The 288,358-nt window shown below is 38.6% G+C and overlaps 16 protein-coding genes across 29 annotated transcripts; 7 read left to right on the forward strand and 9 right to left on the reverse strand.

Annotated features, from left to right (window-relative positions):
* Positions 1-3,609: 3,609 nt before the first annotated feature.
* wu:fc21g02 (DNA-directed RNA polymerase II subunit RPB1) lies at positions 3,610-28,187 on the reverse strand. 3 transcript variants are annotated; one of them, XM_036574350.1, is made up of 11 exons: positions 28,115-28,187; positions 27,767-27,838; positions 24,217-24,263; positions 23,064-23,351; positions 22,619-22,900; positions 20,738-20,949; positions 19,782-19,898; positions 15,992-16,075; positions 13,862-13,978; positions 13,641-13,760; positions 3,610-10,069 (listed from the first exon to the last, which is right to left on the reverse strand). In XM_036574350.1, the coding sequence occupies exons 3-11, from the start codon at positions 24,257-24,259 to the stop codon at positions 9,962-9,964; spliced, it is 1,371 nt and encodes a 456-aa protein (XP_036430243.1). In that variant the 5' UTR covers positions 24,260-24,263; positions 27,767-27,838; positions 28,115-28,187; the 3' UTR covers positions 3,610-9,961. The 3 variants fall into 3 exon arrangements, with proteins under 3 accessions (XP_036430243.1, XP_036430242.1, XP_036430241.1); XM_036574349.1 differs by having other exon boundaries at positions 27,955-28,180; XM_036574348.1 differs by lacking the exons at positions 27,767-27,838; positions 28,115-28,187 and adding an exon at positions 26,092-26,223.
* A 4,173-nt stretch (positions 28,188-32,360) lies between these two features.
* tcirg1a (T cell immune regulator 1, ATPase H+ transporting V0 subunit a3a) lies at positions 32,361-44,604 on the forward strand. Of its 4 annotated transcripts, none has more exons than XM_036574367.1 (21): positions 32,361-32,509; positions 33,865-33,987; positions 34,171-34,249; positions 34,408-34,556; positions 34,737-34,832; positions 34,922-34,983; positions 35,117-35,243; positions 35,327-35,409; positions 35,999-36,092; positions 36,242-36,454; positions 37,859-38,009; positions 38,535-38,674; positions 40,180-40,337; positions 40,628-40,718; positions 40,816-40,934; positions 41,109-41,322; positions 41,668-41,775; positions 42,152-42,238; positions 42,320-42,440; positions 43,081-43,252; positions 43,698-44,604. In XM_036574367.1, exons 2-21 carry the CDS (start codon positions 33,871-33,873, stop codon positions 43,780-43,782), a joined length of 2,466 nt encoding a protein of 821 aa, XP_036430260.1. In that variant the 5' UTR covers positions 32,361-32,509; positions 33,865-33,870; the 3' UTR covers positions 43,783-44,604. The 4 variants fall into 4 exon arrangements, with proteins under 4 accessions (XP_036430260.1, XP_036430261.1, XP_036430262.1 ...); XM_036574368.1 differs by having other exon boundaries at positions 42,155-42,238; XM_036574369.1 differs by lacking the exons at positions 42,320-42,440; positions 43,698-44,604 and having other exon boundaries at positions 43,081-43,227.
* On the reverse strand, positions 44,122-64,586 carry kdm2aa (lysine (K)-specific demethylase 2Aa). Of its 5 annotated transcripts, none has more exons than XM_036574353.1 (22): positions 64,344-64,586; positions 60,022-60,160; positions 58,718-58,796; positions 56,258-56,304; positions 55,798-55,976; positions 55,531-55,637; positions 55,170-55,263; positions 54,825-54,978; positions 54,602-54,717; positions 54,302-54,428; positions 53,924-54,153; positions 53,278-53,355; positions 52,917-53,168; positions 51,829-51,945; positions 50,736-50,822; positions 50,292-50,450; positions 49,852-49,878; positions 48,358-49,511; positions 48,109-48,272; positions 46,219-46,365; positions 45,858-46,073; positions 44,122-45,692 (listed from the first exon to the last, which is right to left on the reverse strand). In XM_036574353.1, the coding sequence occupies exons 1-22, from the start codon at positions 64,392-64,394 to the stop codon at positions 45,511-45,513; spliced, it is 3,906 nt and encodes a 1,301-aa protein (XP_036430246.1). In that variant the 5' UTR covers positions 64,395-64,586; the 3' UTR covers positions 44,122-45,510. The 5 variants fall into 5 exon arrangements, with proteins under 5 accessions (XP_036430246.1, XP_036430247.1, XP_036430244.1 ...); XM_036574354.1 differs by lacking the exon at positions 64,344-64,586 and adding an exon at positions 62,955-63,998; XM_036574351.1 differs by lacking the exon at positions 64,344-64,586 and adding an exon at positions 61,715-61,887.
* A 1,541-nt stretch (positions 64,587-66,127) lies between these two features.
* On the reverse strand, positions 66,128-76,263 carry zgc:165520 (uncharacterized protein LOC571872 homolog). Of its 2 annotated transcripts, none has more exons than XM_036574384.1 (10): positions 75,887-76,263; positions 74,110-74,184; positions 73,920-74,019; positions 73,651-73,725; positions 73,079-73,149; positions 72,407-72,515; positions 72,204-72,277; positions 71,932-72,066; positions 68,822-68,932; positions 66,128-66,305 (listed from the first exon to the last, which is right to left on the reverse strand). In XM_036574384.1, the coding sequence occupies exons 1-10, from the start codon at positions 75,914-75,916 to the stop codon at positions 66,267-66,269; spliced, it is 819 nt and encodes a 272-aa protein (XP_036430277.1). In that variant the 5' UTR covers positions 75,917-76,263; the 3' UTR covers positions 66,128-66,266. The 2 variants fall into 2 exon arrangements, with proteins under 2 accessions (XP_036430277.1, XP_036430276.1); XM_036574383.1 differs by lacking the exon at positions 66,128-66,305 and adding an exon at positions 68,173-68,250.
* Positions 76,264-78,777: 2,514 nt separating this feature from the next.
* On the reverse strand, positions 78,778-82,638 carry ndufs8a (NADH:ubiquinone oxidoreductase core subunit S8a). Its single transcript, XM_036574388.1, has 7 exons — positions 82,554-82,638; positions 81,673-81,733; positions 81,353-81,418; positions 81,170-81,259; positions 80,855-81,027; positions 80,066-80,194; positions 78,778-79,875 (listed from the first exon to the last, which is right to left on the reverse strand). The coding sequence occupies exons 1-7, from the start codon at positions 82,635-82,637 to the stop codon at positions 79,744-79,746; spliced, it is 735 nt and encodes a 244-aa protein (XP_036430281.1). The 5' UTR covers position 82,638; the 3' UTR covers positions 78,778-79,743.
* On the forward strand, positions 82,000-89,911 carry si:dkey-9i23.8 (C5a anaphylatoxin chemotactic receptor 1). Its single transcript, XM_036574385.1, has 6 exons — positions 82,000-82,192; positions 85,580-85,769; positions 86,781-86,919; positions 86,995-87,159; positions 88,478-88,556; positions 89,699-89,911. Exons 1-6 carry the CDS (start codon positions 82,154-82,156, stop codon positions 89,909-89,911), a joined length of 825 nt encoding a protein of 274 aa, XP_036430278.1. The 5' UTR covers positions 82,000-82,153.
* A 1,407-nt stretch (positions 89,912-91,318) lies between these two features.
* On the reverse strand, positions 91,319-92,763 carry tmem187 (transmembrane protein 187). Its single transcript, XM_036574386.1, has one exon. The coding sequence runs from the start codon at positions 92,522-92,524 to the stop codon at positions 91,763-91,765; it is 762 nt and encodes a 253-aa protein (XP_036430279.1). The 5' UTR covers positions 92,525-92,763; the 3' UTR covers positions 91,319-91,762.
* A 993-nt stretch (positions 92,764-93,756) lies between these two features.
* si:dkey-9i23.6 (uncharacterized protein DDB_G0284459) lies at positions 93,757-105,944 on the forward strand. Its single transcript, XM_036574375.1, has 7 exons — positions 93,757-95,175; positions 95,831-96,901; positions 97,059-97,162; positions 101,030-101,531; positions 103,397-103,487; positions 103,610-103,824; positions 105,651-105,944. The coding sequence occupies exons 1-7, from the start codon at positions 95,119-95,121 to the stop codon at positions 105,702-105,704; spliced, it is 2,094 nt and encodes a 697-aa protein (XP_036430268.1). The 5' UTR covers positions 93,757-95,118; the 3' UTR covers positions 105,705-105,944.
* Positions 105,945-107,882: 1,938 nt separating this feature from the next.
* On the reverse strand, positions 107,883-117,115 carry p2rx3b (purinergic receptor P2X, ligand-gated ion channel, 3b). Its single transcript, XM_036574380.1, has 12 exons — positions 116,675-117,115; positions 114,703-114,838; positions 114,476-114,547; positions 113,304-113,373; positions 112,254-112,347; positions 112,043-112,120; positions 111,736-111,877; positions 110,701-110,837; positions 109,194-109,287; positions 109,037-109,102; positions 108,713-108,790; positions 107,883-108,602 (listed from the first exon to the last, which is right to left on the reverse strand). Exons 1-12 carry the CDS (start codon positions 116,794-116,796, stop codon positions 108,462-108,464), a joined length of 1,230 nt encoding a protein of 409 aa, XP_036430273.1. The 5' UTR covers positions 116,797-117,115; the 3' UTR covers positions 107,883-108,461.
* A 3,807-nt stretch (positions 117,116-120,922) lies between these two features.
* On the reverse strand, positions 120,923-138,249 carry ssrp1b (structure specific recognition protein 1b). Of its 2 annotated transcripts, XM_036574373.1 has the most exons (19): positions 138,170-138,249; positions 137,270-137,363; positions 135,738-135,923; positions 135,395-135,500; positions 134,243-134,436; positions 133,114-133,214; positions 130,971-131,100; positions 129,976-130,079; positions 129,585-129,713; positions 129,267-129,488; positions 128,490-128,562; positions 128,321-128,326; positions 127,500-127,632; positions 126,577-126,622; positions 126,321-126,444; positions 125,438-125,605; positions 124,768-124,865; positions 124,235-124,406; positions 120,923-123,139 (listed from the first exon to the last, which is right to left on the reverse strand). In XM_036574373.1, exons 2-19 carry the CDS (start codon positions 137,321-137,323, stop codon positions 123,074-123,076), a joined length of 2,112 nt encoding a protein of 703 aa, XP_036430266.1. In that variant the 5' UTR covers positions 137,324-137,363; positions 138,170-138,249; the 3' UTR covers positions 120,923-123,073. The 2 variants fall into 2 exon arrangements, with proteins under 2 accessions (XP_036430266.1, XP_036430267.1); XM_036574374.1 differs by lacking the exon at positions 128,321-128,326.
* Positions 138,250-138,811: 562 nt separating this feature from the next.
* Positions 138,812-142,119, forward strand: pold4 (DNA polymerase delta 4, accessory subunit). Its single transcript, XM_036574393.1, has 5 exons — positions 138,812-138,928; positions 139,187-139,288; positions 139,421-139,510; positions 141,626-141,737; positions 141,943-142,119. Exons 2-5 carry the CDS (start codon positions 139,189-139,191, stop codon positions 141,965-141,967), a joined length of 327 nt encoding a protein of 108 aa, XP_036430286.1. The 5' UTR covers positions 138,812-138,928; positions 139,187-139,188; the 3' UTR covers positions 141,968-142,119.
* A 2,657-nt stretch (positions 142,120-144,776) lies between these two features.
* si:dkey-28b4.8 (sarcoplasmic/endoplasmic reticulum calcium ATPase 2) lies at positions 144,777-185,587 on the forward strand. 2 transcript variants are annotated; one of them, XM_036574358.1, is made up of 23 exons: positions 144,777-145,177; positions 146,596-146,715; positions 147,041-147,058; positions 147,409-147,491; positions 147,725-147,829; positions 148,459-148,597; positions 150,991-151,157; positions 153,473-153,628; positions 153,964-154,105; positions 157,305-157,471; positions 159,030-159,118; positions 159,345-159,447; positions 160,632-160,763; positions 161,670-161,795; positions 162,247-162,468; positions 162,717-162,828; positions 163,465-163,706; positions 166,056-166,276; positions 167,169-167,371; positions 169,208-169,293; positions 169,462-169,595; positions 176,086-176,203; positions 183,149-183,463. In XM_036574358.1, the coding sequence occupies exons 2-23, from the start codon at positions 146,598-146,600 to the stop codon at positions 183,461-183,463; spliced, it is 3,198 nt and encodes a 1,065-aa protein (XP_036430251.1). In that variant the 5' UTR covers positions 144,777-145,177; positions 146,596-146,597. The 2 variants fall into 2 exon arrangements, with proteins under 2 accessions (XP_036430251.1, XP_036430250.1); XM_036574357.1 differs by lacking the exon at positions 144,777-145,177 and adding an exon at positions 145,659-145,740 and having other exon boundaries at positions 183,149-185,587.
* Positions 185,588-200,336: 14,749 nt separating this feature from the next.
* Positions 200,337-221,274, forward strand: slc43a1b (solute carrier family 43 member 1b). Its single transcript, XM_036574378.1, has 15 exons — positions 200,337-200,959; positions 206,295-206,451; positions 207,940-208,126; positions 208,621-208,676; positions 210,560-210,636; positions 212,858-212,950; positions 213,483-213,616; positions 213,868-214,019; positions 214,207-214,353; positions 215,924-215,959; positions 216,304-216,436; positions 216,545-216,665; positions 216,844-216,917; positions 218,769-218,892; positions 219,849-221,274. The coding sequence occupies exons 2-15, from the start codon at positions 206,298-206,300 to the stop codon at positions 220,053-220,055; spliced, it is 1,695 nt and encodes a 564-aa protein (XP_036430271.1). The 5' UTR covers positions 200,337-200,959; positions 206,295-206,297; the 3' UTR covers positions 220,056-221,274.
* Positions 221,275-222,649: 1,375 nt separating this feature from the next.
* med19b (mediator complex subunit 19b) lies at positions 222,650-228,932 on the reverse strand. The gene is made up of 6 exons (XM_036574387.1): positions 228,379-228,932; positions 227,559-227,681; positions 226,738-226,871; positions 225,428-225,524; positions 225,200-225,294; positions 222,650-223,046 (listed from the first exon to the last, which is right to left on the reverse strand). Exons 1-6 carry the CDS (start codon positions 228,599-228,601, stop codon positions 222,981-222,983), a joined length of 738 nt encoding a protein of 245 aa, XP_036430280.1. The 5' UTR covers positions 228,602-228,932; the 3' UTR covers positions 222,650-222,980.
* A 1,046-nt stretch (positions 228,933-229,978) lies between these two features.
* Positions 229,979-238,255, forward strand: tmx2b (thioredoxin-related transmembrane protein 2b). The gene is made up of 8 exons (XM_036574381.1): positions 229,979-230,277; positions 231,457-231,517; positions 233,344-233,457; positions 234,701-234,777; positions 235,621-235,727; positions 235,896-235,961; positions 236,054-236,183; positions 236,992-238,255. Exons 1-8 carry the CDS (start codon positions 230,089-230,091, stop codon positions 237,163-237,165), a joined length of 918 nt encoding a protein of 305 aa, XP_036430274.1. The 5' UTR covers positions 229,979-230,088; the 3' UTR covers positions 237,166-238,255.
* A 1,509-nt stretch (positions 238,256-239,764) lies between these two features.
* zdhhc5a (zinc finger DHHC-type palmitoyltransferase 5a) lies at positions 239,765-259,749 on the reverse strand. 2 transcript variants are annotated; one of them, XM_036574372.1, is made up of 11 exons: positions 258,112-259,749; positions 256,284-256,405; positions 254,633-254,790; positions 254,056-254,228; positions 252,839-252,941; positions 251,154-251,245; positions 249,788-249,914; positions 249,224-249,341; positions 248,223-248,335; positions 244,251-245,173; positions 239,765-241,688 (listed from the first exon to the last, which is right to left on the reverse strand). In XM_036574372.1, the coding sequence occupies exons 1-11, from the start codon at positions 258,264-258,266 to the stop codon at positions 241,457-241,459; spliced, it is 2,316 nt and encodes a 771-aa protein (XP_036430265.1). In that variant the 5' UTR covers positions 258,267-259,749; the 3' UTR covers positions 239,765-241,456. The 2 variants fall into 2 exon arrangements, 1 of the variants encoding a protein (XP_036430265.1); XR_005007428.1 differs by having other exon boundaries at positions 241,438-241,688; positions 244,159-245,173.
* Positions 259,750-288,358: the final 28,609 nt, after the last annotated feature.

Raw genomic sequence — 288,358 nt, forward strand, 5'->3', positions numbered from 1 at the left:
TTCAACTATGCAATGCTTTTCAAACTTTATTATTATCGCCTTGGATGTTCTGTGTCAAAACTGATCTTAAATACCACTTTTTAATGAAACCTGATCACTTCCTTAACAGTGATGATATAAACGTGTGAAAATGAAGATGATGAATTTGAGAGTCCAGACACTATTTGGGTACAAAGATACAGTGAAGGGTCAAAGTTGATCCTGTAGTTCAGAATGACAATCGAGAATGTGGCAGACTGCGCAAACAGTGCAGATGAAGGTTATAACAATTTGTAAGCTTTTACACACACACACACACACACACACAGGCTCTCTTTCTCTCTCTCTCTCTCACACACACACACTCAGACACACTATAGACAGATAGACAGACAAACACACACACTCAGGTTCTCTCTCTTTCTCTCTCTCTCTCTCACACAAACACACACATACACATACTCAGGTTCTCTCTCTTTCTCTCTCTCACACAAGCACGCACACACACACACACACACATATTTACAAGCTTTCTTTCTCTCTATCTCTCTCACACACACACACACTCAGACTCTCTCTCTCTCTCTCTCTCTCTCTCATACACACACAAACACACATTAAGGGAGGGATGAAACCGATAAGGGTCCAGTGCAGGATAGAGCACACTTTTCTCTCTGAATAAAAAAAGGCATTAATGTCAAAACATGCCCAAATAGTGTGGTCTTCACCCCCCCTCTGAAACTTGGAAGAATAGAATGGTAGAACGGAACCTCAAAATATAATCAGACTGACCCCAGTGCCCACGAGATCTTGAATGAATACAACTCTTGGTTTCCTTTGTAACATAATGGTCAATTTTGATCCATGACATAAAAGTTGTGAATTTAGTCATAATGTGATGTCATCAACACAAATAAAATATCTGTGAAGTACATACAGGCTAGAAAGAGATAATCCAGTGGAATATACGGCTCCTAGATACAAAATCGAAATTTAATCCCAGAAAATGCCCTAAAATGTGTTTTGTAATGAAAACAAAAGTCCTATTTTAAGGTAAATAAGGTAATTATGAACAGTAAAATACAATAAAAAAATCTCTGAGTTGTTGAGTTGGCAAGTACAGTCAAATTAAACTGTAGAGTAACACATGTTCTAGCGGATTTAACCACACAGGGTCAAAAATGACCTGCAAACATCAGTGATGTGACCAAATTATGAATATAATAGCAGCGTTCATGGTATTTCAACTGTCTACTCATTGTTTGTAACCTTTAAGGATAGATTTTAAAGTTCTGCTACTAGTTTTTAAGGTTCTAAATGACGTAGCACCGGGCTACATCACAGAATGGCTTGAGCTTTGATCTGCAGATACTGGCCTTCTGCAAATACCTTTAGAATTAGTTTCTTACACAGTTTCCTCACTAACTCTGACACCATCACACAATTCTATGGTTTTGCTGGGGTTTAAACTCACAATCTCCTGTTGGGGTGATAGTTTAGCCTGTTGCACCCCTCAGGAACACCTGAGATTGAAGAGTAGTGAGGTCACATGTGGAGCAACTGTCTAATAATCTAACAGTTCAACCCAACATCAGGAGGTCGTGAGTCTGAAGCCCAGTAAAACTACAACTGTTCATATCTTGAAGCTCAAGAGAAGAAAATATTGGATGGAATTATGTGATGGAGGCGTCAGACTGCAGGTAATGATGGACCTAAATGAGGGAGCCCTCCAAAAGCCTCAGAAAATAAATTGATTTTGATTTCTAGTTTTGAGTAAACAACATGAGACTGCGTTTTCCATGATCATCTTTCAAGTTCTGCTTATCTACCTGTTGTTTCAGTTATCCCTTTATCCCACTCAAACAAACACAAACTGATAAAAAAGCACCGGATTTGATTCAATGCAGCAAGTAAGCGTTTCAAAATAGCTAATGTAACAGACAGTCTACAGTCACAACCTACCGAATTTCAACCTCAGCCCAGCAGCTAACTTGTAAAACACACACTGTTAGTTCCAGAAGCAGCCGCAGTCTCTGAGGGAGAGAGAGACCCTTAAATGGCCTGGAACCATCAGCAGGCCCAAAGTTTTATTACCCACTTCTAAAACCTAAGAATATCTCAGCCAGTTAGCACTGAAGTCCCTGAATAATAAGCCTTATTATGTAATAATCCTGGGATTTTCAGGGGTTAATCGTCTGATATAACCTAAAAAGCAGGGCCAGACTTTTGTATTTTGCCATTGGCCACACAGAATGCAGTGGGCCACTAACATCCAGATGTCCAGATATGTGCGCTCCAGTATCAACCAAGCAATACCGTTCGTCCCGGGCGCTCTTGATTCAGTGCAAATAGCACCCCCTTGTGGACAATCTTGTTAAATATTAGTGAATGAGTGAATAAATAAGTGAGTGAGTCAGTAATGATTTACGAGACAGGTCCATGAAATGCTTTGCTTCTAAAAAAAACAAACAAAACAGCAATACTGCATTAAAACAAAGCCAAATCAGTCACAAATCTGTGATGATGTAACATATTGTAGTCATTCATGAAGAAATTATGCATTTAAATGTGCCCATCGTAAACTCTAAGAAAAACATACCATACAGACAGTCTATATTACTTATTCATTTAGGCTGCTCTCACTACAGGTATACATTAATAAAAAGACAACGATGTATAAGCTAGCTTAACTACACTGAAGGCAGATTTTCACCATACAGTGTAACAGATGCTTTATTGATGATGGCTGACTGATCATGGTTGACTGTCTCATGTTCCATAACTGGAGTGGCCAGAAGGGTGGCCATGCTTCATGCTAGGATGGCATTGGCTTGCCCTTGACTATGCCTCTGATGATCTTACATAATGTTATCATATTTCTTGTATGAGATGGCTAAGATAGTGTAAAGCTATCTAAAGTGTAAAGCTGAATGGAGTCTAAATATGATACTGTGCAAAGGTATATTTATAAAGCTTTTCTGACAGACTAAAAAGTGTTACACTGGTTTGATACTGCACCCCGCAAAAGAACAAATCAGAGAGAATGAAAGAGCGAGCTAGTGAGAGAGAGAGAGAGGGGGGGAGAGAGAGAGAGAGAGAGAGAGAGAGAGGGAGGGAGAGAGAGAGAGAGAGAGGGAGGGAGAGAGAGAGAGAGAGAGAGAGTGAGAATTTGCGAATCTGTCCTGCTAGCGCTAGTAATTGTCATCATAACCGACAAGACCAAGAATTTTTGTTTGCAAGTGTTAAGAGAAATAAGCATGGAGTCAGGCAGTGTCCTGCCAAGGTCAACAGCTGTGCGAAACTTATTTCTTATTTTCCTAAACAAAATTTTTTAAGTATACATTTTTTCATTCATACATAGGGCCTTGGGGTCACTTAGGATCAAGATAAAAAGGAGCATGTATGCTCAATGTTGCAGTTTAAAACTACACTCACCCTTTGTGTCTGATGGACAAACTCATTATGACATCACAGAAATACTTACATGCATTTCACCCTTCACTTACTCCATCAAACTAAGACAGGGTTCATTTCCAATCAAACGAGCTTAATGGTAAACTGAGCATACTGAGCATAGATCTTAAGTGTAATACAGAAAACAGAGGAACACAATGATAATCCACTGACTGATTCATTTCCATAGTCTGTTTATTACTGTAAATCACAGAAATTGCATGGATGTAGGATCCTCAAAGGACTCAACACTAACATTAAGAGGAGCATGATCAAATTCTAAATAGTGAAGGGACTGTTAGTAAAATGGCTGGGTAAATTTCCTCTCGCCCGTGTTAGAAAACACGATGAGGTAAGCAGTATTATATTAATGGGTCTGACATGAACGGGTCAGGCTGAACTGCTGCAGGCTTAATTGTATGTGGAAAAGTATGTGGACACCCGACCCTCACACCTATATAAGTTTGTTGGACTTCCCATTCATATAGAGCTGCCCCCACAAGATTTTGAAGTGTGTCACTGGGTATTTGTGCCCATTCAGCCAAAAGACCATTGTGAAATGAGGCACTGACTTTGGGAAGGCCTGACTCACAATCAACATTCCAAATAATCCAAACGGTGTAAAAATGGGTTGAAGTCAGGGCTCTTTGCAGGCCACTGGAGTTCCTATAAACCAAACTCGTCAAACTATGTCTTTATGAACCCCGTTTTGTGCACAGGGGCAGAGTCATTCTGGAACAGGTAAGGGACTTATTTGGCGGCGCTGCTCTGTGAGTTTGCATGATCTTCTGCTTTGTGGTTGTGCTGTCATTGTTTCTAGAAACTTCCTTTTCACATTAATAAAACTTACAGAAATTTCACCAACTGACTTGTAGCAAAGGTGCAAATCTATGACAGAGCCATATTTAAAATCACTGAGCTCTTCAGTATTAACCATTCTACTGCCAATGTCTGCCTATGGAGACTGCATAACTATGTGCTAGATGTCATCCACCTGTTAGCAATAGGTGTAGCTGAAACAGGAGTTTTATGCTGGGGATGCTGTAATTTTAAGTAGTGCACATGTAGCATAAAACATAATATATTGCACTTCACTTTATTAATTTGGTTAATGTGTATACATAAGTAAAGAGCACATTAAATACAGTGCCATTCCATACCTATTGATATAAAACAGTTATGAGACTGGCTAGTTTAACTACATCATTATAACTTACACTACATCCTAGTGTTAGCATTCCTAAATACTAGCAGAGATAAAAGAATTTTATTCAGTATCAAACACATAGCAACATTAGGTACCAACATACTGATTACATATGAATAATGAACCTGACAGTACAGCAAGAAATAAAAATGTGAAAATACCTGACTAAATATCATAGGGGTTATTAGCATAATAATCTATTATCATCTCAGGCACTAGATAATGAGGTACAATTTTAAAGGGATTTTGTACAATGCAGGAATAATGTTTGCAGCCATAATGAGAATATGAGGTAGTAAACCAGGGTTTTCCTAAGGTCAGTCCTGGGAACCCAATGCTATGCCCATTTTAGGAACTTCCTTCATCTAGCTGATCCAGCTCACTTGATAAACAAACCCCTCGTGTGGTGGATGAAGTGTGTTTGAGTATGGAAAAACATGCAGAAAATGGGGTGCCCAGGACTGACTCTGGGAACCACTGTAGTAACTCTGACATACCCTGAGTTGCCAGTTTATTAGGTAAACCTCCCCACCTTCACACAAACTGCAACAAGTCATATGTCACATGACTGTACAGTGAGATAAAACAAAATAGTAAGATCAGCATTTCTAGCACCAGTTAGTGTTAATTTGTGTGCTGAAATGAGTGACCTTGTAGCATAGCATGAATATAGTGTTGCAATAAAGCAATGGTCAAAGGACAATGGAGAGAAAGGCCAGGTAAACAGATGGGCTACGACCAGCTAAATCACACCTGAATTCAACAAAGGTTTACAGCATGTCATCTAAGCTTGCAAATGTAAATCTAGACAAAGAACTATTGTTCGCAGAATTATTGCGATAAACGTTACCATGGTGATCCAAATTCAGTTATGAAGCACCACATATGAGCTGCACAAGTGGCATGATTAAAATCCAATGATTTTCCATGTTCATTTGGTTGGAAACTAAAATATTACTTAGAAGTCTTCTTCTGGATAAGTTTGTCCATTTTATTCTCTAACGCAGAGTGGATCTCATGTTCTGGTGTTTCTTTGTTCCATTTGCATGTCATGCCAGGCTGAAAATCTACATTATAATCTTCCCAAGTGCCACTGAAAGTATGTATTTGTGTAGTTAATTAGTTGGTCATCTTTTGTTAGTACAGCCTACAAAGTGTGATTTTTTCAACTGGATACATTTTTAACTAACCAAAGATTAGAGTGTCTGTACAAAGGGAATGGTTAAATAAACGCAAAGCAACAAAAAAAGAAAAACAGTAGCACTTATTTAAATTGCTGCAATATCCAATTTTCAACATTACGCAAAAGTCATGTTAAACTGCACCACTCATCAGATTTTGGCTGCATCCCAAACTCCAGACTAACATATTACTCTATGTAGTAGCTGCCTTTGCCTCAAATGGACTCCAACAGTCAAACACCTAGGCCAACCCTTAAAGACCGTAGCATTATCCCTCCTCCACCAAACTTTACAGCTGGCACAATGCAGTCAGGCAGGTAATGTTCTCCTGGCATTTGCCAAACCCAGAGTCATTCAGATAGAGATGCGTGATTTGTTGCTCCACAGAATATGTTTCCACTGCTCTAGAGTTCAGTGGCGGCATGCTTTACATCACTCCATAAGACGCTTGGCAGTGTGCTTGATGATGTAAGGCTTGTATGCAGCTGCTCGGTCATGGAAACTCATGCCATGAAGCTCCCAGTGCTCAGTTTTTGTGCTGCTATTTATGCCAGTGGAGGTATGGAACTCTGCAGTTATTGAGTCAGCAGAGCGTTCGCACCTTTTATGCACTATGCGCCTCAGCACTCGGCAACCCTGCTCTGTAACTTTGCGTGGTCTGACACTTCGTGGCTGAGTTGCTGTGGTTCCTAAACGCTTTCACTTTTCAATACCACTCACAGCTGATTGTGAAGAAATTTTGTAAACTGACTTGTTGCAATGGTGGCAGTCTATCATAGTACTGCACTCAAACTCAGTGAGCTCTTTAGAACAACCCATTCTTTCACAAATGCTTGCAAAGGCAGACTGCATGAATAGTGCTTGATTTTATACACCTGTGGCAATGAGACTGAATGAAATACCTGAATTTAATGATTAAGAGGTGTGTCCCCATACTTTTGTCCATATAGTGTATGTTTATTTGTGTCTCTGAAACAGATTCCTCTCAGTCAAGCAACATGGTGTTTGACTGTTGGAGTCCATTTGAGGCAAAGGCAGCTACTACATAGAGTAATATGTTAGTCTGGAGTTTGGGATGCAGCCAAAATCTGATAAGTGGTGCAGTGAAGAGAAATCTTAATGCTTCAGCACAAGACATTTTGGAGAATTGTATGCTTCCAACTTTGTGGGAACAGTTTAGGGAAGTTTTCTATTCCAGCATAACTCCACCTCAGTTTGGTGTGGAAGAACTTGACTGGCCCACACAGAGCCCTGACCTCAACCCCGTCAAACACCTTTGGGATGAACTAGAATGGAGATTGTGAGCCAGGTCTTCTCTTCCAACATCAGTGTCTGACCTCACAAATGCTCTTCTGGATGAACTGATAAAAATTCCCACACACTCCAAAATCTTGTTGAAAGCTTTCCAAAAGAGCGGAAGCTGTTACAGATGCAAAAGGGGGAGTAACTCCCTATTAATGCCTATGGATTTAGAGAAGATTTTATAAAAGCTTCTGTAGTTGTAATGTGTAGGTGTCCCAATATTTTTGTCCATATAGGGTATATTCTAACTGGCCAACATATAATATTCATTCCAGTTAAATGAACTAGCTCATATTAATTAAACAAAAAATAAATAAGCAAAATGGCACATTTCAGAGTCCAAAAAAATGGAAAAGTTTCCCTTCATCCAACAAACAAAACTAATACACCTTTGTGTTACCATACAAAGCAGATGAAATAGGTCGGCACACATCACTGTTAAAAACCTCTAAAAATGTGTTAAAGGCCGACTGGCCACATCACTCTTATTTAGTTGTCTCACAAAGAAAAGCTTCTGATGAGCTAAACAGAATGAATGTGTTGTCTTCCTACTTAAAGGGCATTTCAGCCTAAAATCACAGTTTAATGTTGTCATTTCATACAGTACTCTGTAGCCCACATGTCCTTCAGCCTCACCAGTCTGACAGAATGTATGATTTTACATCATTTGCATGTTTTCGCTTATTAAATGTTCTCTTACTACAACATCCTGCATGCATTACATAAATACATCATACAACCTTTGGGAATCTTGGTGGTGTCAACCAATTTTGACTGCTAATCTTGCCACTGGGCTACAGGCGGATTAATACAGCCAGGCTAGAATTAGCATAACACTTACTTGTCGTCAATCTAAATCATAAAGAAAACAGCAATTCAGTCTTTATTTAGCACAAAATGGGTGCCAGAGGTAAGTTTTTTACCCTTTAAGCCACAGAAAAGGAGACAAACTAAGGTAGGGTTTCTAAAAGCCAGGTACCTATATAACCTTATCTAACACTGCTAACTTTAGCTTTTAGCGTGTTGGTCTCCTCATCTGTTTATTGAGTTTTCCAGTCTCACCACTGTAATGATTATCTGAAGACAGTTACTACAGTTATACAGCCGCAATAAGATATTCAGTTTTCTCGCAGTAACTTTAGCTCTACACCTTCCTTCCGCATTTATGGGCTAACACACACACAAAAAAATATTATATTAATAGAAAATAAAATAATAATAATAATAATAATAATAGTAATTCATTAATGCCCAGAGGTAGCAGTTTCACTCTTCCTCTACAGCCCTGGGGCTGGATTCACAAAAGCTTTCCTTATAAAAAAAATTATAAAAGATCCTAAGACAAACATTGAGAAGTTCATAAGAATGTTCTTAAATGCAGATCTAAAAACTGAACCAAATTTTCATCAGATTTTAGCAAAACAAGAACTAGAAATCACAGTGGAGGAAATGGCCAACAGGGGGAAAAAAAATCTATAGTCTATATTAATTATTATATTTTGTGACATTCTTTAGAAGTTAACAGTTTTAGAGGCTTATCTTCTCAACATTTACATCTAAGGTAAGTATGAGGCTCTCATAAGGGTAAGTAAATATTTAAGAACTTTTTTCAAGAATATCACTTACTAGAAATGTTCTTAAAAGAATAGCTAACAAAGAAATGAGATTCTTAAGACACTTTTTGAAGAGTAACAATTCATCTTAATTTTTTTTTAAATATGAAATTGGAAAAAAAAAAAACCACACACTTGAAAGACTTTTGTGAACTGGACCCCTGGTTCCTAATCCTGGTAATGAAGCAAGACTGCCCCAAACATTTTAGTGTTTTCCAGCTCGCCAACACACCCAATCAGCTCTTCCTGAGTTAAAGTGTATGTGTTACAGCAGACAAAACACAAATGTGTGCAGGGGAGGGGTATCTAGGACAGGGCTGGGCACTACTGCTCTATAGGGCACAACATTCATGCAAAACACACCCTGCAGTATATATTTGCCTAGATTCACATTTACATGGATTCTGCAAAGTAAAGAAGTACGACAGGTTCCTAGGTAGGTGTACCTAGTAAACTGGCAACTGGCAGGAATCATATGTATTAAGTATCTACAATTGGGGAATATTCAACAACAACAGATTTCTGGTCAAGGGACCTAAATCTTGATCACTGGAAGGTTGTGTGGAGTATATTCTGAATATCTCTGAATATATGAATATTAAGTGCTTGTGTCAGTAAGAACTTTTTAATGCAATGTGTGTGTTGTGTTTTCCCTGCTCTTTCTCTCTACATTCAACTCACAGATGGCTTAGTAATTAGCTGATGTTAGAGCAGGAAAAGCACTGAACTGCTTGGTGCAGAAAGATCTCAGTACTGGTACTACATACAACTTACACTGAGAGGAAGACAATTAGCAGAGTGCAATACTTAATACTTATACACATTACTTAAATGATGGTTCATATTCTTAAAAATTGTTTAATTCTTTTTTTTTTTAAATGAAACAAGAAAAGTAACAAATGTTCTAAAACTGCTAATGAACAGTTTCAGTTCAAGGCAGCATTGAGTTCAACATTTTTAATCACCAGTCAAAACCAGCTCATTAGTATATGAAGTAGCATTCTATCTGCAGACCCTGATATGTTTAATCTTACTAATAAAAAAAATCAGTATTCAAGTGTTTCTAGAGAGCACAATCCCTTCACAAGAAAAGAGTGAACATCCATCTTTCCTTTTATGAACCTGAATATCACTTTGATGAATATTACACTCTATCGTGAAAGGACGGCTGTCCCTGCTCCTGACTCTTTTACTGAACACTCTGTGTGGAGGTAAAGGAGGCTTAACTACAGGAAGTTGTAAGAAGAGCTCTTTCCTGTGTCAATGTTGAACTGGGCAGCGGAGTTAGAGTTAAGGATGTCAATGCCAGTATAAGGGGCTGGAGGTGGTCCCACCTATCAGGGGAAATAAATGATTATAATGTGTTGAGACAGACACAGATAAACAAAGAAAACAAATAATAAAAACAAATCAAATCAATAAAAAACAGGAGGATAGATGTATGACATCTATATTAGTTCTACTTAAAATCGTTCACTCAGCTACCACTAAAAGGTGTAAATTTCCCAAAGCATGCACCCACAACACCAAAAACACAGCTCCTGTCATAGAATGAAAAACAAAAACTGTACAAATGTTTAATGTGTCATGAACCTAAAAGAACAGAAAATTCAGAAAACGTGTTCCAGCTTGTTCAGTTATGTGCTAATTGTATTTTTCTACAGTATGCTGGACTGCTGTAAAGCACTGATAATTAACAGGTCAACTTTAAGACTGCTATATTTATTCGCATTTCTAGTCTTTTTGACTTTTGGCACAACCTTTAACATTCAGGTTAAACAGGGGTTTTGTTATTCATTTCTAGGGGCGGGAATCTTTAGGTACCTCACGATTCGATTATGATTCAGAGGGCTGCGATGCGATTATAAAACGATTATCGATGCATCTCGATGCATCTGTTTTCTCTATACAGGATTTCTATCTTCCTACTGTCTGAGGACTTGGTAGTTTTAAAGCAAAGTATTTGTAATGATCCATAATGTAAATGCATTATGGATCATTACAAATACTTTGCTTCACATATCTAAAATATCTTTTATTAATAAATCAAATGGAAGTGATGTGGCAAGTGAACTAGAAGGCTCTCATTCAGAGACGCTGCTGCCACTCATCTGCGATAAAATGCGCTGTTACCCTGAAATAAGATCCAGTGGTAATGGGTGTCCACGCAGCGCATTACAGCCATCCTTCCCGTTTTCTTTAGTGATTTTATAACTTCGGTTTTCGTCTCGTTGTAGAGAGAGTGTGTGTGTGTGGGGGGGGTATTTTCGAGACTGGACGCTGAATCTCGGCTCCCAAGTGTGCAGCATAGCGTGAAAGCCCTGGTTCTCAACGACTGAGAACAGACAGCAGACAGCAGGTAACAGCACCGAAGTCTGGATTCGCCAGTAGCGAACGACAAAACAGAGATTAAGACGAACATTTGAAGGACTTATTCACATTTATAAGCAGCGCGGTTGGTTAAATCTGCAATGAGAGACTGTCTTTCTCTAAAAAGTTGCGAAAATGAAGTCGCTTCTCTTTCGAATTTCTAAAGGAAAATTAGAACGAGAAGCTGGAGAATGTGAAGCGAATTCAGCCTCGTAAAACAGTTGAACGATGAGAGACATTTTACAAGAAACTCTTCTAGTTTTGAAGAAAAGTTTTCTGGCAGAGATGGGAGGAAAGCGGCTATAGCTGAAGCTTAAAGCAGAGCAAAGTAAATCTGCGCTTTCGTTTATATTTTTAGCCCATACTAGGACATTAACACATACTGAAACATACTGGACATTAAATGACTAAATGACTCCCAAGGTGGTCTGACTTTGTTGAATGGCAAAATGGCTCTTCTGAACATTTGCGTTGTGACTCCTGACCTAACCTGGCTTTAATGCAGAGGGAGCCTGTCGGATTTCTCGCTCATCCAGCAGTGTTTTTGTTATGTGCCGTCACTGTCCGGGCGCTGCACTTACCCACTTCCAGTTCCGCCTTCTGCACTCCGTCAACATTGCGTTATAAATTAAATATTTAGAAAATCGATTTTTGACATTTATGAATCGATTCAGAATCGTTCACGTCCGCGTCGCGATGCATCTAAGAATCGAGTTTTTCCCGCACCCCTATTCAGTTTTTTGTTTTTTTTGCCAGAAAGAGTCAACAAGTATTCAGGCACTGTTGTTTTTGTTCTTTAATATACTTCCACTTATATCCACTTCAAATGTACACACATGTACTGTGACTTCTAATATATATATACAAAAACATCCCTGTCAGTACAGGGTTTGATGTATTGAATATGCAAGTGAAAAGTTCATGGCTGCTTCTCTGTAAATGGTACTGGGGCTTTACATGTCATCGAAAGAAAAAAAATGCGGATGACAATGACCCCAAACATAGACTAGACTAGTTTCTATAAAAGTTGAAGATGTTTGCACAGCCTGGTCAATCGCCTGACTCCACTGAATATTTATGGAGGATTTTGAAATGGTGAGTCGATCGGAGGGACCCTTGTAACCTTGGGGAATTGAAAACAACTAGCAAAAGGAATGGACCATCACTGAACCACCGTGCTCACCACAAATAGCAAATTACTTCTTACTGTAGACGTCTCCAAGCCAACAACTAAATGGCATTAATTTGTGTTCTCTAAAAAAGTTTTTGCCCATTAATTTAATTTTTTAAACATTTCTCTTTTTACGCTTTTTTTTCGTCATAAGATATTATGTGTGTAAATGTGTCCTAAATCGAAAAGTGGATATTTGTGTGCAAATCAAAAAGTTGATATTTGCATTGGAAGTATATGAAATAACAAAAACAAAAGTTTTTGAATACCTGTTTCCCCTCGCTGTATTGCGTACACCATAACAACCAAGTTAATAAAATCAATGGCAGGCTCCAAAGGACAGCTGCTTTCTAGTGCTTCAAGTAAGAAGTCAATTCCTGCTTCTCCCTGTAACGACTGTAGCATAGTACAGTCTGAATATTCTGAATTCAGTAATCATTCTCAGTATGGATGCACAATGATATCGCAATCATATCAGTATTAGCAGATATTTGCTTTGAAAAGACATGGCATTGTACAGATGTTTCAATTTGATTGATAATTCAAAACCAAAATTGGGTGACATTTGTATTGTACTCTGGAAGAGCAGAATGTTTAGGCAACACTGCTAAAATGTCTGCATTTTATTAATTTTTTTGCATTTGTAACACTGTAATAAATAAAATTTCTCTGTAATGCTAATCCAGATGGATTTAGTTCTAATTTCTACATTTTATAAATATTTATGTATCATCACTGGTATCGATATTGGATGATATGTATATAAAATATACATATTGGCCCAATTCTATCCATGCACCCCTAATTCTCATGAAATATACTAACTTTTTACACATAGCAAGCAGATAATTCTGTTTCTACTACTTTGGTGGGAAAATAATAACCCCTTTCTGTTGGCCTCCTAGTGGCCATTCTGCCAAAGGAATTAAAATAAACTTGTTATTTTTATTAATGTAATCAAATAGAAAAGTTTAATTCAAAATATGGTTACAATTTAAATAAAATAGTTTTTATAATTCTAATGTAATTAGAAACATTAAAATTCAAGGCTGAACTGAGGGATCTCCAAAAAGGCTAAAATGGCTTTTTATGGCTACTGTGAAAAGGGGTTAAACTGGCTAGACATGTTACGAGATCTAAAACATATTTCATGTGATGATTAGGGAAGAGAAAGGAGATGTAAATTTAAGAATATATTAATACATTTCTAAAATGAAACAGATGACACATTTATAATTTAATTTTATAACTTAAAACACTGTAAATCCTTTTATGGGAAAATTAAATAAGTGTTACAGGAACAGAAAAAGTGTGTGATAAAAGGAGTGAAGTGTAAGGTGAAGCTCCTTCTCCTCCCAAAGTACCTCAAGATTAGAAGGTCCAAGCAGAGGAGTGGCAGAAGATATTTCATTCGTCTTTATATCCCCTTTATTTCCCTCATTTTGAGAGCCAGGAGGGGCATTATACATCACTGGGGTAAAACCCTGCAAACACAACCACATATTCCACAATTAACAAGACATGTGGCCTCCATCTAGAACGTTTTTAATGCTTACATGCTTCTGTTTGTGTGTGAGACACTCACAGGGTTAGGAGGCATGGCAGGTTGTCCTCCATACTGTGGTTGTGGAGGAAATGATGGGCCAGAGGGAGGAGGATGAACTGTACTGTCACCTGGAGCAGGATAAGTAGGAGGGTACATCTAGAAATCGACAGCACAGACAGTCTCAGACCAAACCAAACATGAAGACTTGTTAAGCTGACTCTTCCTTTAAGTGAAGAGTAGGAGACATTTCATTCATCTTTATTTGTGTGCGACTGGCTCAAAGCCAGTAGGGGCATTACACACCACCAGAGCAAAACATTCCAAACATAGTCATGCAAACACAAACATATTTCACACATAATAAATAAACCTCAAAGTAGAGATGAAACGGTAACCGGTTTCACGGTAAACCGCGGTAAAATTAATGATGGTTAGTAGTACCGTTTGAACTTTAAAGTATCGTTAAAACCGCGGTCGATTACCGCGGTGTGAAAAACTCGCTTTACAGAGTCAAACAAAGGCAGAATCATTCTCTCAGACGCAGCTCTGTGTGTGTGTGTGTGTGTGTGTGTGTGTGTGTGTAGAGTGGGTGAGAGGGAGAGAAGAGAGAACATGGCGGAATGTAGTGACAGAGATTCGGAGATATTTCAGCCTTCTAAGAAGACCAAGTCTGACGTTTGGTCATGTTTTGGGTTTTATAAGGATGCAGAAGGAAAGTTAATTGAAGATGACCACCCTGTCTGCAGATGACCACCCTGTCTGCAGATGACCACCCTGTCTGCAAAACAGGCCGAAAGAAAATTGCGGCGAAAGGGGGCAACACATAAAACCTTACGAGTCACCTTCGCGACCACCACCCGCTACTTTTTAGAGAATGCAAGGTTAACTTTAACGGAGAAGTCTGTGGAGACTTCGAAATAGAAGAAATGTCACGGTTTGTGTGGTTTAACTTATGCTTATGGTTCGTTAATAATATAAAATGAAGCTTCTAGCGTCAAAAAAATAAATAAATAAAAATAATAACAATCGGTGAATCAACTGTGAATCGAAACTAAAGCTTTTAACACATTTCTGTGGAGCAGAGCCTCCAAAATGAGCTCTGAGTTAACTCACACGAGCTCTGGAACGAGACGCTGCAGAGGTTCAATCTGCACAGCTCCCCTTTCTCGCTTGCAGTGTTTGCTGTCTGAGAAGAGAATAACACCGTCTCAAATCACTGTGTCCCCTACATAGTGCGCTACTTTTCAAACAAACACGATCATCATTAACAAGCAGTTGAGTTTTAAATAGGGAATTTGTAACCTGTTGTTAATGTTGATTATAGACGACTTAGTCGAACATTTCATGCACTCTTTGGGTGAAGGATTTGCTATTTCATGATCCACGAAGTGCACTACATAGGGAAGATAGTGTGCTTTGAGACGGGACCTTGCGCGAGTAAACGCTGTGTGCCGCTTTTGGGAAAAGCAGAGTTTCAGAGATTAAACTTTAGGAGTGTTTCTGCCGCAGCTCAGATGCATGTTAATTTTAAGTTGTGTTTTAGTTTTAAATGCTTTTAGAGAAGCAGCTCAACAGGTGGAGACACACTGTGTGAGTTCTACACTGTCTGCAGCTCACAGCGCGGTCACGCAGTTCCTCTGTGATTTTGGCTGTTTTTCCTGGTGCACTGTATTGATTAGGGGTTCAGCGCCACAACGGCACAATAATGCTGCAATTGCAGTTCGGACAGAAATCCCCCGAGTGCAGCACTTCTTAGAAGTAATAATTTTCCATTAAGACCCACCTCAGAGTTGGTGGAGATTTAATTCTCTATGCAGGGAAATCCCTAATTATTGTAATTAATAATAATAATAATAATAATAATAATGATAATTACAGCAGTAATAATAATAATAATTTACAACAGTAATAATAGTAATGGTGAAACGAATTTCAGTTTGTGTATCAGTATTTATTTATTTATTTATTTTACTTTTCAGTGCTTTTGAACAATATCGCGATAATATCGATAATTGTGATAATTCTGGTCATGATAATCGTGATATGAAATTTTAATATCGTTTCATCTCTACCTCAAAGAGGAACAAGAGGAAAGAACTTTCTCATTAAAATGAAGGACAGAAGTAAGAGATGGAGTAAAGCATGCATATGAAAGAAAGAGAACCGTACTGCAGGAGCTGGTGAGTTATATGAAGGACCAGGCCACTGAGGCTGGGCAGGTGGATATCCAAACGCAGGTGGACATTTGGGGTCCTGGTAGTCAACAGGACAGAACCATGAAAACATGTATTTCCATCTGACTCATTTTCTGGGTTTTTATATACTGCATGTAATTCATCAGTATGAAAAAAACTAACAACCTAGAATGTTCAATATCCTTAACTAAAAATTTAAATTAGAGACAACTGTTACATGAATGAGCAAAACACCTACGCTATTTTTATTACACAAAAATTGAAGCACCAATGACATCTGGCAGGTCAAGAGGGAGTGACAATGTCTCAAATCATTGCTCTTGCTCACTATTAAAGAACCAAGCTCTTGTAACCTTTCACATACTGAATTTAGAAAAATGATGTGATTTATTATTATTTCAACCTCAAATGTTCATTTTCTGCGAAGAACATATAAACAAATACATTTTCATTGACTTCACACTGTACACCCCCCCCCCACACACATTCATATTACACATCATAAAAGTGTGAAGGTGCTGCGTCCCTTCACTCTGTCCTCCTCCTATATGGCTTGCTGGTGAGACCTTAAAGTGTGAGATGCTGTTGCATACGTTATGTCTGACTTTCTTACCTTGACCAACTATAATGTGTGTGTGTGTGTGTGTGTGTGTGTGTGTGTGTGTGTGTGTGTGAGAGAGAGAGAGAGAGAGAGAGAGAGACAGACAGACAGACAAAGAGACAGAGAGAGAGAAAGATGTGAGAAAAAATCTAATATTTTCATCATTCTAGGTCACGACCAGTAGCAACAAAAAGAAGTGCTGTGAGGTGTGTGGACCCATCATGGACAGAAGGACACAGCATACATGCATCATGTGCAGGAAACACATATTCAGCACACACACAGTAAGACTCTACCCCTCATGTGTTGTACAGGCTGGCATGAGTAGACTGTGTGTTCAATGGGGCTGATGTGGATACTGTATCTGTTCAATAGTGCTGACGTTGTTCAGACTAATATAAATGTGTTTATTTTCTTAGCATTGCTTCATTTAGATTTGTTCAAAATAAACAAGTTTTTCCAGCCATATGTTGATATTGATTTTTCTCCTTTTTTTTGTTTTTATCACAAAAAATGGATAGCACTATTGTTAATAGATATGATCTATTAGAGGTAAATTGTAAATATTAACCCTATATGCTGTCATTATTGTTTGTAATTGGGATAAAGTAAACATCTGGTATTTTCACATAAATGTTTATGGCTGTTGATTTTTGATTTAAAAACCTAATAATGCAGTGGGTCCACCAGACCTGCAAACACTGGCTGAGTGACAAAAACATGAACACCACACAAAGGTTAAAGTGCACCCAATAAAAAAAAACATCGCCAATCAAATGGGACACTCTGGAGCAGCCAAACATGAACCTAATGTCACTGCCCATAGCCAGAAAAGTAGAGACTCTTGCTGCATCAAAGTGGGGACAAATTCCGCCACTCGTTTCTAGCCAACAACTGACACTTTTCAGACTACTTTCCCATTTTGCAGGTAACTCAAGCTGCTTCCTCCCGCGCATATACTACAACCCACGTGTGAAACACAAGGCCCGCAGGCCAGATCAGGCCTGACACAAAATCCTATCCGGCCCGCAAAAGTATTTTAATGTTCTATTAATATTAGCCTGTTTCACGGTGTGCTGCACTACAGTCCCCAGCATGCACTGCAACGTAATGTGCTCTGACTCCCTTACCCCAACAACAGTCTATGGGACAGCGGTTACACCTCAATTCTACACAATTCAATTCTGTGCAATTCCACACCAGTCATATCACCAAACACACTAGCTGTATTTCAGCTGCAGTTCAACCAATATAAACACTTGACGTTAGCTCAGAAATTGATCCCATGTTTTAATGAACTTGCAGCAAAGACAGGATGCCAGGTGTCTAGTTCAAGCAAATAGATTAAATGGCTTTAAAGGCAGAGCACCTAGGGACATCTAATTTTTGAATATTTCAAGTGTCCATGTAATATTTCAAGGTCTACTACAAATGTCTGTATTTTACTATTGAAGTTTTTGCATATTTTGAATAAACAATGGCCAGTTCAGGTTACAGCACAACATTAATTAAAAATGAAATAAAACATTTTTTCCTCTGGCCCACAGATTTGATGAGATTTTTTAATATGGCCCTTTTACAGGTTGAGTTTGAACCCCTGTACTACAACATACTTGGTAAGTTTGGGTCCATCTCTGGCTACAAGCTAAATCTTCAAAAAAGGATTATGTTTGACCTTAATTTTAACATTCACTCCCTGCTCCCTATAGCAGAAACCTGTGTGATACACGGAGATCAACAAAGGAACAAGATCTAGGACACTGGACAAGTTATTTTATATTTCTAAATATCTAAATTACTTTTTTAACATATAATTAACCTCCACTACAATGGCAAAGGCCTCCAGATACGGAAAGCATCTCTCCAAAAACACAAAGGCTCTACGAGGAAAGCTTATTTTATTACTACTGGGCATTTTGTAAAAAACAGGAGACCTCTCCCTCAAAAAGGGTGAAGGTCCAATCAAGGCCCCCAACTCCCACTTCCCTCGTTCAGATGTAAATCCAGCCCAACAGTCGACCTTCAACATCTGGTCCCAGCATTTTGATATGCATGGTCCTTCTTTCTATTCAACTGTGTACTCAAATCGTGCCTTCAAGCCTTCCTTCTTAGACAATGTTTAAGGAGTGGCACCAGAGCGGGATGTGGATTATAAACAATCTTTGTAGAAAGTAGAAATGCTGACCAACTTAAACAAGACTGTAATATTTCCATGCATGCTTTTTTCGCTACTTACAAACATCACTGATTGTGCGTTTACACGCACACCATAATACAATCACTATCAGATTTCGATAGTTATCTGATTATTAAGTCCATGTAAACATACTCATTTTGTCCAAAAGTGGGAGAAAAGAGAAACTTATTTTTTGTATACTTTCATACTCACAATACCTTATTAATATCTCTTTCTAACTCATGCATATAAGAGTGTTGAGATCATTTTTAATTATGTTTTAAAACCAAATTAAAAAACCTTGAGAAAAGACTGATACAACAAATCACCAATTACTACCTCATTCACTGTGTTATAAGGCCTTCTTCCACACTGCACCTGATTATATATTGTACCAAATCAAGGATACTTTATTACTTACACACTGTATCTCACACTGCAGTATTCTGCACATGGTGTTATGCTGTTTTGCTCTATTATTATGTGATATTATTCTACACTGTACTGGGATGTCTCCTCACATTCATGTACCTAGTCATGTATTTAGCTACTCAATTCTGCCATTTCCACTTCACACTAGCAGACATCCTTACTTTTTGGTGCCCTTGTTGTATGTTACTTGTTGTCTGGGGCATGTATACGTCTCGTATGTGGGATAACCTTTTCATATGTGCAATAACCCTGTCCCTCGGTGCTCCCCCCCGGCACATTACTTTGTATATTGTCTGTAGGAGTATACTGCTGTAGCAGAAGAACTTCATTATATTTTTGAATGCTTTGTATTTTAAAAACATATAACCACAAATCTTACATGAACCTTCCATAAACAATTACTACAACTATGTATCAGCCTATCACAACACTTTGGAGGAATGTTGACCTCCACACAGAACTGTTTTAATCCTTACTTGTTTCTCTGAGTGTCTGTGTGTCTGTGTTTGTGCATTTGTATGAGAGAGAGAGAGAGAGAGACGGAGAGAGACTCACAGGGTTAGGGGGCATAACAGGTTGCCCACTGTACTGTGGCTGAGGAGGAAATGCAGGGTCAGCAGGAGGAGGATGCATCGTACTCGCACCATCAGTGGGATAACCAGGAGTGTACATCTACAAAACAACATCACAAAGAGTCTCAGATCAAACAAGAACACTGTAATATTATTATTATTAACAATAATATTATTATTATTATTATTATTATTGCTATAAATACACACAAATACTCGAACCCTCCCATAACAATCACCCACTATAAAACCATTAGACCACTACTATCATAGAAACTACAGTTTTAAACATTATTATTAAATATGATAAAACAGAAGCCTCAGTGTTCATGTACCAAGACACTTTGGAAGCACTTGGTAGACTCGAAGTTTAAGTCTTTAAACACTTTGGAAGACTCAAAGTTCGAGTCCTGGCTAAGGTAAGCACACCTCTGCTGTGTTATTAGAAATGGCCCCTAACGCTTCATTCACACCAATCTAATTATGTCACTCTTACGGTGTAATGTAATTTAATCCAATCAGTCATTGCAGCCTTTAATGATGCCTTCATTGTAAACACCAATATCACAATAACAATACAAATACGCTTAATCATGCAGCCCTTCTCAAAAGTAAAAAAAAGCAGTGGACAGACTCGTTTCTCAGCTAACAAACACCATCACAGAGCATAATACACCCACCCGGAGCACAGAGGGACATGCACTCTCACACAAATACTGTAATGTAATACTGACTGATGTGGGTCCATTGTTGGAATACTACAGGTAAAACTCAAAAAAGAAAAGCTTTTACACAGTTTAGATAAATAGGCACAAAAAAGCACAACTACAAAAATATACAACTCCACATTTTGTACTTTTTACTTTTTGTACAATGCCATTTTGGGAGTACATATGTCACTCTGCTCTGTTGGGTGCAGGGAACTTGCAGTGAACTTACAGGGCTGTGGCCTGCAGGAGGCACAGGGTTGTTGTAAGCAGGTGGGGGCCCAGGAGGGGGAACCACGTTTTCGGACAAGACTGTAGTCATGGCAGTGGACTGGCTGCTCTTTTTAAAGATTCTCTTCCTACAGCAACAACAAACTCCGACCGGTATGCCCAGCAGCAGCATAAGAGCCATGAGAGGACTTGCATCAATGCCTTCATGATGATCTACAGAGACAGGCAGAACAAGGATGGCATTTATAGAAAAAAAAAGTTAGAAAAAAGATCAATAAATACAGAATGCTGTAGTTTGGAGGATGAATTAATGTTAGTGAGAATTATGACAGTTTTATGATAAAGCTACAGCTGTGAATTAAAGACAATGTATTACAATAATGTAAAATATACAGGCGCTGTCCTGCTGTCGCTGTTAGCTAAAATAGCTCTGTAGTTAGAATTTAGTCTTTGGCATAACTGCTTGCTCTAAAGATAGACCCTCTTAGCAAGGGGTCTGTGCCGAGCCTCACACACACCCACTGTCAATCACTGGCCATTCTAAAACTGCTCCAGAGCATCCCTACAGTCGACTACAATCAGTGCTATCAGATTACAAGACAATGCTGACATGTTGAAGTTCACCAAAGTTTTCACTGTAAAAGCAATTACAATGGTGGAATTATTATCATTCTCCACCCCTCCCCCCAGTTTTTACCCACTATCTAGGTCTCCCTCTGTCATATGATGCTACCAGTCTGGGAAGAAGAAGAAGAAAATTTGCTTCCTCTATGATCAGTCAAGCCCAGTGGCGAATCATGACTATTTGAGCTGGGCCTTCAGTTCAGGCCATAAACGTCAAAACTGTCAAAAACAACAAAAAACACCTCTACGATACGTTAATTTCTGCTGGTGTTCTTATAGGATTCTAGTAGCATGTTAGCGCTAAGCTAGTATGATTTCACATACATTTTGGCCAATATAACACGGCCATTTGACGCATTCCATTTTTACGTGAAGCTTGTAACAGACATATTTATACTTATTTTACCTTGTACATGTTCAGGAAAACGTCCTGGCATAGAGCTGCTGCTGTTTTCTGTTTCTAACATCTGAATGAAATGCACTAGTGGAGGCTACCACTGATGTTCACAGTCAGTAATGACTACAACTTCCAAGAAGCCTACCAGTGGACCATTTTTTTCTCATAAAAACTGGTCTCACCCATCGTAAATCAAAACATGATTAGTTGATTTCACTGTCAGTTGCTGTTAGTGATAAATCTTACAAGTTAGGACTTCAGCTTCTGAAGTCCAAACCAATAGGAGAGCTTGCTTAGCTGTATCTACCTAGATACTGGAAAGAATAAATCTTGACTGAATAAATTTCCGTTGGGCATTTCAAGACTTTACAACCAAAACTTAACAATGAAGCAAGTGTATTACTGCAATACTTGCAGAATTTCAATACAACAACCGTAAAGATTAGATTAAGTATTTTTTTACTTCATAGAAATCAATAGGCCTTCTCTAAACGCCTGGAAGGCCCTGAGAGTGCCTTCAGAACAGAGTATTCTAAATTTAACAGGGCTTTTACCTAATTGGTTTATGAGCTGACATGCTCATCATTATTTTTTATTCTGTAATGTTACAAATTAAAGCAGCGAAGGAGACTTACTTTATTAAAAATTAACTAAAGTGAAAGTGCAATGATTTCATTATACTTCAAAAAGTAGCATTACAGGGAAAAAGTACTCAAGTACTGTAATAAGAGTAAATGTAACTCATTACTTTCACTGAATGACAGAGAGAGAGAAAAACACCCAGAGAGCAGCAGGGCCAATTATTCTCTCTTGGACTCCTGGCCACAGACAGATTTAATGATTTTAATAGCAGAAACTTACCAATCAAGTTTAAACGGACGGTAATGGCCTTACGACCCTCACCATCAAAGAGAGTGTAGTTTCCCAAATCTGACACGTTGACATTCAGAACCTGGATACTGCTTGTGGTCACTTTGATGCGTCCAGAAAAATCAAGGAGATTCTCTGCAGGTGAGCCTCGCTGCACCAGCATGAGGTTCACATCTTGGCTGGAGAATCTCAGACTGGCATCATCCCGCTTAATACCTTCCAGTAAAATGTTGAGAGTCTCACCAGCCACACAATCCTTTGTGTATTTTTTTGCTTTAAAAGCAAATGTAAAGAGTAGAGTTAGACTCTGAACCAAAAAATGTTTGTACTAGTACAGAGGAACCATTGTAAAGACAACGTGATGCAATATAGAAAAATGAAGGGCAAAGGGGTGGAGAAAGAGGCATGCGGTTAGAAAAAGACCAAAGTCACTTACGAAAAACCTTTACTTTGGCGACATAAGTCACTTTGTTCCAGAAGTTCCGCTGAGTGTATGTTCCCTGATCATCAAAATTCACATAGCTAACTACGTAGCGCCTATCATCACCACTTCCTCTCACTGCTCCTCTTCCACTGCGGGAAGATTTCTTGGACCAAATAGTGTAATGCTGGGATTCATCCACAGATGTGAAATCCATAGAGTCTGACCAACTACTCGGCATCTTGATAGTCAACTGATTCCCAAACAGCAGCTCCAAATAATCAGTCCTAGAGGCAAAGGACTCTAAAAGGAGAGAGAAAACGTAAAGAATTCTTGAAATTTGAAGACACCACAATTTATGGAAGAAATAATGAATCTTACCTCATCAGAGGCGGAAATCCAACAACAAAATTATTGATGGATTTGTAAGTGATGAAGTGAACAAAAATACCATTTTCTGTTCAATTCAGTACTAATGACCAGTACTGGTATCAGGATGGTGCCGTGCTCATTTACTCTTACTCATAAAAGTTCACCTATAGCAACATCCGATGCCAGCTGGTACCACGTGACGTCGAGTGTACCCACCAGCATTGTCCAGTGAAGGACAGTCTGCTCTCACAGAGAAGAGTTACTGACTCTGTGGAAGTCGGATACAAAGCTGTCGGTCACTTTAAAAATTGCTTTGGTAGATTTCCTCCAGAAATACACTGTGATTTTAGCCTGTTTTAAACACACAATGATGACCACTTCCCCAGTAGTGCTGGAGACACGGAGAACTCAAACAGCCAAACAAAATACCTCAGACATAAAACTCTGCAAAACTATGAAATGTACTTTACTTACAGCTGTTAGAAGCACTTTTGTGAAAAGAAACAAACCCCCCCATTTGATCAAAGGTAACTAATGTAGCATAGCTAGTTAATGCATGTTATTTAAAATCAGCTAGATTTTAATTATTTAACTGTTAATGTACACTGCACTCATTTGCATGAACAACTACTTATTACTAAGTAGTTTACTCAGTATGGTATCGGACTCGGTATTGGTGAGTACTAAAAAATGTGTACTCATACTGGTATAATGGTATCGACGCATACTAATGGTCTTTGCAGTGGCATGTTCAAGGTTGTGTTTGTGAATGTGTGATAATGAAGCGTGTTCTTACCTGTAAAAAGAGCAGGCCAGAGCAGAATCCAAAAGCCCCACATTTTTCTGTGGGTGGAAATTTAAGTTGATGTCAACTGAACAGTACAGAGAAGTAGGGCTGAATGATTTGCGGAAAACACCTAATTGTAATTTTTCTGACCAATATTGCAATGTAAGGGCAGTAATTTTCTTTAAATTAAGCTCCAGCCCTTTTTCGCCAGGAAGATCAATACATCCCTTTTCTGAGGCTTGGGGCTTTAGAGTTGAATGTAGTGTACCACAGTGCCACTGCATCAGCATTACTAAATTTCTCTGAAACGACATCTGTGAATAATACAGCATGTAATTAAAATTGCTTCTCTTGTAATTTAAAAATTTCACTCTCAACATAAAACTGATCCATCATTCAGCCCTGGGAAAAGGTCATAGATTATCATGCACAGATCAAGTCTGGTCTCAGAATTTAACATCCACTCAATAATAATTCACTACTGACATTTCCTTTAATGACTGTATAAACTATGAGACACATGGTGGGATGTTCCATGTCGTACCACTATGGTAGTCACTAAAAGATCTAGATTTCCAGCACTTTTCAATATAATCAGACAAACAAACATGGATTTGTTTTCCAAATGCTAAAAGCCAAGAAATGAAAGACTTAAATAAACCTCCACAAAAGTTTTGTGTACCTTTTCAGTGTCTGCATTTCAGTGAACTTTATTCACCAAGATGTAAACACAGTTGTTAAGAGTCGTTTGGTGTGAAATTCTCCATTCTAGAGTCAGAATTGTTCACAGTGCTGGTGACAGGAACCAGGCATCCATTTATAACCGAACGAGTGGTTATAAATATGTTGCCTGATGAATGACACTGTTTTCGATAGTTGTAGAAATTTTGAAGTTTGTGGCTTAAAATGTACTAAGATCCGATCACGGCAGAGAGCTGAAAGAAAGGCACTGCAGGGCAAAACAGAACACTTATTTTACAGACTCTCCACTTCCATAGAATCCTCAACATTACATATAAAAACTCAGGTTCGTCATTCTGGATTGTAAATAAAATGGTTATGGTTACCATCACCATCAAGTTTCTCTACAACGTACCATTTAAAATCAAACCACTCTGCGTGACTTTGACCTTTTAATTGTGCAGAAACTTTGAAAAATCTGTGAATTTTTTTCTTAAGCTGATGGAAAACAATTCAGAAATGTCCGAAATGCCTTCACTCTGGTCAAAAATGTACAGCATCTGGCTCGCATGACGTTTTGTGAGATCAGATGAACTGATAGGTCCCGCTGCACAAACACAAGCGCGCGGCTCTCACACACGGAGCTCTCACGCAAACCAAACCACACGGAGAAATAAAGCCTTGATAATCAAGTCATGAGAACAGCAAATCACCAACTTCAGTGAACCTTTCAACTACAATACGGAGAAAACATTTGGCAATGCTCGAAAAGTCATCTTGTCCGAAAATATTAAAATATATAATATAAAAGCTGTTAAATGAACCAACCAAATCGCTTTTCGACCATTCACTAATGGAAAAAAATCATATTGGTGTCTACAGGTTGTAGTTTCGTGACTTCTACGGCAGCTCAGCTCTAGACAACATCAGCAAAACATCCGCGCCCCTAACAGCCCCCACAGCCCTCCAGGCAGCTCCTCCATTAGAGCAGCAGACTTCATTTAGCCTGTGTAGCTAACTGAGCGCTACTCTGAGGAGGAGAGAGAAACACACTGCTCTGCTGTGTTTCACCTCATTTCGACCGGGTACAAAATTAATACACCTTACAGTCCTTGCTAAAATGAAGCTTAGGTAACTTACAGAAATACATGCTGTACACATGTAACTCGACCGAAACCAAAAAAATCAAGCCAGAATACTCACTTAGCGCTGAGCTGAAATCTGAAATCAGCAGTAAAGTGAAGACACCCTCACTCCGTCGGGTGATGAGCTGCTAAGCGACAACCAGCTCCTATAGAAACACCTCCAGAAGGGCGTTGTCGCCCCAACCCCCCACCCATCCCGACAAACCCCGCCTCAGGAGTTGGACTGGCTAATTTAATAAAGAAGAACATAAAGGTTCAAGGTTTTCAAATGTATGAGTGAATTCCATCATAATTAATTGTAAATGCATTAATAACATATAAGGCATAAAATGACAAATCGCTCCCGGAAGATCCTCTCGTGGGTCTGACACCAGAAATGAGGCAAAACATAAGTAATCACATTAAAAAATATCTCTATTCACAACTGTCACCATTAAAACGGTTCCGTTTGCTGCAGAGGACAGAAGCTATGGAATATGGGACAAAAATATTTCTATTCTGTTTTATTTATTATTTTTTTGTTTGCCTGTTTGTTTGTTTGTTTGTTTTGCTACACCAGTGACGTAATTACGTAGGCGGCTGGCGCAGAGTACGGCACTGACACTGGGGCCTGTGGCTCAAAAAAAACAGGATATAGTAGTGATGGGTGGGATACCAAGTACGGACATGTTGTCAGTCACCTTTTGTCATTGTAGTCCTGGAGGTATGATGATAGAAAACAGAAAAGAGTTTTGGAACATTACACATACATTCTCTCTTTCAGCGCTAGGAAAATGCTCTTTTAGCAACTGGAAAAACCTGCCCTGTAACGCTGGCTGCAGTGCTGTGCTTATTTCCAATTGTAACAACAGCATATCTCACAACAAATCTCATGTAATTATCTACTGTAATTACAAACTGTGTATTGTGTTATTCCCCAATGAAACAATAAGTGTCTACCCATAGTGTGATCTGAACAGCCACACCACAGAGTCTCTAAGCTAAGCAGTGGATGCTGTAAGGTCCCTATCATGGAAAAGGGAGCCTAAAGCCTGGAACATGAAGTCACACCAGAGTTCATCATACACTGTCAGAAAAAAGCTTCTGTTTAGGTACATTTTTCGCTCATCAAGGTACAAACAATGTGTACCTTAAAGCAGTTTTTTCTTTTTCTCAGGGGAAAGGCATGTGGCTATACATTTTCATAATCTAATGTTCTAAAACAGAAAATGACAACAAAAAGCCTGAAGACTGTGTGAGAGTTTGTGGAGTCAATACAACTTCAAAAATATAATTGCAGTGGATTATGGTACAGTTATGCTCTAACTAAAGGCACTACAGACACACCCTTAGGGGGACCACCTCAGTGACAAGAGGAGTACCACCCCAGTGACAGTTTAGCACCTTTTTTCTGAGAGTGTAACTGCATTGTTACATAGCAATATAATTTTTTGGAGATGGAGGAAAGCTATCTATACATGCAAGAATTTTTCTGAACTTTTGCGTGTGTTTGGGGGCCCCTACCCACTCCAATCATACTATTTTTGTATGCAAGAATTATAATAAAAAAGAAATGGATAAAAAAGCAATAAAAGTTTCAATACAATTTACCATGTTTACATATAAAATTTAAAAATAATAATTTATGGTCAAAATGAACTCTAAGCAAAAAAAAAACCAAAGTGATGAGATATTCTGACAATATAATGATTACAGTCAACAACAGAACAAACAATCCAAACAAAAATACCTACTTGCAGGGCCCTTTGCAGCTTGTGGGCTCTGAGTGAGAGCTTATACTGTTTTATAGTAAGAAATAGTCCTGTCTGTATGTGCATCAAAAGAGAGATTAACATTATTAGACATGACAAGGTTTCTTACAGACAGTATGATGCAACTGAAAGGTCATCACGATTTAACATGGACCAAACACCTAAGCAACCTGAACTAAGCGTGCTTCCTCTGCATGCAGTCTTTAATGTCCTTTGATGTTCCTCAATCTTATTAAGTTGATATTTATCATCTGTAGCTGATGTATGCAGTTCTGTGTCCTCAGTACAATACTGGAAGCTCAGGTCATGTTTATGGATCTGTAGCAGTACCGTGCCGGTTGGAGGGCATAACAGACAGCTCCTTTCTTCTTATTTCCGCTCTGTCATGCTTCCGGAACCTGTCTGAAATATTTCACATATGTGACTCTATTGTGGAGGCCTGAGGGGTGGAGTTCCTACCACTCCCCATTTTCCACAGACCATTCCTTCTGTTCTGCAGTTAACTCATTCATGTCCAACAACTACACATTTATATTGACAAGGCTCACTGATCTGTAGTGCTGACATTTTCAGTAGTTATACTGAGTTATATAACAGATATTCATTATGTTATATTTAGTAGCTTTATTTGTTTTGATTACATGCAATACTAATTTTTTTATTTCTACTGTTTTATTAAAAATCAGTAGTGACCAAAATACTGTTGTGTCGCGCAGAAGGAGAGTCAGGGAAGGGCATCATTTCTGCTTGAAATGTGCTCTTTTTTTTAAAGAAACTGCAGAAAAATGCACTGCCTACAGACAAACTCATGGGGGAGGTCACCAAAAGCCGTAGGCTCCCACCGCATGCTGCCCCCCTCCCCCTACACAGAACAACCCATCCCCCAGAAACCCCATGTCACACAGAACACACACACACCCAAACCACCAAACAAGCAACAACAACAACAGCCAAACAAAAATAACTGTCTCTTTTAGGGAAAAATATTACCAGAATTAAAACTACAGGTAGGATATTTTAATAGCCTAAATTACCTTTTCAAAACTGCTACTAGTATTGACATGTATAGGTAGGATAGTTGTCCTTATCAGAAAATGTTACTAGCATTGAGAAAATAATTATGATATAACTAGGATATTGTGATATTGTGATCAGCTAATCCGGGTAGTATCAAGCTGTGGCTGTACTGAATTAGTATTAAAAACGCAATAAAACGTTAAACACTAAGTTACTATATTATACTTATATAATAAACATGGTCGGTAGGACTGCTCGGCTAGGTAGGATAAATTGTAAGAACACCTGAGCAAGTGGCAGCCGCCACAATACTAAATCTAGTCTGATAGTTGACATGATAAAACCTCACTTTCCAGCCACCTGGTCAGGTCAGTTTGAACATTTTCAGGCTTGTGCTCAGGTTAGCTCAGAGAACATGTGGACCAGAGGGATCTCATACAGTGAGCAGTTGCCTACTTGGGGAGAGACAAAGGCTCTTACAAGCTGCCCTACAGCTTACGAGGGGGAAGAGAAGCATGGAAATGCTTCCTGTTTGTGTGAGTCGTTTGTTTTCAGTTTGTGGTTTGGCTTTAATTATGTTTGAATAAACTCTCCCGATTTGGTCTCCATGTGTTTCTGAGTTTCTGCGTGTTTCCTGTTCAGCACTACACCAGTATGTCTTTAGCTGCTGATGTACGCTTTAGATCATTTGAGATTTGTCCTGTGCTTGGTCAGCTCACAGAGACTGAGCAGCTAATTGCAGAGTTTTAGGTATAGACTCAAGTCAGGGTTGAAAGAAAACCAACTCAGTGGATCATCAGAAATGGTGTATCCACATGCCACATATTTTAAAGCTCCCTTACTTATTCCTATAAAATTGCAGTGTTTCAACCTCTGGGGTTTTCATTTCATTTCATTTATATTCATGTGCCAATTTTTTTTCATTTGATGTCACTCTTTTAGTTGTGAGTCTTTTTCTTGAGAGGCTTTTTAGGAATAATTTTCTAAAAAAAATCTTTTATTCATAGTTAAATTAGGAATGAATGCTATCAAAGCATATGTTTGGTTGCAAGTTAACTTACATTGGACATTACTTAGTTTTGTTGCTTTCTATAATGGAAAGTAATCTGCATATGTTGAAATAACGTTGATTGGGCTGCAATATAAGCCCTTCTATATTTGTTAATGTTAAATTTAGTCTTGGGGAGAGTACTTACATTGATGCCAAAGGTCAGTATTAAATCAGTATGTATGACTGCAGTAGTGAACCTCATTACATTTTGTGTGATGCCTACAAGACCTTTCAATAAAAACAAGAAGACAGAGAAAGTCTGCAAATTCTTGTAGAAACTCAGACTCAGTCCATATTGATACCCAAATAGTTATGAGTAAAAATAGACTAAAACAGTTTCTTTTTTGTGGCTGGAACAGTCATGCTAAAAAAATAATCTGTGGAGTTAAATTTGTACCTCACTTACTGGTTATGCCTAGTGAACACCTATTAACAGTTACTGTGCCTCCCCCTCAGCCATTTAGACAAGAGCTATCTACTTGATTGTAGCCTAGGGGACAGCCGCATTTAAAGTCATGTAAACTTTGATTACAATCCATGTTTCTGCGAGACAAAAAGCATTGGACACTGTTTGTCAATTTCATTCTCTTTCTTTGTTCTAAGGGATTTTTAATTGAGCATTAACAGTTCCAGATCAAATGTGGTGTCATTGTAAGTGGGATAATGAAGGAGGTTGGTACATTTTCTGATGTTACCTATATTTGTTTTTATTTAACTTGTGGAAGAGACTCATAATAGAGTGGAACCAATGACATCTTAATGCAGCTGGCTGATGGCCTGTTTTGGCCTTTCACTGCTACCTACAATGTACTGCACAATGGTTAAGAATAGATAGACAATATTGTAGCATATGATAAGATGTGTGTGTTACCAGTCCACTAAACTAGGCAGCTTTTGATCTGGTGTCTCTGTATTATACAATTTTGCTCTCAGCATTGTCCAAGCATTGAATTGTATCATCATCCCAAGACCAGAAAAAAAAGCACCAAATTACCCAAAAGACTAATGGGTTCACTAATTTTTTTAAGTGCAGTTATAGGGAAATTGGTTATTTTGCTCATGTCCAACCTGGGAGTAGCATCTGAGATATGACTGTGTAGACTCGGTAAACAGTGCTAATCATGATCCCACATTGAAGCCCCAGGATGGACTGATGAATTGGTTGTCTCACAGGTGGTGCCATGCCAGCCATCAGTCCCAGTCAATCTGCTAAACTCTGTTAACTTCTCTCACATGCGTCACCTTTACTGGTTCTGTAATTTTTATCTTTTTCCTCATGATTGCAGGTTGCAGGAGAACCTATGGAGGTCACTGACGGCATGGGATTCATAGCGATCATGCAGTAGGTAATATTCTGTATGACACGCTGCCACCTATGGTTTATTTCAGTTAACTACACTGTGCAGCAATCATAGTCACACACGTCTTATAACACACCCTTCCTCATCAACAGCCAATTCATACTGTAAGTACATATTTATGCATGTATGTTTGTATTTGCATGAGAGGTATTTAGTGATGTATTGCTTTGATTTGCCATCTCTTACTTTTAACACCTCTGTTGATTTTTATATATGTACATCAAGCTGAGTAATTTTCTCTACATATAGGTGCATCCAGGTGACACCCACAACTTCTCAAGTCACTGTGGCTTTTAAGTTAGTCAAACTATTTAGTAAAAGGGTCATTTTCAGTCATTTACAGTTTTTCAGTTTTATCCATCTCTCCCTACATTCCTGCCTCTCACCAGCACTATGTGAGAGAGACTGATTGAGATTGATTGAGTGAGATTTAGCAGCAGTGTTCAGCTGATTTGGGCCCATCTTGCCCTGCCACTGGGGTCTCAATGCTCAAAATTATACCAAACATACTTTAAAAAGATTCAAAAATAACAATGTAATTTATGACGCTGATGCTCTCAAATCATGCCACACCACCCACTTGTTTCAAATGTTGACCTAAATGTTAGAAAATTATACATAATGAATATATCATTTTGCAGGTTGTGAAGAGTCCTACTGAAAACCGTTACCACGGGTGAGATGCATTATGAATAAATGAATTATGAGATAAATACATCTCGGTTCTGTCTGTGTAGTGTTGATGAAAGTGATGAGGTACGTTGTTAAGAAACAGGATCAGTGAGTCATGGATGTAAAGTTGTGTCAGTATCTGTATGAGTAGCCCAATGAAGATTTCAGTGGGCCCAGACGACGCGGGCCCACCTGCACCCTGGGTCCTAGTGCGACTGCGTTTATCTGAGGGTTTCGTGGCACGTCACATGGTCCTGAGTGAAGTAACGTGATCGATGATGATGGTGGCTCGCGGCAACGTTTTTTTTTCACACCCGTTATTGTACAAACCCCGCCCCCTCCTCTGCTGAGATTGGCCTATTTTACCTCGTCTCTCGCGCTAGAATTGGCTAATAGTTCGCCCAATCGGCGGGCTGTTTGAACTATCAGCCAATCCAAGCGCGGAACGGTGGGCTGCTCTGAAAACAGGTGGGGATAAACAATAACAAGGCGCTGCTGCAGCGGCGTTGTAATGGGGCTGGTTTACTTGCTGGGCGCATATGGCCTCGAGTTTAGACAGGATAAGTAACCTGCTGATTTCGAGAATATCTGTCATCTGTTGACCTCTAAGAAGAAAATCTTCCGGTAATGTATTTGTGCCGTTTTTTCACACTAACACACGGTTAATTCAGTGGGTCACTTAGCTCGTAATTTAGCTTCATTTCTGCATAGCTGTGAACAAGAACAACAAAACACAGATAGCGTTAAATAATGTCGGAAACCCTGTGATAGCGACGTTACTGAGATGTTGGGCTGCGGTTTGGGTTGTGTTTCTGTGCTAACTTAGCTGCTCATATGCACCAAATAAACAGGCCACATGGCTAACAAGGCATCAACGTTATGAAACGATAGCCGTGCTTATTAACCTGTTTTATGGGTGGTTAGTTACTGTAACTCAGAAATGTATGTTGCTGCTGTATAATAAAACCCTTTAAGGCATTTATATAGCTTCACGCTACCATACCGATATTTTGCTTTATTTTATTCTTATATTTATAAGAGCGATACTGATCTGACAAATTTGAATTCAGAATCCAATTGAGTTTAATTTCTAAAATTGCTACGAATTTGGGTCAAAGATACAGTTTAGCATTTGGTTAATTTAGCAGTGAATTCTCTCATTATAATTGGAACATTTCGGGAGAAAAACCCATTTAATCAGTGTGGCTTTTATGTAGTGTTTTATAATTTCAAGGTCTTAATGGTTATAGTATTTTGTTTTATCACCTGGCAGATATTATTGTCAATGAGTTTGCTTATAAACATCATCGATCTGACACTTTATGGTGTTATTACTATTACACTAGCTAGTAATTACATGCAGTTGTTGCATACTATGTGTAATAGATTTTTTGACAAGGTGGAGCCCATTTTTGAAATCAATTCATAGGTTGTAATTAGCAAGTATCCTTTCTGAGCTGAATTCCCCAATGAATAATGATTTTGTAACCATAAACAAACAAAAAACACACTATTACAGGATGCCCTCACTGTGAATATGAGACTAATACTGCTGAAAGACAGACTGTATGAGTCTTGGATGATTTTCATTTAGGTTTTGTTCCTCTTACATTGCTGTCTTTGTACCAGGGGTTGGGTGTTTTCCCCGCTCTTTCAGACATTCTCAATTCAATTAGGAGCTAAATACTGTCACATGAAAGATAGCCTTTTTAATCCGATTCCTGCTTCTGCCTGCATTCATATGACGCCTGTGCAAAAATATATCTCCATGGAAGCTGGTTATGCACTTTTACATAAATACTTTAATAACTCACATTATTGGTAAACAGAAAGTTTATGCATATGTTATTTGTTAATAAGGCACAAACAGCATGTGTTGTACCAAAATAAGCCCAGAAGCAGTTTTACATGCTTTTACTTATTGTTTATTTAGACATGTTTGTAAATGAATTTGCTCATAATTGGACTTACATTTTCAGACTGCCATGGGGTCATTGTTCCGCAGTGAGGAGGTGTGTCTGGTCCAGCTTTTCCTCCAATCAGGATCTGCCTACAATTGCGTCAGTGAGCTGGGAGAGCTAGGATTGGTCGAATTCAGAGACGTGAGTTCAGTTAAGCTAACCATGAGCCAACATGCAGTCTCAAGTTTATTAGCAAACTAAAAGCAATCAGATTACCTTTAAATCTTAATCAGTTGTCTGCACTCAGCTTTCACTCTTCATTTTCTGCCTTTCTGCATTAGCTATATTCAATCTTCACTCATCGTGTTTCTCCCACCTCCACAGCTGAACCCCAGCATAAATGCCTTCCAGAGAAAGTTTGTCTCGGAGGTGAGGAGATGTGAAGAAATGGAGAAAACCTTTAGTGAGTTTTGAGTTTTTTTCCCATGACAGTAACAGCACTGATTTCAAGAATAGAACAACTGAGAATGCATTAACTTGTTAGAGTATAGACACATCCACCTTCATTTTATCTTTCTTTATCCTTCCTGCTCTGCATCCCCTCATTCATGCTCTGGTCAGCATTTCTGGAGCAGGAGATTGTGCGGTCCCTCTCTCCACCACTGAGTGGTCCTCTGCCACTTCCCAGCCCACTGCCTTCAGCTCCTCAACCCAGGGAGCTCCTCGTGATTGAGGAGGAAAGCGAGAGACTGGCCAGAGAACTCAGAGAGGTGAGAAAAAGAGAGAGAGAGAGAGAGAATGTATTACTAGACATAGTAACGTTAACATGTAGCTATAGCAGTAACGGCAGTTGGATCTTTGAATGTGCAAACTGATTAAGCTCGAAGGTGTTATATAGACTAAATGACTTGTAAAGAGTGAGTGACTCCAGTGTTTTTGTTGAGCTGTAGGTGTCAAGGAATAGAGACAGTCTACGGAACCAGTTGACCCAGCTTAGCCAGTACAAAGGAGTTCTTGTCCAAACCCACTTGTTCACAGCCACACAGGTGAGGTCTCCATTTCACACAACACATAAATTCTACAATTAAAATGTATATATCCTAGTTATTCATGTAGGGTTTTGTTTGTTTTTTAGGGCCCTGCCCTTAATCTGGAGACCACAGCTTTGTTGGATAACAGACAAGACATTAGACTGAGGTACATCAACTATACAGAGCTGCTGCCTAAAATACGGCTAGTCTCTGTCTACCGGGAAATTGACTGGTCATTGGGCTTTCAGTTTAAATCCACAGTTTGTATTAACAATGTCGTGGAAAACGTTCTATTCCAGTTTTGTCGCTGGCGTGGTCCATCCATGGAAAGTCCCAGCCTTCGAGCGTCTGCTGTGGAGGGCCTGCCGTGGTTACATCATTGTAGATTTCTGGGAGATGGAGGAGAAGCTGGAGGTGGCAGACACTGTAAGAAAGAAAGAATCAACATAAAACAGCTGCATATCCTCACAATGACATATCCGTCATGGAATCTCATTTTCCAAACACAGGGGGAGATGGTGCAGTGGACAGTGTTTCTGATCTCTTTCTGGGGTGAGCAGATTGGCCAGAAAGTAAAGAAGATCTGTGACTGGTAATGTGATATTCCTTTCTTCTTAAGAGAATCACATATCATATCAGACTTACTTACTTTTAACTCAAGTTGCTGTCTGCATATCACTCAGAGACCCTCTGTTGCAAAATTGCAGCAGTTGTTTAAAAACTTTTTTTTTATGCCTATGGCTTAAGTCCAATATCATGTCATCAAAATGACAAATTCCCAATGCAAACACTCTAAACTGTATTATAGCTTCAGTTGTGGTGAAAACAATAAAATATTCTACATTTCACAGCATGCCAAAGTACTGCACAGTTTCCCAGACCTGAGTCAGTTCATCAGCTAAATTTCAAACCCTTTACGTGAAGGAAAAGATGTTTTGGGGCAGGGAATACATAAAACTTTGTAAAAAATCACAATGAGAAAAAAGTTTTAATCAATAAAATCTATGGTTTAAAATAAAATATTTTAAAACGATCATACTTTTTATGATCAATGGCTTCCTACTACATTTTAAGAGGGGAAAAAATGAAAATACATCAACAAAATCAGAACTTGGGTCTCTGTTGATTAGTGTTTATTGTATTCTGTAACTTAACTGCTTCTTCATCACTACACTGAACAGTTTCCACACAAACACCTTTGCTTACCCGGAGAGTTCAGAGGAGAGAGATGAGATGCTTCAGGGGCTGCAGGGGAGAATCTTTGACATTAGAACGGTAAGTCAGGATAAGACCATGTGTGTTTTCCAGTACATCTTCTGTTTTCCCAAAAAATGTGTAAAATACACATAATATTGTAAAGATTAGCTTCACTTATTCTTCTCATGCTTTCTTGTTCACTCAATCATGCATGTCTCTCTACGCAGGTGCTGTCTCAGACAGAGTGCTACATGCAGCAGTTGCTGGCCCGCTGTGTGTATGCACTGCCACAGTGGAGGGTGCAGGTGCAGAAGTGTAAGGCAGTGCAGACAGTCCTGAACCTCTGCAGCCCTTCAGTCACTGACAAGTGCTTGATTGCTGAGGCCTGGTGCCCCGTCAGCAAGCTGCTGCTGCTGCAGAGTGCCCTGATAGAAGGCACGGTGAGGCTCCAGCTAAGCTGCTTGTATATGACTTGTTCACCCAGAGTTTGGAGGGCCACAACAGTGCAGTTTGTCCCAGCTCTAAAATACATTCAGCTCATCAGCTATTGGACAAAGTTAGCAAAATAGAAGTGGTGATAAAACTGACTGGACTGGCTAAGGTTCATTGGGAAAAGTGGTTATATATTATAAGTTATGCTTTATAATAAGGATACAATATGCAAACATTATAAAATATATTTCTACAGATACATAGCTGTACCTGCAGTCAGGCTAGTTACTCAAAGAAGGTAATCCATTACAATTTGAAAACCAAGAAACTACTCAGTAGAAACTGTTTAACCTGCTCAGAAATACAGCCTTTATGAATAAAACGTAAAGCTCTCTTCTTCAGTAAGGAGATCTTTATCCACCTGTTTCATATTAGACCGGTTGCCAATTTTGTAGCATTTCCATGATCACACTGCACTGGTCACATTCACAATAAGAGTCATGCAGTCAGCTGACACAGGTAGCACATGACCACAAATTATGTACAAGGACAGGCACAGATTATATGCAAGGAGGACATTTATGATTTAAATGCATTATATGTTATTTATTTTGTTATCTTAGACATGCAAGACATTATTAAGCCAGAAACTAATGTGATTAAAAGAAGAAACTGTAATGCATCGCACTACTTCATTTCAGAAAACAGTAACCACATTACTATAACGCATTACTTTTTCCCGTGCTTGCCCCAAAACTGCAAAAGTAGAATATAAGTATAATACAGACACTCCAACATATGTATAGAGCCCATGTCCTACATCATTCTGGTATTTTATTTATTTTCCCTGAGGTCAACTTGTTTGGTGTTATGAACCAAAAATGGCCACAGTTCAACTTTAAACAGGCTATTCTTATTACTGTGCCTTTAAGGCTGGTGTATGTAAATCTGTTCTAATCTATATCCTGTATTGTGCCTGATTTAAAACTATTTTGGCTTGAAACACTCCTTATAACTTCAATATGAATGGGCAGAGCTATAAACTGCTGTAGGCTGAATAGGTGTAAATATGTAACAGTGAATTAAAAACAAGCTGTTTTGCTGCTTAGTTTCCAAATGTGGACTGTATGGACTGTGGAGTAAACAGCACATTTGGAACAGGGGTAGCGAATCCTGGTCCTGAAGATCTGCCACCCTGCAGAGTTTAGCTCCAACCCAAATCAAAATCTCCTGATCCAGGTTATGAAGGCCTTTAGAGGCATCTGAATATCAGAGCCAAATATGTTGGATCTAAAGTCTCCAGGGTGGCAGATCTCCAGGACCAGCACTGGTTTGGAAACTCTGTTTTCATTAGACATCAAATATTTCACGTTTCTTTTCTCATGGTTCTTTTTGTTCCCAATGACTTTCAGAGGAAGAGTGGGAGCAGCGTGGACTCATTCTATAACCGCCTGCCTGCCCCCACCTCTCCCCCGACTCTCTTCAACACCAATGCTTTCACTGCTGGCTTTCAGAGCATTGTGGATGCTTATGGCGTGGCAAGCTACAGAGAAGTCAACCCAGGTAACAGACACAGGGAAACCATAGTGTACATAAATTATTCTTTAAAACAAGCCTTTGTGTTACATACAGACACAGAAGGACACTATTTCAGATGAGCATGGGAGCGCTATTCTACACAGTATGTGCCTGTGTGTTAGTTGTGCTTTGTATAACTCACGTAATGGACATGCATTAGAATATTAGACCTCCTGTCTTTGTGCCAGTCCTTAAGAACTCCCAGTCAAACAATTCCTCAAGTGTAATTAGGCAAATTCAGAGTAAGTGGCGTGGAGGTCATTAGACACCAATCATTAGACACTTATGCATACCCCATTATAATCTCTTTGTAAAAAGTAAATTTGAAAGATTTTTGAGATACAGCTGATCAGCCCATTTAAACTTTAAGAAGAAGAATATTTGATCCAGACTGTATTCTCCAGATTAGAAATATTACATCCAGATTAAAATGCATTCAGATAATGTTAACATTCATTCTGAAGAAATTGTAGTGGAAACTAATTGTATCCATGTGTGTTCTCCCCTCAGCGGTATATACTATAGTCACATTTCCATTCCTCTTTGCGGTGATGTTCGGAGATGTTGGTCATGGTTTCCTCATGACGCTGGCAGCTCTCTGGATGTTGCTGGAGGAGAGAGATCCCAAAATAAAGAACAGCACCAACGAGGTATGTTCATCTGAAAAAAATAAAACTGCAGTTCATTACTAACACAAAAAAAACACACAGAGAACAAAGGGTGTGTTTATTACTGTTTCAGAAAGATTGTCCACAATTCACCACTTATTCAGAAAGTATTTGGATACGTTTGCTTTTCCTTCATTTTCCCATGTTACTGCCTTGCTCTAAAATAACATTGATAAACTTCATAATGAAAAAGCATAAACCAGTTTTCACAACGTTTTCCACTAAGCATCCTTGAGATGTTTGCACAACTTGATTAAAGGTCACTGGTGCTGCATTCAGTTTGGACATGATTTGGAAAGGCACATTTTAGTCTTTATGAAGTTCCACAACTGACAGTGCATTTCAAAACAAAAAACAAGCCATCACGTCTGCAGGCCTCCAAGACAGGATTTGTCAAAGCACATATCTGGAGAAGGACCTTATTTCTGCTACTTTAAAAGGTCCTGAAGAACACAGTGGTTTACATCGTTCTAAAATGGGACTTCAGAGCCCCCAAGACTCTTTCTAGAGATCGCTGCTCAGCCAAACTAATCAAATAGCAAGAAAGGGCTTTAGTCAAGAAAGTGGCCAAGAAGTTGGAGATATCTTGGAGCTTCAGTAAAAGGCTCATGACTGTTCGCTTGAAGCCAAAAAGTAACAAGATTCTATGATCTAATGAAACCAAGATTGAACTCTATGGCCTGAATATCAAGCATTACTTCTGGAGGAAGTTAGGCACCATGCATAGTCTGTCCCAATTCCATCTCCGATGACGCATAATGGTGACAGCATCATGCCATGGGCACATGTTTTTGGCTTGTCAGGACTGAGGGAGAGATGGATGAGTCAGAGTACAGAGAAATCGGTGTCTTCACCGATTGGACTTGAAACCAATTAAACATCTCTGGAGAGACCTGAAAAAAATAGTGCAGTGATGATCTCAATCCAACCTTACAGTGCTTGACATGTAAATACTCTCTGAATGCAGTGCATTTACAATTCCAGCTTTTTTGGAGAATTTATTATTAGGGCTGGTATTGAAATTCCAAACTGAATACTGCATAAATGTCTTTAATATCACAGAGAATCAAAACATTTTGTGCCATTCGGTACCAAATTTCAATACCCAGGTAGTTGGTCTTATCATTGTCCATGAGGCAATAAAGATGCTTGTTCCAAAATGTAAATTGCTGATTGGCTGTATAAATTACATTCCGCATGCATGTTATTAATGTCAGCACTTGTTGATTCATCTGCAGTCTGTTGCAGTCAGTAAAATGCCAGCAAACTTCCAGCATCTCACACTCCTTTCTGGTTTGAGTCACACCCACATTCCATTTTGTAATTCGAATAAAGGTACTGGAAAAAGTAACGTTTATGGTTCCATATCAAAGTCAAAGTATGATTATCTGTAGCTATACCAAGCCCTATCAATCATATCAGTCATAATGGTCCATCTGTATACTTAATCAGTTCTTTTCATCCTACTTCACATGTTCTTGTCTCAGATGTGGCGAATGATTTTCGGAGGGCGCTACCTGATTCTGCTGATGGGGCTGTTCTCCATCTATACCGGCGCAGTCTATAATGAGTGCTTCAGCAAAGGCCTCAGTCCGTTCCCCTCTGGCTGGCACCTCAGACCTATGATACAACACTACAACTGGAGGTGGGCATCAATATAAATACATATAACATGTCAGTGTGTTAGAGCCACATCACTATAGTTTTATACATTCATCTTATTTAGCACCCCTGATAGAACTTAACAGCTAATGATCAGACCCTTTGAGTTTTATTGGGTTAGCTGGAACAGGGAATGCAATAAACTGTACAGTGCTGCGCCCTACCAAGAGTACATGGGTACAATACAGTCAAGTCTGAAATTGCTGTGATTCTCCAAAATACAAACTCTGTTTATTTGTACTGTCTTTTCCTTTAAATTACTTTTTCTCTTAGTGATGACACCCTTAGGGAAAACCAGTACCTTGCTTTGGACCCAAACATCACTGGAGTGTTCCAGGGCCCTTACCCTTTTGGCATTGACCCGGTAAACAGAATTAAATCCTTATTGGAACCCTTTCACAGCAATATGCTGACAGTTTTGATATATTAAATATTACCTGCTGTTAACCTTTCTACTGCAGATCTGGAGACTGGCAAATAACCACCTGACCTTCCTCAATTCATACAAGATGAAGATGTCAGTCATCATTGGGGTCATTCACATGACTTTTGGAGTTTGCCTGTCTTTTTTCAACTACATGTGAGTCATTTATGCATCTCGTACACAATAGCATCTCTCCAATGCCTCCTAGCACATTTTCTTTTATTGTAACTCTCCTTTATTTACTTTACTGTTTACCTGCGTCTTCTCTCATTTTGCACGTTTTACCCTTCAGTCTGCCTTCATTTGCATTTTTCCCCTCTCCCTGCACAGGCACTTTGGTGACATGGCCAGTGTGTTCCTGGTGCTGATTCCTGAGCTGGTGTTCATGCTCTCTCTGTTTGGCTACCTGGTCTTCATGGTGGTGTTTAAGTGGATTGCTTTTGGACCGCAGGACTCCAGCTGTGCTCCTAGCCTCCTCATCCACTTCATAGACATGTTCCTGTTCACTCAGAACCCAGACAACCCACCCCTCTACCCAGGACAGGTGAGGGACGACATAACAGAAAAATGCGTTATGTTCTCTATACATCTGCTTCATGTCTGGGCTAATATATCTTTTTTATTTCTCATTTGTAAACAAGACACAATCCTGGCCAAATTCAAATGAAAAAAAATGAAGACACATTAATATGGCAACCTGCACACTGGCTTAATTTCCTTATCATGAAGAGTTTGGAAACAGTTATGACACTTGGATTGGTCTGCAGTCCACAACTTTGTTGGTCTTTCTTTGATAAGCATTTGACTACTCATAAAAAAAGCCTTTACTTTGACTAGTTTTGTGGAGAAAGCACTTGACCCCTTTCATACATCCTCTTTCCCTGTGTAGAGGATAGTGCAGCAGGTGCTGGTGGTTTTAGCCTTGTGTGCTGTTCCTGTCCTGCTACTGGGGAAACCAATTCATCTCTACCTCAAACACAGAAGAAACAGGACCATGGTAAGAGTGTATGAATTAATAAGGAATTTGAATATGTGTAGTTCAGAGACAGAGACATTTCTGACCATAACCACAAATACACATAGGCTCTTATTCATCCGAAAGTAAATTGAGCGCATGCATATTTCACAGGGTTTCATCTTTGGCGTATCTAGACAGTCAAACTCAGATCTGGTAGAAGTGTGTGTAAGTTTGAGCGTAACAGTTAAAAACCTGACTAACTAACCAAAACCAATCAATATCATCTATAATACCAATTATAAAAGTAGCAATACTAATTACTTATGCACAACTTATGCAACTTTAATGAATAAGGGCCAGCATGTTCATGCATATAACTGCATTAACCTCACTCAATTACAACTTTTTGTGACAGGAGGAGCGGCACCCCCTACTGACTGACCCTAGCTCAATCAATGCCCAGCAAGGAGACCTAGAGAGAGGAAATGGGGTAGATAACAAGGTGAGACAGCAAAGGACCAAAGGTGTAAGAAAAGCCTGTAGTTGTTCCCTATATATTTACTTCTGTTTCTCTTTACACCAGGAGTTTGACCTTACTGAGGTCTTTATGCATCAGGCTATTCACACCATAGAGTACTGCCTGGGCTGCATCTCTAACACTGCTTCTTACCTTCGGCTGTGGGCTCTTAGCCTTGCGCATGCACGTGAGTAATGGATGCATGCATACAGCTGTGGAATCCTTAGCAAGTCCATGCACTTGTAAGCAACACAGGCATACGCACAGTGGCCCTCATTCATCGAAGCAGAAACAAGCACAGATTTGAGTGAATAACTTACTCTCATACATATAATTTACACACCCTAACTTATGGAGGTGATTCAGCAGAGCATTGCTGTCTTTTGTGGAAAAATCCATGTACAAGCACCGCATTACAGTCTTGTAGGACTGCTAAATCTGCCATGATGCCTGATACTTAGTTGAAGAACTAATGAGCTAATGAAGACAAGTCCATTTCACAGTTGCACAAGCATAATGTTCTAGTTGTATTGGTATTATTGATATTTTCTATAATGATTTTCGTTATTAAACAAATCAATATTTTCCAGGTTAAAATACTGTGAATACTGAGTGAATAATGACACAGGCATTTGCATATTCTTGTTTTAAAATCTGATTTGACCATACACAACTTTGATGAATAAAGGCCTTTGGGAGTACATGAAGATCTACCTCTCAGTTCAGAGGAATAATGCCTCGCGCCGATTCTGTATACTATATTACAAGGAGGTTTTTTGCAGTTACATAGCAGTTTATGTGGCTTAAAACTTGTGCATACCTTTCAGAGCTTTCGGAGGTGCTGTGGGTGATGGTGATGCGGATCTCACTCTCATGGCAAGGTTACGTAGGATCGGTCATCCTGGCGGTCATCTTCTCTTTCTTTGCTACGCTTACGGTGTCTATCCTGCTCGTCATGGAAGGGCTGTCTGCTTTCCTACATGCCCTGCGTCTGCACTGGTAGGTAAAACAAGCCTCCCCTCATACAAAAGGCATGAAGGTATGGTAGGAAGAAATGCAACAAAATGCTGTAATTGTTAGCCTGGTTTAGCGACTGTTTGGTTTAAATGTGGAAGCGTGTGAGCACCTATGTGCCGATTATATCAGCTGCCAAAGCTCATTTTTATGGAGTACTGGGTACATATTGGACCAGTTTCCCAGATCCTGATTAAGCCTAAGCCTAAGCCTAGACTAAATAGGATTTTCAATGGTAAACCTGGCATTGCAGGTTAGTCCAAGATTTAATACAAGTTTATGAAACCAGCCCACTGTGTTTAGCCCTGGATTACCTTCCACAATCTTGTGTCCATACAGGACTCAAAATGCATGTGAAAAGCTTACCATTTAATGGACTTTGTCCTTGTTAATTAAATTGCCTGATTTTGCCCATTTCCTCTCTATCCAGGGTGGAATTCCAGAACAAGTTCTACAGCGGAACAGGATATAAACTGAATCCTTTTTCATTTGCATCAAATATGCATCTCCTTTAAACAGAAACAAGTTAACTAAGCATAGTGTCAAACTAACTGCACTGTAACAAAGTTTTATACTTAATTTTTTAGAGCTGACATTTTATCTTATATATCACTTGTATGTATATAACCCAGTGTATATAGCTTTGTTTTGCTTTTAAGAATGTTCTCAGGAAATGAAGCTTGCAGTGGCCTTGATGCTGAGCATAAGAATGAGAGAACTACATTAACCAAGTGACAACATTCAGCACGTTCTCCATCCTCTGCGTCAGTCCAGTGATGCACGTCATATACAAACTGCATCTCCACAGGGGTTAGGAGGAAAAACGAAAAGCACCGAACGTCTATTTCTACATGTTAAAAAGAACCCTTTTATTGACTTCATATTTGTCTCTTAGATTTTCAGAATGAGCAGAAAAGCAATGCAGAACACATTTTGTTTCCTCTCTTTCACTCACACAGTTTATTGCCTATTGCGCTGTCCAAAAATTCAACATTTAACTTGCACCTTTCAGAAGTGTCAGTGATCTGCTTGTTACCCAATTCATTGATTAATAAAAAATTACTTCAGAGAAAGTAATCCTTGGGGCAGTTTTGGCCTTTGTAAGGGGTAGAGTAGATAGAAAAACCAAGTGTAACCTTGTAAGAGCATTCATTTAAAGCTGTTCGAATATTTACCTCCCTGAAATATCTACTGAATATGTTTCAGTACTTGCACTGCATTTTTCTGTCCAAATACATCTAAAATAAACCTTGCATCAATAAGCGTAACAGTAAAAGTACTTATACTTAAACAACAATCTTGGATGAAGTGTGTATTTATTTTTCTTAAAAAAAAAAGTTACTACAGACTGCACTGTTTCTGAAGGAAAATAAAGATGCACACTATGAAAAAACAGCAAATGTACAGAGAGGAAGATGGTGATACAAGAGGAAAGCAACAAACAGGAAAATAAAGCCATATGAAAAAGGGAAAAAGAATTTTACAGAAAGTGAAACCAAGAGGGAAAGAGACATGGCCCAGATAGAACCAGATGAAATTCAGTAAAGCAGGTTGGTGAAAGCTGAGAAAGAAAGCCAAGACCTCAAAGCTTGACTGGCGTGAAACTGGTGCACATCAGAGGACAGAAAAGAACAGATAAGGAAATAATGTGCATGTGTGTCTGTATGAGAGACCATTTGGGGCTGTAGGCTCAAGACATTTGCGTTGAGTTGAATTTCTGCTGGCACTCAAGTAAGTGCATGCTTTGGCCTCCTTTGTCCTACAGAATTTTGTAGGCTAAATGTCATGTTACACCAAGCTTGGTTCCTTTGCAATGGTAATGCTGGTTGACGATATAAGAACCATATCTGAAATAGCCTCATCTGTGGTAACATTTTAAAACCTCTTCTGACTACACTCAGAGGTCAGACTCCTCTAGGTCATCCACAGAATCCTAGCTAATTTGGATCTAATACGTCTTGATTTCAGATTCAAGTCCATGAGCCTTGTCATCTTCTTTAGAAGTCATTTTGGATGATCCTGAATGCCTGGACTCCCGATAGTCAAACTGCACAAAAGAACATCACTCTCATCAGACTCTGTGCTGTCATCCTCTTTCCAGGGGCGCGGCCTCTGTCCATCCATCAACCCTCCCAACCAGACTGCGTGAGGGAGCTCGAATCTTGTCGGAGCACTATGATGGAGCCCGTAGAGCACAGCTGTGTGAGAGCACATGTGTGTATCTGTGTGTGTGTGTCTCTGTGTTAAGATATTCTCTGGATAAGTTTGTCCTCAGTCAAGCAGAAGAAGGTGCAGTAAGAGAGGTCCGAAATGAAGTTCTCACAGCCACGCCGCGTCACACCTTTACAGCTTCTCAAGTCCAATAAAGTGAGAGCAGACAGTCGCTTCATATAGGACAGACAGGCATCTGTAAGCTTATTACACCCTGGAAATGTAGAGGAGAAGAAAAAAAACAACAGAAAAGAGTTGAGAGCATGACAATATAACCATGAACTCCATTACAGCCTTCTTTCCATGATACAACCATCATCAACCTCACAATGCGGGATTAAGTTCACTGTTCATATATGTTCCTCTCAAGCTAAATTACCTGCAAGGTTGACCTCTTTGAGAGTGGTGCGCATGTTGGATCCGCTGGCTGTGAGCATGCTGACGGACTGATCCGTGAGGTCGTGGCAGTGGGACAAGTCTAACCTCTTCAGCAGCGGCATGTGTCTGATTATCAGCTTCAAAATGGAGTCACTCACATCCAGACCAGACAACCTCAATGAGAGCAAACTTCTCAGCCTGCTGCGATTTTCACTGCCTGCAAAGCCAGTGAATGGGTTAGATTTATTTCTTTCTGGGTTCTTATTGTTAAACAGTTTGTTCAGATTAAGACATGAGTAATATTTTAACACATGCTATCTTGGCATGCCTACACAAAACTAAAGTATGTATATCCAGCTGACCTGATGGTGCGATAAGGTCTTTAAGCTGAGACTCTTTAACACCTTCAGCCCAGCACAGGTCCAGTGTGCGCAGACATGGACCACTCTGAGAACTCAAGCCCGAAACGCATGAAGATGAACAGCCAGACATAATCAGATCCTTTAAACCTAAAAACAAAGACAAAAAAATGAAACAGACAGGTAGTGGTCAAATGTATCTAAAATTTCTTGGCAGCTCAAAAAGCATATGGGCCTTAACCTACTCCTCACTTCTGAAGCCAGTCTTAAACAAGAGTGACAACTTGTAATAGAAGCAGGAAGCCTTTATCAGTCCACATGTCTGTGTTTTCTCAGAATGGATAGCAAATGCATTCACTGGCTTGTAGTATAAACATGCACAACTACTTGTAAATGGTCAAAATTTATGCAGACAATATCTGAACACATTAACTGAACAAGGGCATTCAACATAAATCACTAGGAGTCATGGAAATGTGTAAAAAAAAAAAAAAGTGCAGCTAGTTTTCTGTAAATAAAATATTTCACGTCATACACAATGTTTAAAAATAAAAGATTAAAAGGGGATGGGGGTGCATAGCAAAAGATATTCAAAATATTTTTGAGGGCAGTGCAGAATATGTTCCTCAAATTTCTTTTACTCAGTGTGAAACGCTTAAAACAGATCTTACATGGCAGTCAAAGTACTATTATGGAGGTAATTTGATTCTACAAGAACTTTTGATATTTAAATTACTTCTCCTCCAATAATAAAAATAAGTTAAATTAATTAGTTTGTGTAGTTGGTAACATCAGGTAATCAAACTTGATATTACTGAGCACACAGACACAGCCCAGTCATTAGCCAGGTAAACAGCCAGACATGCATTGCCCTAAAGCATGCTCATCCACACATTGTACAATAACCATGCATGTGATGTCAGCATTTTCAGTCCACATGAAAACAAAAAACAGAGTTTAGGAAAACTCCAATCTGGAGAACAACCTGGGGGGTAGTAAAACGTGCTTAGCTGTGTGGACGAGTAATTCTAGCAATTAAGTATAATTTAGCTGTGCAATTTAGATGAAAATGCAGGTCATTTCTTTAGCCAGCTGTGTTTATTTTGCCAAACCTAAATAGAGCTAGCTGTAAGACAGGCGACATGCCATTTCTAACTTCTGACTATGGTTTTAGCAGTTGGAGTACCTACACACTAGAGGTGTTCTTTTGGTCCAAATGTTTTGATTCCCATTGAATTTTGAACCGTACAAACTCCGCCGCTGCATAGATGCCTTCTAGATGGACAAGATCTGCATGTGCATGCGTCTACTGCTCCATCCTTGCGTTGTATAGTGTGTAGGCACCTTTACTCATTAAGCCAAATTTTTTACGCCCTGGATGTTTCTCCTCTAGGTCTTTATGCGCGAGTTGTGCTGCTGTGGCAGGTCAGCTGGGTTTAACATATCTTCTCAGATAATAAAGTATATGAATATTTTTCCACTTTTGAGTCATACAAATTTACTGTCTTTTACAGACATGAGTTTTTTTTTTTTTAATCAGGCCAATACCGCTATTTACCAGCAAATTAGGGGCATAACAATGCATTGTAACATGTTAAATGTTGTGCATCGTGGACAATGGGCAACCTGTTAATCACAGCATATACATACATGCACACACACACATTCCATTAGTGTGTGCGCATGCATGTATATGCTGTGATTCACAATACTGAATTTGTGATCTGGTTTTCAAATTTGAATGAAATAAATGACTAAATTGACTCATACATTGTGACACAATACATTGTGACAGTTTTGCTTTGCACTGGTATAATGCACTGTTACAACCCTACTGTGTGTAGATGTGCGTGTGCACATGTATATACACAACAAAAAAGGTGTTGTAGATACCTGGGAGGTGGTGGATGAGCCAGGTGATCTGTTTCTTGGAAACAGGGGTCCAAGAAAGGTCAAGTGTGACAGGCTGGCGTTTGATGATGGCTGACACAGCCTGCGCACTCAGTGAGCGACACCGACTCAGATCTATGCGATTCCACAAACGTTTATCAAAGCTCCTACAGAAACAGACAGTCAAAGGGCACATGAGTGTTTAAACTTCAGTTGTCTAAAATATACTTTCTTTTTCCTTGTATTACTCACCATTTGTACCAGGCCTTGCAGACCCGCATGCACACAGCCAGTTCCGTTCTGCTCAGGTAGCGAAACACAGACACCCACACTTCCTTCTCACACCCTGGCTCGTTACCCACATCCCGGAATGAGGGATGAGAGAGAAGAGCTGGAGGAGAGGAGCTTGTGGTAGACATAGGAGGAGGAGGAGGAGAAATGGAAGAGCGAGAGGAGGTGGATGAAGGAGAAGCTGTGTCTCTTTCTCTGCCGTCGTTGTTTGCGCGCTTGGGGCGGCCAGATGACAGGGCTGCTTTGGGTTGGGAGAGTCCGTTGTCAGTGGTGAGGGGGCTGCCATTTTTGTGCCGATACTTGTGGAGGGTTTTGCGCTGGATGAAGTCGGCAGAACCAGGAGTGCGAGGAGACATGGCAGCCTCCAGTTTGGGTACAATGGCACCAGGATCACGTTTGGCCTTTGGGGGGCGCTGTAGTGTGACCGTCAGATAAGAACCATTCAACAGTTCGTCATTTAAGTCTGAGACAAGCAACACAGGAGGGTCAGTTTCTGAGTCTGAATGGTTCTCACCCTCTTCATCATCCTCTTCTTCCTCACCTCCATCATCCAGATCCTCCATCTCTTCATCCTCACCGTCAAAGTCTCGTTCTTCGCTATCATCTTCCTCGTCCTCGTCATCTTCCTCATCATCCTCTTCACCTCTACGCTGCCGACGCCGGGAGCGATGCTCTTTTTCTGACCGGCTCACTTGCCAGTCTTCATCGCTCTCATCTTCTTCCTCATCATCATCATCATCATCTTCCTCCTCCTCATCATCATCGTCATCATCCTCTGTTTCGTAACGCCTTCGCTGCATTTTAGACCCACCTCGTAAACGAACACGCCTCCCGCGATCACCTCTCCCAGCAAGTCCACGCTTGATTTTCAGCGAGGTGGAATTTGTGGCCATGCCACCAACCCCTCTTCCTCCTCGATGGGAGGAGCTTCTCCACACACCACGTTTACTTGTCCCAAAACCACGGCGAGCTGACACCCCACTCCTTGACTGGAGTGATGTTTTCCGCCTTCCATCTCCATCCTCATCATCACTACCTGAATCGTCATCTCTCTCCATTCCATGCCTCCGGTATATCTTAGCCACCCGAGGATCCAGTGACGAAGACTTGCGTTTCTAAGGGCAGAATTTAGAGGATTAAATACTTCTGGGGTTCTTGCTTTTACTAAATTAACTAAATTTGTGTTGAATGTGGAATTCAAATCCACTCGTACCTCATGCAGAAGAACTTCAAGACATTGCTGAATATGGACCCACCATGTTTAGCTTTATAGTTTGAAGGTGTGTAGATTTTAAACACCATTCTATCTGGTGCTATTGTAAAGATTTCCTAATTTAAATTATGAGCAAGGAGATTTTGCATTAATGTATTTACCATGTTTTGCAATTATTTTTCCAACAAGTTAATGCAAGTCCATTAAATACCTTTATCATTTTTCTTAGTTACCATACTTACATGTATTTTGCTTCCTTCCAATTTCATCTGTAATAAAATCACAGAACTCTGTTCAATACATGGAGTTTCAGTCGCCAGCAAAAAGTTTGTCACAATCACAGTGAGTGAGAAATCAAACATGCTGCAGACAGAGAGCTGATTCTGAGGCCCTCTCCCCCCAATCAGTCAGTCCGAGCAGCGATGGGGCACGGGATGATGATGAAACAGGGCAGGGAGGGCGAGAGACAGATAGAGAGACACAAGGGGGGGGAGGGGGAGCAGGAGACCAAAAAGAGAATATAAATAAAAATAAATAAATAAATAAATAATAATAATAATAAAATAAAATAAATAAAGGAGAAGAAGGATAATAAATAAAGAAAAAGAAGGATAAACAGAAAGAAGGATAAGGAGCGTGGGCGTGCGTGCGGCAGTGGCGTGAGGAAGGCGGAGCCTCTCACCCTCTTCCTGAGCTGCTGCTCTGGGGCCGCCACCTGTTTCCGTAGCGACCCATGGGAGAGAGAGGAAGGGGGCCGCCCGACCCCGTGCCACGCCCCACCCTCGCCCCTCAGCCCCCCTGACCCCTCCTGAGCCGTGATGTCATCACCGCTGCCCGACAACTGACAAACAGGGGAAGAAGCATTACTGTTATCCACTGAGAGCAGTGTGTGGACGTGTTTGTCAAAGAGACGTACACAAGTACTGCCTCGAGAGTGTCTGAAAGAGAATACAGTAAAAATTCTCCATACAGACCAGGATAACACATTCTGAGCACTTCAGCTTGTACCTGACTGGGTATGTGTATCACTCACAAACTCAAGGTTCTTTTGTTTACATCGAACAGTAAACACCATGTGTCGGGGTGTGTGTGTCTGTGTGCGTGTTTGCGCGTGTGGCCACGTTACCTCGGATTCTGTGTCTTTTCCCATAACACATTTGGGACATTCCCAGCAGCTTGGCAGATCTTTGTTTACTATACCCTCTCCCGGCACCTGGAAGAAATTGTGGGTTTAAAAAGTGCATGGGGTTACGGGGGTGGGGAAAACACTAACAAAAAAAACCCCCCCACACACACACACACACACACACACACACACACACACACACAAAATACATAATACAAACTATGGTAAAGAGGTGCAAGTACCCTACACAGACAAGCTATACTTGAATTTAATACCTCCACTGCGGTAATGGTTAGATACTGAAAAAACATCAAACGACTATTGGCCTGACAAGTAAATTTTGACAAGAGCCGCCTTGAGGTGAATTTGGTAATGCAGACTTCTCACAGATGTTTACTGTACTGCAATCACATACATTTGCTTTCTTCAAATCAGCATAACAATGAAGAGCATGGACTACCTGAGCAACAAACCATTCATCAGAAGAGTAGAACAAACAAGCATAAAAGATAGTTACCTAACTTGGCTAGCTTTAAGTTTGACATCTTTTCTATAGATGAGAATTTGTCGCTGTCTGTTTTGTGATGAATAAAAATGGAATCACCAAGCTACTCTGGTGAATTTCACAATTTGGCTTTCAAATCTCTCTAGTACTCTTCTGGTTTAAAAGCGCTGGGTGCACACTTTAAATAATTTTTCAGTGGCATACGGCACCGTTTTATAACCGCAAATCACTTTTTTGCTGAAAAATGTCACCTTTACATTTACACAGTTAGCAGATACTCTTATCAAAAAGCTTGAAAAGGGACAGGCTAAGTCTTGTTCCACGACCTATTGGAGTCAGTGCTACACCACAAACACCAGCCTGCAGTAGCAACATATTCCCAATGGTTATATAAATGTATTGCATAATCAATGCAAGGTATCATAGTGAAAGACCACTGATGGGAAACACTACATCTAGAATACACACATCTAGAAACTATGGCAAAGTAATGATGGTGAGAAAATGTGTGTGCTATAGAATACTATGTTAAGTAGACAGCAGTGAGTATGCAGAAAATAACACAAAGACATTAACAGGTGCACACACTTTTAGGCAGCCAGGATGGGCAATCTGGGCACAGTTGGAGCACTCCATGAGTTCTTCTCCAGTCTCCTGGTTCCCCTCCTCACAGATTTCACACACTGCTGAGAGTGGTAGGCCAGGCTACAGGACAGAAGAGAAGATTTATCAACAATGCGCATGCATAGTTCTATGCACAGAACATGATTTACCATTTTTTTCCTTGTCTTCTAGCTACTGCGCTCAATATACTGTAAGTCAAAATTACTTAATGAGCTTACAAGCAAACACTTTAAAGCAATGCTAAGTAAAATAATACTTCAGATGAAAAACATTTTTAATCAGTCTAAATCACAAAAACATTCAAATGTATATTTTGTGTAAAAATGTACGTTAAAAAAGGTTTTTGTTTTTTTTCTACGTAAGAACTAAATTTTTACATATCAATTTAATATGCTTTTCATATGCTGGATAGGCTGCTAAAGAGACTTTTAAATGAAACTGTTTATCATATATAGCTATTCGAGGGCATTCCTTCATGAAAAAGAGCCTGTCGATGCACAAGCAGAGGAATGCGGAATTTACCTTCATTCCTTGTGCATATGCATGTTGGATAAATAATATCTAGTGTGCACTGGCGGTCCTCAAAGATTTAGAACATGTTCTACATACACTTAATTAAATGAAACCCCTGACATTTTATTCCTTAAAATTGACTGGCTGTAATAAACTGTATGTCTCTCTTTCTCTCTACTTATTGTGTAGGAATTTATCTTTTAAAATCAACGAATTTCATAGGAATTTAATCTTTCAAACTCAAGTCTCTGTTACACTGGTGGCATACCACTCTTTGTCCTGAACAACCTCCTGGGGACTGGGAAGAAAAACCTTTCTTGAGGCTACAGTACATTTTCACAAGAGATCAGTGCACATGTATAGTAAGCCTCAAAAGGCACCAAAACACATTAATTGCAAAATAGCAAAATCACTGTGTTCAGCATTACACTGCAATATGACCACCTTACAGAGACATGCTTGTTTTCTCTTCACACACAAATACAAAATTAAAACTAAAACATACAGACAACATACAGACCAAATTTTTCCACACTCACCGCAAGACACTGGCGAAGGACGCAGGTCTGCTTCAGCTTGCCGGGGCCACCAAATTTCTTCATGTCTCTGCAGAAGTTGCAGTCACCACATTCAGTGCGCAGACATGCTTCACAGCGCTTACAGCGCACTCGTCGCCGCCGCAGCACAGACATGGAAGAGGCCGGCTTCGTTGGCCGCGGGATGATGGGAGTGGTGGCCAATTTGGGACGACCTACTGGTGCAGGGGGAGGAGGAGGCTGATACCATGACGGCTGGACCAAAAAGAGCCAATGTGACAAAATTAATACTGGGGGGATTAAACTGTTTGACTATTTTATAGATAAAAGTGCTTTAGGTCACAAGGTTTCACAATTATCTCACCCTCTTTGGCCATTTAACAATGGGTCTTCCAGTGTAGGAGAGTTTGGGGGTATCATTAGCATGTTCTTTAAGTAATGCCTGAGAGAAAAGAGGAGAGCAATAATATGAACATTTGCATTTCAATTTACACTCACAGCTGGGCATTTTTAATACATACATGTTTTAATAAATACACATTTAGAGGTGGGCAATATGGCAAAAATGTACTATCACAATACTTGAAGACATTCACAATACACAATGTCACAATGCTTATTTTATATGACGTCTGATAAGGTGGAACAAAGTATTGTCACTGTGCTGCACTAAACCCAATTAAATAGGACTAATAATACATAATAGAACAAGCAGCTGGGAAGTGTTTTGAGTACTGATAACATCCACGAAACCCTCAGAACAGCATTTTATGACAAATTACACCATAATTTATCATGATGACAATAATGGTCATATTGCCCAGCCCTGTGTACATTTATTTATTGAATGTGATATTGCCACTACTTTGCTACTTTATACTGCATTATCAGTGGGTACTGAAGTACAACAAATTGACTGTAGTTTCTAATGGTCATATAATTGTAAACGTACACATTAAAAGGGTTAAACTCACTTATGTCTCATGTCAACATTATCTTTCTGAACTCACCCTTATATCATGTAGCAGAGCAGGTGCATTGTGTATTCCTGCAGGGACACACTTCTTGTGTGAGGGTAGAGATTCCAGTTTTCCCAGTAAATTCCACAAACCCTCCAGCTCAAAAGGAGTCAGATGAACTTTCACCCCTGGCCGACTTGGAGGAGAGGGAGCATAAACTTCCTCCTCTTCCTTTGCATGGCCGTTCAAGGTATCACAATTAGAAGCTTCTCGCTTAAGGCCTGAGAAAAAGAACAAGTTGAACATTACACAAGGTAAACTAGTAGGATTAAAGAAATCACAAACCTGCTAAAGCTACCAAAAATGGCAAAGTTAGTGGTGAGGGCAGTTTTCATTATGCATATGAATCATGCAAGCTGAATTACTAACCAATGCACAAAGAGTGTTTCTGAAACTCAGGGATGAGGTAGGAAGTGTTGGTTAAACTGTAGAGATATCGCTCCAGCACATACCAACACATCTCATAGTAAAATGGGTAACGGAACTTAGCTGGCACCTGGAGAGAGAGAAGTGGGGAAAAAGGAAAAGAGTGTTGAAACCAACATTTTAAAAACAAACTAATGACTCTTTAATAACTTAAGCAGCGTGAAAAGTTACAAAATCACATGCATTACTGTTTACTCATTCTGAAACTATTCATCTCTGAGAATTATTCTCTTGGCCACTCACCCGTGTCCTGTCCTCAATGCTGTAGATATTGAGCTGCGTGGGGATGTTAAAGCTGTGTAGGAAATTTCCACCAAACACAAGAGTGTCTACAGGTGTATAAACTGCATGAATCCAACCTGCGCGCACACACACACACACAAAAAAATAATAATAAAAAAAAACACATTTGTAATGAATATAATGAAACTAGTGTTTCTTGCAAGCAGTGTGGCCATTCCCTCACCTGATGGGATAATGAAGGTGTAGCCCTGCTTGAGCTCAATCCTCTGGCAGTCTGTAGCCTTGTCACCGAGAAAAATGTCCCCTTGTTTCCCAGATAACACCCAGTTCTCATAGAGTTCCAAGTTCTGTGGTGTGGGAGGGATTAACCAGAAGACCTGTGGAACAGAACGACATGCTCATCTCAGAGTGTTGCAGTGACTTTCATGGTCATTTGGATTTCTCTAGAGATGCTCTGTTCTTGATATATTAAGTAGGCTAAAAAGGCTAATAAGCAATGAACAACTAATTCCAAGAACCACGAAAAAAAAAAATATTGCAAGGCATTCCAACACATGGTCATGCTTACTTTGCCTCCCCGCAATATGTGGTACCACACAGAGGTGCCACCGAAGTCTATGTGGAAATCTGTGTAACAGCCCTGGACACTCATCAGACAGTACCTGAACACACAGAAATAATATGACAAACAAAAGAGACATGAGAAGGAAGAAGATCAATTAAGAAAGGGGGAAAAAAAAAAAAACAAAACAAAAAAAGTATGTTTGAGGGGTGATTTTTCAGTAAAAAATTCAATACCCAACCCAAAGATTTGGTCCCGTAACCCTTTAATTCATTGTGTACAGGCAAACTCCCAATACCCCATATTTCTAAATAACTTTCAACATTATGACACACAAATTCATTAAACAAATAGAATATAAGATTACTTCTGCACTTTAGGGTACTGCATGTCTATAATGGCGTTTGTGGAGTCTCTCTGTCTTTCTTTCAGGTGCCGCGGCCACATGTTGTCCACCCAATCAATCATATCCACCTGAAACAAGACAAAGTTGAGAGTATTATGAATACGGGAAAGATAAAATAAATGTAATATAAACAAAGACTCAACCTAGTTTGCTCTTGTGCACGAGTATGCACAACATATATTTTCCCTTCTCAAGCATTTATGCAAGTGAGCACGTGTATGCACTAACCGTGGCTGGTCTCTTGACCAAGTTCTCTAGCTTGGTGTGACTAAATTCCAGACTGATGACATTGTACAACTTCACTCTCTGGGAAGTTGGAGTCTCATAGTATCTCGTCCACTGAGCCATAGACATCTCGATGCCCTTCTGAGTGGCAACATCCATCACATCTATCATTCGCCGACTGCCTACCATATAGAAGAAAGAGGTTCACACAACTAGCATTCCTTAGAAAAATATTTAACTTAAAATGCTACCATAGCAGACAATGAATAAAAGCTAGTGGAGCCTAGTCAAAACAATTTCTTTGGTACCATGCTAACGAACTCCCTATAGCTAATCATTCTTCATTAACAGGCTTATTCAAGAACTGATTTAAACTATTGCAATTTAAAACATGACCGATCACTTTAACACAACAAAGGCAGAGACGGGGTTAAGGAAATGCAAAAGAAGGTTAATTACTTACCGACAAATGTCTTCACATCATTCACACTGAAGTCAGGGTCTGGCATTCTATAGAAATAAGGGACAGATAAAACATTATATCATCATGATACTACAGTGTAGAGAATTTTTTTAAAAGATGGAGGGGAATAGATGGATAGACTGGCTACTCTCATGTGACCATTCAGGTTTGTTGATGATGGAGTGGAAGGGCGCTGATGTCTAAAAGTGCCGTTATGCCTGTGCTACCTCTGGCTCTCTTTTCACCAGTGATGCAACCCATCCAATACTCTGGATTGGATCGGCACCGATGCTGACCTTATTAAACAAACTGGATATTTGCCAGACATGTCTGATACACATTCAATACTGTCTCTGATGTTGCGTTCATATGTTTGTGGTAGACAGTCGACTGCAAACTGCATATTCCATTGTTTTCATTAAAGCCACAATGGAAAATTTTGCCACGACCAAGCGGCAACAGTCTGTAGCCCACAGCAGCGGTGAGCGGACCTTTCTGTCAAAAGGTAATTTTTCCCAACTTTTGCTGTTGACTGCAGCAGTGGAATAAACTGGATGGATAAAGTGGATTTTTTTGTTTTGTTTTGTTTTTTTTCTTTAGGAGCCATGGATGCCAAACTTCTCGTTGTTGAATTCCAGATGAATAGTATTATAAAACAACAAAGACCTCAAACAATTTACACTGATAAAGCTCTTCTCCAATAATCATCCATTTTCGCTGGCACCATAGTCACCATCCTAACGTTTGCATGGCTTCACAGCACTTACTGCCACATTCCGCTATAAACAGAGAAGAAAGCTCATACATGTAACGATTATGAATAATCACATTACAGGCAAACATCTTTATTTCAGAAAATTAAATTAGCAAGCATGAAATCTGCCACGGTTGTTTTTCCATGCTGCGGTGCATCTGAATAAAAGGAAGCTTGCAGGTGCAGGAAGGTGCAGGTACTTCTGCCTGAATTGTATCAGCTTTGCGAGTGAAAAACTATTTCCTATGTTTGCATTACTATCAAGTTTGTGTAGTTATAGTTAAATTAAATTCAAATAATGTAGTTAAATAGGAAATGAATAATAAAGGCACCTCATTTTAAAAATCCTCCCAATATTCAGAGTTCAGGTACCACAATCAGTATCGGATAAGAAAAACTAGGATCGATGCATCTCTACTCTTTACTTGTGCAGGTATGGATAGGCCTGCTGAAGTTTCTGCTAACAGTCACCATAAATACTTTTTCCAGTGGGCTTCAAAAAGAACTAAGTCACACTTGACTTGAGGCGCTTTGCACTGGCAATTCAGTAGGTTTCGGTATACATGTTAAGTGCGATTCGTTCGTTCGTAAGTAAGTAAGTACACTGAGCACCTTGCCCACCACATTCTCATATCTAACATCTTGTACATAATCAAAACAACCAGTAGTCAATCAATTTGTTAGTCTCTGAAGGACTTTAAATCTTAGTCACCAGCTCGTCACACAGATTAGTCCTATCTGATCCAAGTGCCCCTGTTCAATATCAGCTGTCCAACATCTGATCTCAAAAATCCGATGCTACATAAAGGAGGGCAGGTTTCCCCCGCTCTTAGGCCCGAAACATACTTCACACATGGACATGAAAGCAAATGACAGCGCTCGTACAACGCACTGCAAACTCTCAGTCCTTCTGTACAAACTCACCATGCGTTACTACGTTGCTGTGGCAGTTAAAACACTCAGTACTGAAGGGGGCGATAGAGGGCAAATCGGAGAGGGATCTACTGTTATTCCAACAGCCTCAGCAGCTAAACATGTGCAGTAGAGGAGAGTGGGCTACTTTACCTCTTCTCTTGAAATGAAAATGCGATAAATGTATGATATTTTTATGATCATGTAAGCCGTCTTCGCATGAGATTCAACTGCTCATCTACTATGGCAGTTGAGAAAGCATGCTGGCGGTGCGAGACCGCTTGGCTAGGCTTGGCTGTCATTATAGCGCCCCTTGCTGTAACACTCAGATTGCAGCTCGCGCTTGCGTTGCATTATGTAATGGGTCGTGACACATTTTTCAACACAACTATGCGCGAAACCCCATCTGCGTAGCTCGAAGCATCTGGGTCCTTGCGTGAAGTATGTTTTGGGCCTCAGTGTTTCTTCTTTATGCTCTTAGGTAATTTTTCCTGTCACTGTCATCCACAGCTTGCTCATTAGAAATATTGGTCCAGACCCCTACTCAACTGCTTTGTGATGATGTCTAATACAAAGTGGTATACAAACATAATTAAAATGAAATGAATAGACAGACGTATAGAACAACAGTATAAATAGCATACATTACTGTACGACACATACAACAAAAAAATTGTGTGGCAGTTGGTTGAACAAATGTGTAAAGGGAGAACAGCTTATAGTAATTTACAACAGTCATGGTGTAGAATATTAATAATAAGAAGAAGAAGAAGAAGAAGAACAAAACGTATTACTTGATTCCAAGTCCATCAGGTCTCTCAAAGATAATTGGGTCCCTCAGCCCTGCTCTCTGGATGTACTCAAATGTGAAGTCTGGGGGGAAAACAGCATTTGTTTAGACAGTATCTAGACCAAGTATCAATAAAAGTGAAGAAAGCAAATATGTAAAGTAACTTGCAAAAAATCATGTGCCAAAAAAAGCACACAAAGTTAATGTCATGACAGAAAACAGACACACAGAGGGAGCATGTTCCAGTCTTCCAGGACCAGACTGACTGTTCTGCAATGCAGTGACATATGAGAGCTGGGATGGGGAAAACATTTTTTTCTATCACAGGTAGTGAGTACCTCCATCAGTTTACAAATCTGTAAAAATAAGTGCGCTGCTTAATAAAATACATTTTTAAGATGGGAATTCACTACACGACCTATTCTAACAATTTGAAAATGGAGAGAATTACATTTAATGTTTGTCTTTTGTCCATGTTATTTTGTTGTGAGGACATGCACACGAGACAATACAGCAAAATGAGGTGACAACATGCTTAACTAGTTTCGGCTAGGAAAAGCACTCAAAATCCTAGATCTCCCCCATTATCATGTAAAACAAACAAAGCTAAACTGGACCAGACCCGTTTGTGCTTTTGTGCACACAGGAAGTACAGTGGAAATGCAAACTGGGGATGAATATAAGGTTGAAATGCAGATATTACAGTCAGAGCTGGAGAAATACTTTTCTACAAACTGCCTGCTGACTTAAAGTTGTAAAGAGAGATTATCTGCCTGAACAAAATCTGCTTCTGCACTGCACAGTGCAAGCATGTCTCTTCACCTTTTTCCTCTCTCTCCTTGGTTGTTGCCTAAATCATTTGTTTAATTACACCACTGACATCTCATAGTACAGAACTCGTGAACGCTTTGAGTCGTAAAAATCAAACATATTTGAAAATATTGGAAGGCCTCTGTTCACTCCTGAGCTTGACTGGAAAGGCAAAATATTGACTTGTTTAATTACACCACTGACATCTCATAGTACAGAACCCGTGACCTCCTTAGGGTAATGCTTTAGGGCAATGAATTTAGAGCTGTAGGGTAATGAATGTACCGTTGGTACAAACTCCAAATCCAACTCACGGTACAACTTCACCAGTGCAACAGTTCCATCCTAGGTCTCAGTAGTCACCTATTTCCATTCTCAATACCACCAATTTACGTTGGCTAGCCAACAGCTTCTAGTCCAGAGCAAAAATAGCCCAGCTATTCTTAATTTGCAAACAAAAAAAAAATCTAAAAAATCAAGAAAACAAAAGCAGCATACCTTTTCCCTCCATGCGCTTCACCCTGTCAGAGCTGAAGCGATCACTATGGAGCTTCTCTTCCAGGTCAAACGTCCTCTTCCCCTCAATCTCATCGTCAGAAATCCCATCATCATGGTAACGTCGCCGCGTGCCTGACCGCTGGGATGAGGAGAATTAAAACAAAAATTAATAACCCACCAACACTACTCTCGACAAACAGGTAATCAAATTTATCTGCTGGTTGTTTTCATACAAAACTGACTAAACTAAATAATATGCCAACATGGTGAATGTATACATGAGCCAAAGGAACCCTTAGAACAAAACCAAGAGAGACTGAAATCTCATCTGGTTGAAAAATAAGCACTGCCTATATTCATGACCACTTGGACATCTGCCCCTCTCTCTCTCTCTCTCTCTCTCTCTCTCTCTCTCTCTCACACTCACTCACACACACACACACACACACACACACACACACACACACACAATAAGACCTTCCTTCCTTGCCCTTGTCTGCGCCTTCAGAGTCTCTATGGTGATGGTGTGGCTACTGGCCAATCACAATCTGATTTCAGCCCTGTCGTCATAGTCTCAATCACAGATGTAAGAGAGAGGAAAATCAATAAAAGAATCTGGGCATGACTCTGCAACATCCCCAGACATCTTCCATAGTTGTTAATACAACACATCAAATGCAGCTAGGTGTTCCATGTCAGCTTGCTACAAGGTCTATTGTCACAAAACTCAGATAGCCAGGTCTAAAAAAGGGCTATGCTAATTCAGTTCTATTGTAAAAGAATAATTTATTCATAAAGAGCTATACTGCCTCCAAATCTGTTCACTTTTGCTAAACTCTCCCTTGTCAATTAGTCAATATATTAATTTATCCACTTCACAATAACCAAACTGTCAAGATGCAAGTAAATCTTGTGGCTAACCAAATCACACTTCAACTGATTGCTGTGAACACCATTTGGCCAATAATAAAGGAGTTTCATACCAAAATCTGTATATGCATTTGTAACATCTACCTAATAAATGTGGTACTGATCAAAAGATAGCACTGATAATTTTTCTGTGTAAAACCAACCCCAATATGATATCATGAAAATAAATATGTAAAAAAAAAAAAGAAATAATAAAAAAAATGCTTTTTATTTATGTACGATTTGTTAAGGACTGCAGTCCTGCTATTTTATGAGCCTGTTCACACAACCTTATTGCCATCTCTCCAAGCAGTTATACCTTCAATTTACAACCACTTCATCTTTTCATTCTAAGCCAAAGCCATTCACATGGCACAGTTGAGCGAGCAGCACCAGTGCAGATGTACTAAATGGATGTCCAGGAACACTGTGTTCTTACTCAGACAACAATCAAAAGGACAACTACGCGTCAAACAGGACATGCTACCAGTCCACAGGTCAATGATGGATTTCTAGGTCAATAATATGAAGGTCAACATACCTACATTAAGCAGATACAGAAAATATAAAGTAATAAGAAAAACAAAACTCAACTACTACAGAACAGTAAGAACTGGAGCACTGCAGGACAAGGATGGTAAAACAGCTCTTTCCTGGCTACACCTAATCCATCTGTCCCTCTTTCTCCTATGGCCTTTGCTATTCTGTTTTCATTAGGCCTGACACTGCAGTGCGCCTGGACGTAGCCCTCATGGAGGGCAATGAAACACTACACACCTCGCACCTTCAGTGTCACATCTTCATCCCCCTTCTTATTCTTCCTCTTCCTCCCTCGTTTCTTGAACATTCGTCCATCTACAAGGACCAGTGGCTCCTCTCTGTTCTCCATCCCTCTGCCTCCTTCCTCTCTTTCACTAGAGAGACCTACGCTCCGTCCTCCTCTTGTTATCCTTTTGCCTCTGCAGTGTCCCCTCCCTCCCACTCCCCACCCCTTCTGCATCTCAGCTCACATGGTCAGTTCAACCAATCAAATTACTCCTACTACACAGCCCCTCTTTCTTCAAAAACAGACAAACTGCTTACAGCTTGTATCACCTTGGATCTTCCAATTACCCAGCCCGCGCTCTCATTTCCCGTCCAGTCCTTTAACTTCAACTCTGGAAGCACTCTACAAGAAGGCTGAAGTGAATCACAGAGACAGCAAAAATCACTATTCTTTTTATCTATAACTGTTAAAAACACACAGGACATCCAGTCTTTGGGGTATAGCTAATTCACAAAGCATTTAGTCCATAAACAAGAACCATCCTCGTCAACAGAGCATGTTAGCCTTGCTTCAAGCTAGCTGAACCACCTGTGTTGTTTCTTTGTGAATTTATGAACCAAAAGTGTGGGAATTAAAAAAAACGTTATTCAGTCCAACAACAATTTCTACAGCATAAAGGTGCAACCTATAAAGACTGAGAACCAACTAAGATTCACAGAACACTGTAGAATCACCACTACTACTTAAATTAGATATAATCATTTATTGCACAGTGACAAACAAAATCTGTTGTGCAGTGCAAGCAGAACGGCTATGAGACCAAGAGCATAAAAGCACAGACTACCAGACGTTAGAAACCTAACCATTTACACAATTCTCTTTAGTCTGTAACAGTACAATACACTAACAGCGCATGACATGAACAAGTTTAATAGACAGATACTGTACACTTCAGATAAGAGGTGAGGGCTGAGAGTAAAGCTAACGCAACGAACTAGAATAAACTAGAAGGCGAAATTCATATGACACCGAAAGTAGACTCATAGCCTACCTGACTTAAGTCAAGACTTGCAAACTAAAAAAAAAAACATAAGATTTAGGGTGATCTACTTTGGCACTTAAATTCTCGTAGTGAATTTAATATGGGGAAACAAACGTCTGGTGATGTTTTATGTAACTATGGCTGTAAAGGGAACGTATTTGGACAAAAACAGAATGGGTGGACAAGTGTGCATTTAGACATATTAAAGCCACCTACCAGTCGTTTGCTGTATCGTGGTTTAGAATCGTCCATGTCCAGATACTGTCAAGAGGGAAAGAATCTAATTCCCAGAGAAGCACCAACCTACGCCTACACTCGCGTCTGTCAACACCGGGGCAAGTTCAGCTACAAACACGCACTCGCCAGCTGACTGTAGCTACGCTAAACGTGTCGTGACGAAACACCGCCAAACCATTGCGTGACCGCATCCAACAGCGAATTAAACCATTAAGCTGACAATATTTAAAACTTATTTGGCTGAGCAAACGGTCGCCTTCTGTCAGCTAGCTAACTTGGCTAGCGGTACAGTTGTACGCTGGTGTGTTTGCTACTGTTGGGTAGCTTTATTTAGCGTTATTAGCTAAGTAACATTTTATTTAATAACGTTAGCTATAACAGCATAGTAACAACACATGACAGAACAAAACATTTTTCCAGTCGCATGAACGTTTCACATGGAAATAGGTTATTTGAATTACACTGGCTAGCTAGCAGAGCTAAATAACTATCCTCCACTAAAGCGTAGCATCGCTCTACTCCAAACAAAAAATCGTTAGCTGGCTAGCACTCACATAGCTTTCGCGATATCGCTTTTACTTCGATTTAAACATATCGCTGCCTCGGCTTCTTATCCATACGAACGTTGTGTATACCACTGCGTTACCTCAGAACCCAATCATGACAATTCACCTAAAATGAGAAACGGGTAGCGTGAAGTTAAAACGGGTTAAACTACACTACACGACTGAGCTAGTTAGCTCGCTAGCGTTAGCTCCAGTTCAGAGCGCTGAAGTTGTCTCAAACTGAGCGGCGGCCGTTATTATTTCCAATGAACTTCGCTAACTAAGCATCCAAACCTTCACCGTAAAACAGTCCAAATGCTCTTCTTTTAATAACATGTACTTTCCCTTAACGTCTTTTTACCAAGTTTTCAACAGTGCGGGGACATGATGTGTTCTTTGCACAGCCTCTCTGTGTGAATTTACGATAAAGTTAGCTGAACTGGTGAATCGTTCGCCGCCATTTTCAAATCGTCATAAAAACTCCGCCAGCCCTCCAAGAAGGACACGCCCACTAGCCACAATGGCCCAATGAGAAGCAAATGCGACACGCCACGCGCGGTTCTGATAGGTCGACACAGATGTCAATCATCGTGCGGGCTTCGGCCACCACAAGAACCAATAGCTGAGCAAGTCGACAAAACAACTGCGTTCTCATTGAGGGACGACGCACGTCATTCAATACAACATGCAGCTATTGGTTTTGTTGAAAAATTCTAAAGGACAGCACTGAAACGCGTGGAGTTGAACTTTACGAACAGCATATATAAACTGAAGTTTAATGACATCAGACCCAGACTGTATAAAACTGTCTTTGGATATTTACCTTCCCTCTCGCAGGGCTTGACACCTCATTGTTCGCAGTCATCGAGTCCATGTTCGCGTCTGAGGGTTAACTGGAGTCCAGTCTATTGTGAAACTCCATTTACACGAGCCGAATCACAAAGAGCCCGCGTGGGCACCATCGTATTCTCTCAGCCGCTGGTGTAGTACAGACCCGTTAAAGAAAATCTACTCCCTTTGTAACTGCTGTAAGTCCGCATGGTCAGACTTCTCCCACACCAATGGGAGTTTATAACGAGGAAGTGACTCGCGATTGGTCCGCCATGGGAAAGTCAGCGTTGATTGGCTTAGAGGTCTCTCCGCAGGTTAACGTTGAAATCACAATATAATTACTTATAGCCAGAGGTGGATAGAGAAGTATAAACCTATTGTCGAATAAAATATATTGTTACTTTATTGAAATGAAGACTCAAGTTAAAGTCAAAGTACCTTTCCAAAAACAACTCGAGTGGAAGCAGAAAAAAACTATATACTGAGCAACTTATAGAACTGCAGTGGGACACCAAAGCACACCTAAAGTACACCCAGTATTTATCATCATAGGAACTTAAGTTTATTAGGCTATATTAATCGCTTTTTGATGCACTCTCTGACTAAATAGAATGATCAACCTCAAAAATCAGAAGTGTAATCAACCACAAAGCAGTGTAGATGCTCTCACCAATCTAACAGTAAAAAAAGGACTAAATATACTTATATAAATATACATATACTAAATATACTTGAGTAAAAATAAAAGTAGGCCTATTATCATTTTAAAATATTCAGGAAAGTAGAAATCCATCAAATCCCTACTGAACAATGAGCTATTTTGTTGTAGAAGTCATTATTTCATGACCTGAGGAGCACTTAATAGGGAGTAAGGACACATTTGTAATTCAGCCGGTAATTTATAGAGTGGCATATGTTAACAATAAGAAATGTATTTTGTTGCTTTCCCATATGAGTGTATTGTCAATTGACCGTAGACCTTATCCTTGTTTGATAAACAAGTTGTCTTACATTCATTTTGCCTACATAGTGTTTACAACAGCTTATCACTACTTTGGCTTACATCAGGTCCAGACTGTAGTTTAGTGAGATTGGACACACATTGACCTAAACAAATTACCTAGTTTCTATCTTTAACCCTACAGAAATGTAGAAAATGTGTCTACATAGATTTGTCCCATCCCAATAACAACCAAAGTTAAAACAGTTACATGTATCCTTTTAATTATACAGTGACTTTGAACTAAGAGCTTACAAATAAGCAGTTTTACAACATCTACAGACATACATGAGTTTTACATAAAAATGTAATGTATGGAAATTGCCTACAGACCCCTTTATCTTGATATAAAAGGACTTGCTATGTAAGACAAACTCCAAACAGCCGTGAGCCATTTCTGTATATAACTATACTAGTCTTCCATTTCAGTCTTCTTCGTTCTTTCAGTTCTGTTTAATAGTTTTTGGTATAAGTTGAAAGGAATGACTGCATTAAAAATAGTGTGGCCCACAGGAGTGGATGTTTTGGAACAGTGCATTCATTTTGGATTACCACTAAAGATGAGACGTAAGCGCCTTAGAGACAAACAAAACTGCTTTAGAGACAAACAAAACTGTGGTTCTACATTTAACTCCCTGAGCTTACAACTTGTGCTAACATGTTAACAAATCAGTCAAAATTATGCATGGAGATTACGCTAGGCTACCATAATGATGACAAACTGATTGTTCACAAAAGAGCAGATGCGCTGCACATGACAAACTAAGTCAGGACAAAGTCAATCAAAATTTTACGACAACAAAAAATGCAAACAAGAAAAAAAAACAGTTTGAAGAAAATTTCAAGATAAAAAAGAGGGAAGGGACAGAGAGCCTGTCAGCCTGCGGTACCGTCTCTTGATTGATGACTCAGACTTCAGAACAGTTGGATTTTTGGGGCAGCTGACTTCTTCACCTGAAGGAATTAAGTGAGAGTAAATGTAACAGTTATATATATTCACCATACATTGTAATCATAATCTATCTCTAATGTCCCTTTGAATGCTCTAATATCAAACTTCTTTCACAACTCTACATTTAGTCTTTTGTACAGTCTAAAAAGGCTCAAAGTGGACTGATTCACAATTTCTAAAAACACATACTATCACACACTACAGAAACATACTACTAATTTCTCTATTTACATGTAAAACTCCAATTCCAGAAAAGTTGTGGCGCTGTGTAAAAAGTAAATAAATGTGAATAAAAACAGAATGCAATGTTTTGCATCTTGATCTTATAGACCCAATTTTGTTCACAATAGAACATAGAACACATATCAGATATTGAAAGTAAGACATTTTACCATTTCATAAAAAAACATTAACTCATTTAGAACTTGATGGCAGCAACACATCTCAAAAAAGTTGGGACGGGGCAACAAAAGGCTGGAAAAGTAAGTGGTACTAATAAAAAACAGCTAAAGGAGCAATTTGCAACTAACTCACTTTACAGGGTATAAAAAGAGCATTTTAGAGAGGCAGAGTCCACCAATCTGTGAAAAACTGCGTCTAAAAATTGTGGAACAATTTCTGGAAAATGTTCCTCAACATAAAATATATCCCACCATCTACAGTACATCATATCATCAAAAGATTCAGAGTATCTGGAGAAATGTCTGTACATAAGGGACAAGGCCGACGGTCAATATAGGATGCTCGTTATCTTTGGGCCCTCAGGCAGCACTGCATTGAAAACAGGCATGATTCTGTACTGGAAATCACTGCATGGGCTCAGGAACACTTCCAGAAATCACTGTCTGTGAAAACAGTTCGCTGTGCAATCCACAAATGCAACTTAAATCTGTATCATGCAAAGAAGAAGCCATATGTCAACATGATCCAGAAACGCCGCCGTCTTCTCTGGGCCAAAGCTCATGTAAAATGGACTGAGGCAAAATGGAAAACTGTTCCGTGGTCAGATGAATCAAAATTTGAAAATTCTTTTTGGAAACCACAGATGCCACGTCCTGCAGACTTAAGAGGAGAGGGACCATCCAGCTTGTTGTCAGCACACAGTTCAAAAGCCTGCATCTCTGATGGTATGGGGTTGCATTAGTGCCTCTGGTGTGGGCAACTGGAAGGCACTATCAATGCTGTTGATGTATGTATAGGTTTTAGAACAACATATGCTCCCATCCAGACAACATCTCTTTCAGAGAAGGCCTGAAATGCTAAACCACGTACTGCATCCATCACAACAGCATGACTCTGCAGAAGAAAAGTCTGGGTGCTGAACTGGCCTGGCCTGCAGTCCAGAGCTTTCACCAATAGAAAACATTTGGCGCATCATGAAATGAAAAATCTGGCAAAGAAGACCCAGGACTGTTGAGCAGCTAGAATCTTACATCAGACAAGAATGGGACAACACTCCTCTCCCAAAACTCCAGCAATTGGTCTCCTCACTTTCCAGACGTTTACAGACTGTTGTTAAAAGAAGAGGGGATGCTACACAATGGTAGACATGGCCCTGTCCCAACTTTTTTTAAGATGCGTTGCTGCCATCAAGTTCTAAATGAGTTAATGTTTTTGATGAAATGGTAAAATGTCTCACTTCCAAAATCTGATATGTATTCTACGTTCTATTGTGAATAAAATATGGGTCAATGAGATTTGCAAATCATTGCATTCTGTTTTTATTTACATTTATTTACTCTTTATACAGCGTCCCAACTTTTTTGGAACTGAGGTTGTAGATGTTTGTTTTAATGTGCTAAAGTAGACAAATATCCTATGCTTTAACACCCGAGAAACAGCAGTGTTAGCATTTTATTAGCAGAATTCCTACTTCAACCAGCTGTACACAAGGGCACCAACGATGACAGCGAGAATGACACAACACAACGTGATCATCATTTGTTTCTATAGTGCATCATGAGAGGAAAGAGAAGGAGAGGGTACAGAGGATTGGAAAATTGTTGGAGAAAAACATAGGAATTTGACAAGAGGGGAAGAGAGGGACCAGCAGAGCATGTTAGAGAAAGAGAGAGAGAGAGAGAGAGAGAGAGAGAGAGAGAGAGAGAGAGAGAGAGATGACAAAGAACGGAGAACAGATACAGGGGGATTTTGATTTTGGACATAAATGCAAGGAGGATATCAAAGGAATGGAAGACAGGAAGGAGGGAGAGAAAAAACAAAATTCAGAACAATGAAAAAGAAAACAAACAAACTGTACAGTCAGAGACTAAAGCCTAATGTAATTTCATTCATTTAAGTATCAAAAGCAAAGTCATTTAGAATATTTGAGTAATTTTGGCTGTGCAAAGGCATCCAAAGAAAGAAAGCATTGATAAAGAAGCCACTTTTCAATGACACAGCCTCAGCATTAATATAATTTTGAACTATATTATTTTGGTTTTAAATCACAAATTAAAGGCTAGTAGAATTAAATGAATGAGGTAAACCTGTCAGAAACTGTTATTTCCTAACTTACCCTGCGTGCTTCCTGCTGGAACTTGGCTGCCTTTTTGGTGTCTGCCACTGCTCGCTCCACAAAGCCCACTGACTGGTCCATGTTGCTCTCAATCCTGTCAATCATGCTGCCCTGGAGGTAAAGAATGGTCAAAAATTTTAAAACAAAAATTATAAAACATTATAAAATTTAATATCACAGACTTGAATTAAAACACTCACAAAGTGAGTCACTGTAAAGTGGCCATACAAAAGTCTAAAGAATGTCACTTAAATGGCTCACACGCTTCAGATGTCTGTGTTTCTGTCAGATCTGCCTTAAGTAGCATCAAACCCAGGCTGAATCTCAATTATATCATACTCTAAAGGAACTACATTTCTTGGGGAATACTTGTTAATGCCAATAACTATTAATAATAATAAATTATTTAAAAATTGTGTATTTTATCATCTTTTATCTTGGCTGGCATTTTATAAAAGCAGTAAGCCACTCGATGCCATGTGTTACAGCAATCGTATCACAGGGAAGGGGTTTCTAGGCACTAGCCTAACAGCTAATATAGAAATATTTCTAAAGTAGGCCTGTCATGAAAGTTTAACAGACAAATAATTGCCATACATGTTCTTTGTAAGCAACTATTAAAGTACAAGCTTAAAGATGCCAAATTGGCTGGTTAGTTGTCTTTCTTCCTATCTGTCGACACGTATAGTGCTGTGAAACAATATTTGCCCCTTCCCAATTTCTTCTTTTTTTGCATTTGTCTCACTTGGATATTTCAGATAATCAAACTACCAATAATATTAGACACATAACACAAGTAAACACAAAATGCTGTTTTTAAATGATGGTTTCATTTCTTGAAGGAAAAATGCTGTTCGGCCTTACCTGACCCTATGTGAAAAAGTAATTGCCTCTTAGCTACTAGATCAAGTTAACCAAATTTAATTGATTATTGGGTTCATTTTCACTAGCCACACCCAGGCAAGATTACAGCTGGAACTGCTGAGTCTAAACATCACTTAAATAGAACTTGTCTAGAAATTCACTAAGAGCGCATCAATGACTCATCCAGGAGGTCACAAATAAACCCAGATGAACATCTAAACAACTGCAGGCCTCGTATGCTTCAGCTAAAGTCAATGTACACGATTTCACAATCAGAAAGACACTGGACAAAAATGGCATCCATGGGAGAGTTGCAGGGTGCAAACTACTGCTGACCAAAAAAGAACCAAGGTTCACCTTGCACTTGCCAAAAAACATCTAGATGACCCCCGAGACTTTTGGGATAACATTCTGTGGACTGAGGAGGTGTAACTTTTTGGAAGACATGGGTCCTGTTACATCTGGCGTAAAACATTCCACCGTAAGAACATCATATCAACAGTCAAACATGGTGGTGGTAGTATGATGGTCTGGGGCTGCTTTGCTTCTGCAGGAACGACATGTCATGATTAATGGAACCATGAATTCTGCTCTCTCTCAGAAAATCCTGAAGAAGAATGTCTGTCCGTCACTGCATGACCTAAAGCTCAAGCGCAGTTGGGTTATGCAGCAGGACAATGATCCTAAGCACACAAGCAAGTCCAACTCAAAAGAAACAAAATTAAGGTTTTGGAGTGGCTGAGTCAAAGTCCTGACTTGAATCTCACTGAGATGGTGTGGCAAGACCTTAAAGATCTTCATGCTTGAAAACCCTCCAATACAGCTGAATTTGAACAATTCCACAAAGAAGAGTGGGCCAAAATTCCTCCAAAGCAATGTAAAAGATTCATCACAAGTTGTCATAAACGTTTGATTGCAGTTGTTCCTGCCAAGGGTGCCACAACCAGTTATTAGGTTCAGTGGGGCAATTACTTTTTCACATGGGTGATATAGATTTTGAATAAATTTTTGTCTTTGATAAATGGAATGATCATTTTGTGTTTCCTCATTTTGTCTTTATCTAATATTAAACGTAATTGGATGGTCTGTCACATTTAAATGTGACAAATCAGTAAAAATAGAAGAAATCAGGTAAGGGGCAAATACTTGTTCACAGCACTGCAGCTCCCAATTGACAACAGACACATTTTGAGTTTAAATACTAAACATTTTTGTTGTTTTCTAAGACTCATGAGATCTGAATGTTTTTTGCTACCTTTATTTACAGGCATTTGCTTCAACCCAATTGATGAAAACACCCTAATTCACATTCTGTTTGTTTTAACATACTGTAAATATATGATTGTCGAAGCTAGCAGTAATTCTATTCTAATTACATTCTAGCAAAAAGATCATTGAAGACAGATCAAGTGTCAGTTTGAAATGTCTCACTAAAAGTGAAGATGATCAGAGCACCTTGTTTGTTATAAAACTGAGAGTTCCAGTTCTAAACTCTGATGGGCTGAACCACATTCTAAGCTGTAAAATAATTCATATACACACATTTGGCAGTACATAACCGTTTTGTATTAAAACACCAGGTTATTAAAACCATTGTGTCGGGAAATTGGGAGTTCAAACCCTGGCGATGCCACAGCCATCCGTGGCCGGGAGGCCATAGAGAGCGTAACTGGCTTCAGTCTCTCAGGGTGGGTAGAATGGCCATCACTCTCCCCATCACTCAGCGGTATGCTAGTCAACGCCAGGATCTGTTAGCCGACATAACAGTTAGTGTTCTCCGCTAAGCACATTCAGCCGTCCAATGACGCTGCATTAGCTTCACATGACTCGGAGGAAGCCTCTGCTTGCCTCCACCCTCCCAGCACTGGTGGTATTGTGTAACAGGGTGGCCCAAGTAACTGGTGGAATTGGACATGACTAAACTGGGGAGAAATTGGGGAGAAATTTGGGAGAAATGGTGAAATCACTGTGCTGTTAATGGAGTAATCTTTGACCGTTAAGTTGCTCACTGTTAACAAACAACATTGCTGGATGGAACAAATGTTTATTGCAATTATAATTACCAATTTATTTTATGATGACTAGTGTATATCATAATATTGTATTTTATCACCATTTTATAAAAGCAGTAAGCCACATGTGCTTAACCCCCCACCTTTTTACCATGGCAAAATCACTATTTTGCACTGACTCTTATGGTACATTGCCTTATTTAAACAGCTAGATCAACTCTAGCTCCAGGCTACCTGATTCTCCACCAGCATGGCGATGTCCACAAACATGTCATGCAGCTCCTTAATGCTGCTCTCCAGCCGCATGATGTCTTTATGTCTCGCTTCAATTTCACTCAAGGCCTGCTTGGAGATGCCTGAGTCCATGATCTGCATACAGTGAAGGAAAGTTATATGATTATCTAACTCAATAAGTCTGCAAGCACAACCATGAAAATCAAAATGCACCCATTAAATAGTAGCGTAGGATAAAGATACTGTGACATTTAGGTTAAAAAAGTACACACCCCTGCTGTGAAAACGGCTGCATTTCCACCATCCAGCATCTCCTCCAGCTCCTCATCAGTAGTGGTTTTACCCGCTGTTGGAGAGCGGAAAGAAATTTCCATCACATTTGTCACTTAGAAAAGCCTTTGGCCCTGTGTTCATGTTTGTACATATCTTTACATACATCACTAGGTGCATATTTGTTTGGAAGAGCGTGACTCACTGATCTCTAGCTGTCTCTGAATGCGTCCCTTGCTCTTCTCTCTGAACTCCACTTGAGCTTCATTGTACTTGGTCATGACTTCCACAAACTTTCTTGCTAGGATAGCATGCTGAAACAAAAAAAAACATGAATTATTTATTTTTAAATGGACAGACAGACTAAACAGTGGTCTGCACAAAGGGGGCATTAACCTCATCCTCAACTGCCAGGCAAAGGGATTTTTATTATCATTAATTGATAAGGATTAATTAATTCAGGGGTGGCCAATCCTGCTCCTGGAAATTTACCACCCTGCAGAGTTTAGCTCCAATCCTATTTTACCACACCTGATACAGGTAATAAAGGTCTTTAGGGGCATCTGGATAGTAGAGCCAGGTGTGAACTAGCCAGGGTGGTAGATCTCCAGGACCAGGATTGGGCACCCCAGGATTAATCATTAATCTTCAATTTATTTGTTTTATCTAACATTAAATTTTGAATGTTTCTTGTGATCTGCTATAAGTACTTTTCAGGCGTCTTCAGGCATCATCACTGAACACTGCTAATGTTAAAAGAACATTATTAACCATTTTATCTTAAGTTATGATGCAAAATAAACCTTCTCCATTGTTGCCTCACTTATTCAGTCAGTAACCATGGTCCTATCAGAAGACGGGCAAGTTTCTAAATTACCTGAGACTTCTTTATTCTCATGTCAGCTGAAACTCTGTCTTCTGCATTGGACTCCAAACTTCTTTCAATGCCTGATCACAAGATCAAATTTGCATTATCGTGCGTGGACTACATATTTCAACATATATCATTAAGGACAAAAAATTACTGAATTTTTAAAAATTGCAGGTAAATTATTGAGTTACATCCCTTTTTACATATTCCTCTAGGTGAACATGACACTAGGAGTGGGCAGTATGGCAAAAATATTATATCAAGATAAAAACATTATTTCACGATACAGAATGCATAACGATGTTTAGTTTTTTCTGAGATGTAATAAGATAGGACAGACAAAATTGAACCTGTGGTGCTACATCTAAAAATACAACAACAACAACAATAATAATAAAATAATAATAATAATAATAATAATAATAATAATAACTTTACAACAATGATTTTTATTCAATGTTTTACAAACTACATGGCACTAAATCCAACTTAATAGGCCTAATTATGCTCACTTTGTAATGAAACTTTACAAAAATGATAAAAAATCATCAGATTGCCCACCCCTACAAGAAACTCACTTTTGAGCTTGTTGCGAGCATTGTTGGCTAGTTTCTTGATCTCATTGGTGATGGCTTCCATGTCATCTTGTGTCTCTGAGAGAGCGGAGAGACAGGTCAGCCAGAAAATGAATGAAAAAAAAGAAAAATACAACGAGTAGCCTATACATGAACTAAAATGAAGTAGTACATGAAGTAGTAAATAAAAAACAGAAGCAATGGACTAAATTCACAAAATGCAAAAGACAGAATGAAAATAAGAGATGGTGAAAATGAAAAAGTAGATTTACTCTGATCTGATGTAGGTGCAGAGAGGATGACAGAATACAGGTGCTTTATCTCAGTCACATTCTCATCAATCTTATCAATACTGGTGCGAATCTCTTCGATCTGATGAAAGCGCACACACATAATGAAAAAGAGAGTGAAAATGAGGGTAATGTTCCACAGAAAAGCCCAATACTGTTCATGCTGACGTACCTGAGAAAAGAACTCATCCATAAATTCTTTATTTTCCACCTGGATCTCCACATCGTCGGGCCCTGTATCCGTCTTCTGTTAGGATACACAAGAATGCATGGTCAAATTAATACACAGGCCCACCAAAATACAAGTCCTCATTTAAAGTAATGAAAGTAAAAAACCCTCAAAAATGTGTGCAGTGCTACTTCCTTTAGAATACCCAAGAAATATCAGAGAAACCTCTCACAGAGTGTCAGTGGTGGATAAGCTGGTGAGGTGACCATATGCTGTTGGGTGGCAAAGGAACTGAAGAGGGGGAAAAGCCATCTCCCCCTTAATCTCTAATGGCTAAAACCCTTCCTCCCCCTTAGAGGCCCTCTACTCCAGCTCTAAGGGGAGGAGTGTTTGTAAATAATGGATGTATAAATTAATAAATTTAATGTTTGTGGTAGTGTTCATTTTTATTAATGTCATTGTGAAATGTAATAATAATAATAACAATTACTAATAATTTAATACATAAATATTGTGGCAGTGTGTGAATGTTCTATTGAATACCATCTTGCAATTCAAAAATGTTAATAACAAATAATCCAATAATAATACTTCATCAGATAAATGTGGTAATGTATGTTTCGTTTTATTGAATGTGATCTATAAATTAATTAAAGTGTTCTGAAGGGGAATTCAATTAAATGTTCTGCATACTTAAATCACTGAGTTGTAAACACAGTCAGTGAGAGGTTTTTGGTGTGAAATGGTGCACTGTGGAGAAGCTCATCACCTATGATTTCTTTACAGTGGTAAAGATAGAAATCAGCGGTCATGATATCTACAACACAGTTATGGCCATTTTATTTACTATACAAAACCACCAGTCGTCTGAGTTTTTATATATAGTTAATGTTGAAAGGTAAAATTGTGGAAATATGAGAAAAGGTTTTCTTGTTTTGCCACACAACACCCAGTATGTATCTCTCCGCCATGTATGTCACTTATAATACATTTAAGCCCAAAAGCTTATCTCAAAACCACCATAAACAATAAATCAGGCATCAGACGACAAACATGCAACCATTTCTTATAACAGCTCTCTGTGAGGGAGCTTTTAGGTGAAACAGTTCAGGCGTCTGGTTCCTATCACCACCACTGTGAACAATTCCAAGCCTTTAAGTTTCTCTAGCACGGAACATTTCACACCAAACCACTGTGAATGACTCTGCTTTCATCTAAACAAGTTAACTGTGCAGAATTTTTTAAAAAATCGACTAAACTGTCTTTTAATTGAACTTTTTCGTGGATCCTCGCGACGCTGATGCGGCGCCATTCATAACCCGTTACGTCAGCGTGTGTGCTGCGCAATGAATGCGCATCCTCTAATGTTTGCGTAAAAATGCGCAGCGCCTATAAGCGTGGCTGGGTCCGGTTCAACCTTGAGATTTCACTGTAAATGTATCTTTAAAATACTTAATTATTCCTGCTATGCTTTATACTGTGATACATTTATACGATGCCGTCCTTAGAATATAGCCTGATATGTAGTCAATAATGTATGTCAATAATGCACAGTCAATGTAATAATGTAATGTAACGACCACAATGGATTTTTATTAGACATCCCATAATTAATAAATGTATGGTTCAGACACAACATACATCATTTACAGGTTATATAATTTTGGGTAAAGGGGGAGGAAACAGCTCGCAGTAACTCTGGCCCTCTTTAGCACAGTAACTCATTTTGAACAGTACATTAGGAAGACTCCAGCTATTCTGAGAGGAATAGCTCTCTTACCTCTTTCAGCTGGGCCAGGCGGTCCTTCATCCTGCCGCACTGTGTTGGTGGGCCTACTACCGTTCAAATAGGTGGGCTTTCAGTTAATACAAAATGTTCAAGATGGCAAGAGCGCTCCGTCGTCAGACGGGGACACCGATGATGAGAATAAAACACATATCCTTAATGAGCCAAACCTCAGCTGGGCATTAGCAGGGCTTCTCTTCTTATCCCTCACTGGTTCGACTATTTCAGACTGCTAAGTAATATTTTAACGTATAAACAGGTATAAAAGCACAATCAATATGGCAGTGTCTTGTCAGACTCGTAGTTTTGCTAAGCCTATCCTCTCAGGACGGATTAGAGCAACAGTTGTGTGCTGGAGAGTTAATCTCCCTCTTTCACCGCCACACTCATCGCGCATGCTCAATACATTCACCGCAGTTCTCACTGCACAGCCCCTGTGAGTGCTCTCACACTATCAAAGACCCAGGGGTGGATTCAGTGAGTGTGAGGCTCTGTAGGCCCAAGACAGGAATGGGGCCCCTGGATGCTCATTTTTTAATTAGCTGTAGCGCTGAGCCATAGCCGCATACACTGCAAAAAATGACAATGGCAAGTGAAATTATCTTAAATGTAGTCAATATATCTAATATTTCTCATTTGTGACTGTATATCTAATATTTCTCATTTGTGACTGCTGTTTAAACAGTCTGTTTTGGTTATGGCGCTTTTAAGACTGATATATGTAAATGAGCGAATCTGACTGGCTACCGTGTTATGTGCTTTGTTAAAAAGCAGTCTGGGCTGAAACACTCCTTATAACTTCAGATTTGAATGGGCGGGGCTAGATTGTTGTAGGCTGAATAGGCAGGTAAATGTAAACGTTTGGTTTTTCATTACATAGCAACAATGAATTAAAGATGTCAGCTGTTTTTTGCAGCTAAGTTTCAGTATATGAACTAAATGGACTAGAGATCAAACAGTGTTTTGAAACATTAAACGTGTTTACATAGTACATTAATTTCTTTTATTTCAAGAAAAGCAAGGAAAATTTAGTTTTCTACGACATGGGCCCTTTAACTTTTTCTAGACACATTTTACTTGTTTAAAGTAACTTTATGAAGTGAAATTTATTCAGAATAGGTTATTTAACATCAACACATACAGTATACCTATATTTGTATCTTTATGGGGCCCTTATTGGCTCATGGGCAGCAGCCTACCTTTGCCTTCTGCCCCTGCAAAGACAAAATTGCAAAAATTGCAAAAAAAGAATCTAGTCAATATGACGTCTTATTTTGAGATTATTATACAATAAATAAATTATTTCCCATTATTTATTACTAGATTTAAGTGATTTTATATAGAGAAATTGTATTATTCTTTTGGCAGATTATTTTGCTTGTTTCAAGAAATAATGCTTGAAACACACGTATTAACAGAACAAGACAATTTATCTATATAAAATCACTTAAAAGACCTATTTCTTACATTTTTCTTTGCACTTTATTTTGCATCCACTTATAACATTTAAACATAGTTTAAATAACAAAAAACAGTTCTAATTCATTTTTATGACCATTTTCCACCCTCTTTTTCTCCCTTAGAATTCAACAGGCTTCCCCAAGGTTACAAGAGTCCTGATGGAATTTCATAAATTTTCAAATTTAAGTCAGGAGACTGGCTTAGCCATACAAACACATTCACCTTCTTTTTAGAAACCAGTGTTGTTCATCTTTCAAATTCATTTTCACTTTTTGAAATCACACAAGATAATTAAGGGGCTGCAGGATGGTTACCAAAAGTAAATAGTACATAAGCATACTTTGTTTACACAGGTTTACATTCAAATTGCTGTATGTGAACTGTAGCCCCCCCGCCCACACACACACACACTCTTAAAAAAAGATGATTCTTCAAGGGTTCTTTAGAAAATGACTCTATATAGAACCAAGAACACTCAAAGAACCCTTTGCATGATAAAAACGTTCTTTGCACTGTAAAAACCGTTCTTCAGATTGATGGGGAATGTGTTTCATATGGTTTTAAACAGAACCTTTTTGAAAAGGGTTCTTTTATTGTTACAGGCCTGGCATCATAACAATATAAGAACCCTTCTTGGTGCTATATAAAACCACCTACAACACATTCTCCATTAGTCTGAAAATCCCTTTAATCATGCAAAGGGTTCTTTAATTGTTCATGGTTCTATACAGAACCATTTATTAAGGAACGCTTGAAGAACCATCATTTTTAAGATTGTACTTATCAGATCAAATTTGCAAGCCTGGGCTGTAGAAATGGAGGTAAATGTGGTGTAGATCAGTGCTTCTTGTTCTGTGTAACTGCTTTCAGGTCGTTCTGCAACTGTTTTATGAGTGACTGTGGGGTTCTCTTACCTTCTTGTGTGTGCACCTGTCCCAGGACGATTATTTGTGGATCCAGGATCTTTCTACAATTTACACATCTCGGTTTAGGCTTGTGAACGCATCCTTTTTGTTCATATTTGTAAATACAAAGTCAAAATACATTTTGTCAAATGTGAAGTGGACATATGCACCGGAAATGTATCAAATGACAAACAACAGTCTGAACACTTGTTTCCACTCAGTGCATATGCAGTCCTGGCTGCCTTGTTCTCAATATTTTAGTACAGGAATGCATGTTCAAATTATCAGGTCTAAACAGCCTAAATGTGGAGACATGTGAGACCAACTGAGTAGCAAATATGAAAATGCCTGGTTAATGTCAAATACTATGAACGTATACAATCTAGAATATAAAGTATAGAACAGTACATTTAATACTACTTAAGCCCATTAAAGTCTGTGTTTAAATTCTTATAACATCACTATCACCACAACACTGACAGTCAACATTAGAAAAAAGACATCACATGAGACTAGAAGCAACGCTTGGACAGAGCATTAATTTATTCATTATTTAGGGTCCACAAGTATTTATACAGTTCTCAATGACACACAAACCCATCTGTCTTTGTATATGGCATAATGCAAGAGTAACTCAACTCGCGTGTCGAATGGTTTCATACTGCAACACATCTTATGTTGGTTTTATCCTCCAGATGGACAGACTGAAGGGGAAGAAAACAAAGGGACAGAGATGGCAGGAAGTGTTGGTTGTATTGAAATGAAAAGCTCACTTTTCGACCAAGCAGTGGTGCATCACCCATTTTTGTACAACTACCTGTCTGGTTTGTAGTCTTTGTACTTCATGTACATTTTTGTATTAAAGGAACAGTTTGGTCATGTTTCTAACAGTGAATAAAAGAAAATGATGTAAATGACAAGGTAACAGGCATCTACCAGATTCCACTCACCATTAGCCATGTTAGCATGTGTGGTCAAACTGTTCCTTTAAAACATGCTGACTCGCTGGAGTAAAAGGAAGTGTTTAAAATTTCAGCCTATAATAAACGTCTCATTTGATGTCTCACTCCGAGACGAGCTTATGGCAGAGTGTGTATGCCGCATGTGTCTGTGTCTGTGAGGTCAGTGAGCACATCTGGACAGTAAGGGCGAGGGTGTATGTGAGTCAGTCAGTCAGTCAGTCAGTCAGTGTGTCTTGGTTTTGTACTGATGTGCAGTACACAAGTGCCATGGTTTTATCAGATTTCACAACGTGGAAGAATTAACTGATAAGACATGTAGTACTTTGAAGGTGGAGTGTCCCAAAAGTACTGCAGCATTAAGTCTTAAACCATTAGTGTATTTAAAATGATGAATCACACCACAATGGAATACGTGTTACAATACTTTTGGGCCACTCAACACTGATCCACAGATTTCTAAAGCTGAAGGTGAGTCAGTCCAGGTTCAGTCAGTCAATGTTTATACAAAAGAAAGACAGTCTGTCTATCTATAGAGGTAGTCAGCCTGAATATTGGCAGCGATCTCAGCCTCCCATTTGTCTCCATTATTGAGCAGCTTCTCCTTGTTATAGAGCAGCTCCTCATGGGTCTCTGTGGAGAACTCAAAATTAGGCCCCTGAGAGAAGGAAAGAGAGATAGACAGGGAAGAAATAAACACCGTTGTCATACTGTTTAACCATATCTGAAAATATGTGTAGCCTCTCTCATGACCACAGCATACACCATAAGCATATAGCCAGTATTAATAATGTTTTAACAAATCTGCCAGTAGCACATAAAGTGACTAATGATTCACTACAGCTCACCTCTACGATGGCGTCCACAGGGCAGGCCTCCTGACAGAACCCACAGTAGATACATTTTGTCATATCGATGTCATAACGTGTTGTCCGCCTGCTGCCGTCAGCACGAGGCTCTGCCTCAATTGTGATGGCCTGATGAAGGAGAGCAGATAAGTCTGTGTGCACATGTGGTTACCCCAGGGTAATATGATATGTTATTGTTACGATTGTTGCTATAATAAAAATGACAACAACAACAATAACACCATTAAATAAGTTTACATAATTTCATTATGTAATCACAATAACTATGTAAATAAAAAAGATTGTCATAACTTATTATAATGCAGTGCAATCAAATATAAAAACTGATTCAATTTGACATTAAAATAGGCTGTTATTTGCTGAAAAATCTGTTTGGTAAAAAATGCAATAACTAGAAATTATCTGACATACTAATTATACATTTTGTAAAACTTGGATGACAAACAGCAGAAAGGGCAGCCTAGACACAGTGGTATGAACAACCACATTATTGCAGTCAGAAACTACTAGAAGTATGTAAGATACACCTTGGATGAATGTTTAACACTTCACTTGGATTTTTCATTGCTTTGTTGCCTTGTGAAAAATCTGTTCTCCCATGTGACCAGAAGTCTGATATTAAATTTATAAATGAAGTGATAAAAACTCACAGCTTAGCCATACCCTTTAAATGATTTGAATCTGTGTTCAGACAAGCTTAGAAAACACATGGGTCAAAGGAAAAGTAAAACTTTAGATATGGACATTAATAGGAGAAAGTGTGCATACCTGAGCCGGGCAGATGGCCTCACACAGCTTGCAGGCGATGCAGCGCTCCTCTCCAGAGGGGTATCTACGCAGGGCATGCTCTCCACGAAAACGTGGGGACAGTGGGCCCTTTTCAAATGGGTAGTTAATCGTGGCCGGCTCACGGAATAAATAACTCATGGTCATTCCCAAACCTACAACATGACATGGCATGGCATGATTTTCAAGCACTTGTACAAGACAGAAGGCTGTAACTTCAAAAGAATGATGCTACTGTAGATCTGTGAAATCTGTGAAAAAAGATGAAAATCGAAAAGGTCAGAGAAGTAAGCTGACCTCGAAACAACTCCGTCCACAGTAGAGTCTGGGCAGCTCGGTCTGTGATGGACTTCATATCTGTGGGGAGTTCCTGAGCATTCACATATTCTACAGAGAAAGAGATAGAAAGATTATTTATTAATACTATATAATACTAGAAAGGGTATACTTTGAGTCTATCTACACATGTGCTACACTTACTGAACCCCTCCCTGTGAGCAGATAAACTGAGAGGACGCACAAGGTTGTGGCCAGCTATGAAAGAGCCTGCAGAGAAAAAAGAAGATGCAATATGAGGCAAAAAAATCTGCAACCAACAAAATTATTTCAGAATGACAGTATTAGCACCAGTAATACTGAGCATAACCAGTTGGAGCAACAACTAAAATTTGATTTAAATCTGATTTCTGTATGGGAAGCTCATATGTATCAAAGGAATGTACTATTTTCAGATGTGGATACTGATGGTTTAAATCTATTTTCCACTAAGGATACGTAATCTATGTATCTGATGAGAGTACCTGGCCGGGACACTGAGTAGAGGACACGTAGCGCCGCAGACATCCCGCCTGAACCTGTGCGCTGTGGAAGAAGAGATATAGTTAACCTACTAAGCGCAGATGCAGTGAACAGTAACAGGCTTTATTTCTTTATATTGCACAGCCGTGAGTTCTGGTGGCCCTAGATGACCAGCTACAAACAATACTTTCCCCAACCAAGCCTAGTCTACGGGTATGGATACGAGAATTAAAACAAAGAGCAAAGCATTTTCTCTCCATGAACTCTCCAACCAGTTTCCATCTCCAACTGCTCGGCGAAGGTTTAACTTGTAGGGAAGGAAACACAAACACAACATTGGTTCCGCTGGACACGATTTACTGCTGTCTGATTCAATCGTGCTCCTGAGTGGTATTTTAAATCAACTGTAAATATTTTAAGTTACTAAAGCCTGTCAGTGAGTCACGGAGTAACGTATTTTGTTTAGCTGAAGTTGGGATCCAAATGTCTGCTGCATCTGCGAGGACGGGTGTTCAATACTGTGTAAGCTAACAGCTAATATAGCTGTGAATATATGACCTATGAAACTTATGAGCAGTGCAGTGGCCTCTCTAGTGGAAATGACGATAATTCGAGTGAAAAACAGCCCTCAAGTCATAAATAAGGACCCAGTTATCTGCCTTTAAGTTTGTAAAGCAGTGAACTGCATTAGCCGCTGAGCAGCTACTGCACTCTCAAGGACTTTCAATGTCTGCCGTGCTGCTGCACTCACACACTAAAATATTCAGTTTACTCAGACCGGACGCTGCATAACTACCTGTTACCAACACATTTGACCGGGCGACCATTTAAAAAGTCCCAAAGTCAAAGCAGGACATGTTGAATTAATCTCGTTGACACTCACCGAGTTGTCGCTATTTGGCCTTCTAAACCAGAACAGCGGACGATTTAAGAAACGCACATTCGCAACGCCGGAAGAACGAGGCATGATCACGTGACCTACAGTTAAAAAAAGCTTCTTGGTGCTTTAGTAACGAAAACGGTTCTTTATAGAACCCTAAATACCCAAAGAGCCCTTCGCGTGATTAAAGAGTTTTGCGTCGTCAAAGGGTCCTTCAGCTTGATGGAGAATGTGATGTATATGTGATGTATCTTTTTTTGAAAATGGCCCTGTATAACACCAAAAAGGGTTCTTCTATTATTACAAACTTGACATCGTGACAATAGCAATAATTATATATATATATATATATATACATATATAATTATCTCCAGATAATTAATTTGAGAAAAAAACAACTCTAGTCATTTTGCAGGCAAAAGTGTGTTTTTACCAATCATAGAAAAACCCATGGGGGCTCTGTATCCATCTGTATTAGCTCTACTTTAAAGTACATGATATACAAATTATAAGCACGTATTTTGATCATATATTTTAGATATTAGTTTATATATATAGTATATATAGTTTGTAGTGAACTATGTTTCTGTTGGTTTGTGGTTTTCAGAGAGAGAGAGAGGAGAGAGAGAGAGAGGAGAGAGAGGAGAGAGAGAGGGAGGGAGGGAGGGAGGTGTGTGTGACGTGTGATGTGTGTGCACACGATGAGGCAGGACAAGCTGAATAAGGAGTTTATAGCTTATGCTTAATGAAGCAGGATAAGTTTAATGAAAGGCAGGGCTGGTGTTTATTCCATCTGCGTAAATGTGTGCGTAGTTTAACTCACTCTTCTAACGTCTGAGTTCTTTACTGTTTTCCTGACTGTCAGACTGGTTCTTTATTAATAAAGTAAGTAATTGATTTTTCTTTTTCTTTTTATTTCTTTTTTTTAATTAATTGCAAAATATATTTACAACATATATGGTAAATTAATCACATTTAGATCATCTTTCTTGGGCAGCACTGTAGATAGTTCTAGGAAGAATAGTGCAGCTGTCATTGATAAAAGTTTAATTGCAGGATGTCATCTGTAAAAGTACAATAAAATGACTGCATGTTTAATAGTTTCAGCTTTTCCTCAGTTTTAATGTCGTTCTTTTTGTTCTCTGTCTGCATTAGTGAATTGGACAGCTAATATAACGGAATCAGAGCCGGGGCCATGGGCCAGGATTGAGAAGCCCTTGCTCGTGGTCATTCTCAGCATTGAGATGGTGTTGGGTGTTCTGGGAAATGGCTTGGTTCTGTGTGTTAAAGCTGTAGTAAGAACAATGGCTACTTTTACCAAGCTTTCAGGGAAATCCTTCTGTGTTGTTCCACTAATTTAGGGCTTGTCTGTTCACATTCTAAATTTTCATGAGAAAATTCAAGCCAAAACTACAATTTACAAATAGCTGTAATTTTCAAAAATATAACTCACTCGACTATACATTTCATTTAAACATTGAGTTTAATTGCAAACAAAATGATTAAACAAATACGAAATATTAACTGGATGTAAATGTAAAACTAAGCAAAGTATTTAACTTTAAATCAACTGGTTTATTTATTGGAAATGTACTTTTTATGCCAGATTTCATATGCAATATTTTATCTATGAAATGTAATATTTTAGTCAGTTTCAAGCAGATTTTTGCAAAATGAAGGGATGATGTAATATTTGTGCATGTCTAGCAAATGTATAAGTTATGAAGTTCTGCGTGTAATATTTGAAGCTTCACCATGAGTTCAAGATGGCTTCACAACTAAATATCTATTTTGTAGGTTTTCATTCTGAAACTTTTTCCTGAGGCAGAGCAGTAATCTGATTTACATTATAAATACAGATGTGCTGTGACTCCTTCATGGTTTAACACTTATTTGACTAAGATAAACAATATAATCAAATACTACAGGCTAAGTTTGTTGTTGGGGCATCTATTATGAATCTCCTGTGGAAGTACCAAGTGTCCTGTCTTGTTGGCCATCAAAATAAATTTTCTGGTCATTTACAATTTCTGGAATAAACTCTTTCCATTAGACCAAGAAGGCAATGTGCTTCCCTGGGATTCGCTGCTTCTGCTAATTTTGCTACAGGTTCTGCTGCTGGTGTCACCATTAATTTTCAAACCCTGCATAATGTAGAAGTTTTCTCTCCTGATATTGTCATAACTTTACTGCCACTACAAAGCCTGAGGATCATTTTAATTGCCAGACATAACAGGTCTTGTTCATGACAAAGGAGATGGATTAGAAGGAAATAGGATTAATCCCTTTGTGAGAGATGTAGGGTCAAAAAGTTTTGCCTACTTCAGACTTCAACTTTTGTGAGGCTGCAGGTAAGGTTTCCTTCAGATTATTCTTCCATGCAGATCATGTTTGGGCAAGCAATGCTGCACAGTAAACTCCTGTGTCAGCTAAACCTTCCTGCTGGTCCTTTGCTGTCATATGGGGGTTTTGCTTTGCCTTTTTGGCAGCATACAAGCAGTTCTAATAGTTTTCCTGGTTTTTCAGATTTTGCCTTGACTTCCACAGTTCCCCTTAACTTCCATTTTTTTTTTCAGACAGTGGGAATTGTGAACTGGTAGCATTTTTGATATCTTTTTTATAGCCTTCCACTGCTTTGTAGACATCAATTGGCTTTTTTCAGATGCTTAGCCAGCTGCTTATAGAAGCCCATGGTTGTTGACTGTTAGCACAAAGTTTGAAAGGTCAGAAAATTTATTATGCTCTTGAATTCTTATCAGCTAACAATTCCTAATACAATCATTGACTTACCTAGCTATTCCTCACTATTCAATTAAAAACTTGCATTATCTTTTATGGAAAATATAAGTATTTGCATGTAACTGTAATACATAATACATACCTAGAAAAGTAACTGAAGCACAGCTTCATTTTCACAGCATCAAATTTTTTCATGGTTGCATAAATTAAATTGAAGATTTGCTTGAAATTTTGAAGGCAGAGTTTTGTGTCACTTTAAATAACATTTTCTCTTTCCCTCTCTCACACAGTGTAGGGACCAGTTTCAGTGTGTTCACTGGGTGCCGTTTGTCAGTCTCACTCTGTCTGACTTCTTCTGTGCCGTGCTGATCATAAATGGTTCCTTACTGGCCATCTTAAATGGGGGTCAGAGGTCTCCATGGTGTGAAGTGGTCAGCCTGTTTAAATTCACCTTTATCACATCGTCCATCGGAAGCATAGGTGTGAACTGAAGCACTTCATTACAGTGTGCATAGTATTACTGTCCATAGATCTTAGCCAGGTCACTCTGGGCATCTCCACAACATGTATTTCTGGATTCTAAATTTATGGTCACAGCAGAATGAACAGAAATGTATATGGACCATTTACTGAATTAGTTTAAACTGCAGACCTGCAGTAAAATTAGAAAAACAATTACTTGTATATTTACAAGGATTATGTTATGATCTATTTAAACTCAAGGCAATTTTCAACTTAATAATACTTGAAAAAAACAATACTTAGATCTGTTGTATTTCTTTTTGATTTCTTTTGAAGTGAAGTTGAAAACTTAAGATTTATCATAAGAGTTTAATTTTAAAATGAAAAAACTGTATTCAAAAAATACTGTCCCATGTTTTCATGTCACTACTGAAATGGAGAGTTTTAGCACATAGGTGGTAGCCACACCCCTGCATTTTAGAGCAGGAAGTGAGACTGCATCCCTGTCTCACATGCAGTTACTTCCCATTATTTTGAAGTAAATGTGTCCTGAAGTCTGAAAATCAGTGTGTAACATTAAGAATTGTCACTACCGAAACACATATTTTCTGCAATTTAGATTTTTTTTTGCATTTTTATGAAAAATATTATTTTATGTGTGTACAACTGTTCAAAACTGTGTTTGCTAGTCATGTACTGATTAGCATTTTTTAGTTCTGCTCAAAATAATCTAAAATTGTCACTCCTAAACATTTGGTAAAGTTTAATATTACTGTATTGGTAGTGAAAAAATGGAATGTTCGCCTTCGCCCTCCTAGCGTTGATAGTATCGTGTGATTGGGGGAGTCCTAACTAGCGGGTGGAATTGGCAATGACTAAATTGGGGAGAAAATTGGGTTAAAAATCCAAAAAAAAAAAAGAGAGAGATCCATATACAGGAAATCAGTGTCTCTTGTCCAGATTCACACAATATTTACTCCATCTGTTAATTAATGAATCTTGTTTTTGTCCTTCTCGTTTGAATGACAGCACTTCTCTGTGTCCAGCCATTTCTGGACATGGACTCCAGAGGTAAACACTTGTCTGTCATCATGGCAATGGTATGCTTGGCTTCATGGTTGATGGGTGTCATGTTTGGGATGGTGCCAGTGATCTACGATTGGGTCAGGTGAGATCAATGAATGATTTGGATCAACTCAGGTCAGAAAAAAGTGTGAGTTATTAAATAACCCCTGAACATTAGGTATGATCCTTCGGAGATGCTGTGTGCTGTGTTCTGGGAGAGCAGTTACTCGGACATGTTGGTCTACATCCTCTGTGCGTTCTCCATCTCCATCTTCCCCCAAGTCCTCATCATCCTCACCTGCTCCTTCTTGACCTCTGCTGGATATAGGAGGAACTCTATCAGGTGTGCTGTGAAAGAATTGCTTTTGTAAGAACTTTACAGAAATGAAAACATTCTTGACTTTAAAGGGCCCAAATATTTTATTTTTCTTAGTTTAGTTTTTCCCCTGAGTTGCATTTTATAACAGTTCTGTGGGTTTATATGCCAAAATAATTCATTTTTACATGTCCTCTCTTCATCCCATAAACAATTATTATTACGGAGGCTTTAAGACTGATATATGTTAATGAGCTCTGGTTTGACTGGCAGCACTGTATTGTGCCTCAATCAAAAAGCAGTTGATTGGGTGGATCTAAACAGCTGTAGGCCAAAAAAGTGAATATATGTAAATGAATTGTTTTTTCTTGACATCATACACTCTTTAAAAAGGTGGTTCTTCAAGGGTTTTTAGTAAAGGCAATGGTTCTATATAGAACTATGAACACTCAAAGAACCCTTTGCATGAAGAAAGGGTTCTTCTATTGTTACAATGCCAAGCTTGTTACAATAGAAGAACACTTTTTGGTGCTATAGAGCCCTTTTCAAAAAGGTTCTCTATAGAACCATCTACAGCACATTCTCCATCAATCTAAAGAACCCTTTCATTATGCAAAGTACCCTTTCTTCATGCAAAGGGTTCTTTGAGTGTTCATGGTTCTATATCGAACAGTTTTCTTTACTAAAAACAGTTGAAGAACCATCTACCTACCAAGTGGGTAGAGTCAGTAAATTCAAAATGCATTTTTTTCCCAACACTTTTGCAGCACAATTTCTGTAAATGGGCTGCATAGACTGTGGCGTGAACGGTACATTTTGAAATTTGTGCAATGTGCACACTACATCACAATCTTCACATCAATATTTTTTTTCCTGATAAGGGCCCTTTAATGTAACTTAATGTAACTAGATTTTTCAAGTAATTTGTTTCTATTGGTCCATCTGTCATTAAATGTTTACATAATGTAAAGGGCAGCAGGCATTTTTTTAACACACACTATCTAATCTGCTTATCCTCCTGGGTTGCGGGGGGTGCCGGAGCTTATCCCAGCGGTAGCACACATTTTCAAATGGCTTATAAAAATAAAAGCTTAAGCTTTGTTTTGACAGTGAACTGTTATGAAATCAATTTTATATTCTGTCTTACTGTGATTTAATGTTATTGATTCACATTGTTCCTACATCAGTTTTAAATGCTCTTTATAAAGAAGAAATTATTCAGAGAAAACTTTAAAGTGAGCTAGTACCTTTCTTTATCTACATGCTCAATGTTAGACTGATTAGAGAGCACTGCATGCTGCTGAGAGTGAAAACCCTCTCCTCATCCTCCTTCTCCTGTCTGTAGCCCGGCAGATCTATCTTCCGTCACTCCTCTGCTGGTGGTGTCCTATCTGCTCTGCTACACTCCCTTCGCTGTGTCAGAGGTAAGAATCTCTCACATTAAACAGGAGAAGATTCCTTGCTGTGACAGAAACACAGATCATCAACATGTTGTAGTTGCATTATAATTTATTATTTGGTCATAATAATAGTGAACATTGCTTTTTTACGTTACATAGTGGTTAAAACTGGTGTTGAGTTCCACTGATTTTTCAACACTTCTACATAATTCAATATTTAAGACATAAACAAAGTAATTCAGAGAGGTTTGATGTAAAATGTTCCATTCTAGAAAACTAGCAGAGAAAGAATTGTTAACAGTGGTGCTGATAGGAACCAGATGTCCAAAGTGTTTAATGCCTCAAAGTTCCCTTGCAGAAAGTTGTGAGAAATAAGCTGCCTCATGCCTGAGACACTGTTTTACAATAGTTCTGATATAGGTGCGGCACGAAATGAATTTTTTAGATCCATTCATGGCGAAGAGGTACAGGCAGGGAATTATGAGGCAAAATAGTCCCCCAAATAAAACTTAGTTTTTTTTTTGATATAACACTATTTTACCACTATCAACATTACTAAAACTGAGAAGACAGGTGTACATTCACTAAACACTGCTGATAGTAAATAAAATGGCTATATTTACCTTGTAGACATTGCCCAATTTTTCCAGTTGTTCCTATCACCTCTACTGTAAAGAAATCACCCTTCCTATATACAGTCTGTTTTCTTGAGGTCATTGTGCAAACATTCAGTTGGTACAGACAGGATGTTTTTACATTACACAGAGTGGAATAAATTAAGATATGTTTGGAAAGATTGTGTAAAAATCTGTGCATTCTGAGCTTCACCAGAATAACCATGATCCTTGCAGGGCCTAAATCTCAGCTATTCCAGCACATCCCTATTTTATATTTGTTCATATAAACAACATAAGTTAAAGATCTTTCATCTTAAATTTAATGTATGAAAAACAGGAATCTGGAATGTGCATTTGAAGTGATTATTTCATTAAGGGGAGCTAAATCTATATCAGTGTCAGAGAGTGCCACCTAGTGGAGCCCAAGCAGGCATAATAACCCTATAGGTTGACTCTGCACACAGAAAAATACTGACTTTGCTCTGTTGCTTCTCATTGTTACCTAACAGTTTTATCACAATGCTAAAGTTAACTGTAAATGTACTTCAGATGATTCTTCTAGGAAGGCTGGAGCTGTCACCATCTCCTGAGTGGCTGAGGACACTTGCATCAATAATGGCGTATCTGGACTGCAGTTTGAACCCTATCATCTACTGCACCAACCAAGGCTTCCGAGAGGCACTACTTGCGCTGCTGTGGAATAACAGAAAGTCAAGCTTCCCTGAGCCTGTACTGACTTGCATAAAAAAGCTAGAGATATAAAACTGACAAGAAATGCTTGTGAAAAATGGCACATTTTCTTTTCCTTTGTGTCCGTGTACATATTGGTGTCAAAATATATTGCCATCAATGCTACATGGTGAGACATCTGCCCCTTCACTTGCACACACATACATATCTGAAGTAAATTAAGTGAGAGGGGAAAAAATTGCAGTTAATTCAAATGCAATCATGCTAACATCATGTTAACCATCTGTTGGCTGCCCACTGGAGGTTAGTATATTAGCTGATGAATCCAACACAGAGAATAAAAAAGCCAGACCCCTCCTGGGCCTTCTTAAAAAATAGAAGAAGGTAACTGACAGCTTTTCAAGACAGCTTAAGGGGGATAACTATATTGCAGGGAAACAAGATTGCTATACAACTAGCTAGCTAGACTAGCAGGTTACACAGTGGAAAACAGAGATTGCTATAGCTCACATGACTTTTTTTGGTCAAAATCAATTATTCCACTGACAAACAGTGTCTTTAGCTGCTGTAATGATGTTGATGGAATATATTTATATAAGTTTTTGTTGTCCCTCAGAATTCCACTACAAAATAGCTCGCAAAAGTGAACTATGTACAAAATTTCCGCATAATTACATGGTTAACGTAAATAAAGGCTTTAAGGTTTGATGGGAAATACTTTGTCCTAAAGTCAGAATTGTTCACAGACCTGGTGATAGGACCCAGACGTCTGAAGTGCATAATGCCTCTAAAAGCTACCTCGCAGAAAGGTATTCCATTAAACGGTTTACAAATATACTGCCTGTTCTCTGAGACCTTGTTTTGCACTGGTTTATCCTGCTGTAAATAACAGCATAGACTATACCAGTCTAAGCTGGTTTATGCTGGTTGGTGCTGGTTTAGCAGTAGTGTGGTCATGCTGGTTGACCACCATACCAGCATCCAAAACACAATATGTACTGGTGTTTGTAGCAGGGTAGAGATACCATTTTGGCCTAAAACATATTTTTAAAATAATTTCCTGTTGGACAAGTACATGCAGGACATTGTAAGGAAAAAAGTGTTTTTTTCAGATTTACTGTTATTTTATTATCATCTACATTACATATAAAAACTCAGACACATGTAGGTTTGCTGGTTGTCATGGGTAGTAAATAAAATACCTATATTTGCACTGTAGACATTACAACCCCTGATTCCTATCACCACCACTGTAAAGAAATCAGAGTCAATAAGTATCAGTAATGTCCCATTTTATATTAAAGCATTTTGACTTTCACATCTTACTGAAAGAATCACTGGAAGTATCCTTAACATAGCAAAGATAGTGGTGCAAAAAAGATTAGTATGTATATAGTACGGCATCACTATATTCAAGTCTGTAACAACACTTTCTTTTTCTTGTTATGCTTGTACTTTATTCTTACTCAAGTTTTTTTTTATAGCTTCTTGAAGTGGAAGTCATGGCACTTTGGTTGGGTTCAGACTGCTCTACCCATGCATTCTTAAAGGGACACTCTGGCCAGATCAGGAAAACCCTTATCTGATGACGTATCTTGAAGGTGGGAAGAACTTGTGCTTTTGGTTGGGCTTTTTCGGGGCCAGACTGTTGCAGCACTTGTGGTAGTTACTATTTATAATCCCCCACAAAATAATCCTGTTTTGCAGTTGTTCAAGAACAATATACACTTGAAATCATTTAATTTTTTGGGACACCCGAGTAATTATTTCATTGAAGCACTACTTTGAATATTATTCACTACATTACTGAATAATCTCTGTGACGTTCAAGCCGTGTGTACACGCTTTTCTTTAATCAAATCTTCTGATTATTCGAGTCTTCGCAATAGCAGCGCTTTGTCCGCTGCTCTGTCCAGCCGGCGGTCATGATGTCCGTTTGTGCGCAGTTCTCTGCGAAATGTCCGTGAGGAAGCAGAAGCTGTAGTGAAACTGCAGAATGTCGCACACTTTGGACCAGAAGTGACCCGTGAGGCGCTGGAAGGGCCACCACTGCGCCAGCTCGTGGTCCAGCAGCTTCAGCAGCACGAAGCCCGCGCACGCCAGCGCCGCGAGCGCGAAGAAGCGCAGCGACGCGGAGTCCCCGTGCGCGCGCTGCAGGGTGGCGGCCGCGTGCACGGCAGCGGCAATGTGGGCGGCGAGCGCGAGCTCGAAGCCTCGCTCGTGCAGCAGCGCCAGCGCGTAGCTGAGGACCGAGCAGGCTTCGATGGCGAGCGCGCGAGGGGTGGACCAGCCACGCGCCACCACGCCACACCAAACGGGCACCCACGCGAAGATAGGTAGCGTAAACCACTGGTCCAGGACGGCGGGCGCGCGGCGCAGCGTGGCCAGGCGCGTCCACTGCACGGGCCCGTAGAGCAGCGCCATGAGCGCGAACACGTCCTTGGCGTAGCAGAGCGCGCGCTCGTGCTCGAGCCCTGGAGCGCGCAGCCAGTAGATGCCCACGAACGCGTAGCCCGCGTTCACGAGGCAGTTGAACGGCATGGCGAGGAAGCCGGGAAGCTGCGGAAGCGCGCGCTCAGCGTAGTGCTCGTAGCTTGTGTCCACCGGCACCTGATCGAAGACCCCCGTGTTGGCGACAGCCACGCAGAGCAGGAACGGGACGAGCACGTGCACGAGCGCAGACATCCCACCTGCTTCATAAACAGCAAGCAGTGAAGTCCAGCAGCGTTTGGAAAGCAGAGGGGAATGCTGCACGTGGAAGCGCGCGACAGGAACGCGCACTTTCTCCCGCAGATGTGGCTTCAATATGTGTACAGTCGAGAAGTCAAGGAGCCACAATAATGCATGTCTTAATTTGTACAGATCAAACCAGCACAACTGGAGTGGACACAGCCTGCTTCTGTGTTTTTCACCACACCTCTGACTTCTTCATTAGCAGGAAGTTTTATTTAGGGCTTATTAGAGCCACAAAGCACGTGACTGCCACCTGCCGGAGGCCAAGTGAAGCGAAAAAAAAATGCAGTCTGATGATAAATAGGCAAGGCAGCTTTATTTACATACATTTATATACAGGCCGTTCACTGTGCTTTACATAAATAAAAGCAAAATGAACATCGAAAGGAAAAATCAAGATGAAGTGCTTAAGAGTAAAAAACAATAAAAGATAAAAATCTTAAAACAACCGTAATTAAAAGAAAGTAGAAAATACATGAAGTAGAATAAAAACATTTAGAGAATTAAAACAAAGGACTTGTGTGTTCTTAAAATGAGCTTCTTAATTGTAAAATGCAGTATGAATAGAGTGAAAGTTTTAGAGCTCAGTAGTAGGCACACAAAAAGAGAAATGTTTTTAACCTAGATCTAAAAAATAGTACATACACCTGTGCAGGTGCATTTTTCTATGATCAAGGTACAAATAGTGTAAATGTAATCTCTATGGCACAGCAATGGCTTCAAGGTCCAACTGTGTACCATGATTAGGTTTTTCTCAGGGCAAAGGTACATATTTGTACCTTTTCATAAACTAATGTTTTAAAACAGAACAATAAAATAAAAAGCCTGGAGACAAGATATGGTGTGTGGAGTCAATGCAACTTTAAAAATATATATTATTTCAATAGATTATGGTACAATTATGTTTCCCAACTAAAGGCATTGAGGATGTACCCTTGAGGGTACACCCCAAGGACAGTTCTGTACCAGACAGTGTAAGAGTGCACCATAGGACCAGGGGTGTCCAAAGGACTGGTGTGGCTGAAAGTTCTCATTTCTCAAACCTGCAGCCGCTCCAGCCGTTTGCAGATAAGGTTGGACCCCTGCAATAGACATTGGGAAACATAAAAAATGGTCTGAAGTATGTACACTATATGGCCAAAAGTATGTTCAGGTCTTTTAGCCACAGCCATTGCTAACAGGTGAATAAAATTTAGCTCATAGACTCGATAGGCAAACATTGGGAACAAAATGGGTCACACTGAAGAGCTCAGTAACTTTAAGCATGGCATTGTCCTAAGATCAGATAAGATCTGTCAGTTTGTGAAATTTGTGTCCAGCAACCGTAAGTGCTATCACTGTGAAGTGGAGACGAAGTAAACTCAGAGAGCGGGGCCGCCGAGGGCTGAAGCACGTAGCACATGTCCTCTGTTGAAACACTCACTATAGAGTTCCAAAGTGCCTCTGGAAGTGACATTAGCAAAAGAACTGTGCCTTGGCAGCTTCATAAAATGGGTTTCAGTAGCTGAGCAACTACAAACAAGCCTAAGATCAAAATGCGCAAGTCCAAGCGTCAGGGGTGAGTGGTCTAAAGCACGGCACTACTGGATTCTGGAAATGTGTTCTCTGGAGTGATGAATTTTGCTTCACCATCTGGCAGTCTGATGGACAAATCTGGGTTTGTCAGATGCCAGGAGAACAGTACCTACCAAAACGCACAGTGCAAACAGTAAGGTTTGGTGGATGAGGGATAATGGTCTGGGGCTGTTTTTGAGGGTATAGACTCGACCCCTTAGGCTTTGTGGCAGCAGTTTGGGAAACACAGAGCCCTGACCTCCAACTTGGAATGGAATATGTAGGTGTTAACAAACCTCTGGCAATGTAGTGTATGTAAAACTGCAATTTCTCTGTATGTGTGTGTGTGTTAAAGAGAAAGAGAGTGAAAGAGAGAGTAGTGGAGAATGCTGGCGGCAAATCCTCAGTGACTTTTGTTCTGATTTACCTACGTGTCAGATTTGTTTGTCTGTGTACTTTGCCCCTGATCGACGGGTCAGTGTCCAGAATTCTCTTACAACTGATTTTTCTCGTTATCTATCTACCTATATCAGTGTAAAATAAAATACATATGCTATTTTGTCTTTGTGTGAGGACAAATATCACTGATTAGTGGCAACACCACAGGAAAGAAAAAACTTTTAATTTTACCCGTTGATTTGCTATGTTTTTGGCTCTACGCTTCCACTTTAAACTGCATAAGATTTCAACACAATACCCAAACTTGCTCCGTACTTTTACACCCCTGCTAATCAGAGCACTTGAGACCAGTAACAGTAGTCACAGCAGTGCTCATAACCTGAAGTAGTTTACAGTCAGGAAATAAAATGCCATTTGTACAGAAAACCAACTGGTATGGGCAGTTTCACAAGGCAGGTGAGGCACTCAGAGGCGGGAGTGAGACAGAGGGAGGGGAAAAAACCCTGGTTACCAGGTAGGAGACAGAAAAGCATTAGAATGAACGAGAAAGAGCAAGCTCAATAAGTGATAAGGAAGGGAACCAAATTCATAACATGAGAAGCCGAAAAGGAGACCGAGGGAAGCAGGACACTGAAAAAACAACAACAGAGGTAAGAAAAGCACAAAAAGGGAAAGGTTTAAGATATCTACAGTTGTGTGCAAAAGTTTGAACACCCTTGCTCAAATTACATTGTTTTGTTGATTGTCTAAGTAAAAAGCACATCTGCTACAAGGCAGAAACTTAAATATATTTTCTGCTCATTTTATTGCACAATATCTATTTATTTGCTGAGTTTAACATCTTGGGAAAAATAAAACAGAAATATAAACTTTTACCAGGTGTTTACTTTTTTCTGACATGTTAAACTCAACATATAAACACTAATTGTGCCTCAGATGTGCACGTGTAGAGGATGTGTACATATGTTCACATTAAATCGACAAAACATGTGCCCAAACTTTTTCATTTGACTGTATGCAGTTGTTAACTGTTTTAAAAAGACTCTTTGTGTTATCACTATGTTAACATTTGTTTGAAAATAATTTGTTAATTGATTTCTTCACATACTGCGCTGCACTTAATCCAATTAAACAGGACTAATTATGCTCTTTGTAATGAAACACACAGTTGGTCAGTGTTCTTTAAGAACTACTGATATCTATGATATGCCCAGAAAAGCATGGTGTGGCATACTGTAACAATTTAACAAGATACGATACAATATTGTCATGTCGCCTACCCTCTCTTTCTGTTTTCACATTCAGATGACTGAAGGAAGACAGGCAATCCACACTAGCTCTGTGCTTCAGTCTATGCTGAACAGACTCAAGTCTAATGAGAAGGTCAAGCCTCCCGGCCTAAACACGTCTAAATGGTATATCCACCCAAAGGACACAGATCAGAGCACGTGTGAAGTTACTGTGGACAAACTGGAATCAGATTTTCCAAGGAGAGATTGTTCAGAGACCACAAACGATCCTCAAAGTTTAGAGAGCACAGTCAGGAATGCTGCTGATGAAGAAATTACAAGAAATGACACACTAGGAACTGACTGTCAAGAGTCTAGATCTTCTCCAAGCGTATTGCCCGAATACGAGAGAAGGAAATACACATCTAATCATTTGCACGATCTGATGAAGGAGGAACAAGATCCAGAGACCAATAAAGGTCAGCTTGAGCGGGAAAATGTGAGGGCGGAGCCTGGGCCGGAGGAGGAAACTTCTGGAGCGGAATCACATTTCAATAGTGTGAAGGACAGTCTGACTCAGGAACTGTCATTAAGCCATGGCCCCAAACAGCTCTCCCTTCCTTTCCTAGGCCCAAGTGTTACCAAAGGAAAAACAGTGTCAATGACAGAACCTGGACCAACCCCCTCAACACCACCCCTATCCAATGAATGCCACCTTAGCTTTGAAAGGGATGGAAAACCTAAGACTCAAGAACCTTCAGTCAAGGACAAACACGTGGCTGAACAAGGTCTGGACTCATGCAAGACCTTTGAGAATCCAATCAGTAGGCCAGCACGATCTGTTTCTGATCCAATAAGGAGTGAAATGAGAAGTGATAGATATCTCTCAGTTCCAAACAGCTGCTCTATGGCAGATATGGACAAAGCTGACATGCATTTTGCCCAAGCAAATCAAATTCCAAAACAGACAGCCATGCTAAAGGCAGATATACTAGAGCCAGTGGACTATGATGGCTCTAAAACGCAAAAGAAGGTGAAGACGGAGAACATCATTCAAAAATTAGCGGCAAGGTTGAAAGAGAAAAACAGTCAGGAGCAAAATAGTAGCAGTAGGACCAACCACGATGATGAAGAGGAGGCACGATCTGTAAGTCAGTCTACTCAAGCAGTATTATGTAATTACTAACTATTCTCTAGCAAAATTGGCGTATGTCATTTATTTTCACAAATTCTGTTTAAACAGCAGAATTGTATATTCTGATATGTTCCTTTATTTTCAATCACACAAATAAATTATGAATCAGGTTACTTCTATGGAACAAGCAGAGCCACCAGTGAAGTTTCAGCCTAGCCCACCACTCTCCCCAAAAGAGGAGAACTCCACTGCAGTGCATGTCAGACTACAAAGGCAAGTTACAAAAAAGGTCAAAATATATTTTCAAAAAAGTAGTTCCTTTTTAAACAATAGCATAGCTTACATTGGCATATTTTTCTCTTTGTCTTTTTTTGTTGTTCTGCTTTAGCCGTACATCATGAATTAATTTTGTCTAGCTCTAATAAGTCAGTTTAATCTGATACAGTCTGATTAATAATAATAAATAAATCTGGCCAATCAACATGGATATGAATGACACATAAAAGATAAAATGTAGAGCTTGTGAGTAAAGCAGTGAAAATAAGTAAATAAATAAATAAATAATCTGGCCCTGTATTTTTCAAGGTCTTGACTAATGCCCAGGCAAGTCAGTGCATTAAATCGCTCCTGTCTGACCCCTTGAATATATTATTATAGAAGCTTACTAATCAGTAATTACTATAATAATTACTATTAGTAATCACTATAATACTAAAATGTATGTTATGTAAAGAATGGAAGTTTTTAAGCACCCATTCTCCTTCAGAGTTTAAGGGGTTAAGGAGGAGCTGTAAGGTTCTCAATCCAAGCTTCAGGGTCCACTCATCCAAACGTAATTTCCAGACCAGCTCTAAAAACACTTGAACACTTGATGTGCAGGGTGCTATGATATGCTGTGATACGATGAAAATGCTCCCTGAATTAGGGCCCTGGGGACTGTGAATAAGTTCAAATAATTTGAGCAAAGCATGATAGTGGTAATATGAAAGGTGGAGTCTTGACCATGTGTTATCTATTACATTATTTTAAAGACTCATCTGCTGTATAGCCAAAAGGATTTTACCCAACGTGACATTTGCATACCAGGCGTAACTGTTTCCAGTTCAGTGACATTCCAGCATTCCTTTGAAAGAATGGCTCCCTTACTATCGCAAGCAAAATGCCCTTTCAGTATGAGACTGAAAAGGCCCCAATGATGAGATATTTATTAATAATGACACAGTGTGATGTATTGTAGACTATATAATGGACATGACTTGTGGTGTGTAGAATAATAGTATGCCATTATTCCTCATGCTTATCTAAACTGTTTCACTGTATAGGCCCTAGGCCCTATTTCTCTAAAGCCAACCACAGCATCTTACTTCCTTGTTACTACATAGTGTAAAGTCTTGGCGTGTCCAAAAGATGCTGTTTTCATGCAGGTGAAAATTACAAAAGCTTTGCACAAAAGGCCTGGGGAGGAATAGAAATCCACAGCTCCGGAATGGTATGGAGCATCAGATTGGAGTATTGCGAGGATGACATCATACATACATCATCAAAGGGTGGAACTGGTTGGGACACACTACATGCAAGCCTCCAGCTGAATAAGTTAATAGGTTTAAATAGGCTGCACGTTTCCATAGTACAAAATTACAAAAGCACACTTAGTGCAGTGAACACTGATATGTTACAGTGCTACGCTTAAAACTCAACATGAAAATAGGGCCATGATGTTACGTGGGACTGGTCTTCAGTGCTATCCAAACTAAGCTGGTGAAATATTTTGTTTATTGTCTGTCGATTAGTTCCTTTAATGACTTTGTAACTACGTGTTGATTGGTCAGAGACAGGGTGGATTCTCCCTTGGAGTCATAATCAGCTTTTTGTTTTATATTAAGGATTCTTCCTAATAATATTTTAAAGTGCTTTTTTGCTTGCTCTAAAAACATGTTTAAGTAAATAAGTTTATATTAGATTAATTGGTCCTTACATAGGCTTTTTAACATTTGTATAAAAAAACTTCACAACACTGTTGTATATATCAAGCAAGCAAGCAAAGTTTATTTATATAGCGCTTTTTACCACAGGTGTTGTCACAAAGCAGCTTTACAGAAAAATCAGCATTAAAGAAAGAAATCCAGGTCCAAATCCCCATGAGCAAGCCAGTGGCGACAGTGTCAAGGAAAAACTCCCTAAGAGCAGGAGGAAGAAACCTTGAGAGGAACCAAGACTCAGAAGGGGAACCCATCCTCATCTGGTCGACACCGGGTAGCAAAACATTGTTAGTATAAGGTATTGTAGTACACAACGGGAAAACAGGTGGAGCAATGGTTAAATTGATTAGTTTAGTTTAAGCAGCAGCATCATCGGGAGGGCAAAAGTGTTTGATAATAACCAGCTTAGACCAGCATGGAATTCGTTTTTTTCAGCAAGGAACAGCCCACTTCTGTTCTTAAAATGCCCGCTTCCTGCTTATTCTATTGTACCAAAATATGACTGTAAAATGCTAGAGAGTGCATGTGAGAGAGTCCTCAATGAATGGGAGTAAATAAAATGGATAAAAACGTATGTATGTATTCCAGTCATTCGCAAAGAAACGTTAATTTTAGGAAAGTATAGGAAATAGCTTTTGAACAATAGGACACTGGCATTACTGCTAGTCAGTGGTGACTGGTTTGCGAGCTTGGAGTTTCCTGCTGTACAAAGCTGTGCAAACCTCACCTGCATGAACTGACCCTCCTGATGCTGCTGCTGCATAAACTCAAACTATCTAATTAACCATTGCTCCACCTGTTTTTCCCAGTTTTGCATTCTAATAATTTATACTAATGCTGTTTGCTATCCGGTGTCGACCAGAGGAGGATGGTTTCCCCTTTTGAGTCTTGGTTCCTCTCAAGGTTTCATCCTCTTGCTCTTAGGGAGTTTTTTTCTTGAGTTTTTTCCTTGTTGTAAAAAGCATTATATAAATAAACTTTGACTTGACTGGTTTGAGAGGTGACTCATCCATTATGTTTCAGAGCATTTTTAACATGCCCTAGCCAATTTTGACTCGCTACTCGGAAGTGTATATTACAAAATGAGGGGACAGTCAGCAGGTGATTTTTCAATCAAACACTTTTGCCCTCAGCTAGGTTAACCTTAATGACGTAAATAGCTAGCCATTCGGACTTTGCAATGACAAACAAGAAGTTTTCAGAAGTTTGAACATAGCATCCATTACTTGTGACGAATTGCTTTATCTGACTAGAAAACTGTTATGTATTGGCTGTCTTTGTTGTTGCTAGTTGCATAGTCTTTAGCTTGCTAACTACCAAGCTAGCAGACTAATGAAGTCATATCAGCAGTCATGAATAACATATGGAGTAGTCTGCTACTGTAAACCTAGTGTGAACATAGAGAACTGTATGTTATAGTTTTTAAATATTAAGTATTCAAACTATTTGTTGTGGCTTATAAACAGTTCCTTGCTGAAAAACACCAAATGAATCCCATGCTGGTCCAAGCTGGTTAATGCTGGTCTGATGCTGGTCACCCAGCATGTTTGGACTGGTTGACCATCACACCAGCACCCAAAACACAACAAATTCTGGTTTTGCTGGTGACCAGTTATTTTGGTCTATGCTGTTTTTTTCTAATAGGGTTTTATCTACCATTTTTTCAGTTTGAAAAGAGAAAGGCATCAGGTCACATGATTTCTGGGCAAGTTCTGCTGTCGAAGTCGACACTCCTTCAAAGGCTAATCTAATACACGTCACTTAATCTAATGAAGTAATGTAACAGCATCTAAAATGGCCTTGGGGATTCTTAGAGAGGAAATGGTGAGGCCAGCTGGATGAGGGCTTTGAAACCGGAAGACTGACTGAAGTGGTTTACATTCCCTGATGTCATCATTACAATTAAAGCATTGTCACAAATTCCTGTAACTAGAGATGAAAAGCATTGAACAGTATAACAGCAGTGTTGAAACATGTTATGCTGATCTGTGCTGTGAAAATGCATTTGTGCATTTAAAAAAATGATTAACCATTTACAAATGACAAGTTGTAAATGTCCATCTGGCTGGAAATGACCACTGAGTGAGTGTTCTACATAACTAGAAATGCTGTATTACACCTGCCAGAAATGAAATTCTAACATTTCACATTGTTGACACAGGACTTTTACGCTTCGAGACTTCACGCTCAACCTGGAGCCCATCAACTTACTGGAGGAGGTCCTTACAGGAGAAGAATGGGCAAGGTTCCTGTCTGCCAAAGAAAGCCCACCACAAGCTGAAACCAATGCCCAATTACAGACAGAGAGCTCTGGTCAATCAGATGATGTCCAGTCTCACGGTTTGGTCATAAAGCAGAAACTATCAACAAAGAAAGATGAAAGTCATTCAGACGTAGATGAGATTAGTGTTAGTGACATCCCTTTAGATAAGGGCAGCCAGTCACGTCAAAGACAAGACAAGCCACACTCAGTCATTTTTGCTGTACCAAAGGCGCTAATAACTAATGCTGCAGTAAAACAAAGAAGATCCGAAGTACCACAATATGAACCCTCCAATGACGATGATGTTTATGACTTTGTGGAGGTGTATATGCTTCCAAAGGAGGAGCCATTAAACAAGTCAAAGGCAAAGGATCTACCACTTGATGTGTCTGCAGTTAAGGTGAGGACCACTTCTAAACTTGTCACAGCAGTTTAGTTAATATTCATACTATTACAGTACAGGGCAAAAGGCAGAGACCATCATTTCATTTATTTGATTTCTAGTTAAAACAGCCATTGAGAACATTTTTTTTTTTTGTCAGCGCCAGTGAAAAAAGACATATTGTCACATGCATAATCATTGTCACATACGCTGATCAGGCATAACATTATGACCACCTCCTTGTTTCTAAGCTCATTGTCCATTTTATCAGCTCCACTTACTATATAGGTGCACTTTGTAGTTCTACAATTACAGACTGTAGTCCATCTGTTTCTCTGCATACTTTGTTAGCCCCCTTTTACCCTGTTCATCAGTGGTCAGGACCCCCATGGACCCTCACAGAGCAGGTACTATTTGGGTGGTGGATCATTCTCAACACTGCAGTAACACCGATGCGGTGGTGGTGTGTTAGTGTGTGTTGTGCTGGTCTGAGTGGATCAAACACAGCAGTGCTGCTGGAGTTTTTAAACACCTCAGTGTCACTGCTGGACTGAGAATAGTCCATTAACCAAAAATATTCAGTCAACAGCGTCCTGTGACCACTGATGAAGGACTAGAGGATGATTAGCTCATACTGTACAGCAAGAGATGAGCTATCGTCTCTGGCTTTACATCTACAGGGTGGACCAACAATGCAGGTGCGTCTAATAGAGTGGACTGTGAGTGGACACAGTGTTTAAAAACTCCAGCAGCACTGCTGTGTCTGATCCACTTGTTCCAGCACAACACACACTAACACACCACCACCACATCAGCGTTACTGCAGTGCTGAGAATGATCCATCAACCAAATAGTATCTCCTCTGTGTGTATATACTATACTATACAACATGGAGCCTATCCCAGCGATCACTGGGCGGAAGGCAGGAAACGCCCTGGACACCCTATATTAATATTAGTATAAGATAATACAAAGATATTTAATTCCAAGCAATTCTGAAGCATTTCTATTGGTCCATTCATCATAAAATATTTGCACAATGTAAAGGGCAGCTGCTCTGCTCAACTGACGTAGGCATCTCAGATGTCCAGTTTTGGTGCTCTAGTGCAAGTCAAGTCAAAGGTTATTTATGTAGCGCTTTTTACAGCAGGCATGTCACAAAGCAGCTTTACAGAAAACCAAAGACTTGCTTTAGGTTTAGCTTGGGTCCAAACCCCAGTGAGCAGACCAAGAGTGACAGTGGCAAGGAAAAACTCCCTAAAGTCAAGAAGATAAAGCCCTCCTTTTGTCTATTTCCATTTTCTTCACAGCTACACATCCTTTCAGACCCATTGTTTTGAGTTGCCATCTTACAGTGGAAGAATGAATAGAAACACCTATGGATTTTTTCAGATCTGAAGCAAGAGTGGAGCTTGATTTTCTGCTGATTTCTCAAGGATGAAAGCTTTAAGGGCTGTTTATCTGATGAGGCTGGTGTTGTTGCTCTAGCAGTTCTTTATTGTTAGGAGTGTTTTTGAACTCCAGTTTTAGAAACTCCTGTTATTTCACTTATTTTCCTTTGACTTTCTTCTTCCTTATGCAAGTGGATTGTCTTATATGTAATCTCCTCAGAAACATCTCTACACACCATTTTAGAGACACGTGAGAAAGAAATTTGTAAGGAAGTTAAGATAAGTTTGGGTAGCTGCTTGTGTGAATGTTATTGTCATTTTGAAGAGGAATACAATGTCCTTGTAGCTGTAGCTTGTTGGTGTTAAGGTTGGAAGGATGGCAGTGAGTGCACAAGACTGGACACATTAAATACAGAAAAATCTGATATTAAACTTGGTGTAAATGAAATATGCCTTAAAAATGCCTCTTTCTCTCTTCTCTGTTTTACAAAGTCATTGGGAGTCTTAGACAATTCTGCACTTAAAAGTCGAATCCACTTGAACAAAAAGAGGATGCATCGACCACCAAAAAAGAGGAAAAAGGGTGAGAAAGTGAAGAGTTGCCTCCAAAGTACAGCACAATATTGCAACGTGTGTGTTTGTGGGGGGTGTTTAGATGACGACAATAAAATAATGTTCTCTCTGTCCCTTGTCTCCATATTCCAGAGAAGCCAGAAGAGTTTTCCAAATTCTATACATCCTGCACACCTGTGGACCTTCCGCACCACTTCCGTGCCTCTACAACCTCATCCTCCATTCAGTCGTTCACCACTTCAACTTCTTCTGCCATTGCCTCTTCTGTATTTTACACTAATTTCACAAATCGGACACCATCCTGTGACTCTGAAGCTCCAATAGCATCTACGCCTGCTGATGAGAAGGTCAGTCAGAGCAAGAGTGTAACAATGTCTGACTACGGAAACTGAAAACTGGAGTCTCACTGAATTTTTAGATATCAAAATTATCACGAATTTTCAAGGGTCCATGTCATAGAAAGCCAATTTTACCCCATTTTTCAAAGTAAATAGTCTGATGTATTGTTTAAAACTTATTATATTTAAAAATGTATTGTTAACTAACCAGTCCATACCATCCATATATGAAAACTAAGCTGCAAATACAGTCCATTTTAAATTCACTGATTTGTTATGTCAAGTAAACTAAAGTATTTACATACCGTACTGTGAAAAAGTATTTGCCCCTTCCCAATTTCTTCTATTTTTTCATATTTGTCACGCATGAATATTTCAGATCATCAAACTACTTTTAATATTAGACACAGATAACTAAGTAAATAGAAATGCTGTTTTTAAATGATGATTTCATTTATTGAAAGAATTTTTTTTTTGCTACTAAATCAACCATTTAACCACATTCACTTGACTATTGGGTTAAATTTCACTAGCAACACCCAGGCATGATTACTGCCAGACCTGTTGAAACAAAACATCACTTAAATAGAAACTGTCTGACAATGTGAAGCAGGCTAGAAAGTCTCAAAATGCAGCACATGATGCGACGTTCTAAAGAGATTCAAATACAGATGCATAATACTGTCATTAAAATCTACCAGTCTGGAAAAGATTACAAATCCATTGCTAAGGCTCTGGGACTCCAGCAAACCCCAGTGAGAACCGGAAAGACTTTGGATATTATTCTGTGGACTGACTCGTCAACAGTGCAACTTTTTGGAAGACATGGGTCCCGTTACATCTGGTGTAAAGATAACACTGCATTCCACCATAAGAACATCATACCAACAGTCAAACATGGTGGTGATGGTGTGATGGTCTGGGGCTGCTTTGCTTCTGCAGGACCTGTCCTAGTTAATGGAACCATAAATTCTGCTCTCTCTAAATCCTGAAGGAGAATGTCTGCCTGTCAACTTGTGACCTAAAGCTTGAGTGCAGTTTGATAATGCAACAGGACAACAATCTAAAGCACACAAGCAAGTCCAACTCTGAATGGCTCAAAAGAAACAAAATTAAGTTTTTTTAGAGTGGCAGAGTCAAAGTCCTGACTTGAATCCCATTGAGATGCTGTGGCAAGACCTTAAACGGGCAGTTTATGCTCAAAAGCCCTCCAATGTAGCCAAATTAAAACAATTCTGCAAAGAAGAGTGGGCCAAAATTTCTCCACAGTGATGTAAAAGACTCACCGCAAGTTATCGCAAACATTTGATTGCAGATGTTACTGACAAGTATGGTACAACCAGTTATTAGGTTTAGGGGGGCAATCACGTTTTGACACGGGTGATATAGATTTTGAATAAATCTTTATCTTTAATAAATGGAATGATCATTGAAAGCCTGCATTTTGCGTTTACTTGTGTATCAGTATCAATGTGTATCATGTATCAGTTTTAAGCCACAGTAACATAAACAGCCTGTTTCATTCTAAAAAAATAAAGAGTGGGTGGACATTGTCATGTGAAAATGAATTATAGATGTTTTTTGAACATAAAATGACACAAATGTCAAAAGTGGACCTCATGAAAAAATAAAAAATAAAAAAATGGATATGGCTCTTAATTATTCCACAAAACGTGAAGAATATGGTCACCCTTCAAACGTTTCAAAGTCTTTTTGGTGCTTTCTGTTAAACATTCTGCTAAAGGGCTCAGTGCTGTAATCATAGCCGCTTTCACAATTGCTATAATTTATAAACGCTGTAATTTGTGTTTCTTTCTGTTTTCTTTTCTCTGCAGCAAAAAGCCAAAGAAAAGGTCTTGAAACCAAAGCTGTGGAGGCTGAAGACTTAATAAATTAATTTAGACAGGAACCTGAGATGCGGAAAGGAAGTTCATCAAAAGTTGCTTTATAAATATGAATATACATAGAATACTGTCCAATGACTCAAACTGTACACAAACTGACTCTGTGACTAAATGCATCATGTCCACCAAAAGATCAGACATGCCTCATAAGACTGCTAAATAAACAACTACAATATACACACCTACAGCTGAAAGCAATAAATGGATTCAGTTCAGTAATTCTAATCATCCTCGATTATGTTGGATATTTTATCTTTCTGTCTATCAGGATGCATCTCTCTATATATACATTTCTCTCCTTTCTTGTCTAATGGACAGGTTTTTATAAAGCACTGATTAACGCTACTTTTTATATATTGATTTTTCTATATTACACTACAAGGGCTGGTATGAACCAATGATACAGTTTACTGTAAACATGTTTATTGTTGGTTGCCTTTATCATAATCATTTACACTCATAGATAAATTATCACAGCTTGCAAACTCTGATAACATTGAACTTCTCAAGTTTATTAGAGTCAACATCCACTAATGAACTCATTCACTACACACCTACATAGCACTGTTTAGTGCTGTAGTGAATTCACTGGAGAAGAACCATGGAAATGCCCAGGAGCTTCTGACTATCAGAGGCCTTGGGGGGCCTCAGACCACACGGAGGCTCAAAGACTCAAGAAAGTCTCCACTATAGTGCTACCTTGTAGTAAAGTCTTTACAAAATAGCAATTCCAAAAATACCAATCAAAACATTAACACACTACTCTAGTCCACATTCCAGTGCACTTAGTGGTGAATTAATAGTGCTTAGTGACTTTATCGTCACTTCAAACAGTAAAAGATTCACTGAAATGTCATTGGCTTTAGCAAGTGTTACCAAATCCCACCGTTTTGAAGTAAATGTGTCCCAAAGTCTGAAAATCAATGTGTAACATTAAGGATTGTCACAATCCCTACACATATTTTCTGTAAGTAACTTTTATGTGTGTTAATGAAAAAATATTGTGATTTTTACATGTGTACAGCTGTTAAAAGCTGTGTTTGCTAGTCATGTACTGGCATTTTTGAGTTCTGCTCAAAGTTAGCTAAAATTTTTACTACTGAAACATTTGGTAAAGATTTGGTAGAGTTATGATTGTTTTGGTTGTTACAAAGTGAAATGTTCCATCATTTGTTTTAACAAAATAAACATAATTAAGGTGTAGGGTCACTTAAAACAAAAAGATTTTAATCTAAAGTCCAAGTCAGTTAAAAGTCAGAAATGTGATTTGACCTCAAATTTTGAACTTGACTCTGGACCTATTTGGTAAAATGACGCTACTATGAAACAAATCTTATTTTTTATTAAGTAGTGGTTTCACATCTCCCTCTAGTGGTGAAAATCTTTACTGTGCACTCTGCAGAAAAGGCTCTGTATTTCTCACATTTGACACAAATCTTATCTCAGCAAGCGCAAACAATCAATAAAAAATCCCAGTCGGCTTGCATTTATACAGTTTTATATAACATTGTGATTTCAGTTCAATGCATACAGTTAAAGGGATCTACCTGAAATATCCACTTCATTTGTTCGTTCTCTCCCTCAGCTCAAACTTTTTACTTGAGGTTCTATTAATACGTAAACATCTGTAATACTTGAATATATACAGTGGGGTCCAAAAGTCTGAAAATCTGGAATTACTCACTTTATTTAAACCCAGAACTAAACTATAGAAAGTTTTAGAATTTTGAAAATTCTAAAACAAAGACAAGTTATGATTAGAACAGTGAAGAAGAAATATTTAGGATATTTAAGATACACTTTACACTTTAAAAAAAGGTAGTACCTCAAAGGTTCTTTAGTATAGACAATGGTTCTATATGGACTCAAACAATCATTTGCATGCTTAAAGTGTTCTTTACATTGTGAAATTGTTCTTCATATTGGTGGAGAATGTGTTTTATATAGTTCTACATAGAAAAATGAATTGAAAATGGTTCTAAATAGCACCAAAAAGGGTTCTATTGTTACAATGTCAAGCATGTAAAAATAGAAGAAGCCTAGAAGAACATACATAGAACCATTTCAGCATGTAAATAGTTCTATATAGTTCTAGAACCATTGTCTTTACTAAAAACTTATGATGAAGCAGCTAAAGTGTAGGTCACTATTCAAATGTAAGCAAATTTGTGGCACCGATCATGTTAAGGAATTTGTCCAAAAAATTTTTTTGGTCTTATTTGTCTGATTGAAGCTCGTGTTCAGACGACTCTCAGGTGGATCTGATGTACGCATCACACAATTCTCCACATAACCACCACAACTGTGGAGTGCAAGCTGTCATTAAAGCAAAGAGGACAGAATACTGAAGAAATACTGAAATTCTTATGCTGGCAATATAATTTGCAATGAAGCATTAAGCATTAAATTACAAAATAATGCAAAATAGAGGCATTTTCACTAGTGGTCTCAGACTTTTGGACTCCACTGTAAAGGAAAAAAAAATGATAAACTATAAAGAATTGTATAAATGTGAACATGCAGATGTGCTTCTAATAACAAAGCTGCTTTCTTTCATCTTCTATTGCTGTAGGCCTGAAAATGACCATGCAAATATTACATCTGGTGCAGAAATATGTCAATATGTCTAACTCAGTGCTAGAATCTGATACCTTACAGCTTATATTACATTTGGTATTGAGAGGTATTGAGACGCATTAAACGCAGTTGAACATTTGTTCAAATATTACAAAACAGTTGCTGTTAACCATACTGGCCAATGGAAAAGGCCCCGGAATCGTTAGAGAACTTGTCCTCAGGTCTGATTGACAACTGACTGTGATCCCGTGTCCGATACATTGCGCTGATATAGGAGCCAGTTCTTTCAATATGTGCATCTGACACCTAGAAAGAGGCAGGAAGCAGAAGAGAATGTGCACACATTTGAATTAAGTCAGCTGAACGCTTTACATTTTTCAGCACAAAACTACGATGAACGTCTGCGAAAATCATACCTCTTCAAATTTCTTTGCCTTGTACTGGTCAGCTCCTTTCAGGAAATTCAGAAGGATTATATCACAAAGAACTGCCCCCTAAAACAAATGCATCTTAGTTTAATCCTATACCATAAAACATGCAAAAACTCTCTAACTGTATTTATGTCATGCATACAACAATTCAACAGCCACCATGATGTAGCAATACAATCTGAGAACACGCAAAGGCTGAATTGCGAATGGTCAAATTCAGTAATTGACTGCTTACATATGAACAAAACATCCAACAGAATGTAGAACTAAAGAGAGAAACTGTAGTAGATGGCAGGACTGCACTCTTACCACACCCACAGAAGTAAAAGCTGCCACCATATTGATCAGAGTTGGGATCATATTAAATTTTCCTGCCTGCAAAGATGCCACAAAGTAGCATGAGTCACTGATAATTTTGTTAATGGAAGTATTGTGGAAGCATTGTGGTAGTTCAGTGGTAACTCACATCTCCGTTGACCATCACATCGAATCTGATAGCATAAGCCTTCAGCAGAGTGCGGTACTCAGTCCCATTCTCCGCTTTAAAATACTTGGCAAACCTTACATCAAATAAAGAATTTCAGTCTTTAAAGCAATATTCCAACATTCTCTGCCACACATGTAGTGTACTGCCCATTACAGTAGCCTATTGGCTTCTATTATAAGTGTATTTTAAGTCAATGAATTTCTGTTCTTTTCTAAGTACATGTGTCAAAACATATGCAGTTGAGTCTGTTGAACCTACTTTAACCCCTTAACAGTAGCCATAAAATCCCATTTCTTTATTATAGAACTTTGTTAACATATCATTGGTGAGCAAGCAAGCGGACATTTATAAAAGTGTTTTTAATTTGTTCAAAAGCTTTTTTTACTGTTGTCCTTTCCACATGATTGTTTGATATACAGGAAGCTGCGATTGTGCAGTCCATTTTATCTCGGTGTCTTTATGGAGAGGTGTGAATTGCTTTCGCAGTAGAGGGTCTCCTCCCTCCCATTTCATCCATCATTGCTCATTAGCAGCTCAACGCAGAATCACATGTCACACACAGAGCCAGCAGTGACCTTGTTAATCTGATGTAATGTCTACAGGGAGAATATTCTATTTGATAATTTTAATTAAAAATATCCGTGTTGACCCTAACACCTTGTACTGACAGCAAGTGAAGCGAGCTAGTGACAATGACAAAACGAAAATGCTCCCATTATAATCAATGTGGTGCGATGTGATGTGATGTTTTTTAGTGGATTCCCCGTCACATCGCATCTCTGCTATTACACCTGAAAAGCGATGAAGAGAAACTCATGGATGTGTATGACTCTTCCAGTAAAAAAAAATATAAAGAAATTGCCACAGTGTTGGATTTAGAGGTGAATACCATTTGTTTTGTGTCACTGATTGACAAGAGTACTTAGCTAGTTAGACTTAGCAGTTACAAGTTAGCAGATAAAACTAAGCTGCCCAACACCAGGGTGGTATAGTGTTTTTTTAACCCTCTAAAATCCCAGGCTCATTACATACTAAGACTTATTATTCAGTAACTACAGGGACTTCAGTGCAAACTGGCTGACCTATTCTCAGGTTATAGAAGTGTGTAATAAAACTTGGGGCCTGCTGCTGGGTCTTAGTTATTGAAGGGGTTAACATTGTTATTTAGCACACTATGTTAAACTTAAACAACATAACCCTTTATACACTCTATTTAATCAGCATCCCAAAGCTGGACAGCTCCACCAGTAAAGCAACTATTTTCTGATTGGTTTGCTTACATTTTGACTTAATGCGCACACAAAGGTTTTGTGACGTGATGTGATACACATTTGGATGCTCATTTGCCATTAGGACACAGTGTAAGGCTCTATATACGGCCCCATACTTTAGTTCCTCTCTCTTAAATCTGCATAACATGCATATAAGTTACTGAACTACACCAAGCTGAAAGCTGAAGGTTTAAGGTAGGTGAACAGGTCAGCACCTGAAGTTGTATCCTGGTGACACGCTGTTTTTCTCAGACATGGCGTCCAGACGAGTGAAAGAATATGCAGGCTTGCATTCTTCCTCTGATTTATCCAAATCACACACCCAGGCTATCTTTATGCCTATCACTCCACCCTGAGAAACAGAGAGACTGAGACTTGTTGCACAGTTGAATGTAAATACGGTAAAAATATCCAAACCATCTGAAAAAAATGAAGTGAAATGAACGCTCGGTTAACTTTACCAGGTGCCAAGACTTGATTACTGTGGGCCTGTTTACACCTCGCATTAACGTGTGATTTTGGTGACTGGATCACGTTTGGACTTCACTTGACAGCATGAAAAGTCAGATGTAAACACACCCAAGACGCACCGTGATTGGATTACGATCAGATCACTCAAACTACTTTTCAGAGGAGGTCAGAAATGGATCTTGACCACATTTAACACAAGTGTAAACGAATGTGTTTTCGTTATCTGTATACAATTAAATGAGCGGAAATGTGTCTGTTGAGTGCTGACTAGCAGCGTGAGAAGATAAACAAGGAAACCAAAGAAGGAGGATGAGTGAGGCTGGTTTTATTCCCAAACTAAGAGCCTTCTTGCACTCTGGACTGATGAAAGTGTCCAAGCTGATCTTGTCAATTTGTATTGTAAAGGGGGGTAAAGTAAACAAAAGTACAACTAAAACAACAACTTGTGTTGATGTGCTTTTTTGGGTCTCATCTGGCCACACTGGGAACACATTTTAGTGAAAAGTGTGAATGGAATCTGGCCAAAGTTGATCCAGATGTGATCCAGACATGAAATGCATGTTAATGCAAGGTGTAAACAGGCTCAAAGAGGACTTGTGACTCGATCTTGACTTGGTCATGTTCTCATTTACTCTCAGGTCTTGGTCTTTTGATTTGATCTTCACTAGTCATAGTCTTGGACTTTTCTTGGACTAGACCAAAGTGGTTTTGACTACAGCTATAACTCGAATATTAGAGTGATTGCCTAAAAGAGAACAGAGAAGAGAAATATAACTGACTTTGTTAGCGAGTGTGGTGAAGTTCTGGTGGGCTAAGCGGACAACATCTCCCACTTTGAATATCGGGCAGTAGGTATTCTTCTCAAAGTCAAAATTGCACTTCTTTATATAGCTACTGTTGATGGTGGGCAAGAAGTTTCCTCTGTGAGACAGAAAGTGAGAGAGAGAGAGAATGAGAGAGCATAAGAGTCAGACAGTGCATAATAATAATAATAATAATAATAATAATGATGATAATAATAAGGCATTTAACATATGACTCTATGGAAGCTATTCTGTTACTCCTGATTCATGTTTGGGGTCTCACTTTGTGAAGTTGAAGCGGGGAAAGCGAATGCTGTTTTTGATGAATATTGTGAAATTCTCCACCTCCATCATGGGTTTACTGAGAAAGAACAGAGAGAAAAAGAAGTCTGTTCATCAGTGTATTCATTCTTCAGTGGGACCATTTATATACTGTACCATTAAAACTTATCCACCACTCCTAATACCACTCATCCACCCACCCATATACTCACATTGGGACATCATCTATCTCTGCTGGGCACCAGCCTTTGATCTGACATGTTTTGAGAGTACTGTTGAATTCCACACACTCTCCAGTCAACAAACCTAACAGGCACAGAGTCATGGATGCCATTTCATTCTTATTATATCATTTGGTTAAACTAGTTGAAAAGTAATACAGTAGCACTCAAAGGCTTGAAATTGCTGCTCAAGAGTTTTTCAATCATTGAGTGTGTTTGAATGCACTCAATAATCCGATCATAATCGGATTTCTGCAGTTATCTGATTATTCAAATTGTCATGTAAACACCATACTCCAATCTAAAAATCCAATTAAGAAACACGATAAAGAGAGCTGGATTTTAGCTCAGTAATCAGATTTCTCAGTGCATGTATACTTACACTCTGATTTCTTTCAGATTTTTAGTCTGCATATGCGCGGAACAGACTGCTGTACGTAAATGAGCAAGCAGTGCTGTCGCGAGATGGCAGCAAAACACTTTTGAAGCGATGCTGAAACCAACTACATGCTTGATGAAATGAAGTATTTAAATATTCTTCATCTTCTAGATGACGTACATTAATTTTTCAGGTACAATGGCGCAACATTTAAAAAAAAAATAGTCGTGGCATGAAGTTTAAGTTTTACATTATGTTTACGTCATGTCTTCTTCTGTGAGTTTATTGGCTGGTTGCAAAGAAGAAATCCAATAACTGTCCCGACTCATGTAGACCTGGAGTTTCCCCATTATCTCATTACTCAAGTGTATATAAACACGTTGATCGGATTACTGACAAAATCCGATTTTCTGCAGTTATCCGATTATTAAGTGCATGTTAATGCTCTTTTTTATATATATATATTTTTTTTTATATATTGTTTGATTCGCTTCTTGTATACATTTTTACTGTATATAAAATAACAAGAAATATTAATATGGCATGTGCTTTCAAACTTTTGAATGCTAGTGTAGCCAATATAAAAGGAGAAATGATAAAATTAGTACTTATAATAGCAGAGAGGAAACAACAGCAGAATTAGGATGATTTAACCATCTTACCATTTGAACCCGGCCTTGTCATTAATTTTGTGCAGTTATCATTATGTTCACATTTAAACTTCGTCTCACTCTGAAACACAAACATGCAAACATGGACACAATTTATTAAAAGTTAAATAAGTATCTCCAAATGAGTAACCAGTACTCAGTATTTTGTTCTGTGAGTATGGCACAAACTAAGATTCAGTGGTTGTTCAGTACTGTGCAAAAGTCAGAGACCATCCTACATTTATTTCATGTCCAATAAAAAGAACCATTACGTTATTCATTTTTTCTGGCCTGGGAGACCAAAACAAATGTCACCATCAGTTAAACAGCGTTTGAAGCTTTCATCTTTGAGAGATAATCAAGCTCCACTATTGCTTCAGATCTCAAAAACCCACAGGTGTTTCTGTCCATCCTACCACTGTGAGAAGAAAACTCAACACTCTCAACAGCCTAATTGATGTGTAGCTGTCGAGAAGCCTTTACTGAAAGAAAAATAGACAAAAAAGAACATATGCAGATCAAACAAAGAAGCTGCTGGTGTTCTCAGAACAATGGACTGACCACCCCAGAGTCCAGACCTCAACATAACTGAATGTGTTTGGGATTGTTTGGATTGTGAGAAGCAGAAAATGCAACCAACTTCTAAGACTGAACTTTGCAGGTGTGGAAAAATATCCCTGCAGATTTCTTTGAAGAACTGAAAACCTCCTGAAAAGAATGAGAACTGTATTGAAGACATGGACAAATGGACACCCTAAAAACAGAAAATAATGATATTATATTAAGGTTTTGAGGTTTCTGTGTAGTTTTATCTTAAATATATTGTCAAGGTATCCCATTTTTTCAAGTTTTTTTTTTCATCATTTGAACACCGCGGTTGTTTTTTACATTAATGAAGGAAGGCCCAATAGAAATGTTCCCAAATTACTTGGAATAAAATGTCTTTACATAAACTTACATTAAAAGTTAAGTTAAATAATTGCATTCTCCTTTAAAGTTAGCATTTTGGAGATACATGTGTTTTTGTGATGATTCTGTTTTTTTCTGAACTTGTACTTAATGACCATTTTGTCTGGAAAGCGCAAAAATGAAGGGAGGTCTCAGACGTTTGCATAATATTTTATATCTATTCAAATCACATTTAATGTTTAGATATTAGAATGATAAAGCTGTGCTTGACTGACCTCAGGACATTTGCCCTGCACCTGGTTCTCGGTGGAGATGAGTTTGGTAATGATACAGAACACTGAAGCCCCCTGATTGACAAGTAAACACACATACACACACACACACACACACACACAGTTAATTTCCATGTTCTACAGCAGGACACAGTTCTTAAACCTTGTGCTTTTACAGCTTCAGGGAGTTAAATTAATTAAACTAGACAAAGTGCTAGCACATGATTTACCTGTGTAGGAGTGACGTAGTCTGCTACATCCATGGTCTTGTTATGGTGCTCGCCAAATCCTTTTACTTTAGTCATGACCGATGATTCTATAGCGGTGTCTCTCTCCTGATAGGCCTTTTCATACAAAAACACCCAACTGTGAGGAAGAGTGAGAGAAGCAAACGTTAAAGAGTAGAATTGAATCATATTAGTCTTATCACTAGATACACTGAGTCACCAGTTTAGGTTTTGCAACCTTGCACCTACTCACACTGGCTGTTTTACCAGGCACATTTTGTAGCTTTACAATTACTGACTGTAGATATGTCAAACTGGGGACCTTCAGGGCCAAAATGCTGCAGAGACTAGAATTTACCCTCATCTAACGCTCTGAATTCAGTCCATGAAGGCCTTGCTAATTAGCTAATGAGCTGAATCAGGTGTGTTTAATGAAGCAGTGTGCTGAAGTCTGCAGTGAAGTTGTACAGCTTGTGAGGATTGGACCCTGACACATGTGCTATAAAAAATAACAACAGTGGGCCGCTTTCAGCAAAGCAGTGACATCAACATTAGTAAAGGTGAGTTAGTGGGAGCTGCATCAAGTGTATTTAAAAATCTCAGTGTATGTGCATAATATGCTCACTCTAAATGGCTGAAATGAATAAATAAATAAATAAATTAATTAATTAATTATCATACAGTGTTAAAAACGTATGTAGTAATTTTTTTTTACAGAAGGTGTTTTTGCTAAGGTAAGTAAAGTAGCACAGAGAAACTGTTTCTGCTTAGAACCACAAAAATAATATCCTGGGGTTAGCATGTGATTCTGAATGAGTACTATAACAGGCTTGCTGAGAAGTTTTTGCATAAAATCCTTGCTTAGTTAACAATCAGCTTGATAACGTATTTAACGGCACTTTTTTATGTTCTTTTTTCCAATATGTTAACCCCTTAAAATCCCAGACTTATTTTATACTAAGGCTTATTATTCAGTAACTACAGGGACTTCAATGCAAACAGGCTGACTATTCCTAGGCTACAGAAGTGTGTAATAAACCCTTGGAACCCCTGGCGCACCCATGGTCATGTAAGAGGTTAAACTCACAAAAAAGAGACAATGTGAACTAAAATTTACAGAAAAATGCCATATTTAAGTTTATTTGCTTTTTTTTTAATCAATAAAACGTCATTTGTCCAGGGTGTTCAAATTTCTGCATGCGACTGTATGTGAAGTTTTAAAAATATGAAGTATGTGCCAATATACATGTATATATGTATATCATATATGTATTTATACATACATACATACACACACACACACATAAACTTGACACATATTTTGAAAAATATGTGTAAATGTATAACTAAATATTTAAGGTTAACCAAATTCACTGGTCAATCATTTATATATAAACCTAAAACTACCACAATGATGAGTAACATTAATTATTATAAACAAGCTGCTGGGCTTTAATGCTTTTACACTCTACTGCTGTGATTCCTCTCTCCCATGAAAATAGTAGTCTCTCTCTCTCTCTCTCTCTCTCTCTCTCTCTCTCTCTCTCTGAACTGAACTGTCAGCCAACATACTATAGTCCATACAACAATCATTACCCTCAACGTTCAAACAAGTGTGAACTGGTAAAACAGTCCCAGAAAAGTTCTCAGATGATGTGTTTTCTGTTCTTTATCAAATCTTACTGTGAGATGAACATAATAGCACTGCTGTGACAGAACACTGATTTGCTGCATTAGCAATATATTAGAGTTTCTAAAAGCAATTTTGATGCCTTGTTCTATGCCCTGCAGAAGACTGCTGGACACATCTCATAAGAAACACTAGAATCATTAAGAAAAAAATAAACTAGAACAAATGGCTTTTGTTTTGTTTATAGGGTTAAAATGTTGGACTATTACAAAGACACAGATATACACAATGACAGGATTTCAGTCACAGACACGCAGTTTGTTTACTCACGCCTGCTTGCCTTACCCAATAAAGTAAGAGATGATGAGCAGCTGAACAACTCGGTTGATGATGCCGATGGTCCAGCTCTTGACCACAACAGACTTTGTTGTCTCGTAGGTGAAGAAGTCTGTTATACAGCTCCACATCTCTCATACACACTGCAACAACTGCACAAAAATATCAGTGTGCGATTGTGAATCAGTGTGTTTTCCTTTGGCGTAAAAGTGAAAATGGCAGAGTTACGTTCTTTGAGTCTTAACTTTGTCTAAATCATGAAAACGCAAAAAGGAACACAAAAATGCAATAGAGGAAGAAAGAGGGTGTAAAATAAAGAAATCTGTATGTGTGCTGCAGATTGTCTGTGCTGGGGAACCTCCCTCACTCACTCCAGCACTTTCCCCTCTCTTTATATTCCCCTCCTCTTCTTTCAGCCTCACACACACTCACTGGATGTGGCTGGTACATCCTGTTGTTCACACAGGACTGATAAACAGATCATCTTCATCGTCACCTTTATTTTTATATAGTGCCTTCCCCCTGCTCAAAGACCCTTCATGGAATAAGGACCATAGAATAGAGAACACATAAATGACAGAGGACTTTAAGCAAGACTAGACAGTCAATATTAAACAAACCTCAATTCCAAAAAGGTTGAGACAGTATATGAATAAAAAAAAATAAAAAAATCAGTGATTTTTACAGCTACTTTAACCTGAATCTGAACAAAGACAATCCAAAGATATGATATGTAATATTGTACCCTTTCAATTTGATTGTTTCTTTCAGAGCAAGGATGGGTCGAGATTTGCCACTTTGCCAAAAATTCATCAGCAAAAAATTTAAGTTTAAGAACGTGACTCAATGAGTGATTGGAAGGGGAATCCAGAGAAATGTCTGTGAATAAAGTGCCAAAAAACACACTTAAATGCCAGTGCCTTTCGACTCCACACATGGCACTAAAATAGCCTTAAAGCAGCATTAAAAAACAGCATGCTTCTGTGATGGACATCACAATGGATTCAGGAAAACAGAAAACTGTTGTCAGTAAACACCGTTCATTGTTGCATCCAAGTTAAATGCAAATTATAACTGTACTGTGCACAGTTGAAGTCATATGTCAACAAACTAACGCTACTCACTTCTCTGGGCTCGAGCTTAACTGAAATGGACTGATGTTCACTGGAAACGTGTATTGTCAACCTTTCAGGTTGTTTACGTAGATAACGGAGGTTGTGTTCTCCAAAGAAGTAAAGAATCATCCAGATTGTTACCAGTGTACAGTTCCACAGCCAGGGTCTGTCCTAGCAGGGGTGGGGGAAATAGTGGATAACTTGCACATCTGTGAAAGCAGCATTAACACTAAAAACATTTTGAAACAGTGTATGCTGCCTTCAAGAAGACTTCTTGTGTCATCTTGGACATTGTCATGTCCCAACTTTTTTGAAATGTATTGCAGACATCAAATTTGCAATGATCATATATTTACAAAAACCATAAAGTTCATAAGGTAAAATATCAAATGTTGTGTTTTTGTTTTAAAGTTATTACAGGTCAAACAGTCACTGCTTAGTCACTAATCACTGCTTTTTATTGTTTTTATTAGTATTTCACAATACTGTCCCAAATGTTCTGGAATTGGGTTTGTACATAACAGCACATTTAGCAACAGCACATTACAATACCTGAAAAGACTTACAATGTTCATAGGAAACTGGAAGAGAGAAAACGTGAGTCTTCAGTAGAGATTTGAATGGTAAAGAAGAGACATGCTGAATGTTGTATGAGAGTTGTACAATTTTCTAAAATGGGGGAATATATGAATCATTTTAATCAATTAAAAATTCATGTTTTGTTTTTTTTATTTTTAGTGATTTTTTTTTTATTTTCACGTAACACATGCTCTACAGAGAACAAATTTAGATAAGACACTTAATAAAACATATGAAATGTGCTATAACTTTTACACAGGCCACAGGTCTTTTTCCCCAAATAGGTAAAAAAGATAAACAGTAATTGTGCTTTAAATTGTGCAGAAGTGTGTTCTCTGAAGAGGATGTGTACAAATTGTTTTTTGTAGAAAATCAACAAAATTGATTAGAGGTGCCCTAACCTCTGCCTACAGCTGTCTATACCTTATATGTCATCAACACTACAGAACAACAGGTTACATCCAAGGAATCCTTTTGTTTTCTTGCAACTAAATCAAGGTATTAATAGAGATTCAAGACTTTTGAAATTTTAGACAATTTCATACTCAGACCAACTAAACCGCTCAGTCTCTCATCTGCCATGGTGGACCAAGTATGAGCTTTAGTGTGGAGAAACTGTTCACATGAAGCAGTGCTGACTGGGTTCGCTGTCTTCATCGCAAAATAAATGGCATTATTTTGGTATTAGTGAATGAATAATGACAGTCATGCTCTGCATGGCATTTTGGCAAAACAGAGAAGCCCAGTCAGTACAGCAAATCGTATCAGTGGCTAATAAGTCATTCACCAGTAAATGGGAAAATGTAATTATTAATACGATATTGGAATTTAATATAACTTAATTAATAATTTAACACACACATGCCACTAAACTATACTGAGATGAGCATAAGATGTAATCATTCTTTTCCCATATGGAAGAAAGAAGTTAGTCATGCCACAATCCCCAAATCACTGTAGGAAAAAGAAGTGGGCAAGAGAACTGGTTTAATCCTGCTTGCTTCGGCAGGTCAAATGAGAGGCAAGAAAAAAGAAGAAAAATACATAGAAATACAACTGCAAGTGGCTTTATAGCATTAATGGAGTGAAAAGCAGCAGCACATCTAACCCTATTACACAATTAATGTATGAGAAAAGACAGAGTGGCTGCTGTTAACTATGTTACGATGATGGAAAATCCATTAATTACAACACTATAGACACTATTGTGAAAGAAATTAAAGGAATGTACTTTTCTCAAGAGACTTCCTTTCCCAAACGACAAGAATGACCATACATGACCATACACACACACACACAGGTCATTTTGGGCTGATTGTTTTGGTCTTGAAACGTACATAAAATGTAAATGACAACAACCTTTTTTTCAAATTATGTCAAAAACTGAAAAAGACAATAATTGAGATTTGAGGTTTTGTTCCGACTACCCATGATGGTAATCTTTTAACATGGACAGTAGATGGGCCATTAAGCTTGTGGTTTCCCCTTCATGTAGAGGCACTCTTCTCTGTCAAAAGCATGCAGAATAACACACACTGCAAGACCAAAACACAACATACGAGCAGAGTCAAGATGTCAGTGCAGTGGGGTGGGGTGAGAGAGTAAGATTACGATCATTAGAGAGTGATGCTGAGTGCCGGATGTCCAATTTGATTCTCTTGAAACAGGAGCTTGAGAAGAGAGAGGGGGAATGGGCGAGCAATATATATGTAATGAAAGAGCGAGGGGGGAGAGACTGACAGCGGGCGAGAAAATGGACTGGACTCAATATAAATGGATAAATAAGACTGCAGCAAATGCGATAAAGAGCTAACTAGATTGAGAGAAAATGGACAGAAAAAAGAGAGGAGGTTCATGATGCACATAGGATGAGAGACACCACTGCATCTCGCAGGACGGTCAGCTTTAAGACCACAAACTTTGGCAAAATGCTGGACGCTGGAACAATTTCATCGAATCATTTATGTGATACATTGCATAGGTAAATACTACAAGACCCAGAATTCAATTAGTCACACAAGCAGCACAGAGAGATTAAATTCACCAATAAACTGTAAATGGGGAGAACATTGTAGAACAGTGTGAAAGAGGATAAATATTCTAGAACAGTGTTAATGGGGTACAGTATTCTAGAATGCTTTTCAATTGTGAGGATGTGGAGAACCCTCTAGAACAGGGTGAATCAGGATAACATTCTAGATCAGTGTGAACAGGGAAGAACATTCTAGAACAGCGTGAATGGGGCAAAAAACAATTTCGAACTGTGTGAACAAACGTTATTCATGCTTGTGCACAACTGGCACATGCAAAGTTAGAGGGTAACGTGGAACAGGTTACAGTAATAAAACTACTTTTTCCTGTGACAAAGTAGTGTAATGCACTACAGCTACTGTCTTAGTAAGACCTTTATTACTTGTTACTGATATATAAGAGAACAATATTAATTCCATGTGATGCGTTTAAGTAATAAATTTTATCCTACAGGGATCATTCCACTGAACTGGTTCAAAGTCAGAGTTAAAAACCCATTTCAGACATAAAACATTTGCTTTGAATGACTCTATACCTTACTTATGTTTATTAAAATAAATGACTGGACATTCCATTTTATCAGTACAAAAACAATATTAACATCTCCAAAACTTGACCAAAAGTTTTGGTAGTGACAATTGTAGCTAATTTTAAGCAACTCAAAAAATGCTACCCAGTACATGACTAGCAAACAAAGCTTTAAACAGTTGTACACAATAAATCATAATATTTTTCACTAAAACACAAAAAAGTTTATTTAACTGCAGGGAATGTGTTTCAGTGGCGAGATTTCTTAAGACATGAAAACATGGAACAGCATTTTTTGAATAATTTTTTTTTTTATTTCAAATTTAAGCTCATGATAAACCTTAATCTTTCAACTTCACTTTAAAAAAATGAAAATGGTCTTAAACAGTGAAAAGAAAATCACAAAAAAATGTAAGCATTATTTTTACAAGTTGAAATTTAGGGGTTAGAGTGTGGGACAGACACCACCCAATAGAAAGTACCGTATAAATGATTGTGCATATATTTATTTTATTACTATCACAATCATCATAACATAATCCTTGTAGACATCTCAGGTCTGAATACTAATTCAATAGAATGGTCCATATAGATTATCTGTGCCCATCCTTATGTGTAATAACTGGCTGTGTGTTCTTCAGAGTAGAGTCCTTTTAAATAATGCTTACTATTATTGGCTATCTTTCTAAATAATCCTTGTAAGTTTCCTTTGTACTTACCAACTGCTACAGATTTGTAAGCATCTTAGAAAGTAACATCAAAATAAAGTAATTAATAGAGAGACAACTTTTTCTCAAGGAGTAATAAGTAACGTAATCCTATTACAATGTGAAAGAAGTAATTAGTCATTTATAATGGATTACTTTTTTTGTGTAAATAGCCCAACACTGGCTCATCAGTAAAAGCAGAGAAGGACAGTTAAAAGCCAAAAAATACAATAATAAAAACAATACAATGCAGCTTCTGCAGAGAGAACGGACTGTCACTGAACTGATGGGGTGATACAAGTCAGAATGGAGCAATCAGACACAGTTAGTGTGCACTAAAATGTCTGTCTGTGTGTTTATGAATCTCGTTTCGAATTACACTCACTTGAACACTAAAAGGGTCTCCTTCGTCAGACTCTTTTAACTCCAGCATGGTTTCTTTCGCTCCACTCTGAAACCACATCATAAACAGGCTAAGCTTAAAATCAATGCACTTTTGTGACCATCACCTCACTTGCATCCTTTCCCTCTTTCTCCCTCTTTCACAAACCACACCTGGGAAGAACAGGCTTTTGTTATAACCACAGGTTCTTTCTCTTTCTCTGTCAGAAACCACACAAGGTTTCCACTTAGTGATGTTATGCTTCAGATGCAATTGTGTATGTACGGTTGTCTGAAACACAGAGCTAAAGAAAAACAGGAGATTTAAGTCATGAAAACAAATACAGAATTAGGAACCAAAACAAAATTAAAAAGGGAGAAATGATCAGTAACTTGCATAAAATAGGACTTTCATGGCAATTTTTATACTCAGAGTCTGCTGCCCAGAGACTGCAGGGAAGTATAGTGTACTAGGACAAGCAACTGTAACACGCAGGCTCGGACTAAACATGACATTAACAACCATCCCTAAAAGGCCTTTACCAGATAATACTAAACAGCCATAATACCTGATTGTGGCTTGATAATAGCTTTGATGAAAACTGGAACAATGAGGTTGTATTAAATACGCATCGTTTTTACAGTGACTGAACACTGAAATGTTCAATGTCAGTCAACAACAATGATGTAAAAGTGCGTTTGGGGTGTTAGTAAAATGCTTTGGTATGAATTAACGTAAAAAGCACTATGACTGTGATTTGACATTAGATTAGATACATTAGATACACATCATATTAAACCTACAAGACATATTTACACAAATCATCTTTACATGTCAGAAACTGTAGAGTCAAAGTTAAAATCCTTTAGCTTGAATTATGTAATGTGGCAAAGAATCATATCCAAATCATATACAAGTAAATTGGATAAAACAGTAAACTGATTGAGAGGCTGAAAAAAGCAGGCAATAGTGTGGATACAGAATGTCACATAAAAAGAACAGTAAAGAATGACTCATTATGCTGTTTCTCTCTCACGCTCTCTGTCTGTTCCATCAGGTCTTTCTCTCAGTCTGAACCTGACTCCTCTGAGCTGGGTGGAGTGCTGACTGCCTCCTCTTCAACATCTGAGCCCTGTGCCAGAGACAGAGAGAAAAAAGAGGGAGAGACAGGTGAGAAATTAAAGCATTTAGGATCATTAGTCATCCAGTATTCTCACCATGATAAAAGTTATAAAAGGGTCTATCTTTCACTGTGATCCATCTGCCTTGAATTTAAAGGATAATACCAAAGATTGTTCTAAATTTCTACAATATTAAATGGTTAAGATGTAAACAAGGTCATTCAGAGTGATTTAATGTGAACGTACTGAGTCAGAATTGCTTACAGCAGTGGTGATAGGAACCAGACATTTGAAGAGTTTAATGCCTCCAAAAGCTCCTTCACAGTTTCATTAAAATAAAATGGTTATATGTGTGTTGCAGATATTGTGACCCCTGGTTCCTATCACCACTGTAAAGAAATCAGTAAAGAACTCTGTTAGTTTCTCTACAATGCACCATTTCACATCAAAGCACTCTGAATGACTTTATTTACATCTCAAAGTCTGATTCCCTTTAAGTAGAGACATTCAAAGCCACAGCACAGTATGTTCTGTTTTTATTCAGAATCTTAACCTAGTAGCAAGTCATATAGCTTTTTGTATGCTTTTGTTTTAGTGCAACATATGTCGTGCCCTAAAAAAAGTACATAAAATGAACATTTTAAAAAGCCAGTGAGGTGGATGCGGAAGCAGATGTAGTCATAGCGTGTGTGTTGAAGCTTAAACTTTGTGAAATAAAGGAATGTAATAAAAGTGCACTCCAGTAAAAGTTGTAGTTATTGTATACTGTTGTCCTTAATCTGGACACAGAACTGTAACTGGTAACTGTAACTATTAATAAAGAACAGAATTGAAGTTCACATGAACTTTACCGTCTGAGGCTTAGACTAAGGCCTTCTCCTGTGAAGCCATTTTATCTGAAGCTGTTTGAAACATTTTCAGTTTTGCCTGATGTATGAGAACTGAGACATGAAATTTTCCCGAGACCCGAAGCTGTTTTGCTTGATGTGTTAATAAACTCAACCGTTATATATGAGTTTTTACCATCACTGGGGCTGTTACCATGGTAACTGAACTGTCACCAGGCACAGGCCTGCATGTAGGTGTGTCTGTGTGTCTGTTTGTACTTTGCGTTTGCGTCCTTTGCCCCGGTCAGACTCAGATGAACTCTCTTCACTGGAGATGAACTCTCGACTCTTAAAGCTGTCGTTCCCAGCTGGCCTTTCCTTCTCTCGCTCCCTCCCTGCCCCAGGCTTCTTCTTCTTTTTCTTCTCACTCTTCCCTCCCTTCTTCCTTTCCCTTTCAGGAAGAGAAAGACAGAGAAAAATGAACACAAAATATCAAAAATGCCTAACAGCTGTTTTCCCATTATAGTCATTACAGTCAGTATAAGACTCCAGAAAGTAGTGACAGCATTTTTCATTCCAGCAGTATATAAAAGTCAAATTATTCTCATCTATTATCAGGTGTTTCCACCTGGACTGGGGGATTATCTGATGCAAATATGCAATATGCAAATAAACATTTTAGGAGCAAAGGTAATTTTGCCTTTTGCCATGGCCTTGACTGATCGCCAATTTACACGTGTGACCATATTTTGAGCTAACCTACAACCATATGAGGAAACAAATATTTTAATAGTACAAGTATTGCATAGTACTTCTTTGAGGATCCTGATGTGCCTCCACCACTCTCTCTGTATTCCTTCATTGCTCGCTCATACTCTTTCTTAGCCTCCTCTGCTTTCCCTTCCCACTCCTGTGAATGAGAGAAAGAGAGAGAAGTGGGCGTGAGAGAAAGAGTAAAATAGAGAGAAACAGAAAAAGACTTCGGCAATCTATTTCAACTAAACACAGGCACACAGTAACCTCATGACATGCTTCATAGCCAATAATTGTGCTGTGAAAGAGGATTGATAGAGAACTAGAGAGGACAAATTTTATTTTAAACAGCCTGTTAAACAACATTAAATGGTCCATGTTATAAATTTTTCTTGCATTTTATATTTCTCTCTGAGGTCCACTGATAATATTATATACACAAAACAGTCATGATTCATTTTTACATGATCTTTTTTCTATTCTCTCTTGATCCTTTAGAATTAAACAGGCTATTTTTGTTATTGTACCTTTAAGACTGATATATGTAAAAGAGCTCTGACTGTAAAAGAGTTTTGACTGGCCTTATCTAAAGTGGAATAACACTTCATTTTTTTGAATAAAAAATATATTATTAATATTATAATAACAAGAAAATATTTTAGACGTTGTCTATGCCTGGGTACAATAGATAAAGAGGAGTATGTGCAAAAGAAAAGAGAAATCGATCACCTCCTTCTTGTCTTTGCTCAGTTGCTTCCACATCTCGCCTGCCTTCTTTGAAATCTCTGTTACAGAGATTCCAGGGTTTTCTGCCTTGATGCGCTCTCTACTAGAGTTCAGCCAAAGCATGTATGCGCTCATTGGCCTCTTGGGGGCGCTGCTGTCCTTCATCTTCTTCTGCACACATCACAGGTACACACAGACGCGTAAAGATAAATTATTCCATAACACACCACTAGTAAGATTACAGTTGTGTTTACTCAGCAGAATTCTGATTTGCTTACTGGGACTGTCATGATCATTAAAGTTTAGCTGACAATTAATTGTCTTATCAATAATGAATGATTTCTTGATCTTTGTTGTTTGCAACTATTAAATACAAGTCTTAAGTGACCAAACTGGCTGATTAGCTACTTTACTTAGTAGCTATGTTTTCTACTGTCAAATCAATACTGTACTCACTCACACAACTGTCTACAGTCACAAAGAATTAGAGTGAAGGGGCTCTGCAGTCGTGCAACTGGCTAACAGAAATGTATTCCATCAATCTGACAATAACACTGCCATATGTGACTTCATGGGGCCCAAGGAGCAAAATCTCTGCAAATTCTGTATGATACCTCATTTCATTAGGTCAACTGGTTGTATGTTTAATCACATACATCTAAAACACAAACATAACTCACTAAATCAACTGAACAATCAGGTGCGGATCACATTACTTCAATAAACAAATGTTACAATTCTGTTTCTGTTTATTATTCATAACAATATAAAAATAATCTTCTTGTTGGTATATTCAAACACAAAACAATTCTGGTACTCAAACAGCACAATAGTAAACATACCCATCAATATGCTCTAACTCTCTGAATACCCCTCCCCCTCTCACCTCTTTCTTGCGTGGTTTTTTCTCTTTCACTATTTTGGCCTTCTTAGATGGTTTCTTCTTCTTTTCTTCTTCACTGTCTGCATCATCACCGCTACTCTCGCTGGCCGAGGCTTTGCTGTCATATCTGACACACACACACACACACACATACACCATGGAAACACGCAACAGATTATCTACACAATAACACAATATGAACATCATCAATGAGAACACTGTTCAAGTAGGGTAAAAGATTTTAATCAAAGCCCCTTACTCTTCTGCAATGTCATCATCTTCCTCTCCAGGGTTAAATGATTCATCTGTGAAGGGAGAATGAGTTGGCATTACAAACTGCTAGAGAGTATGATAGATTTCATCGCTCACTTCAACAAAGGGACATCTACTTTGACAGGAAACAGTTAGCTGACTGACATGCGAAACAACCAACCACAGTTATTTTTGTGAGATGTGAAGGAGCAGGTAATTGCCAAAGTCGTGCTACAACAAAAACAAACATAAGTGAAACACAGTAGTAAATAGTGGCTCCTGGGAAATGCTGTGTTGGCAACAAAAGAAAGCATTAGAAAACTCTTGAATAACTTTTAAAGACGGGGTCACAAACTTTTTTCAATTCAGCAACTACATTGAAGGCTGTTGTCATATTGGTATAAGAGCAGACAATTGCTTGCTATTGGTGACTAAGTAGTTTTTAGCTTGGTAAACAACAGTTCATTCTAGTTAATGATGGTGGATCATTTTTAGCACTGCAGTGACACTGACGTGGTGGTGGCATGTTAGTGTGTGTTGCGCTGGTACAAGTGGATCAGACACAGCAGTGCTGCTGGAGTTAAACACCTCAGTGTCCCCGCTGGAATGAGTTTACTCCACTGAGCTACTGTCTCTGACTTTACATCTACAAGGTGGACCAACAAAGTAGGAGTGTTTACTAGAGTGGAATGACTGAGAATGATCCACCACCCAAATAATACCTGGAAAACCTCCAATAATTGTCTATAGAAATTAAAAAAATAATAAAATAATCTAATATAAAGTAACTGTGCATCAACATTTGCAAGAAATAAATAAAGTTTTGCTGCAAAGTTTATATCTGACACGTAACTCTTGGCAGAGCTTTTGAGACTGATTCTACTATGACTTTTGTCGCTCCTCTGATTGGCTGAGCGAGCTGCCACTTACCGCTGCCAGCCTCCGAGTCGTCACTGTCGTTGGCCTCCTCACGGATCTTGCCCTCCTGTTTCATGCGCTCTAAGTAGGCATCATGCTGGTCATCATCTGAGTCACTGTACATGTCATCGCTGGCCTTCATTCCCTGTGTTATGGGAAATATAACAATTAGATCACAACCACACAAATACTGTGAAATGCACTAAACTGCTATTGAGCAATGATTTTTGAAAAAGTCATGTTTTACAATTTCTAGACAACCAAGACATGTTATATGATGACTGTATGATTATAAGAGATGCACCACATACATACACATGCTCATCTGACTCCAACTTTCACAGGGTTAGTGATTCTAACTCCATAAACCCTCACCTTGGGCAATAACAGTAGTGACTGTAGTAAAATCATTCTTCTTATTAAAACAAACACACACACACAATCAGATCAATAAAAATTTACCTAATCTCTTTAAAAATCATCTTGCAATGGTTGTGGTCATATCATACATAATTGATAATTACTCGCACAGATTCCTTGATATCTAAATGGCTGCCATGGTTTAAAGTGCAAAACAGAGGAAAGTATGAACTGAACACAACCATTGCTTTGCATGGCTGTTAAAACCAGACCCAGCAAGTCGAGAGCCTTTGTGCTTGAGAAAAGCGAGCACATTTAGCCCAAGCAATAACAGACATCGGAACATAGAGTCTGCAGTTTGTGACTTAGTCAAAAGGCATTATATTTACTCTTACAGCAAGTAAGTAATCACACAGCAAGCATGCAATTGAAAGAGCACCCAAACCACTCCAAATCACAAGGTCCATACCAACCTTTTTCTACAGGAACACACACATACACAGAGCACAGAGACACAGAGGAGAATGAGCGTTTGTCTTCTAAGGAAAACAGACATCTATGGGATTCACAGTCTGAAGATAAGACTACTACCATACTGAAATGAAAGCATGTGACAGATAAACTGAACTCCAAATGATGTACCTCTTTGAAGCCTCTGTTCTTGATGCTGAGCTTTTTAGCATTGACAAAGTCAAACAGCTTCCCATACTCTTCTCTACAGAAGGAAGAGAGTGGCAGAGAGAAGTTTCTTGAGTACCAACACAGTGAAAGGCTGTATGTTCGATACCAATTAGCATTGCACAAACCTAATGCCTAATCAAGTTTTTTTTTAATTAGCTTCAACCATCAAGTTTTAAGAAATTTTAAATAGACGTACTTATGTGATTTCTAACATACTGTTATCTATAAAAATGGAAAAAGTAGAAATATAATTAAAGCTTCAAGGTAGCTGTTGCTTCTGTTTTTGGGTCTTGGTTAGCTATTTTGGCTTTAGCTAATTTGTGGAATTCTTCCTAATTGTGAATGAACGCTGTAACCTTGAATACTGAAGCACTTTCGCAGCTTAAGTAACAACTCTCATCAGTGAAAAAAGGCATCTTTCACAAACATTAAAACAATAAGTTACAGAGTGCTTCTAGCTTCTTAAGAACCAGAAAGACCCCATCTTTTTAACCTCTTACACCCTAATGTATGTTGCCCACACTTCAGTTCCTCACTCTCATAACTACAGAACCTACATATTAGTCATTAAATAGTTACTAGAATTTACCTGTCCACTATATTCCAGACGTTACCTGTACCAGTAATTACTACATACTAAGCCTTAATATTAATAGTTAACTAACAAGACTTGGGTCTGAGGAGCTAAACTTCCATTTGTAAAGATACATGTAACTGTAATTGGAATGTAGTTCTTACCTCTCTATACTGCTGAAAGTGTACTGGTTACCCTGTTTGGTCTCAATTTCAAAGTCAAAGGAGCGTGTGGTGGTAGTGCCTCTTGCAAAGTTCACACAAGAGATCTCCTCAAAGCGCAGGTGGACTGGAGGCTTGTGAACATAGATGAAGCCTCTCTCCAGAGGATACAGCAGCCCAGAGCTGGCCTTATAGGAGCATGTAATACATTGAGCCCCAGAGTGACTGCAGAGAGAAAAGCATGAGAAAAGGCAAATTGATAAGAAAATGTGTGAATATTGTGAAAGAACACTGAACAGTTGTGGTATGTGTGTGTGTTACCCCTGGAAGTTTCCAGGTACTGTGATCTTCCTGTTGACCAGAGCCTTCATAACCCTGCTGACCATCTCATAGAGAGAGCCAGACATGTTTTTATTCAGCTTTCCCTCAAAGCGCCTTTCCACCTCCTCCCTGCAGGGGGTGCAACAAACAGGAACGAAACCATGAGAGCACATAAGACTCAGCAATAAATAAGTAAACAGAGACTGAACACTTCTAATTGCACCTCTTTTAGCTAAATGTTTTACAACCATTGCATCTACTGTCTATGTCATGACCGCTTTGTCTCTATTCATTTCCAAGCAAAAATTCCTTTTATGGTTCTCCCCTTTCAGCTTTGGACATTCAGGTTTATCATCTCTCTTACTCTTTCCTCTTTCCCTGGCTCACTCACTCGCTCATGTTGAGGGTGAGGTTGATGTCCTCTTCCTTTGAAAAGAGCAGGATGAGAAAGTGATAGCGGGTTTGACCCTGTTTAATGGGAGGATCCAGACTGATCTAAAGGAGAAGAAATGAGAAAAAGCAGAACTGAAAAAAGATCAGACAGAAAGATTTGCAGGTCAGTTGAAGAAGTTCATATCAAAATTATGGATTTCCATAAAATTTTCAAGGAACCACCAGGGAGCAGTACAATAGTTTAAATAAAAAAAAAAACAATACACATTATAGTTTCCAAGTTACATACTACAGATGTGTGGCACCAGCCTGGGATGGGCCAGCGCACACTGACTGGAAAACCCAATGAGAGCTCAGAGACATGACACACACAAACACCAGCACAAATGAACCAGAGTGCTTTATCTTCACACACGTGACCTATAACTCAAATGTCTACTCAAAAGCTTACTAATTGAGTCCCTTTTACAGTTCCTTTTGCTCTCTCAGTGCGTGTGGCCGGGGGGCCAGCATCCTTTCTCTCACACCTAAATGAGTTGCAGCACGATCAGGGGAGGAGCACTCACCATGTACTAGCAGGAAAGATGGTGACTCCGCCTCTCCACCTCCACAGTTGTAATACAATGCTGTTGAATTACTTTTACTGCTTTGTTCATTAGCTGTTAATGATCATTTTTAAGTGTATGCATCTGTGAACTTGCCTTTTGAAGTGAGACAGAATCTACATAAAGAAATGTAATGCCAATATCTGAGAGCCTGTTTTGCAGTACCTTCAGTCGCCTGTTTTTTGTGGCAATTGAGAGGTCCATATAAGGGAGACTCCTCTAATATTACATAATTCAGTATGTTGCATTCTTTAAAATAACCAGAAAACACAAAAAGAATTTACACAAAATTTATAGAATATTTCTTAAATTCCTTTCTTATCAAAGCAGTGTCCCAAGAAAATAGAAAATAAAAGATTTTTATCAGAAAAGCAAAACTGTCACTCACCACAAAGAACATCTGTCTCTGATCTTTGTGGGGGAGCAGGAAGAGCCGCAGCACCGTGGTGTAAGGGATCTTATAGTCAAACGTCTTACCGTGCAGATGCAGGAAGGTGGGGTAAATACGGATATCATACCTGCCAAAAAGACAATCAAGAAGACGTACATGAAATCAGTTCACCCTTTAAACACTTTATTTAAATTACTTACATTGCTGAGTGTCTTACATCAAAACACGTAACGCACTGAATTTACCTGATTCAAATGTCTACACTATTTGCACATGTATAAAAATATGACACAAATATGTCTTTATCCATGTATAAATATGACATTTTATCCATGTGCAAACGATGGACATACTTCAGTCAAGCATTGCTCAAGGCATTCCTTCTTTCAGGGCAGTCAGCCTGTCAATGTGACCAAGAGCAGTTTGTATGCAACAGCACTATCAAGCTGAATCATGAAATCAAAATGAATCATGAACTCAAAACTGAATCATCACTACTAACATATCTGAAGATTAGGTAACTTTTTCATAAACTGATGGTTAATCAATTCTGTTACTGTAACCCTGGGCTGATAATTGATATGGAATATTGTGCTAATATACTGATATTATCAAATCAAATCAAATCACATTTATTGTAACATCACATTTACACAGGTGCGAAGGTGAGTGAAAATCTTAGGTGCGTAGCCCCCTTGTAGAACTTAAGAACTTAAATACAAAAAAATAAGGATATATATATATATATATATATACATATATATATATATATATACACACACACACACACACACACACACACATATATATATATATATACATATATACATATATATATATATACATATATATGCGTATATATATATGTATATATATATATATATGTGTTTGACTCTAAGTATATACACATATACATATACACAATTATACACATAATTATACCACATGTAGTGCTATGCAAATTATCATCCTTTTTGTTCTCTTTCATATTTTGCATGATTTTTTTAATGTTTTGCCCTTTATTGAACTGTTCCCTTTGTGCATTCACTCTGAGCTATGGTAAGTTTGTAATGTTATGAAACAGAAATGAGTGCACTTTATTATAGGCTATACAAACAGAACATCACCAACTAATTACCTAAACACTACATACTTTGAATGCTACTTGAAACAATTTTGTATATTTTCAGTCTGGTTGAAAAGATTGCTGGGAAAGAAGCAAAATGAACAAAAACTCCAGCTGCACTCTGGTAGAGAGTAAAATGGATGAGCTTGTTTAGATAAAAGGTGGCAGTTTGTTGACTGCCTTTTGGATGGACCCTCTCCTGCCCTTGAGACCAGACCAGATGATGTATTCTAAAATGTGCTTGTACATTGATAGTTCTACCACCATTGCTATTAATTTTCTGCACAGATGGCATGTAACACTGTTAACATGTGGTGGTTCTCTGGATTTGTTTGGTTCGAAACCAAAATATTGTCAAACTGGCATGTAATGTTAGAAGCTAGCCCAGACAGTAATTATACGGTAATTAAATTACTATCAAGGAAAATGCAAGTTGCAGAGTAAGGCTCAACGCCTATGTGTGGTACTTCATCACTGAATTTGGATCACAATAATATTGTTTATCAAGGTAATTACACACACAATAATGCTTTGTCTAAATTTACATTATCTCACATTAAATCACAAAATGTGATGAAAATATGAAATTGTACCATCAGTGGAAAGGGAGATGAATTACATATCCTAAAACAGTGAATAACTTAGTTAAATAATAACTGATTTTAAAGAACAGTTTAGCAGATAGCTATGATGTTATTCATATGAAAGTGAGAACATTTATATTTAACGTTTAATTATGAACAACTACTGATTTCAATTCATCATACTTATTTCTAAGAAAGCATAACTTTTTGTTTTAAATTCACTGGAATCACTTATCACATCTTCCATTGTTTGTGTGATAAAACTTTGTAAACTGTTCATAAGATTTTTATGGGCCAATATGTTTTGCTGCAAATCATATACATCCTTTTTTCAATAGAAAATAAAAAGTGGAAAGGTAACATTGTAAACATGCATTATATTATGTCAAAAAGTCACCCATAAGGAATAATGACCCATTGGTATATGTACCTGCCCCTGGGTGTAAGACACTGCAGCTCTCTGAAGATGCACACAGCATCTCCTGTAGCCTGGATCACGTCTGCCTTAGAAAGAACGTTCTGAGCAAATGCCTGAAACAGCAACACATTAAAACATTCAGTGCCTGGTACTAAGAGTATTATAGTGTTAAGGACATCTTTATTGTTCCTATCTGCTCAGCTCTTGCTAGAAGACGTGCTTAAAGTGATACAAGCTGTGCAATAATGCTTTAGGGAAAATAGACCAAGACTGACTGCTACAATAGTTATCATTACTAACAGTCTCTTACCCTTGCTTTAGATTGTTCCCACCAGATGCTTTTGGTGGAAAATGTACCACCTACTGGTCACACTGAGAAAATGTTTTTTTTTAAATAGTAAAAATTACTGTCTCATAGTGTGGCTTTAATAGGCTGTAAGACAACCTGGTGCACACATCTCACCTCATTAAATAAACACGCATATGACAACAATGAAGAAAAGGCTTTGAATTAAAATGTGTCAAAAGCAGTAAACTAAAAGACAGCAATTTTGTTGATGTAACATATTTTCTTTGTGTGCAACGACTTGAAACAATAAAATTCTGAACCCTTTTTTATTTACATTTATAAGTGATAAGAATTTTCTAAACCTAACCCTAAACCTAACTCTAACCTCTAAAACTCTGACCAGCCTAGACGACCAGCACATCCTCTTTTTCTGGCTTGAGACTTTAACGCCAGACAAAGTGTGCCAGACTGCCAGTCAGTTGTGGTTGTGATGTCATATGCAAAGTACATGGGTGTTCGGTTGCATCTGATTTCTGATTGGTCTAATTCATTTACAAGCAGTTCACAAGCTCCATGTTATTGGGTTAAATTTCCCCACTTAAAACCTAAGACAGCAGTGTTTAAAATAAAGACTGTAATTAAAATAGCAGCTCTTGCATTTTGAAAATTGCACTCTTTTTTTTTTAAATCTTCACTTTTTCAAATCTTTCTGTTCTTACTCCAGGAACCAAAAAGAAACAGTTTTCCCTTTCAGTTTTAAAAAGAAAGATTTACCAAAGTGCTGGATAAAGTGTTTCTTCTCTACTTTTCTTATGAAGTCAAAGCATTTTTTTCAAACACAAACTCTCTCACCTCCACAGGGTCAGCCCCTTCATCTCCTGTAGTGGGTGGGACGTAAAACCGCACTTCCATGAGTGACACCTCTGTGTCGTCATTCTGATGAAACTCAACAGTGACCTCGTTTTTTCCAGTTGCACACTGTGATACGCTGGCGAGCGGAATCTCAAACACAGGGCTGTCACTCACCTCAAACGACAGCAGGGGGCCTAGAGATCACATACACAGCTAAATTAACATTTACAGAGAGTCTTTCTTTTAAGGACACCTGAAGTTTCACTGTAAACCCCAGTGTTGAAATTAATTAAATGATCAGAATGGTAACGATTTTGGACCACATTGTACATTTTTACGTATTAACGTTAGATGCAGATGCTCAAAAAGAAGGTCAGGCTCAATATTTAGGTCTTAAATGCAACAATTATTCTGATGAAGATATGATGACAGATAACACACTTACATGCACGGCTGACACGTCCTCAGTTTTAACTGAGTTCTCTTTCAATTCTCTCTTAACTCATTTGCAAATGTCAAATTCGTCTGGCTGGGGGCAGCTGAGGCACAACCGACCCGACTTTTTCCACACATTGCATGCAATTCCACATTCTCACCAGAGAGGTCTCCAAATACCCAAAACGTACATTGTGCAGCTTTAAGTGTTCGGGTACTGCTGTCATCAGTCAAGGGTTTGTTTATGTAAGTTAATATCACTGAAATGTGTTCACTGTATGTCCATTCATAAAATGTATCTTTTGAGTTAATGGTGCTCATTTCATTTAAACAATCGGTTGCCACAAAATATTTAGGTACTCATGTAATTTTGAGTTTTAATTACTATAAATGCTTAATTACTTTGACTTAATTACACTGAATGATGGGAATAAAGTTGCATCAACTGAAATATTTGTGTCATTTTTCTCAATAATTTCAATGTTCTGCAATCAAAATATATATATGTCTAACTTACACTAAATCTGTGTGTTCTGTAAACTTTTAACTTTTGATTTTATAAACTCTGCTAATTTATCTCGGTGTGCAATTTATTTGATGAGCTAACTTCAACTATAATATGATTTGTGGTCTTAACATCAGACCAAAATAATTTAGTCATAAAACATTAGTTTGCAATATTCTGCAAATCATTTCATGTTATGAACTTCCACTGACCATTGAATTTAGCAGTGCCCCAGTTCCAGCCTTTCACACACATGTCTTTCTCGGTCAGCTCTACTTTGTAATTGGCTTTGAAGTATTCTGAGATTTTCTCAAAGTCCTGGGGGAACCATAAAGAAAAAAAAAGTTAAATTAAGACAACAGACTGGTTCGGCAGGTTTCTACCTGCACAATATAAACAACACGTAGACCAGTGGATATAAAACCACACCTCAAGAACCCTGAGACAGTCCACATTTTGGCTCAATCCCAGCACACATAAAAACAGATAAAGCAAAACTATGGGCTGTCTGGGGGTCCCTGAAGACCAGTTTGAGAACTACTGCCTTAGACTCACTGTGTCCTTGAAGCCATCATATTTATAGACGTGTCCAGTGCTGGTGCAGAGCTTGATGCCATGACCCAAGCAGACTCTCCGCCACAGGGCCTGACTGAGCTCTGGGACAGAGATACTGTCCACCTTCCCTGTTTTACTGCTTTTGTACACCACTGTCTGCTTACTGAATCGCAGACGCCCATCATTCTGCAGTAAGACAGAGTGACACAAGTGAAGAGAGACAAGAGAAAGAGAGAGAGAGTAATCCAGTACTAGCTCACATTGTAGATGAGACAGAGATGAAAATTATAGGGTTACAACAGCAACAAAAAATACTAGAAATTGTGCACCTATATAAGTAAAAAAACTATAAACAATCTGAAGAATGATAAAGTGCAATAAGGCAGACCTCAAAAAGCAGGACTGGTCTCTACTCATATAAAAGAATGCTTATACTGTTACATATAACCATTAGAAGTCCCAGTTACTGCTGGAGATAATAATAGCACATTGTAATGTTAAATTCTACCGTGGTTCACTGGAACAAGCAGAGAAATTTTGTTGAAAGTACAGATTCTAAACTTTTAACTGATCCCATGTTTGTGTTTGTAAGTAAAACAGCGGTTGTTTTATGATGATTTGAATTTGATGAAAATTTACTGTGTTGTTTACAGTCTTGTTTTGCAGAAAGAGAAAACATCCTTTACACTTTGGCCGTGTTTTTGTTGTTTTACATTGTAACAAACATAATTCACTGTAGAGGTGGGTGATATGGCAAAAATATAAAATCGAGAAATTTTCCCAAGAATTTTTCCCAAGACACAATATGTCACAAGAAGTAATGATCTTTATTTTTCAAAAATCTGATCTGTTGGAAAAGAGAAAAAATAACCACTAGTGCTACATTTTACAAATTCTATCAAAAATCTGTGAATACAATGACTTTTATTCAATATTTTGCATACTGTGTTGCACTAAATACAGTTAAATGGGACTAACTTTCTCTTTATAATGAAACATGCGGCTGGTCAGTGTGTTTTACAAGAACTGATAATATCTATGATATGATCAAAAAGCATAATGCACTGTATTGTGACATAATTTATCACAATAACAATATATATTGCCATATTGCCCAGACCTAACTCACTGCATTATTTACTATGTAATTACATAATTAAATTTAAATAATTTAATTAATAACAATAATTAAATAATTAACAATAATTAAATAATAACAATACAGAACTACTCCTCTACACACCCCGAATTACACATTTAGTTACACTTCGCAGAATGCATTATAGACAACTTTTCCTTTTTTTCATGATATACACTGTTTGGAGTGGGCTGTAAACACCGAAGAAATAGCAATGATAATTTATGATTATTACAACCTTTATTACAGAATAAAAATGTTTTCCATTATATGCCAGCTGTTATTCTTTTCAAAAACTCTTAAAATTGATACAAATGGATTTACAGCATTTTAGAAGGAAACTCTTCGCATATAATTTAAAATGTGTCCTCCTTGAACAGAAACGTCCACTCACCCAGGACCCCTTGACCTCTTGATAAATATCATTAAACTCCAGAGTGTCACTCATGCCAGCAGCTTCCCTCTCACGTCCCAGTGATGTTCAAAATCTGTGACAGTGGGAGGAAAATGAGAATCACACAAATCACACTGCACATTAAAAATCACTTCTGTTCGTTTATCACCATCTTAATGTTTGTATGCTGCTGTTATTGGTGTTTTGTAAATTCCTAGGAACTTGGTCTGAGATTTATTTAAGCCCAGAATCATCTAGTGATCAGAAACTTCCCAAATATTAGACTAAAATGTTCGGTCTAAACGGCTGATTTGAAAAGCTGGTGGTGTTGATACAGTGTCTGGTCATGCTCTCAGCAGTCTGGGGGACTCTGAAGACATATGTGAAACAGCTCCAAAGGGGATCACTGCTAGAGGTGCAGCAGTTCAGCTGTTCTTTGTTCTCTCCGTGAGAGTCCAATGTGTGGAGCTCTGCTCCTCTTTGCTCTCTTTAAGCTGAAGTGAAGAGCTCAGTGAGCTCAAGGTGATTGAGAAACACACCTGCCACAATACAGAACAGCACAACCTGCACTAGTTGAATGTAAAGCTACACAGACAGTGTAGCACATATATTTATACAGTCACAGTCTGACAGCTCACAGCTTCGCAGTGACACCGCAAAGCCAGCGAGCTAACGGACACCGTGCGGCTAATTCATGCTAATAGCTGGTTAGCGCTGAGCTAGGTGGCTAGTGAGTTAAACCGCAGCTTAGCTAACTATGTTAACTGTGCACAGTCTACTGAGCGAGGGACACCGTCTGTCACACATCCTCACTGAAACGGTGGAACACTTTGTTGTCAGACATTTCTGCTGGTTACACAGAAATAAAGTTCAGGCTAGTAATAAACAGCATTTACTGACGTTCGGGAACGGGTACGAAAACCCTGGCGATATCCAAATCATGTATGACTGGACCTGCTGAACCGGTTCATTTAAAAAAATGATTCAGTTCAACCGATTCAAGCTTTCTGTAGCGTCTGCACAGTGTTTATCTCTGGGTTCTGGGCTGAATATTTCTAATGAAAATCAAACAGTAATGTTTTACAGTTTAGGTTTAACAAAGATCATTACATTGTACATTGTCAATATATGCAAATAATATTGAGAGGAAAAATCTCAATTAATTATTTCAATTTAACGTTCACTTAGCTTTTCCTTTTTTCATTGATTCCATCCTGCTTTTTCTATTTGCACTTTTTATAAAAAAACCTTGAGTCTTGAATAATAATAACAATAATAATAATAATAACAATAATAGTAATAATAATAATAATATCAATAATTGTAATAATAATAATAATACGATTGTCGTTGTCGTTAATGATAATAACATTATTATTATTATTATTATTATTAATGAAACATTCAATCGGTTGAATCAGACGTTAGAATCATTGAATCTTTTGAATCGATTCACTTGATCTGGTCTAGTTGGACTGGAGAGCAGGACGGGCACGTACGTCATACGTACTGAATGACCTCGCGTCAACGCAATCACGCAGTGTACGTAGCTCTGCCCCTTCCTCTTGTTTTGTAAACGTGCAATTAAATCTCCTTCTGCCGACCGACGATCCGCAGTGTTTAGCCAATTTACGCTCGTCTTCTGACACAGAGCTGCAGGTGGGTGTTATGCAGTATAGTGAAATGTGCACGCGCATGAGAGCTGAGATTGTTTTAAATATGTAAATACAGTCTAGTTTAAGACCCAGGAAACACTACGCGAGACTGGGCGTAATCCACCACAGTGTAGAGCCCACACGTAACAAGGGCCAGTTCTGGTATAATGGGACATAAGTTTATTGCAGTATATTGAGTAAAAAGAGTGTGTTATGTGAGATTTGAGAAGTCCCATTTAATGGCAATTTTGATTCATCCTAGATATGACAGCCAAACGAGGCCTCATTACTGACACGTTTAAGGTAGTGAAGAAAGCCAGGAGAGACGACAGAAGAGACAAGAAACCTCCTTCACCTGCTGCTGGTGAGATTGTGTGTGTGTGTGTAGTTAGAATCATATTATCGTTATACATGTGTGCATCAAAATGCATCAACCAAACCTTGTTGTAATATTAAGTTAGTAGTTATGTTATTACATGTGTCAACACCCCCTCAGATCCAGAACCCCCTCGCCCAACTAAAAGAGAGACAGAACTGCAGGAGCTGAGGAAGTTTGACTTGGACTGGCGTTTTGGGCCATGCACAGGTAACAGAGCTGTTCGTACCGCTGATAGTGTTCTTCTGGTCCAACGTACGTACAGAACAAGCACTCATGCAATGAAGGACTACGAAAATTATATTTACAGGCATGGGGTTGTGCCATTGATCTTTATATCCATCCTTGATTTCTGATAGACCTCAACTCTCTGCATATTTGAATAATTCACATTAGGGAGTAGGTCACAACTGGAGGCAGGGTAGTAGTTGGTGATGAGGGTAGAGGTGAGGGGGGGGTATTTAGTTACACTATAGTACACAAATAAACCCTGAACAAAGGAAAGAAACATCACTCAGATACTTTTTTCATAAAGCAAAGCCCCTTCTGCCACAGTTAAAGGCAGCAGTTGCTTGGAATGTTGCTGCACACTTATACAGTAAAAGATGACTAAATACTTTCCATTACATCACTTGTTGAAATAGGGCTCCAGATGCAGCAAAACAGAATGTTCTTTGGTAAAACCGTGGTTTGAACAGCAAAATGGTGTTTTTCAACATAACGTCAGTTTTGTTGGAGAAATTGCTTGTAACAAAATATTGCAATGAGCATGTATATAATTATGTGCATGCAAAAAAGAAAATTGTTGGTGTGCTCAGGTAAGTTATTCCAGATATACCACCAAGAGTTTGGTAACAAAGCTGGATATACCAGTACTAAAAGCTCACTTCACACTAAAGCACATATTATACAAAATTTACACATTTACAATTTGCCTTTATTTCTACAGCAAATCTATTTAGGAATGTTGGAAGAACACCAGTTTCTGCTTACTCAGGGTGTGGTCGATCAGCCAAGACGAGTTTGGAGTCCAGTTTTTGCTTCTTTAGTTCAGAATGGAAGCTGCAAGGCTAATGTTGCTAATGTACAGTAGAACTCAGTAGTCAGCTATTTAGCCCAAATTCTTCCCATGAAAATACATCAGCAAAACTTCTCTCAACCTGCTCAAACCACATCTAGATCTTAATTAAGGTCCCGCAGACTTGGCTATGTGTTTTAGGACACGGTATGACTTTAACTGTTCGTTAAAATAAAAATGAACAAAACTTCACCACTGCAGGTAACAGCAGGGCTGGGATTCACACGTTGTAACATTAGACGACTGATCTTGGATCAGATTCCTACTTATTTATGGCAGTCAGCGCCATAAAAGCAGACTGTAGGTCAGCACCCCTACACTCTTAAAAAATATGGTTCTTAGTAGTAAAGAAAATGGTTCTATATAGAACCATGAACACTCAAAGAACCCTTAGTAGTAAAGAAAATGGTTCTATAGAGAACCATGAACACTCAAAGAACCCTGTGCATGATGAAACAGTTCTTTGCATCATGAAAGAGTTCTTCAGATTGATGGAAAATATACTGTAGACGGTTCTATATAGAACATTTTTGACAATGGTTCTGTATAGCACCCAAAAGTGTTCTTCTATTGTTACAATGTCAAGCTTGTAACAATTAAAGAACCTTTTGCAAAGGGTTCTTTGAGTGTTCATGGTTCTGTGTAGAACATTTTCTTTACTGAACAACTTTTGAAGAACCAAGAGTGTATTACTGGAGTGGTTTGTGAATTCAGAGCTTTTTGTCTAAAGCGGCTGCCCGTAGCGTTCGTCTACATGTCGTAAGGTTTAGTTAATTTTTATAGTTCACATGTCAAACTGTGTCCTATATCACATCAACAAGTCTGTGCAACTTTAATTCAGTCCTGGACGCAGTATGAGGGAAGTTTTTGTGAGGTTTTATGGAGATAATTTGCGCTAATTGGGTGACTACTGAGTTGTAGTGTTTGTTCATAACGTCAGCCTCACAACTTTTGTTCTAAAATAAAGGAGCAAAATTTGAACTGCAAACATCTTGGCTGAGTGACAAGATCTACACTGCAAAAAAAGGGTTAAAACACCATTTTTACAGTGTAAAATGGTGTAGATTTGATTTTTTAGCCGAATTATACAACAGAAAAGGCTGGGGCAGAGAATGCTACATAGCGTCCATTGCAAGATTATTGTTGATTGCCTCTTTAAAGCTTTCTTACCAGACTTCATGAAGGTGTTTTGGCTTCCATCTGTGCCTCTCAGTAAAATCTCGCTTCTCATACATGCACGTGTGCAGGGATCAGTCGTTTGCAGAGGTGGGAGAGAGCAGCACTTCATGGGCTGGACCCACCACAGGAGATTAAAGACATACTGCTGGAGGAGAGCATGGACCCAGAGTACACTCATTGGTATTTTGAGCAAGTACACACAATCATGCACACACATACTTTTACCACAGGTAAAATTACACATACTCAGAAGTCTACAAATGCATGTCGATACCATGTGTATGCTTGGTATGTCTGTTACTATCCGATATCTCATAAATCCCATTGTCGCTGATATGTGCTCATGAGTATGACATTTCTATTTTTGTTCCGTTCTGTGTTTCAGCCTCTGGCGTGACTACCCCTTGTGAGGAAAGATGAGTGACACTGCTTGAGAAAAGAGGGAATTGTGAGAACAAATGATTTTCATGTTTGTTTGATTGCTCATGTTTGCCTGTTGCTGTTAACTTTTGAGCTTTCTGTTTTTTTACACTACATTTTTAATAAAACTCCTTTAACAAAAGCTGTGGTCATTAAGTCTTTTGTTCTTGACTCATAAGATATAAGCCTTAAAGTGTGGACACACACTATGTTTTTCATTGTCCATTTGTGATATATTACATTATCATCAAGTGATCTTCCCTGACTCAACACAAGCTCAGCCTTTCAGTTAGGCCAGGTACGGAACACAAATATTCAATATAAAAGATGAAAATAGTGTGCAAAACAGACTAACACAGAATACCTTGTATTTATTGGATGATATATTTAATTTCCATAGAAAATCAGTGCCAATAGAATGTGACACTGGAACAGCATCAGCCTAAGGTCACCATGCACAACGTCTGTTAGATGGGTATAAAGTCCCACAGCACTGGGCTGTGGAACAGTGGAACTGTCATCTCTGGAATGATGGAGCTCCATCCAATACCTTTGGGAAGAGTTGGGGAATTTGTGATCCAGAGCTCATCATCTGATATCAGTAGCTGACCTCACTAATGCTCTTGTGGCTGAATGCAATCAAATCCTCAAGCAATGTTCCAACCTCTAGTGTAAAGCCTTCCCAGAAGAGTAAAGGCTGTTATTGCAGCAAAAGGGGGACAGGCTGCCTGTCAATACCCTTCATTTTGTTGAATGAGCAAGTATCTACGTTTGAACATACATACATGTTACGATTTAGGGCCTGTTCACATCCTGCATTGATATCAGATCTGCCACATTTCAGCATTTACCTGCATTCTCCTTCTTATATACTGAAACACTCAGTAATACTGAATGACCTCTGAAACAAAAATGTGTTTATCAACCTACAGGAAACCTAGTAACACCGGAAGGAAGCAGGGCCTGTTATAAATTAGATAAACCACAACCACACAATTCTTCAATATGTATATAGCACTAATAATCCCAAAACCACAAACAATTAACTTTAAAAGTCATCCCATTTAAAAGTATGTGTACATTTTCATATATTTATTGCATTACTGACATACATTAAAAAAGTAATCAATATTGTTATATGCATTATATTTGGACATAATGCATTATTACTATTATATAAACATATTACAATATTCATAACAATTTGCTTTAGGTTACAGATTTGCTTTGTATATTTATAGCTCTGCACACAGATTTGAGGGTCACCTTACCTTAACCAATTCCAGCCAATCGTGGCAGGGTTACCACTTTGTGGTCACTGAATTAAAGTGTTTTGCTCCAGAAATTCAGACCAAAGTTAACCCAATGGTGCACCATTCCTCTAGCCATTTTTAAACAATTCATTAATAGTAATTAATTAGAGAGAGAGACAATGAAAAAGAGATAACCTATTCACAGGAACATGGCATCACATTGAGTCAGTGCCATGGTCAGATAAATATAGTCTCACATCTGTACAAGAATGAATTCTTTAGAGAGCACAATAGTAATTAGCAACAGATATAAGGACAGATAATTATGGCTACTTAATTGGGTCACTTTTGCCTTGGGACATCCCTTACCCACCCCCACTTATAGTTCCCACTGTGAGTGCGGGATTTTGTCAGATTACATGCAGCACCACGTGGTTCATATTTACAAATGCACGACTCCCAAGCAGATTGCAGAGTGCAAAAAGATCTGTCAGCTTGACCCCAGGGCACATATGGCACAGTCTCCTTGTCACAACCAACTTGTCACTTAGCTGTTCGGAGTGTACTTTGACACAGGGGTCTTCAAGTACAGGCCTGAGGAACCACCCCCCCTGCACAGTTTCAAATGCTCCTTAATCCGGTCCACCTGAGCCCTTCATCAGCTGGTTCAGGCATTTTTGGGGCAGGGACTATTTAAGGGAGACGTTCATCGATATTTAAAAATTTCTGTATTCTGTATCTCTATCTGTAGCTGGTAGGAACCAGATTTAAATGTTTAAATGTTTAATGCCTCTAAATAAGTTATCGCACAAAATGGTTACCAATTTGCTGCCTGATGCCTGAGATATTGTTTTACAATGTTTTTTGTGAAAAGCACTTGGCCTAAAACATGTTTATTAAAATCCATTCATGGAGGAGGGGTACATGTAGTCTGTTGTAAGAAAAAATGGTACCTTTTTTCCAGATTTACCACAATGTTACCATTATCCACTTTACATAAAACCCAGAAAACACATGTAGGTTAATTGGTCATTTCAGATAATAAATAAAATGGCTATGTTTGTGTTGTAGACACCACAACAGAGTCAGTTTCTCCACAAGGAACCATTTCATATCAAATCACTCTGAATGACTTTGTTTACATCTCCATAACTGAAATATACAGAAATGTTGAAAAACTCGGTGGAATTGCCCTTTAAAAACTGCCCGGGACAGTGGGTCTTTGGGCCCTGACAGACAGATAGATGGCGCGCCTTCATTAAAGGATTTCTATTGGCGAGCAAACGTGCTAATAAAACGAACGTGGTCTCTAAATGGTCCATACAAAAGTCAATCACTGGGACAACTACAGTCGCACAGCGTGGCTACTGGTTAAGCGCGGCAAGCTGGCGTCCCTCCCTCCTGCAGCAAACAACTGAGAGGCGGGACTATCGTAAGTGCGGTCATACGATTGGCTGGCTCGGCCCTTCAATCTGGTTTCCCGTTTGCTTCATTGGCTACAACGCGGCGTCGTGGACATCTGCGACAGAAGCTGATGCTAGTAATGCCATTCCGTGGCCTAGTATGAAATAAAGCGATGCTTATTTAGACGGGAGATAGCGGGGGAGGATTAAAGCGAACAGCACCGGTTTGTGCAGTTTTAAATAACGTTAGGAAAGTCGCGTTCAGCACGCTTGAAGTGGCCAAGCCCTGGAGGAAATGTGGGCGATTAATTCGCCTGTGGACCCCCTATAATTTGCCGGATCATGCAGAATTATTTTGGAAATACAGTAGCGTTAGCTGTGAATAAAGATTCGCCGCTGCACTGCGAGCTAGGCATCTAGCCACCACAAGTCGTCGTATTTCGAGGAAATTCGGTCGCGGTTTGGCATCTTAGATTCATCGCTGATTTGTCTGTATTGGTGTAACTGTACCCGGTTTACTGGAGACGGGATATTAACTGAACTGGTGAGTACACTTTTGCTAGCGAGATGCTAGCCGCAGCGGTCAGTGTACAGGACCGTTAGAGCCAGCTAACGTTAAACATGGTCATGCAGAGGAGAAAACGAACAAGAGCAGCGTTATGATATTAATGTCCTCCAGAACTGCAGCACTCAAGCAAAACAGAACGGGCATGCTGACCAGACTTGACCGCAAGCTGAAGTTAATTACCTCTACTGTGTTATCAGGCTAATATTTACGTTGTCAGTATCACCTGACCGTCTGATGCAATGCTCATTTAGCTAGCTAGCTGCATTTTACTTTGCTATGAACCGCAGTGCTAATAATGAGGTCACACTCATGCGCACCTCTGTGCTGCTTTCTTGGAAATGAAAAAAGCACCTGCTCAGAACGTGTTTAGCTGGATATATGTGGAAAAAAAGGGAGGCACTTCAGTCTAATCTAGTTTAACTAAAAAGGATGTTGAAGCTGCCTCAGTGAGGTGGGAGGTAACAGGTGCATGAGAGAGGCTGTAGGGAGCAGAGGAGAAGACCACTGCAGTTATCTGTGCTGTTACTGGCAACACTTGTGTAAAGAGAATATAACATATTTGCATAAATCTGTAATCTGTATTATGTGAACATTAGTGAATCTAAGGCAGCTTGACAAAGGCAGAAAAGGCATGTACCCTAAAGTGTTGTTTTAAGTCCAGCTAGAGGTTTTGCTGTAGTATTGTGTACTGTGAGCTAGAGGTGGGCAATATAACAATATTTTATCGTTGTTGTGATAAATTATGCCACAATAAGCATTTTGAGCATATCATGGATATATCGTCAGTACTGACTAACTACGTGTTTCATTACAGTGAGCATGATTAGTCCTGTTAAATTGGATTGAGTGCAGTGCAGTTTGTAAAACATTGAATAAAAATTATTGTAGTTGTAGGTTTATTATTACTATTATGTTTTTTTTTTTGTATTATCACTGCCTGAAGAAAAACGATTTCAAAACTCCAAAAACAACTCCATCTCTAAAATGGTAACTTTACAGGAAAGGGCCAAAACTTTCTTTATTTTCGATGTAAGCTAAAAAGAGATTTTATTTGAAGCCATATTGGAGGATTTTTATTGGTCCAGTCATCATGAGATTTTAACACAATGCAAAAGACAGCGACTGAGGTCAAAGTATGCAGAAATCTAAAAATGGAGATGCTTCTTTTTTTGGACAGTGACGATATGTGGCACTACAGATTCTGTTTTGTCTATTCCAACTTATTAAATCTCAGAAAAATGAAATATCACTATGCATATGTCTTGAAGTATCGTACTATAATATTTGTGGCATATCACCCACCCCTACTGTGAGCCACATCTCAGATTAAGTTGATGCACTAGGAAAAATGCACAGCACATATGCTGTGACTGTGAGGATTTCTTTTCCCTCAGGGATGGACAATGCCCATACCAAGACGGTCGAGGAGGTGTTGGGGTATTTTGGGGTGAACGAGTCCACGGGCTTGAGTAGTGAGCAGTTGAGGAAAAGCAGAGAGCGATGGGGACCCAACGGTACAGCATGTCATATACACATAAATAACATAACTGTAACAACAGACAACAGTATTGCTCTCATTTCTACATATATGCCCAACTATAATCATAGCTATAGCCATGAACATTAACATTGACCATTTCACTTCATTTCTATGCATTTCTTCTGCCTATTACCACAGTTATAATCATTATTTTTACCTAATTATTTGTGTCAAGTTTTGTCAGAAGTTATAGAATGTATAGTATAATAAATGAAGTAATCGATGTGATTAAGAGAACTCTCTTTTAACTTTTTTCTGTTTTCTCTTTTTATTGTTTTTTATCGCCATTTGTCATGCAGAATTACCAGCAGAAGAAGGTAAGAAACACAGCTCTCTGCTCCGGGTCTGTGTAATGATTAGCAGTGCTTTCATCATTCTCCGTCTGCCTCCCTGGTTTTCCTTTGTTGTACGGGAGATGCTACTTGTCTGGCTAATTAAGGTTATTATTAGGTCCCCTTGAGGGGGGGGAGGATTTGTGTGTGGGGGGGGGGTGTTTGCTGTGTGGCCTGGTTGAGTCTGAATGAATGTGCTGTAGAGATGTGTTTAAAGAGGCTGTTTGGATCAGGGCTGGCTCTGTAGATTTGATGACGAGAGAGAGAAGACTTTTGTTGATATTCGTGTAACTGAGCTGGCCTCTGTAGCATTCTCTCTGTGTTTGTATTTGCAGGGAAGTCGCTATGGGAACTGGTGCTGGAGCAGTTTGAGGATTTGCTTGTGCGGATTCTCCTTCTTGCAGCCTGTATTTCCTTTGTAAGCACTAATGAGGGACAGTCCCCCACTTAAAAACATAAAACAGCAGGGCTAAACACTATGGTGATTTCCACTCACAATTCACCCACACTTCTAATGCAGACCTCTCAGACCAGCAGACCTCTCAGACCAACACTGTCGCTATAATTAAGTTCTATTATTGCTGCTTTTCTTACTCATGTGGTGTTCTGATAAAGGCCTATAGGTGATTATATTGTGTGTCTGTGTCTCAGACCCTGGCCTGGTTTGAGGAGGGTGAGGGCACCATCACAGCCTTCGTTGAGCCTTTTGTCATTCTCCTCATCCTTATTGCCAATGCCATTGTGGGGGTGTGGCAGGTAGGTGTACATGTTTTTTTATAATATTATAAAATATTATTATCTGGGCGCTGGAAGGTATTTTGGTGACAATTTACTGAAGGGCAGCATTAACATACCTACATAAGCCTTTCATGACAGCTGACGTGTAATGTAATGTTTATGTAAACCTACATAAACTATAAAGACATATTTTCTAACAAGCGCCAGTCTTCATAAGAGCGCCATTTGTCTATTTTGATGTCAGTTCACCACTGACATTTGTAGGATTAAACCGTTATAAATGTGTATAAAAGCATATGTAAGTTTTGTAGACATATTTTTATGTGTTTTATTTAATATTTGAAGTGTAGGAGAACAAAAGGAAGCCATTAAAGGAAAAACAACATACTGCAATTATCTGTTTATGGTAATTTCCTGTAAGTTATCTGCTTTGAAATGAGATCACTATTTTCCAAATACAAGGCATTTTCGATTTTTGTTTTTTTTAGAGTATTTAAAACCCATAAAGTTGTAAAGTACTAGCATCATATTACAGTCAATATGTACATAAAACAGTGATTTTAAACTTTTGAACACTTGCATAAAGTGTAAATATGTGTCTGTGTCTGTTCACATTTACTGATAATTGTGCGTTTGTGTGCGTCTAGGAGCGAAATGCAGAAAATGCCATTGAGGCACTGAAAGAATATGAACCAGAGATGGGGAAGGTGTACAGACAGGACAGGAAGAGTGTACAGAGAGTCCGAGCAAGAGATATTGTGCCTGGAGATATAGTGGAGGTGGCAGGTAAGCAAAAAAATACACTTCCAATAAGGCCGCTGTGCTTCGCCCATTTAAAGTATACTTTATTTGGTGCCTGCTTATTTTTAGGTTAGAGATAGTTATGTGCTTGCAGGTGAACATTAATTGTAGATGTAAAAATGAGGCCTCTCATAGCAGCTGATATGTCAGACACAACTGGAAGGCATTTCAGCTGTGACGTGATCCGGCCTTTTGTTTGTTTGTAAAGGACTATCAGAGCTCCCTGCTTAGGATTACTATAATCACAACTGTCCATCTCAAAGAAACCACAAATACACTGCTTGAGAAAAAAAAACATTTTCTCAAGGAAGTGGTTAAGCATTCCCACAACTTGGCTGGCTCGTTTGGCTAGCATAAATTTCCATCTGGAGATGTATTTTTTAAAATAATATTTGAAAAAGGACAGAAGTAGACATAAGATCAAAATGAACACTACATTTTTGTGGTAGCTGTGTTGCCAGTGTAGGTCGGAAGGGTTAAGGCCTAGTCTTGTAATTCTCTTGGCACACTACTAGAACTTCTATTCTAAGAATCCCAAAGGTCATGAGTAAAAGTATGGTTGTATGGTACAGTGGCCTAATGCAGACATCTTGCGTTGTGAAATTGTTAAAAATTTCACTGTGGTTTGTGTTTGATTCCAAAAAACTTTGTCCATAAAAACACTTGACTGAGAGCACATCTGACCTGTAGTATCTGCATATTTTGGTTGGTAAATGCTTTAAAAGTAATTACCAGACCCTGCTATAAGGAAAGGCTGATGCTAGAATGGTGCAATACTAATCTTACCTGCTTTTATTGACTAAATACTGCAGCCCAAGAGGTACAAACTGGCGACCTCAAACGTCTGAAATGTTTTCTTTGACGACAAAGAGTTTTGGTTCTTTGAATTGCTGTTACAAACCACCAGTTCCAGGATTTTTAAAGTAGAAAACAGAATACATCATTAATGTGTAGGTGTATGAAGGCCATTTTAAGGACTTAGGACTGAAAAAGAAATGTAATTTACATGAAGTAATCATTCACCTGTTCCCCCTCGGGCTTCAGTTTACTTTATACTTGGCCAAATGATGTTACATAAGTCATATCACTTAATGCTGTTATTCTACAACAGTGTTTATATTTGTTCAAAGCTTTATTAACATAAGATAATAATTACAGATTATTGGTAACCCTGAAGGTCAGACTGTTCCAAGTTGCTGGATATTTAAAAGCATTTGGCTTCTCAGTATATGATAATATGCTGCTGCTCCAGACTTCACAGCAGTTTCCTCAAACAAGAATATGTTAAACCCTTTAGAGCTGAGGCACAAATTGACTTTTTCTGTCTTTTAACCTATTCATCTTGCCTTTAATAGTGTGTTTTTTGTACAGAATATGATCAAACAGCAGTGTGTAGATTTTTATTAGTTTGCACCACAAACTACCATTTGAGCAAGACAACAAATGCGTAGGAATATACACACTTTGGTCACCTTTTAGTGATGCACTGGTGAAATTAGTCAATAAGCCCTAACACTTAGCAGTCTGAATTCTGTTTTGAATGTGTGCACACGCTTGCTCTACCACAGTGTGTACAACAAATTGTGTTTTTTCTGTTGTCTTGTACTTTAGTACAAGGACAAGAGTACAAGACAATAGAAAAAACATCATTTGTTGGGAGACCAAGACCAAGACAAGTCAGAGTACAAGCACTTTGACTTTTCTTAGTCTTGGCCTTTGGCCTTGGCAAACTTAGTCTCCAGTCCCCACCAAGACCAGTTAGAGTAAAAAAAATTATGTATTTCGTTTTTCTTTCCTTCAACTGTCACAAACGCTCACTGACTCATATTCAAGCAACTGAAAACCAAACCAACTACAGTGAAAAAAAAATATATATATATTTTTTTTTCTCAACTGTCACAGTTGGAATTTCAAGTTGATTATATATGATGAATACGTATATATCTCTGTATATTTAGGAAGGGGTTCTTTGCAAAATTCTTTATAGATCACTTTTAAGATTTATCTCTTTCTATGACCTTTATGACCATGTTCTTGGGATGACCTTGGGATGACACACCCAAGGAATTATCAGTGTCATGTTATGATTAATAAAATCTTTATCACAGAAATAAAAATGTGTTTTCCATAATACGTCAGCTATTATTCTTTTCAAAACTCGTTATATCCAAAATTGTTACAAATAGATATACAGTGTTTTAGAATGATTTTAACGGGGACCAGATCAAAGTATATAAATGTTTCGTAGATTAAGGTTAGGGAGACTGTCCCAACTCAGCACTTCCATTTTCATCATTTTTCTAGGTCATGTTAATCATGTTATCTGAAGTAGAAAAGACTGGCCTCCTTTCTGAACTCTTGGCACCTTTTTTCTTCAGTGGGTGATAAGGTTCCAGCAGACATCAGGCTGACCTCCATTCGTTCCACCACTCTGAGAGTAGACCAGTCCATTTTGACGGGCGAGTCTGTCTCCGTGCTCAAACACACGGACCCCGTACCTGACCCCCGGGCGGTCAACCAGGACAAGAAGAATATGCTCTTTTCCGTAAGTGTGTACATGTGTGAACCTGATCCTTGGAATCAGCTTCTATTAATATACCAGTAGTGGTGTTTGAGTGTGTGAGATGTGTGTGAGATGTTTTACGATTTGACTGTGATGTTTTGTTAGTGTGCGTATGACAAGTGTTTATGTGCTTGTGCCCGTGTGTTTGCGTGTGTGTGTCCGGCCTACCTGTGTGCTGAATAAAACATCAGACGTATTGTTTGCTCCCATTGAGAAATGACGTCACAAGCACTTTGAGCTCTCATATGGATAATGACCAGGGTGCAGCAGCCTCAAAGACCACATGTAAACACTCACACACGCACATACGCACATACACAGAGTCTACAAAGCCTCCATTACCTCACTCCAGCTGAGGACGTCTAATGGATCTATCAGGTCATAAAAGGACAACAGTAGAGAGAGTAGTGAGTGTTCAGACCACCAACACTGCGACAGCTGATAATGCAAACCTTTAGAAACGGTCATGCACACAGATTTAGAGGGATGCTTTGGCAAAAAAAATCAAATTTTCTCTTCACTGTAAGTATGGTCAATGAGCCAAGATGTATTTAGTGTTCCAAATTTGCTTCTTTAATCCTTCTTTGGAGCTCTCACTGGAGCTAAGTAAAGGACGCTGATATCCCACTGATTAGCTGTGTTTTGTCCATTTTATGGATAATAGTAGGGCTGGTCTAAACAGCATTTTACAGGCTATCAATATGCATTGATATTTTAGTCTGTAGAGGAGACACTTCTCTGATACAGTGGAAAATACTTGATTGGGATTTTGAGTATTTTGTCACAATAAACAGATCTGCTGCAATGGTTTAATCAGAAAGGAAAAAAAGAAAAAAGCTAATATTCCTGCCTGAAGGGATTATGTGACAGAACCGGGTTAAAGGAAGATGGATTGGAAGTATGGTGGTACTCGGGTAAGGATCACTGTACTTACATTCTTGAGATTTTTGATCGAACTTGGTGTGTCTCCAAGATATACCAACGTCTTTTCGCAAATTTTGCACTGTGCATTTTTTTAATCATCTGATAAATCATTTGAAGTGCTCCCACACTCGAGATTTCTCAGGCATCTTTACTCTTTTAACTCCTTTGGTCACGTGAGAAGTGTTACAGTTTGTTGCACTCTGAAATGAGATGATGTGGATGGCTGACATGAATTTATGATGCCTTCAACTAAACCAGCTATAATTGATTTGTTTTTAACATTTTCCATATATTATCAATAACTTTTCTATTTTAAAGAGCTCATATACTACATTTGTCTTGCATTTTATTATTACTTTTGAGGTCCATTTATAATATTTGTGAGGGTTTACATACAAAAAAACAGTACTAATTCATTTTTCATGATGGTTTTCTAACCTCTTTATATCTTTTCTAATGTTATGTTACTGGGCCTTATGACTGATATATGTAAACAAGCTCTGTTCTGATTAGTTGCCCTGTATTGCGCCTTGTTCAGAAAGCAGTCTGGGCTAAAGCACTCTTTAGTGCTTTAACTTTAGTGTGAATGGGCAGAGCTAGACTGAATAGGTGGATATATGTAAATGTTTTGGTTTCCGTTACATCACAGAATTTGCAACAGACTGTTTACAGCTTGGTTTCCATATATGGACTGTATGGACTGGGGAAGGAACAGTATATTTTGAAACTTTAACAGTCTTTGTATACTACATCAAACTCCTTTATTTTAAAGAAAGTGAGTACAATTCAGTTTTCTATTATATGGAACCTTTAAGGCTACAATTTCTGTGGCTTAAAAAAGTCAAAGATGGACATAAATAGAGAAACGTAACATAACAAACAAATACTCAAAATTTTTAATTATTGAGGCCAGCCCTAGAAAACAGTACAGCATACAACAGCAGGAGACAACATAACCAAGTCTGTTTGAGATTACTTAGCAACTTTATGTAGACCAAGTCAAGTATCTGATGATTTAGGCTTGCAATTAACACAGTGCTTCCATTGCATCTTTATTTTAATAGTCTAGTAGCCCCAGTATAAGACTAAAGAAGTAAACTTTGAACTTGTAAATCTGGGTTTAGGAAAAAATTGTGGCCGTTTGATTTTTCACCGAACTGTTCCTTTAACTGTTCCACTGGGTTAGAAAGCAGCATTACTGAATGCAATTTATAAGCTGTTTGATCCCATGCCGTGTGCCTGTGTGCGTGTGTGTGTGCGTGTGTGTGTGCGTGTGTGTGTGCGTGTGTGTGTGCGTGTGTGCGTGTGTGCGTGTGCGTGTGCGTGTGCGTGTGCGTGTGTGTGTTTGTGTGTGTATGTATGTGTATGTGTAGGGCACGAACATTGCTGCGGGGAGAGCAATAGGTGTTGTAGTAGCCACTGGTGTGCAGACAGAAATTGGTAAAATCAGGGACGAGATGGCAGCAACGGACCCAGAAAGAACTCCCTTACAGCAAAAACTAGACCAGTTTGGGGAGCAACTCTCAAAGGTAGTGTCCCCACTTCATTCTCGTGTTTCCTCCTCTACTTCTGCTTTTTGCCTTTCATCATTCGGTCACATTTTGTGTTAGCCCATCATCCTCTTTCCCAGTGTCTTATTCATACTAGCATTGTAGATATACATATGTTTTTAATATTTCCACTTAAACTCCTGCTACGGTTTCTTTTTTTTGTGTACACCACCCTCCTACACATTAATAATGGGATTTTCATGATTTTAACTGAATGTAATAATGGAACTTATTATATAATACATTTAATAAAGGAAATGTAGTGATATTGTTGTTGAGTTTCTCTTTGTTTATTTCTCTCATTCTCTTCGTAGGTGATCACAGTAATCTGTGTGGCAGTATGGGGCATCAACATCGGCCACTTTAGTGATCCTGTGCACGGAGGCAGTTGGCTGAGAGGAGCTGTGTACTACTTTAAGATCGCTGTGGCTCTAGCTGTAGCTGCCATCCCTGAGGGTACGGCATCTCAGCTTCTTTTTGTGCAGTGAAACTGTCGTTCTTTTCATACTGCAACACGATGTGAGAGGCATTCAAGTACAAGAACATTCGAGTATGTTTGTCATTTGAACATATGTGCATGATGTCTGCATTTGTATGCAGTATTAAAACAAACTAGTGTGGTATGAGTTAGTCTGAAGTGTTCTAAGCCACACATTATTACATAGTCTCAAAACAAAGGTTTTCAAACAGCACTGCACTTCAGGCATTTTAACTGTATATTCAAAAACAGAACAGACCCAAACGAGAACCAACAGAAATTAGGGTTCTAGTTGTAGTTCATTTTTTACTTGCTTGATAGTTGACTGGAATGGTCATAGGAGTGAGTTGCTGAATGCTAATAACATTTGCATTAGCTACATAACTAGCTAATGTCACCATAGCAAACTCTTTACAAATCCTTGTTCTAAAAATAGTCATTTTGTCTTCATCTGTAAGCGTAAAGAACAAGCTAAACTGTCAGTGGGCTTCAGCCGCAGCTGTTGATTCCAGCTACTCAAGCTTGAATAAACAGTCTGACATTACCCATCAACTGCACTCTGTATATATATCTTTGTAATTGTTAGAATTTCTTCCATTGTTTTTAATTGTTAAATGAATAGTTTGGCAAAAAATCTAATTTACGTAATCTACTAGTTCCAAATGCAGCCAATGGCCCAAGACCAATTTTTCCAAAATGTCCAAATTTTGCTTCTTTACTTTTGAACTGGAGCTGTAAGTCTAATGTTGCTGTAACCAAGGAGGCATGGAAGCAGGATGCAAGTGCAAGTTTTATTTTATTGAGTCAAGTTTAAAGGTGGCTAGCATAGCGGAGAACAAGAAACAATCAAAACAACAGAAACAGAAAACTACTAGAGACTGAAAAACAGCAAGAAAACAAAGAAAAACAAAGAAGAAACTTACTAAACTGGAGGAACAATAAAGTCAGTAAACTTATTCTGGAAGGACATGAAACAGTGACACACGTAATGCATGGCAAGGACGAGGCAGACTAGGGGTGTGGAAATACACTGAACAGAACCAGACGCTCCTGGGGCTAGTGATTACAGAGTGGAGTTACAGATACATCACAGGTGAGGGGCATAACAAAAGGGCGGAGCCAGGGAGAAGCAGGAAAACAAAAACAGAAGCACATGGCTAGACACACGAGGTAAACAAAGCAAAACACACACAGAAACAGAGCAAGGATGTTACAGTTGCTAACAAACACTGGAAGTTAATAGTCTCCAAAACAAATACATGTCCAGACTTCTCTCAACCTGCGCAAACCACAGTCAAATCAGTGCAGTTTAGAACAGCTTTTCACTTACAATGAACCATAAAAACACACACACACACACACACACACACACACACACACACACACACACACACACACACACACATTTTCTAAACCTCTTATCTTTATGGATCGCAGGGACTATAAAAACAGAGAAAAACTTTTCAGAGGAGCTCAAAGAAGGGGCAGCTGTTTAGGATGACCAGAATCTCTTCTTTCCAGAGCACAACTTGTTAAAATTCCCAAAATGTAGGTAGAGAAGCTAAGTGATTGTACTAGAAAATTTGTACAATGTTCGATTACGCATTTGAGGACCATATTTTTGCACCAATGAACCTCAACCCTATGTGTTTATACCTGAATATACACATGAAGGTGTGCGTCAGTTGGATGCCAGATGCACTGCTGACTCCCAGGACCATCGCTTAGCATGAAACATTGTGGCACCTCAGGCGTCAGAATATATCTGTTGCACTATTTAAGGTGGAATGGAAAATTTGAATAAGAAGCTACTGAATAGGAAGCCAACTTCAGCCTCATCCTCTTAGCATGACACAGTGTGTGCACAACGAAGAAGCTCACCTCGGCTTCACGTCTTTGAGTTGTCATCCGTAAATATGTACTTGGTACAGCAGCAGATTTTAGAATATCTCACTGGAGAACTTCCTTGTAATACTCAGGTGAAGAATGATCACCACATACACAGAGATTTTGCACGATAACTTTACTGAATGTCTCTCAAGCTAGTTTGTGGTTCATTGCCAGAAGCCACAGTTTGCATGTGTCTGCATCAGTAGAAAACTGGTGGTAACATACTAGACTGCCCATAAGTTTCTGTGTTGTGTTTTTGCAAAATGGAACACAACACCTCATTTTTGCAGGTTAATCATTATTAGATATGTAACTTCTAACTCTCTGCAAAGAGAGCTGCAAATTGATTTTTTAGAACACACCCCTGCACTACATCCTCCCAGAGTTAGAAGGTGCTGTAGTACTGGACAGCGGGACAATATGCGGATAATAATGTAGTTCTAATTTAAGCTGAAATGTGTAAATAAGGTTTGTCTATTCATTTTACAAGTTTTTTTTTCTAAATGAGTTCAAGTAGCTTTTCACTGTAATCTAAAGTAAATATATGAAATTTTTTTGCATGTATTTGTGGGAATGATTTTGATGACTATTTACTGCTGGTGTTTGTTAGCACCATTAGCCATGCAGCTCCAGTTCTAAGCTAAAGAAGCAAAAACATGGATACCAAACATATCTTGGCTGATCAACCGTGACAGGAATACATGGAGAATCATGTAAATTAGATTTTTTGCCAAACTATCCCTTAAAGTCCTCTGACATGCCTTATAAAATACTGTTTACAGTCTTTTATTATTTGTTAATGTATTTTCTGTACATCATCTGTTTGTTGCAGTGTAAACATATGGTGGAATGGCTTTGGAAAATAATTGTGATAGCCATGTTTGCGCTACAGTGCCTGTATGTTTAACCAGTCAGCAATGAATAATACTGCTAACCTCACCTTTGTGTATTACTAGGTCCTGTTAGTGCCAATCTTGAGCAGGTACCAAACCCATTAAACTGGAACTTTTGGTAGTGGACCATTGGCCAGTGAAAAAAGCATAGTTACAGTGATCTGGTGCCAGATGTTGTAGTGCTTTGTGCAGTGGAAAAATACCTGCAACACACATGTGTGCATCCAGTTATTTTTGTTTAAACAGATGATCATATAACAACAGATAAATCAAAATTGTTTTATTCAATAACGTCATTTTTGAGTATAAATCTGCTTTGCATGCATGTGAAATACATGTGTAATCCTCCCTTTTTCATTTGTCCATTCTCTCTGTCTTTTTGTCTGTCCTATAGGTCTTCCTGCTGTCATTACCACTTGCCTGGCTTTGGGCACACGGCGCATGGCAAGAAAAAATGCCATCGTCCGCTCCCTGCCCTCTGTGGAGACACTGGGCTGCACTTCTGTCATCTGCTCCGACAAGACAGGCACACTGACCACCAACCAGATGTCTGTCTGCAGGGTGAGATGGAGACCCCTCACTGGCACAGCACACTGCAACTTTTATTAACACCTTGAATTTACGAACTTATTACATCTTAAGGCTTGTTGTGCAGTAATTACATGGAAAGCAATGCAAACTAAGTTATTTGAAAGTTATTGTAATGAAAATGGAAGCCTGGAACCACTGACAGGTTTTTTTATGCAATACAGATTCTTCTTAAGCACTGTTTGGATAGGATTATGCTGCGTTCACATACTTGCATTTTAAAGAACGGTGTTCCACACTTCATAGCTGTACGCAACTGATGGTGGCATGAAGTCAGGCAAATGTTGGCGTGGGGACAGCATTATTGGCGAATATAGATGATTATCAGAGGAGAGCTTTAGCAGTGTAGATTGTTTATTTAAGGTGGAAATGCAGTAGGACTTTTTGTTGTACTGGGTTTGTCTATAACTCAATAACGAGACGTTTGACATCCATGGCTCCCATACAAATCAACGTCCAGTTTATTTCACCACTGCAGTTAGCAGCAGAAGTTGTGAAAACTGAACTCTTAACCACTTACTGCTACAGCATGTGGAGCATTGCTGCGGGTGGTGGCAGAATTTCACATCGCGGCTCCGCTGAAAGCAATGGAACATCCAGTTTGCCGTTCTCCATCTCCTGCCAGCATGTGAGCGCGTCATTTACCTGAGGAGGTGGGGTAATTAGAAATTAGTTGAGGAGTTATTTGGTTTATCTAAATTATTGAAACACTCAAAGAAACTTTCTGTCTCTGTCAGACTAAAATCTTGTGCCTCCTAAATGCAGAAAAAGGAAAAACATCTTTAATTTGCAATATTAGTTAATGTAAAATTTTATGCAAGACAGTTTGGACCATTTCTATTCTTCCATTTGGCTTGAAAGTTTCACATAACGTAAAAAGGTAACTGGCATTTTTGGAAATACACAGAGATGTGTATTTCTCTGTGTGAATGTTTTCCATTTATATGTGATCTCAAATCAAGCCGGTACTATCCTACTTCAGGTGTACATCTGAACAGTACAATGACAGAAAAAAATGTTTGATTTCATGTGGCTATGTTGGCTGTAGGCTGTAAACGTTTGCTACCCTTTTTGTTAGAGTGTAAATCGTGTAGCCACTCTCATCTCTGTTGTTAACACTGAAATTTCTCATTTTGGATGAATCACTCATAAACTTATAAACATCCTGTGGTAAAACCACAGTACCCCACCTTCCCATAGAAAATTAATCTTGTCCAAATAGTACTTTATTCTGTTTTTTTTCTGACCAAGAGCTGCTGCACGGTTCTAGCCAAGGATAACCTGTGAATAGTCGTCTTCATGGATGATAAAACAAGATGTACATATAATAATGTAGATAAAAATTCTTGTGAAAATGTCAGTATAATTCTGATGAATCTTACTAACTTAAGCTGTGTGTGTGTGGGTGTGTGTGTGTGTGGGTGTGTGTGTGTGTGGGTGTGTGTGTGTGTGGGTGTGTGTGTGTGGGTGTGTGTGTGTGTGTGTGTATGTGTGTGTGTGTGTGTGCATGCATGCTTGCATGTCTCTGTAGATGTTTGTTGTGGATCTCGTTGCGGGCGAGAGGTGTGTTCTGAATGAGTTTTCAGTGACTGGATCTACTTATGCGCCTGAAGGGGAAGTGTGAGTGCTTTTAACATCTACTTAAAATATAAACGCATACACACATACACAGCATATGACTAACTTCAGTAAAACTGATAATGACACAGTACCTGCATGGTTGGACTGCTTGTGACATAACATTTCTAATCATGAACTCACAGTCTTTATAATCTTTAATAAACTTCTTCCAGAAATCCCACTCTATACTCGTACCCATGCATTCTCTTTCTGTTTCTCCTCTCAGGTACAAGGACGGTGCTGTGGTGCGCTGTAGTCAGTATGACGCTCTGGTGGAAATGGCCACCATCTGTGCTTTGTGTAATGATTCTTCTCTGGATTACAATGAGGTGTGTGTACACACTTGTGTATTCACACAGATATACTGATGCAACAGTACAACTGTATACAGTCCAACAGGGAATGGTTTAAGCTCCTTTGAGAGTCACCAGTGGGACTAAAGCACATAAACAGTACTGATACAAAGACTTTTGAGTATTAAGTGGATCTCTCAGTACCTTCCCTTCTTATTTTTAAAATTTGTGCTTTTCTTTTGAAACAGAGCAGTATAGCATAATTAAAAGGGTTGGTGATATGGGAATAATATTATATTACAATATATTAATAAAAAAACAGTCTGTAAAAAAACAAAAACAGAGTGCCAGACAAAACATGTTAATTAACAGTAAAAGTTTGTTTTCTTAGTGATCATAGACATTTGTAAAATTAGTCATTTAATTTCTTAGAAATTCTGCCTTTTACTTTAAATCAGCAGTTTCATTAGTTATTATAGATATTCTGACTTAACAGTATTTTACCATAACAATTACAGTAACAACCATTAAAATAAATGCAAATGCATGAGAAATATTTCTATTACTGTAAATTACACAGCAGTGTTAAAATACAGTATATGTAGGATTCATTTAGATGTATAGTTTATTTTTTTCAAAAAAGAGGTATTTGCCATTAAATTTTACAGTAGCTGTGAAAATCAGTTTTTCCTTACGGTAAAAGCATATTATAATTTATCATAATAATGATGATTGATATATATTAGTATCGTCATATTGCCTGCCACTAATTGGCAGAAATCCAGTAGTTAAACAATGATAGTAATAATGTTATTAAGTACTGACGACATCCATGTCGTGCTCAGAAAAACATAGTGACACAATTGGTGACGATAATTATAACATATTGTCATATTGAACACCTCAGCACACTTTATTGTTTATTGTAACTGTTAATCTACTGATATAAACATTGGTTTGGCTGCTTCTTTATGAACTGAAATTTTTGTATCTAAATATAGAAATAATAATAATAATAATAAATTACATTTATATAGCACCTTTCACGAACCCAAGGTCGCTTAAATAAGTATGTATTTTTATAAAAGAATGTAAAGTAATAAATGATATAACTGGAGTTGTAATTATCGATCATTATATTGCACCATATAGAAATAACTCATGATTTTGCTCTTTTCCCTGTCACATACCCACACGTTCTCACGGTGCGCACATACCAGAGTAAAGGTGTGTATGAGAAGGTGGGTGAGGCTACAGAAACCGCTCTGTGCTGTCTGGTGGAGAAGATGAATGTGTTTGACACAGACCTGAGGAGTCTTACCCCTATAGAGAGAGCCACTGCCTGCTGCTCAGTGAGTCTGCATGTATTTAAAGCGGCCATTATCTTTATTTGTCTTATATTTTATTTTTTCCTTGAGGCCCATTTGCCGCTTTTGTGTGGTTTAATGTAATGTTTTACCTTTCTGATATTGCTACCTCATCCTCAAGTAGCTGCTGATACTGAGTACCCATACCAGTCCTAATCCTGTCTCTCAATAGGTTCCTGTAAATCCTAATATTTATACCATTCTGCTTTTGAAGTACTTTATTTTGGTTATTTTGTTCTGTGTCACAAATAAAACATACTAATCTTGGATGAATGGCATTTACTGATAACTTCACATTTGAATGGCTTCAGAGCAACAAACAGTTGCTGTGCTCTGGCGTGCCAGTATAGGGCTAGATAACAATATGGTATCAGTGCAACACTAGCAGTCATAGTTTATTTTTACATCACAGTTTTCATTGACAACTGACCTCTCTTCATTGCCTTAGAATTAAACAGGCTATTTTTGATACTGTGCTGTACTGATACTGTTCTGGTTGGCTACTTGTATTATGGCTCATTCAAAACCAGTCTAGGCTGAAATGTACAAAACAAACTTAAGTTTGGACTAAAAAAAACTTCAGACACTAACTTTGGACATCACAGCCATTTTTGTGACATCACAACTGTGTTGACCTTAAAATTCATAGGCTGTTTTTGCATTTTTTTCATATATGGACTGTGTGGACTGGGAAATAAACTGTTCATTTTGGAAATTTATCAATATTTACATAGTATGTCAAAAAAGCAAGGAAAAATCATATTTTTGTGATACAGCATCTTTAAGCTGAAGATGTTTTTCAGTCATTAATTGCTGAGCATGTGTGTGAATAATAAGAGTGGTCTGAATTGTGATTTGATCTGTCTTCAAGTCTTCACTCTTCTCATTCAGGTGATAAAACAACTAATGAGGAAGGAGCTGACTCTCGAGTTTTCTCGAGACAGGAAGTCCATGTCTGTTTTCTGCTCTCCTAACAAACTCACCCGATCAGCCACAGGAGCCAAGATGTTTGTTAAGGTATGTTTACGGATCACATACCTATATTAGGAAAAGCTGTAACAATTCACAGAACTTACAAGACTCTTACCAGGCACTTGAATGCTATAGGTTTACAAATGTGGGCTTGAATTCAGGTGCTTATTTGTATGTGATGTAGCATTAATGAAACTTTAAAACGTGCAATTGAATGTTGTACGCATATTTTTGCAGCTGCGATAATACACTGTGTAACTAAAGAAGTACAAAAGTAATTGCACTCTATTATTAACTTATAATATGCTCATGTAGCGTGAATCAGCACATTCATCCTGAAGCAACATCAGTTTTGTCCAAAGCGGTGGCAGACAGAACAAAGTGTGCAAAAAAAAGAACGTGCAGTGGTATAATGAACCTTTCAAAGCTTTCAGTACTGTTTAATTTTTGATATTTGAATCAAACTCCTAATCACCTCACTCTCTTTGTCCCACAGGGGGCACCAGAGGGTGTGCTGGAACGTTGCCGTTGGATTCGGGTGGGGGGTGGTACTCGAGTGCCCTTGACCTCAGACCTCAGGGAGCAGCTGTTAGGCACAGTGAGAGAGTGGGGCTCAGGTCGGGACACCCTGCGCTGCCTCGCCATGGCAACCAGAGACTCACCTCCTGACCCCCGAATGCTGAACCTAGAGAACTCCTCTGCGTTCACGGAGTATGAGGTGAGCAATGTGGCCTCTGAGTAGAAAGCATTTGATTAGCTGAGTCTACAAGGGGAAAGTAACCCCTTGAACTCCTATGTAGTTATGAGAGTGAAGAATGGGGAAAGAAAGAAAATATGTAAGAAATTTCAAAGGTAATTTTAAAAACATGACATAGAATTTTGTTGGAGAAGTATTCTTGCCATGAATTGGCGAAAAAGCAGGTGTGGAAGGTGAAATAGTTAAATACTTTTTTCATTTGTCTGTAGTCTCACCTGACATTTGTGGGCTGTGTGGGGATGCTGGACCCTCCCAGGAAAGAAGTGCTAAACGCAGTGCGTATGTGCAGACAGGCTGGTATACGTGTCATCATGATTACAGGTAGGTCTACACACACACAAACACACACACACAAACACACACACAGTAGAGATCTGCATGGGGATGAAATTGAAGCTTGGACTCGACCGGTGCCCGCAAGTTTGAGGCCTGACCAGACCCAGCCCAAGTGGTACTGCTAAATTTGAAACTCAAACATGCTCCTACATGCTGACAGAAAGGGATTATCCCAGATATAGCTTTACAGTGCCTTGTTTTGTTACTAATTGCTTGAGAGGAACAACAGAATTTGTCATACTGGGATAAAAGATGTGGTACTTTACACATCTGTAACACACCAACAGTATTTATAATGAATATATTTTTATGGACTTGATGATCGTATCTGGCACAGATCATTTACCCCCTCTGATCAGCTGTTAATGTTTATCCCAGCTGTAAAGGTCATCTGACAACTGCTGCAACTGCAGAAACAGAAATGCTTAACACACTTTGGGCAAGCTCAACAAGTAAGCGAAAACATCTGCTGTGACAGCTGCACCAACCCAAAGCGTCCTTCTCATTATACATGGTTTCATTCAGGGGCACAAGTGTCCTGCATCAATGCAAATGTCTGTCTTTGTTAATGATATTCAGATATTTAATTTGTCATTTCTGTATGTGTTTCGGCTTGTGCAGGTGATAATAAAGGCACAGCATTGTCGATCTGTCGGCGTGTTGGCATCATCACAGAGCAGGAGGAAGAGGAGGCTGAGGGTGCTCCCTTCGGTGGCGGACTGACCGGACGGGAGTTTGATGAGCTGCCCCCACACCTGCAGCGGCAAGCCTGCCGAACTGCCCGCTGTTTCGCTCGTGTTGAACCCACACACAAGAGCCGTATTGTAGAATATCTTCAGAGCCTCAGTGATATTACAGCTATGGTGAGTGTGGTTTATGTATAATAGCTGAACAACCTATTGCTAAGTAATTAACAAGAATGTGTGTGCCTAAGGATGTGTTGTAGAAGACACATAAATAAGCTTTTTAATAAAACAGGCTAATGGAAATGACTGGTTCTTACAGTTCCACCAACAAAGCTAGAGGTCAATTTGACACTCGATTTAGTAGTCTGAACCCTGTAACTCATTCTTATATTTCTTTGAAGGTAAAATATCTAAAATCAACAACTCTCTTATGCTCTCCCCCCCTAAAACCTTCTTTTGAACACTCAGCCTCTAGACTCACCCTGCTTCCCTGCTTTCAACCCTGTTACCAGAGTCTCTTGTTAGTGAAATCATTACCAATTCTAAAAGTACAACCTGCTTCCTCGACCCCCTCCCCACACCACTAGTCAAAGCCTACATGTATGCTCTGGTCCTGTCACGCATCTCTCCGGCTCTGATACGCTCACAAACTCCATCTCCTTGAACCCTCTGGGGGATCACATGACCGATGACTCTTCTCAGCACTCCAATCATCGATCTCATTCTCCTGAATACCAATCTTGTACCCCTGTTCTGTCATGTGTCTAGTTAGATTTAGTATAAAGCCCGGGCATTTAAACTAGTTACTTTGCGAGGTGTTGCTTTTTTGTGTGAGAGCTACTGGGTTTTTTTCTAATTGCCTTCTTGAATTTTTTTTACTTTGTCTGCTTGTCTTTGCCCCTTTGGATTTGGTTGCCTGGTTGTTATGGTGTTTCTTTTCTGTCTTTTGATTTTTTTGGATTTGATCTCCGCCTGTTTTACGACCACGCTCTTGACAATAAAGCCTCTCCTTTTGATTTTTACCACAAGGGTCTGATTCTTCTGGTTGCGTCACAGGTCCCCCATCTCACTTCTGTTATTAACCAGTCATTGTCTTCTGGCCATGTTCCCTCAGTGTACAAAATTGCTGCAGTTACTCCAGTCCTTAAAAAACCTGGCTTTGACCAATCTAACTTTAATAACTTTCGTCCCATCTCAAATCTTCCATTCTTATCAAAAGTCCTTGAGAGTGTTGTTGCAATACAGCTCAAAGCTTATTTGAAAACGCGTAATCTTCTAGAGCCCCTCTAGTCTGGTTTTTGGCCACATCATAGCACTGTAACAGCTCTGGTTAAGGTTGTTAATGATCTGCTAGTGACAGCTGATGCCGATGCTATTAGCATTCTCGTGCTACTCGATTTAAGCGCTGCATTCTACACAGTTAACCGTTCCATCCTCTCTAGACTAAGTTAGCTGGGTATTATAGGCACTGCTCTTGACTGGTTCACTTCCTATCTAACAGATCGTAAAAAATTTGTTACTCTCTCTGGGCATCATTCCTTCACTTCCACTGTCACTCAGGGAGTCCCGCAAGGCTCTGTACTTGGCCCATTATTATTCATTATTTACATGCTTCCTCTTGGCAAGATTATTCAGCAAGCCATTTTAACCTTCACTTTCATTGCTGTACGGATGACACTCAGATTTATCTCAGACAGATCCGCCCATGGTAATCTGGAATCTGGAATTGTGCCCCTCAGAAATCAGGAACTAGATGAAACACAACTCTCTAATTCTAAACAGTGAAAAGTCTGGACTCATTCTCATTGGTTCTAAAGCTGCTCTCAGCAGAACTGGCCCCCTCACTCTCTCAATTGATGACGTTGTTTTGTCTCCCTCCTCTGTTGTCCGTAATCTGGCTGTCATCCTTGACGTCTCACTTAAACTCGACTCTCATGTCAGCTCCTTGTTAAAACCTCTTTTCACTTAGGCATCTCTCAACCATCTCTCTCCCAGTCAACTGCTGAAACTCTCATTCATGCTTTCATATTTAGCCGTTTAGATTATTGCAGTTCTCTTCTTGCAGGCATCAGCTCGGTTCAAAACTCTGCTGCTCGTCTCCTCACTTACACCCGGTCACGTCACCACATTACACCAGTTCTACAAAACTTTCACTAGCTTCCCATAAACTACCATATTCATTCCGAGATCCTTCTTCTCACCTACAAAGTTCTCAACAACCTTGCTCCTTCCTATCTCTCTGACCTTCTCCAATCCTACAAGCCTACTTGCACTCTCCATTCTTCTACCGCTGGTCTGCTTACCATTCCCTACTCTAACCTCCAAAGCTTTGGTGATCAGGCACGTTGCAGAGTAGCTCCGCGCCTCTGAAACTCTCTGCTGTAGCAGATTGTGTCCCCTTTGCATCAGGCATTAAGACAATTCTATCAGTGATGTTTGCTGGTGAACATACATTACATTAAGAGCTTTCATGAGACCATTTCTTACCTATTTCTTCTGTTTGCTCTCTCTTTCTCTCCCTCTCAGACAGGCGATGGGGTGAATGATGCCCCAGCTCTGAAGAAGGCTGAAATAGGTATAGCAATGGGCTCAGGGACGGCAGTGGCTAAATCAGCTTCGGAGATGATCCTGGCAGATGATAACTTCTCCACCATAGTGGCTGCAGTAGAAGAAGGCAGAGCCATTTACAACAACATGAAGCAGTTCATCCGCTACCTCATCTCCTCCAACATTGGAGAGGTGGTGTGGTGAGTACTAACTAAGGGAGAGGGAGGAAAAGGGAGAGAGAGAACTAGAGAAAGAGCATGATTGAAATATATACCAAACCAGTAACATACAGTAGTTTGCAAAGTCAGCAGGCATCCTTTATTTATATAATTTCATGTCAAAATGGCCATTATTAACAAGTGTTTTTAGGAGACATATTAAGGAGATTACATATAAGACAATCCACTTGCGTAGGGAAGGGAACGTCAAAATAAAATTCAAAGTGAAAAATCAAACGTTTCTGCAACTGGTGTTCGAAAAGAACAAGACATGGTAGACTACCAAAACTGTCCCCATCAGATAAACAGTACTCTCATCTTTGAGAGATAGCAGAAAAACCGGCTTCACTTTTGCTGCAGATCTGAAAAAGTCCACAGATGTTTCTGCCCATCCTTCCACTGTGAGAAGATAACTTGGTGCTGTGGGTCTGAAAGGATGTGTAGCTGTGAGGATGCCATAATTGAGAAAGGGAAATAGACAAAATGAGAAGAAAATTTGCAAATCAGATTACCTCAGATTCCAAACCTCAGCATCACTGAATGGGTTTGTGATTACTCGCAGACAATGCAACCGTCTGAACTGGCACTGATTAACGAACAGCTTGTATGTAATGACTGTTCTGACTGGAAATTACATAAATGAAGGGTGGTCTCTGACTGCATCACAGTACTTTATATCTTAATTTATGGAATTTTACAGCCTGAGCCTGATCTGAATGTAATTCTAAAACTCTGTTCTGTTCAATATTTTCAATAGTTTTGAGTGGTATGTTAGGATACATGCTACAATTACAGAGGTCAGCTACAAATTATAAGTGTTTTGCCAAATAAATATTCTTAAGCCCATTTTCTTTTCAACTTGTCTTTACCTCAGCATTTTCCTGACTGCTGCTCTGGGCATGCCCGAGGCTCTTATCCCTGTCCAGTTGCTTTGGGTGAATCTGGTGACGGATGGCTTCCCGGCCACTGCTCTGGGATTCAACCCTCCGGACCTCGACATAATGTCGCGTCCCCCACGCTCCCCCAAGGAACCCCTCATCTCTGGATGGCTTTTTTGCAGATACCTCATCATTGGCTGTGAGTTTATTCTGCATATATCAGTCTGTCCTCAGGTAAATTTGACTAGGGCTGCAACGAACAATTATTTCAGTAGTCAATTAGAAGCAATAGAACGCTCAAGATCGTGTGTTATCGCGAAATAACATCAGCCGATCTCGAGTGTTCTATTGCTTTTATACAGTGGTTAAATGAATAAAGTAAGAAATAAATACATTGGGTCGTGGATGTGGCATTTAATATGTTTTAATGTTAGCAATTCCTTCCGCCAAATTATAGTTCCTTAACAAGCAGGTTGTTGCTACGTCAGAGCAACAAACTCCGCTCACTTGCTGCACAGTATGTTGTAAGCTTTTGAAGTACGGACTGAGCCATAAAACTGCCGCAATGTCAAGTTTAGCTCAGTGTTGTTATTTTTTGCTAAATCAATATTAATGCTGTTTTGTTCCAGCCAGTCTGTAAAGCATCTTACAGCCCATTTGTTGGTATTCGGTTAATTTCTGGCTAATTGCAGGTTGTTTAGGTGTTCTTCTGTCACAGCTGCCGACTGAAAAGCTTGCTCAGTGATAATGACAGTTTTGGAATTTAGTGTAGTCTCATCTTCTGTGTCTGAGTCTGACCAAACTGGCTGTAGATCATGTAATCTTAAAAGTATCAATTTTCTGTTTGTGTGCAAAGTAAGAAGTAAAAACGTTCAAATGGCTTGAGCTTCTCGTACAGCTGTCAAAGTTGTTGCTTAGCAACAGTGTCTCAGCAGAGTGATATAGTGTTTGTGAAAAAACAAGTGCTGTTATGGCGAAATAACAGCACGTTTGAACGCTTCTCAACCAATCAGCTTGCATGGCCGGAACTAAATGTTGTATAATAAAGTATCAACCATTTTTCAGTCAGTCAACTAATCTACCTAGCAGAAATCATGTTTCAATATGGGTTCTGTGAAACACCACTTACTTTTCATGCAATGCTTGGTCCCACATTTGTGGGCAAAAACTCCCAACCTTTAGCGGTGCACGTTTTTTCCACTGTACCTGCTCTTTTATTGGCTGTTTCCTGAATCACTTACTTGGTTACGTCAATGACCATCTTTTGCTACAGAACTTGTGAACGTTTGAGTTATATGTTTTAAAATATCGGGAGACCTCTGTTCACTCTTAAACTCCATTGTAATTATAAAGGATGTCCGTTTCCCCTCTCACATTACCAGACCTGGTAAATTGCTTTAGATTGTGAAAATTTGTTGGAACGTGCAAATTACAATTTCGTCATTTGTTGTAAATGCATCGTTTTTTGGTAGGTTGTGCTGTTGACTTATACAACGCACCATTTCTTGTTTTATCAAGAAATTATCTGTGCTGTCATTCTCTGCTGACCAGGCTCCTGACCAAAAAAATCGCTTCAAATTGTGAAAATTTGTCATAAAGGGAATTAAAATATGCCCAGCTTTAGACAGATGATCATATGTGCTCCTACTTTGTTGGAATGTAAACCTGCAACCACAGTGGGCCTTTTGCAGATAAACTTGGACATTGTGTAACAAAACAATAGGAGGCATATTGACTCCAGTCCTTCCTGTAGTTTAGTATAATCTGGTGGAATGATTGCATGTATCATATGACCGCTATAGAACAGTGTTTACATTTTTTTTAAAGTAAAAGACACATTGACAAAAAATATCTACATCAGCATTTATTTCACGATCAATGTTGTTACAGCCCTACAGTCAACACTACTGTAAATCTTTTCAAATGTAATGCACTATAGTTACATTGAAATACAAATATGTAATATGTTTCTAACAGAATATAATTGCAGTGTGTTGTGAAGAAGATTTGCTGATTCTAATCTCTCTCACTGTAGGTTATGTGGGAGTGGCCACAGTGGGTGCTGCTGCTTGGTGGTTCATGGCAGCACATGATGGACCTAAACTCTCCTTCTATCAACTGGTCAGAAAACATATTACTCACAATGACCTGATTACATGTTTGACACTTTTGTATTTAAGAAAGAAACTTTTATTTTTTTACTCCTGTGTGACATTATGTAGTTCTTTTTAATGTGATTCGTCTCCAGCACATTTTGATTCTCCTTTATTCTCTTCGTCTCTCTCTCAGTCTCATTATCTGCAGTGCAGTGAGGGACATGCTGACTTTGCAGGAGTTCAGTGTTCTGTATTTGAGTCTCCCTATCCAATGACTATGGCCCTATCAGTGCTGGTCACCATAGAGATGTGCAATGCTCTCAACAGGTAAGTACTAAACCCTCCAGAATGCTCTGTGAGGTTCATTTTTTTTGTCTTTAAAGCCCAATTCAGAAACTGAAACATCACCACAGACATTCCAGGAACACTACATCCCTGTTTCCAAAAAGGTTCAGACACTGTGCACAATATAAATACAATGATGTGCAAATCATTTAAACCCTATATTTAATTTAAAAAAGTACCAAGGCAACATATCAAATGTTGAAATGGAGACATTTTATTCTTTTTGAAAAATATATGCCCATTTTGAATTTGATGTCAGCAACATGTTTCAAAAAAGTTGGGACAGGGGCAAAGAGTGGTAAAGATGCAATAATTCAAGAATAACTGAATTACAAAATAATTGAAAACTGTTGTCACTTAACACAGTCTGCTGCTTCATCAAGAAGTGACACTTGAATCTCTATTCCGCAAGGAGAAAGCCATACACCAATTCTATGCAGAAACACCACTGAGTTCTCTGGGCTCATCTCAGATGGTCCAAAAGACAGTGGAAATGTGTGCTGTAGTCAGATGAGTCCACATTTCAGCTTGTTTTTGGGAAAAATGGATGGTAAGTTCTCTTTACTAAGGAAAGAAGGGACTATCCAGACTTTTTTAGCAAAAGGTGTAAAAGCCAACATCTGTCGTGGGATGGGGTGCACCAGCGTCCGCAGCATGGGTGACTGGCATTTGTGTGGAGGCGTATATTGGGATTTTAGAGAGACATATGCTGCCATCAAGATGTCATCTTTTACTGGGAAGTCCAATGTTATTTCATTAAGAAAATGCCAGGCCTCTTTCTGCATATGCTACAACAGCATGGCTTTGTGGACACCGAGTGCTTTTGCTTGACTGGCCTGCTGTCCAGATCTATTTCCTATTGAAAATGTATGGCATATCATGAAGAGGAGAATCAGACAACAGTGACCATGGACCGTTGAGCAGCTGAAGACTTGTATGAAGCAAGACTGGGCTAAAATTCCACTTACAAAAACTGAAATAATTAAGATCCTCTTTTCCCAAATGATTAAAAAATTAAATAAAAAGGAAAGGTGATGTAACACAGGGGTAAACATGCCTCTGTCACAACTTTTTTGAGTGTGTTGCAGGCATCAAATTCATCAAATTGTTTACATTTACAAAATACAATTAAGTTGGTCAGTGAAAGCATTGGAAATCTTTTCTTTGTACTTTTGTCAGTTAAATAAAGGTTCAAGAGAATGAACAAATCACAGATTCTTGTTTTAATTGCATTCTACAAAATGTCCCAACTTTTCCGGAAATGAGATTTGTACGTAAAGATGTATGACGTGGTCAGAAAAACTCCCGTAAAATCTGACCCAACACCTCTGTTTTAAATTATTATTTTAGGCTTTACAGGGCGACTCGCAGTAGTGCATAGATATCATATTTTAGCATTTTTTTTTCATCCTGATGTAGTACTGCTGCTTCTTTCAGTGTTAACAAAATCCTACATAGTGCTGCTTCAAAAGCTTGTGTTGCTGCACAAAAGAAAACTGTGCTTTGAATTTACATGATTCAACTATGTCAGTTTACTTCTTTTGGCAAGACTCAAAACTGCAGGTTGTAAATATTTAGCTACAACTATTAAGTTAATTTGTTATTAAAACATTGAAAAACGAATTCAGTAACTTTCAAATTCTTTACAGCAGTAAATGTTTCAGCTTGATTGCTGGCTCTTCGTTAAACACATCATTTGCGATCATACACTAAATGGTAGAATTATATAATTGAGTTTCTCATGGCTCAAGCCTCTCCTGCAGCTGCAGATGTAAGATTATGAATTTGAAGTAAAGAAAATGACTGAGCCACTAAAAGCTAGTGCAGTAGTGGTGGAAGGTGTGCTGGGATAAAATCCTTGTTGTAAGTGCATTATTTTTTCGGTAGGTTGTGCTGTTGGCTTACACACCACACCTTTGAAGAAAAAGCCCATTTTTTGAAACCGCAGATCAGTACAGATAAAGTCGTATTCTAAAGGCACATTTTGTTAATTTTCAAACTGCATGTTTTGTTCATTTTCTGAGTAAAAATAAGTACACATCCTACACAGAAAACACAGTTCTGCACATTTTATTACAATTACTGTTGTAATTGTAGGCTTTGTCAGAAAAGTGCTTCTGCACAGCTCTGAGGAAAATATGATTCATAGGACGAGTTCACGTGTGAAATTTTATGTCTTCTCTGAGTCTTTTGTTTGGCTGGTTGAGCTGTAGTTGAATGTGCTCTAAAGCGAGACATACACTGTGCATTTTAAAAAATCTTGTTCTTTTGTGACTCGCACTGTATTTTTGAACAGACCATTGTGTTTGGACAGAGCCTACGATTTGTATACTAAAACTGCATGAAAACCCTCCATCTGACTGCAGTTGACCAGGGCATAACTAGCAGGGCATAAATTTCACAAACTGACTAGTGGCAAAGGTGGCATCCTGTGACAGTGCCACATTTAAAGTCACTGAGCTCCTCAGTATGACCCATTCGACTGCCAGAGTTTGTCTATGCATGCGTGACTACATGCTTAATTTTATACCCCTGTGAACAGTGGGTGCGGCTGCAACTCCTGAACTCAATAATTAGTTTGGCCATATAGTGTATGTTTCTCTATCTGTGCTGCGTTTTTAATAAGTAAAGTGCCGTGAGAAACATTGTGTAATTAACATGTCATCACACATATATTGTTTTCATACATGAATGTATATAGTTTGTATGTATAGTATGTATGTAAACTTTCTTGAGCAAAATTAATTTCTGTGAATCAAGATGACTCTGGCTTTTTTTCAAGTGGGACAAAATCAAAACAGTAGTGACTCATGGAAAGTTTTTTTTTTCCTTGAAAAACTTGCTCATGCGACTAAAAATATCTACTGACTGATTCTGAAAAGAGCAAATGGATTTCTTCTTAAATTAAGTCAGGCTAACTTATTGCTATTCATTCACAAATATGCACTGAGGATTTTGTTAGACAATTTTAAGTGAACTCTATCAGTAGATTTGAAAGGCATGTTCATGCTATCTTGTTTTTGCCTACCGTCTGTGCTGAGCACTGATCTGGAGCTCGTAGTGCTTACATCTGTTTTGAACTTCTGTGACTTGAACCTGTGTGTTTTCTGGGTTTTAGCTCGACAGCCTGGCACATTAATCATTTACCTCAGATAGCACTGTACATAATTGCAGAAGGATCAGCTACTTAGCAAATAAAACCATCCGTTCTTACCTGTTTTATTACCTGTCAAAGATAATAGCAGCACAGTGGTTAGGGTTTGGCTTTGAACTCACACCCACAAGATGCACAGATTCAAACCACAGTTTTTAATCCAGTTTTAAAATGTTGTGTTTATATCTGTTACATATGCTTACAGTAGATATTTGCAGCTATCACAATGCATATGATATGCATACATTTAGTGGTAGACTTCACCCAGCAACCATATTGCTTATAATTAATGAAAATTAGTAGATTGTAAGCATCAACACAGTAGTCTGTTAATATATATATATATATACATATATATATATATATATATGTATATATATATATATATATATATATATATATATATATATATATATATTGTATTGTGCAAAAGTCTTCTAAGCAAATGGTTACAAAATAAAACATTAGATGAAAAACAAGAGTTTCTTATTAAAAAAATTTTGTTTATATATTATGAGCTGGTTAAAGAATGCAGATTTCTCCTCAGTGCCCCCAGCTGTTGAATAGATGTTCAAATCCCCCACCAGTTCCTGGTTAGGAATCTCTAGGCACCTCACGATTCGATTTGATTACGATTCAGAGGGCTACAATGTGATTTTAAAATGATTATCGATGCATCTTGATGCATCTTTTTCTTTCTATACAGGATTTCTATTTTTCTCACTGTGTGAGGACTTTGTAGTTTTAAAGTAGAGTATTTGTAATGATCCATAATGAATTTATTTCCAATATCTTTTATTAATAAATCAAATGGAAGTGATGTGGAGACTCTCATTTACTGTTCTTATTTGAAGCACATGAGATGCAGGCTGCCACTAGATAAAATGCCCAGTTACGGTGAAATAAGATCCTGTGGTAATGGGTGTCCACGCTATCCTGCCCTTTTTCTTTAGTGATTCCATAACTTTGGTTTTGGTCTTGTAGAGAGTGGGGGGTTGCTGTGTCAGTGAAATATCTTTGAGACGAGACGCTGTATCTTGGCTCCAAAGTGTGCAACATCACGCGAAAGGCCTGGTTTTCAGTGACTGAGTATGGAGGCAAATCCTTGGCAATAAAAGTTGCGATAGAGTTTGTAATTCGCCTCCGAGTTGGGTGGAAGATTTGACATCGCTTACTTGATGGTCCTCAGGTTGGCACAACTGGACAGAAAACGGGTGAAAACATGTAATATGGTTTCTCATGTTTGTCGTTTTCAAAATATTTTAGTTTAGTGTGACACAACTTGCATATAGTGTGGCTCTTGTCCACGTCCCTTTTCCCCTCCATACGCTAGCTCGGGGGTTGGAAACGGCTTTTTTACAGTCCTGGTGTGGCTGCACAGATTTTTAGGTAAAAAAACAGAATTAGATTTTTAGGTAAAAAAAAAAAAGCTCTGCTGATCGTTCTAACGCTGTTTTAACAATAAGTGGTGTTAAACGCTGCTAATTTACCACCCTATAACCCTGAAGGTTGGCATGCAGACTGCAGGTCACTTAGCAACGCAGTCTAGCCTAGCTAGTAACTAACGAAAATGCACAGATTTAAGATGAACATCTGGAGACAAATGGACTTATTCGCATTTATAAGCAGCGCAGTTGGTTTCCTGGTACGTTAAATCTGCAACAAGAGACTGTCAAACACTAAAAAGTTGCAAGGATGAAGTCAGCTTCTCTTTTGAATTCTCCCGTTCCACCTTAAATGATGCCGCATTTACGTTCTGGTGCCTCAGGCAGAATTTAAGGTGGAACGGGAAAGTTCGAACGAGAAGCTGGAGAATAAGAAGCGACTTTAGCCTCATAAAACAGTTGAATGTTGAGAGACATTTTACAAAAACTGTTCTACTTTTGAGGAAAAATTTTCTGGTGGAGATGGGAGGAAAGCGGATATAGCTAAAGCTTAAAGCAGAGCAAAGTAAGTCTGCGTTTTCGTTTAACGTTAGATTTTTTAGCCTATACTAGGACATTATCACATACTGACATAAATTGGACATAAAATATTGTGGCTCCCAAGGTGGTTTGTTTTTTGTTGAAAGGACAAAATGGCTCTTCTTAACATTTGGGTTGTTGACTCCTGACCTAACCTGGCTTTTAATGCAGAGGGTGCCGGTCGGATTTCTCTCTCATCCAGTTGTGTTTTTGTTATGTGCCCGCCACAGACTGTCCGGGCGCTGCACTTCCGCACTTCCAAGTTCTGCCTTTTGCGTTCCGTCAACATTACGTTATAAATTAAATATTTAGAAAATCGATTTTTAACATTTATGAATCGATTCAGAATCGTCCATGTCTGCATCGCGATGCATCTAAGAATCGAGTTTTTCCCCCCACCCATAGTACAAATGTTATTTGTGTTTATAATAACAGTGCTTTTTTGAGCATATCAGCATGTACTGCCCAGCTTTTTTAAATGTAATTTTCTCAGGTGCCTTTTGACTTTTGCACAGTGCTATATCTTTCTGTTGTGTAGAGTTTTCAGTAAGTAACATCAATATAAAAAAGGGCTAAACCCACAAATGGGTTCTTTTGTAGCAACTGTTGCAAGACAAGACATGGATGTTGGCAGAAACGCCATAATGAGAAACTGTAGCTACACCATGTCTTTGTCAAAATACCTACATTTAGAGTTTGTTATTGATTCAAACTATATTAATAACTGATGTTTGAATGCAAGTGAAAAGCGTCACATGATAAATTGGGTGCGTTTCTTTGTCCTGTAATCTCACCCTGCCTGATAGCTACAGCAAGCATCTGTGATTGAATCCTCCCCTGGTTTTACTGAAGCTTTGTGTGGCTTAAGATCTGAAGAGTTCATCCTCTATCTATCTTAATAGTAATGTTAAAACAAATGAAGTAGGTGAACTTTCTGCTCAGCCTATGAATCTACCCCTGAATTACCACTAACATTAACATGACCAAAAACTACAACCAATCTATCTTAGCAATGTGACCTTTCACATGCATGCAAAATAAAAATAATTTGAAATGAATATTAATAAAGTATTCTAAATGTGTAAATTTTGACATTTCTCATTAGGTTGAACTGGATTTTTCTGTTCAGTCAAGCAACAAAAACTACGACAGAACACAGAGCATGGATTTCTCATGAAACATTAGAAGTCCAGAATCTGTAGTCTGAGCCAATGAAAGATGGCATCTTGTCCTTGATGCAAAACATTAATAGCAGCACAGTAGTTTTGGCTGGAGTTATCCATCAGAGTGTAAGAATTATGAATGTTTTGAAGTGTTGCTTAAAAGATAATATGTTTATGTGTTTGTATTTTAGCCTCTCTGAGAACCAGTCTCTTCTGAAGATGCCTCCCTGGTCCAATCCATGGCTGGTGGGAGCTATCTGTCTCTCCATGGCTCTACATTTCCTTATCCTATATGTCGACCCACTGCCTGTAAGTGTGTTCTTATTGTAGTATAACAATTTAGAAAAAAAACTCTAAACACGTTATATACTATAAACACATATGTGCATATTTAGTGACCACTGTATTGTGTACATGTACTCGTTAAATGCGAATATCCTGCACCTCAAAACAGTGACCCATGTGGCCAGACAATGCTCTCTGTCTGAGCATGAGGAACTATTTAGGCGCAGTGCACGCTGAATATATATATATATATATATTTTTTTTTACTTGGACCAGTATCCTTTGGCCACTCCACCACACCCTTCTTCGGGGATAAAAACTACTTTTTCCTCCTCTTTTTCTCTTCTTCAAAGCTGTCTAAGTACATTGTGATATGCCTTAGGCAGTAATGTACCTGTGTGCCCTACCCACCCACACACTGCTGCCTCAAATCACCCAAAAAAAAAAAAAGAAAGAAAAAAGCACATCAACAATCTCCCTCGCATTTCATCCCACCCTAAGTGTTCACAGACATACTGACATAGACATCGGATACACAGGACAGACAAACAAACAGATTAGAAGATGCAGACTGATGTTTTTTGTTCTAAGCGGTTGGTCATGGTTTCTGAGTGGCGCAACTGTTGTAGCCTCTGGGTGGGAATCCACAATGACTAAACTGGGAGAGGAACTGAGTAAAAATTGCTCATTTTGCTCATTTTAGCTGATATTAGCTTGTAAATAGGTAGTCATGAGAGTGGACTCTAGAATGATGCAAGATAAGATTTTACTAGTCAGTGACTACTATTCTAATTTGCATACTTTCTAATTTAATGGAAAGGTTTTTATTATTAATTTTGTTATTAGCAAAATTATATTGTTTGAATAAAAAGTAGAGTCTTTGAAGTTGTAACAATTTCATTCATTCATTCATTCATTCATTCATTCATTCATTTATTCATCTTCTTAAACCCCTTGATCCAGCTAAGTTTGTGGTAACAATAGAGGAAGCAGAGAACCCTAGACAACTCTGTCCCTTGCAACTTCCTCCAGCTCATTCTGGGGGATCCTGAGCTGCTCCCAGGCCAACTTGGAGATATAATCCCTCCAGCAGGTCCTAGGATAACCTTGGGGTCTCGACCCAATTGGCTGTGCCTGGTGTGGAGGACTAGCGGCTCTACTTTGAGCTCCTCCCCAGGTGACTGAGCTCTTCACCCTATCAAGTAAAGTGAAACCCGCCACCCTGCGAAGAAAGCTCATTTACACTATTTGCATCTGCGATCTCCTTCTTTCGGTCATTTCCCAAAGTAAGTAGGTGAGGGTGGGGATGTAGACTGATGGGTAAACAGAGAGCTTTGCCTTATGGCTCAGCTCCCTCTTCACCACTACAGTGTGGTACGGTGACCTCATTTCTGCTGTCACATGTCCCAGCCTGCAGCCAATCTCACAATCTCTCTTCCAATCACTCGTGAACAAGACCCCGAGATAATTAAACTCCTCCATCTGAGGCAGGTTCTGTCCCCTGGAGCATGCCATCCTTTTCTGGGTGAGGACCATGGACTAATCTGCATACCAATCATTTCACACTCGCTGCTCCGGTGCACGCTGGAAGCATCCACAAAAAGCAGAGATGCCACCTTCCGGCCTCCACACATAATGGCATCCTGACCTTGGCTATGCCTTGGAGACAAGGCACAACCTTGGCGGACACTCACATTGAATGAGCTTGACTTAATGCCCAGTATATGGACACAACTCTCACTTGTGTCCATATACTCACTTGTGTACAGAGACTGAAAGTCCCGGGGTAGTGGCCCCAGCACCTCATACTCCCAGAGGACCTCCTACAGAATATCTCATGTAACACGGTCGTAAGCAGACAAAACACATGTAGATTTGGTTGGCAAACTCCTATGCCCCCATAACATCTGTGTGGGGGTGAAAAGCTGGTCCATTGTTCCACGGTCAGGATGGAATCAACATTGTTCCGCCTTAGTGTGAGGCTTGACTGTCGGTCAGAGTGACATTTCTAGCACCTTGGCATAAACTTTCCCAGGGAGACTTTCGCAGTGTGATACCCCGGTAATTGGCACACTCCAGTCCCCATTCTTAAAAATAGGAACCACCACCCCGGTCTGCCAGTCTAATGGTACTATTCCTGAGGTCCATGCAACAATGCAGAGGTATCTCAGCAATGACAGCCCCACAACATCCAGAGCCTTAAGTACTTCTGGGCAAATCTCGTCCACCCCCGGTGTCTTGCCACCTAGGAGCTTGCCATCTACTTCAGTGACCTCACCCCAGAAGCCTCTGGCCCTGACTCACGCGAGGGAAGCATGTCTCTCAGGTTTAGGAGTTCTTCAAAGCCAACTTGTCCTTAAAGGCCTCCTTCCTCAGCTTGACGGCCTCCCTCACCACCGCTGTCCACTGGTGGGTTCTTAGGTTGCCCTAACAAGCACCAAGAAGCTACTGGCCACAGCTAAGTCGATCATTGACTTTTGACCCAAGGAGCTCTGGTACCAAGTATACTTTGAACATCCTTGTTTTTGAACTTGGTGTTTTTTATGGACAATCCATGCCTAGCACAGAAGTCCAATAATAATTCACCATTCAGGTTTAGATTGGGCATGTCGTTCTTCTAAATCACCCCCTTCCAGGTTTCCCAGTCATTGCCAATATAAACATTGCAATCTCCCAGCAAAACTAAGGAGTCTGTAGGTGGGACCCTTTCCAGAACCTCACCCACTCGCTTCAAGAAGGCTGAATACTCCGTACTGTTGTTTCATTCATGAGCACACACAACTGTCAGAGTTTTCCTCCCTGCAATTTTTATTCGCTTTAAGGCGACCCTTTTGGGGACTTTCTGAGTGTCCCCACACCCGTCCAGTGCAACTTGTGCGACTCCTGAGTAGGAGAGGGATCAGCCCCTATCAAGGAGTTTGGTTCCAGAGCCAACACTGTGAATGGTGAGCCCAACTATATTTTTTTGGTACCTCTCAGCCTCCCACACAAGCTTCAGCTCCTTCTCCCAGTAAGGTTGTGTTCCACGTTCCAAGGGCCTTTTTCCGCTGCAGGGTTCAATGCTGCCAAGGACCTCCCTGCCATCTCCCACTTCCTGTAATGCATTACACTGGTTCCCCACGCTGAACCTTGTTGGTGGTGGGCCCACATGGTTCCCCTACAGTACCTTTTTGGGCTAATCCCCAGCCAGGTTATGTGAGCTGCCCGGCCATCAGGCGCTTGCCAAGGAAACACTACCCCCAGGCCTGGCTCCAGTGGTAGGTCCTGGTAACCCTCTCCCCGGCATGGCACACAATGTATTGTAGTTATTGACTATTCAGAATTTTTGATCGGGTTAGTCTTGTCTCCAGACCTGTGAAGACCATGTCCTCCTTTTGCTCTAATGAATTTACAAGTTTGTGAAGTCTCTAATAAGTAAATAGTGTCACAAATTGGCTTAAATTCGAACAGTGACCTAGAAATAGTGCAGGATCTTAAATATTTCATTGTTGTTTTACAGTGCTGTGAAAAATTATTTGCCCATGACCCTATTTCTTCTATTTTTGCTTATTTCACATTGAAATGTTTCTAATCATCTAACTAATCTACATATAAGATAAAGACAACACGAGTAAACATAAAATGCAGCTTTTAAATGATCATTCCATTTATTGAAGATAAAGATTTATTCAAAACCTCTATCACCCATGTGAAAAACTAACTGCTCCTAAACCTAAGAACTGGTTGTGCCACCCTTGGTAGTTACAAATGCAATCAAAGATTCGTGAAAACTTGCAATTTGCGAGTCTTTTACATCACTTTGGAGGAATTTTGGGCCACTCTTCTTTGCAGAACTGTTTTCAAGGGCTTTTGAGCATTAACTGCCCATTTAAGGCCACAGCATCTCAAATCAGGATTCAAGTCAGGACATTGACTCAACCACTCCAAAACCTTAATTTTGTTTCATTTGAGCCATTCAGAGATGGACTTGCTTGTGTGCTTTGGATCATTTTCCTGTTGCATAACCCACTTAACAAACTGGTAACAAACTGGTGGGTGGATATTCTTCTTCAGGATTTTTTGGTAGAGAGCAGAATTCATGGTTCCATCAATTATGACAAATTGTCCAGGTCCTGCAGAAGCAAAGTAGCCCCAGACCATCATACTACCACCACCATGTTTGACTGTTGGTATGATGTTCTTATGGTGAAATGCAGTGTCAGCTTTACACCAGATGTAACGGGACCCATGTCTTCCAAAAAGTTGCACCTTTGACGTGTCAGTCCACAGAATGTTATCCCAAAAGTCTTGAGGGGTCATCTAGATGTTTTTTGGCAAATTCGAAATGAGCATTTGTGTTCTTTTTGGTCAGCAGTGGTTTGCACTTTGCAAATCTCCCATGGATTCCATTTTTGCCCAGTGTCTTTCCTATTGTGGAATCATGTACACTGACCATAACAGGAGCAAGTGAGGCCTGCAGTTCTTTAGATGTTTGTCTTGGGTCTTTTGTGACCTCCAGGATAAGTTGTTGATGCACTCTTGATTAAATTTTTGTAGGTCGGCCACTCCTGGGTAAATTCACCACTGTTTCAAGTTTTCTCCTTTTGTAGATAATGGCTCTCACTGTGGTTCGCTGGAGTCCAAGGGCCTTAGCATTGACTTTGTAACCCTTTGACTGGTAGATTTCAATGACTTTGTTTCTCATCTGTATTTGAATCTCTTTAGAATGTGGCATCACATGTTGCTTTTTAAGACCTTCTGTCCTGCTTCACATTGCGACCCAGATTCTATTTAAGTGATGTTTAGATTCAACAGGTCTGGCAGTAATCATGCCTGGGTGTGACTAGTAAAATTGAACCCAATAGTCAATTGAATTTGGTTAATTGGTTGATTTAGTAGCTAAGGGGGCAATTATGTTTTCACATAGGACCATGTAGGGTTGAACAGCATTTTTCCTTCAATAATTGAAATCATCATTTAAAACAGCATTTTGTGTTTGGTTATCTTTGTCTAATCTTACAAGTAGTTTAACAATCTGAAATGTTCACGTTTGACGTCTGAAAATAGAAGAAATTGAGAAGGGGCAAATACTTTTTCATAGCTGTATACTTATGATAAATTTTATTTGTTTTAAATGTTTTTAAATTCTGAAATGTTTCAGTTGTTCAAGTTTAATTAAAAAAAATCCCAGAAAGGTCTAGTTCCACATGCTGATCCATTTTACTATGGCCAACGTGGTGACGTGTTATAACTACTCTGCTGCATATTTTGATGGTTTAAAAGAAACATGTTGAGATTGTTCAGTTGAATGGTTTAAAAATGTGATTTTTCAATGCTGTTTTCACATTTATTTTTTATATGTGAATATGATATAATCAAGCCAAAACGTCATTCTTTTAATTATTTTATTCGATCAAGCAAACAAAGGATTATACCCCACAAACCTTTTATTCTGTGATGAAACAAATCAATAATATGAGTTTCCATAGAGACAGAAAACACGGTAGCAAACAGACAGCTCCTCTTCTACTATGGCCAACTAATCTGTTGGCAGATTTAAATGAGTTAAAGGGATGTTTGTTGAATGAAATCCAGATGAGACATTATGGGGTTAACCTTAATGCATAGGTTTAGATGTGCTGCAGAGGTGAAGTGCTCCCGGACGTCCACTGAGCAAACAGCGGTCACAGTGGGAAAGTCCAAGTCATTGATTCATGAGCTGTATGAGTAAATAATTAGGCAAATGCCATGTGAACCTTGCAGAATCCTAATCAGTGCTGCGTGTTCTGTTGTATTAGCTGCATGAATGTTGTTGAAAAAAAATGTGTGTGATATCATTTGATTGTCATGACTCATGGGTATGTGTGTGTGTAATCAAATTGTTGTCTGGTTTGGCCGCAACTTTATAACTGCATGACATTTGCATCAAGGCGATGACAAGGCGTATTATACAGCCAGAGACAAGTGAAAACATAACTGCCTGGGGGCACAAGAGGGATTGCTTCCTCAGTCTGCAAAGCCACTTTCTCACAGTGCTAGCTGCTGGCTAGGTACACAGCAGATTTTACAGTGTAAAAAGAATTTTAGTGTGGATTAGTCCTGATTCTGAAGTTATTTTTAAACCTTAAATAAAAACTATTCAAAACATGTCTGAATGGTGCCAACAAATATACAACATAATGTGTACGTTTAACTTGAATAGATCTGGACCTCTATAAACATTGAGAAACTGTCAGATTTGAGACATAAAAAAAAAATAGATGTTAAATAAATAAATAAATAAACATCACTGAGTCAGTAGTATGATGTGCATGCAGCTGATAGTGGTTACCCTGTAAAGCCTAAAATAACAATTCAAAAGTCAGAAGCGCCAGGTTGGATATGGCTGGACTTTTTGGATCTTTACGTATTAATGTGAGATGCACAGGCTCAAAAAGAAGGTCCAGCTTAATGTTTAGGTCTCAAATGCAAAATCAACATCATACTAATAAAGATATGACAATAGTAGATAATTCACTTGCAACCTCAGAAGACACGTCCTTCACCGAGTATAAACAGAGTTCTCTTAGAATACTCTTTCAACATGCTTGTAGAAGTCAGGTTCCTCCACTTGGTGAGGGGGTCCAAAGTACATCTGACCTTACTGAATGTTCTTCTGCATGTTGTATGCAGTTGCACATTTCTATCAGAGAGGTCTGCAAATCCCCAAATCTTACATAGTGCAGCTTTAGCATTTACACTGTTGATTTAACATAAGCAGTCTCACCAATAAGACTGTAAAATGCAAAATAAATAAGTGTGAAAGGGGAATAAAGTGTTTGCTATTGTTATTGGTACAATCAGATATTATAGACCTCCATTCATATGATTATTGATGTAGAGGAATTAATGGAGGTCTATGGAGGATGACACAGTGCTGGTAAAATAAGCTTGCATGTGGTAAAAAGCACTGTGGTGCCTGATCATTTGTTTGACTCTGTGTGCATGCAGGTGATATTCCAGATCCGACCGTTGTCCTGGCCACAGTGGGTGACTGTCCTGAAGATGTCCCTGCCGGTCATCCTGATGGACGAAGCGCTCAAATTCTTGGCCAGGAACTACATTGAGCCGAGCAGTGATTTGGAGCAGGAGGAAGAAGAGAGACTGCATCGCCGTCACGGTGATGGCGGGGCATTCGGAGGTTTGCTTGGGAAGACACGTCGGGCCCTAAAGGGCGTGTCCTGGGCATTTGTGTTAATCTCTGCTCCTCTTTTAGCCTGGATCTACAGCCTGGACTCAGATATCACCAATATCTTCTGGGAGTAGAGAACGAGAAATAGAATGAGTGTGTGAGAGTGAATGAGAGCATGAGAGAAAGAGAGAGAGATAACTATTATTTCTGCTTGGTAAGAGTTGCTGTTCGAGTGAGGAGCGCAACCGCCTTTTTGGTGCTGAGGGAAAGAGCAAAGAATGAAAAAAGAACATAAGAGAAATAAACAAGCAAAAAAGGGAAAAAGAAAGGGAGGTTTGGGAAGAAGAAATGAACCTGGACAATCAGGGATGATTAGAACAGACAGAAAAAAAGAGAGAGGAAAGGCAATTGTCAGATTCTGTCTTCATTTTTGTGGAATTTTGTGGGTTTCTTTTGCTTTTGCTCTTCAGCTTCAGCACCATGTCCTTTTCTAAGCCGTCAGAAGTCCAGAGGTGTTCTCATGCCTGCTTTTGGACTGTTGATGAGGTTGGGCACGTGGCATTTAAATGTCCATTCCTAGGTTAACATTTACATGAGCCGTGCATACGGTATGAACGAAAGGGTTACACTCATAGGCAATACAGGACGCGCTCATTCATGGACAGTTTGTCAGTAAACATTAAAAAGTACTGTCTTATGTTAGTTTTTGTTTTATAATTGTTTTTAATAGTTTGCCTGCATTTTAAGAGATGTTACTTGTTCTTAATTGTTAAGGAATTTGCCACCATTAATATCTGGTACAAGTCGGAGAGTAATGGTCCGAGGCATCCGTATAAGGAATATCTCATAATATAGAAAGAAAGAGAGTATCAATACTTGATCATATTCTCTTAGTGGTAAAGATGAAGTAAATGGCACAGTTTTCCAAGTAGTCTCATTCAGCTGGATGTAACAGTTGTTTTATTTCACTGTTAACATTGTCAGCAGTCTTAAATAGCAGTTTTTTTTCAAGGTAGATTTATTTTTTGGTGCTTTGTATTTCATCATTTTCTGCAGATCAGGAGAAAGTCTATTTGTAAGCCTCATTGGACACAATTCAGACGACATAATTTTAACATGTCTTTATTCCATTAATGATGTTCCACAGCTACCTTTCTGTTTGTCTAATTTCACACACCCTTTATGATATTTAGGACGCACAGACTTATTTCCTTTAATCACTGCCCCACAGCTACACTTACCTGCAGACAAACAAACATGACTGCTTCCTGCATTCGTAATTTGGCTGATGGATGATTCTTCACTGCAGTAGAAGGAATGACAGTGCGTCTTTTCAAAGGTCACAGCTGTGTTTCCCAAAAACACTATGACGCAAAGTCTGCAACCTCCCTTGTGATTGGCATAGGCATTTACCTAAAGGGTAGCAGTAACTCTCCCATGTTAAACTGTGATCGTCATAGTCTGTTTCTCATGGTGGGAGGCAAATCATTTTTGGAAAACCAAGCCCAGACTGGTCAGGCATGTTGCTGCTCGAGAGCTGGTCTGCTCACCCAGCAGCTAAAGCACCGCCGTGCATTTCATTCTTTTGCTCGTTTTTGTCTTTTATTACTTACGAAAAAGCTGTTTACTGTCTTCAACTTGCACAACTTTTCAGTCATTATCTTCATTAATATTGTGTCACATTACCGTTATTGATTTTATTAATGTTCCTCTAGTCATTGTGACAGCTTTTAGTTCTCCAGTTGTGCCCCCAGGTAGTTCTCTTGCCTGTAATGTAGTCGTTTTTCCCTCTTTTTACGCTAGCAGGATTTGCAGAATGGGAAAGTGAAAGGATGCCTGTAGCGAGGAGTTCTTGAACACACATAAAGCGGCAAGAAAGGGAAAAAAAGAGATTGAGGAAATACAGCATACTGTCTTTCCCTTTCTTCTACTTTCTTGCGGTCATCCTTGTTTATCCCCAAAGTTACATTTTGTTCTATGTGTGCTATTTTCATTGGAAACCAGTGTGCAAAAATAGTGAAAAATTTAAGAAAACACAACAAATTGCTAAGAAAGAAACTCATTATTTCATGTGCGTGTCACATTTTATTTTGTAATTTTTTTGTTTGTTTTTTTTTGTTTTTTTAAACAAAGGAAGTGACTTTTGTAGTTTTTTGTTATTAATGTAATTTATACCATTATTGTCACTTTACTGCTATTTCATTGATGGAGAAACGTGAAAAATGCTTCATGGAATGGAAATAAACAGTTACAGTTCACTTAAAACTCTTTATTTTAATGTCAATGAAAAGAAATGCCCTTCCCAGTTCATCCTTAAATGGTCAGCCCTATTCTTGCAATAAATAAATTCATAAATTCTCTCAATACAAAAGTTGTAGATGTGCCATTTTACAAGTCTCATTTGAAAGCAGAACAGTTCTATGTGTGCATGTTGAGTGGTCTAAAGTTATTTAAACAAGTTAATAGAACATCTTTAACAAAATGTAGGTAAAAATTTCAAAATAAATAGTAAATACTGACATTTAAAAAATGAATGCAACAACAAAATAAAATGACTTGTAGGTACGAAGGGCTGTAGTGAAATGTCCAACACGAAACTGTAGTAGAAATTGCAGTGTTTGTAATTGCATTAGACGGTTATTATAGTTGAGATGGCTTTTCAGTAGGATTAGAACACACACTCTGAAGTGCGCTTGAATACGCTGCAACATCCTGAAACCATGAGTCCACCAGAAAATTGATCTTATTCCACAGAGACAGATTTGAACTTGCAGGACAGACAGGAGATGACAGGACACAGTTGAAATTCTTGGAGTTCATCTGCAGAAACATAATTTTATCACCAATTAAACTTAAATTTACCTTGTTCATTGTTCATTCTCTTATAAGAAGAAGAATTCATGTACAGTTCTTACCTGCATATTATCCACTAATCCTTTGGTTTCTATTTTGGTGTAGTTCACCTTCTTTTTGATTTCTGTGGACAGGTTGAGGTCACATGCCTGGTAGTTCATTAGTTTCTGTGCAAGTCCACACTTTAATTGAGGGAGAGGAGAAGAATGAAAAGATGTCAGTCATAGAATTTAATACTAAGGACACAAAATGGGAAAATTAAATTTTTGGCAACAGAAGCTTGATGTCAATTATGATTTTAAGTCTAACTATTTAAAATCAAGTACTTTGTAGTGTCCAATAACAGCAATAGCAGTAAAGGTCTGTTGGTAGGAGGGACAGCCCCACTTTAGCAACATTTATGGACTTTCCAGAGTTTTATTACTCACTCCTATAACTTAAAAGTATAATAGTTCGGTTTGTTTTCCATGTAGTTACTGAAAGCAGGCCTTAGAACATGGAACATTAAGGTTTTGATATGAAGAAAACAAAAAATTCCCATGTATTGAAAGTATTCCCATTTCAATTCATTAGTCATTATTAGTATTACGAGTTGTTTTTTTGTGTATTTGAATGCCTACCATTTGTTCCGCATTTAAAATGGACTTGTCCTCTGCTAGTTTGGTGAGCTTTACATCAGCTATATTTGTCCCCTCAGTTGCGCTCCTAATAGTCTGCAGCGAGTTCAGGATGTTCTCTGTCTGCCTCCTCGTGTTTTGGCAAAAAAGTGACATAGATGAGACTGGCCATACCACGGTCAGCAGCAGGAACATATATACTGCAAAATGCACTGCAAAATAAAAAAATAAGCAAATATATAAAATAACAAATAAACAAAAGAAGAAAAGTGTAGTGATAACACAGTACACCATACTGATCAAAACCTGGGAATAAAAAAATTGAGAGTTTACTTATACAGACTTACTTGTCTCTTCTCAGTGTCAGTAATGAGAAGTTCAGAGGCCTTTCTGGAATGATGGTTCCTACCTGCAAGTTCTCCTGCTGCAGTTCATCCTCCATTATGCCTACTCTATATATACACTGAAGAGCAGGGCACCCCTCCATACAGACACCCCGGGGGCTCACTTTCTGAGGAACTCTTGCCTAACTTTGGACCATTTCTGGGGCTCTTGGCTACCATTCTGAAATGCAATACTCACAGTTCTCACTCACACATGTACACGCGTATTTGTAAGTGTGTGTGTGTGTGTGTGTGAGACTGTGTGTATATGACTCATTATGGATTTGGGATGGGCTCGTTTGAAGTCTTGCAGCATTCAGGTACTACTAACCCAAACGTGCATGTGACATTACATGTAGGTGTAATCAGTCACTTTTATATTTACATGGTATGTTTATACCACATTTCTCCTTTTGTTAAATTTTCTTCCGTCTGCTTTTATGAATACATATGAATTGACTCAGTTGTTTTCACTCAAAAACTTGAAACTTCCTTCTTTCCACAAGGTGTTTGCATTTTGTCCTTTATACTCACTTATATTGTGCTTTATCAAGACATCTTACTTCAGTTTTTATCACAGACTTATTTGGAGCAGCATTTTAAACTACTTCCAATTTAAATCTAAAATTTGCTGAACAGCCACTCCATGCCATTACCTATAAATACAGATGTAATTACCTAGATTGTCCAGATAGCTATGCTGTAGACTGTCATTCATACAGTGATAACAGAAGTCTATATATATTAAATATTACATAAAGCATTATTTGGTTACCCAAAAGGAACTTACTGGACATAATGATGCATTTAAAGTGATTAACATATCATAAAATGGCAATTTACAAGTCCAGTTCCAAGTTAAGACAAGAGAAAAATTGTTAATAAAAATAGAAAGCAAATGATTTGCAAAGCCTTTTGACTCGTGTTTAACTAAAATCAGTATAAAGATTTTAATGTTTCTACTAATTAACTAATTAGTGTGTGTGTATATATATATATATATATACACATAGTGTGTGTGTATATATACATATATATATATATATACACATCAATCATAACATTATGACCACCTCCTTGTTTCTACGCTCATTGTCCATTTTATCAGCTCCACTTACTATATAGGTGCACTTTGTAGTTCTACAATTACAGACTGTAGTCCATCTGTTTCTCTGCATACTTTGTTAGCGCCCTTTTACCCTGTTCTTCAGTGGTCAGGACCCCCATGGACCCTCACAGAGCAGGTACTATTTAGGTGGTGGATCATTCTGAGCACTGCAGTAACACTGATGTGGTGGTAGTGTGTTAGTGTGTGTTGCGCTGGTCTGAGTGGATCAGACACAGCAGTGCTGCTGGAGTTTTTAAACACCTCAGTGTCACTGCTGGACTGAGAATAGTCCACCAACCAAAAATATCCAGCCAATAGTGTCCTGTGACCATTGATGAAGGACTTTACATCTACAAGGTGGACTGACAAGGTAGGAGTGTCTAATAGAGTGGACAGTGAGTGGACACAGTGTTTAAAAACTCCAGCAGCACTGCTGTGTCTGATCCACTCAGACCAGCACAATACACACTAACACACTGGACTACAGTCTGTAATTGCAGAACTACAAAGTGCACCTATATAGTAAGTGGAGCTGATAAAATGGACAATGAGCTTAGAAACAAGGAGGTGGTCATAATGTACCTGATTGGTGTGTGTATATGTGTGTGTATATATATATATATATATATATATATATATATATGTATATGTGTGTATATATATATATATATAAATAAATATATATATATATATAAAAATGACCCAAAGTTACCATTTTGGAGATACAAGGTTTTCTTCCGACAACAGCAAGAAATGAGACATGGACATGTTTACCAGTGTGTTACATCACCTTTCCTTTTCACAATGCTGGGTAATCAGTTGGGAACTGAGGGCAACAATTATTGTAGTTATGATAGTGGATTTTTTCCTCATTCTTGCCTGACGTAACACTTAAGCTGCTCAGCACTCTGGAGTCTCTGTTGTCATATATCACATTTCATAATGGGAGACAGGTCTAGACTGTAGTCAAGCACCTGCACTCTCTTATCATGAAGTCATGCTGTTGTAACATGTACAGAACAGGGCTTGGCAGTGTCTTACTGAAACAAGCAAAGGCTCTCCTGAAAAGGACATTGTGTAGATGGCAGCATATGTTGCTCCACAATACGTATGTACCCCCCAGCATTTATTATGCCTTCACAGAAGTGCAAGCTACCCATGCTAATAGCAGTAACACCCCTCCTAACCATGACAGACACTGGCTTTTGAACTTTGCGTTGGTAACAGTTGGGATGCTCCATTTGCTCTTTGGCCTGGAGAAGATGATGTCCATTCATTCCAAAAACAATTTGAAAGGTGGGCTCAACAGAGCACAGCCCGTTTCCACTATCTCAGATGAGCTTTAGCTCAGAGAAGTTGGCGGTGTTTCTGCATCTTGTTGATATATGGCTTCCGCTTTGCATAGTACAGTTTTAACTTGAATTTGTGCATGTAGCTACAAACTGTGTTTACTGACAAGGGTTTTCCAAAGTATTTCCTAGCCTATGTGATTATATTCATCACAGAAGCATGTTAGTTTTTAGTGTAGTGCTGAGGGATTGAAAATCACGTGCACTTAATAGCCTTGCCCTTTACAAACCGAAATTTCTCCAGATTCCCTGAATGTTTTAGTAATTGTTTTAGTAAACAACATAATGTTATGGACTGTAGATGTTTACATCTCTAAATTCCATGCAATTGTGCATTGAGAAACATTGTTCTTAAACTGCTGGACTACTCGCTCACACAGTTTTTCAGAAAGAGGTGACTGAGCCTTTTCTGAATCCTCTTTTTATACCCAATCATGATAGCATCACTTATTCGCCTGTTTACCTGTGGAAAGTTCCAAAACAGGTGTTTTTGATCATTCAACAAACTTTCTATATTATTTGGAATGTGTATGATAACAAAAAGAAATAAAGTTGCTAAGATAAAACATTAAATATCTGTTCTTTGTGCTGTTTTCAATTAAGTACCTGTAAATACAATTTACAAATCACTGCTTTCTGTTTTTATTTGCATTTTACCTACTGTCCCTTTTTGAAATTGGGTTTGTAATATAATAAATGCCTACAATGTTTCTGTCTTCCCAAAGAAATTAGTGTTGCAATTCCATCTTCAGCCTGTCACTTTAGAAGTACACTTCTGTATTTCATATCCCTCCGTTCTTGCAGCGGGTTTGCTTTGTGTTCCCAAAGCACTAGCCACCATACCTGTATACCCTGTGGAGCACAAACACTTTAGCACTGGCTACGTTTACATGCAAAGATTTTTGCCAATCCGATTGAATGCATTCCGCTTATAGACTACGAGTGAGGTGTTTATATGCACAATATCCTGAACAATCTGATGGAAAATCTGCGTTTACATGCACACCAGAAGTAAGCCGATCCAAAATTACGCGCATGCGCAGAGTACCACTTAGAGTAGACGTTACCGTGACACAGCGGGTCACCCAAATTTTCAGCTGGCGCGTGTTTTTAATTACTTTAAAATTAAGGCAGAGTCAGGAAAACGTACTTCACATCTACCTATTAAAGAAGGGGGAGAGAAGACTTCATGTTCTGAGACACATAAACTGGACGCCCGTCTCACCGCCGTCTTCAAAGCATAAACCTGGTCTCCTCTGCAGACCGGTTTCTGCTCTCGCCGAATTGAACGTTATAAACTTTCGCCATGACGTGGCCGCACATGCGCAGAACATACTTACACTTTACAGTTGGGAATGTAATTGGATACAGGCGGTTACATTGTTATTATTCTTTTATTTAACAAATTATTTACAGGATTAATACATGGACGTATTGTATTCCGATTGTGCTGTTAGTCGGATTATTAACGGATTATCAGGCTTCATGTAAACGTGGCTATTGAAAGAACTATCACTGTTAGTATGAAATGCAGTTACTTGCTTTGGGTGAACAGATAAATGGGCCTCATTCACCATTATCTTCTTAAGATTGTTCTTAAATTTGTTCTTGACAAAGGTCCTAAGAAATGATTTATGACGTTTTCTTAAACTGCATAATTATTCACACCTTTGTGCTCTTGAGTGTAGATTATGTTCTTACCTAAGAACAAATCCCAAATAAAGCATCGGTGAATGTCAGAATCTTTGCGTAACTGGGTTTTAAAAAATCTATTTCTTCTTAAGAACGGTTGGTGATGAGCCAATGACCCAATGTTACCATGGTTGGTCAAGCCAACATAAAGTGTGATCTCAAGTTTAACTGTCCCGAAATGTGTTGTAGGGGGGGAAATTAATATGAGTTAATTAATTTTATCAGAAAAACAAACACATACATGGTGTTTTTCTGAGAAGGCCCCGAAAATGAACTTGCCAGTGAAATCCTGCACAAATCTTCGAGCCAAATCATCGCATGAATCAGATCAAAACTGAAACATGCGTCCGCGGATGACTGCAACTAAAAAGGCTGTCCCTGTGATTCAGATGTGACGGGTATGTGACATGAGGACATAACAACTGCGTTTCTGAAACCATATAATCGAGGGACGCCTACGAAGTTGCTTTCACTTTCGTTCTACTATTATGCAAGAGGTTCTGCTTTTCCCAAAGCGCGCTGAGGATCACTGACTTACAAAACTACATCTAAGGCTACGTTGAGCCCTTTATGTGGTCTAACTGTCATTATTCACGGTTATGGGAATTTATCAAAAAAATGACGCTTTTGACTGGAAGAGTGAATGGCTTCCTCGGAAACCTGCTGAGCTGAGCCCATCGGAATGAGTGGAGGCGGAACGAGGAGCGTCGGAAAAGCCCTTCATCGGCACAGAAGAACGCGAACACATGGGGAACCTAAAGACAGTGACCTTTGTGAGTAAGTTTTAGTGAAGCCTTTACATGAACCTGGAAACAAAGAACAATGGGCCTCATTCACCGACCGTTTTTAAGAAGAAATTTCTTCTTAAAACCCACGAAGATTCTGACAGTCACCAATTTTTTCTTTATTTGGGATTTGTTCGTAGGTATGAATAGAGAGCACTTGCGAACTAAGGACCTTTCTCGAGAACAAAAAGAGAAAACTTAGGAAGGTCTTGGTGAATGAGGCCCATCGTGAGTTATATCGAAGTTACTTTCACTTTCCAAGACATCATTTCCAGCGAATATGTTTGTCAGTTCCTCGCATAAAGACAGACACAGAAACATGTCATTCTACCAGAAACGTATATTTCTACTTAAAAATCCTGATGGAAAAAGTTCTTATTCCTGAATCTGAACACTGAGTCATATGGAGGACATGTTAAACTAGGAGAAAAACACATCGTGCCGTCTCAGCACGTATTAATGCTTGTATAAAATATATTTTTATATGCATTTAATTCCTGAAATGTCAGGCCCTGTTACAGACAAATCTGTATGTTAGAATGGTTTCCTAATAAATTTATTTGATACAAATAGCATTTTCTTATGTTTCTAACATGTTTTTGTAATTTCTATAAGAAATATAAGCAACATTTTGGTCCACTGTAGTGGAAGGTAAGCACAGAACGACCGCCAGGCACTCATGTAATTGTAAAAAACCTACCTTTACATACGAGATTTTTACAAACATGTAATAGTGAATATATACCCCACCTTCATCTGTACAGTTAAAAAGATTAATTCATCAATATTCTCTTAAATAGTCCATTTTTATTATATCCTGTGTGACAGGACTAAAGGTGTTATTATTATGATTTTAATGTTAATGTAATATTAGACTAATAGGGTAAGGACATATAATAAGGACCTAATTCATTAGAATTATGAATAATAACTGATACAGTCCAAACAAACTTTTGTCTATATGCAAAAAAGCTTTAAATTCACAGTGTATTGTCTATTTAATCAAATAATGTTTTACTATGGCATGCATATAATACAAATTATATTCAATAAAATTAATAAAAAGGAACAATGGCATTTATTTGTAAGGCCTGATGGTCAGTCATTTTAACTGCCATTGTTCAGCCTGTTATCATGCTAGCATACTAACATAGCAAGCAAGCAGGAAATTTTAGAAAGCTTTTTAGATATGTTTTGGATTTACAACAATTTCATTTTTTTCTAGGGTATTTTAGCATGACTGAGCCTGACCCTTTAGCTCATCCTCATCACATGGAAAAACAAGCTTAAAATCATACATTTCAATGCTGTGATTTGAGTGATTACCAACAAGATCTGTCATTACAATCCAGTCTGAATCTACAACGTCCGGATTTTTTTAAATTTTTTTTTGAAAAGGCTATTAATTCTGGAGTAAATTACTATAATTCATCAAACAGCTCAGTAATGTCATAACAAAACCAGTTGAAGTTAGGTAACAGAAAACAGATGAGGCTATGTTGGCTTCCTATGAACCTTTTTCACATTTCCTTTGTCTCATTTTCGTCAGTTTCTGTTAGCTGGTAATTTAGTTTCCAGTCAAACCAAACAAATGACACAGTCCAGCTTTAAGGCGTTTTGCTGTGTTCTTCAGTACCACAACAAACAAAAACAGCCATACCTGGGATTTTATACATTTCTGAGCAAGCATAATTTAAGATCAAAATGGATCCCAAATTTGGCACACAAAGATCACAAGGAATGGTGAAAACAGAGGCAGAGATGAGTGAGAGAGAAAAAAGATGCAAGAGGGCCTATTGGAGTAGTACACAGTACATTATGTGTAAAATATATTTTGATATGTAATTAAATGTATACTTTTATTTTAAAATTTCAGGCAGAAAAAAGGCTGGAACAGAGGAGAGAAAACTCAAAATTACACAGAGAAATTCAGAAACTGAAAAATTTGCTCAACAAACAAAAAGAACAGACAAACTATGCAAAAGGCTCAGGAGATACTGTAAGCTCTCAGAATCCCCAGCATAAAAACAAGGCAACTGCTACAAAATGTTTCTGGCAAAGTGTAGAGATCGTTGTTTGTCCACTGTGCCCTCATGGCCAACATCAAGGACACCTTTGCCAATATTAAAAAGAAAACACACAGGCAGATACTGTCACAAATTATAACTGGGAGGATCCTTAAGAAGTATGAATTACAAAAAGAAGTTCACACAGCACTACACTTCTCCAGAAAAAGAAGAAGAATCCTGCATCAGGCTATATGAAGTGTCATTGCCTACTTTATAAGGGATGAAAACAGCTGCTTGACAGCAGGCAAAGCACAAACAATCACAAGAGGGAAGATAAAGAAACAGAAGAGGTTCTTGAATGATGACCCTGATAAACCTCCAAAGGAAATTCCTCACTAAACGTCCTAATTCCAACTTCTCCTCCTCCTTATTCTGTCTTATGTGTCCATTCTGGGTAGTTAATCCAACATTTACAGAGGAGAAAACCTGTCTTTGCAAGCTTCATGAGAATCTCTTCTGTCTGGCCGAAAAGCTTCACGCTCTTAAATTAATTAGGAGTGCTGACATGGAAGAAAACAGTCAATGATGACAACTAAACAATAATTGTTGTGTTTCTATTTTATATAACGCACCATATGCACTCCTGTAACTTTCACCAGCAAAAATACAAAACAGCAAAAAAAATTGCAGTAATGACGGTAATATGCTCAACTATGCGGTAGGCATCACATGACCACTGTATTTGTATCATATTGTATGTATTGTCACAGCCATATGACCAACAAAGGACGCTTGATTCATGTGGATTTTTTGGAGAACTACTCATGCAAGCTATCAGCAGAAATTCAGTCAATGCACTTTACATCAAACCAGAAGCAAACAATGCTCCACACAGGTATTCTTTATATTGGTGGGACAGCAGATCACATGTGCTTTGGCACTGTTTCTGCATCAAAGAGGAAAGGCTCACCTGCCATCTACACACATTTGTCACCTATTCTGGATCAAGGCCTCGTATCCTCCTGTCAAGGTGTTGCATTTCATGATGGACCATGCATGTAATACAGACAGAAGGGAAACTTCTTCCTCTTCAGCACAGAGCTGATGAACCAAGGTTTCAAAAGGGGGTGTGGAAATTTTTTGAAGCAAGCCATGGGAAAGGTGCTCCAAATAAACTGAATGTATGACTTCTGAATGTATGAATTGAATTGCTCCAACCCTTCATCAGTTACTGAACAGTGGAAATGTTTAATTCACACTGTGTGAATGAAGTGTCAAAATGTATTAAGTTTTGCATGAATGTAGTGTTTCATCATTGAAGTCTTTATATATTAATTGAAAGTTTCAATTGAATGCTGTACTCCTGTCTTGAAATAATGAAATAATAATGTGTCAAGTCAACTATGTTACTTGCGTTAACTGAGTGACTCTTACTGTCAACTATGTTACACCTATTTTTTTTTTTTCAAATTTAAAATAAATAAAATGGTACTTCTGATATCTTTTAAAGTTTACTGCACATCTACATAGTTTGGAGTTTTGCACATCATCTCTTAAAACTATAAAAATGACCTGAATGGTTTATAATAAAAAAATATTCCTGTCCTGAATGAAAATGCTGAACAAATCACATGTATATCTGAAAAAAATAACATCTGAAGTGGATTGATGCACAGTGGAAATGTTTTTTTTTTTGTGGTCTGACGAATCAACTACAATACAATACAGCTGAAGACTTGTACAACTGAAGAATGGCAAAAAATTCTGCTTTTGAAATTGGATCAATTAGTGTCTTAAGTCCCCAAACGATTATTAAGTGCTGTTTAAAGGAAAGATGATGGTAAACATTCTCCAGTCCCAACTTTTTAGAATGTGTTGCAGGCATCATGTTTTGAATGAGCATATATTTACAAAAAACAATAAAATTAATAAGATAAATCATCAATTATCATGTTTTTGTACTGTTTTCAATTTAATACCAGTCAAAAATAAATTAGCAATCATTATTTTTTGCTTTTTATTGGCATGTCACATACTGTCCCAACTGCAGTTACATGCTTTGGGTCAACAGTTGAATGTCACTAATGCACATTTTGCATTTGTTGGTTGTAGATTGAGAATCTGCAAAAAAGCAAGAATAGCATGTTTCTGGGTGATGGAGAAATTAAATATGGAATAACTGTGATGAGTCCTATTCTATGAACTAATTATGTGCTTTGGGTCACGACTTTGAGCAGCATCAAAGGTTAAAATGAATGGTTATCAAAATTATGAAAGGATGAAAGAATAAAGAAATGACAGCAGGGTTGATAATTGAGTCCTGTCAGTATGAAATGTATTTTTGAGTTTTGGTTCAATATTGTTGTCAGATTTGTTGACACAATCAATAGGTTTCTATGGGATGCTGGCAGGACGAAAGAGAGGACAACAAGGTTAAACAGAGGGATGCTATCAGAGTTGTTTTTGTGCTATAAATAATATAAACAATGTTATCAGCGCTACTAGTATGAACTTTTTTTCCTATCATAATGAATGAAGTGCTCATTTGCTAATTCATATGGGGTGGCCAGAGGGATAGTTATGTAGGATGTTGCTCAGGGGCCTCCAAATGTTCAGAAATGTTCTGCTGGTCACAGTAGAGGGCGCTGTTCTATAAAAAAAGGACAAAGATCCTCATGAAAAACATCAGGTCAGCCTTTTTTCCATCTGCCTCCTCAGCCCAAACTGAAACAATTGCTTTCCCTGTTGTTTGATGTTTTTGATGTCTATATTGAATAATAAACCCACATATAAGGGCTCAGTGGCATATTTTGTTCATCCTTTTCTTTTGTTTATTGTTAAAAAGTTAGTAATTAGTTGTACAAACTAAGCTCCAAAAAACGTTGGGACAGTATGTGAAATGCTAATAAAAACAGAAAGCAGTGATTAGTCAATTCTTGACCGGTATTAAATTGAAGACAGTACAAAAACACAATATTTTATGTTTTACCTTATGAACTTTTTGAAAAAATGTCATTCCAAATTTGATGCCTGCAACATGTCTTTGGAGCATGTTTATGTTGTGTTTGTTTTGTGTTTGTGTCATCTTTCCTTTCAACAACACTTAATAAACATTTAGGGACTGAAGACACAAACTGAACAGAAGCAGCTTTTTGCCATTCTTATTTTAAACAAGTATTTAGCTGTGCAGCCCTACAAGGCCTTTGTTCTTGTATTTTGAGCTTAATAGGTTTTCTATGGAAGACAGTTCTGGACTGCAGAAAGGCCAGTCCAGCACCTGCACTCTCTGAAATAAACATGGATGCCCCTGAAAAAGACCGCAGCATATGTTGGTCCAAAACGTGTTGTACTTTGCTTTCACATATGTGCAAGTTACCCATTGATAGATTTTACCTACTGCCGCAACCAGAAATGGGTTTATATTCCCTTTTCCTGGTAGGTTAGTTATAGTGTTTTCTTTCTAGATTAGGCCTACAGTTCACCCCTGGAGCAATTTCATTATCAAAGGTAGCTAAATGTCTGTGGTTGGGTTTGAGATATTTTATGTAGGCATTATCTTCTTTAGGGCTTGACCTGTCACGTAAATGCCAGCAGTTCAGGACAGACAGTTGTGCTACGCTCTATAGTGAACAAACCCCCTGTTGTTTTTAGTGGACTTCTTCTGTTGCTACTCATACAATTTTACACGTATACCTTAGTTATTAGTTCACATTAGAGAACCAACTTTGTTCTTCAATAACAGCAACATTTATAACATTTGTGTGTCATTTTTGATTGTGGGCAAGTTGGCTGACTGTAGCTTAAAAAATGATCAAATTCAGTGGTGTAAAAGCATGAAGATAAAATTGCTTATGGAGTATGGAGGATAGAAGAAAGTAAAGCAGGGTTGGATTGATGTGCTAAAAGTGTGAGGTACAGTTAAGTTTGCTGAGTTGAGATTTTCTGACAAGACTGCTGGGTTTAGACTGAAAAGTCAGGGAGAATCAAAATTAATGGGTTTCTATGGGATTGTAGAGGGATGACAAAAATAACAATTACAGAGGATTAAAAACAAATGGGTGTTTAGGACACCCTTCATGTGTGTACCAACTTTGGTGATTTTTAAAGCAAGAGAGGCTTGAAATATGATTTGAAGTCAGTGGGATTAAGAGTGAAAAAAAAATAACAAGAAGGGATGAAACAGTTGAGTGTTTTATATCAGTACTCATAACCTTCACAGTAAGTATAGTGGTTTTCACATGAATGTTGTCAAAATAAGAGTGGTTGGGAAAATGTCCCAAGTAAATCTATTGGCAGACGTACAGACAAATGAAAAAGAGGGATGAGGGTAATTTACAATGTAAGTTCAAAAGTTTGAAGACAATGGCTCGAACAGTGGTCTTTCTGAAACCAACGGTACTAATGGGGAGTTTGCCTCTCTCCCATTCCCCTTTCCTGCAATAACAACCTCTACTCCTCTGGGAAGGCTTTACACTAGATGTTGAAACATTGCTGTAAGAATCTGATTGCATTCAGCTACAAGAGCATTAGTGAGGTCAGGTACTGATGTTAAATAATTTCTGGGTCACAAACGCTACTCCAACTTACCCCAAAGGTATAGAATGGAGCTCCATCACTCCAGAGAATGCAGCTCCACTGCTCCACAGCCCAGTGATGGGGGGCTTTATACCTCTCTAACTGATGCTTGGCATTGGGCATGGTGACCTTAGGCTCATGTGTAGCTGCTTCATTCTGTCCCATTCTATCCGTTTGTATAATTTATAGAGATTATACAAACTGTGTGGGCACAACTGAACACCTGTGTCAGCAATATGGGCATCCTTAAGTAGCTGTATTCACTTATTAGTAGGGACATACTTTTGGACACTTCAGTGTATTCTGGTAAAAAAAAAAAAGTTGTATAAAGGAGCATAGAACAAAAATGTTTGGTGCTATGGTGCTACCTATAAAACTACTGGAGAGAAAGTGTTTAGAAACATTAGAAAAGTTCCATGGAGAAGAAAAATATAAATATACACACACATAAAGACTCAGAGGCCATGTGTAGGATCACTTCATTTTGCATAGTTAATAAAATTGCTATATTTGTGTTGTAGACATTGGAAAGGAGTCAGTACTTCTCTCTACAATGAACCATTTCACATGAAACCACTGAATGACTTTGTTTACATCTCAATGACGGAATCACGTAAAAATTAAAGAAACAAAACAAAAAAAAACAAACAGTGGAATTCTCTTTGTCAACCACGCCCTTTAGAGTTTAATTTATTATCACTGAGATGGAAAAAGGTTATTATAAGAACATATATTAGTGCCCCTCAATTATCCCGCAACCCAAGGCTAAGAAGCAATAATCTTAATCCTTCTATCATGCTCTGTGTCAAAATTTGTCTTTTTCAGGCATCAGTGTCTCTAAAATACCATTACACTTTATAACTTTTTCATGAAACCTGGTGTAAATGTGTGTTTTTATAAAGTCTCAACACTATTTGGGTACAAAGATACTGTTCAGGATCAAATTTGATCCTGTAGTTCAGAATGACAATCGAGAATGTGGCAGACTAGGCAAACACAGTGCAGATAAAGGTTATTACAATTTGTAAAGGTACAATTTGTGAGATAAAGTTACAATTTGTAAGTTTTTTTTTTACACACACATACACACACACACACACACACACACACACACACACATACAAAACACACATCTCATGTTTCCCTTCCATGTAAGTGCACTCAAACACACATACACACTGTCCACTGGAACTAAATATTTCTCGCAGGAAAGTATAATTCAGACGTGTAATTGGGGCAGGAAAAATGGAAACTCTTCTGGTTTCTTTTGTAACATAAGGGTCAGCTTTAACCCATAACATATAAGTTGTGAATTCATTCATAATGTGAAGTCATCAACACTAACAATATCTGAAGTACATACATGCTAAAAAATACAATAAACTAAGTTAATCTAAGTTGTTGGCAAGTAGGGTCAAAAGAAATTGTAGAGTAATAAAATTTCTAGGACTGTTGTGAGCTGCAAACATTAATGATGTAACCGATTTGCAAGCGTAAGAGAAGGGTTAAAGAAGGCCTGCTCGCTCAGTCTCTTCCTACAGAAGTAACGTGGTTACCGCAAGAGGGCGCTGTAGTGTAAGATACGCTGCAGAAAAAGTGGGCGGGGTTTGATTTGATTAATGAGGGGGCTTACACTGTGGTCTAGTGGTAAAAGAAAATGCTTTTGGTGAGACATACTTTTAAAACAGAAATACACAAAATGTACGCCTAAGAATGAAGAACTTATCGCGAGAGTGTAGAAGTCTCGTTGAGTGAAGAGTTTGTTTAGGTTTAAAAAGAAAAAGCATCGCGTGAGTTAAGTTTCAGAAACAGAGGTGTAGGCGAGAAGAGGGATCTTCTGTTTTTAGAAAAAAGGCCACTTACAAAGCTGGAAAAGAGAGACTCGCCTTTAGTGAGTCTGAGTTCTGTGTGGTCAGCAGGCGGCGGGGCTTCATCAGCTTTCAGCTCCACCAAACAGCCTGTCCAGCAGCTGCACGTGCGCGCCGGAGGAACTAGCCATAAGTTGCGCTAAGTTTAAATGGGCGGGGAGGGGAAACGCTAGGAGCCATTTATAGACTGAGCGAGTGGAGGGAGAGAGAGAGCCATAAGTTTCATATACTGTCACATGGAGCTGTACAGAAGACCTGAAACCACGGAGAACCGGTTCCATTCTTGAGAGCAGAAAAGGAGAAGAAGAGACATCTCTCTTTGTCAGACACCGAGACTGAAGAGGCCTTAGAAGACATCCCACTCCTCTCAGCACTTATCTTTAAGAGACTGGTAAGCTGAAGAGGCTCTATGTATAGAATGTACACATATAGAGGAGTGTATGTAAACACATTGGTAAGCTCATGAGTATTTATAGAGTATGTAAAGGAGGTCTGTGAGCAAACAGTGAGGAGAAACTTAACTGGGAAAAATAACAGCATGTGCACATGGCGTGGGTTGCTGTGAGGCTGATGTCCCTTTAAGGACTGAAGGATTGCATCAGAGAGTTTCAACCAGAATTATAGCTGTTTAAATAATACTGAATATGCCTGCCTGCTGTATGAATTGTGCTATTGTATACACTCTTTATTTATAATACGTTTGTGTTTTTTAAATTGTAAGTCAATTATTATATCACTTGTTTGCAGTCACATGGCTGATTATGTGGCACCTTTTTAATAAAGTGTTTTTAAGTTACTTATTTTATTAGTATTTTATGATTTTTTTGTGGAAATTTCCATCTATGATGTATTTAAAGTGCCATATTTGCACAGGCTGCATGTTTTAGCAGTACATGCACGTTTGGTGTGCAGTCAGATTGGGAAATATTTATAAGTTATTTCAGGGTGACTGAATTCCATTTCACAGTGAATGCAGACATAGAACAGTAATAGTTTCATTGGCATTTACATTAGGGAAGTAGACCAGTTGTGTGCTTCATACAGATCTCTTTTTCTTGAACGATGGTCCTCTATTATTAGAATCTGTTCAAAACTTCACTAACAGCTAGGGATGGGTGGTATGGCAAAAATATCATATCGCGATACTTCAAGACATCTTCATGGTACACGATATGCATCACAATATTTAGTTTAGTTTATTTGAATTTTAATAAGCTGGAACAGACAAAATAGAACATGTAGTGCCACATATAAGAATGTAGTAGTAGTAGTAATAATAATAATAATATAATAAAACCCCCTACAGATACAATGTATTGTTGCACTAAATTAAATTAAACTGGCCTAGTTATGCTCACTTTGTAATGAAACATGTAGTTTAGTCATCATCATCACAATGTTGATAAAATATTGTCATACTACCCACCCCTAGTAACAGCATTCAAAGAAGGAACGTGGAGACTCCTTTTTAGCTACACATAATGTATGTGATTGACAATTTTCTGTACCCCATACATATATATATATATATATATATATATATATATATATATATATATATATATGTAAATATATAAAATCAATGAAAGAGTGACTCTGACATAATTTCTTTGGATCAGGACACTAATATGTGTACAGTCTCGTGCCAGAGAGGTGCTGACCATGCACTTGCAGTTCATGTGAAGGAAGCAGCTGTGTGTGTGTGTGTGTGTGTGTGTGTGTGTGTGTGTATGTGTGTGTGTGAGCGTCATCACTTACTTTGGGAAGTGATCTTTGACCTGTTGAAATTCTGTCCAATTTCCAAAGTGATAGCAGCCTTGACATTGCCTGCTGTGTGGTCAATACAATCTATTACGTAAATAGATTTTTATAACATTTATAAATAAACACCTGGTTATTCCGCTTGATATCTTAGTACCAAGAAATTGATCATGGCATTTTCAGCATTGGTGTGCATGATCATTGCATATTAAATTGACTCCAGACAAAGCCTGAGATGTATGACAAATTCGATATAAAATGTAAAACAGTTTAGATGTATGCTCAAGTAGGAGCACTATACAAATACTCAGCACACACATTACAGCAGTGAGAGTGATAATGCTAATGTTGTGGTGAAGAAGATTCTTGTCTGTACATGCATTTTACAATTCCTGAGGGTTTCTGCACAAACTGTGTGGCAGACAGCTTGGGATAGCCCTTTGAATTTGCTCTTATAAGAATTAAATTACAGTGTCTGAGGCTGGTGGTTGAATTTTGCTATGGGAAAAAATGGTAATCAGAAATAACTTCTGGATAAATTACACCCTTTTTTAAATATGTATTTTGCCTTTCAGTCCTTTTAATCTCTGTTTGCATCACAGGAGTTTACCCTTCATGGCCAAAGAGAGTAAATGACATTGTTCATATTTAATCCCAGTCTTAGGGGTTGACTCAAGGTCCAAGGAATTCAAGGTGGGTGTTGTCTATCGCGTGTGAAAATGTGAACAAGACCACGTGAATGATGTGCAAACTCCACAGAGAAGGGACCCTGGTCTCCTGGCCAGGGAATCAAACTCAGGCCCTTCTTGCGGTGAGGCGACAGCGCTATCCTATGCTAGCTCTAGCCCCTACTGTAAAATAAATATTATGTATTAAATAAATAATGTTAGTGATGTTTCTGTGCTCCTGTATTCTCGGTGTGGAGCACTGGAGTTCTGGTCAGAGCTCTGAGTGGCAGAGAACAGATCTTTCTTTGTTTGTAACCCTAAGGGCTGCAGCATCAATATGAGAGCGCATGTGTGTCAGAGTGTGTCTGTGGCTGTAAAATGACCAGTGATAAACAAAATATTCACTAACCGGAGATCACATATATCACAGTAACATGATCCGCTCAGAATTTAATATGTAAACACATAAACAAAAGTGATGATCACAGTTACAAACTAGCTCACTAAAACAGCAAACTAAACCGTGTCTTACAAAGTGAAATTAACTCAAGTACACAGCTAGCAAGCATCATTCAGACCTTAACAACAGTGAGTAAAGGATATTCACTTCATTCTCACTTCAGATTTTTCACAGTAGATGTCAGAAACTTGTAGACAGTTATATGAAACAATTACTTAAAGTTGTTTCTGCCAAAGGTAGCAGAACCAGTTTCGAAAGCTAGGGGTGTACTTACTTTTTCAAAAGACAAAAATGACTTCTCTGTTATTTATTTTTTTAATACGATTGCAAAGTCAGATTTCTATTGTTGTTTATGTTATATGAGCTCATTAGTACAAGTGAGTTACAGCTACAGATGATATCTGCTGTTACTCATGTGAAGAAATAAGTACACCCCGTGAAATGTTTTGATTTTTTTCAACATATTTGGAGATACAGATATCAGGTCTTCATTTAAACAGTGTTGATAGATAAAGGTGCTATAATTTAACAAGTGACACTTAGAATTAACATTTTTAACATTCTTTATGTAATTGTAATAAACAGTTATCAATTTTCTAATGTGGAAAAAGTAAGAACACCCCTTGTCATTGGAGTGTGTGGTATTATAATGCCTAGATTAAAAGACATCTACCATTAAAAGGAGACTGTGTAAATTTGATCTGCATGGGAGGTTTGCCAGGAGGAAGCCTTTGCTGTCTGAGAAGAACATCGGGACAAGCTTGCTAATGAATATCTGAGACCAGGACTTCTGGAACAGTGTGCTATGGACAGACAAAGATAGAGTTATTTGGCCACAGTACCAGAAGCCTTGTTTGGAGAAAACCAAAGAGAGCATTTGATCAGAAGAACCTTGTACCAATTGTAAAACATGGGGTGGAAATGTCATGGTTTGGGGCTGCTTTGCTGCCGTAGGGCCTCACAACGTGCAATCTTAAAATCGACTATGAGTTCTCTTTAATACCAGAGAATGCTTGAGGAGAATGTGAGACCATTTGTGAACGTTGAAGTCGAGAAAGTGGACCTTCCAACAGGATAATGATCCTAAACATACAAGTAAATACACCAAAGGAATTGCTGAAAAAGAAGAAATGGAGGGATATGGAATGGCCTAGTCAAAGCCCAGACCTGAATCCCATTAAAATGCTTTGGGAGAATATGAAGTGGGCTGTACATGCAAGAAACCCCTCAAACATTGCACAGTTGAGAGAACTCTACATGGAGGAATGGGCAAAAATTTCTCCCAGAAGATGCCAGAAACAGTTACAGGAAGCGCCTAAATAAAGTTATTTCTGCCAAAGAAGGCAGTTCCAGTTACTGAAGCCAGGGTGTACCTACTTTGTTAACAGACAAAACTGACGTCTCAGTTTAAATAAATCAAATTTTCATTGTTTTTCATTCTATTACAGAACATTTATCTGTACATACTGTTTAACACTGTATGTGAAAGTGTGAAACCTATCCAGGTGTTATAGAGCTGTCTATTTTTTATGGTGTTACAGTGTGAAGTTGTCTGGCTGCTAGATGTACTGGGCTTTAAAGACATATTATCACTGGCCTAAGAGTGCATAGACTCTTTTGACAGCATTACAGTCACATGTCAGTATTAGAGTGAGGTCTATGATAAGTGCTGGCGGGAGTAAAGTGGATGTAAATGTAAATTATTATGTAATTAATGATGTAGTTAATTGCCATTATGTAATCAGATATGAATAATCATACAATGCATTTTGATTGTATAGCAAAACAACAGTAACAGCTCTAGGCCTCTAAGGGTTAATACCCAAAAAAGGGTTAATATGCAAAAGTTTTAAAACCTCTGGTCAAATGACATGCTTTGTTGATTTTCTGAGTGAAAATAAGTTAACACATCCTCTACAGAGAGCACACTTCTGCACATTTTAATGCACAGTTTTTTTGCTGAATTACACATATGGAAAAAAAATTACATGTACACTGTGGTCTGTGCAAAAGTTCCAGAACATTTTATATTTTGTTTTATTTTTCTCAATATGTTAAACTCTAAAATGCCTTATTGAAGAGTTTGTTCCCTGTAAAGGATATGTTAACTTATTTTGACTTAGAATATCAACAAAATGTATAATTATACAAATAATTGTATAAACAAGGGACTGTTTCCCTATGCAGTGCAGGTGGTCTGTGGGTCTGTGCAGCTATTTCTGGTGCCAACAGGGCTCAAGAGGATAATTAAACAAAAAAAAGTCTTAACTTGACTTTTAACTAACTGATACTTTACACACACACACACACACACACACACACACACACACTCACTCACTCACTCACTCACTCACTCACACACATGTGCTTCTCTTTTAGCAACTCAAGGGGAGATCAGAATAACCCCTCTGATTTATTATAGGTATCACTGCCTGTATATCTAAATAAAGTTATATTTACCCCACCTGTACACATTGACTCACTCACACCGAGTGACTCCCTGACCACACCATTTTCTGTTTTTGTGGAAGAGGAGGAGAAATGTAATATCTAAAATTTAGAAAGAACCATTTTGAACTCTTTTTTTTGTATTCATTTCAACTGTAGAGCAGAGATACCTATCCATTCTATCTCTTTGTGAGAACAAATATCTTCTTTTGCTTACATTTCTATCTGTATCATCTTAAATATCACTGACCTCCTTTTAAATAGAATGGAAATGAGATGGTTGCACTGTAACCAAGGAACATTCTGACTTTGTGCCTTTTCTCCTCTTGTCTACAGTACATATTTCTGTAGTCCTCTTACTGTTTTCTCTCCTGTTCTCTCTCTTTCAGAACATGGCGCCGTCTCTCTCGCAGGCCTTTAGGAGGCGCTGGTGGATGGCAGTGACGGCGGTGATAGAGAACCTGCTCTTCTCCGCTGTGTTGCTGGGCTGGGGCTCACTTCTCATCATGCTAAAGAACGAGGGCTTCTACTCACACCTGTGCACAGGTACACCATCATGAAGCACCAGCGCAGGCCTTGGCCTGTTTACTGATTTACAGTAGCCAATCAGAACCTCAGCTCATACTCCTACACAAAACACACTCAGTCATCTGCTATAAAATCTGCAGTGGTAAATATCACTATCAAAAGCAAACCTTTTTTTCTGCCATTTCCGTTTTGTAAACATCTCACGGCAAATGCAAGTATTTGACCTTTTTGCGTTAACATAAAATTAAAGCATTAACATAGCATAGAACCCCAAATGTAGATGGTCAGCCAAGACATGTTTAGTGTCGCGGTTCCAGGCGTGATTTTGTAATGAGAATACAAGCCTGAGGACAACTCATTAAACTTTTAGTGCTGGGCTGGGATGCTAACAAGGATACGCCCCTTCTAACCTCCAAATTCCTCTAGTTCATGCTCCTTTAATGTCCAGAGTGCAACTGATAACACTAGCAAAATGAGCTAGCTGAACGCTGACATTAGCTCACTGAACTGTTTTTCCCTTGCAAGAAGTTTCCAAAAATGTGAACTTACTTTATGTCCATTGGCTAACAACAGACTTTTTTTCCCTCTGACAGTACGTGCCCCCTCCTTTGAACTTTGCCTTCATGGGGTGTTGAACTGGTTTAGAAATTTCTCCCTTTTTTTCCCACCCTAATAAGTCTACATTCCCACCCACATTTAGCCCAAAGTTTCTCATGGTTGTTCCCAGACATTGTCGTTACAGGATTACCTCTGGTCCTGCAAGACTAAGGCATGTTTGAATGAATCTTACTAGTTTTGCACTGGAGCTATGAGGCCAATGTAACAAACAAATCATGTAGGCTTATATACACTCTTTTTAGCATTGTGCAAACTGCAGACCTAAATTAACACTTGGAAATTGCACTATTTTTTTTAAATGTTACATAATTCAAACTTTTAGATGTAAACAGTCATTTAGAGAGGGAATGTGAAATGTAGAGAAACTGACTGACTCTCATTTTGTTACAATGATGGTGAAAGGAACCAGGAGTCACAATGTCTATAACGCAAACATAGCCATTTTACTTCACTTTTAAATGACAAATGAACTTACACGAGTTTTTATACATAATGTTCATCATTAAATCTGAAATTCTTTGGGTTTTTTGCCTTATAACGCCTTGCATGTATTTTAAAGGTCAAAAACTTATTGCAAAACTACCATCTCTGGCAGCAAATTCAGTGAATCCCAAACCTTTTATATAATAATGTTCAGTGGAGTGTTAAATACTTTTGATATCTAGTCCCTATTATATCTTAATGACTGTATAATACAGAAATTATGAAAAAATCTTTTTTAAAGTTATCTCAGATAGATTGTGATTTCTGACAAAGGTCAGGCTTAAAGATAGCTGCTTCGACTGTTTTTGCTATGCAACATGCTGTTATTCATTAAGACGTTAAACATTATGCTTATCATGCCAACAGATGTTGAGGGTTTTATAATTAGTCGTCTTTGTCTGATAGAAAATGGAACAGAACATCATGCTAACAGAAGCTCTGAGGAAAGTTCAGAGTGGCTGAGCTGTGTGGAGCAGGAGGAGATTCTAAACCTCGGCTTTACAATCGGCTCTTTCATCATCAGCGGGGCCACTCTGCCGCTGGGAATCCTGATGGACAAGTACGGGCCACGCCCACTCCGACTGCTAGGCAGGTATGAGATGTATTACAGCGTAAATCTTATTCTTTTAAGTATTCTTACTAAAACTGAACAAGGCTGTTAAAGTTATGGTTAAATCATCAGTCACATCTAAGGGTGTAACCATTTCAAAACTTTTGAAAATTCTGAAAAATTAACATTAAAAACAATATTTTGAAATCTGTAAATACTGTATAGTCAGTACTCCACTTGGACTCTTCAGAGGGTCTCTCATTTACTTGCTTTCATGGAAAACATTGTCACTGATCAACATCAGGCATCTGGGTGCATCCTATCAGAGTAAAGTGGGTGGAGCGTATACTCTGTGCTTATGCTCAAATGGATTGTTTTTAAGTCACCTTTAAATTCTTGGGGTCTTTATTTTTGGGGATTAAACTGGAAACTCGGAATACAAAATTAATTTGAATCTGAAAATATTGTTGCATCTCTAGTCACTTTTAACACGTCAACGTTTAACCACTTCCTTTCCACCATCCAATCTCTATCAGTTCCTGCTTCACCTTCTCCATGATTCTAATTGCTGTGGCATCATACGATCCTCCAGGTCAGTGTATGCAAATGTATGTGTGCGTTTCTGTGCATGTACACAGCATTTCTGCTATATGACACAGCAGTTAACACAGCTTGCCTTACTTATAGTACTGTGAGACCACCGTTGATTTAATTTGTTTACAGTCAAATTTGTTAACACCTTTCATGGCCAGGGCCCACCGGCAGGCCCAAAGTTTTATTACACACCCTATAACCTAAGAATAGCTCAACCAGTTTGCATTGAAGTCCCTGTAGTTACTGAATGATAAGCCATAGTATGAAATTAGTCTGGAATGAGTTATTCATTTTTCAGGAGAGATTTCTCAGGATATTAGATATAAGATGATTCGCTTGCATAACAAAGGGGAAAGTCAAAGGAAAATAAGTGAAAAAAACAGGAGTTTCCAAAGCTCAAAACATTATTAAAAGACTTCTAACAACTGTGCAAGACCTGGTAGACCACCAACGCTATTCCTATCAGATAAACAAAAAGCTTTCATTTTTGAGAGAGAGGAGAAAATTAAGCTCCACTCCTTCGTCAGATCTGAAAAAATCCACAGGTGTGTCTGTCCATCCTTCCACTGTGAGAAGTGCCACCCCAGTTCTGTAGCCACTAAAATAGGATACAAAACTATATTGAGCACAATGTGTCTATACTCCCAAACGTGTATAAAACTAAATCTATTATCTAAGTGTTGTGCTTTTCATTCACATGACGAGCCAATCAGATGCAAGAAATCAAGACACACCTCTGTGTGTGTACCAGATGCTTTCCAGCTCTGAACACTCTGGCTCTAAATAACTCAGCATCACATAGCAGTCATTTGAGGAGAGAGTGAGTGGAGATGGAAACAGTAGCCCTTCTGTGAATGTTTCACCTGAACAATAGTGAGTAATTAATGTATCAGTGTCACAACACTGCTACATACACAAAAGTAGTTAAGCAACAAATGCACACACAAGAGTGAAGTGTGTCATTAGCTCTAGCTACCTTGTCAGCAAGCAAGTTAAATGACACTACTAACTACACTAGAGTTGCATTCTTTTGTCAGTTAGCATTCAGTTGTTCTAAACTACAGTTGAATTCATCTCAAGACTTTCTCAGGCCTTTAATCACTGCTTAGCAACAGTTGCTATCAAATATTTTTTTTACCTATTTTCAAAGCCATAATTGACAAAATGTCAGCTTGTGTTAAAGTTGTTGTGTCTTTGGTCAAATGGAGTACTAGCAGTGATTTTTAACTACAGAAGCTAAAATAGCTATGTCAGCATATCACAGGAAATGTCTGCTTCCATGCATAAAGTCATCAAAGGTAAGAGATGAATGGTCCATGGACATTTATTTGTGCTCGCCATGGAAATCATCATGGGTCTTACACAATAAAACAACAATAAAGAAACAAAAATCTAGTTTCTGACTGGTGCTATAACAACTTTACTGGTCAGGGCAGGGTAATGTTTGTTTATTTGATGTTTGTTAATAACACATTTAGATGGCAGCAGTAAGTAATTTATCTATAATTGAGCTTGCGCTGTTTCTGTCTTCATTTGAGAGCCACCAAGTATTGATAGCTGCAAAACAAGATGGCTAATGAGTCAATGTGACCACTTTAGGCTTGTACTTTAATAGTGGCATACACTGAACAAAAAGGAAAATTACATCATAGTTATTCACATGGCAATTAACTGTCAGCTAAAATTTCATGATCTTGACAGGCCTACCTGACACTGAAAAATTAATAACTTGAATTTAATGGCTGTTTTGACTGGAAATGAAATTGATTAAGGGTGGTCTCTGACTTTTGCACAGTAGTGTGTATATTTTGCAAAGCAAAAATAATTCATTTTAAAAAGACTCTTTTAAAAGTAAACAAAACTTCCTTCCCTTTACCTCAGTATTATCAGCCCTCATCTTCGTTGCTGTCTCCTTTAATGGCTTTGGAGGAATATGCCTGACCTTCACTTCACTGACGGTATGATAAACACACACACACACACACACACACACACACATACACACAAACACATATAGCATAAAGTATTAACACTAAGAATGTGTGCAATACATGTTGTGTACTTACATAAATAAACACCCAAACCCTGAATATCTGCCACTGTAATAGCCTGTAGTGTTATATACTTCAGAGTTAATAACATTTATATTTCAGGAAAGTCATTTATATGGTGTCAAGAGAGAATCCACTTCTGTAACAAAGGCTGCAGTGCAAACTTCAGTCTTTCTTCCCTGCTCAGACTTCCTCTGCTTACTGCTGCCATCCACATAACAGCTGTAAGCTTTCACAGTAAAATTCAGGCAAAACGCCAGAAATGGAACGAGAATACGACTATGAGATGGAAAAAAAAACCCTTGGAAAATATGCCATGATGCCACAATCACGAGTCTCATTGACACACAGTAAATCACCTGTGAAAATGACATAAATGATGTTATATATGGAAAGCGCATGAAAACATCTGGAAAGTGTATGTTTAGTACAGTGTGCTTTAGTTGTGTGAGGCCCCGTTTCTGTGAGAATTTCTATCATTTTGTAAATGTTGCTGGTTAAGCTGAGTTGTGAGTGGGAGCGTCTGTGTGTGTGTATTTGTGTAGATCACTTTAGGAAGGCACATGTTGTTCCACGTCCAGACTCTGAATGTTGGCTTGATGCTTTCAGCCAATCGGAAAGCTGGGCTGCCCTCACGCCCTTACCTCAGCCATTCGCAGACACCCCGATCACACACACTCCTCTCTGTCTCTCTCTCTCTCAGTAGCAGTTGCAAACAGTAAAAAGCAAATATGAATGATAAATATGCTAAACACTTGATGTAATCGTTAACGTTTGGTTAGTCAGATCAAATGAAACAGTATACAAAATAACAGATCTGCGGTCAGTGAGATACAGATTAAAATATTCCTCCATTTATTCCCTTTTGCCTCCTCCCATGCATATCATTTATCATTCCTCATTCTTGCTCTCTCTGACTCTGTGCCAGACTGTCTGTGTAGCATGTGGTACAGAGCCAGTGTTTGTGTGCACATGTGTGTGTGTGCGTGTGTGTGTGTGTGTGTGTGTGTGTGTGCACTGCTGACGCTTCGGGTTTGCAGTATTTTCAGAGATGGCAGCCAGTGCTGTTCATGGATGTACTCATGTCCCAAGCTGAACTTTGATAAAGAGCAGAGTCGCGTAAAGGGAAAGAATCTCAAATGTTCTGAGTGTGTGTGTGTGTGTGCGCACAAATACTTGCCCCTATTTGGATGTATGTCAAAGAAAGAAAGATAAAGAAAGAAAGAAAGAAAGAAAGAAAGAAAAATAAATAAATAAATAAATAAATAAATAAAGGAAGGAAGTAAGAAAGAAAGAAAGAAGGAAAGACAGGAAAGATGGCAGAAAGAAAGTAAAAAATTAAGAAAGTAAGAAAGAAAATGAAATACATGAAGAAGAATGAAGCAAGCAAGAAAGAAAGAATGAAAGAACAAAGGGCAAAGAAAAAAAAGCTGACAGTGAATGGAAACAGACTGAGAGTGAAGGAGAAGAGTGTGACAGACACTGTGTTTCAGCACATGCACATTCACGTGTGGAATCCCGACTAAAAAAAACTCCCTACTTGACTGACTGTACCACAGAGCACACTGCGTATATCCTCATCTCACTCTCACATCTCACATTCCCTCTTTCTGGAAAACAGGCGCTCCTGATCATTCTATCAGACCTGCAGAAAATCTTCTTCATGTTAGGCTTCATGAGCAGTTAAGAATTTCTACAGAGTTGGAAATGCGTGGAAAGAGCTGCGCTGGATATGTTTCTCATTATGTCTCTAAAACATAAACATACAAAGATAAATCAGTGAAGACCAGACGGTGTAGTGGATTTCTGATTTTGCAAGAAACCTAAAAAGGGAGGGAGGGAGGGAGGGAGAGAGAGATTTTATCATGAGTAGTGGTGAGGCTTTAAGCTGCATGTCTGAGTTACTCACAGCTGTTCTGTTAGGTATTGCTCTCGTTCAGGCCTTTTCAACAGCGGGGTTGCTGTGAGCGCCCTCAACTGGCCACAGACGCACAGTACATATGTAAAACAGAAAACTTTGAAAAGTGCAGAAAACAATTACAGGACCACAGTTTTCAAAACGTTTGTTGTGCCAGACCATTTCTTCTCTACTCTGAGCTCTATAACATCCTTGCCTTTTTATTCTCAGCTTCCCAACATGTTCGGAAATGTGCGCGCCACCATCCTTTCACTCATGATCGGCTCCTATGCTTCGTCTGCAGTTACCTTCCCAGGAGTTAAGGTAGGACAAAAAAAAAAAACCAGCTAAAAAAGCAAGCCTAATGAAAGACTTTTTTTGACATTGATTCTAGAGAATTTAATCATTTGTTTTATTTTGATTTTAAAGATTTATAGCTAGTGGGTCAAAAATTGATAGGTTTGGCTTTGAACGGTTAGTTAGGAATCCACAGTCCCAAGAAGCCCCTGACTGATTCTGTCTGTGTTCCTTTGTTGTTACACAAGCATACATTCATTCATTTCACTGGGATGAATGAGGTTTATTAGACAGTCAGTCTGTCTGTGTATCTATCTATACATATGTCTGTGTATCTATCTGTCTAGCTGTCTATCTATCTACCTACCTACCTACCTGGGATGATTAACCATCAATGGAATCTTACTAATACTAGTACCACAATGTGGACAAAGCCATTCCAATACAGGCTTTGCAATAATTTGAAGTTTTGATAAACTGAAGTTCTCTACAGTTGCAGACACAACAACAACCTGAAGAACTGTAAAAAGAACGTCATTTTATCTGTTTTTCTCCCTAGCTAATTTACGATGCAGGTGTGTCCTTCCATGTGATATTCTGGGCGTGGGCAGGTTTGGCCTGCCTCGTCTTCCTTAACTGCTTTGTTAACTGGCCAGTGGAACCCTTCCCTGACCCTGAGGAGATCAGCTATATGTTAGTATTGTTTTCTGTGCATTTTCTTAGTAATAAATACAACATGCATCTGTAATGATAATAGAAGAATTTAAAGGTCAAAGTAAAATGTTCTTTAGAAAACACGTATCTGAACAACAGTGTCAAGTGAAAGCTACAAATGGTACATGCTGTATACTAATGTACATTCATCTATGTGTAAGGTCCACAGTATTTGATATCCAGCCTTTTCTGAACAGTCCTTTTCCTCTCTCGCTGTCTTTCTCTGACAGTAAAAAAGTGAAGCTGAGAGGTGAAGTAACGGACGATAAGGTTACAGGAGATCGCTGCTACAGTCATGTGACCACTGAAGGGCAAGAAATCTCTAAAAAAGAGCTTTCTGATGAACATATACACAGCAATGGTGCAGCCATACAGAGCCAGGGTGGGCATTACATACATACATGCATGCAAAATTAACAATCATACAGTTATTCCACAATATACATTTGCTGTACTTTTTTGACACGTAGACAGTGCAAACATTCTTATTCTCCTACTCCAAGACCATTTGAATGTCATTTAATATGTAAATGTAAACATTTTTTTTTCCTCTTTATATGTCTGCTCAGGTTCACCTCCGTTCCGCCGCTCTGTGTGTTCACCGATCTTCTTATGGAGTTTGATCACCATGGCGATGACTCAGCTCCGCATTATCTTCTATATGGGAGCCATGAACAAGATGCTGGAGTTTTTGGTAACTCACGGCAACCCCAACCGTAAGGGTTCCACTCATACTACAGATTCATAAGATTGGTTTATGAAGGAGATGCTGAAACCGATATTACTTATTCTTAAATTTTACTCTTTGAATCCCAAGGCAAACCTGGTGCTGGATAACTTTGTTACACAGGCTTTCCATCGTACACTGGAGGGCTTTTATTTTTTTTATATATATATTTTTTTTTTTGGGATACATTTTTTACATTTACTCGTTACGTCCCACAGTGTCTTGACATCAGGCTGTAGCTGATTGCTGATGGGAGTGCAGTTATCACCCTACCTAATCCAAAGCTACAATAACAAGACTATGTAGACATCAACAAGAGTGCAAGCTTCATATAAACCCAGCCAACACCCTTCCCTGTAAAGCATGCGTCTGATCCTGACAGGCACGACTTATACTCCATTGAAGACCACACAACTTAAACCAGAGAGCTGAACTTACAGAACAAATTTGTGTCAAACACTAGCAACTTAAAAACGTAAACTGTCAAGCATCCTAGGCTAAAGCATACCAGCACAGTGGGCATGAAAAATGTTAACAGACCATTTATATCTTGATGACTTGTTGTGCAAAAGCACACAATTGTTTTGACAAACCCAGTTTAAAGCTATTTCAGTAAAAGATCACTTTAAGTAACAAATTCACTGTCTACCGAAGACAAGGACAATAAAGACAATGATGCTACAACTAACACAAGCTGCCTTTTTTTTTTTTTGAGTTTGGCTTTGGAAATGGGTAGAAAAGACACTTTGTCCTCTGTCAGGCTTCTCGCTTTCACAGCACTCTCAGGTACAAATCCAGAGCCTCAAATTCAAAGTATATCCACAGAAACACTGCGTACTTCTATAGTACCAAAAGCTTGACCGAGGTAATGGCTGATAGTATTGGTTGCAGTATCAGAGCAGTGATTAGATGACTAAGAAAATATAGTAGGCCTTGAGTTGGACTGCCTCGCACTTTCAGAAATGATGCAGAGAATGTCATGACTTTGATTACCAACAAGTTGTGTTTATATAATTTAGGCCTGCCCAGCAGGCCTGGTAGGGGGCTCGGGGTTTGAAGACACTCTGCCTGTCCCAAGGCAGGGCAAAAAATGAATCCCAAGGAAAGTCTTGTGTTATGGTACATAGACTAAGCAAGAGCAGAAATGTTGTCATTAAATGGACATTGATCCAGGATTCATAATATATCATAGATGTGCAGTAATAAATAAGATTCGTAATATTGCTCAAGTTTAAATTGCACACAAAGCTAAAGCTAAAACTAAAGCAAATTAGCCAGCATTTTTTCAACCTGAGATCATGGAATAACCCTGCTCTGTATCTTTTGTTGCATCACCTGCTCTAACATACCTGATCCAGCTAATCAGCTCATTAAGAAGCCCTTTCTAAATCAATGCGGGTGTGTACAATAGCACTGAAATGTACAGGACGGGTACTCCACAACCAGGACTGGAAACCGCTGGTTTAGACTGCAGTAGACAAAACAGACAGGCTGATATGTGTGTTTGCATGCATGTTTATGCATTCTTTAATCTGATGTGATCTCTCTTGCTGTTCCAGCTCCAGAAGAGTTGGTCAAAGAGGCAGAAGAACAAGGTAAGAAGAATCTCAGAATGGAATCTTAGCATTTTATACACCATTTGATAATGCCAGGTGCCCAATATTGTGTGAACATTTCATGATGATTGGACCAATGAGAATGGGACAAAAATACATGGAATAAAATCTTGTTACATTAACTTACATTATAATAAAGAAAAATATTTTCTTCTCCTTTAAAGTAACCATTTTGGAGATGCGAAGTTTCCTTATGGATGCAAAAATATGCATTTCAAATGTTTGATTTTTTTTACGCATATTGGTTTTTATGACCGATGTAATAGTGAATTATGATTTTATAGTTCTGCATGTCTGATGTGAGTGTGTATGTGTGTCCCCAGTCAGTTTCTATTCGTCCATCTTCGGCACTCTGCAGCTGCTGTGTCTGGTGACCTGCCCTCTCATTGGCTACATCATGGACTGGGGAATGAAAGAGTGTGAGGAGGAGAAGAGCGTAGTGGATGGAGAGAAAAGGTGGCAAGAGACAGAGTTAAATTATAGTTATAGAGTTAAATACTGAATTAAATGAACATTTATTTTTCCTTAGCCCACCAGAACTAACCTTTCTAAAATCTACATTAGGCCCCCCAAGAGAGACAGAAAGATCCAGAAACTCACTAATGCAATCAGAGCCTTTATCTTCACCAACCTACTGCTGGTTGGGTTTGGCATCATCTCTCTAATAGACAACTTGCCTCTACAGGTGATAAACACATTTATGTTTCCACATTGTGGCTGTTACAAGCCATTCGTTTTGATGTACAAAGCATAAACATGTAACAGCTCTTATTAGAATGTTACATATACATTTTCATAAGCATTCAAACTTTCTACACAGCATCACAACTGTTGCTCTTCATTGCACTCTCTCCATGTCGTAGGTGTTGTCCTTCATTCTTCACACCATGGTAAGAGGTTTTATTCACTCTTGCTGTGGAGGACTCTATGCTGCTGTGTGAGTATTTTATCTATATCAGAGTGTCTCTGCATTAAAATGTTATTAAATGTACTGAATCCTGCTAAATTTCACAAAATGTTTCAAAGCGTGATGAAGATTTTTCCTTTGCCATTCCTTCCCCTGCTTTAAGGCTGTACAATATTATTAGTGGCTGATTAATATAATAATACTGGCTGTATTGACATTGCAGGAAGCTGTATTAGGCAAACAGATACTTAAAATCAATGCACCTCGTTTTCTATCCATATTGTGACGTATTTACGAGTGTCCCACTACATCAGGGAGGGTCTTTTAACTAGCTGAGCATTTTCTCTCAATGATACGTGGGGGCGGTAGGAGGAGGGGTGTAACATATTGTTAGTTGATATTACTTTTTCCTGCAAGCTGGTGTCCAGTGATGTAATCAAACTTCAGAGGTTTTAGAGGCAGGGAAAAGGCTTTCCAGTACAATCAGATATTACCAGGAAAACTGTGCTGAGCATCCTGACCAACCTCACTTTCCAGATGAGTGTTTCTGTGGGTTTTTTAATCCGTCAAGATTATGATTCAACAAAATATCTTTAGACAGAATTAGCCAGGACATGACACATCAAGGGTTCACCTGTGTGTTTTTAATATATTGCAAGGCATATCACAGTTTCCGTGTGTAGCAGTATAATTGCAATGTGGTATTTTGTCTATATCATGTAGTCTTAACATGCCTTTTACATGTTCTAACACTACTGATTCAGCTCACATATTATATTATTGATATTTTGCTAATAACTTGGAAAACAGTGCACTATAGCTTCAGGGTTGAATGTGCTCTGGTCAGGACCAGAAAAGCTGCTTTAGGACAGGGATGCACAGCTCAGGTCTCTCCAAGCTGCATACATTTGTTTTTATAATGCTCAGCTATGAATTATGGGCTGAGGACAAATGCTTCAGTGTTCTCCAGGACTGAAGTCACATTATGTGCAGTTTCTGTCTTTAACTGCCTGATCTGTATCAATCGGTCAATTACTTTAAGCCGGGGCTGCTCAAAGTGTGGTCCGATTTGGCCTGCCAGAAAGTTACCCCAACCCCACCCCCTCACCCTATGAGAGAACAAACATATTCTTAAACTATACATAACTTACTAACAGGGTTGGGATGCAAGTATTAGGAATATGCATTCAAAATACAGAAATAAAGTATCTGTATTTAGTCCAAGTTACATTCTGTAAAGGCAGTATTCAGAATACAGCTACTTTTTACATTTTTAGGAGAATACTTTTAGAATACTTACTATACAAACGCTAAAGAGGACCTCAATTAATGGCTTCTTTACAAACACGGAAGTTCCTTCTAAAGCCTGAGTAGACTGATAAATCAGTGATGATCAGTTATTAAGTAATTAATGTTAAGTTGAGCAAAAAAAGTGAATGTTAAGCAAATTTTTCATATTAACAGAAGAGTTACTGGAAGAAAACTACCAACCGGTAACAGCTCAGCTCAACAACTCAATTTGCACCCTCCCTACTTTCTTCATTTGTATACTGTTTGGTCTTTTTGGCCCTCAGTCCATCACAAAGATTCCACTTTGGCTTCCTGTAGATAAAATATTTGGGCACTCCTGCTACAAACAGTAATTTCGATGTGCTTCTTTGTATACAAAAAACTCGCTGACTCGACAGTCTGTCATGATAAAAGCCACTGGGAAGTTGCTTAATGCCATGGATAAATGTTTGAAATATGTAATCACATAATATGAATTTGAAACCACAACACTTACTCTAAGGACAGGTCTCAAGATGAGATGGACCAAAGCTGTGTGGATAATCAGTTATTAAAGACCTGCAAGATAATGCTTTCCTTTTTGGTGTTCAGGTATCCATCTAACCACTTTGGCACTCTGACGGGCCTGCAGTCTTTAGTGAGCGCTCTGTTTGCCCTGCTCCAACAACCACTCTTCGTCTGCATGCTGGGTCCACTCAAGGGAGACCCTTACTGGGTGAGATGCACAGATACACACATACACACATGCACATACAGTCTAACTGGGGAATTCCACTCCATTTTACAAAATGTGTGCATAATTCAGGCTCCTGTTTCAAAAGTATGTCTTAACAACAGCATTTTTCTTCTACCACTAGATCACCATTTAAGCCTCCTCATTAATCAAATCAACCCCGCCCACGCTTTCTGTAGAGTAGCTTCGACTACAGGGCCCTCTTGTGGTTATGAGTGACATCGCTACTTTACTTCTATAGAAAGATGCTGAGCGAGAAGGCCTTCTTTAAGATTATTACTTCTCAGGCTGGGGGTCGCGGGATAATTGTGGAAGCATTGTACAAATGCTAAAATTTTGGCTAATATCTTATTAGTAACTTTTTTTCTATAAAATGTACTGGTGGTAACACATTATCATCATCATTGACTGACTGTGTGAAAGTGCACATGCACACTGAGGATAAGTCCACCAATTTTTCAAAATTTCTGTATAATTCAGTCTTTGAGATATAAAGTCATTTAGAAAGGTTTGATGTGAAATGGTACATTGTAGTAAAACTTAATTAAAAAAAAAAAGTAAGACTTAATTAATTTACAGTGATGATGAAAAGGAACCAGGGGTCATGAGGTCTACAATGCAAATGTAGCCATTTTATTTACTATACAAAATGTTCAGTGAGCTTATATAATTAATAGTAATAAGCAATATTGATAATGGTAAAATAGTCATAAAACTGGTTCTTATCCTCTTCACTGTGAACAGTTTTGGTCAGTTTGGTCACTTGGTCAGTTTCTCTACAAATGAGCATTTCACATCAGATCACTCTGAATGACTTTGTTTAAACTGTAACGATTTAATTATGTGAAAAATTTCAAAAGTAGGTGGAATTTCTCTTTGAATACATTTTGAAAAAAAGTCTTTTGTTTATCAAACGTCATTTTCTCTTCAATCAACAGATCAACCTTGGGCTGCTTCTCTTCTCATTGCTGGGATTGCTGTTGCCTGGTTATCTGTTTTACCACTGCAGACAGCTCATTAAAGAGAAGGAGGTGCGGGACAAGGCAGCAAATGCACAATTAGCACAGGAGATGGTCACCATCAACCAACCTTCAAATGGTGCTGCGAAGCACCTTTGCAATGGACTTGATCCAGACGAGGTTTAACAAAAAGAATAACATTGAAAATTGTGACGAAGTGAAAAAATGTGGTGGTGGTCTTCTTTTACTTTAGATGGAAAAAGAACACCTGGATTCCCTCTTTTCTCAAACCAAAGCCTAAACCAAAACAAAAAAGTATTAATGCATGTTTTCCAGCTGAACAAAAGCTTTTTTGCTAAATCTTTACAGAACCCTTCGAATCCTGCCCTTCACTGGGACCAAACAAGGTCCAAATAACAAAAAGTCAGCTTTGCTGCTGATAAGATGCAAAATTGCACTGTTTGTGAAATGAATTAGAAAAATAATATGCATGCTCCTTTTAGGTCTCATGACCGCCAGCAGGACAATATTTATTTCATAGCGTTGACTGGCTGATATTATGAGCTACCTCCTCCAGTCAAGTCTCTCTACAGTTAAACCATTTCAGCCAATCAGCGGTCTGTTAGCACCAGGTGTATGTGTGTATTTTATAGTGCATTTTTAATACATGTTCAGGTCGGTGCTTCAGAATGTATTGATTGTTTTTTCACGTGTGCATGGGGCCTTTTCTTCAGTCATTCTTGTGTGGATCATTATTTGGCTGTGTGCAGGCACTGTCTAGTCTGTCACTAAATCACCATACAAGAATTATGTTTATGTTTTTAGAAATATAAAACATTTATTCAAGAAGTGTTGTGCTGTCCTAGGACTTATAGATCATTAATTACTGTGAAAGCAACAGGAGCAGGCACTTTTAAGCTTTGAGCTTTTTCATTGGGAATATTATTGAGAAGGATGCTCGCCATGGTCTACGGCCCAATCCCATTTCACCCCTTGCCCCTACCACTCAGCCCTTAGCCCTGTTTTGTGCGTTCAGGTCTAGGGTTAGGGTGTCCCGATTTAGTTGAGATGGAGAGGGTATGGCGACGTGTTCGGGCTACATGGCCCTCCAAATGGAGGTTTTTCAGAGGCACTCCAAACGGAGTGTTATGAGAAAAAAAGACAAACCGGTAAGATGGCTGCGGGAGCGACTAAAGAAACCCACAAATGTGAGAATTTTCTCCGTTAAAATTACGATAACCATTGTATTTTCTTAGTTAATGGCGTTTCAATGAATTATGGTCGTTTTCTTCGTAACAAGTATAAAAAATCGCTAATAGCATGCTAATGTCTCGGTAGCTAGCTAGCTAACTTTCCCGTTCCATCTTAAATAGTCCAGCAGTTCCGACGCCTGAAGCGCCAGAATGTAACTGCTGCACCATTTAAGGTGGAACGGGAAAATTCGAGCGAGAAGCCCCCAGTAGAAGCTGACTTCAGTTTCGTATCACCAAAGAATTAGCGGTGGGCGATAATAAATAATTGTCTTTTACCCCCTCTTTGAAAGCATATGATGCCCTTAAATGTAACTAAAGCCCAGCGGCGAGGTCGCTGAACTTTGCCCTTCTCTGTAATCATTGAAGTCGGGCCGGGTCGCCTACTGAGCAGCGCTAGTAGCCTTAATGGAGCAGTGTTTTTGTTCTATTTCGTGGGGCAAAATTTCAACCACTACCCTCTGTAACTCAGTTCGAAGGGGTTAGGGTGACACTCAAAAACAAGGGGCAGGGGTAAAAAGAAGAAATGGTATTGGGCCTACATCTTGATATCAGAAGAACTACAATCATAAGCCATTAAACGTGCAATATGTTCATTTAATGTACTATGTGCATTTAAAACATTTGCTCTACATTATTTAATGAATATTTCATGACTGTTATATAAAATAATCTTTTATTTAAATCTGTTATTAAAATAACCTTTTTTTTTACACTGACCAAGTGGCAAACATTTTGACATTGACATACATCTATGGTGGTAAAGGCAATTTCTAATTGCACTCTGAATTTACTAATGTTCTCATTACTTTGCACTCGAAATACATAACTACAGTTTCACGTTAGAGCTCTAAATACCAAAACCTGTACTGACCGTATTGTGCGACCACTCTAATTCAAAAGCAGAGCTGTGGAATCTGTCCTGTGACATGTAGAGAATAGTATACATATTTACTCTTATATATTAAGATAAAACCTGTATACTTCCATCATAAAGTGTGATGGGGAAGCGCACTTCTGCTATCAGGGATTTATTTTACCATCTTTGATATGCAAATTTGAACATACAAAGTTCCAGGTTGTCCTTTTTTTTAATACATGCTAACATCAGCTAAGTGATTCCCCCATACATTCACTTCTATCTTCATGTTTTTTGACATGACATTTAATGTTCAATACTGCCTGGACCTTGGATAGCAAGGTTATAGAAAAATAAACATAATACAGGAAAGGTAAACCAGGTAAATATACTCTAGGTACTTTCTTTTCTTTCAAAAGGCTGTTCACTGTGCTGTATGTATTGTTTATGCACCCATCAGTTTTGCTCTTTCTTTAATCAAAAGTGCCTTAACGTTGGGAAGAAACACAGATAATCTAACACAGTGTGCAGATTTTTTTCTGTTCTTAACTTTTTTTGTATGTTGATTTATAAATGCTTTGGTGCTTCTTTTCGCTCTGCTGTGTGCTTGTCTTTATAAAGATGTTTTAAGATGTAGAAAAAAATAAAGTGAAAATATGAGTCACAAGTCAAAACATTTATCAAGTTTTTTTAATAACGTCATAAAGATATCAAGGTGTACTTGATTGAGTCTTCATAAGATAAATAAAAAACAGAGGCACTTGAATGATTATGAACAGGTGTAACAGACATGGTTCGCTGCCGATTCTCTTTCAGGTGTTTCATACTGACGCATATAGCGTGCACACACACACACACACACACACACACAGACAGAAACATTTGAGTAAAAACACACCATTCTCCCTTCACTCACACATTTAAAACCACTTTTGTTTCAATGCTATTTACAATGAATTGTCTCTCTCTCTCACACACACACACACACACACTCTCTCTCTCCTATCTCAGACTGCTGCTGCTGGGCTGAGAGCCGGTCATGCCCGGGTGGTCAGGGCTATGGCGGTTCTGAGGATAAAGCGAAAACAGCGAAACATTACCATATACTTAAGACATAATATCGAACACCTGGCCGGAATGCATTGATTTGGATAAATACTAATATTACAGCAAAAAATAAACATTAATTAATAGTCATCGTTCACAAGTTTGGAATCATTGTTTTCAATAACATAAAACGAATTTGCTAAAGGTAAATGTATACAATGATTCTACAAGTCCAATTCCAAAAAAGTTGTGACAGTATATAAAATGCTAATAAAAACAGAAAACAGTGATTAGTAAATTCTGTTTGACTTGACTTCAATTGAAAACAGTACAAAAACTTCATATTTGATGTTTTACCCTATTTTACCCTATGTAAGCTTCTGTTTTTCTGTAATTATACACTCACTCCAAATTTGAAGCCTGCAATACGTTCCAAAAAAGCTGGGATTGGAGAATGTTTACCGCTGTGTTATCACCTTCCCTTTTAACGGCACTTGATAATCAACTGGAGACTAAAAAAACACCAATTTAACCAGGTTTGAAAGAAGTTTTTTTTGCTATTCTTCAGTTATACAAGTCTTCAACTGTGTAACTGCATTGGGCCTTCCCTGTACACTTTATAATGAGAAACAATAGGAGACAGGCAGGCCAGTCTAGCTCCTGCACTCTGATTACTTAGTCATGCTGTTGTAACACATGCAGTTTCTTGGTGTTGTCATATTAAAATAAACATGGACATCCCTGAAAAGGACAGCCTCTAAAAGGCAGCATATGTTGCTCCGTTAATGGTGATTTCACAGATGTGCAAGTTACCCACTAATACCCCCTCTGCCATACCATAACAGACCCTGACTTCAGAACTTTACACTGTTAACAATCTGAATGGTCCTTTACTTCTTCAGCCCAGAGAATGTTACATCCATCATGCAGCACCGAACAGTGTTTATTGGTTTGTCAATGTCTCCCTGAGCCTATGTGATGATATCCATCATAGACACGTCAGTTTTTAATGTAGTGCCGTCTGAAGGATCGAAGGTGATGGGCATTCAATTGTGGTTTTTGGCCTTGCAGAGATTTTCTGAATTCCCTGCATCTTTTAATAATATTACGCACCGTAAAGGGCGAAATACTTAAAGTCTTTGCAAAAGCTTGTGAAAGAATGTTGTTTTTAAACAGCTGGACTATCTGCTGATCCCAGCTTTTTTGGAATGTGCTGCAGGCATCAATTTCAGAATAAACATATACTTACAAAAAACAGTGAAGTCGATAAAATGAAACATTAAATATCTTGTCTTTGTACTGCTTTTGTTTAAGCACAGGTCAGAGTGGGTTTACAAATCAGTGCTTTTTAATTGTTTTTATTTGTATTTCACAAATTGTCTCCACCTTTTGGAAATGGGTTTGTAAAATGATGCTAGTACATTATAACTTTATCGTTTTATCAAATTAGTAGACAAATTAGTAAAAAAAATGCATACATTTATGTACTAAAATGATGACCTGAACTGTATATGATTCCATAATGATTAGGAAGCTATAAAACACTGAGAATTTAGTTTTTCTAAAACAACCAGAATGCCTTGTTTCTGAAAAGTGGGAATCTTGAGGAAGAGAGCTCATCAAGAAATCATTAAACAGATTATTAGAGTGTATTACTTACCATTTAAAAAGTTTTTGGTGTTCGAAAAAAAACCTTAAAGTTACGTTGGGTGAATCTCTGCTGAAGCTGCTCCAAACTTAAAGTTAGTTTGAATAAAACACTAGAATAACTTCTGGTGTCTAGCTTATAATAGTGGTGAAAATTAAACAATTCATACAATGAACAGACCTTCACTGAGATGAGATGAACCAAGCCTGTGTTCTAACCAGCTTGCGATATACAGCAATAACTTTACTGAGGACAGCATATTCTACATGTGTATATTTGTATTTATTATAATGTTATATATGCTGTTCTAATCTGAGCACTTACTGTTCAGATAAATGGTTTTAAACAATTCTCTTGGCTGAAAATATACAAAAGTGTATATTTCTCAACATAGGATATACTATATAACCACATTCTATCTTTTTGGGATCAGTCCTTGTACCTAAAATCAAGTTACTGAGTGGTGCAGTAAGAATTATTGCCTTGGAATAAAACTCACTCAGCTAACCAAAAAAGTCTTACAGACCTTCTTTTTTTTCTTATCCTTCTTCTTTTTCTTTCTGTCAGGATCATCGTCCTTCTTCTTCTTCTTTTTCCTGTGGTCTGAGTCTGAGGGTGTTTCTGTCGGAGGAGGTGGAAAAAATGTGCAAGAGCTTAGAGATTCTGTATTTGTGCAACCATCAGACATACATCATAATTTGAGATGGCTTGAAAAGATCACGACAGAAAGACATAAAGAGAGTTTTATCGTTACCTGGTGGTAAAGGGTCCTGGGGTCGATGGTGTCTGTGCTTGTGTTTGCTCTTCTTCTTTGGAGGCTGAATGTGCATCAGTCTGTACTGTTCTGGAAGCTTGAGGTGTTGGAGGTGAGGAGAATTTAAGAAAAAAAGAAGGAACACATTTTGAGCTAAAAGGTTAGACAGAAGTTTTGCTGGTGTTAATTTGCTGCTATGACCTTCTAACTGATGCTGACACTGCAAAACATACAGGTTGCCTTGTACACAAACAAGAATGAGCATGTGCGAATGGATAATGCATCAGTATATTCCAAACTACAAACAAAGACACTTATTTAACATGAAAACTCATCCTCAATATTAGAGATGGCATTGATTTGATTCCAAGTATCTGTAGCTGGCCTATATCAGAAGAAAATGCATCAGACATCAGAAGGAAAAAAGAAAACACTCATCTAATACAGTCCTGTAATAAATCTATCCTGAAATAGCACACATTCACACTGTGTGATGTGATCTTGTTAGCTATATTTCTTCCTGTGGGGTAGTATGTAGTGTGTTTGAGTAGTCTGGGCATAATAACCTACTTTTAGTGGCTAATCATAATTGAAGAGCTTAGTAATTTATAAAGAAAAAATATCAGTTTCGACCGATATTCAATGTTTCAATATCGTTATCTGTCGGATTCATTCAGCCTGGAATCACTTTCAAAAAACTTGTGTTTGCAAAATAACAAATAAACTCATCACTGTTTTAATATCTTAATAATCAGTAAATCAAAGCATATTTCAAAATGCATGCATGCTGGCTTATGACACCCATTCCAAGTATATTTTGTCCAATTTTAACAACCTTCAAAACATTTTATGTTATATATACTATATATCTTTCATAGTTTATGTTTTATTCCAAACTGCATATGCCTTATTTGATGGCCAATTATATAAAAAGAAAACACTGAGATGCACCACAACTAGCAGTACAAGAATTCAACATTTGCAAATTGTCTATTTAAGAAGAAACAGTAGAAAAAATCAAGCAACTGTAAAAGTAAATGACTAAAATCAGATATTGGCATATGGGGCTGATATCCAGTTAGCTACTTGTAACCACGCAGTTTAGCAGTTACTCTACACTGGTTGTTGGTGTTTCTATAACTGGTCTTTCTGTTACTTTAATGACAAATGAATGTTTTTCTGACAGTTGTTCTACAAGTACTGACTGCGCCCATGAAATGTTCTGAAAAGTGCACTGAGATGTAATTTATCATGAAAACATTTCGCCACAGTGCCAACCCATAATTACACGAAGAGGTAGCCAGACTTACTGGGCCTGTGTGTAGCCTGAAGCCAGTCAGCATGGCTCCAGTCAGAGGGCTGAAGGAGTTGTTGCACACTGGAGGTTTCTCGATGAGGGAGCGTAAAGAACTTCCATCCTGAAGACCTGGATTGTCAATCATTCCTAACAGAGAGAGGCAGAATTCCTTTGACTTCCAAGAATCATCCTAGGTCTCCATTCCTAACTTATCGTTTTCTAATCCTCTTAAGTCAATATAACAGTGGAAGGTGTATGAAGATAAATATCATCATCAGACGCTGTAATGTAGAACCAGTTTACCTACATTGGATGTCGAATTAATATTAGTCCATTTATGTCCAAACTAAATTTTGTTTGATAAGGGAGAATGTCATAGAACTGGTTCTGGTTAGGCTAAAATGATTTAATTTGCCTTGTTTTTGGCAGATTTTTGATCAGGCAAGCTCAGAGAACATACAGGCTAGAGATGGCATATTAATATCTATGGGTATCAGCAAAAGTCCTGTAACAAAGCTATGATGAAACTCACATTGTGTGATGTGATGTTATCTTTGTATTTCTTCATGTGGGGCAGTTGAGTGTTTGAGTAGTCCGATAAACTACTTGTAGATGTGCATCTTAAATGCTAAAACAAGCTCATTTTAAAGCTTAGTAGCTTTTAATGAAAAAAAAAAAACTAGAGCCGTATCGAGACTGGCTACTCAAGGTTTCGGTATCAGGGTCTGTATTGGGGAAAAAACGGGGTATCGTGCCATCTCTAATACAGACTGAAGGAAATTTAAAATGTGAGATGGACATAGTTTTAACGTACACGCAGTACACAGTACTTACCAGGAAGCTCTGGGAGGAAGTTGCTGAGCTTCTCCTTCACTTTCTTGCCACAGAACTTGTTGTATGAGTGCTCCAGGTTGTAGTGTGTGATGAGGTTGGTGTTTCCTGTCAGCTCGTTCTCCACTTAAAAAGAGAAAAGTGAAAGGAGGGGTGGGGTTAACAAAAGTCCAGATAACTAACAATACCTAAATCCACATTAGCTTAACATTTTGCAGATTACACACCAGAATAACACACCACTAAAACTACACTCTTGAAAAGGTGGTTCTTTATTGGTATACTAAGGGAATAGTTCTGTTTAAAACCATGAGTTCTACATAGAACCATTTCATGATTAAATGGTTCTTTGCATGGCAAAATCTTCAGAATGTTGAAGACTGAGCTGTATATAGTTCTATACGGAACCTTTCTGAAAATGGTTCTACACAGTGCCAAAAAGGGTTCTGCTATTTTTAAGATGTCAAGCTTATAAGAATAAAAGAACCCTTTTGGTGCTATACAGACCTATTTTCAAAAAGGTTCCACACAGAGCAACATACAACACATTCTCCATCAATCTGAAGAACGTTTTACCATGTAAGGAAACATTTCAGCCTGAAACAGCTCTATACAGAACTCATGGTCCTAAATAAAACTACTTCCTCAAGAGTGCAGTGTAAAGAGTAAGAGTACTACTCGGAGGTAGTCATAGTCAAGTGATTCTACTCCTATTACTACCTTTATAGCTATTATGGTTGTTATTATATAATTATTACAATCTAATAACGGAGTGGGCAGCAGTAAAGGGGGGTGGGGGGTGGGGGTGCAGGAGGACACTCACTCGGCAGCTCCCGCAGTAAGTAAAACGGTTCATTCATGGCACCAGGCTTTCTGAGCGGAGGCCCTTCATCCACCAACTGGTGCGGAATCCCCACCGACATGTGGACCGGATTCTGGGCTACCGGCGGGGCGAGTGGCTTCCCGGGACCGAAGCCCATGGCGGAGGGTCCCGGAGGTCCCTGAGTGTCAGCCTGGCCGTAGAGGGAGGAGAACATCTCTGTCATGGTGGGGAGAGTCTCTGTAACGCTGACTGTGTTCTGGACGTGCGGTAGTAGTTTGTTGACGCTGTTTGGTAATGAGAGTGATTTCCTGTAGCTGGAGCAGCACTTTACCGTAATATTCCGAATACTGTTTCCATCAGGAAAACGCTTCCACAAAGCATGCTAGCCTGTTCTCATATCGAAAGAATGCACCTATACCCGACACAGTCGTCCGTTAGTCACACTGTGTCATTCACAATATTTTGTTGGTGGTTAAAACATAAAAACAGTCACTGTTTGTGTCAACTGTCTTCCACGTAAAACGGTAGAACACAGGAAAACTGAAGAGACGCCTTCCGCCTATCAAACGCGTTCCAATATTCATTATTGTGCTCTACTAGGGTGCCTAGGTAGTGGCCACCATTGCTAGTGTGCTCCAAACTGTTAACACGCAGCCTCAGGTACGCCCAACTCATAAGAAGCAACCATGTCTGTCAATGGAAAGTAATCAAATAATACTGTAGAAATTACTTATTAATTGTAATGGTAATGTTTGGATGTGTACAATTAGCTCACAATTATTTTCTGCTATAATTATGTTCAAAAACACCTGTAAACTGTTAAAAAAAAAAGACAGATGGCAGCTAATAGCTAACTATTAAACTACAACAACCACTTAACAGCCTCTGTATCTTCCACTTATAAATGAGACAGGTTGGATGAACCAGTTTCTACCTGGTTCCTATCATCACCATTGTAAAGAAATCTGAGTCATAAGTTTCTCTACAAATTATCCATTTCACATCAAACCACTCTGAATGACTTTGTTTACATCTCAATTTGCGTTATGAAGACTTTTTTGAAAAATTGGTGGATTCCCCCTTTTAATTGTAACACACAGGGAGAGAGCAAATATGCGCACCATCTGGGGGTCCCTCAGGACCAGTTCGAGAACACTGACTAAACGACCTCCTGATCTGCACTTCAGCAGCATCAGACCACTAACTTTAGAGATGCGAGAGACATCGTTTGAACACAAACTACGTTTTAAGTTCACCTGTTTCTGTGAGCTTCCACGGTGCTGAATTACATGGTGATCTATATGAACGTTCACATCTGTGCTGAACTGAACGCACATTAGTCAGATAGTGACGAACACACGGGCGGCTCTGTTCGGAACGACTGCGGCTCTGTTACGGTTCTGCTGTTAGACTCGCGGTTACACACTAGTTAGTGTTCGAGAACAGAGAACGGAAGTGCGCCAACGGGGACGCGCCCATCCTCTCCTTTATGACACAGAGAGGGCCAATAAACGCTCTCGTCCCACACAACTAACCAATCAGCGTGCGCGAGCGGAGGGGGCGTGTCTCATTTTCCTTCGTCCTCTCTGACCTCTGTCCCTTTAACCCTCGTTAAAGACTTGCCGACGCAAATTTCTCACGCCGAGTAGAGCAGCTGTATCACCGGCCATCGCCGGTTTTTCGTCCCTCTCTTCTCCGTTTTTCTGAAACATGGCGCTGCTGACTCCTCTCTTCGCTTTCCTCTATCATTTACCGCAGGTTTATAAATGGCTCCTGAAACCGTACTACGTAGCGTCCTTGTTTATGTCGGTAGCTTTCCTGCTCGTCCGCAAGACCCCCGGAATCTGCGAACATCTTTCGACGCAGAGGGAGGACGGGAACCCCTGCGACTTCGACTGGGTCAGTATCACGTTTCTATAACAGGGATAAACATAATTTAAGCCCGGCTCACAGTGGTCAGAGAGGTCAGAGAGCTGCCATGCGGCTTCACATGTTTACACTGTTATCCTGCAGCAGCAGCAGCACTGAGGACCCTCAGCAGAATTTAGGGGCTCGGCTGCTCATGTTTTTCAGAGGAGGTGTTCAGATCTGCACACCGAATCCAGATCCAGTCCTGGATTTTGTTAGCACTGGAATTAATTAACACTTCATATAACTGGGGAGGTGCTCACTTTGTCACCTCAGCTGACTCCGGGGGTAAAATGAAGGTCCGTAGTACCTCAACCTGGGAGCTTTGACTTCAGCAGTCAGAGAACGAGGCTGGGTTTGAATCAAGATAAATATATGAATGTCACTTAATAAAGACCCAGGAGTCATTTAAGACATGCACATTTGCCCCCTTCCCTCTTCATCTCAGAGGATGCGTCTTTTGTGTAGCTAATAACAGGCAGGAGGGAGGCAGGTGCAGCACAGGCCTGTACATGTAGCAGAGTAATAACCAGGGGTCGGATTGTTGAAAGAATAAATGAGGATGGTGGGCTTAAACAACAGAGTGAATGTAGTGATAGTTCAAAATGCACTCCAGGCTTAATTTAGCATGTCAATGTCAAACATGGATGTGTAATAGACATCTTAAGTGATATCACATTAGAATTTTAATCCAAAGGGGATAGATGCAGTTTTACTAGGTAGTCGAATTACCTTTTTTCCCCACTTTTTTAAAGGGGGGGGGCGTACTCACTTTCCCTCCCCTCAAATCGAGTCTGTGTAGTAAGTAGTTCCACAATTACAATTTAGATTTACTGAGTGTTTTCAAACAGATCTTGTTAGCTTTGCTTCTCTGCAAGTAGTAGCCTATATTAGTCAATCAGTTCAAATTTATTGCTATGTTTTTAGGTCCTTTATTTCACTCTATTTTCTTGGTGACGTCAAACACACTACTTTGTTGTTGTTTACACCTCTCACTTTTGAACTTTTAGCAATTTAGAGCATGTAGTATTGAGTTTGGTTCTGTACTACATCACCCACCTCTGTCTGTCCTTTCAGTGATTTATTTACTATTCATTATGAAATTCCAGGCAACTCTTAGACACATGATGATGGTTGATTGTTTAATCTCTATATCTTGTTTGTTTTCAGAGGGAAGTGGAGATACTGATGTTTCTGAGCGCTATAGTCATGATGAAGAATAGAAGAGCAAGTAAGTGTCATCTGCCATGGTCACTCACACATTTTTACACGAGCCACCCTGTGCATATTTGTAGGTCAAGGCAGTTTATATGTGTAAATGCTTAAGGTAATTAGATCCATGTGACAGCTAGACAACAAATGGTCAGTCTACACAACATTCGCTCTGGCTGAATGGCGGTTGTTGGGTCAGACATTGTGCCCTTCGAACGAGTGGACCTGAACAATAGGTTTGTTTACTGTATGCAGGTTAGTCCCCTGAGGGGAGTGGTTTAAGGGGCTCAAGGCTTGTTGGGCTGGTTATCCTGTTTGTTGTTTCTTGCTTTCCCCCATACCTCCTTGGGTAATTCTTTTTTTTTTGCTGCTCTTTCTCAGTTCACATCATTTCAAAGAAGCATTGTTGGTATGACCATACTAGGATGCCAAAGCACTTAAATTGTTTATCGTGCTCAGTTTAGTAATCAGTCAGTACACATATGCAAATATACAGACACACAGGTAAACTTCAATATAAAATAATGAAACAACTTGCTGTTGGTTCATTTATCATGAAATTTTGACAGTGTAGACAGTAGATGGTCTTTTAAAATAATAGTTTTAAGATTTTTCTTTGACAGTGACAATATATTAAAAGTATTTTATTATACACCGATCAGGTATAACATTATGACCACCTCCTTGTTTCTGTGCTCATTGTCCATTTTATCAGCTCCACTTACTACATAGGTGCACTTTGTAGTTCTATAATTACAGACTGTAGTCCATCTGTTTCTCTGCATACTTTGTTAGCCCCCTTTAACCCTGTTCTTCAGTGGTCAGGACCCTCATGGACCCTCACAGAGCAGGTACTATTTAGGTGGTGGATCATTCTCAGCACTGCTGTAACACTGATGTGGGGGTGGTGTGTTAGTGTGTGTTGCGCTGGTCTGAGTGGATCAGACACAGCAGTGCTGCTGGAGTTTTTAAATAAATTAAGTTGTCCACTCACTGTCCACTCTATTAGACACTCCTACCTTGGCAGTCCACCTTGTAGTTGTAAAGTCAGAGACGATAGCTCGTCTGCTGCTGCACAGTTTGTGTTGGTCATCCTCTAGTCCTTCATCAGTGGTCACAGGACGCTGCCCACAGGACGCTGTGGGCTGGATATTTTTGGTTGGTGGACTATTCTCTGTCCAGCAGTGACACTGAGGTGTTTAAAAACTCCAGCAGCACTGCTGTGTCTGATCCACTCAGACCAGCACAACACACACTAACACACCACCACTAAGTCAGTGTTAGAGCAGTGCTGAGAATGATCCACCAACCAAATAGTACCTGCTCTGTGAGGGTCCATGGGGGTCCTGACCACTGAAGAACAGGGTAAAAGGGGGCTAACAAAGTATGCAGAGAAACAGATGGACTACAGTCTGTAATTGTAGAACTACAAAGTGCACCTATATAGTAAGTGGAGCTGATAAAATGGACAATGAGCTTAGAAACAAGGAGATGGTCATAATGTTATGCCTGATCGGTGTATATTTATTATATGTTTTACTTTATACTGACTCTATATTTAACTATGTACATTGTACCATACATGTACATATTTACTACATAGTTAACTATGTATAGTAAATATACTATATATGTAACCGTGTATATTATGTATATTGTATATGTATAGTGTGTGTAAATGTTTACATTGTGTAATGTGAAGTGTCCACACTATGTTGTGAACATTACACTACAAATCAGTGCCACCAGTGGTGTCATGCAGTCAGCGAACTAGTCCTTCCTAATTCCTCTTTAAAAATGTAAATTTTTACTTATCTCTGATGTCTTTGTATCTTTCTTCTTCAGTAACGGTTGAGCAGCATGTGGGGAACATCATTCTCTTCTGCAAAGTGGCGAATGTGATTCTGTTCTTCAGACTGGATATTCGCATGGGACTGCTCTATCTGACCCTGTGCATTGGTCAGTATGCACACACATACAGTGATGTCATTAGGTACTTGGACACTGACAGTTTTGTATTGTTTTGGCTCTGAACTCCAGCACGCTAGATGTGAAACGAAACAGAACATGCAGAATGGCTGCTTTAATTTGAAGGTATTTACGTCTATATTGGGTGAATTAAATATGAATGTGAGCCATTTATCCGTAAAAACACCATATCCACTGGCAGCCATATATGCACAATACACCATGTTTCACAGGTGAAGTGATCTGCTTTGGATCATGAGCAGGTCCTTCTGTCTTCATCTTTTCATCACGTTAATCTTCATCCCTCCGTCTGTCCGTAAGACTGTCGATTCCCAGAACTCAAAGCAAACAGTAACCTGGCCTTTCTGTTCTTGAGGTTTACTAGAAGTTTGCATCTTATATTAACCCTCTGAGGACTTGCAGATGTTCTGTTCATGGTAATATTTGACACTTGTATGCATTGTTGCATCATTAGTTCAGTTCACAGCTGGCGAAGAATCAACTGAACAGGGATTTGTCCACATACTTTTGGTCCCCTAAAATGGGGCACTATGCAGACAAGCAATGTAGTTTCCACATGATTCACTTGATATGAATGTAAATACCTTCAAATTAAATAAAATAGCCTCTTTAATTTCATAGTCATTCTAAATCCAGTGTGCTGCAGTTCAGAGCCAAAATAAAAGTTGTGACTGGTCACTTACTTACAGACTGCTCTGTAAACTCATGCATGCCCACTCTTCCCACAAGCAGTTTAACAGCTTTCTAGACATACTGGGTATCAAACAACCTTCAGAAGCTGATTTTATTGTAAATGTCTTATAGTCAATACTATATTACAAGACATCTTGAATTGGTGTTATTGCAAAAGCTCTCTTCACACTTCTTGATGGTGGTTCACTGGCCCCTGAGTGCTATTCAGGGTTGAGAAAATTACTTTCAAAATACAGTTACAAAAAACAGATTACATGAGTTTTTATCCGTTATATAATCTAAAGGATTGCATAATCTCAATAACATTGTGATTACTTTCATTTAGCTTCAAATTATGATTCATTTTAGGGCCATATTGCTTACTGAAGTAATAAAAATCCTTTGAATATGATCCAATAATGAATCAAACTGATTACTCTGGGTTTTTTTTTAAACTGCAGTGGATAGTATTTATTTATAGGTCAGATATGTAATCCTTATTCGTTAATCTTGATGCAGTAACTGTGCTTTTCTCCTATAGTGTTCCTCATGACCTGCAAGCCTCCCCTCTACATGGGCCCGGAGTACATCAAGTACTTCAGCGATAAGACCATAGACGTGAGAACCATTTTAAATCATTTCTTGCAGTACAGACAGAAATACAGACCACCCAAAGTTCTTATAGGGGAATTCCACAATGTTTTCAATATTTCTTCATGTTTAAATCTTTGATACGTAAATAAAGTCATTCAGAGTGGTTTGATCCGAAAAGCACTGAGACATGGTTTATGATACTTTGGTATTTAAGATTTTGGCCTGAAACCTAGTGTTTAAAGTACATTCATGGTGGAGAGCTACATATAGGGTGTTGTATCCACATTAGATATAAAAACTGAGAAGACGTGCAGGTTTACTGGTTGTTTTAGATAGTAAAAAAGTAGGTAAATTTGTGTTGTAGACATTGTGACCACTGGTTTCTATCATGACTGTTATAAAGAAATCTCTGTCAGTGAGTTTCTCTCCAATGAACCAATTTCACATCAAAGTACTCTGAATGACTTTGTTTACAACTTACTGACTGACACCTTACTTATGACTGAATTATGCAAACAAAAATTGTTGGAATTCCCCTTTAAGAGAAAATGTGTGAACACAGATCCTTTCTAACAGAAACCAGTGGCATTTATCTATGTCCTTTACAATATCTGGGCATTTCATGTTGAATGGACCAATAGAAATAGTTAAAAATTGCCTGAAATAGAATCTTGACAAATTAAACTTAGGAACAAATGAATGATTTCTGCTTCTTCTATAAATGTACTATTTCATTCAAGGATTTGTTGATAGTGACAATAGGATTAGTTTACCAGAAAGAACAGAATCAGTCTTTAAAGTAAAATCTAGGCTTTAGCTAATATATGTACATATAAAAAAAACAATTTCTTATGTTATGCCCTTCAGGAAGAGCTGGAGAGAGACAGTCGTGTGACATGGATTGTGGAGTTCTTCGCTAACTGGTCTCCAGAGTGCCAGTCTTTTGCTTCAGTCTATGCCGATCTGTCCCTGAAGTAAGAACCAGTGACTCAAGACATTAACAGATACAGTGCACTGCTGTAACACAGTTTAATGAGTCTCTAAAATCGTTTGCCATATGCATCGTTCTAGACAGGGGTTAGAGAACCTATACTGCTGTTATGGCAGAAGTTCTCTTCACACTGACCTCTGTTTTCTCACAGGTACAACTGTGCTGGGCTGAAATTTGGTAAAGTGGACATTGGGCGCTATGGTGAAGTGTCTAAGAAGTAAGTGATTTTTCTCACTTGCGGCTTTTTGCTGATCCTATTCAATTTTAGGGTACTTCATTTGGTTTTCTCTCCACCTTCTCTCTTCTTAGGTATAAGGTTAGCACATCTCCTCTCTCCAAGCAGCTGCCCTCCTTGGTGCTGTTTCAGGGGGGTAAAGAAGTCATGAGACGCCCTCAAGTGGACAAGAAAGGAAGAGCAGTGTCTTGGAGCTTCACTGAGGTGAGTTGTAATCACAATGATTACTATTAAAAGTGAGGTTCTACTTGAACTAGAGATCATAATCTTACATTTTATACTTTTAAATATGTTGAAACTGTATTTATCAATTTATACACAGAGTTTTATGACTTTCTTTGTTTAGAATTAAAGGGGAATTTCACATTGTTCAAAATCTATAATTGTCATTGAGATGCAAACAAAGTCATTCAGGGCGGTTTGATGTGAAACGGCTCTTTATACAGAAACCTACCATCTTTGATTTCTTTGCAAAGGACGTGATGGAAACCAGTGGTTACAAAGCAAATATATCCATTTTATTTACTATCCAAATCCACCAGTGAACTTACATGTCTTTGGGATTTTTGTATTTAATGGTGAAACAGTGGAAACATATATTAGTGAAATAGTAAAAACAATATGTTTTCTTTGGGGTCTATTGTGCCTGCCTGTACCTCTCCGCTATGAACGGATTTTTGGCTAAAAGTTTCTCTCAAAACTATCACACAACAGTGTCGTTATAACCATTTCATGCAATGATTTTATACGAGGGAGCTTTTAGAGGCATTAAACACTTCAGACTTCTGGTTCCCATCACCACCACTGTGAATAATTCTGACTCTGTAAGTTTCTACAAAACAGAGCATTTCACATCAAACCTTTGTTTACATCTTAACAATTGAAATATGCCAGCCTTGCAGATTAAATGCAACCTAATAATTTTAGGTTCTAGATTTTAGAAAAAAAAAACAATGTGGCACAAAAACGTACTGTGACACTCTTTCCTGTTCTTGATGCAACCAATTTTCAGGAGAACATCATCAGAGAGTTTAACCTAAACGAGTTGTATCAGAAATCGAAGAAGCTCAATAAGACCAAAGGAGAGAAGAGTGAGAAGCTGAATGAATCGCACTTCCCCCCTGTGCCTGAGGAGGAGGAGCCGGAGTCCCAGGAGGTCGAGAAAGAGACCAAGAAGGACAAATAGAATGTTCCGGCTGGTGAGCACTGTGACATCACTGTGGAACTGAACGGTTTTATGCAAATAACTCTGATTGATGTGCAGTGCAGAAAGTTCCATGGCAACAAACGCTTGAAATTTTCAGTAACATAATCAGTTTAACTACAGAATCAGCCAAGCTAAGTCTTACCTTAATTTACACTGAAAAAACACTCACTACCGCTGTTTAATAGCTCACAGCCATTCAGCTACTGTTGAGACGTGAAGACGGGCGTTGTACTGATGCTTTTCCTGTTGACAGTGTTTTCATAATTTAACCAAATTAAACATTTCGTAGTTCCTACCTCTGAAGAAGTTAATGATGATAGGGTAGTAATATATAGACTGGAGGGGGCGTTTAACTCATTCTTGCCTACTGTTGGCATCCTAATCTTCATTCCAATTTTTTTTTAATTTTTAATAATCATTCCTATTTTACCTTTTCTTCTTTTGCTAGTCTTGAAGTAATTTACGAATGTGTTTGTCTTGTATAATATTGCTTTTCTTGTACTAGCACCAAGTGATGGTCTCAACAATAAAGGGATGAACTGTAAGCTGCAGATGTACAGTTCCTTTATGGAAGCTTCTTATCAGAAGAATTTTCAGTGCAGAACATCACTGTTAGTGTTAGTATCTTGTAAGAGTTTTATTACAAGGCAGTATGAGCACAACACCAGTGCTATATATTGACATTCTCAGACACACACAACTTCCTTATTACTTTCCTATTGCAATCTGTGTTGTCTTAATTATGTTTTGTTACTTTAGTACTTACACTAAGGATGTTTCTGTCTTGGTTTGGACCTGTGGGGTTTTCTTTTTTTTTAATATATATATTGCATTTGGACACTGATACTGCTCAGCAAAGCAAACTGCTGTCACTGTTCGCTACTTTCCTTTGGGTCTCTGTGTATCCGTGGAAGTCAGTGTTATTAGCTATGATGCCTAACTGGACCTAACTTTCAGTTACATTGCCCAGAGCAGGACTGTACTGTGCATGTGCCCTAGTGAATGACTGAGGTTTCGGATGAATATTTTTGTCAAGCCAATAAAAATGTAAAAGAAGTGTTGAAAAAAAACGAACTGTGTGTGGACTGACTTCTTTAGCACCATAGTATTAGGATGTTTACCAGGAGTACTTGCTCAAATATAGTGTGTCAAAGTTTGTAGGCACTTGCTTAAGAAACATTTTGTCTGAAGGAGATTAATAGGCAGTTTGCCCCCCCCCCTTTGCTTTGGTTTGTAACAGCCGCTACTCTTCTAGGAAGGCTTTACAACAGAAGTTAGAACATTGCTGTGAGGATTTGAGTGCATTCAGTTACAAGAGCATTAATCAGGTGGTAACTGGATGGAGCTCCTTCACTCCAGAGAACACTGCTCTACAGCCCAATAGGGGGTGGCTTTATAACTCTCTAGGTGACCCTCGGCATTGGGCACCTTAGACTCATGTGGTGCTGCTCCATAGCATCCCATCTCATTGGCAGTGCTTTTCAATGGAGATTATACAAGCTATATGTGATATTTTTGGACATGTAGTGTGATACTAACAGCAGTCCTGGAAAAGCTATTCCAAAAATAATCTAAAAGTTAACAGCTACTCCACCCTGAAAGAAATAAAGCTACAGCAAAGCAAGCATGGAGGACAAAGCAATTACACTACAACTGATTCTTGATTTGTTTTGCTTAATGAGGAAAAACCTGAAAATCAAACAATTTTACCTTGATAATAGTTCTCCAAGGACATCTCATCTACCATACTATACCAGGTTTGCTTTTCTAAAAGTAAGTTGGAGGCTTTACCCCTAAAGCCTGGTAGTGTAATTATAAGAAGTTTAAAGAAATGGGCTGAATCTAAAGTAGTGTGAATAAAATTACTACTTGCTGAACAAAGTAGGTTAAATATCAAAACATTAGAAATACCTGAACAACCATTACTATTGTTTCTAGTAAGAGACATCAAATTCTGAGGGCACACTCACCTGTAAACTTTTTACAACATAATTTTCCAATGCAAACAATTGTGCTCGGTATTAAACAGTTACTTCCACATCATAAAATCACTGTAACCAGGCTGAGCTCAAGAACAGAACAAAAAGCAATAGCTTTTTGTTTCAAACCTTAAATGCTTTTTAAAAACTTTTAAAATGTTGTAGATAAGAACCATTGACAATAAGAAATTTAAATGCAAAAATCTGTATTTGAATTATTTTGAAACTATCATAACATCTGAAATTGAATTCTAAAATTCAGTTTATAAAAAGCGTTCCATTTTTCTGTTACTTCATATTTTCAGATTCTGTTAATTCACATTTAAAATAAAATCCAGTATCTTACAGGCAAAAGCAGTCAAATGCCACATCTCGTCCTGACTACCCCTTCCACCTTGTACCTAAATGTCCTGGCCATTTTATCAGAAACAACTACTACACTTGCCATTAGTGAATGTAACCCATCTGTTGCTGCAGTTCATCAACCCCCTATGTTTAAGAAATGCTTTGCAAATGGCCCTATACCACTGATCCTGGCACTTGGGAAAAAAACTGATGTTCAAAATGGTGTTGATGCTAATTAAAGTATCAGGCAAGTGTGATTTATAAAGAGTTTATTACCAATGCTCCACCACGCACACACACACATACCTACATTCACTCACACTGAGCTATACAGTACACTTTTTTCCTTCTTAAGTAACCTACTGATCCAGACCCCCAAGTATTTCTTGTTTTCTTTCAGAGAAGGCATTCACTGACTGTTAAATCAGCTGTCAAAACACCTTTTGCCCAATTGGACAAAATATGCATTTAGTCCAGTCTTGATCTAAAGTTCAATTTAATGCCACTGACAAATCAAGGAATCACTGAAACACAAGCCCTGCAAAACGTCCACAAAATCATTTTGAAAGAAAGTAAAAATTAAATAAGAAAAAAAAGGCTTTTCATAATTCGTAACCACAGCGGTCACACTGATCAGGTCAACCATTGTCCTATCAGAGTGCACTGATATAGTTCCCCATCTCTCTGACCAGCTAGCTTTTAATCCCAATTGGTCAGCGAGACAAAGCCAACCAAGAATTTCTCTTCAAATGATAACTGATAACCAAAAACGACATTTCTCAGAGGCAGACATACTTTACAAGGTAATGCTGAAATTTATCCCATAAAGTGGGCAAACCTGTGTGTCAGATGTGTTCAGGTGCTACATCTCAGCGACTGTGCATTACATAGTTTCATCTGGATGATTTCAAGGCTTGTCTTTACGTGGAGACACAGGCTTAGCCTCTGAGTGGCCATAGCAGCCGTCAATCAATGGTAGGCAAGTCTTCTCTCGCCCACTTGATTGATTAAAAATCCAAATTGGACATAAATCTCATCAGCTGTAGTAGAAAAGAAAGGGAAGCATTCAAGTAATGCATGTTTCAAGCAGATTCTCTGATTAACAAATCACAAGTCCTTAACATATGATGTGTGGATCACAGAACCTACAGAAAATTTGCACTATTCAAATACGCCCCAAATCCTTGATCTTATCAATAGCTATTTATAAATTCATATAAAATAACATTTTCAAATTAAATAAAATAAAAACATTTTTCCTTGATTTCCAAGGCCATTGCTCTAAAACACTATCTTGAAAAGGCTCATCATTAAAACAACAAATTATGCCATTTCGTTTCCAAGCTCCCCACTACTGCTTTGCTTCTCCAGTTCTGATTGGTCAATACACAGAAGCAGAATGGCCTCATAAGCCAATCACAGTGGTCCAAAATGGCAACTGCATGCCAATAAAGTCTCTGAATGAAAGCCAGCCACTTGGAGAAAACCCCCAGGAGAAGAACTGAAACCATTTTTCTCTATACAGAACATACAATTTATCATTTACACACTTGTCATAGAGCAATCTTTTTTTCTTATACTGATTTAAACAAAAAAAGCAGTCCAGGTATTTGCCACACCTCCTCATTAGATATAAGCAAGGAAGTCCAGCCTCGAAACGTGAGGGGATTGTATGACAAGGTGCCATATTTGTGAAACAGAACTCTACTCCTCCTCCTCCTGAGTGTCTTATCTGACCATAAACCTGCTGGTCATTTATCATTCTTTTCTCATAGGTAAAAACAGATTTGGAGTCTTTACTCCATGGTGTGGAAGCACCAATAATTGTCTTGTGCACATGACATATTTCACTTCCAGTAGTGAGGCTCTCCTGTGAGAGTAGGCAGAAAAAGAAGGTCCATGGTCCAGCCGGTGACACCAGGCTAGTGGAAGCTGCCAGCCATCACTCAGACTGATATCTCATACGTGGTCCCTCCAACGCCCGTCACCTTCTTCACCCCACCTCCAGGCTTGTGGGCGGGGCTCTGAGAAGAACCAACACTGGGATAGGCCTGTCCTGGGCGGGTGGAGACACTGACTGGATGAGAGGGAGAAGAGGGGGTAGAAGAAGAAGACTGAGGGAGAGACGATCTGGGCTGCCCATTCGTCCGACTATAAGATTTCATCTGAATCTCGTCCCTGAATATGAGAGAGCAACAGAGAGACAAAGAGACAGAAAAAACAATGAACAGTAAATACATTTTGCTGTGGTAATTTCACTGACAATTTAAGATTCCATAAGATAAGATTCCATTCCACTCTTCATGAGAAAAAGAAATGTGAATGTCAATTAATTTTAAAAATTCTCAATTAACCACCTCAGATTTGCTTAATATTTTCATGAAATAATGTCATTGAGCCCAACAGATAGTGTGCAACATTTCAGACTTGAATATTCATTATTTTCTGCAATACAGAGGCTTTAAAAAGTGGGCATATCCTCAATTTTTGCCTTAAAATATGCGCTACAGAAAACACGGAAACTTTGACAAGTCATTACTTTTGAACTCTTAATAGTAGATGCTGGAACATGCAAAAAATATTGATGCTAGATGTTATTGGACGTTATTCTTTGGTTTAAGATGTGTTGAGCTTCCTTTCACTTTGGTCCTAAGACACGTATACAGAGTTTTTGGGAGGAATTCAAATTCTTTTTAACATGCCGCTCTAATACGGCAAATACTTTTACATAGAGACCATAAAGTGTATCCTGACACAGCTTTTAAAAAAGAAAAAGAAAAAAAAACAACCCCAGTCACCCAACTCATCCTACCTCTTACGCATTACATACAAGTATGATACAATATACTTTTCTGAACCTATCACGGATATCGTCAGTACTTGTAGAACACTGACAAACTAACCATGTTTCATAATAAAGAGCAAAATTAGTTTCATTTAACTGGATTTAGTGCAACACAGTATGTGAAAAATTATTTTCACATTACAATTTCACAATAGTTTTTGATAGCACCACTGGTTCTTTTTCTCTGTTTCAATTGATCAGATGCCTGAAAAATAAAAACCAAAAAAAAAAACAAAAAAAACTGTCATGTATCGTAAAAATTTCTTTAAGTATATTATATTTTTGCCGTATCACCCACCTCTACATAAAACTGTAGTCAAAATACAAGGTTAACAATACAAGGAAAAAAATATATATGACTAACTACACATAAGACAGAAATGCCATTTTTAAAGCCTGCTGAAAATTCTGTTACCCCGTTTTAGTAGTTAAACACACGTTAAACATGTCATTCCTTAAAATATCGCATCTAGCATGAACAGCTTTGATAATGACTTATCAAATTTTATCCAAAGTACTCTTTTTCAGACAAAAATGAAAGAGTCCTTATAATGAATGAATGAATGAATACACACACACACACACACACACACACACACACACACACACACACAGCTATTCAGGATACTGGAATTTAACGCTACACACATTCGCACTGAAGTCATAAGGAATGTTTCACCCCTGAATGCTTTTTGAATGATGCACAACAGAGGGCAGCCAATCTGAACAGAGATCATGTACACATCAGTCTTGGAGGTGAAATAACAAAAATCAGCTTGTTTAACTCTTAGGCATATAGAAAGGTTGGAAAATGGTCATGAAAAATTAATGATGACTGGACCTCAGGGGAAAAAATACAACAGAAGTAAAATATAAGACATAGCCCACTGAAAGGTCATACCCACTTTTTAAAACCTCTTTATTAGGGATGTATTAATCATGGATTTTTATGGATGATTTCTTTTTTCCTCTGATTTTAGTAGCCCTTTTTTTTTTAAACAAGATGCTATGTGGGGTAAATGAATACATGAATCACATTTCTAATGCTTTCTAATAGCCAGAGTTTCAATATAAATAACAGTATGTGCTCTTTAACCAGCTAAACTGAAAAATAAGTTGTTTATTTAAATAACAGGAATCAAAGTGCTATTGAAAGTACTGAAAGCTCTTACACTGAAAATAAGGAACAGCTGGCTACTTAGCACAATGACTCGTGCATGCATTTTGATACAGGCATAGCAGCAGCATTCAAACACAGCACTTGTTCACTTACCTCGCTCATGTTATTTAGGTCAAAATTCTAACAGATCAGCCAAAATGAAAACAATAAATTGGCCAATTGCGTGTTTGGTGCAAAAGCCATTTCCAATCATGCATCCCTGCTCTGTATCTCTAACTACTGTGGTCTAAGTCTAGAATTTTGTACTAAATCTATTGGGCATAATGATATTATTTCTGATTGTACCAAGCAAAGCTGAGATGGTCAGTCAGGAGGACTTTGGTGATTGCACAAAGAGGCAAAGTGGTGCTCCTGCTCTTCTGTTGTTATAAAATCAATGTCACACAAAATCACTTTGAGATTACATTGTCCTCTGTGTTTTCTTATCTGAACAAATAAACTGCAAAACAGGACACACTGTATGCAGGTACAACTGTAACACTGTGCAAGTACAATGGTTTGCAAGCAAGCATAGACCATAGGCAGCAAGCCTAGGCAGTGTTTTACGATGCGACACAAGCTAGACAGGAAATAAAAAGGTGGGAAAACCAGAAAGACCAAGAGAAAGAGAGAGATACACTCACAGGAGTCTGGGAGGAGGAGGAGTAGGAGGAGGAGGAAGGAGGCAGCAGGCTGCGCAGAGCGTCGAAAGGCTGAGGGAGGGGGTGTTACTCACTTGGGCGCCTGGATGCCCCCTCCCCCGACAGAAGCGGAGGCCTTGCGGACCAGGCGATACTGCATCTCAGCAGCCGCAGCGCTGGAGTAGGACAGAGACTTCCCTAAGGGAGGGGGGTGAGGTGAGCGGGGTGGATGGGTGGAGGGGGGCAGTGGAGCGTCCGTGGAGCGAGTGCGGTACGGGTAGGAGGGCTGTGACAATCCCGAGTCAGACAGGAGCGGCGGGCGGGAAAAGCGCGGGGGTCGGTGATGGTGGTGGTGATGATGGTGATGATGATGATGGGGATGTGCATCGTGAAGCAGCCGCTCGCGCTCTCGTTCAGGTGGTGGGGGTGGGGAGGAGGCGGAGCCACGCAGGTAGGCAGCGCGGTGTGGCGAAGCAAGCAGGGCGGAGCTAGAGGCAGAGGGCTGGTGAAGCTCTGCCTCCCGTTGCTGAGCGATTTGAGCAGACAGAAATGGAGAGCTGTATCCAAGCACAGGTGTGCGCGGTCGTCCAGGTGACAGCTCAGGCGCTGCGGACTCAAAATCTGGGCTTTCGGAAGGCGTGAGCAGGCTGTCATAAGACAAGCTGCCATTACGAGGGGCTGGCGGAGGCGTCTGATTGGCTAAGCTCTTGTAGCTGGTGGAGGTGGTGGCCTCGGAGGGTGGCGCATTGTGGGACGAGCGAACGCTGGAGGAGCGTGAGGCACCTCCAGAAAGCACGGTGGGGTCTGAGAAGGAGGGGTAAGAGCGTCCCCCAAGGGAGTAACCAGGGATTCCGGGGCCCGGAGGTCCCCCCTGGCCTCCAGTGGGTCGCTCGGCACCCCCGAGCTCTCCTCCTCCCCCCTCACGGCCATCCAGACTGGGCTCAGAGCGGTAGCCTGGCTGCTGACTGGACTGGAGGAGAGAGGAGGAGGACTCCTTCAGACTGTCCCCACGACTCATCTAAAAAGAGAGAAAGAGAGACAGAGCAAGAGAGGAAGAGCATGGGAGAGAGCCAGAGAAAAACAACAATATTAAAAATAGAAGAACCTGAAACTGGTACGGAAGGAGTAAGACAAAGCTGAGTAGGAGAGAGAAGGAGAAGCAGGAATGCTGGAAAAGTACGTTAGGGCATAAGCACTGTGGGTGAATAGAACATCTATTATATTAGGAGCTTCTAATGAAGTTCAGTCCTGCTAACTACCACCACACCCATTGCGACATGAGCTGAATTTGTCCTACTTACACTTTTTTTTTTATTTAGTTATTTTTTTTAAAGTATACAAAAAAGGTCCACATAATCATCATAACTTCAGTATCAGCATGTACAATGTCTCCCCTCCAGTTTATTTTCACCCTGGTGCTTTTGAATAACCCATGATGTGAGTGATCTGTTCCTGCTGAGTAGGCATTCATGATAAAGAGAACAGCTCTGCATTTTTTTTTCTTTTAAGACTAATGGCATTGACCATCCCATTAAAGATCATCTCGTCCAATATCAATCATATGTTAAGCTGGCCACAGCCATCATTACTTCTTCAGATGCATTCTCATTGGCTATCTGCACACACACTTAGGGCTGCTGGTTAACTTCTTAGCATTAGCTCAGCTGGCATGTAGTGTTCGGGCTAAGTTACAATAGCTTAGTTAGCAGACCAAATGTGCCACACACCACAGCACAGGATAGGTTCCAGTGAACTGATGCTGAAGTAACACCCCTTTAAAGGACATCTGAGAGCACAAAGTCAAGTGACTGGTGTTAGAGTGAAAGCCTTAATGGAATGGTTTTGTGGTGTGCGTAGCTCTTAGCCAAGGTTTTTCCTGGCGCAGAATTTTCCTCTCTTTCTATAAGCACCACCTATCTGTGAGCTCCAGCGCTCTCAGAAAGAAAAGGTACTGAATTTTCACTGGGGCGGTCCCCTCAAGGGTATGTACCTATAGTCAGGGAACATAATTGATCCCTTCTAAAATATAAAAAGGTGGAAAGTGTTTATTTGGCTGTTGGAATTTGACATGTCATAGGAAATCATTTGTAACTCATCATTTTTAAATCCCGACATCATTTTTAAATACTGCCCAATGCTAATGTACACACTTTTGTGAGCCTTTCTTTTGAAAGTTAAAGTTGCTAGATAAAAAAAAAAGTGAAGCTCATGACATCACACCTTTAAGTTATTCAAAAGCTTTCTTTGAAGTGTTTAGTAGCTAGTAAATGAGATATCCACACGTTTGCCAACAGACATAGCACTTTTTTTTTCATGTGGGTGTGTGCATGCACAGTTAAATCAATGCTAACAACATTAGGTGGCATTGATGTCCACTGTGACAATGATTTCTAAGATCTTAACTAAGTGCTAACCATCATCATGGACTTAATGATTTTACAGTATTAAACAGTATAGCCCTGCTCCTTAGGTCTCCCTTCCTATAATTTCTGGCTCAAATTCTGCTCATGTCCCACAGGAGTATTAGAAGAGGACAACTGAATAGGGTAATGGTGAGTTTGGAGTGTGTTCTACAACTGCAGGGACACTACAGAGGGAAAAAAGCTGAGGGTGTCCAGAATCAATGACCCACATGATGTTAATAAGCAAAGACGGACAAATCACATTTTAAATTTTTTTGGCGGAAGCTTAACATGACTGCTGGTAATCTCCTAGTAGCAACCTCAAATTTATAGCACTGAAAAGGCTAATTTGAGATAAATGTAGATGGACAAATAATTTCCCCTTATCCAATGCAATCATTGCCACCACTAATGATGTACTACAACCACCACCACAGCAAAGTTTTCCACAGTTCTCATTTTGAATCAATCCCTACAAAAAGATTAAGGTTCTGTATGGTAGGAATGATGTCACTGAACAAAATTAAAACTGGGATTTTTTTTCAGTGACATCATTTTTTTGCTGGCAATGGAACAAAGCTCTCTGCACTCTTTGAGCCAAAGGAAAGGCAGGGGTGAAGCACAATGCAGTGCCGTGTTGTGTTTCTAATTTTGTCTACCATAATCCAGTCCTGCACAGCCACAAATCACACAAACACACCCACTAGCTTAGCGCATGGTGCTGCTAAAACTAAGTCTGCCTTTCTCTCACAGATCTGCTAACAGGACAGATGGTGTGTGTGTGTGTGTGTGAGTGAGACAGAGAGAGAGTGCACAGCTGAAAATAAGGGATAATGAAATTGAGGTGAATCATTTGTTAACATTATTAAAAGGTTAATAAAACAAATGGACAAGATCATCACTTCATAGACCTTAATTTAAATTAATTTGGACTTGAAGGGCAGATTGTGTACCAAAGCAAAATCATACGGTGCATAAACAGCTTCACTGTTTACTACTCCTCCTCTACTCCATTCTCTGTACATACAAAAATTTCTTCAGAGAAAAAAAAACAAACAAACAAAAAAAAAAAAACATACAACATACAAATAATTTAAATAAGATTGCAAGATGTTTGAGAAATCAGTGGCATATACCAGAACAGCACCGAATAATTTCTGCTATAGCCCGAAGTAGGATTTAATGCTGGCAAGCCTGATCTTAAATGCAATCTTAAGCCTATGAGATAAATTGAATTATAGTCAGAGAAAGGCTTAGAAACACAGACAAACAAAAACAAACACACACACAAAAATGTACAAACACAAGGAATGAGTACAGTGTCAACTTACTGATACTGTTCAACTGAAAGCCACTGGGTCAACCAAATCAAAAGAAAGAAAACAAATTAATGCAGAAGAATGGATTAAAAAAAAAAAAAGCCAAAGGATTAAAAAAATATGAAGCATAAAGGAAGTCATAATTAGATGCATGCAGTAAGCGATGAATGAGGTCACATCTACATATTAATCACCCCTTGTACATGAAATAACAGAGCCAGACTGATTCACACATCCATACGTAACATGCACACACATGCTTATTATGAAAACACATCCCCTTGTGAGGTACACACTGCCACCTGTACTCATACAAACATACAACGCACAGAGACACACAGGTTACCTGGTTGGCATATGCGTGTGTCAGCGCAGTGTGGTTCTTCCCTGGGCTGCTGTAAGTAGGTCTGTATTTGTACATGGTGGGAGTCGGTGGAGCTTTATTTAACAGGCTGCTCTCTGGAAAACAGCAGTGACATGTAAGCAACAAGTACATACAATTCTAACAAGCAGAGACAAAAAAAAACTTGGTCCAGTCCATTAAGCAGAGATTCAAAAATATCACAGCAATCCAGATAATTATGAATTAGAACCATTACACAGATCACTCGGGGGGGTGTTAGGGACAGGGCATTAACTGAGTAAATTTACAGACACAAATAAAATACAGTTACACAAATAAAAAATGGACAGTTAGACCCTTCCTATCAAAACAAGTGGGTTTTGGACACATTAAAGCTGAAAGATGTTTTGTGGTTTTGGACCATGCCTTCAACATATGGTGGCAGTATAAGGGCAGACTGGACTGGACTTCTGGGCCTTCCACAAACTTCTTGAGTTTGTGGAAGGCGCTATAGAAGCTGAACAGGGTAGCCTATGCTTGGAGCTAGAAGGCTGGACACCCACTTTTTTAGTCCTAAAAGTTCTTCTTCTATTAGCATTATTTTGCCTTAGCATGTCCTGCATGTATCTCTCCACCATTGGACTTTAAAATCATCAAAACTTCATCTCAAAAAACAATGAGTCTGGCATTGGACAACTTATTCGTAACCATTTTGTGAGGCAGCTTTCAGAGTCATTAAACTCTTCAGAAGTCTGGTTCCTATGACCACCGCTGTGAACAATTCTGACTTGGCAAGTTTCTCTAGAATGGAGCATTTCACACCTCTGAATGACTCTGTTTACAGCTAAACCATTCAATTGTGCAGAATTTTTGAGAAATAAAAGGAACTGATTTTGTCACAATGGTTAGTGACAACATCTACCAGACTTTCTGGTGTTACACAAGTATTCAATTAGTAATTACTTCTGCTCAGCCCTATTCTGTGTGTCTTCACGTGTGTTTACCTTCAGAGTGTCCAGCCGATCCTCTTGACAGGCCGGGGTATCTGAGCTCCGGTTTAGGAGGAGGAGGAGGCTCAGCATCAGCAGACTGACTCTCCATCATCTCTAAACTACTCTTTGACTGAGAGAGCGAAAGCGAGAGCAAGAGCAATTCATGAGTCAGCATAGATTACCATACAGCAAAAATATAAAACTGGCAGAGGAAGACAGAGAGCGATACAGTCACAGTACGTCTAATTCTGGTTTAAGACTTTTAGGGCTGCAACAATGAATTGACATCATTCATGCAAATGCAATATAATCATTTATTAAAGTATAAACAGATCTAAAATAAAAATCATTAAAAAATTTTAATTTGGTCAAGTGACATGACTGGCTTTTTATTATTTGTTTAAATGAAAATAATTACTGTTACAATTAAGTAATTTAAGTAAGTCATTCAAGGAGAGGAAAGGAAACAGGCTATTGGTGGCTTTGAGGCACAGACAGCGGTAACAATTGTGAATGCAGATGAAAAAGAATGAGACAGCAAACACAGAACAAAAGGATGATGTGAAGATGACCTACCCGGTGTAGATCTCCTTGGATACCGTTGTCGAGCACTTTGGCTGCCAGCTGCGCCTCAGAGAGCTGTGGCCGGAGGAAGGGGGGCTGCACTGACACTGTCTGAGCCCTTCGCTTCCTGCCCAGGTACCTGAGAATTGATAGAAGGCAGAAAGCATTTTCAGCATTGACAAACTGATTTTCTCAATAACAAGCCTGGGCAAAATGGCTTCAACGTGTGACCAGGACATTTTCTAATACTTTCAGTAACATTTAACTCAAAAAACATAATATATTAACCCTGTTTTACCTAACACACTGCTTAGGTGTGATGTGATACATTCAAGCCCCTTTCACTCATGCACTTTTGGGCAGGTGTTTACCGTTAATAAAACAGGAAGAGGTTAAGTGTGAACACTTAGTGTCATAGTGGAAATCCGGTAACGATGATATGGCAATTTACCTGCACGAAATCTAGAATGATACCCAAGAAATTACCAGAAAGGCTCATGTGTGAACAAAAGCTGATACATTGCCAGGACACACAGGGACGTCTAGATTACTGCCGATGAAGTGAAATGTTCCTGTGATGCTTTAGTTTAACTGCTGAGTTTTTTAGTTTAGAGAGTGAAAACACAATGGGAATGTATTTTCTAATAAAAGAGATGCTGCAAAGCTGGCAAAGCAAAACATCTGTATGTCAAATTCGTTTTCACTGTCGAGCTATTGTGAGAGAAAAAAGTTGCAGAAGTGTATTTTTGTCCATGATTCAAAAATGAAGGAGCTGTTGGGTGTTCATGCTGACATCATCATCTGTGTACAGAGGATAAATAAAAAAATCTACCAACTTTCATTTTTGTTTCGAAGAGTAAATTAAAGGCTAGAAATAGTCATTCTGCCTGTAGCTGAGAGAAAATCGTGCACAATAAACATATAGAAAGTAAAACCTTTGCACTTGGCTGCTTTTCATCTCAAAATCAAATTGTTTAGGTTTAATCTTTAGCTCATATAGCTGTAAAGATGCCAACAGGGTATCATGGGTAAACCTAAGCTTAAGGAATCTGGGTTAATATTCCGAAATACAGCAAAAATAGGCAAGAACAGCGTATGCTCAGGCAATGCTGTGATTTTTACTGCCAATAACACATTTCATTAATGAGCAGAGTTTAGTTTACCAGACACAGATCAAACCTAGTATTGGAATAACCACACAAGGGAGAATCGTCAAAGAAAAGCCCCTTTAGTGCAGGAGCAGACATAACCTGTGCATAACCAGTGCCCAGAATATGAGTAAAAACACATATGAAGGTGGAATTTATAGAATTTTCTGTCTGCTCCTGGAAAAATGTACATTATGCAGTCAGCTTAAAGGAAAGACTGAAGGACAGACCTGGGTGCCTGTGAGCTGCAGAGAACACGCGTCACATTCCTCCAGCAACCGTTAGTGAAAGGGTTCACTCCTCCTCTGAACTTCCCCGTCACCTACAGAGAAAAGAACAGATAAAAGATATTTACTCTCACTGTGTCATTTACACACCTCCACATACATGTGGCATTGCTTAGATTTTTTTTTTTGCTCAGATCTTTGTGCCTTGACTGTTTACATTTTGATTCGCTAGGCCAACGTTTGTCCATGTTAATTTGTTCATATTATTATTTGTTTAAAAGAAAACAATTACTGAAGTAATTTAAGTAAGTCATTCTTATTAGTAAGACCACACCTCTGCCCTGAAAGTTAGCTGCTGGTGACACACTGCTGAAGCTGATGACACTAGTGATATGTACAAGTTTGATAGTTCATTGAAAATAAATAAATAAAACAGATAAAGCACATGAATTCCAATTTGACCATTTTCACTGTGGTCATTTAGGTATGCAGGAGATAGGATAGTTGTATCTTGTGTGCTCTGAAAAATCATGTCTCAAAAAATGAAATAAGTTAATTAAAAAAATAAAAATCATATTTGGGCCATGTGAACATAGCCATATACACAAACCCACACAGTCAGCCAAACAGAACATGGCCTTGCAAAATGAGAATGGTTGTTTTGATAGAAAAAAAGAAGATCCAAAGAAGAAAAAATGGATGGGTATGAACAGGCCTGTCACAATTATTACATAATCATCAATCAATTATTTGAGATGACCACAATTATTTGAGATGACCACAATTATTTAAGCTAACTGCAGTCATCTCCCACTGTTGTTAGGTATGCTGTGACAAACAAAATGTGAATTAGGTGAGTCTGATTGATCCAAATAAATATAAACAAAAGGGAAGCAGTACATGCATTCATTGAGACAAATAACTGGTGTCACATATGTTCTAACTTCTAACTTAGTGTTCTAACGTATAAAGGGCAGTGCTGAGTAATGTTTGTGTGTCCTGTGAAGCTAATGTTAATGTTTTTGTACATGCTGACAGAATTAATGTGTTTTTAATTTTGTATAGAACATGTAGCTTTGCTTAACTCTTCAAACAATTCTGTGTAACTGTACACATTTGTTAGCTGCTAGGTAAATATATCCATCAAGTAAGGTGGCTAATCAGCCAATTTGGCCATGTGAAGCTTGTATTTTACAACAAAAGATGCAACAATGAACAATAAAGGCAATTAAAGAAATAATAATAATTATATGTGATAATTAACAGCTAAAAGGTCATGATCGTGACAGCCCTAGGTATGAAGACTGTTCGATGATTAGATAGGGAAAGAGATATGAAAGAGAGAGAGGGAGGGACAATAGATACGTGAGAGAGAGAGAGAGTGGGAGGGAGGGAGAGTGGGAGGGAGGGAGGGGAGGGAGGGAGGGAAGGGAGGGAGGGAGAGGAGGGAGAGAGGGAGAGGGAGAGGGAGAGAATTAGAGAAAGGGAAGGAGAGAAAGAGGGCATAAAGATTATGATCATAATCTGAATGGAGGTCATATTTGCAAGGGTTATAAAACTGCCTTACAAGGATTACAATCTTACCAACATGAGTACTGTTGGACTAGCAAAACAAACAAGACGGCTACAGATTATGACTGTACATGTCAAGTTCATGAACACGCATGCGTGCACACACAAACACACACCTGCTCATTAGTGGTCCGACCCCTTGCCACCAATACGATGTGAAAACCAGTAAGGCCTGCTACAGGAATGAAGAAAAGTCCAGCAATACACATGACAGCCATACTGAGAAGAAGAAGATCAAGGGAACAACTGCAGAATCATTGTATACATAAGACCTTGTTGGTGCACTTTTACATACTGTGACTCATTCCATGCACACTGTGTGTCAGACATCCTCTAGCTTGTCATCGGGGGTCAGTTTTTGACCACAGGAGCCTGTGCAGGCTGCATTCTGATCAGCACACTATTCTCAAACCAGCAGTGACACTGATCAGCCCAACATCCACTAGTATGTGACTATCACAATGTCACTGCTGTGCAGAGAATGCTCTAACACCTGTATAATACCTGCTCAGTGGTGGTTCTATGGTGATGCTGCTAGGGAGTGTGACTGAAATATTGTGTAGCAACAGATAAACTTTAGTCAGTAACTGCAAACATACAAAGTGCACCTGTTTTGTAGATGTACCTAATAAAGTGGTAACAGTGTAGAGGTCTGCTACCCAAACATCAGGGTTCAGGCTTAGTTTGGGATGATTTTTCACATACCTGAGCCTGATATTGTGTCTTTTGTAATGAATGTTTTTTGTAGTAGATATGTTGTTATTTGAGAAATAATGCCTAGGTAAAATTCACACACTCACATCAATTTCCTTTCTTGCGCTCACTCTCACTCAAAACATTATAGTCTACAGATGAATTCTTCAGAGTTTGAGGAATGGCTCAGTGTCTCCCTGAATAAAACAGGGTATAAAGTTCAGCAGTACATTAGTCATAGTCACACCATGGATGATGAATGCAATATGCTGGGGTGATGCAAAGGTCACAGCAGATCTTTCCTCTCCCAAAGTGTGTTAAGCATTTTTGCAAGTAGCGGTAGTAGTGAGTGGAACTTGAGAGCAGCAGGGCTAACAAAAATATACTGCTAATAAAATTGTTAGCATATTAAAGATGTGCAATACCAGTGTTTAGTCACAATGCAAAGTACTGTAAAACTGTATCCACGGGTTTCATTGAAAATTTAGCAGTACCAACTGGGTTTGTTCAGGTTGGGTCTCAAAGCCGCAGGTACAGGTTGGGTTCAGGCTTCATGCCCAAGCAGACCTCTAACCCAGTGTTGTGAAGTACTAATGGTTCCACACACTCACACACACAAACACACAGCATAGGAGGATACGTGACGGCGGAGTGTACTCTGTCAAGCTGCTGGGTGTGGTAGAGGATGAAGAGCAGGCCAAACCCGAAGACACCCATAATGTGAGCAGTCAGAGAGAGCAAGAACAGGAAGAAGTAGCGGTAGTTCCTCCTGCCTATACAGTTATTCACCCACGGACAGTGGTGATCAAAATCCTGCAGAGAGAGAGTGATAAATTGACAAAGAAAGAAATTTATTTTGAAGGCTTTGCACGGTAGGCACATCTGAACATATGCACGCACAAACAAACACACACACACACACACACACACACACACACACACACACACACACACAGACACAGACACAGACACAGAAGATTGATTAAGACCATGTTTCTTCAAGATCAGGCACACTTTACTTAATTAGCCTAATAAAACAGATTGATTTTGCCAGCACAGCAACAGCAAGGACAGCCTGTCTTAAGAGAGGGAAAGCTTGTGAGGGAGGGAGGAGAGAAGGAGACAGAGATAAAGAGAAAAAAAAACAGACAGCATTTGCTTATATTGACTATGGGCTGTGAGAGTGAGTCTGTGTTTATACATGGGTGTATCCATACCTCCACACAGTTGTCACACACAGAACAGTGTGAGCAGCGAGGTGGTCGGTAGAACCGACAAGTGGAGCACCACTTCATGCGCACCTGTATGCCCCGAATCTCCACCGTCTTATAGAGAGGAGCTCGGAAATCATCCTCCTTATCCTCATCTTCCTCCGCTGAAACGCAAAGACACTTATGAAAACATCTGACAACCACACATAACATGGTTCATGTTTTTCAATGGAACAGTCACAGAAAATTAGATGTATTGAGAAATACTTCCATGTGTTCAAGACACTTTATGATAAAGTGGTAACATAAATGTCCAGCACACAGGCATCACCACGGCAACGTTTACAGCAGTACTAGGGATGCACTGAAATTTCAGCCACAGGAAATGGTCAAAAGTGCTACTTTTGGAAAGTTACGGCAACAAAAACAAAAGATTCATAGGTGTACCATGAAGTGGTATCTTAAACTTAGAAAATCATCTGAATAACGATGAAATAATTATGAATAATAATGAGTGATTAAAAATACTGTTTGCTTCCTTTACTGTTTGAGTGGCAGCAGGTAAACAGAGAGGAAAAATAGTCATATGCCACATGGAACTATTTTGCCCTTTCCATTAGGGGTATTTATCTCTGTTCATCTTGAGTAAGCAGACATTCAGGAACTAAAGGTTTGATATCACTTGAAAAAACAATGTCCCGCTTGATGTGCAACACCTGCCGACACCATCTTTGCCCTTAGTTTCAGATGTGTTGAAAACAAATTCACAAACCACAGTGCCAAAGGGCAAAGAATAACTAAATAATAACAGAGTACTTTGCCTTCAGTGACCAACCATTCTCTGTTGTCAAGTTGTCGATACTGTGTTAATTTTAGTATGTTTATTATGTAAGTTTTTTTATTTACTGTCAGCTCAGTTTTGTCCTACTGAAACCTTAAGCATCAATATCAACAAAAAAAAGTGGTGGTTCTCTCTCAAGTTGTAGCTTTTAATGTTTAGTACATTTATTCAAAAGCATTAATAAAATTTTCTTTCAGTTTTTTAGCCAGGTGTGTTTTTTTTTTATTTCGGTTTTGGACAGAATTTTTCATCCCTCGTTCCTCTCATTGAGTCTCATTCATTTTCGCCACCACTCAATCTCTATTACTTCTTTGCACGACAGTCACCAAAATGCATGTACTCATTCAGGGCAGGTCTCCAAGCTCTGATCCACAGCCGTCCTGCTATTTGCTATCCCGCACTCCTCTATTTGTAGTTTTTTCATCCTTCGTTCCTCCCATAGAGTCCCATTCATTATTACCACCACTCAAACCCTATTACTTCCACATCACTAATCAGACATTCCACATTTCTGCTTTATCACAGCCCTAGCACATAAGTGTATATAACAAATGTAGACCATCTGGGAGACCCTAACAGCATGTTTGAGAACCACTGACATATATGGCTGCATGCTGCCACTGGTCACACATGTTGCTGTTTACACCCACTTTATAACCATGTTTTTAAAAAAAAATTTCTCCCAATTTCAGCATGTAAACACAGCATGAAGACTGATATAAGTTTTCTTCTAGTACAAATGCCAAGCTGTTAATTGTATCTGTCAGTGTGCACTGTTAGGTTCGTATGTGTAAACAATTTTACGACAGTGTCTACCTCTAGGGAAGATGCCGGGGTCCATGAAAGTGGCCATGCAAAAGTTGGCCAGCACAAAAAGGAACATGATGCCATTATATATTGGCACAGCAACTGAAAAATGCTCTGAAAGCCATGGACACCTGAAAGAAAAAGAGAAAGAACAACGGAAAACAGTCAAAAAACATATATTCAATGCCTCGTTTTCTGAAAATAATTTGCAGTGCCTGTCTGTGTCCGTACGCATACATCGACAGCAGGCGTATTTGCAGGGCTGCTAGTAATGTTGATGCTCAAGTATTTTGACTCAGGTAAAGGGGGCTGGTTGTCATGGGAACACTGACCCATATTTTGGACTATATGCTGGCTACTCCATCTCACTCACAAACACACACAGCAAAAACAAACAGAAGCTTATCCTCAAGGGACCGAAAGAAGGACCAAAAGAGTTGTAGAGCAGAAATAGAGACGATAAAAAAAGCTCATCTGAAACATCAATGAAACATTCAACTTCCCAGCATGGATAGATGGTGGGGGGGAAGATTATTTGCAAAGAGGTAAAGGAAGAGAGAAGCAGTTAGCAGAGTAGATGAAGTGGAAGTTTAGAAGAAACAGAAAAATATGCAGGTGAAAATGATGCCAACTTGGAGAATAGAGGAAAGAAGAATGGGAAGACCTTAAAAAGAATGATGGTGAAAGAAAAAGCAGAAAAAGGTACAGAAGGGTTAAAGAAAAGGTAAAAGGGGCTGGAGGATGACGGTGTGTTTTCGGATGCTGTGCAGCAGATGTTGGCCCATTTTCTGTGCTTTTCAGACTTTAATCCGAGGGTTTGGTGAGAAGAGAGGGATCACTGAACGAATGACTGAAGTGGAAAAGAGAAGCGACTGTGTCTGGCTGCCTGCCAAAAACACACTGTACACACACAGCTAATGTGTGCAGTGTGTATGTGAGCACTGAGCTTGACAGCTCATGACTGGTTAACCTAAGCATGTAATTATAAATTACTGTGAGACACTCATGCAGTTGTTGTTGCTACAGAGCCTTCTGACAGTAAAATGAGGAATCAAGTGAACAATTCTACTTCTCCTCATACTACTGTGAAGGACAAGAAGACACATTCAGATTATGATTTCAAATCTCAGCTCAGTGTTTTGATAGCTGCCTATCTCAGCTGAGGAGTCACAAGCTAGAGGTAAATGTTCAATCCATTAAACCAACAAGCTAATTAAGAAAACACATTCCTACTGGGAAGTCGATTGAGAATACTAAGGGATGATGCAATTAGCCAGACATTTACATTTAGGACATTTGGCAGACCCTCTTGTCCAGAGTGACTTAGAATTTTATTACTTTACACAAGTAAGTGAAGGCAGTGGTGCCCAAGGACTCTTTCTGCTACAGCAACTGTTTCTTTGTTAAAAATAAAATCACTAATATTTAAATAAATACAAATAAACAATACACTGTAATTTGATGTGTGCGAGGGGGTTCGAACCATTTCCACACCTCTCCTCGAGGAATGGCAGTATTTGCAAATACCATAAAATATGTGCTTTAGCTAATTCTTTATTCAGGTGGACTAATGGATATTAACAAATCCACACAATGGCTGGAGTTACTGCATTTTGGTTAATCTATATTTATTCTAACGTTATATAATGTGATACTTGCTGCCCAGAGCTGGGTTCCCCAAAAGCAACTTAGCACATAGGTGACACCTAAACGGTAGAGCAAGCATCACAGTGAACACTCTATACCAGTTAAGATGCTTTTGGGAAAACTGGGCCCAGATAAGTTTTACACACTTTTCTTGGCTGCCTAAGACTTTTAAACAGTTCTGCATACTCACGTGAAGCAGAAGAACAGCGTGGTTGCTCCCACCAGGAAGGCTGTTGCCGCAGACACTGGGACATAGCGACTAGGTCGGAGGGGGCGGGATGGAACAGTGGGGTGGGGCGGGGAGGCGGGGCCAGACACACCCCCACTCTTACTGCTGCTTGGCATCACCCAGGGAACTCCAGGAGCATCCGCCACAAAAAAGTGCCCTTGTAAGCAAGTGAGGGCTTGAATATGTGAAAGATGTAGGTGGAGACTAAGGAAGGTGAGGTCGTTCTTTTCTCCCTCGCTTCAATGTAAAGAAATGCCACAGTCTCTGCATAGTTTCAGCAGAAAAGTTAAAAATAGAACAGATCAAGGAAAAAAAAGATGAGAGGAAAAAAAGGCAGGGTTCGCAGAGTCCGCCTGAAGCGCTCTACGCAACACAGGCCTGAAAACTGAGGTCCATTTACTACCTCCAGACTTTCATGGGTCACTTTAAAAAAAAGATACAAAAAAGAAGTTTCTATGAATGGCTTATTTGAGATTATTGAGGATGAAACGATAAAAACCGTGAAAGCAGGTTCTCTGTAATATTCTTGGCTTCTCTGCAAATTATTAAAAGATCAAAGAAGTTCTCTCTTAATAGCCACAAAGACAGCACTTATTCGAAGGGCTTCAAGATAAAAACATCATGTTGGTTGTTTAAAATAGCACAATCTTCCAAACTAAAATGACTGACTATGAAAAAAAAAAAAAACTGTACAATAACCAAAAAAGGAATATGGCTCAAAGTTTTTTTTTGGTGAAAAAAAAAGTTACAAATAGTGTTAAATTAACCAAAGTGTTTTCTCTTTAACAATTGACACTGCAATGTGTGTGAAATTTAATGACCACAAATGAAATATTTTTTGTTGTAAAATAAATTTGGTTTACAGTAAAACTTAAGAGGTAGAGGAGAAAATGGTTACGACTTGATTCAGTAAGTTTTTCTTTGTGTCTTTAGCAAATGTTAGCTTGGCAGAGGTGAAAAAAAATACTAGCTTTGCCTTTTTGACAGACACATTGGCTCTGACAGTAGAGTCCGAGAAATAGTTTAAAGCTTACCCAGAGGGTCTGACATTTGGTTAATCACCTAATACAAGAACAAAATCAGAACTGAAAAAGGTGATAAAATTGAATAAAAAAAAGAATAATAAAACAACTTTAGTGCGTGTCCTGTGTTAAATTTTTTTTTCTGGCACACAAATGGCCGCCAGCTGAAGTTGTTGATCTTTTCGCCTACTTGAAAGCTGCAAAAATGTCCGTTGTCATTTCATTCAACACCTGGGAGGCTGCACTTCACTAAACAGAACATTCTTAAGTCTCTCTTTGCCAACTCGAAGCATTATTGAGGCACCCCAAAAGGCTGAAGACAGTGAAGGACCAGTCTAGAGGTAAATCTCACATCCAGTTTGCAAGTTGTGGATAAAAACTGAGCCTCAAAGTCTCTGACTAATAGCATGGGCACCAAGATAACTGTCTTTGAGAGGAGCAATAAAAATAAAAAGTACAAGAATCCTCTGTAGCGCAGTTCTTCCTCAGGTCTCCATCCAGCTGTCAAATTAAATTCAAGTGAATAACTGAAATGTTGCAAAAAAATGTGAATAATGCTGCGTTTGTGTTGTCTCAAAATCAGCTCTGTACAAAATGCTCACACACCCAAGCTCCTAGTGTGAGCAATCACACTCCAGAAACTACTGTTCATGGATTCAGGTCAGTGGAGCGACTCTAAAATGAAGACCTTAGAGCTACAGAGAATTCCAAATGCTCAGGTGAGCATGGGGAAAAATGGGGGATGACAAAACTGTGCAATAGAAAAACAAAAGTTAAGCTTTCTCCTGGGAGACTTCGGGGACTTTCTTGTGTGCTTGTGTGTTGTGTGGCCAGCTGTTGTTTCTTGGCGGATGACAGAGCATTACATAATCACCTTGGAGGGATGCAGTCTCAAGACAGTCTCTGGGGCCATGCCTACAGTTACATTAGAACGTGTGTGCATGTGTGTGCAAGATAGTATGAATAATCCGTTGAAAAGAGAAAGAAGTCCAACAGGTTAACACGTCCGTCCCACGTTGCAGCGATGCTTCTTTCTGAAGGGTGTGGTAGAGTGCATAGTAGGCCACAAACAGCTATATCTGAAAGAAAGAGTAAAAGAGAGAGAGAGAGAGAGTAATGAATTATTCAAGCCAAGAGTCAGCTACATTAAAGCATTTTCCAGAATAGTCAGGTCTCCATCCAGCTGTCAAATTAAATTTGTGAATAAGTGAAATTTTGCAAAAAAATGTGAATAATGCTGCGTTTGCATTGTTGCAAAAAACAAAAATAATCAGCTCTGTACAAGAGAACTCTCAATGCCACGTTTCCTGAGAAACTTCAACTGTTAAAGAGCTTCTTACTTTTGAAAGTGAAATGTTTTCCCGCTGGTGTGCTTAATTTTATTTCTGTATTCCACACTGTAAGAGCAGAGACACAGAATGAAGTGACAAACACAACTGCTCAGGAAATTTAGGCACCACAAATCTTCTGTTCTTTTACCATCTAATATTTACACTTAATTTCCTCATAGTCGACTGGTACACACTGTCTTTTGTCATAGCTATGGTCAGGCAAAAATGGTAGCACCTGATAAGTCACATGATTTTTTTTGCATTTACAGTATTTACTTAGAAAATGCGTGTCCATCATACTTTACTGGATTCCTTTTTACTGACACAAAATTCATCCACCTCAAATGAGCATCAGACTTTCATGTATGCAAAGTCTGGTGATTCTATTTGAAATCTGCCATTTCTATAAGCGTTTGTTTTATTTGATATGAACAAAAATACACTGATGGCAACCGAAACAAAAAAGATTAATCAATATTCATCTTTCAAGTCTATGTGAAGTACTTGTCAAGAACACTGACGCAAAGATTGACATGCATTTTCACTCTTATTTAGATTAGATCAGACTGGACTCCTGTGTGTGTTTAAAAAAAATAAATAAATAAATAAAAAATCTAATTCACATACACATTTCTAGAGAGAAAAGCACACAGGCAACCGCTTTACCCCTTTAGCACACTTCAGTGGTCTGGGCTATTTTCTCATCACTCTCTCTTCCTGTCTGTAAGGTCACTGTAAGTCCTCCCCCTTATCAGAACACCTGCATGTTAAGACAGTCCAGTACAAAGAACATAGCAAATGTTGAAACTGAGAAATTTTATTGGTTTTTGAAAAATATATGCCCATTTTGAATTTGAAACAAACAATACGTTCAAATAAGTTGGGACGTGGGCATGTTTACCACTGTGTTTCATCACCTCTTCTTTTAACAACACTCTTTTGGGAACTGAGGAGACACTGCTGTAGTTTTGAAAGTGAAATGTTTTCCCGTTCTTGTTTGATATAGGATTTTAGCTGCTCATCAGATCAGGGTCTCTTTTGTCGTATTTTTCATTTCATAACGTGCCAAATGTTTTCAGTGGTGACAGGTCTGGACTGCAGGCAGGTCAGTTTAGCACCCGGACTTTTAATACAGAGCCATGTTGCTGTAATACATGCAGAATGTAGTCTGACATTTAAATAAGCTGAAATAAGCAAGACTTTCCCTGAAAAAGACGTTGTCTGAATGGCAGCATATGTTGCCAAAACATGTATATATCGTTCAGCATTAATGGTGCCTTCACAGATGTGCACATCACCCATGCCATGTGCACTAATGCACCCCCTATACCATCATGAATACTGGCTTTTCAACTGTGCACTGATAACAAGCTGAGTGGTCTTTCGCCCAGAGGACGCGGCGTCCATGATTTCCAAAAAGAATTTTAAATGTTGATTCATCGGACCACAGAACACTTTTCCACTTGCCCTCAGTCCATTTAAAATGAGCTCAGGCACAGAGAAGGTGGCAGCATTTCTAGATCCTGTTTATATATGATTTCATCTTTTCATTTTAGAGTTTATTTGTGGATGCAGTGACAAACCGTTTTCACAGACAGTGGTTTTCAGAAGTTTTTCTGAGCCGATGTAGTGATTTCCACTACAGAATCATGTCTGTTTTTAATGCATTGCCACCCAAGGGCCCAAAGATCATGGCCAGCAAATACTGGTTTTTGGCCTTGTCCCTTGCATAAAGAGATTTCTCCAGATTCTCTGAATCTTTTAATGATATTATGTACTGTAGAGGATGAAAAGCAAAAGTTCTTTGCTTCATTCTTGATCGTGTAGTCTTTCACAGAGTGGTGAACCCCTCCTCATCTTTACTTCTGAAAGACTCAGCCTCTCTGGGATGCTTTTTTATACCCAAAGTTACTGATCTGTTGTCAATCAACCACCAGGTGATTTTTTAGCATTACACAACTTTATCAGCCTTTTGTTGCCCCCGTCCCAACTTTTTTGGAATGTGCTGTTGACATCAAATTCAAAATGGGTATATATTTTTCAAAAAACAATAAAATGTCCCAGTTTCAACATTTGATCTGTTGTATTTGTACTATTTTCAAATAAACATAGGGTTTAAATGATTTGCACATCACTGCATTTTGTTTTTATTTACATTTTGCACAGCGTCCTAACTTTTTTGGAAATGGGGCCGTATAGTCTTCTACTAACTTCCAAACTAACTTCCTAACTTCCAAAGTCTAAATAATGCATCATGGAATATTTGAAAAGCTATACATGGGTTGGAATTGTTAAGTCACTCTTTGTTGTTTGGCTTTTTCTTTTAAACTTAAATTAGTGATTTATTGTAAAAAATAATCAGTATATTAATCGGCCACTAATTCAATCGATAATACATTCAATTACTAGAGATGGCACAAGAAAACTTTTTTTTCTTTTCCAGTATCAGCACTGAAATCTTGAGTATCAGTTGATACCTATCCAAATTTTTTTTTTTTAAAACTTCTACGCTTCAAAATGAGTCGTTTTTAATTGAAGCCCTTCACTTAGGATAAGCCTCTAAAAGCAGACTATCATACTCAAAATTCTCTCTACCCCAGAAACTACCCCACAGGAAGGAACACACTGCTAACAAAATCACACAATGTGAGTGTTTACTGTTTCAGGATAGATTTGTTACAAGACAGGATCACATTCATTCTTTTTGCCCCTCTGATGTCCGAGCTAACATTTGCTGCTGATATCAGCCCAATATCAATAGTTGTATGCCAAATTTTGTGTGCCCTTGGACAAATTATATGTTTATTTGCTGAATTTAACATCTTGGTGAAAAAACATAAAATGTGGCCTGGCAAAAGTTAGGGCACATTTTACATTTTATATTTTATGTTTTCATTTTCAGTTTGTTCCTTGTAGAGAACAAGTTAACTTCTTTTCGCTTAGAAAATCAACAAAACATGCTATTTGACCAGGGTGTGTTTGCATATGACAGTGAACTCATGGATACAGATATGCCATCTCTATAAATAACAGTCCTAATAATAAATAAGACAGTCCTAATCTATGGTGTTTTCAACAGTATATGTGACATCACACCAAGCTTTGACTATCAAACAGTCAACCAACTTTTTCTAACCAGGCTTCAAGGCTGCTGTATTATATATATATATATATATATATATATATATATATATATATATATATATATATATATATATATAACCTATTAAAGTCACGTGTGTAGAGTTAGTGATGAGGACACTCACTGGCATTTTATCTTTCCCTTTTCTCCTTATCCTGCTGGGAAATTACTTCTCATGCAAAGTATAAAATGTGTTTTTCAATCTATGGACATGACTAGCCGTGTGAGTAATTGGGCATACATGAGCATTACAAAAAGAAGACTAGCTGTAAGAAAAGAGCGTTGAAATGAAGGTGAAAAGAAGGCAGTTGGAATACAGAAGGGGAGACATCAGAGTAGTGAGAATAAGATAAGAAGTGACAAATGTCCTTGTCAATTAGGGAATGAATTTGAAGGGAGAAGGGTTAGGCTTAAGGGCTCCAAGAACAAAATACCATACTGTGATTACATTGCTACATACTTAGATTACAGTACCACTTACACTATATGACCACAAGTTTGTGGACACCTGCTTATCCAATATTCTTCCAAAATCAAGAGTATTTATTAAAATGATAATAAAAAAAATCAAGTTTTTCCCTCTTTACTGCAGTAACAGCCACTACTCTTCTGGGAAAGCGGGAAAGCTTTACACTAGATGTTGGAATATTGCCGTGAAGATTTGATTGCATTCAGCAACAAAAGCATTAATGAGGTCAGGTATTGCTGTTGGATGATTAGTTCTGGATCACAAACATCACCTTTACTAAGGTATTTGATGGAGCTCCGTCACTCCAGAAAACTCAATTCCACTGCTTCACAGCCCAATGGTGGGGACCTTTATACCCCTCTAGCCTACGCTTGGCATTAGGCATTATGAATGTATGCGTGTATAACTGTTCAAAGACATGTTTGCTAGTCATGAACTGGCTGATGTCATTGAATTCTGCTCAAAATTAGTCTACAGTCCAAGTCAGTTAAAAGTCAGAAATGGGTTTTGAACTCTGACCTTGGATCTTTTTGGTAGAATGATCCATACAAATCAAAAACACAAAGGTGAACCCTTGATGGGACACGGTACAAGACTGGCCTGCATAATTTGACCTTGTACCATCATGTAAATGCCTCAATTCCGAAATCAAAAGAAACACTCCTGTGGAAGGTCTGAAGTTCAAGACTGCTCACAGTATACAACATAATACTGTGATTTGTTATTACAGCCTTCTGCTATACCACTTTCAAAATGTTTAAATTTCAACAGACAAGCACTGACAAACAATGTATAGTGTAGCCTTATATCATTTAAAATTTTCAACACCACTGACAACCCCTTGAAATAGTCAAAATTTCCCAAACAATTCTAAAACTGATACTTAAGGCACAGTGACAAGACAGGTGTGTCTGCGCTTTAGTTTGGCTTGCCTGTACCAAAGAATACAATCAGGAATGAGTATTTTTGTCAGCTCAGCTAATATACAGCTCAAGATATCACAACAGCAGCCACATTGACTATGTGATTTGACTATGACTATGAACTGAATTAAAAAAATAATAATAAATGCACAAAATAAATAGGTATTAGTATAATCAAATAGCTTGCTTCTGATTCTTAAGGGGAGGGGGGAGGGAAAACGAAAACAAAAATCAACGGATGTTACCCAACCCTATGAATGAGTGGGTGTGTGAAAGTGTGAAAGACAGCACGAGCATCTGAGCCCTCTGGGGAGAGAGAGCTAGTGTTACATACGAGGTAGCACCGACACGACCTGCTGGTATGGAGGTAAAATGCAAATAAATCCAACTGAGCAAACAAACACACAAAGAAATTTTCCAATTAATTTGTTAGATTTGCTTCAAATAAAGTTCTTTGCTTCAGGCAACACAACTTCACTGTGGAAGAGATTAGAACAATGGTAAACACCTTACAGCTCTACCCACCAGTCGTCAACAGAAGATAAAGTTTCAACTGATAGTATCGTTCGAACATCAAACCAGCCACTTCACTATTTAGCTAAAAGGACATTCTAAATCATCGCTTTGCCAAAATTAATTACATCAATCCCGACAGCCTTCAGTTCTTGCCTTTTATAGGACACCTAGTGCAACCCTAGCATTAATTAGCTACAAAGAAAGATAAGTGAGTACTAGATTAGTATTCCACTGACTTGTCGCCACCGCCATATTGTTGACATACCACTGATCAGCATGGTGATGAGAGTGAAGACAGCTGGCGCTTGTAGAGTCACCATTTTGTACATCATAACTTAATAAAGCACCCTGTTAGATAACATATATCCATGGTGTGCTGCATGTTCATGGTTGTAGTAAAAACAGCAACACAAAACCAAATGGCGTAAGCTTTTATAGACAGAGCCCAACATTGTGAGAGGCTAAAGAGCTGAGCCAGCGAAGGAGAAATCTTCGGACAGCAAGAATAAACATGAAAAACTTTCAGCCATCTCTCTACACCACGTCTGCTCTGGTCATTTTGTCACAGTTAGAGTTAATTCTGTAGTTTCTATCATTTGAGTGTTGAGAATGGTTCATGGCTAACAGTTTACAACTGACTTATGCAGTCTAATTATTTATATCTAGATCTAGAGCAGATAATGCCTGATTGTTAGCAGGGCTCATGTAACTTGAACAAGCATGCACTTATCTGATCATAATTGGATTTCTGGAGTAATTGATTACTTAAACCATGCAACAGCATAGTGTGATTTCTTAGATCGGAGTAAGGCTTCGAAATTCAATTAAGAAATCTGATAAAAAGAGCTAAATTTTAGCACAGTAATTAGATTTCTCAGCAAATGTATACTCTTACTCAGATTTCTTTTGGATTTCTCGGTCTGCACATGTGCGAAAAGACCGTGGTACCGGAAATAAGCAAGCAGTGCTTAGCACAGAACCCAGCAATAAAACAAAAAGTGGTTTGATGTTTTAAAACAAAAGCCGCAGCATGAAGTTTGAGTTTTACAGTCCGTTTACATTGCATCTTCTTCTGTGAGTTTATTGGCTGGTTGAAAAGCAGAAATCCGATTACTGTGACTCATGTAGACCCAGAGTTTCCTATTATCTGATTACTCAAGTGCATGTAAACTCGATCAGATTACTGACAAAATCTGATTTTCTTCAGTTATTAGATTATTAAGTATATGTAAACACACTCATAGATATGTAGCTATTACTCACTTTTGCGATCACAAAGACATTTGATGGCGTAGTTAATGGTAAAAACGACAGAATATTGTTGACCCTTCTACAGATTGAATAATTATATGATTATCTAGCAATCTGTATGCTTTTAGCTCCTGCGCTATGTAGACTGATGCAGTGTTTACTAGGTAATTATATAAATAATATATCTGGCTATGCTTTCATAGGCAGTAATGCATAACTCGGACTCAACGATAACTTGCCGATTTTTTTTCAGATCAAGACTTTTCTTGATATGCTGATTTGGAAGTCATATCCAGCATTGACCGCTCATACATGTTATGCTGGTGGAATGTCAACAGTATGGCTGTGGGACACTTTTCCCAGATTTTGCAAAAACTATTGATAGGTTTCTGCAGATGTGATTACCTTTCTAACCACTGTTAATCAACATTAACTGTTACTATAGCATTCATCAAAATACAAGCAATTTTTAAGTTTTGTTAAGACTGTTTCAAAATGAGGAACAGAGTCATGACTCATAATGCCTTATCCATGCTCTGCCCACAAATGGACTAGTAGAGCTACTGTTGCAAGGCTGGACAAGTAAAAATCCCATATAAGTAAATGAAAAACTGTAGCACACAATACAGTTTTGTCAAAAAAGTAAATTATTCAAACCGGACTGCTTATTGTCGAAGACCGCTACATAATGTTGACTGAATTGAAAATGCTGCTTCGTAGATAATCAAAACTGGACAGCCTGGAAACCATAACGACACAGAATCTGCCACCACGCTAACGTTAGCTTGATTACATGAAAATCTAGGTCTGTCCTAATAGTGGCATCTGCCACAAGAATACATAATAAATACCTTTTACAAGTTGTGTAATACAATTTCTCTTTAATTTGAACAGGATTTTTGCCAACATTCTGTAAAACCTGTCCAAACTTGTAACTGTGAAAAACGTATTTGTAAATGAAAAAACACATAGGACAACTATTGTAATTGTGATTACAGGGACAGACTGAGATCAATTCTAAAACCTGTCAGCACTGCTTTGCTATGTTATAGTATCTACGCATCTCAACTGTTTAATCCAAATGACAAGTGCATGATTTGGGTGGCGTACAAATATGAACAAAAACAACAATTTACCATTCACATCTAAATGGAGACACTGTGTTTGTTAATAAATGACCCTTGTATTTTATAGGTTAATTCTATTCTTCTCTGGTGTCAAGAGTGTAATTCTTAACCTTTAAGTACAATATCTAAATTTAAAAAGAATTTAAGTCTTAATCACCATTATTGTTCACAACAAAAATTAACTGAAAAAAAAAAACAGCCTTGGTCATCACACACACAAAAAGTGATGGTGGAAATCTAAAGCATAGGAAAACTGTATAGTAGAAGAACACATTGAATTGTATCGCAAGTTTGAGACATCCTCTGTGAAAACACTTTTGAAGAAGTGGGCAGTAGAGACGGGTGACGGGGCAAAAACAATGTGATACTTCAAGAAATTTTCACAATACACAATATGTCTCAATATTTATCTTTTCTGACATCTGATCAGTTGGAACAAGAGAAAAAGAACAAGCCATGCTACATTTTAAAAAAAAGTATCAAAAAACTGTAAATACAATGATTTTTATTTAGTATTTGACTCTGTTGCACTAAACACAGTTAAATGGGACTAATTTTGCTCTCTTTATAATGAAACATGCAGTTGGTCAGTGTTCTACAAGTACTGACGATATACACGATATGTTCAGAAAAGCATAGTGCATTACATTGTGACAATTTATCATGATAATGATATATACTGTCATACTGCACAGCCCTATTGGACAGATCTTTCAGGTTCTCACAAACTCTTTATCTGTGCTAAAGGTCATCCCCCAAACACCTTGTAATGACCCACATTTAATCCCTCTTCGTCTGTCTCTCTCCATCTTCACACCTCTCTATTCTTTGACCTTGTTCTACATACACTCTCATCCTATAGATGAAAGATAAAAAGCTAAGATAATTTTTTTTCACCAAAAAACATTTAAAACATGCACCTGGTTTTTGGAAAAAGCAACAAGCTTCTTGGATTGGCTCAAACTACTCACTAATACAGTATTTTTCTAGAGCTAGACTTTTTTAGCTGAATTATGCTCAATAAATTCCTAACGAAAGACACTTATGCTAGGTCTTTTTTCTATTCTTATGGAAATTGACCAAAAAAGTAAAACATAAAAAAGTAAAAACCTGTAGATCAACAGACCAAAATAGAAGCACATCCATTTGACTATACAACAACTATAGTCAAACACATCTGATGCATTTGATGCCAGTTCAATGACAATGAATGAATAAATACCAAACCTTTTTCCACTTTTTCAGTAAACAATGCCTTAAGTGGTCAAATAATCTATTAGCTTCCATTTACATAAATACCCCAGCACTTAAGCGCTGCTGTGTTAGAACACAGAAAACACTACCATTATGCTCTAAAATATTTCATATAAATCCTATATACAACAGTTTGATCTTTGAATATCACAATTAATGCAATGATAAGCATATGTATTAACTTTTTAAGAGAAAAAAAAACAACATAGTCAATATGTTATACAAACGTATTAAACAGTCCACAAAGGTAATGTATGAAGCTTTTTGGTAAGTGCATTAGGGAGCAATTATCACCATGTGTAAATGGGAGGTAATGCATAACAAAATACTGATTTGTTCTTGTTTTTCCCCAAAATTTGTTTCCTTGTTAGTCTTCAAACGTAAATAAGAGAGTGGAATAAGAGATTTCACTGTTTTCTCATCATGCCCTACACCGCTTTGTTGCAACGCCTAGAGCACTTCAGTCATGTCAGTCTCCCTCGTGTAGTGAAAAACCAAAACTGGATTTGCACAAGCATGGTGGTGTATGTAATGATGCATGGCTTTGTCTATTTCACACTTTCTCTACATGTGAAACCCACGTCTTTCTCACTAGTGAGTCTAAATATTACAAAAATACAGTTTATTAAGGAGTGTGCCTGCCTCCTGAAGGCTGACACCTTCAGATAAATCTAAAGAGGGGAAAGGAAGCAGATGCTGCCACATTTACACAGCAGAACCAAACGCTGCAATGGTTACAGAGGCAGATCTGCTTCAGTCTACCAACTGACACGAAGGACGCCTTTGCGTAAAGCAGTCTGGATACAGGGGTCTGCTTATTGTTAAGCTGCACCTCTTTCGGACATTTTGCATACAAGCAAATAACGTTACATCTTAGAATTCTATCTCCAGCTTTATCTACGTTACAGGATCTGCAAAGGCCGCGCCAGCGTTACTCAGATGTACCCACCGCTGACCAACGTCTTGATATTTGTTATAAAAATAGTACGAATCAAATAATGGCTCATTCGAAAGAATCTAAAAGTATTTAACCCGTTAGGTCTTTCATATAGAATGTATAAAGTATGTGGGTTGCCTGTAAGAGCTGCGTGCAGCCTGACGCCGTGTGTGTGTCTGGGTTTTTGGGTGTGTTTCGCTGCAGCTCTAATCAGCAGGGCCCGGAGCGAATCCGCGCTCTGTCTGCCGCCGCCTTCACCGCGCTCTCTCCGGCGCAGCGCTCTGCCAGACACCGATGAGTAAACATGGCCCTTTTTTAGGGTGGGGAAGCCAGACAAACCCAACCACCATATTAAACCCTACCAAATCCATATTTTTGACGATTTTGACGAAAAACAGATATACACACAACGTGCCATAAAAAGCGTATCCAAATTCGCCGTGGGTTCAGTCAAATACAGGGGCGTTAATCAAGTGAGCTGCAGAGGGATTCACACCGCCGGCGAGGAAAAGACAACCCAGCTAGCCAGCTGCCAAAAAATTCTTAGCATTAGCCAGCTAACAACAAGCAACCCGATATTTTAGGCTTCGTGCAGCAGGCAGAGGACCCAACATGCTTTACAACCGATGCTTATTTTAGTTGGCGAAATGACAACGCTAATAGCAAAACGTACTAACTGACAGTCCATAACTATGTGGGTCGATAAGTAGAAAGAACGAGCAGCTAGGTTGCTAGGTAACGTTAGCCGGTTAGCCACCATCTAGCTAGCCAGTAAAATCTAACCGAGGTAGCTACGGTTTCTCTTTAAAACGGTGTAAAATGAACACAAGCATCTCTTTCGGACGGGTCACGGATAGGGCCACCGTTTTAGTTAAGTGGCCAGGTGGCTAATAACATATTTATTCGTTCAAACAGTTAAATTTGTCACCCACTAACGTTGGAAGTGTAACGTCAGTGAGTTAATGTTAGTATCAACACAAACCGCACACATAGGTTCATGAGTGGCTGCACCTTTTAACGTTAGTGGTCAGCATGTTATTGAATGTTTTGAGGAGATACAGCGTCGACAGAACAGTGCCTAACCATCATACAACAAAATCAAGCTGTCTAACTAGGCGAAGCGTCAGCTATCTTACCGTCAAGCTTCGAGAGCTGAGTGGCTAGCTTAGCTTAGCCGAGCTAACCATTCGCCCATTTTCAAAGTCCTTTAGTTAAATAAATAGCATAAAAACAGTAGTGACCTACCTGTCAGTTCCTGCACATCACCACTCATCAGAGTTGACCTGGTGTGTATGACGCTGAATATCCTCTCTGATAGATTGGATAAATGGCTTTAATCTCTCGTTTTGATTATTTGGGTAGTTGGTCTCTCAACGCCTGTACGAAGTAGCTAACGCTAGCTAACTGGCTAGCCATGTAGCTTTGCGACTAAACATTGAAAAAGCCCACTTATTGCGAGCTAACAATCTTCTCAAATGAAAAAATGTCCTATGTCGTGGTTTTTTTGTTTGTTAACAGTTCCTTTCCACAGGCAACCTCTCCTACTACTTTATACCGCTGCGGTTAGCGTAAAGCTGGCTACGGTTTCTCGTTTAAAGCCAATACATTTTTCGTTTTTCCACCGCACAGCCTTCAGTTCAGTTCCACGAGCTGCCCCAGATTACCCCGCCTCCTCTAATCCCATTTGCAGCGAATGTCGATCAATCGGATCATTGGGACCAATAAGAAATACAGAAAAGTGGACTGGATGAGGTTGTGAACTCGTAAGTCTAGGAGCCAAAATGAGTGCTTTGGTTCAAAGATGAATCATTCCTACACCGGCCAAAGGTGATTTGAGTAGATGACCACAATAGCAAAGGAAAAGCCAGGGTCGAAATTCAGACCCTGTGCTTTAACCACTCTAGTCTGTAATAAATAAAAGCCTCTGGGTAGCTCAATAAGGGATAAAACTGACACACTGACATAGTCAAAACCGTGCTGTGTGTTGTTTGTGTGAGTGCGTCTGTGAACATGCTTATGCCAGGGATTAGAGAGACAGCAGGAGTTTTACAGATAAGCCCACCCGCACCCACACCCACACACCCATTCCAATATCCCCGCAAAGCTGACCAACATCTGTCACACCACCTCCTGGATCCCAAACAAGACAAATCTACAGCCATGGGATGAAAAACACACAAAACATGAGCGTAATGACAGACAGATGCCTGGACAAATTAAAACGATCATGTGTCAACTGCCAAACAAATATACGATGAAAGACAAAGACAGTAAGCCAGATTTGCTAAATGTGAGTATCTGCTATGTGTTTTAGGGTTAACATCAATAACACATTTCAAAGAGTAGGCATTTCAGAAAATTGCTCCATGTTTACAGAGGTTGTCGTATAATGGTAGTGGTTAGGACTCTTCTAGAGGATTAAAAGGTTTGCATGGGCCTAACTACCCAGTACAGAAAACATCCTGGACACAGGAACAACAGCTAGGAAACTGTACATCAACCATATTCTGAGGAAAATCCTTGGCTTGGGGCAGAGTGGAGTGGTGATCCAAACTAAATATAAGAGCAGTAGTGGAGAAAGAAATCATTTTGCTATCCTCTTTTCTGGTCACAAAAAGGTCAATCACCATATGGATATAGTGTACATACATCATGGACTGTGAAATGCAAGTGGCCTCAATTCCAGACAGTGGTAGAGTCAGGGTAAGCCTGTTCCACCATAGTGGCCCCTCAGTGTTTGAGAACATTAGTTAGAAGTTAAATTCTAGCATATTAAAAAAACACAAGAAGATGATGTTGCTTGGCTGATGAAACACCATGCATGACATATTTCCATTGCAATTACACATGTGTAATTATATTTGTAGGACAGAATTATTCTTGATTCAAATGCTTTCAGATTCAGAAGTCCACACTTGAGGACTTTCCTCTTTAGCTCATCCCACAGGTTTTCTATTGGGTTTAGGTCAGTGGGCTTGGGTGGCCATGGCAAAATTATGTGGTCAGTGAACCATTTTTGTGTTGATTTTTACATGTGCCTTGGATTACTGTCCTGCTGGAAGATCCAATCACGGTCCAGTTTAAACTTCCTGGCTGCGGCAGTGAAGTTTTGATTTAACATTCGCTGATACTTCTTGACTCCATGTCTGTGACACAATGGCAAGGCAAGGCAAGGCAAGTTTATTTGTATAGCACCTTTCATACACTGCTGTCATTCAAAGTGCTTTACAAATGAGAAAATACAGTTGGAAAAATACAGAGTTGTTTGAAAAAAAGGTAAAAAAAAAAAAGTAAAGCTTGTTGTACATCAGTGCTGTATTCTCTGGTCTTTTTCACAGTGATGAATGACCGAGGGAATTTGGCCTGCATGTCACCTCGTATTTATACTCCAGTGAAACAAGCAGTCATGTGTAATCATTTAAATGTTCAGAGGAACTTTAAAACATAAAATATGGATGACAATTTATATTCACAAGTGCTAACAATTGTGACACACATTGATTAGAGAATATTTTTATTTTTTGAATGAAAGATCAAAATCATAAGCAACAATAAAGTTTTTTACAGTCCGTTTCGCACATATTTACCAGAGGTGCCAATGTTTGTGGAGTGCATAATATTACATTTACATGTAATATATATATATATATATATATATATATATATATATATATATATATATATATATTATGAAAAACTGTCAGTGAGCAGAAAGAAAAGAGACAACAGTGGCATTGTACAGAAGCATTTTCTGTACAAAATGTTCTCTTATATGTTCTCTTGAATTCTCTTCAAACAAATAGATGAATCTTATTTGATTCATTTTAGTAATAGAAAATGCTTCTGTACAATGCCACTGTTGTCTCTTTTCTTTCTGCTCACTGACAGTTTTTCATAGTTTCAGAGTTTCATTGACCTCCCCCCACACAGTATGCAAGCTGATGTACTTTAATATTAAAGGCCAAGTAATAACAATGACTACCATAAGCTGTCTATATTACATAAATTTATAACAGGGGTGTCCAGTCTTATCCAGAAAGGGCTGGTATGGCTGCAGGTTTTCACTCCAACAAAGCAGGAGGTCACGTGATGAAACATTTGAAGACTCAGACAAACTGATTGAACAAATAGAGTCAGGTGTGCTCCAGCTTGTTTGGAGTGAAAACCTGCAGCCACACCAGCCCTTTACAGATAAGATTGGACACCCCTGATTTATAACTAGCTTTCTCTATACAGGCTATGTCTCATAACACAGTATCTCTTGCTTACTAACTTTTTATTTTTTAAACTTAATTTTTATCATTCTAAATCCTTTCTTTGCCACATATTTATGACATTTCTCCTCTACATATTACATGCGACTGGCTGTTTATAAACATCGCGCTTTGATGTGCAGGTACACACAGATTGATCACAGCCCGAATACCTAATCCTGCATTAAGAAAGGAAGCTAAACTGCTGTTGCAAAATTAGTGAACCTCGTCTGTATTTCATGGGTTTTGTGAAGTTAAAACTTACGCTGTGTTTGACTGAAGCCTCTACCTCAGTATTTCCCACCTCTGACTATAGGAAAAATGAAAGGAAACTTTTCCTCAACTGGGAATTCCTACTCAAAAAGTTGAGATGGTGTTCTCAACTCCGAGCTTAGGGTATGATGTTGAAGCAACATGGCTGCTCACACCATCAACAGTAATAAAGAACCACTTCTCTACCTTTACATGATATTGGCTTTAGATTAGTCACCATACAGACAAAGAAGTTGGTTACACCTATAACACTGACAGTAAAACCCTGATAAAATGATTAGGCTTGTTCTCCTCATCTTCTCTTTTTTCCTCCATTTTTTAGCTCCAGATGCATATGTTGGTTTTTCGAGACATGATTAACCAGTGCTTTCCTCCTCACTCAAGCATCTTATACAACATAATGGTACAGTAATAACTGAGAATTTCCCTAAGCAGCTGCTTATATGGCTTATTAAATAGAGCAGGCGCTGTTAGTTCGCATAGTTTCTTAGAAGAGTATGGTATCGAAGCAAATCAGCTGATCAGGTCAGGCCTTTTGTCTTTATCTTAGCGTCTTCTTAGGCATCTTAATCTTATCTCTCTACAAATGTAGGTATTGTTAAGTACAACAATACAACAATTTGTTATGTTCTCTTTGTATTGCTTTCTTTCAGTCTTACATTGACTGAAACAACAGTAACAGCATTTGTTTTGAGTGTTATTGTCTTTATCTGTCATATTTTTTTGGATGGCCAATGAAGTCATTCTCCAAGTATGGAGGTTAAAAGGGTATGTTTCATATATCTGCACTGTAAAATCATCAGTGTACAAATGGCAGTGTTAAAGTCCAATTCAGTCCAATAGAGTTGAAGTAGTGTTGGGGGATTTCTGGTGTTGGTGCTGGAGCACAAACAACACCAAGAGTGTTAAATGTCCCAAAACATTAATTATGAACAACATCAGTGTGTGTAACATTGTACACTGCAAGTGCTCTTTTTGACACTTTTCAGTGTCAAATTAATACTGAAAGTTTAGCACTGCCAAGAGTGTGATTTTAACTCTCTGTAGAGTTGGACCATATGGTGCAAAGTAGTGTTGAGCTCTTTAGGTGTTGATTTAACACTACTGTGTGATATTCTACATTGACCTATTTTGGAAAAGCCCCATGTTTTGTAGACTTGAAAGGAATTCTCCAGGATTTTTCAATCCATAAAGTTATCTCTTTCTGCTGCATATGTAGCTTACAGGTGATAAACATGTAATTAGACTGTAATTACAATATACTTCCCTGTACTGAGTAAAAGAATACAAAACCTTTTGACTCAAAGCAAAGATTAAATAGAAGCCAGTGGGCAGGTTCTGAAGCTGAGGCACTGTCTTATTGGTCACCACCTGCCCACTGGTTTCTATTATATGTGGAATTTGTGTTAATGAGTTTTCTGTCTTTTTTGTACTAAGAACAGGAAAATTATTACTTCTACTTTTCTAATTGACGATATACTACAGGTGCAACGGACAAAGATTAACTTGAAAAATGGTAGTGAATGGCTTTGAGATTGTAAGGCATTGTCCTACAAAGCATTGAAGCATAGGAGAGAATTGCATATGCTCAGTCATTACTATTATGTTATTATGTAAATTATGTTTAATTGAATACATGTAAGATTTTGGTATTTTGCAGCTTCTCTCTGTCTTCACATACCTCGTAGTGTATAGAAGTATTTAGCCATGGCCGTCTGCCTATTGAGAAGCTGCTTGTCTGGCTTCACCTCCAAATAAATCACCACTTGTTATGTTGGACAAATGTTGGTGTTCAAATATCTACTGAGGCTTGGGGTGTGGTGATTCACTGAAAAAGAACTGTGACGACACTCCAGTCAGCTTTGACAGTAGTATGATGTTGTCTACACTTGGCCAATGGCTTGGTGTTAGTGATGGCCCCATATTGCTCACAATCCTGTTGGCACTAGTCTCTTGCAACCTTTTCTGGCTCATGACTGTTTAAATCTGTGGTCTTGGGGTTGCTTAACCCCATTCATCTACAGTTAGATATAAAAGTAAGTAATGCATTGAATATAACTAGGTCTGCATCACCTGCCTTGGTCAAAATGGAATGCACACATTTCTATTGGATTGAAAAAGGCAAGGTCGCTTCTTCTTAAACATTCATATTGAAAACGGACAGTCAAAGTCAATACTGAAATTGCCTTACTCTCTGTGTATTTTCCAGAATGGCTAAAAGAAATTCATATTTGTAACTATTTCAGTGGAATGTAAAGGAGATGTGAAGGCATGCAATATTCAGTAATGAAATAATGAGACAAATATGAAGTTCCCCAACTGACCACAAGAAGGCAGTAGTTGTTCAGAATATAAGAACATATGGGCTCAATGCTGCCTTCAGCTTTAACAATAACACACACTCCAGAGGGATTCTTCAGTTTCAGTCCTGAGGGGCCACACAACTGGGTAGTTTAGTGTTTCGACACACCTGATTTATGATGTCTGTCCTGCACAGTTAAGTGTTTTTATCTACCAAGGTAACTGATTTAACTCTTTAGCTAATGACCTCTCTTCACGTAATTGAACAGGTATGGTAGAAAAAGTAAAAACTGTCTAGTTACATTTAGCCAGTATTGGAGGTAGCATGGTATAAAGTAACACAGGAATTCCACTGATTTCTCTAAATATCTGCATGATTAAATGGTTGAGATGTGAACAAAGTCATTCAGAGTGGTTTGTTGGGAAACTCCATTCTAGAGACACTTACAAGTCAGAGCAGCTTACAGTGGTGGTGATAGGAACCAGACGTCTGAAAAGTCTGATGTCTCTAAATGCTCCCTCACAGAAACATATTACATAAAAGGGTTAAAAGTTGCTGCCTGATGTCTGAAACATTGTTTTGCAATAGTTTTGGCCTTAAACATCCACTAATGGCCGAGTGGTACATGCAGGACCTCGTACATAAAAGTAGTGCCTAAAGAAAACATACTTTCTTGGATTTACCACTAGAAGAATAACTAAAAAAAACTTAAAAAATAGTTATTTGCATTGCAAACTCTGGTTTTAATCACCACCACTGTCATCACTGCCGTCTGATGAACAATTTCACATCAAACCTCTTTGAAATGACTTTGTTTACATCTCAGTGATTAAATTATGCAGAAATTCTCCTTTAGGTAATGTCATTACTTTTTTCTGTACAAAGTAGTGTAACACATTGTTGTAATGGCATTACAGTTGATGACTTAATAAAAATGTAATTACTTTTCTCTAAGAGAGCAATATGAATTACGTGATTTAAATCATAAATTTTCTCTGGTTTCTCTGGATTATCTGTGAAAATCAAGCATTAGTCAACTTCATTATTTTATGCAAGCATTACTGGCTGCGTCTTGGTAAAAGACAGGGAGAGTGACAGGACCTTCAACTGATATTTACTGTGTTTACTGTGACTTTTTTTAGAAGCAATTATTAATTTGCAACTGACTTTTTTGAGTAACTAACCCAACACTACATTTAGCCTGCTTGGCTACACTTAATTAAATTGCACATCATTTTCAATTGCTCAGAATTTTCAAACAGAAATACTTCTACAACTCAAGCACATTTGTGAAAAAAACACAAAACTTGACTTTTTCCTCAGTTCCAATTCAGTTGTTTAAATTTAGTTCCTAATTATTAGTATTGGGTTTCATTTTATTCTATTTCGTAGCCGACAGCATATGAACTGTTTTGTTGTTGCTATCACCTCCCTTTTGAGCTTTAGCATTTTATTTTTGACTAGAGTGTTCCAAAAAAGAGAGGAATAGTGCATTGTGGCCTAACAAACATAATAAAGTCTGACCAAAGTTCCCATGCTGGATACAGGATCTACTAAGAGGTTATTCAGTATTTAGGTTATTTTCTGATACATGTTTATTCCTACTCAAGTTATCTAACTACATTTACTTCAACTTAAAGCATTATTTCATGAATAATTTCATTTCATTGCTTGATGCTTCATGTTATTTAAAAACCTAAACTTTATTCAACTTTGCATGAGGGTTGAACATGGTGACAGGTCCATCATGGTACCATATGAGATATTCAGTCAATAAAAAACATGTTGTGAAAAGGAAAGTGTATGGGTTGTGCTGGATACTGAAATTGCAGTTATACAATGCAACCACTAGAGGGTATTAACATCGGCAAGAAGCTATTACAGATCCTGCAGGAGGAATCCACAATAGCCCAAAAAGGGTGCAGTCCTAGCAGCACTAACACTTTGTCAGAAGCTAGAATGAATGACTCATGCAGTATAATGCTTTTCCATACAAATAAAATAATATATACCACTTTGCCTTAACTTCATGGCCTCACGTTGCACCGTGGTTGACTGTAGCAATACCAATAAAGCCAGTTACCAAGTGCCTGCTGTTAAAGTGCACAGCAGGAAGCTGAGGGCTAGCTCAGTGTGGTGATCAGTGAGGTAGTTATAAAACTTCAGATTCTATAATCAAATCATACCTCACTTGCTTAACCCACAGACACTCACAGAGCTAGATTGAGACTATAAAAAACCAAACTGTGAATAGGGCAGGGGGGTTGAAGAGGAGACAGACTGGAAGGCAGATGAATGAAATGAGTCGAGGGGGATGACTCATCATCCAGGCGGCCATCTTGAGAGCGCTGATTTGAGATCAATGAGCAACCTGGGACCCAACACCGCATCTGTCCCATTCTATTTCTGTCTAACAGTGATCCCTCCACTCCCACAGACAAAGAAAGGCAAAAATAGACCAGTAGGAGAACTGGGACAGAAAAAAAAGGGGGAAGAAGGATAAGAGTGGGAGAGCGAGTGTTAAGTACTGAGTGGAAAGAAGGAGGGATGAGGCACAACGATCAGCAACTGTGACAAAGAAATTACTTTTAATGTTTTGACGGACCAACTTGATTGTGAAGGTATCATGATTGGGTATAAAAGGAGCATCCACCAAGGGCTCAGAGTCTTTGCAAGCAAAGATGGGTCATGGCTCATCACTTTGTGTAATAATTGTCAAACAGTTCAAAAAGAGCATTTCTCAGTGCAGGATTGCAAAGAATTTAGGTGTTTCACCATCTACCGTACATAATATTGAGAAAAGATTGAGGGAATCTGAAGAAATCTCAGTCCGGGTGGAGCAAGGCCGGAAAGCACTGTTGAATGTGCATGACCTTCGAGCCCTCAGACAGCATTGCATGAGAAACCATCATGCTACTGTATTGAATATAGCCACATGGACTTGGGAGTACCTCAGAAGACTGTTCTCACTTAACACAGTCCACCACTGCATCAAGGAATTCAAATTGAAACTTTATTACGCAAGGAGTTCTCTGGGCCTGAGCTCATTTCATATGGTCCAAAAGACAGTGGAAATTTGTGCTGTTGTCAGCTGAGTCCACTTTTTAGCTTGTTTTGTGGAAAAACATACATCCATTTCTCTATGCTTAAGACAAAAGGGACCATCTAGACTTTTTTAGCGAAAGGTGCAAAAGCCAACATCTGTTATAGTATGGGGGTGCATCATTGCTTGCAGCATTGGTGACTTGCATGTGTGTGAAGGTATAATTGACGCTGAGGTGTGCATTGGGATATTGGCATATTGTTTTCCTGGGAGGTCTAAGGTTATTTTAGCAAGACAATGCCAGGCCTCATTCTGCTCTGCTATTCTCTATGTGTTACAAAAGCATAGCTTTGTAGACAGAGTGCACGTACATGTGCATGTCCAGATCTGTCTCCAACTGACAGTGCATGGTGCATCATGAAGAGGAGAGTCAGACAATGATGACCACAGACTGTTGAGCAGCTGAAGTCTTGTATCAAGCAAGAATGATCAAAAATTACACGTGCAAAACTGCAACAATTAGTATGTTCAGTTTACAAAAGTTTAAAAAGTGTAATTAAAAGAGAAGGTAATGTAACACAGTGGTAAACATGTCTCTGTCCCAACTTTTTTTTGAGCGTGTTGCAGGCATCAAATTCTAAATTTATTTATATTTACAAAATACAATTAAGTTGGTCAGTGAAAACACTGGAAATCTTTTCTTTGTATTTTTGTCAGTTAAATAAAAGTTCAAGAAAATTAATAAATCCCAGATTCTTGTTTTTATTGCATTTTATAAAACGTAAATCTACATTAAAAACACAATTGTACATACTTGCATGTGCCTAGTGTATTGTGTCTTTATTTTATCTACCAAAGTTTGCAATTATGATGCTGACCATAACAATACAAACTGATACTCGAACATAAATGCAGACGTAACCTCACCCTCTCTCCCTAATGGCTTAATACCTGGGGGTATGTTATCTTAGCTATTAGCAAGTGGCCTATAGGAGCAATGTTATATAGCTGAGATAATAATGTTATGTAATGTAGACAGTTAATCAGACAAGTACGTACTGTGTCCTTAAAACAAACCCTAATATTTTGCCGTTTGTACCTGTGTCATTTGCACTTGTTCTGTTATTTCATTTGTACCATAATGTTTTAGGCCTCTTTGTTCCTTCTATTGGGCCAGTTTTGGGTCTCTACTTTTCTTCTATTAGACTTATACTTGGTCTCGTTTTTCTTCTACAGTTTGTAACTGCTGTTATTTCATTTGAAACATCATTTTTATCTTTCCAGTGTTTCAGTGTTACAATAAAACCAGACTGATACTGATAGACAGAGTGAAACATAGTCACCTTTATTTTCAGCAAAACATAAATAATTACCAAAAAAGTGCTATAATAAGCTATAAATAGGCATATAGGTTATAAAAACATGAGGGGAAGTGGTGGGCTGGATGATTTATTCATATAAATGTGTAGTGTAATGAATGTTTCATGAATGGGGATGACTCTGTAAAGAGAATGAAGGGATTGGCAGAGGAGAAGTGAGAGAGAAGGAATGACGTTTCACCCATTTATGTTTTCCCGTCCTCCGCTGTCTGGTAAAGGGTTATTATTAGTCAGTCCCAGATTCGTGAAGGAGGGGAGCATGCCCCTACGCTCATGATGAACAACACCAGCAAGCACACGAAACAACTGAAGCCCACATTTGCCCTGACTTTCTCATCAGACAGAACAGCCCTCAAAACCAACCTCTGCTCCGCATGCACACACATACACACACACACACACACACACACACACACACACACACACGCATATGCACATGCACACACAGGCCTACACACATAAACACTTACTCCCTCCAGATAATGATGATAAGTCATAAAGTGCACTGAGTGGTGATTGATCTTCTACCCTAAGTGCATGCTTACTTACCCAAGATCATAAAAAGTCATGCAAACCCACAGTCAGGCATGGCAAAATCAGCATAATGCCACCCACTGATGCACATTTTCTAAGCAAAAAAAAAAGAAAACAACCAAAAATGCTTTACGGTATCAGTTGGCAGCGCCTATTTTGCCTACCATCTTCAAAAAGTCAGTTCATGACATGCTGAGTAACCAGCAATAACACATGGTAGGCCTACAACATAGTTAAGTGAATCTAATCTACTCCAGTTTTATTTCATCTCTTAACCCATGTGAGTAAGCAAACCAAAGCTATCAAATAATAATTTCCAGGGGGATTTGGTGCTGAAACATAATAAAAATGTGGACTGTATTAAAATATATAACATATAAAACATGAATATATCCATCCATCCATCATCTAAACCGCTTATCCTTCTGGGTCACGGTGGGGTGCTGGAGCCTATCCCAGCTGTCATCGGGCAGAAGGCAGGATACACCCTGGACAGGTCGCCAGTCCATCGCAGGGCAGACAAACAGACATATACATCCACACACACACACCTAGGGGCAATTTAGCACATCCAATTGGCCTGATGGCATGTTTTTGGACTGTGGGAGGAAACCCACGCAGACACGGGGAGAACATGCAAACTCCACACAGAAAGGACCCTGGTCGCCCGGCCGGGAATTGAACCCAGGCCCTTCTTGCTGTGAGGCGACAGCGCTACCCACTGCGCCACCGTGCCGCCCAACATGAATATATAAACGACATAAATATCACATTTGTTAAAAGGTTTTGGAACTCTTCATGTATGTGAATACTGCATAATGGAACTGAAATGAGGGTAAAAAGTACAATTAATGAAAAAGATTTCTAAGCACTCCTGCCACTTCTGGCTCCACCCCTTGCCTATAATATAACTATTCTCATCACATCTGTCAGCCTCAGCCTCATCAGTCTCTCTCCTTTGTATTTTGATTTCTACCATGAGAATATAAATTGATAATATAAATGCAGATCTAACATCACCCTTACTTAATAATAATAATAATAATAATAATAATAATAATAATAATAATAATGTTGTTTATTTATATAGCACCTTTCATTCTTTCAAAATGCAGCTCAGATTGCTTCACAATACAAAGTAAAAACAACAGAGGAAGAAAAGAAAAAAACCCAAAATATAATAAACAAATAATAAATAGCAGAAAATTGATATATTAATAAATAATATAATAAATTATTTAAAAAGTGCAAGATAAAAGTATAAATAAAAATGAAAAGACAATAAAAATGCAACTAACAAGAACATAGAAGTAATAGTAATATTCTACTAAAAACAAAGAAAACAAATAAAATAATAATAATAATAAAAATAGTTAAATGCTAAGGCAAAGATGTTTTTAACTGTTTTTTTAAAAACATTAACAGAAAGAGCCAGATGAATATTTGTAAAGCATTCCAGATCTTTGGTGCATAAAAACAAAATGCTGCCTCTTCACTCTTTTTAAGTTTGGACCAACCTTCACTAAAGCAGTTTCTAATTGCTAAGAACTGAAGGATCAAGGTTATGTTTCTTCTATAGTGGTCTTCAACTGCTGTTTTGAGTGTGTCTGGAGAAGTGCCGGTTTCCAAAGAACAATTTACAGCGTCCAACACACAGGCTGTCAAATACATCTTTAAAAAATGCTGTTGGAATAGAATCTAAAACACAGGTAGAGGAATTCAGCTGCATGATAACTTTCTGAAGTTGTGTCTCAGTAATCTTTATTAATCTATTCATAGTGTTTTGCTGGTGAATAAAAATAGAGTCTGCTATTGGTAGTTTTAGAGTTATGAAATTTGTGGTAAGAAGGATGGTGCATATTTGGGTGGACAAAAAACAACTGCCAGCAAGACTGGCTCCTGACCTTTAAGTAGAACAGCAAGATATTCAAAAGAAGAAACTGTTTCAAATTAAATGTTTTTGTAATAAAAAATACTGGAAAAAAACAACAGCTAGACCACCTCCCCTCTTGCTTTCCCGTACAGTATGGATAAAATCATAATTCTGTGGAGAAGTTTCAATCAGGGAAACTGCCCCATGTGAACTAAGCCAGGTTTCAGTAAGTATCATAAAATCCAGTTTCTGTTCAGAAACAAGATCATGGACAGTGCTGGTTTTGTTGGTTAGTGCTCTTACATTCAGCAGCGCCATTCTAAAATTTCTATCCAACTTTGTTATGGTGCAATTTGTAGGCTTACAAACTTCAACTAACTTCAAGTATTTATTCCTGTGATGTATATTAAACAGCTAATCATCAGGAAAATACTTACTGTGCCCTGAAAATAAAATGTGACATCTTGCCATCTGTGCCTCTTCCAAAAAATCTATGAAAAGGATAAAATAAAATACAGAAGATCAGGTCAGTTGGATTTAAAGAAAAACGAATTTCAACTAGCAATAGCACAACCACAGATAATGTTATATCCAATATTATTATATCAGTAAGTCCAACATTTTTGTCATGTTGTATTGACAAATAATTGGTTTTCAAAAATAATTAACTGGGGGGATGGGGTGGGCAAGCCTGATATATCTTTTGTCCCACACAATTTTGAAATGAAGGTACGAAACTGTCACTGGGGCAGTACCCCTCTTGTCAATTGGGAGGTACCCTCAAGGGTGCACGTCAGTACCTTTAGTCCATTGAAATTATATTTTCTAAGTTGTAGTGACTCCACACACCCCCTCTCGTCTCCAGGCTTTTTATTATATTGTTCTGTTTTAAAATGTTAGATTATGAAAAGGTACAAATACATATTTTTCACCTGTAAAACTTATTTAAGGTACACAATTGGACCGTAAAACCACTGTTGTACCTTTGAGGAAACATTTACATTGTTTGTACCTTGATAAATAAAAAAGTACCTGCACAGTACCTATATTTCTAACAGTACTCTAGGACTAGCTCTTTTTTTTAGCTTTTCTTGTTGCTATTTTTAGGATTATTGTCCTGAGACATTTTACAATACTAATTAGTTTATTTGGGTACTCTTCAGCTCATGTTAATTTGTTGTGACTTAGCATAATCAAAGATGCTTTCCCATCCATTTAGCCAGCCAACTTTGCTAACATTAGCTAGCTATCAGAGCATAGTTCCATAATAGGTAGAAAATATACTAAGGTTTAATAGTTGAGATGTAAACAAATTCATTCAGAGTTTTTAATTGAAATGACTAACTGTAGAGAAATTTATCGACTTAGATTTCTTTATTTTTTACAGTGGTGGTGATGGGAACCTGGGGTTACAATGTCTACAATGCAAACATAAACATTTTATTCACTACCCAAAACCACCATTGAACTTACATGTGTCTTCAGAGGTTTTATATGTAATGTTGATAATAGTTAAACAGTGGTAAATCTGACAAAAAAAGTTTTCTTAGGGGACTATTGTGAATTACAAACCTTGCATGTACCTCTACACCTTGCAAGTCTTTTAAAAATACATTTTAGGCCAAAACCTAATTTCAAAATTATTGGAAAACAAGGTCTCAGACATCAAGTAGTGTATTTGTAAACAATTTGTGTAATAACCTTTTGTGAAAGAGCTTTAAAACTCTTTAGACTCTTCCAACGTCTGCTTCCTATCACAATCACTGTGAAAAATTCAGACTCAGTACGTTTTTTTTGAAACAGAGCATTTCACATCAAACCACTCTGAATTACTGTACATCTAAATAATTTAATTATTTAGAAAGTGGAATTTCCTGATGGTTGTTGTTTCTTTTTTGGGCAGTCGAAGTAGAGTTTGTATAATAGGAAGCAAATCTGAGAGAATCATCTGGTGACCTTCCTTTGCTCTACCTAAAGTTAACATGACACTGCACAAAAATCCAGTAAATTACTGGCTACTAGTTACTTTCACAGTGATGTACTGTATTATATTAACAGTAAAATAGCAAGTATATTGTGACTCCATAGCCTGGATTGCAAGATAACTTTGCTGTAGCTGCATTCTGCTGTACACATACAGTAATAAGCTGAAATTAAATACAGTAACCTCCTGTATTTTTAAATAACAACTGTAAATGTAATGCATCTCAGTCGCTAGTAATATACTGTAAATTTACAAATGAAAAAATAATTAAATATGAAAAAAATCAGACCTATAAATATGTAAATGTGTTTAAAAATTTTAAAAGCTAAAAGATAAACTAAAATAAACTCAAAACAATGTCAATGAACATATTTATTCACCATGCTGCACATTGTGTAGAATATCTCAATATATCAGAATATCTCAAGTATGCAATAAACTTTAAAAGTTTTTTTTCGCTTTACAACTTGAGTTATCAGAATATAAAAACTTAAAATGTTTTATTGAAATGTTTACACCTTTTTTACTCTCAGTTGCACGGTCATTTGCTGTGCTGTTACAGAAAATACCTTAATATAAGTTGATTTCACAATAAAAGAATGAATACAGTATTTTATTGTGAAAAACATCTTGGCAATAATTAACAATGCAGCATGTCTGGCCGCTGTCTAAAGTGCAAGTGAATAAATAAATAAATGGCATCTAAAGTTGGGCATGTTGAACATAGATATACACCGATCAGACATAACATTATGACCACCTCCTTGTTTCTATGCTCATTGTCCATTTTATCAGCTCCACTTACTATATAGGTGCACTTTGTAGTTCTACAATTACAGACTGTAGTCCATCTGTTTCTCTGCATACTTTGTTAGCCCCTTTTACCCTGTTCTTCAGTGGTCAGGACCCCCATGGACCCTCACAGAGCAGGTACTATTTGGGTGGTGGATCATTCTCAGCACTGCAGTAACACTGACGTGGTGGTAGTGTGTTAGTGTGTGTTGCACTGGTCTGAGTGGATCAGACACAGCAGGACCTCCTTATTACTCAGTCGATTTTCATCATTTTTTTGTTATTATCGACAGACATTTCATTCTGCTGATTATTTAAACACCCAATTTATAGGACACTGTAACTGTTAGACACATCAGTTACCAATGGTTGGCTATAAACAAACTGTCAAAATTGAAATAAAGAAGCTGATAAGAGCCATGTAAAGTGTCTGAGTGCAGTAATATTTACATTTATGTAAAGGCTTACAGGTAGTGATGGGATCCCCCTGAGCGAAGAGACAGCTGATTAAATACATCAACATGTTTACAATCTACATTTAAAAAAAATAACATGTACCTAAACATTAATGTTAAACTAACTGTCATAAAAATATGTTATTAATGCAAATACATAGCAGATGTATAGTGTACAAACTAAGTCAAACAGTACAGCTCAGTCTGAGTCTGTAGAAGTGGCTTCAAAGTGCGAAGCAGATTTCTTTATTTTGACTGTTTGCTTACATGTATGTTCTGTAGTCCCAAAAATGGTTTTAAAGATTACATTGGTAGCTACGCTTCACAGATTTCTGACATTTTGTTGGTTGCTCTTCATTCTGTTTCATAAATGAGAGTGTGCTCATTTGCTGTCTGGAGCAGCAGCAGAAAACTTATCCAGTCTGCACCTGGTGTTAAAGACTGATAGCACTTTGTTAACAGCAACAACTGCAACCAAATGCATCCAATAACTGGAGACCAGTCACAGATCAGCAAGCCCATCAATGCACATACAAATGTACAGCATATACAACCCCCAAAACACAGTAAGATATTAATCTGATGTGAAGATCAGCTGGATTCACAATGCACATTTGCCCAATACTAACAATCAATGTAAATAAAATAGCATTACTGCAGTTTACATCAAGTCAAGAGATCCTATATGAGTTATAAAATGAAATACAAAACCAGAGGAAAAAACATTCACTTCAATGAGTTCTGTCCTTCACCAACCACATAGCCATGTCTATCTATATACAGCACACAAACATTGCTACATTCCCCTCTACATATAGTCCTATTCAGCCTCCTGAGTGCTATGTTCTTTGAATAGTGTAAATGTGGATGGCATCTTTGTTAGACTGCTGCTCTGTAGTTAGCTAGTTGCACAACATGGCGCTGCTGGTGTCTCAGCTGGTACTACACATTGGCTTCCTACTTGAAATTCTAAGCAGGACCTGCCAAAGATCACGATCAATGATGTATATCACATCATTCAGATCCTCGTCAGCACGGCTAAGTAAAAGGAAGAATCATGTGTCATTGTAAAAGTGATGCAGCACAGCTGGATGTATGTATCTATGATGTTGTAGGCATGTTTATATTAGATCAAGCTGCATGCTTGACTGAACCTGACTCCAGAAAAGTACACACTGATATTTATGGCTTTTAATGTTTTGATTTGTTGTTGTTTTCTGGGGAAAATAAGTGTCCACTTTCTAAAATGATCGATGTAGAAAATGTACTGAAAACACAATATTAATACCACTGCCTCTGTTATTTATTTCACAGGCAGTTGCCAAAATTGTAGGTATCTGTCATTCAA

The sequence above is a fragment of the Colossoma macropomum genome, unplaced genomic scaffold (genome assembly GCF_904425465.1).
Source record: "Colossoma macropomum unplaced genomic scaffold, Colossoma_macropomum, whole genome shotgun sequence".
In the NCBI taxonomy this organism is placed as follows: Eukaryota; Metazoa; Chordata; class Actinopteri; order Characiformes; family Serrasalmidae; genus Colossoma; species Colossoma macropomum.

What these genes read in the sequence shown, in the direction of transcription:
- wu:fc21g02 (XM_036574350.1), bottom strand. Translation starts at nt 24,259, where the DNA reads ATGTGGGGCTTTTGGATTCTGCTCTGGCCTGCTCTTTTTACAG. An exon ending in CTGGCCTGCTCTTTTTACAG is followed by an intron (nt 23,352 to 24,216) that starts GTAAGAACACGC and finishes CTCTCCTTTTAG; the next exon opens with AGTCCTTTGCCTCTAGGACT. An exon ending in TTGGACCTTCTAATCTTGAG is followed by an intron (nt 10,070 to 13,640) that starts GTACTTTGGGAG and finishes TTCCCCTGATAG; the next exon opens with GTGGGACCACCTCCAGCCCC.
- tcirg1a (XM_036574367.1), top strand. Translation starts at nt 33,871, where the DNA reads ATGGGGTCATTGTTCCGCAGTGAGGAGGTGTGTCTGGTCCAGCTTTTC. An exon ending in CTGTCTTTTTTCAACTACAT is followed by an intron (nt 40,935 to 41,108) that starts GTGAGTCATTTA and finishes CTCCCTGCACAG; the next exon opens with GCACTTTGGTGACATGGCCA. An exon ending in ACAGAAGAAACAGGACCATG is followed by an intron (nt 41,776 to 42,151) that starts GTAAGAGTGTAT and finishes TTTTTGTGACAG; the next exon opens with GAGGAGCGGCACCCCCTACT.
- kdm2aa (XM_036574351.1), bottom strand. Translation starts at nt 61,819, where the DNA reads ATGGAGAACAGAGAGGAGCCACTGGTCCTTGTAGATGGACGAATGTTC. An exon ending in GCTCATCCACCACCTCCCAG is followed by an intron (nt 46,366 to 48,108) that starts GTATCTACAACA and finishes CTTTGTTTTTAG; the next exon opens with GTTTAAAGGATCTGATTATG. An exon ending in CAAAGAGGTCAACCTTGCAG is followed by an intron (nt 45,693 to 45,857) that starts GTAATTTAGCTT and finishes CTACATTTCCAG; the next exon opens with GGTGTAATAAGCTTACAGAT.
- zgc:165520 (XM_036574383.1), bottom strand. Translation starts at nt 75,916, where the DNA reads ATGAAGGACCGCCTGGCCCAGCTGAAAGAG. An exon ending in CAGCCGTTTTCACAGCAGGG is followed by an intron (nt 72,067 to 72,203) that starts GTGTGTACTTTT and finishes CACTGTATGCAG; the next exon opens with ATCATGGACTCAGGCATCTC. An exon ending in CCATGCTGGTGGAGAATCAG is followed by an intron (nt 68,933 to 71,931) that starts GTAGCCTGGAGC and finishes CTTTACCTCCAG; the next exon opens with GGCAGCATGATTGACAGGAT.
- si:dkey-9i23.8 (XM_036574385.1), top strand. Translation starts at nt 82,154, where the DNA reads ATGTCTGCTGCATCTGCGAGGACGGGTGTTCAATACTGT. An exon ending in GTGATCTACGATTGGGTCAG is followed by an intron (nt 86,920 to 86,994) that starts GTGAGATCAATG and finishes CCTGAACATTAG; the next exon opens with GTATGATCCTTCGGAGATGC. An exon ending in TATAGGAGGAACTCTATCAG is followed by an intron (nt 87,160 to 88,477) that starts GTGTGCTGTGAA and finishes TCCTGTCTGTAG; the next exon opens with CCCGGCAGATCTATCTTCCG.
- ndufs8a (XM_036574388.1), bottom strand. Translation starts at nt 82,637, where the DNA reads ATGCCTCGTTCTTCCGGCGTTGCGAATGTGCGTTTCTTAAATCGTCCG. An exon ending in GGCCAAATAGCGACAACTCG is followed by an intron (nt 81,734 to 82,553) that starts GTGAGTGTCAAC and finishes CTTCTTCCACAG; the next exon opens with CGCACAGGTTCAGGCGGGAT. An exon ending in CTACTCAGTGTCCCGGCCAG is followed by an intron (nt 81,419 to 81,672) that starts GTACTCTCATCA and finishes TTTTCTCTGCAG; the next exon opens with GCTCTTTCATAGCTGGCCAC.
- tmem187 (XM_036574386.1), bottom strand. Translation starts at nt 92,524, where the DNA reads ATGTCTGCGCTCGTGCACGTGCTCGTCCCGTTCCTGCTCTGCGTGGCT.
- si:dkey-9i23.6 (XM_036574375.1), top strand. Translation starts at nt 95,119, where the DNA reads ATGAGAAGCCGAAAAGGAGACCGAGGGAAGCAGGACACTGAAAAAACA. An exon ending in ATGAAGAGGAGGCACGATCT is followed by an intron (nt 96,902 to 97,058) that starts GTAAGTCAGTCT and finishes ATTATGAATCAG; the next exon opens with GTTACTTCTATGGAACAAGC. An exon ending in GTGCATGTCAGACTACAAAG is followed by an intron (nt 97,163 to 101,029) that starts GCAAGTTACAAA and finishes TTGTTGACACAG; the next exon opens with GACTTTTACGCTTCGAGACT.
- p2rx3b (XM_036574380.1), bottom strand. Translation starts at nt 116,796, where the DNA reads ATGTGGAGCTGTATAACAGACTTCTTCACCTACGAGACAACAAAGTCT. An exon ending in ATCATCTCTTACTTTATTGG is followed by an intron (nt 114,839 to 116,674) that starts GTAAGGCAAGCA and finishes TCTTCCTCACAG; the next exon opens with TTGGGTGTTTTTGTATGAAA. An exon ending in CCCCGCTTCAACTTCACAAA is followed by an intron (nt 111,878 to 112,042) that starts GTGAGACCCCAA and finishes TCTGTCTCACAG; the next exon opens with AGGAAACTTCTTGCCCACCA.
- ssrp1b (XM_036574373.1), bottom strand. Translation starts at nt 137,323, where the DNA reads ATGAGTGACACTCTGGAGTTTAATGATATTTATCAAGAGGTCAAGGGG. An exon ending in ACTTTCAGCAGTATAGAGAG is followed by an intron (nt 128,563 to 129,266) that starts GTAAGAACTACA and finishes TTCCTTCTGTAG; the next exon opens with AGAAGAGTATGGGAAGCTGT. An exon ending in GCAAAGGACGCAAACGCAAA is followed by an intron (nt 123,140 to 124,234) that starts GTACAAACAGAC and finishes TCTCTGGCACAG; the next exon opens with GGCTCAGATGTTGAAGAGGA.
- pold4 (XM_036574393.1), top strand. Translation starts at nt 139,189, where the DNA reads ATGACAGCCAAACGAGGCCTCATTACTGACACGTTTAAGGTAGTGAAG. An exon ending in GCGTTTTGGGCCATGCACAG is followed by an intron (nt 139,511 to 141,625) that starts GTAACAGAGCTG and finishes GCACGTGTGCAG; the next exon opens with GGATCAGTCGTTTGCAGAGG. An exon ending in GACCCAGAGTACACTCATTG is followed by an intron (nt 141,738 to 141,942) that starts GTATTTTGAGCA and finishes TCTGTGTTTCAG; the next exon opens with CCTCTGGCGTGACTACCCCT.
- si:dkey-28b4.8 (XM_036574357.1), top strand. Translation starts at nt 145,671, where the DNA reads ATGAGAGAGGCTGTAGGGAGCAGAGGAGAAGACCACTGCAGTTATCTG. An exon ending in ACCAGATGTCTGTCTGCAGG is followed by an intron (nt 157,472 to 159,029) that starts GTGAGATGGAGA and finishes ATGTCTCTGTAG; the next exon opens with ATGTTTGTTGTGGATCTCGT. An exon ending in GAGCCAAGATGTTTGTTAAG is followed by an intron (nt 161,796 to 162,246) that starts GTATGTTTACGG and finishes TTTGTCCCACAG; the next exon opens with GGGGCACCAGAGGGTGTGCT.
- slc43a1b (XM_036574378.1), top strand. Translation starts at nt 206,298, where the DNA reads ATGGCGCCGTCTCTCTCGCAGGCCTTTAGGAGGCGCTGGTGGATGGCA. An exon ending in TGACCTTCACTTCACTGACG is followed by an intron (nt 210,637 to 212,857) that starts GTATGATAAACA and finishes TTTTATTCTCAG; the next exon opens with CTTCCCAACATGTTCGGAAA. An exon ending in TAGACAACTTGCCTCTACAG is followed by an intron (nt 216,666 to 216,843) that starts GTGATAAACACA and finishes TCCATGTCGTAG; the next exon opens with GTGTTGTCCTTCATTCTTCA.
- med19b (XM_036574387.1), bottom strand. Translation starts at nt 228,601, where the DNA reads ATGACAGAGATGTTCTCCTCCCTCTACGGCCAGGCTGACACTCAGGGA. An exon ending in CTTACTGCGGGAGCTGCCGA is followed by an intron (nt 227,682 to 228,378) that starts GTGAGTGTCCTC and finishes TCTCTTTTTAAG; the next exon opens with TGGAGAACGAGCTGACAGGA. An exon ending in TCAGGCTACACACAGGCCCA is followed by an intron (nt 225,525 to 226,737) that starts GTAAGTCTGGCT and finishes CAACACCTCAAG; the next exon opens with CTTCCAGAACAGTACAGACT.
- tmx2b (XM_036574381.1), top strand. Translation starts at nt 230,089, where the DNA reads ATGGCGCTGCTGACTCCTCTCTTCGCTTTCCTCTATCATTTACCGCAG. An exon ending in TCAGCGATAAGACCATAGAC is followed by an intron (nt 234,778 to 235,620) that starts GTGAGAACCATT and finishes TATGCCCTTCAG; the next exon opens with GAAGAGCTGGAGAGAGACAG. An exon ending in TATGCCGATCTGTCCCTGAA is followed by an intron (nt 235,728 to 235,895) that starts GTAAGAACCAGT and finishes GTTTTCTCACAG; the next exon opens with GTACAACTGTGCTGGGCTGA.
- zdhhc5a (XM_036574372.1), bottom strand. Translation starts at nt 258,266, where the DNA reads ATGCCAAGCAGCAGTAAGAGTGGGGGTGTGTCTGGCCCCGCCTCCCCG. An exon ending in CCCCGGCATCTTCCCTAGAG is followed by an intron (nt 254,791 to 256,283) that starts GTAGACACTGTC and finishes TTTGCGTTTCAG; the next exon opens with CGGAGGAAGATGAGGATAAG. An exon ending in TGTGTGACAACTGTGTGGAG is followed by an intron (nt 254,229 to 254,632) that starts GTATGGATACAC and finishes CTCTCTCTGCAG; the next exon opens with GATTTTGATCACCACTGTCC.